Raw genomic sequence first — 255,316 nt, 5'->3', positions numbered from 1 at the left:
CCCAAGCTTCCATATACGAGAATTTGGAGGAGGGTTCTGATAATGAAGTGTAGATTATGGATATACCCCCCTTTTGCTCTGTACCCTGGCCACACCAGGGTTCATAGTTTGAGAAATCTGGGGGGGCAGGTTTGTTTTTCCAGATTGAGGTTAAGAAGTGGGAAATCTGATAAAATCTGAATTTCTCCGAATTGGGGAGATCCAACTTTTCGATGCAGAATTTCAATGAGATCAGACCCGATGGGGAGAAATAGTGGCCAATACTATACATCCCCTTATCCAACCACCATTGGAAGGATTTGAGATCCAGACCTGGTTTGAAGAGGGGATTATGAAAAATGTGAGCTAATGGGTGAATTTCTGATGTCAGAGTAGATAAATGTTTCAAGTCATCCCATAATTGCATGGAATGGGATAGGGTAGGAGACATTATCGGTGATTTTCGGGGGCACCATAACAGGTAATCTAATGTGTATGTGGGGACCGCCTGTCTCTCTATAGTGATCCAGTCCGGTTTCTCGTGTCTGAAGTATACCATTGAAAGTTGTGCTAATCTAGCAGATTGATAGTATCTAAAGAGTTCTGGGAGGCCCAATCCTCCCTGTGTTTTGGGGCTGTATAGAATACATCTTGCCAATCTGTAACCCTTTTTGCCCCAGATAAATTTGATTATCTTTCCCTGGAATGACTTTAGATGATCTTTCCTAATCGCTATTGGGAGGGATCAAAATAAATAGAGAAGCCTAGGTAGAAGGGTCATCTTAATGGAGTGTATTTTGCCTAGCCAAGAAATGTTGTGTAGACACCATGATTGAAGGTCGTTTTCCAGTTTACGATACATGGGGGGAAAGTTTGCCTGATAGAGTTGATCAATCTTCGGGGTAAAGTTTATTCCTAGATAACGTATTGATGTACTACTCCACTTAAATTTATATGAATGTTTCAATTGTTCGGCCAAGGATGGGGGTAGTGATATATTCAGTGCTTGTGATTTGTCCATATTCACCTTTAGGCCTGATATGTTCCCAAAGGATTCCAAAAGTCTATTTATGTTAGGGAGGGAGGTTATTGGAGAGGTGACACAGAGCAGGATATCTTCTGCAAAAAGGGTGCACTTGTAGACTGATTGTCTGCACCGAACCCCCTTGATATTTTGGTCTTATCTAATTGCGATGGCCAGAGTTTCGATCGCTAGAGCGAAGATTATTGGAGAAAGAGGACAGCCTTGCCTAGTGCCTCTGGAAATTTTGATGGTATTGGAGTAAAAGCCCTAAAGTTTGACTCTAGCTTTCGGATTGGGATACAGGGATTGTAATAACCCCAGGAAACAATCCCCAAACCCCCATCGCCTTAGGATTGTAAATAGGTATGACCATGAGAGGGAATCGAAGGCCTTTTGTAAATCTAACGATAGTAGGAGGCCTTCCTGATGGGGGCTTCCATCCCAGCTGGATTGTAGGATAGAGCTGATGTCTATTGCCCTCCTAATTTGATCGGGACCCTGTCTCCCTGGGATGAAACCCACTTGATCCTTGTTAATGTATTGGTTTATAAAAGAGCTCAATCTGTTGGCCAGTATTTTGGTAAGTATTGTCAAATCATTGTTAATAAGGGATATGGGTCTATAATTTACTACTTATGTTGGGTCTTTATCTGGTTTGGGTATAACGAAATGAAAGCCGTGTTCATATAGGTGTCTATGGCTTCTCCCTGCCGTTTGGAATTGAAAAATTTAGTGAGGCGTGGGGCTAGGGTGGCAGCAAATGTTTTGTAGTAGAGGGTAGAGAACCCGGTCCCGGGGCTGAGCCAATTTTTAGATTTTTAATCACTTCCAGGGTTTCTTCTGTAGAGAAGGGGGCTTCCATAAGGTCCTTGTGGTTTTTGCTAAGTGAGGGGATATTTAGGTCTTCTAGGAAGGCCTCCATAGCAGATTTGTCAGCCGAACTGCCTTTCTGATATAATTTAGCATAGAAATCTTGAAATGATTGCAGAATACGTTGGGGATTTAAGGTAGTTGAGCCATCCTGTTGTCTGATCTTAGGTAGTGAATAGTTACGGGGTTTGGGGGATAGTTTAGAGGCTAGCATAGTACTCATTTTATCTTTCTGTTGATAAAATTTCACTCCAATCCAACGCAGGGAAACCTCGGCTTTGACCGTGAGCGCTAAGTTTAATGCCACTCTTGCAGCATCTAATTGTGCAGTTTGGACCTTCGATGGGTCCTTTTTGTGTTGTTTACATAAAGCTGTAAAATTATTCTCAAGTTTCTCTATGTCTGAGGCTTTCTCTTTTTTAATTTGCATTGTCAATTGGATTAGCTGTCCCCTGATCGTAGCTTTATGGGCCGCCCATAAAGTTTCAGCCAAGGTTCCCTCCACATCATTTAGGAGGAATAATTTTTTCAGAGCTTTATCAATTATTGTCACCTGGACTGGGTCCTTAAGTAAAGATTCCTTAAGTCTCCACTGTGGGAAGGGGGGTTTGGAAAGGTGGCCCTGTAAAACTAAGATGACCATTGAATGGTCCAGAGAGGGCTGAGTCCCTGATGTAGGCTTTTTTAACTATGGGAATATGAATTGCAGAGATAAAAATGTAGTCAATCCTGGAGTAAGATTGATGGGGGTTCGAGAAATGTGTGTAGTCCCTGCTAGATAGGTTAAGTTCCCTCCAGATGTCAGCGAGACCCTGGCGTGTGAGTTGGGTTGTGGGGGTCTAGATTTATCAAGCGAAAGGTCAAATGCGATGTTGGAGTCTCCTCTATATATCACTGTACCCTCCAACAGGGGGTCTAAAGTTTGAAACATTGATAGGAAAAATTGAGCTTGTCCCTTGTTCGGAGTTTAGTAAGAAACAAGAGAATACAAATGACCTTCTAACAATCCTTTAACCATGATAAATCTGCCCTCGGTGTCCTTGTGAACGTGTATGGTCTTACATTGGCAGGATTTTGCAAATAATATTGCTACCCCTTTGTTTTATCATTAGCATTTGCTAGATGAAATTGGGGTTAATGGGTGTGAAAGAAGGGAGGGTTGTATTGTATCGGAAAGTGTGTCTCCTGCAGTAACACCACTGCCATTTTTTGGGAATGGTATGACTGGAGAAGTTTCCTTCTCTTGATTGCCGAGTTAAATCCCTGCACATTATGGGATACTATTCTGAGAGACGGGGAAATTGTGGTGTTAATAGGCATGACCTTGTGTGAGTGGGGGTGCATCGATATGGATATCACTTACCCTTTTTCGCATGGGTTGGATCGATCTTGGATGCATCTTGGAGAGGAACCTGGGACCTGGAGCTTCCCGAAGGGATGTTGTCATCTGAGGGCTGGCAACCAGAGAGAAGAGGTTAGAAAGAAGGGAAAGGAAGAGAGAAGGAAGAATTGCAGATAGGCCTAACAGAGGAGAGAGAGAGGGGAAAAGAATCCCTCCTTCGTCAGTAGGAAACCAATTTGGGCAGCCCTCCGAGAGGACTACCTTTCCACCACCCGAATAAAGAAAACCCATATTTGAGAGTTGGGAGGAGGCACATGACTACTGCCCCAGCCACAGCCAACCTTGAAGCTAAAACAGATAACAAATAAAAATCTTAACAGATACATAAACCATAAAGAAGATACATAGACAAAACCAGGCCTTTAGGACAATTCGAATTTGGTCCTTTGAAACCAGACTGGAAGGGATCGGGTAGGGAAAGGGATCGGAGCGGATTGGACAGGGAGTCAGGAATAAAGGGGGGTCCAAGGCACTTAGGTTAAAGAGGTAGGTGCCAAATATCTCAAGATGCCTGGCTACCTCGAGATGTGCCCTTGGGGGCCCCTTATCCCCGAGAGGAATGTTCCTGGATAGCCCTTCATGAGCTAGAGGCATTGGTGATTGCCGTCAAAGCTGAACGATAAGGGTTCAGTTTAAGTCCTCTTGCTTGGAGCGAACGAGTCATCTTCAGGTGAGTCACTTGGTAGGATAGGGTCCGTTGGTCTGCAGACCCATATATGAAGAAAATGCAGAATTGGCAATGGGGTGGAGCTTCGCTCTTGTCAAGGGAATTAAATGGGGTATTGTAGTGGTGACAGATGGGTCTCCCGGGTCAAGAAGGAGAATCCAGTAGAAGTTGCCTAGCAGGGCTGGGCCCTGGGAGGAAAGGAGAATAAGTTAGAAAGTAAACAATCCTCAGATAGGCATGGTTTCCTTCACTCTCCTGCTCTTGTTCGTCTTCCACGATGGAGAAATTGAACTTGCGGGTGTAGGACACTTGGAGGCTCCTGCTTGAGTATTAGAGGTGTCCATTGTTGATTCTTGTGTATTAGGTTTTAGGGAAAGTAGAACCTGCTCTCCCTCTGGAGGGTGGTGAAAGAGTATGTTCTGTGTAAGGATGTTAGAGTGCTGCTTTAAGATATGTTATACAAGAAGAAATGTATTTTGCTTTCTTATGCAGAAAATTAGAAGTGCAGAGATTATTTGCGAGCTATGTACTTGAACAGGATGTACGTGTGGTTAGCCTGACATTTTAATATAGACAATGAATAACAAAGTTATAACATGTTAGAAGTTGGGTGTCTGGAACATTGGCAGATTGCCTAGCATACGTGGTCACATATATATATATAAAACTTATATTTAGATATAGCCTGAGGGATTTCTATAGGCAGAATATGCAATTTATGACGTTTTATGCTTATTTTCTCATAAAGTCTATGCTTCAATCTCATTGGCTGATAATAAGAGGGAGGTTTTTCTCTCTCTCTGTAAGTGTATAAGATATATGCAAACCCAGTAAACCTATGTAATTTTGATTCACCATCCCATGTGTGTGTCTTGATTACCCGATCGATCAGAGTTCTATCCATACACCCATAGGTCCAACCCGGGTTCAAAGGAGAAATAGGGGCGGCTTAACAGAAATGGTACCAGAAGTGGTGGCGATCGACTGCAAGGTGAGTGGAAACTTTGTAAATTTATTTTACGAAGCCTTTTCACTTATCCTAGCACGATTGACCCCTATTGTTTTTTTTTAATTTTATAATCTCGAGGATTGCTAGGTTGGCTCTCCTGGGATAAAGAAGTCGCATAGTTTTAATGGTTAAATGATGTCCCGCTAGGCTGGCCGGACTTATAGGATTATAGAGAGCATTTGATGCTTTCTTAAAATACAGGACGGGTGTATGGAGCTCTAATAAAAAAAAAAAAAAAGGGGAAATTGTGTGCACACAATTTAACGTTGTTTCTTCATGAATATATTGCTCTGTGTTTTGTTGTGATCATATGCATGTGTGAATATATACTTCGACATAAGGGAGTTGATTTACTATTTGGTTTGATCTTGATAAGTGATATACATAAAGTTATAGAGTTATACAGTATCAGTGTCATTGTGTTTGTTGTGTGTTAAACAAATGTCACAAAGGTGTTCTGGATGTATTACCATCTTAAACTGAGAAAGGGACCTTTATTAAGAGAAGGTACTCCAAGGGTTTAAATGTTGAGAGTCAATATACAAAATAATTTTGTATTTGAAGAAGGTTTAACAGTAAGAGGAATAATAAGTATTATAAGTATCATTGTGACATTAAGTATATTGTGAAATAATTATGGGAAATAAATTAGGGAAGGAAGCTCCCGAAGGTGAGCGGGACCAACCTTCCCCCTATGATTTTGTAAAAGGCACTTGTGGGGCAAATTGTGTCGATCCTTTTTGGGAAAATGTACAAACTCGTGCACATCAGTTGTATCTTTCAGGCTTGGGGTCATTGGGACCGTGTTCCCTGGAAGATTGGGAGGAGGTAATGAAAATCGACACAATTACCCCCCCGGGTGACTGGGATTGTAAACATATGATGAAATGTTGTAAAATGTACTAAGGGAAAGACAGGGAGAAAGAATTGAGGGAAGCAAAGAGGCTAGAGAAAAAAAAAATCAGAAGAACTAGCTATAGCATTACAAGAAGTAGAGTCTGCGGGTCAGATAATCCTTCGTTCTACAAACAAAGAGAAGGAACCCTTTAAGGCCCTTCCTTTGATCACGATAGGTAATACTCAGGTTCAGATCCCCCTCCCCGTCGGCTAATTAAAGATATAAGGGACACCTGCCCTAAACCTAGAAAGGATCCCAGAGCTGCTGCAGCTTTTCTAAAAAGGTATTGTACAGGAGCTAGGATGAGTGCAGAAGATCTCCAAATCATTATTCAAGCAGTATACCCTGAAACCACGGTTGAATTTGATGTAGTGGCAGCTTTTATCACGGCAGATCCCTATGACAAACCTGAAGGGTGGGATATTTTTTGGGGCCAACTTGGCAGAAAGCATACAAGTGTACACACTATGTTGTCTTGCAAACAAAATCCAGGGGAAGATTTTTGCTCATTTTTGGTTTGTCTACATAAAATATATCACTCACTGATTGTAGGTTTATCACTTCAGAATGTACAGAGGGTTGATCAATGGGTATTAATGGAACTGATGTCCAACATAAAGTGACTCCTCCATTACAAGTTAGTACATTACAGGACGAACGGGACGAACCTCTTACAACTATGTGTTTTGCTGTTTTGACTGACTGACCTTTCCCTAATGGGAAGAGACTTAATGTCTGCTTTAAGAATCAATATAAGATTTGACCAAGAAGGTGGATTGACAGCAAAGTCTCCACTATGTGACTTGACTAATCCTAAATATCAAGACTTCAGGGGACATTACATGCTTCTACCTGGACCGCTAGAAAATCACCCAATTTGGGCTAAGGACAAAACCTCTGTAGGATATCTTAATTGTACACCTTACTCTCCTAATTTCAAACCCAACACAATATCACACTTCCAAAAACAATATCCCCTTACAGAAGAAAAACTGCAGGGCATTTCACCATTGATTGAAGAATACAAAAAGGAAGGCATAATAAAGGAAATAGTCCATGGAACACTTTTTTTTTTAGTGTACTGGTTGGGGAGGACGCACAAAGGATCTTTGGTTTTGCTTGGGGCAGGGTCAATTGGACACGGCTCCCACAAGAATCTGTTGACAGCCCAGCAGCCTTCTCTATGGTATTGAAATGATCCCATGACGACTGGACACCTCCTCAGGGTTCCATACTGCTTCAATATATAAATGACCTACTGCTGTGTAGTGAGAGCCAGGGACGCTGTGAGTCCAACTCTGAGCATCGCCTCGCCTCAGAAGGTCATTTGGTGTCTTGCAAAGAGATCCAGTGATGCAGGTCGCAGGTTGAGTATTTGGGGTGTATAATCAAACAAGGGGAACGTTTGGTGTCACCGGCTTGGGTCAAAGTACTTACATGCCTCAGTCCCCCGAAGGAGAAGGCCGCGCTTCTCTCCTTCCTCGGCTCGATTGTCTACTGCAGACATTGGATACCTGATTGCTCACACTGGGATTCGATCCTTAGAGCAGCTACGTTGTTGGGCTCTCCAAAAATGATTAATTGGACTGAGGAAATGCTACAAGCATTTACCACCCTCACTGCGTCCCTCTCAAGGGCACCTGCATTGGGTCTTACCCGTGCAGGTTCAGGGGATGCCCTCTTGCCTTCAAGCTCTCGCAGCTTGTGCAATGGTTATAAAGGAGGCATCCAAATTAACATTGGGAGGGCAGACAACTTTATACACAACACATTCGGTAGTTCACCTTATGCAGAACATGAGTACTCAGCATATGACAGCACAACATACAAGTGGCTATAAAGTTATACTCTTTAACACACAGAACCTTGAAATTAAATCATGCTCAGAGACAACACCACAAGTCAGGTTTCTACACTCTCTCTTGTATCTTTCAGAAACTGATCCTATTCTTCAACATGACTGTAATCAACAGCTTTTAGAATCTACTTCACCACATTCTGATTTAAAAGACACCTCCAACCCTGATTACCTACATGTGTTTGTAGACGGTAGCTGTACACGTCCTGACGATCACACATACAAGACTGGTTACTCAGTTGTCAGGCTCCCAGACAATATCTTAGAAAGTAAACCACTGCGAGTAACTTCAGCGCAACTCCTCTTTGAAGGACAGGATGTGAATGTTTACACAGATAGCATGTGGACGCTTTATTGAAACGCTCCTTCTTTTTTGCCACATTAATGTAATTAAGGTTCGCGGGCACTCATATGATAAAACAGAAATAGCAAAGGGGAATGCACTCGCTGATAGGTTGATTTGTTAGGTATTCAATGGAAACTACACATCCCTTATCATCCCCAAAGTGCAGGAGTAGTAGAAAGGATGAACAGAAATATTAAAGATAAACTAAAGAAAGAGACATGAGGAACTTTGAGAAACTGGTTAGCTTTTCTTCCCGCAATACTTTTCCAAATGCATACCACACCCCATTCTAGAAACGGCTTATCCCCTTATGAGATATTAATGGGAAAACCAAAACAGAGGAAATAGATAGAAATAGGAGAGGAACCTAATCTATATTCTTTACAGGAAGAGTACGTGAAAAACCTGGTAAGTAGCTTTACAGAAAATTATGACAAGGTAGCTGTCACCTTTCCTCCTCTCTCCACAGAACCAACACATCCTTTTATACCCAGAGACAGGGTGTTGGTCAAGCAACTAGCAGCAAGAAGACACACGGGCCCGATCTTCCCAGGATCTTTTGAAGTATTGAAAGTTGCAGGAACAGCAGTCCTGACTGACCAGAGCCCACAATGGATCCACAAATCAAGGATAAAGAATGCCCCTGATCACTGAAAAATATACATGTCCACAGATGAAAAATTGGAACTCTAATTCTCTCAATAACAGGAACCCCCTATAGACTCTGGTTCTCCCCCTGTTCCCCAAATGGGTGAAGTGACTTGCCAGATTCTTTTTCCCCCTTTCCCCCCCTAAAAGAAACTTATCAATCTGCCTATCAACTTTTTCAATGACATGTAAAATATGTTATTTTGTTTCTATGCTTCACACAAAACAGAGATGGTATAATGAATAATATTGGTGATCAATACAGACTTTTCGTCTGTTATGATCAAAGGAGGGATTGTAAGGATGTTAGAGTGCTGCTTTAAGATATGTTATACAAGAAGAAATGTATTTTGCTTTCTTATGCAGAAAATTAGAAGTGCAAAGGTTATTTGCGAGCTATGTACTTGAACAGGATATACGTGTGGTTAGCCTAACATTTTAATATAGACAATAAATAACAAAGTTATAACATGTTAGAAGTTGGTTGTCTGGAACTTTTGCAGATTGCCTAGCATACGTGGTCATATATATATATAAAACTTATATTTAGATATAGCCTGAGGGATATCTATAGGCAGAATATGCAATTTATGACGTTTTATGCTTATTTTTTCATAAAGTCTATGCTTCAATCTCATTGGCTGATAATAAGAGGGAGGTTTTTCTCTCTCTCTGTAAGTGTATAAGATATATGCAAACCCAGTAAACAATTGTAATTTTGATTCACCATCCCATGTGTGTGTCTTGATTACCCGATCGATCAGAGAGTTCTATCCATACACCCATAGGTCCAACCCGGGTTCAAAGGAGAAATAGGGGTGGCTTAACATTCTGCCTTTGAAGTTAAATTTAAGTGCATAGGGGAAGGCCCACCAGTATTTGATCTCCTTCTGTGACAGGACCCGCAGCAGTGGTTTGAGTACTCTACGCCTTTGAATAGTCATTGGGGAAATGTTCGCAAAGATCTGGATTTCCTGTCCCTGGAAGGATATGCAAGATTTTTGTCGAGAGATTTCCATAATCTCTTCTTTCACACTGTACTAATGCGGTTTCACCACTATGTCCCTGGGATACCCGTCCTTCCTGGGAGGGCCCAGTGACCTATGTGCTCTGTCCAATTCCAATTTGTGTGGAGATATGGCAGGGATGAGAGACTGAATGAGGTCCTGTATAGCTTTGGGGGCGTCAGTGGTAGATTCCGGGATACCTCTGACCCTGAAATTGTCCCTCCTGGAACGGTTTTCAAGGTCATCGATTCTGTTAAGTGCCACATCTAGTTGTTCTTGTATTACGTGTATGTGGTCAGTATTTTGGTTAGCCCTGGACACCGTGATATCAAGCTGTATGTATGTTCTATTGCTTCCATTCTAGAGCCCAAATTTTGAAAGTCAGCTCGAATGTCATTTGTGATCCTGCTGGCTGTAATAGATAGACCCCTTTCCAATAACTCGGAGAATTTGATGGATAAGTCTCCTGCGTTTTGGGGTATATCTTGGACTTGGATACCTGAGGGGGTAATGACTTCCAGATGCCCTGGAGTAGCATTCAAAGGAGTCAGCATGTAATTGTCTATCGACCGCTCTATCAGCGATTCCATGGATGCAGGCGAAGGGGTCACATTAAGGGAGCTGCTGGGATTAGCTTGGGGGGTGAAAGCTAAAGTAGCTGGGGCAATGACTTGCCTGTAATCTGTTTGTCCCCCTGCATGTGTGTCTCGTGTCTGAGACGCGGCCGCCATCTTGGATTCGGCCTGTGTTCCCTCGGCCGAGAACTGCGGTCCCAGATCGCAGCAGACCGAGCTGCCTGGCATAAGAATGTTCACGGGGTTGTCCCCAAACGAATACCGCTTTCTACAGGTGTCCCTCTGGCCTGGATCTGGAGCTAGGTCGGCTGGATGGCTCGGGCAGAGCGGAGCTCCCCGGCTTACGCGGCCATGTTGGAAATCCTGCGCATGCGCACTTCCTCTTTTCAAGATTTTTGTTCTTGGTTTTCATTTATATTGCAAAAAATAGGGGATCAAATACCACCAAAAGAAAGCTCTATTTGTGGGGAAAACAAGGAAATTTCATTTGGGTACAGCGTTGCATGGCAATTACCAGTTAAAGCAGCGCAGTGCCGAATTGCAAAAAGTGCTTTGGTCATTAAGGGGGTAAAAGTGGTTAAAAAAGTGGGGCTGAAGGGGTTAAAATGCATACCAGACCTGAATCTGGTATGAACTGGGGGGGACCCTACGTCATTTTTTTCTTTCTTTTTTCAATGTCGTTGGCAATTGTAGCTGCGAGTCATTTTAAATAAGATTTGACTTAATTTTTATCTTTAGAAATTTAATTTTTGCTGCAGCTTGTGTTATGCATGCTACAGATGCGCCACTTTACAGGCACATTAAGGGGACCCCCAGGCACGATATTTAAAAGGATTTTTTTCATTTTTATTGTTACACTTTAAGCACAATTAACTATTTCCAGACCGCCCTCCATCGATATACATCAGACCTTTGACATTAAATACCCAGGTCATGGCAGCAGATAGCTGCCATAACCCTGGTATATTCTTCCATGGCGGGCGGTCTGCTTTAAGATAAAAATGGTCTCCGTGGCGGATTTGCTGCAAGATCACTCTTATCTGCAGCGGGAGAGGTGCCTCCCCCCTCCCGCCATGCTCCGGTCGTCTCCATCGGTAGCGGTGGAGACGATCCGATCCTCTTCCCTCTTGGGCAGGAAGTTGAGTGAGGGCAAGATGGCCCCCACTCGACTCTATGCCCTTGCAGGACTGGAGCGACGTCAAACGTCACTTCCGCCCTCTGGTCTTAAAGGGACATTTTAAATAAAAAGTACTTTTTTTTTAAATTATTTATTTTTTGCTTTTAAGTGTAAATGTGAGATCTGAGGGCTTTTTGACCCCAGATCTCACATTACCCACTTCAGCCCCGGAAAGGATTTACCCCCTTTTTTACTGACTGACGATTAGAGACACGCTGAGCCCTAACAGGAGCCAAGATCGATTCAGATCCTTTAGGGGAGGATACATTTATGCCTCTTCTTTATCTTGTTTTATCAATAACCAAGATTAGTATCGATTATGCCATACAAGGCTGATCTTTCCATTGATCTTTCTCAATAAACTTTTTTCATTCGATCACTATCAGACTTCTGAAAGTACATCTCCAACGATTTAAGATTTCTATTTACCATTTTTGGGGGGACCTCCTCATTGCATAGCATCTCTGACCTGCGCATGCGCCTGGCGGATGTACTTCATTCTCTCATTTTCTAATGTTTAATTGAATTATCGCACACTGCTTGGTGAAACGCTTATAGCGAGGATCCAACTTTCAGCTTTGAAAAATACTAAGCCCAGTTCAGTCCCTGAAGAAGATATAAACCATGAGTGTTTTTCGAAACGCGTCGGATGGTCTGTCGTTTTGACAGCTTCTGGGCTTTGGTTCTTAGTTGGTCTTTTAACAATTGTTTTTTCATGTACATGTTGAGTTTTATCAATTTTTGTCTGTTTTATATGTTTCACCATGTACTAGTTGTTCATTTATGTTAATAAAAATTTTCATTTTTTCTATACGTATCTCTATCTGTGATCCATTTAACCCCTTGCCACCGAGCGTACGCATATATGCGGCCTCGGCTTTAGGGGGTTATACCGGAATGATGCCCGCAGCTGCAGGCATCATCCCGGTACTGTTTTTTAGAGCGGGAGATCCGTTATCCAGGGATAACAACCGGAGCGGGAGGGGACATCCCACCGGGAGACCCGATCCTCGATCCGCCACTTCGTTCCAGTCTTCTCTCTGTAAACACGGAAGTGACGTCACGACATCACTTCCTGTTTACTCGGCTGCCAATGGCGCCGTTTTAAAAAAATATACAGTATTCAAAATCGCCGTTTCTGGTGATCTGAATACTTGTGAAGTGCAAAGGAGGGATTTGGGGTCTTGTAGACCCCTGATCCCTGCATAAAGAGTACCTGTCACCACCTATTACTATCAGAAAGGATGTTTGCATTCCTTGTGACAGCAATAAAAGTGATCACATTTTTTTAAAACAAAAACACAATGTAAAAAAATAAAAATAAATGAAATAGAAAAATTTTTTTTAAAGTGCCTCCGTCCCCCTGCGAGCTCGGAAGTCGCGCCCGCATATGTAAACGGTGTTCTAATCACACATGAGATATCGCCGCGATCATCAGAGCGAGAGCAATAATTTCAGCACTAGATCTCCTCTGTAACTCTAACCTGATAACCATTATTTTTTTTTAAATGTTGCCAATGGGTATTTTTTAGGTACCGTAGTTCATCGCCATTCCACGAGTGTGCGCAATTTTAAAGTGTGACATGTTTGGTATCTATTTACTCGGCATAACATCATCTTTCACATTATACAAAAAAATTGCGCTCACTTTACTGTTTCGTTTTTTTAAAATGCATGAAATTGTCTTTTTCCCCAAAAAGTTGTGTTTAAAAGACCTCTGCACAAATACCGTGTGATATAAAATATTGCACCAATCGCCATTTTATTCCCTAGATTCTCTTCTAAAAAATATACATAATGTTTGGGGGTTCTAAGTAATTTTCTATCAAAAAATACAGATTATAACTTGTAAACACCAAATGTCAGAAATAGGCTTAGTCATGAAAGGGTTAAAATCCCACTTTCTGAGGAAAATAGTTTTTACCAAATGTATATCGGGATGGGATCAACAGACAGACATGTTGCGTAACTCTGGCAAAATCCCCTCTTTTTCACTGTATTGCTCTGGTCAAAATATGTTAAAAAAAAAAACTAAAAAAAAAAAATGTAAGAAAAAAAAAAAACGTAAAAAAAAAATATATATACATACTATATGTTTTTTTACACACTGTTACCAGTCAGTATCCCTGATCACCACCACACCAGTTATGGTGAGGCTGTACTGCACTGGTGACAGTATGTAAAGAAAAACAATTGTGAATTTCCTTTTTTTTTCATTTATTTATTTTCCAGAAAAATTGCGACAAAAAATATGACAGCTTCTAAAAACTCTCAAAAATGTCACTTACTAAATACCTTGGACTGTCTTCTCTCAAAAGACAGGTCATTTGGGGGGTATTTGTATTGTCCTGGCGTTTTTGCTGCCTCTGGGAATGAGAACCCCAGGATTGATCGATTTTTCAGAAATTTCTATCATAGTTTTAAGACTCTAAAGACAAAATAATACACACTGATTTATTTTAGAAATATATTTTTTTATTTCATAAAAGAAATGTAGCAGAATATAGATAAAGATGATTTATACGTTTTATAACAGAAACTAAAAGAATTTTTTTTTCTGTACAGAATAATTGTGAAAAAAAAAAACTAAAAGAAATCTCTATCTGTCTTCAATAATGAAATTCTCCATAGTGATTACCAGTGGCGTCGCTAGGGGGTGGCTTTTGCAGCTATAGCCCCGAATCTGGGGCCCATAGCCCCGAGTCTCTGCAGGGGTCCCCAAGGGGAGGGGAGGCTCTCTGGGGACCCTGATGTAAGTGGGGGGCTCTCTGGGGACCCTGATTTAAGGTGTACACAAATCGTGTGTACACAATTCGTCTTTACACAATTTCGATGCACAAAGTTCCACGCATGCTCGGTATCTCTGGGGACCCTAATGGGGGGGAGGCTCTCTGGGGACCCTAATGTAAGGGGAGGCTCTCTGGGGACCCTGATGTAAGGGGGGGGCTCTATGGGGGTATACATACACACACACACACACACGTATACTATATACATATGTATGCCTGCCCAAGCGTATGACTTTCTTTACTACGCTGCTATGGGCTCTAGCCCCAGATCTTTTGTAGACCTAGCAATGCCCCTGGTGATTACAGAAATCCGAGAACAGAGAATTGGAATGTGCGGAGCGTTCTTGTTTATTTTAGAAAATAAGAATTAGGGATTAATAAATGTAGCGGTTGGTTACCACTAGTTACTAACATCCACCAAATCACCCTGCTGCCAGACCCCCATCTATCACCTCTGAGACACTGAGCAGTCATTTGCGTAGTTTTGTTGCGTTTATCGCAGGATACAACTCGGTTGGGGTAAAGGAAGATATGGGATGCCCATAGCACTTATTGATTTGTCATCACATTTGTAGAACATTGATTAGCAGCTTTAGCCCTGAAAAATGATGCACTTCTAACATTCACAGACTATTGCTCAACTCCCCTGCATATCTCCACTGCAGACTTGCTCCTCTTCCTCCTCTGAACTGACTCCTGCAGTGTATCATTCCTCTCTTCCTCTCTTCTTGTATAAATCCTCTACTGCAAAACTGTTGTGCCGCGTACACACGGTCGGATTTTCCGACGGGAAATGTGCGATGGGAGCCTGTTGTCAGAAATTCTGACCGTGTGTAGGCTCCATCGGACATTTTCCGTCAGAATTTCCGACAAACCAAATTTGAGATCTGGATCTCAAATTTTCCGACAACAAAATCAAAATCCGTTCTCGTAAATTCTGATCGTGTGTACACAATTCCGACGCACAAAGTTCCCCGCTGTAGGAAATTTCGGCTTCTAAGACCACCCAGGTAGGTTCAGGTAATGCAGGAAGACCTCCGTAGACCCCCAGGCCTGGAGATATCAATAAAGTGACACAGGAGACAGGTTTGCTTAGCCACTTAAAGATATCTAATTAGCAATGTTAGAAATACAGTATTTATGCAGTTTGAGGGGATGGGAGGAGTTTTACTAAACTTATACATGTCATTGAAATGAAAATAGGTTCAGTTAATATTTACCTATTAGCTGGTGTTATAAGACAAAATCTTGCATCATTTTCACTATTAGAGTATATATATATTCTTAAACAGGTGTTGAGGGAAGCACTTATCTTATCAAGAACAAACATGAGCTAGGACAAACTCCACATTCTAGCTATATTTAAATGTATATGTAACCTTGAGAAGGCTTTCTATAGATAACAGCTTAAAGTTTATGTGGGTTTCAGTTGAAACTCATATTTGAGTTTTCTCAATTTTCCTGTAAAACATAAGATGGTGTCTTAGAATTAAAATGGAGTCCCTCATGATATGTGCTATGTTCTTTACACCCGCATGCTTGGAATCAAGCAGAAGAACCGCACTGGCTATTGAACTTCATTTTTCTCGGCTCGTCGTACGTCTAGTACGTCACCGCGTTCTTGGTGATCGGAAATTCTGACAACTTTGTGTGACCGTGTGTATGCAAGACAAGTTTGAGCCAACATCCGTCGGAAAAAAAACATGGATTTTGTTGTCGGAAAATCCGATCGTGTGTACGCGGCAAAAGACTTCTGTATCATCACTTCCAGTAAGACAAAAAGGGATCACTCTGAATAACCCCAGTTTGCTGGCTGTACTTTATTACTGTAATAAAGTCTCTTGAATGGTGTTGCTGCAGCAAATCAATACATCAGTACATCTCCCCAGTGGCTTAGTGAATTTGGTAGCTACACAGTCTTTTGGAAGGTATTACCAGAGTGCTTTACCAGGCCAGAGATACTCGATACCTCTCCCTGACGGCCTAGCACACGGTAATAAGCGGACTAGCCAGTCCATAACTGCAAACGCTGCGTTCCCCAGGAACAGCATTCTGCACTACTCTCAACAATTCTCCTTTTGCTTCTTTCACACTGACCTTCTCCAAAGGGCAAGTTCTGTGTTCCCCGGTCACAGAACTTTGTTCTACTCTCCTCAGTCCTACTTCTCCAAAGGGCAAGTCCTGTGTTCCCCGGTCACAGACCTTTGTTCTACTCTCCTCAGTTGTACTGTTACTTCTCCTTCACCTATCTTCTCCAAAGGGCAAGTCCTGTGTTCCCCGGTCACAGCAGCTTGACACCCACTCCATGGTGAAGATCTTTATCCAGGAATACATCCTGGTAGCTCCTCCATCCCTCCACCATGCTGCTAAAACTCCAATCTCCTTCTTCCTGCACCGTCAGAACTTGCTGGTAGCATGTGACCCCAGCTTATATGGGAGGCCTGCCCGCTGCCAATACCGAATAGTAATTGGTCAGAGCTGCTCACATGAGCTGCCTGCCACTCAAACCTCAGGTCCAACCTCTGTTCCAGAATAATCTTCCTGAAAGCAGGGGAGGCGACTCTGAATCAGAGCACAGGTGGTCACACCCCCTACTACTCTAAACACTCCCAATCTCAAATCAAAACAAACAGGCCTAGCCTACAGCACAGGCCTGCCTAAATTTGCCTACACTGATATCTTAATAAAAACTCAGAAAAATCCTATTCTAGCACCTACCTTCTAGTAGATGGTGCTACATAAACAATAAAAACAAAGCTAGAATCTACATCAAATCTTATATAACTAAAGAACATAAACTATAAAATGTAATAATTATTGGATGGACCAATGAAAAGCCGGATTCTTCAGTGAAACATCAAAAGCGCGATAATGTACAGGAACCAAAAAGAAGTGTTGTTCATGTATTGTCATATATTGGCCATGTATTAGCACAGTTTAGTTGTATGGTGCGGTCTGTGTGAGTGCGGGACCGAGTCATCTCTATATGTTTAGTAGGTCATATTACTAGAATTCAATTCCAGGCGCCCCAAACCAAAATGTACCCGAAAAAATAATATTGTTACCCCTCCCCCAACACACCATGAACATGAAAAAGTTCGCTAGCGTGTGTGAATTCTCTGGTGTGCAACAAGTGATTGTTTGCGACTGAAACATTTCCCGCACTCTGAACACGAATAAGGACGCTCACCTGTGTGAGTTCTCTGATGATTTAGAAGGTCTCTATTATAAATGAAACCTTTCCCACACTCTAAACACGAAAAAAGATATTCACCTGTGTGAGTTCTCTGGTGTTTAACAAGGCTTCCTTTATCATTGAAAGTCTTCCCGCATTCTAAACACGAAAAAGGACGCTCACCCGTGTGAGTTCTCTGGTGTATAAGAAGGTATGCTTTCCGACTGAAACGTTTCCCGCACTCTGAACACGAAAAAGGACGCTCACCTGTGTGAATTTTCTGATGCTTTAGAAGGTCTCCATTATAAATGAAACATTTCCCGCACTCTGCACATGAATAAGGACGCTCACCTGTGTGAGTTCTCTGGTGTACAAGAAGGTATGCTTTCCGACTGAAACATTTCCCACACTCTGAACAAGAAAAGCGACGCTCACCAGTGTGAATTCTCTGGTGAATAACAAGGTAATTTTTATTAATGAAACATTTCCCACACTCTGAACATGAGTAGGGACGTTCACCTGTGTGAATTCTCTGATGATTTAGAAGGTCTCCATTATGACAGAAACATTTTCCACACTCTGAACATGAATAAGGACGCTCACCTGTGTGAGTTCTCTGGTGTCTGACAAGGCTTTTTTTATGATTGAAAGTCTTCCCGCACTCTGAACATGAATAGGATTGTTTTTGTTCACCTGTGTGAATTCTCTGATGATTTAGAAGGTGTCCATTCTGAGTGTAACATTTCCCGCACTCTGAACATGAATAAGGACGCTCACCTGTGTGAGTTCTCTGGTGTACAAGAAAGTGTGCTTTCCGACTGAAACATTTCCCGCACTCTGAACAAGAAAAAGGATACTCACCAGTGTGACTCCTCTGGTGTGCAACAAATGATTGATTGTGACTGAAACATTTCCCGCACTCTGAACAGGAATAAGGACGCTCACCTGTGTGACTTCTCTGATGTTTAACAAGGACTCCTTTATCATTGAAAGTCTTCCCGCACTCTGAACATGAATAGGGACGCTCACCTGTGTGATTTCTCTGGTGTTTATCAAGGTCTCTTTTCTGAATGTAAGATTTCCCACACTCTGAACAGGAATAAGGACGCTCACCTGTGTGAACTCTCTGGTGTTTATCAAGATTTCCTTTTGTAATGAAACATTTCACGCACTCTGAACATGAATAGGGACGCTCCCCCGTGTGAATTCTCTGGTGTCTAATAAGTTTTCCTTTATCAATGAAACATTTCCTGCACTCTGAACATGAATAGGGACGTTCACCTGTGTGAATTCTCTGGTGTTTAACAAAATTTCCTTTCTCAATGAAGCATTTCCCGCACTCTGAACATGAATAGGGACGCTCACCTGTGTGAATTTTCTTGTGCCTAAGAAGTAACAATTTTTTGGTAAACAATTTCCCACACACTGAACATGACAATGAACTCTCTTCTGTGGGGACTCCTTCATGGCTTGAAGAAGATTCCTTGGGAATAGAAGGATCTATTGAAGTATCTGTACTGTGAGATCCTATAGTCTTGGTGTGGGATCCATCAGAAGATTCCTCAGGATTAGAGGGATCCATTGATCTCCCCAATTGGGAAGGTCTGGGATGTATATTTGGAGTAACGGGATTTCCTCCTGGAGAATATTGTACAATGTTATTATCTTCTGCTTTATAATCTGGAGATACAATGAGATGTTCCTCCGAGGTATTCCGGACATTGTGTCCACCTGTAGAGAAACAATTTAACATTAAATGTTATAACCTTCCATTCAGGAATCATATATGTTGGTCCATCACCAAATAATCTATAAGAGCTCTGGCATGGATTTGGGGGCAATTAGAAGAGAAAAATATGAATACAAACCAAGCGAAAGTGTCCAGAGCTCCAAACACAAAGTGCACAGTGCTATGTCTCTTCTGTTCTCGTGTCTAAAATTCTCTTCCAGAGTTTAATAAAAATGTTCTCAGTGCTCCACACCACCCGCTATCCTCCACCTTCACATCGGAGAACTCACCGGAATTCTACGACCCTTCTCTTACCAATGGGTTATTAAGCACTTGTGTCCCCCCCAATGGAAGATCATCCGGGACCACCACCTCTATACTACATCTCCAGTTATCTCATACTATACCTGCTGGTATCTTCTCACCTCAGATCCATCCCAGACTCTGACACATCAACAAAGATGGCTGCCATGCCATCACCTTCTACAGCGCTCTCCACCAATCAGCACATAGAATACCGCCAACGTCAGAGATCACCTCTGAGAGCTCTACAAGGTGACCGAAAGGGAAAGAGCCGCAGTGCTGTCAATGATGATGTCAAGGAGGTGATCCTGGAGGATCTTCCCTGTAATGTATAAAACCTCTTAATGACCCATTGGTAAGCGAGGAGTCCTGGAATTACAGTCAGTTCTCTGAGGTGGAGGATAGCGGGTCATGTGCAGCACTGAGAGCATTTTTATTAATCTCTGGAAGAGAATTTTTGTTTGTTCTGAGCCCTGGACAGTTTCATTTTTAGTATATTGAAGCACTTTCATGTTGGAAATTGAGAAAGGAGATGGACCTTAAAGGGTTAGTAAAGGTTTGTTTAAAAAAATAAAATAAATAACAAGATATCATACTTACCTCCACTGTGCAGTTGGTTTTGCACAGAGAGGCCCTGATCCTCCTCTTCTGGGGTCCCTCAGCAGTGCTGGTAGCTCCTCCTCTTCTCGAGTGCCCCGTCAGCAAATCGCAAATCGGTCTCCTTCGGGACACCCATGCGGGCGCACTCCCGGCTCCTACTTTTGCGTTTATCGACACAGAAAGCAGGACTCGGCCCTGCCCCCCGGCACCCGCATCATTGGATTTGATTGACAGCAGTGGAAGCCAATGGCTGTGCTGCTAGAAATCTTTCCAATCAGGACACGAGACACCAGCTAGAGCTGGTGTACTCATCCCTGGGGAGAAAAAGACCGGGTTCAGGGGCACTGGGGGCTGCAGCATGAGAGAAGGTTTTTCACCTCAATGCATAGAATGCATTGAGGTGAAAAACCATGAGAGTTTACAACCCCTTCAATCCACCTCATTTCTTAAAAACATAATGAATAATGGAGATGGACCTTTCATATGGTGTACAGTATCTCCTCCTCATTTGTTGGGAACATGACATGGTGGGGTGGGTATATCGATGATGTTCTTGCTGTCAACAGTTAAGGTTTCTTAATATTTCCTTTACAGAAGGATGTGATGATCTCTGTACATGAGCAGCAAACTGTGTGTGTAATTAAATAAAAAACCTCTCTGTATATGAAAGGGAAGCCTTGTTTTTAGAGCTGTGTGGATGAAGGACAGTCTTGTTTTAGATGACTATACCCAATATATAAATGAGGGATGATGTGATCTTCCTGTGTGGAATCCCGGGAATACAGAGGACGGGGCCATCTCTCTGGTGGGTTCCCATTACTGGATCCATCTGTAGGAAACACACACACTGACTGAATACATTGTTTCTATGTGTTTATCAGATGAGGGGGGATCTAGGTGGAGCCTTTTTAAAGCTGTATGGATGCGTGATAGTCTTGTTCTAGATTACTATACCCAATATATATAAATGAGGGATGGTGTGATGTTCCTGTGTGGAATCGGGGAGATCTCTCTGGTGGGTTCCCATTACTGGATCCATCTGTAGGAAACACACACACTGACTGAATACATTGTTTCTATGTGTTTATCAGATGATGGGGGATCTAGGTGGACCCTCCGTACTGCTCTCTCCTTTACAATAAAGTCTCCTCTTACCCGGTGATGTGAGGGGCGGCTGATTCTCCATCATGACGTCCTTGTAGAGATCCTTGTGTCCTTCTAAATACTCCCACTCCTCCATGGAGAAATAGACAGTGACATCCTGACACCTTATAGGAACCTGACACACACAATGATACAGTCACCATCCAGACACATCCCTTGTCTGTTACTGGATAATGTCCCAGAATTCCCACCACCGCTCACCTCTCCTGTCAGCAGCTCAGTGATCTTCTTGGTGACTTCTAGAATCTTCTTCTCATTATTTTCCTGTAGGGCTAGGAGGGGTATTGAATGCATGGGGATGAGGTCTTGTCTTTCTCTTTGTCTTGTGGACAAGCGGTGACTTCTCCTTTTTATAATATTCTCAGTAGATGACTTCATAACTACAGTACAGTCCTGTAATATACATCAATTGATAGTATATCAGAATCCTCCTCCCCTCGACCCCAAAGCGGGGTCGAGGGGGAGGGGAGAGATACAGTATGGGGAGGATAAAAAATAAATTAAGGATTGTGTTTTTTTTTTTTGGGTGGGTGAATCTTAGAAATAAGATTATGTATCTGGAAAAAAATGTATGTATAAATGTATAACTTGTACTGTTATGAAAAGAATAAAAAAAGTACTGAATTAAAAAAAAAAAGAATCCTCCTCACCTAACAAGACAGGTCTATATTTTATTCATAGAGTTAAGAATGATTAAACACTCCCAGAATCCTCCTCACCTCTCCAGTCAGTAGACAGACGATCTCCAGCGTGAGTATTAATATCCCATTATGGAGATTATTTTTTTTCATATTTACATCATTAAGAAGCTGTTGATTCTCCATCATGACGTCCTTGTAGAGATCCTTGTGTCCTTCTAAATACTCCCACTCCTCCATGGAGAAATAGACAGTGACATCCTGACACCTTATAGGAACCTGACACACACAATGATACAATCACCATCCAGACACATAGTTACATAATGGGTGAGGTCGAAAAAAGACACAAGTCCATCAATCCCAACCTATGTGTGTGATTATATATCAGTATTACATTGTATATTCCTGTATGTTGTGGTCGTTCAGGTGCTTATCCAATAGTTTCTTGAAACTATCGATGCCCCCCGCTGAGACCACGGCCTGTGGAAGGGAATTCCACATCCTTGCCGCTCTTACCGTAAAGAACCCTCTACACAGTTTAAAGTTAAACCTCTTTTCTTCTAATTTTAATGAGTGGCCACGAGTCTTGTTAAACTTCCTTCCACGAAAAAGTTTTATCCCTATTGTGGGGTCGCCAGTACGGTATTTGTATATTGAAATCATATCCCCTCTCAAGCGTCTCTTCTCCAGAGAGAATAAGTTCAGTGCTCGCAACCTTTCCTCATAACTAATATCCTCCAGACCCTTTATTAGCTTTGTTGCCCTTCTTTGTACTCGCTCCATTTCCAGTACATCCTTCCTGTGGACTGGTGCCCAGAACTGGACAGCATACTCTAGGTGCGGCCGGACCAGAGTCTTGTAGATCGGGAGAATTATCGTTTTATCTCTGGAGTTGATCCCTTTTTAATGCCAATATTATGTTTGCTTTGTTAGCAGCAGCTTGGCATTGCATGCCATTGCTCAGCCTATCATCTACTAGGACCCCCAGGTCCTTTTCTATCCTAGATTCCCCCAGAGGTTCTCCCCCCAGTGTATAAATTGCATTCATATTTTTGGCACCCAAATGCATTATTTTACATTTTTCTACATTGAACCTCATTTGCCATGTAGTTGCCCACCCCATTAATTTGTTCAGATCTTTTTGCAAGGTTTCCACATCCTGCGGAGAAGTTATTGCTCTGCTTAGCTTAGTATTGTCTGCAAATACAGAGATTGAACTGTTTACCCCATCCTCCAGGTCGTTTATGAACAAATTAAACAGGATTGGTCCCAGCACAGAACCCTGGGGGACCCCACTACCCACCTCTGACCATTCTGAGTACTCCCCATTTATCACCACCCTCTGAACTCGCCCTTGTAGCCAGTATTCAGTCCATGTACTCACCCTATGGTCCATGCCAACTGACCTTATTTTGTACAGTAAACTTTTTTGGGGAACTGTGTCAAATGCTTTTGCAAAATCCAAATACACCACGTCTACGGGCCTTCCTTTATCTAGATAGCAACTCACCTCCTCATAGAAGGTTAATAGATTGGTTTGGCAAGAACGATTCTTCATGAATCCATGCTGATTACTGCTAATAGTACCGTTCTCATTACTAAAATCTTGTATATAGTCCCTTATCATCCCCTCCAAGAGTTTACATACTATTGATGTTAGGCTAACTGGTCTGTAATTCCCAGGGATGTATTTTGGGCCCTTTTTAAATATTGGTGCTACATTGGCTTTTCTCCAATCAGCTGTTACCATTCCAGTCAGTAGACTCTCAGTAAAAAATAGGAACAATGGTCTGGCAATTACCTGACTGAGTTCCCTAAGTATCCTTGGGTGCAAGCCATCTGGTCCCAGTGATTTATTAATGTTAAGTTTCCCAAGTCTAATTTTAATTCTGTCCTCTGTTAACCATGGAGGTGCCAGGTGTCATGAGGATAAACACTGCAGTTTTGGTTATTGAAGCCCCTCGATTCCCTCGTGAAGACTGAGGAGAAGAATAAATTCAATACCTTCGCCATCTCCCCATCCTTTGTAACCAGATGTCCTTCCTCATTCTTTATGGGTCCAATATGGTCTGTCCTTCCTTTTTTACTGTTTACATACTTAAAGAATTTCTTGGGATTTTTTTTGCTCTCCTCTGCTGTCTTTCATGTTCTGTCTTAGCCGTCCTCATTGCACCCTTACATGTCTTGTTGCATTCTTTATAAAGTCTGAATGCTGATGATGATCCCTCCACCTTGTATTTTTTGAAGGCCTTCTCCTTTACTTTTATATGCATTTTTACATTGGAGTTAAGCCATCCAGGACTTTTGTTTGCTCTTTTAAATTTATAACCCAATGGGATGCATTGGCTAATGCCCTTATTTAATATGCTCTTAAAGCAAACCCATCTCTCCTCTGTGTTCTTTGTTACTAAGATTTTATCCCAATTTATGCCTTCTAGCAAAGTTTTTAGTTTAGGGAAGTTGGCTGTTTTGAAATTCAGTGTCTTTGTATTCCCCTTATGTTTCCTATTTGTGTGATTTATACTGAAGCCAATTGACTTGTGATCGTTGTTACCTAAATTCCCCCCTATTTCCACATCCGTGATCAGGTCTGTATTGTTGGTAATCAGTAGATCCAGTAACCCTTTATTTCTAGTTGGCACTTCTACCATCTGACCTATAAATTTGTCCTGCAAGACATTAGGGACTGGCGAGCCTTCGATGAATGCGTGGGTCCCTCCATCCAGTCTATGTCTGGAAAATTAAAATCCACCATTATGATAACACTTCCCATCCTTGCTGCCAATCCAAATTGTAATAGGAGATCTATCTCCCCTTCTTCCCTTAGGTTAGGGGGCCTATAGCATACTCCCAGTATTATTTTCCCCTTAGCTTCATCCCTTTGGAGCTCTACCCATAAGGATTCCACCTCCTCCCTAGCTCCCTTAGTGATGTCATCTCTCACATTCACTTGTACATTATTCTTGATATATAGGCATTAGGGATGAGCTTCGTGTTCGAGTCGAACCCATGTTCGACTCGAACATCGGCTGTTCGCCCGTTCGCCGAATTGCGAACGATATGGGCCGTTCGCGCCAAATTCGTGTGGCGCGTCACGGCCCATAATTCACTGCGGCATCGCAGTGCATTGCTTGCTGATGATTGGCCAAGCATGCACTATGACCCGCATGCTTGGCCAATCACAGCGCCGCCTGAACAGAGAGCCATAATTGGCCAAAGCCAAGGAGGCTTTGGCCAATTATGGCTCAGGGGATTTAGTACACGCCCCACACTATATAAGGCCGCCTGCACGGCGGCCCTGTGTAGTGTGTGTTCCGGCATTCATTGAGAGAGAGAGAGAGAGACAGACAGTGTCATTTGATTTGAGTTAGATAGATTAGGCAGAACAGTCAGTCAGTTAGCTGCACTTACAGTGTATTGTGTATATATATGCATCCCAGGTGTTGCATATATATATATACACTGTATTCAGTTTAGCTAGATCCGTTCCTGTTATCTTCTAGACTATTTACATTTAGTGCAGTGCGTCCTGCTCACAGTGTTCAGCTAGATCCGTTCCTGTTATCTTCTAGACTATTTACATTTAGTGCAGTGCGTCCTGCTCACAGTGTTCAGCTAGATCCGTTCCTGTTATCTTCTAGACTATTTACATTTAGTGCAGTGCGTCCTGCTCACAGTGTTCAGCTAGATCCGTTCCTGTTATCTTCCTACTGACAGGCAGGCTTGTCTGGTTACAGTATATAAAGCTACCTGAAGAAAATTACTGGTGTTCTATTTGATCCTATTAGTACCACGGTCAGGCAGCTAGACTATTTACATTTAGTACAGTGCGTCCTGCTCACAGTGTTCAGCTAGATCCGTTCCTGTTATCTTCCTACTGACAGGCAGGCTTGTCTGGTTACAGTATATAAAGCTACCTGAAGAAAATTACTGGTGTTCTGTTTGATCCTATTAGTACCACGGTCAGGCAGCTAGACTATTTACATTTAGTACAGTGCGTCCTGCTCACAGTGTTCAGCTAGATCCGTTCCTCTTATCTTCCTACTGACAGGCAGGCTTGTCTGGTTACAGTATATAAAGCTACCTGAAGAAAATTACTGGTGTTCTATTTGATCCTGTTAGTACCACGGTCAGGCAGCTAGACTATTTACATTTAGTACAGTGCGTCCTGCTCACAGTGTTCAGCTAGATCCGTTCCTGTTATCTTCCTACTGACAGGCAGGCTTGTCTGGTTACAGTATATAAAGCTACCTGAAGAAAATTACTGGTGTTCTATTTGATCCTATTAGTACCACGGTCAGGCAGCTAGACTATTTACATTTAGTACAGTGCGTCCTGCTCACAGTGTTCAGCTAGATCCGTTCCTGTTATCTTCCTACTGACAGGCAGGCTTGTCTGGTTACAGTATATAAAGCTACCTGAAGAAAATTACTGGTGTTCTATTTGATCCTATTAGTACCACGGTCAGGCAGCTAGACTATTTACATTTAGTACAGTGCGTCTTGCTCACAGTGTTCAGCTAGATCCGTTCCTGTTATCTTCTAGACTATTTACATTTAGTGCAGTGCGTCCTGCTCACAGTGTTCAGCTAGATCCGTTCCTGTTATCTTCTAGACTATTTACATTTAGTACAGTGCATCCTGCTCACAGTGTTCAGCTAGATCAGTTCCTGTTATCTTCCTACTGACAGGCAGGCTTGTCTGGTTACAGTATATAAAGCTACCTGAAGAAAATTACTGGTGTTCTATTTGATCCTATTAGTACCACGGTCAGGCAGCTAGACTATTTACATTTAGTACAGTGCGTCCTGCTCACAGTGTTCAGCTAGATCCGTTCCTGTTATCTTCCTACTGACAGGCAGGCTTGTCTGGTTACAGTATATAAAGCTACCTGAAGAAAATTACTGGTGTTCTATCCCAGCTTAGTGCAGCTACAGGCCATTAGTATGTCTGGAAGGCCAAGAAGGAGAGGCAGACAGTCACAAGCCAATAAGAGAGGGCAAGCAGGCTCTGTGTCTAGTGCTGGTCGTGGAGACGGTGCATCCTCATCAGCACGTGGCCATGGGACACGCTTGGCCTTTTTTTCGGCAGCTGGCCGTGTTGAGCCGCAACATGCGGAAGACTTGGTCGAGTGGATGACCAAGCCGTCCTCATCCTCCTCATCCTCTCTCACCCATGCCCAGGGTGCTTTGTCTGGCAAAGCAGCGGCCTCTTCCCTCAGCTCAATGTCATCAGTGACTCCTTCCCTAGCTCCACCATGTCCTCATGAGGATTCCCTCGAACTGTTTGACCACAGTGTTGGGTACATGCTCCAGGAGGATGCCCAGCGTTTGGAAGGCTTTGATGATGATACTGAGATCGATGAAGGCAGTAACATGAGCACGGACAGAGGGGGTGCCCAAGAAGGACAGCAATCTGGCAGTCATGCTCCCCCTGCTGCAGCATACTGCCAGGTTTGCTCCAGTGATGAGGAGGGAGGGGATGATGAGGTCACTGACTCAACGTGGGTGCCTGATAGGAGAGAGGAGGAGGAGGAGGAGGAGGCGGCACATCACCAACGAGGCAGGATGCCCTCCAGGGGCCAGCCTAAGGGCAGCACATTGACTGCATCACACCCCAAAGCTCCACATGTGCAGGGCGCTGCAGTCTCTGCGCGTTATTCAAAAAGTTCTTTGGTGTGGGCCTTTTTTGAGACGAGTGCATCAGATTGCACCGCTGCTATTTGCAACATATGTCTCAAGCGTATCTCACGTGGCCAAAACATCTCCCGCTTGGGTACCACATGCTTGACCAGACATATGTTGACCTGCCATGCAGTTCGTTGGCAAGCGTATCTAAAAGACCCACACCAAAGAACAAAGAGGATCTCCCCTTGCTCCTCATCAGCTGAGATTTCCAACCCCACTAGACCTCCAGTCCTCTCTGAGACCTGCAGTGAGAGGAATGAAGGTGTAGAATTAGGTGTGTCACAGCCAAGTACTTGTGGGCAATCTGCTTTTGGTACACCGACGTCAGATTGTACCAGGCAAATTTCCCTGCCCCAGCTGCTGCACCGCCGAAAGAAGTTTGCTCCCAGCCATCCACATGCCCAGCGGTTGAATGCTAGCTTGGCAAAATTGCTAGCACTTCAACTGCTGCCTTTTCAGTTGGTAGACTCTGCCCCCTTCCGTGAGTTTGTGGAATGTGCGGTTCCTCAGTGGCAGGTACCCAAACGCCACTTTTTCTCACGGAAGGCGATTCCGGCTCTCTACCGGCATGTGGAAGGCAATGTCCATGCCTCGCTGGACAGGGCGGTCAGCGGTAAGGTGCATATTACCGCTGACTCATGGTCCAGCAGGCATGGACAGGGACGTTACCTAAGTTTCACGGCACATTGGGTGACTCTGCTGGCAGCTGGGAAGGATGCAGGACAAGGTGCAGTAGTGTTGGAGGTTGTTCCGCCACCACGCCTCCAAAATGCTGATTGTGACACACCTCTCTCCTCCACCCCCTCCTCTTCTTCTTCCTCCATGGCCTCTTCCTCGGAACCAGCGGTGCTCCGTAGTCGTTCAAGGGGCTACGCAAGTACGCAGGCCAAAAGATGCCATGCGGTGCTTGAGCTGGTGTGCTTGGGGGACAGGAGCCACACTGGGGCAGAGGTTCTGTCAGCTCTGCAGGGGCAGGTTCAGAGGTGGTTGACGCCACGCCAACTTAAGGCAGGAATGGTGGTTTGCGACAATGGCACCAACCTCCTCTCTGCCCTCCGACAGGGACAAATGACCCATGTGCCCTGTTTGGCTCACGTCCTTAACTTGGTGGTGCAGCGGTTCTTGGGCAGGTACCCGGGCTTACAGGATGTCCTGAGGCAGGCCAGGAAAGTCTGTGTGCATTTCCGCCGGTCATATAATGCCAGTGCTCGGCTGACGGACCTCCAAAAGGAGTTTAACCTGCCTAAGAACCGCCTAATCTGTGACATGCCCACCAGGTGGAACTCAACGTTGGCCATGCTGCAGCGGCTGCACACGCAGCAGAGGGCCATCAATGAGTACCTGTGCGACTATGGCACCAGGACAGGGTCAGGGGAGCTTGGTTTTTTTTCCCCACGCCAGTGGGCCATGATCAGGGATGCATGCACTGTCCTGTCACCATTTGAGGAGGCCACGAGGATGGTGAGCAGTGACAGTACATGCATCAGTGACACTGTCCCCCTTGTCCACCTGTTGGAGCACACGCTGCGTGGAATAATGGACAGGGCACTTGAGGCAGAACAGAGGCAGGAAGAGGAGGACTTCCTTAGCTCTCAAGGCCCCCTTTATCCAGACAGTGTTCCTGCGTGCCCGCCGATCACACAGGAAGAGGACGAGGAGGAGGAGGAGGAGGAGGAAGATTGTGTCAGTATGGAGGTGGAGCCTGGCACTCAGCATCAGCAGCAGTCTTTAAGGGATCAGTCCCAAGAAACACATGGACTTGTACGTGGCTGGGAGGAGGTGGCTGCGGACGTTGTCGTCCTTAGTGACCCAGAGGACTCCGGACCGAATGCCTCAGCAAACCTACGCTGCATGGCCTCCCTGATCCTGCAAAGCCTGCGTAAGGATCCTCGTATTCGTGGTATCAAGGAGAAGGACCAATACTGGCTGGCAACCCTCCTTGATCCACGTTACAAGGGTAAGGTTGCGGACCTTATCTTGCCATCGCAGAGGGAGCAGAGGATGAAACATCTTCGGGAGGCCTTGCAGAAAGGTCTGTGCAATGCGTTCCCAGAGACTGGGAGGTTACAAACTCCTGTTTCTGGACAACGTGTTGCTGAGGCTTCGGTCAGTCAAAGAAGGAGCGGTGGAGAAGGTGGCCGTCTGACCGATGCGTTCAGACAATTTTTTGGTCCGCAGCCCCAAGGTATGATCGGTTCCAGCAACCATCGCCAGCGTCTGTTTTACATGGTGCAGGAATACCTAGGGGCAAGATCAGACTTGGACACCTTTCCCACCGAAAATCCTCTGGGTTACTGGGTCTTGAGGATGGATCACTGGCCAGAGCTTGCACAGTATGCAATTGAGCTACTGGCCTGTCCTGCATCCAGCGTTCTTTCGGAACGCACATTCAGTGCTGCTGGAGGCGTGGTAACCGATCACAGGGTGCGTCTGTCCACCGACTCGGTCGATCGGCTGACCTTCATAAAAATGAATCAGTCTTGGATCACCAACAGCTACCAAGCACCTGATGCTGATGTAACCGAATAATTTTTTTTGAAATCTCAGATCCCTTCAAAAACTGCCTATGCTGATGCTGAGTGACTATCCCTGAGTAATTATCCTCTTCCTCCTCAATCATCACGCTGATAGCTTGTAAGAACATTTTTGGTTCTGGGCGCCACCACCAGTGCCTAAGGCACAATTTTTCAGCCCCTGTTTAACAGGGGCGTGTAATTACAATTTTTGATGTAATACTTTGCAGCAGGGCTCGTTCCTGCATTCCAACTAGAGTGTCTGTGAGGGGTTGCAGTGTTGTGGCACCAGCACCAGTGCCTAAGGCCCAATTTTTCTGCCCCTGTCTAACAGGGGCGTGTAATTACAATTTTTGATGCAATACTTTGCAGCAGGGCTCGTTCCTGCGTTCCAACTAGAGTGTCTGTGAGGGGTTGCAGTGTTGTGGCACCAGCACCAGTGCCTAAGGCCCAATTTTTCTGCCCCTGTCTAACAGGGGCGTGTAATTACAATTTTTGATGCAATACTTTGCAGCAGGGCTCGTTCCTGCGTTCCAACTAGAGTGTCTGTGAGGGGTTGCAGTGTTGTGGCACCACAGCACCAGTGCCTAAGGCCTAATTTTTCAGCTCCTGTTCAACAGGGGCGTGTAATTACAATTCTTGATCTAATATTTCACAGCAGGGCCCTGTGAGGGCTTACAGTGTTGTGGCCACAGCAACACCTAAGGCCCAAATTTCTGCTGAGTATATAGGGCAGGACCCTACTTTCAAACATCTAACTTACAAACGACTCCTACTTGCAAACGGAAGGAGACAACAGGAAGTGAGATGAAATCTACCCCTAGGAAGGGAAATTCTCTCCTGTAAGAGTTAATATGGGAAAACAATTTCTCCTTTCCACTGATGCTTTCCAATCCTTGTTCCACAAAAAACCCACATTTTCAAAAAACATTTTTCATTGGGACAAAAAGTGAGGTGAAATCTTCTGAAGAGGAGGAAAGACAGCAAAACAAATGTCACAGGGGTGATAACCCTTCCCTATGTTTTCCAAAAAGCTTAAAAAAGATTTTTTGGCTGGAGCTAAACGCGTTAAAAATGTACCCGTTCAAAATTACAAAGAGATTCTACTTAACAACAAACCTACAGTCCCTGTCTTGTTTGCACCGCCTGTATACTGCTGTTCAGAGTATATAGGGCCTTTCCTTATTTTAATTTGGGTGCGGGGTTCCCCTTAATATCCATACAAGACCCAAAGGGCCTGGTAATGGACTGGGGGGTACCCATGCCGTTTGTCTCACTGTTTTTCATCCATATTGCCATGACCCGACATGACATTAAACCCGCAAGCAGTTTTAAATGAGATTTTTTCCTTTAAAAATGACATTTGGTGCAGGGACTGTTCTAAACACGGGAAACACGCGTCACTTTACAGGCATACTATAGACACCCCCCAGGTACGATATTTAAAGGAATATTTCACTTTTTTTTTTTACTTTAAGCATCATTAAAATCACTGCTCCCGAAAAAACGTCCGTTTTTAAAAGTTTTTTTTGCATTGATACATGTAACCTGGGGTAGGACCCGGGTCCCCAAACCCTTTTTAGGACAATACCATGCAAATTAGCCTTTAAAATGAGCACTTTTGATTTTGAACGTTCGAGTCCCATAGACGTCAATGGGGTTCTAACGTTCGTGCGAACTTTCGGTCCGTTCGCAGGTTCTGGTGCGAACCGAACCGGGGGGTGTTCGGCTCATCCCTAATAGGCATACCCCTCTCCCTTTTTTACCCTCTCTATCCTTGCGATAAAGGGTATACACTTCAATCGTTGGCAGCCAATCATGAGAGCTGTTGAACCAGGTCTCTGAAATTCCCACAAAATCCAAATCCTCCTCGTACAACAATATCTCTAGTTCACCCATCTTGTCCTCCAGGCTCCTGGCAATGGTGAACATGCCACGTAGTTTAGGCCGGTTGCATATTATCTTCTTATTGGGTGTTCCAAGATTGCAACAAGGACTTGCTACTATACTTACCTTGGGTTTATGTACTTTGCTCAACCTATCACTAATGCCCCCAATACTACCCTCTGGAATATGTTCCGCGCTGGCTATCTCTACCTCTGGACCCTCCTCCCCATTGCCTAGTTTAAAAACCCCTCTAACTTTTTGGCCATCTTCATTCCCAGCTGATCTGTACCCTCCTCATTTAGGTGCAGTCCATCCCTTCTATAGTACCGGTTATCGACTGAGAAGTCGGCCCAGTCCTCCAGGAACCCAAACACCTCCTTACTACACCAGCTCTGCAGCCACTTGTTTACTTCCCTAATCTCCCTCTGCCTTTCTGGTGTGGCCCGATGTACCGGTAGTATTCCTGAGAATACCACCTTGGAGGTCCTTTTCCTCAATTTAGCTCCCAAGTCCCTAAAATCGTTCTTTAGGACACTCCATCTGCCTCTGACTTTGTCATTGGTGCCAACGTGCACCATGACAGCCGGGTCTTCCCCAGCCCCTCCCAGCAATCTGTCCACCAGATCCGTGATGTGCCGAACCCGAGTGCCCGGTAGACAACATACAGTTTAGCGCTTCAGGTCTTTGTTACAGATTGGCCTCTCTGTCTTTCTAAGAATTGAGTCCCCTACCACCAGAATCTGTCTTTCCTTTCCCTTAGCTCCCCCCTCCCCAACTCACTGGAGGAGTTCTTCCCTCGGCAGCTAGGAGAGTCCCTCAGCTCCAGCAGTGCTGGTCCCTGACTGGTTTCACCAATGTCACTCAATGCAGCGTACTTATTGGGATGCTCCAGCCCTGGATCGGCCTCCCTGGCACTTCCCCTTCTACCCTTCCTGACTGTCACCCATCTATTCTTTCTGCCTATGTTCCTGGCTCTCCTTTAGTATGGAGGGACGTCTCATTGCTTACAGTTGCTTCCCCAGATTCAGAACCTGGGCTTCCAGGGAAACAATGTGCTTACATTTTACACAGCAAGCAGTATTCACCCTCGATCGAATGATCAACGAACGCATACATGCCGCAAGATGTACAATGAGTCGCCTCTCCACACCCGCCGGGCATCATACCTATTAAATTTAATGAGGATTGTGGATTACACCCTGTCCAAATTACCTAACAACTAGCTTCCTGACACAAATACTCAACAAGACACTACACTAATACTCAACAAGACAATACACTAATACTCAACAAGACAATACACTAATACTCAACAAGACAATACACATGCACTCGCGGAACCTACGTGCACTTGTATCCCTTGTCTGTTACTGGATAATGTCCCAGAATTCCCGGCACCACTCACCTCTCCTGTCAGTAGCTCCATCATCTTCTTGGTGACTTCTAGAATCTTCTTGGCACTGGTTACCTCTGTTGTCAGGCAGTGAGGTGAAGGAACTGTGATAGGTGATGTCCTGTGAAGACTGCTGCTGGGTGTTAATGGTTCACCAGATATTTTTCTCACTATTGTATAATCCTGTGTAAAGATAGAAAGTAACAAATTTCACTACAGACCCCCCAGGATCCAGAATCCTCCTCACCTCTCTGGTCAGGTCTGTGTTTTATAAATATAGATTAGGGTGATGTCATATGACCTCCCAGAATCCTCCTCACCTCTCCGATCAGCAGGCTGATGATCTCCAGGGTGAGGTCCAATATCCTTTCAGTAATGTGATTTTGGCCCGTCTCCATCCTCATTGATGTGGTCATGTGATCTATACAGGACTCTCCTCTCTGTAGACAAATTATAAACTGAGAATTATCTGAACTGTAATAGGATGAAAAATTCCCTTTAAATAACAACTCCTACCAAAATCTGGGGAAGAGTTAGGACTTTTTTCAAGGTATTATTCTGTGTCCTGGTTGTGGACAAATCCTTTGACTTCCTGTCCAGCATGTATCTGGACTATAAACCAAAGGCTCTGGATGGACAGTTGGATAAATGGTTCTATATTTAGGCTGTATCTGGTCTATAAACCAGAGGCTCTGGATGGACAGTTGGATAAATTGCTCTATAATTAGGATGTATCCGGTCTATAAACCAGGGGCTATGGATGTTCAGTTGGATAAATGGTTCTATATTTAGGATATATCTGGTCTATAAACCAGAGGCTCTGGATGGACAGTTGGATAAATGGTTCTATATTTAGAATGTATCTGGTCTATAAACCAGAAGCCCTGGATGTATCTGGGCACATATTAAAAAATAACCCCTGATAACAGTATTTTAGGTTTGTGTAGTAGTGGATGTTGGAGATAAAGACATCACAGTGACTATGGAGGAAAAGAACGCACATGACAGGGGGGGTGGGGGTGGAGGGTGATTTCTTGGTTTAAATAAAAATAGAATCTTATTACCCTCTTTGTGTTCCAGTGATGTGTGCTCTCTTTTTCCTCCTCCTTTCACCTTGGAAACTACAACGTTCTATGCTTATCTTTCATAAGTTCCCGTCAGAGTGATCCGCGCACAATATGTGATATTGCTGTCTTGTTAGAAACTGCATCATGTGGGGTTTCTCAGGGTACGGAGTAAATGTATCCTATATCTAGTCTATACTCCGCCCATACTTCCTGTGTTTCTTCGAGAGGGGTTTGGCTGCAGAGTGGAGCTCCACTGATGACAGGAAGCACGTGACCTCCACTCCACTTCCTTTTTTTGATTTTTTACTGAACTTTATTGTGAATCTCTGCAGCTGGAGCTCCACTACAGGAAGTGGAGGTCACATGATTTCTGTGTAGCGTGGAGCTCAACTACAGGAAGGTGAGGTCACATGATTTCTGTGTAGAGTGGAGCTCCACTAAAGGAAGTAGAGGTCACATGATTTCTGTGTAGAATCCTATTCTGCTAACTCATCTACGGTTTTCTGCAAACATGCAGAAAGAGGAAGTAAGGTCCACCTTCCCCCATCTCCAGTTGCTATAACTACTTGTATTTTGGCCACTAATTCTCTTTCAAGTAAATTCACAGAGCACCCGGGAATGTCTCTACAAGGGTGATACACTGTGCATCTATCATCTAAACTGCTCACAAGTAGGGATGAGCCGAACACCCCCCCCGGTTCGGTTCACATCAGAACATTTGAACGGACCAAAAGATTGTGCGAACTTTGGAACCCTGTTAAAGTCTATGGGACTCGAACGTAGGAAATCAAAAGTGCAAATTTTAAAGGCCAATATGCAAGTTATTGTCCTAAAAAGTGTTTAGGGACCTGGGTCCTGCCCCAGGGGACATGTATCAATGCAAAAAAAAAGTTTTAAAAACGGACGTTTTTTCACGAGCAGTGATTTTAATGATGCTTAAAGTGAAAAAATAAAAGTAAAATATTCCTTTAAATATCGTGCCTGGGGGTTGTCTATAGTATGCCTGTAAAGCAGCGCGTGTTTCCCGTGTTTAGAACAGTCTGACAGCAAAATTTCATATCTAAAGAAAAAAAAGTCATTTAAAACTGCTTGCGGCTTTAATGTCATGTCTGGTCCCAGCAATATGGATGAAAATCATTGAGAACCCCCCCAGCCCATTACCAGCCACTTTGGGTCTTGTATGGATATTAAGGGGAACCCCGCACACAAATAAAAAAAAGGAAAGGTGTTGGGCTCCAGGCCCTATATACTCGGAACAGCAGTATACAGGCGGTGCAAACAAGACAGGGACTGTAGGTTTGTTCTTAAGTAGAATCTGTTTGTAATTTTGAACTGGTACATTCTTTACGTGTAGCTCCAGCCAAAAAATCTATTTTTAAGATTTTTGGAAAACATGGAGAAGGATTATCACCCCTGTAACATTTGTTTTGCTGTCTGTGCACCTGTTCAGAAGATTTCACCTCACTTTCTGTCCCAATGACAATTGGATTTTGAAAATTTGGGGTTTTTAGTGAAACAAGGAACTCTTACAGGAGAGAATTTCCCTTCCTATGGGGTAGATTTCCTCTCACTTCCTGTTGTCTCCTTCCGTTTGCAAGTAGGAGTCGTTTGTAAATTGGATGTTTGAAAGTAGGCCTGCAAAAATTTGGGCCTTAGGTGTTGGTGTTGCCACAACACTGTAAGCCCTCACAGTTACTCTTGGTGGGAACAGGAACAGGCCCTGCTGTTAAATATTAGATCAAGAATAGTAATTACATGCCCCTGTTGAACAGGGTCAGAAAAATTGGGCCTTTGGTGGTGGATGGTGTGGTGGTGTTGCCACAACACTGTAAGGCCACACAGTTACTCTTGTTGGGCGCAGGAACGGGCCCTGCTGTGAAATATTAGATCAAGAATTGTAATTACACGCCCCTGTTAAACAGGGGCAGAAAAATTGGGCCTAAGGCACTAGTGCTGGTGCCACAACACTGCAACCCCTCACAGATACTCTAGTTGGAGCACAGGAATGAGCCCTGCTGCAAAGTATTGCATCAAAAATTGTAATTACACGCTCCTGTTAAACAGGGGCAGAAAAATTGGGCCTTAGCCACTGGTGGCAGTGCCTAGAACCAAAAATGTTCTTACAAGCTGTCAGCATGAACATTGAGGAGGAAGAGGATTGTCACTCAGCATAACAGGATAGTCACTCAGCATCAGCATAGGCAGTCTCGAAGGGATCTCACATTAAAAAAAAAATTATTCGGTTACATCAGCATCAGGTGCTTGGTAGCTGGTGGTGATCCAAGACTGATTCATTTTTATGAAGGTCAGCCGATCGACTGATACGGTGGACAGGCTCACCCTGTGATCGGTTACAAAGTCTCCAGCAGCATTGAATGTGCGTTCCGAAAGAACGCTGGATGCAGGACAGGCCAGTAGCTCAATTGCATACTTTGCAAGCTCTGGCCAGTGATCCATCCTCAAGACCCAGTAACCCAGAGGATTTTCGGTGGGAAAGGTGTCCAAGACTGATCTTGCCCCTAGGTATTCCTGCACCATGTGACTCAGACGCTGGCGATGGTTGCTGGAACTGATCATACCTTGGGGCTGCGGACTAAAAAATTGTCTGAACGCATCGGTCAGACGGTCACCTTGTCCAGGAGGCCAAGGAAATTGTAACCTCCCAGGCTCTGGAAACGCGTTGCACAAGCCTTTCTGCAATGCCTCTCGAAGATGTTTCATCCTCTGCTCCCTCTGCAACAGCAAGATAAGGTCCGCAACCTTACACTTGTAACGTGGATCAAGGAGGGTTGCCAGCCAGTAATGATCCCTCTCCTTGATACCACGAATACGAGGATCCTTCCGCAGGCTTTGCAGGATCAGGGAGGCCATGCAGCGTAGGTTTGCTGAGGCATTCGGTCCAGAGTCCTCTGGGTCACTAAGGACAACATGATCCGCAGCCACCTCCTCCCAGCCATGTACAAGTCCATGGGTTTCTTCGGACTGTAAATGATCCCTTGAAGACTGCTGCTGATGCTGAGCGCTAGGCCCCACCTCCATGCTGACACAATCCTCCTCCTCCTCGTCCTCTTCCTGTGTGATTGGCGAGCACGCAGGAACACTGTCTGGATAAAGGGGGCCTTGAGAGGTAAGGAAGTCCTCCTCTTCCTGCCTCTGTTCTGCCTCAATTGCCCTGTCCATTATTCCACGCAGCGTGTGCTCCAATAGGTGGACAAGGGGGACAGTGTCACTGATGCATGCACTGTCACTGCTCACCATCCTTGTGGCCTCCTCAAATGGTGACAGGACAGTGCATGCATCCCTGATCATGGCCCACTGGCGTGGGGAAAAAAAAACAATCTCCCCTGACCCTGTCCTGGTGCCATAGTCGCACATGTACTCATTGATAGCCCTCTGCTGCGTGTGCAGCCGCTGCAGCATGGCCAACGTTGAGTTACACCTGGTGGGCATGTCAAAGATGAGGTTCTTGGGCAGGTTATTTTCCTTTTGGAGGTAAGCCAGCCGCGCACTGGCACACTGGCATTATATGACCGGCGGAAATGTACACAGACTTTCCTGGCCTGCCTCAGGACATCCTGTAAGCCCGGTACCTGCCCAAGAGCCCCTGCACCACCAAGTTAAGGACGTGAGACGAACAGGGCACATGGGTCAGTTGACCCTGTCGGAGGGTGGAGAGGAGGTTGGTGCCATTCTCGCAAACCACCATTCCTGGCTTAAGCTGGCATGGCGTCAACCACCTCTGAACCTGCCCCTGCAGAGCTGACAGAATCTCTGCCCCAGTGTGGCTCCTGTTCCCCAAGCACACAAGCTCAAGCACCTCATGGCATATTTTTTCCTGCGTGCTTGCGTAGCCCCTTGAACGCCTATGGAGCACCGCTGGTGCAGAGGACAAATCAGCACAGGAAGAGGCCATGGAGGAAGAAGAAGAGGAGGGGGTGGAGGAGAGAGGTGTGGCAGAATAACCACTAGTAGAATTTTGGAGGCGTGGTGGTGGAACAACCTCCAACACTACTGCACCCTGTCCTGCATCCTTCCCAGCTGCCAGCAGAGTCACCCAGTTAGCGGTGAAAGATAGGTAACTTCCCTGTCCATGCCTGCTGGACCATGAGTCAGCGGTAATATGCACCTTACCGCTGACCGCCCTGTCCAGCGAGGTATGGAGAATCGCCTTCCGTGAAAAAAAGTGGCGTTTGGGAACCTGCCACTGAGGTACCACACATTCCACAAACTCACGGAAGGGTGCAGAGTCTACCAACTGAAAAGGCAGCAGTTGAAGTGCTAGCAATTTAGCCAAGCTAGCATTCAACCACTGGGCATGTGGATTGCTGGGAGCGAACTTATTTCGCCGGTGGAGCAACTGGGGTAGGGAAATCTGCCTGCTAGAATCAGACATTGGTGTACCGATAGCAGATTCCCCACAAGGACTTGGCAGTGGCACACCTAATTCTACACTTTCATTCCTCTCAGTGCAGGTTTCTGAGAGGACTGAAGGTATAGTGGAGTTGGAGATCCCAGTTGATGAGGAGGAGCAAGGAGAGGTCCGCCTTGTTCTTTGGTGTGGGTCTTTTAGGTAGTGTTGCCAACGGGCTGCATGGTAGCTTGACATATGTCTGATTAAGCATGTGGTGCCCAAGCACTTGCTGTCTAGTCCACGCTTGATACGCTTCAGACATATGTTGCAAATAGCAACGGTGTGATCTGCTGCACACGTCTCAAAAAAGGCCCACACGAACGATCCAAGAACTTTTGGAATACCGCGCGGAGTCACCAGCGCCCTGCACTTGCAGAGCTCTGCGGTGTGATGCAGTCGGTTGGCTGCCCTTAAGATGGCCCCTGGAGGGCATCCTGCCTCTTTGGAGATGTGCCTCCTCCTCCTCCGCCTCCTCCTCCTCTCTCCTATCAGGCACCCATGAAGAGTCAGTGAGCTCATCATCCCCTCCCTCCTCATCCCTGGAGCAAACCTGGCAGTATGCTGCAGCTGGGGGAACATGGCTGCCAGTTTGTTGTCCTTCTTGGGCAACCCCTCTCTCTGGGCTCACGTTACTGCCTTCCTCAAGCTGGGTACCATCATCGGAGCCTTCAAAACGCTGCGCATCCTCCTACAGCATGTACCCGACACTGTGGTCGAACAGTTCGGGGGACTCCTCCGGTGGGGCTAGGGAAGGAGTAACTGATGATGACCTTGAGTCCAAGGAATAGACCGCTTTGGCGCTTGCATTGGCAGCCAAGGTAGCCTGGGTGACAGAGGATGAGGAGGATGAGGACGACTTGGTCATCCACTCTACCAACTCTTCGGCATGTTGTGGCTCAACACGGCCAGCTCCCAAGAAAAAGGATTGGAATAGGTACACAAGGATTGGCCTGCAGTGAGATGTAGCTGCACAAAGCTGGGATGTATATATATACTGATTATACTGCAGCTAGCTGAATCATATGCCAGCCTGTAGTATTATTAGAAAGAGAACACCAGCAATTGTCTGCAGTTAGCTTTAGTTGCACACTGCACAGGATGCAGTACACTGACTGAAAATACTGCAGCTGCCTGCCTGAGGTATTATTAGAAAGAGAACACCAGCAATTGTCTGCAGTTAGCTTTAGTTGCACACTGCACCGGATACAGTACACTGACTGAAAATACTGCAGCTGCCTGCCTGAGGTATTATTACAAAGAGAACACCAGCAATTGTCTGCAGTTAGCTTTAGTTGCACACTGCGCACAGGATACAGTACACTGACTGAAAATACTGCAGCTGCCTGCCTGAGGTATTAATAGAAAGAGAACGTCAGCAATTGTCTGCAGTTAGCTTTAGTTGCACACTGCACAGGATACAGTACACTGACTGAAAATACTGCAGCTGCCTGCCTGAGGTATTATTAGAAAGAGAACACCAGCAATTGTCTGCAGTTAGCTTTAGTTGCACGCTGTGCACAGGATGCAGTATGTAAGGGTTGAATTATTATAGACCGGGGTCTGACATCACTCCGTCCTATCCCAACAGGCCTGGAGATTACTCTTAAGAACTTGAAACAGATAAACAGTGCTGCGGTTGCTCAGAGTGATCTGATAGCTGTAATTCGTATCTTGCTTATATAGACAAAAAATTATCATACAACATTATACAACATTATAGCTACATCCCATGTACATCATGGGACTTTCTACAGTTATGCAAACAATTATGTTCCAGACATGCAATACATAACAAATTTAGCTTATTTATAGTACAACAGTATCTATTCCTCAGAAATCACAGAACAAACGGAAACAAGCTAATCTCTGAGAGATAGCTTCATGGGAACCCACATAGGCGAATGCCTAAGGTAAAGAACAAGTTATGTGACATTTAGACAAGTAGAACAAAATAGATACGAATCCCTAAGATGGAGTCATAGTGGTTTAAGACAAACTCTACATATTCATCCAATCCCCTCTTAAAACATTAATCTATATGTTTTCTCTAATGTTACATAATGTCAACTAAAAGGGGGAGGCAAAACACCTTACATGTCTAATCTGGGGTTAAAGCGGGGTTCCACTCAAATTTTTAACTTAATCTTACCCCCTTCAGTTAATTGCATAGATGTTCAAATGCCGCACGAAAAAATTTTTTATCGCTGTAATTACCTTTATATTATACTTTATTGTAGCACTTCCTGTCTCCCCTCCCATGGGAGTAGGCGTGTTTATTACCTTTCCCCGGCGCCGCCCTGTCTCCTGGGAGCTTAGTGTCAGGCTTCCCAAGATTCAGTGCGAAACAATGATCATGCGCGTGAACAAGCTGTGAATGAACAGCATTCACCGCATCCCGGAAATCAATGCTTGTGGGCTTCACATGCCCACAAGCAAGATGGAAACAGCCAGCATCACATTTTTTAAGTTATTCTTCAGTACGAAAACAGACAGAGGTGGAAATATTACACCCAAACTGTGAGTATTATTTTGGGATTAGCAAAGTGTCTCAATGACCTAAAAAAAAAAAAAAAAAAGATTGGTCGCCGGACTCCTGCTTTAAGCCCCTTACTTGTCTTATAGGTTTTCATATACATGATGTATGGCAATATGTCATTACGTGGTTGATGTACCCTCTCCATTAGACACATACAGCATTTATAACAGATATAATATCAGGATGAGAATCATAATCATCACTATAATTAGTACAAAATCCTTGAGCCATGAGAAGATTCCATCAAAACCAAAACTTTCTCCTCCAAAGGGGCTCCAGGATTTTGCAATGTTCCTAGCTTGTTGTAATTTGTCTACCTCCTTTCTGTGTTGTGCAATGATATCATAATAATCAGGTATTTCAACAGATGTGTTATGTACCCAGGTACAACATTCATAATTCTCGGTCATCTCCCATAATCCTGTAAGGGCTGAACTCATGCTCTCAATGGCTAGATCATGCAGTTCTAATTGTTTTCTAATCGCTCTGGTTTCTATGTTTAATTTAGAAATATCATCAGAATTCTTCTCCATGACTTCATCAATGATGCCAGTATAATTATTTAATCTCTTCATTAGGTCTATCCCCCACCCTGTACTGGATGGGAACCAGGCCTAGGCCATATCTTTTTCAAAAAAGAACTCCCTTTTATTGTGGTGTTTAAGGGGGTACCTAGTATGCATGCTAGCTTTGAGGAGGTGTCCTCCCTTGCTATCTCCTACTATGCCCATGATGGGAACTAGGGCTTCAAGATAACACCATCCTTGTGGTTCAGTGGGGATCCAAGGGTGACAGAGTTTCCCACAGCAGATATAAATACTGTTTCCTAGAGCTAATGGTAGTTTATTGAATATTGTCATCATTTTATCAGAAAAACTGGAAAAGGTTAAACTTGACAACAATTTTCCCACTGGGGAAGTGGAACTGGAGTCAAGAAAATTTAATAGAGTGGTGTTTAGGGTAGGGTCTGAAGTGTGAAAGACAGGGCTTTCAATTGAGGTCATTGAAAAGTTAATTCTAGCTTGTTGACAAACTTCAGCTCCCCTTGTTGAGTTTACCAGTCTAAAACACTAGTCTGGGAAATGACTTCTACTAATAATTTGGAAAGTAAGAGTATTATTTGAAAGCATTCTGGTGACTCTTGTAAGGTCGACAGGAGGTGTGCCGTTAAGAAAGAGGGTGAAGTTTAGAGGTACTGCCATCAGGGGAATCCTGGCAGTGTTAGGATGGAGTTTACTACATATCCAACATTTTTCATACCCTGACTTTTGAGCATAGGCATATTTAAATTTTAGCAAAAGCATTTTATCAGTAAAACTATTGCCGCGTACACACGAGCGGACTTTACGGCAGACTTTGCCCGGCGGACTTTTCGAAAGACTTTACGACGAACTTTCTGAATGAACGGACTTGCTTACACACAATCAACCAAAGTCCGTCGAATTCGTACGTACGACCAGACTAAAATAAGGAAGTTCATAGCCAATAGCCAATAGCTGCCCTAGTTTGGCTTTTTGTCCGTCTAACTAGCATACAGACGAGCGGACTTTTCGACCGGACTCGAGTTCGTCGGATAGATTTGAAACATGTTTCAAATCTAAGTCCGTCCAACTTTTGAGAAAACAAAGTCCGCTGGAGCCCACACACAATCGAATTGTCTGACAAAATCCCGTCCACCGGGCAAAGTCTGCCATAAAGTCCGCTTGTGTGTACGCGGCATATCTCTTTTTTCTGTGGGTGGGCTAGACCCACGAGCGCTGTGGCTCTTTTGTGACTGATTTTCCTTTCCCCTTTGAGAGTACAAAACCAAGGTAATCAACACTTTCCTGACACCATTGTAACCTTGTGTCCACATTCATACAGATATTGCAGAAGACTTACTGAGTCACAGACACTGGCCTCCTTTGAAGGATTGCATATGAGGATGTCTTCGACATATTGCAGCAGGGTTGAACCAAATTCAGGTGCCCACCCCTTGAGGGTGGTTTGCAAAATGATGGAAAACACTACTGGTGAATCCACAAAGCCCTGAGGCATTCTACACCAGGTTAAGGTCTGGTTTAAAAATTGAAATGCAAAAGATGGGTTGTGTCTCCTCATCTACTGGGACGCTAAAAATGCGTTTGATAAATCTATCACTGTAAAGTGTGTAGCATCGGATGGTATGGCTGTCAGTAAAGATGGCACATCAGGTACTGTTGATGCAGTAGGGATGACTAGACTGTTGATGGCTCTAAGGTCTTGCACAAACCTGTAAGCTCCATCTGATTTCTTTACTGGATTAATAAGTGTGCAATAGTGTGAAATAATGGGCTTTATAATTCTCTTGGACAAGAATTCTGCAATAATTGGTCGCATCCCTTCTATCTTTTCTTTTGATAAAGAATACTGTTTGTGTTTAATTGGGCCGACATTTGGTTTCATCCTAGCCTTGTAGGGGGTACAGTTTATAAGACCTACATCTAGGGGACCATCGGACCACATCTTAGGATTCACTGGTATTTCCTGGACATCTGCTAGGATTTCTTTTGTTAAGTATATAGGGTTTTCAGGGCAAAAGATGTTCATTTTTGATGACTCTACCCTTAGTCCCCCTTCGGAAGTGGCTCTCACTGAAATTTGCAATATCTCCATAAGGTCTCTACCCAATAAACTGACTGGACACTTGGCTATAATTCTGAAACTGTGGACTATTGAAGGACCCATTTCTCCCAGGTCTACCTCTAAAGGAGGGGTTTGGAAGGTTTTAGTGGGGGGGGCCGTTAATTCCCACGGAAGGTTCAGCTTGGATCATCTCTCCATTCCAAAATTCTTGGGACATTGTGCTGCACGTAGCACCACTATCTACAAGAAATGGTATATCCCTATCATTTATACAGAGGGATATCATGGGTTGTTCCCTGTAGTGGAGAGAGATCAAAGGAAAAGCTGGTTCCCCACCTTCCGGGCAACTTCATTGTGGGACCTGAGTCCCCCAGTCAACCTGAAACCTCGGAGGTCTTTCTGTGGAACCTGGCATCTGTTTGGGTTCAAATATGGAACCCCCCACTTATCTGTGGCTGCCTCACCTCGTGAGGGCAGTTCCTTTTCCAATGATTAGGGTCCCCACAATTGAAACACCCCATCTTTTGTGGCTGTGTATTCTTATTAGGATATGGTGACCTTGAATAAGGTCCTCAACCCCTAAATCTGCCTCTTCCTCTGCCCCTACCTCTCTGGTACATGTCTGTTTGGAAGTGGGTACTTATTGGTTTCTCTCTGAGCACCTCGAAACACCCTGCTGCATCCTTTTCTGTTAAAGCCTTTTTAAACGCATCATGTGTTTGTCCTGGGCAATCTGAAATTTGTTGTTTAACCATTAATTGCTGCTGTGGTTTTAAGTTGTTAATGAAAGTCTGTATCATTAGTGTATGCCAATCATGTGTTAATTTTAAACCTGCATCATGAGTCCAGACTGAACTGAAACGTGTCCAGAACTCGAGTACCGATTCCCGTGATTTATGCCTGCAAGCTACTGCAGTGGGCAATGAGGACTTATTTTTAAATGCTCTACTAAGTTCCTTTTCTATTTCCTCCCACATTATCTTCCTTCAAGATTCTTTGTTTAAGGGATAATCAGTAGATGGTGTATTAAGAGCAATAGGGATATTATTACTAGGGACCTGTGCCCAATTCCTTTGGGATGTAGTCCCCACTATACCATCTATGATTGATCTCATGTATTCTTGGGTAAAGTTCCTGCCACTACAAGCCTTTTTTAGGTAACTCAGTGTACCCCCAGGGGCTGTAGTGGGCTTGGGACAATTTTTTACTATATCATTCATCTCATGTAATTCTAATACCTTGATTAGTAAAGTGTCTCCTACGGTTAAGAAGGGAAACTGTTGTACTGCTGAGATGGCGAGTTTTCCACTTCTTAATGTTTTTACTATTGAGCTGATGGGATGGAAGGATTCTGGCAAGCTCTTGAAGAGGGGATTGCTACCACTAGCTTCCCCTTGTCCCTTCTTTGCACCCCCTAGTTCTGAGTCTGAATCTTCTTTACCCTGGTTTGTTGGGGAAACAGTCCTATCACTCCCCTCTTGGGTCTCGGGGGACCCTTGTTCCTCCTCTATCCATACTGGTGTTGTGGCTCTGGCTGATCTGGCTGGCCCGGATTGGTAAACCACTGCAACCAAGAAATCTATTTCATCTTTAGTAAATGACAGATGGTGTAAGGGTTGCGAGTCATAAACCTTGAGTGAGGGATACAGTTTTGTTTCTGAATAATAAGAGGGAAGTGGGATAGGGAGCAGGGAAATAGGAGGGATAGGTGCAAGGCATGGAGCTGTAGGAGGACACATCCTTCTCCTTTCCTCCATGGCATGCAGTTCTGGTGCCTCTTTGTTTCTGGGGTTCCTTCTCACCTTTTTATCTGACCTATCATACCAATAGGGCGCATAAGTCAACCCCCCCCCTTTTTTCATATAATCCATGTCCCAGGTGGGATCACCTGAGAAATATGGAAAGGCTTTCCTGTCTCCCAGACATAAGCCATTTATTATTATTATTATTATTATTATACAGGATTTATATAGCGTCGACAGTTTACGCAGCGCTTTACAACATTTATCATATCGATATAGAAGGTATGGTTCTGTCCTTCCCTGGGAAAGGGGTCACAGCTACCCATGGCTCCAGTCCAACTGGCCAAATTATCTACCCATGGATTAATGTACACATAATCAAAAACTTCAAAAAACTCTCAAAAATGCCTGTTACTAAATACCTTGGACTGTCTTCTCTCCAAAGAGAGGTCATTTGGGGGGGGTATTTGTATTGTCCTGGCATTTTTATTGCCTCAGGGAATGAGACAGAACCTCAGGATTGATCGATTTTCTGAAATTTCTACCATAGTTTTAGCAATTAACCCATAAATAAAAAGATTACAGAAAGTCCAATGGGATTAACTCCATAAAAAGTTCTTTGGTGAAAAGATCCACAAATTTTGATTGTAGAAAAAGGTGAAGGAAAAAACCACCACCAAGAGTCTATGGAGGTTTCTACTGGAAGCAGAAGATCAAAAGCTCTGGATGTATTGGTACCCAGATGGCTGGGTCTGATTGGCATAAATATTTATTATTGAATGTCATTTAAAATGGTTCCTTTGGGAGCATTATGTCTATATAAGTTTGCGATCATAGATAGGTTTTGTTTATTAGTTCTCTGACGGCGCCGTCACGTTGTCATGACGCTGTGTGCGGATGACACATGGACCCGCCTGCTGTGCTCTCAGCAAGTGGGATCTGTCGGCGCCTGACACGTATCTTACGAGACACGTGACCGGCCTCAGATCGAGGCTTGGATCAGCATATGGAACGCAGCGACGCCGCACTATTCGCGCGGGAAGTGACGTCGTAGCGCCGTGCGGGAATGAGGCTTGGTTTTGAGCTTCAGATTACTTCCGCACAAACGAGGCTTATTTTATTAGGATTATTCCCTTTTGATATTTATTTAATGTCTTCATTTATTTCACCTTATGTGCCAAGGACCCCCTGAGTCCCTTTGGTCCTATCTTATAGGAGACAGATTACTAACTAGATGTCTCCCCAAACCGGAAGTAGTATTGTCTTATTGCACTTCCGGTATCATGACACTTACAGAGAGGGGTCATTATTTATTTATATAGCGGTGAAGCGGGGGGGTTCTGCACCCCAGATGACGGCTCCTTAGCTGAAACATGTCGGGTGGATCCCTCACGATTACCGCTACTTGATATTCGAGTTTTTTATGATCTTCTAATATGTGAGTTTATTTACATTATTTTAATAAACCAGTGTTAAACGTTATCACGCTATGTGAGTTTTTTTACTTCTTGCATGGCATATGAACATTCGTATGGCTTTGATGTGTGTGGATATTGTTGAAATCGTATTGCCACGTATCGAAGACATCTGCGGAGACGTATTATCCAGACCGGTTGGTCACTAAGCCTTTCTGACTTGTATGACGTATGTCTTTTCAAGTCATTACGTTCTGGTAAGCCTCTTGATACCTTCGGTGACGGCTCCTGCACCATTAATAGATTCTCTGTTCACATGCGGGTTTTCTACAGTCTACCTACCTGCGTGATCCAGTTGATCCTTTCTATTGTAAAATTTGGGAAGTTTTTTGATCTTCTGCTTCCAGTAAAAACCTCCATAGACTCTTGGTGGTGGTTTTTTCCTTCAACTTTTTCTACAATCAAAATTTGTGGATCTTTTCACCAAAGAACTTTTTATGGAGTTAATCCCATTGGACTTTCTGTAATCCTTTTATTTATGGGTTAATTGCAACAATTTTATCATTATTTTCACTAATATTTAATATTTTTCACTAGTTTTTGGTATAGTGACTATTTGTCTTAATTTATAGCACTTTATTTCATTTTACTTGTATTCTTTTGGATACATCTTAAAGTGGTGACACTAATTTCACATACTGTTTTCACGTATATAATATACTATTTTGATCCATTTTTGTTTTGGGTTATAGCGCTACACTTTTTCCGTTTATTGTCCTTTACCTTGAGTCTATAGGTGTGTTGGCCGCTATTCTTTCCCATTTTTTTAGCGCAGCGCTGTATTTAACACCTTTTTTTACCATAGTTTTAGGACTCTAAAACTGTCACACAGACAAAATAATACACACTGATTTATTTTTTTTATATTTTTTAAAAGAAATGTACCAGAATAGAGATAAAGATGAATTATAAGTTTTATAACAGAAACCAAAATTTTTTTTTTTTTTCCTGTACAGAATAAACATGAAAAAAGAAATCTCTATCTGTCTTCAATAATGAAATTCTCCATAGTGGTTCCAGAAATCTGAGAACAGAGTATTGGAAAGTGCGGAGCGTTCTTGTTTATTATAGAAAATCAGAATTAGTGATTAACAAACCATAAAAACAAAGCTAGAATCTACATCAAATCTTCTATAACTGAAGAACATAAACTATAAAATGTAATAACTATTGGATGGACCAATGAAAAGCCGGCTTCTTCCGTGAGACATCAAAAGAGAGATAATGTACAGGAACCAATAAGAAGTGTTGTCCATGTATTGTCATATCTGGCCATGTATTAGCACAGTTTAGTTGTATGGTGCGGTCTGTGTGAGTGCGGGACCGAGTCATCTCTGTATGTTTAGTGGGTCACATTACTAGAATTCAATTCCAGGCGCCCCAAACCAAAGTGTACCCGAAAAATAATATTGTTGCCCCTCCCCCAACACATCATGAACAAGGTTGTTAGCGTGTGTGAATTTTCTGGTGTGCAACAAGTGATTGTTTGTGACTGTAACATTTCCCGCACTCTGAGCATGAATATGGACGCTCACCTGTGTGAATTCTCTGATGATTTAGAAGGTCTCCATTATAAATGAAACATTTCCCGCACTCTGAACACGAAAAAGGACGCTCACCTGTGTGAGTTCTCTGGTGTTTAACAAGGCCTCCTTTACTAATGAAAGATTTCCCGCACTCTGAACATGGATAAGGACGCTCACCCGTGTGACTTCTCTGGTGTTTAACAAGGTTTCCTTTATCATTGAAAGTCTTCCCGCACTCTGACCATAAATAAGGACGCTCACCTGTGTGAATTCTCTGATGATTTAGAAGGTCTCCATTATACATGAAACATTTCCCGCACTCAGAACACGAATAAGGACGCTCACCTGTGTGAGTTCTCTGGTGTTTAAGCAGCTGTTCTTTCTGTTTAAAACATTTGCCACACTCAAGGCATGAAAAGGGACGCTCACCTGTGTGAATTCTCTGGTGTACAAGAAGGTGTGCTTTCTGACTGAAACATTTCCCGCACTCTGAACAAGAAAAAGGGTACTCACCAGTGTGAATTCTCTGGTGATTAACCAGGTTTCCTTTATAAATGAAAGATTTCCCGCACTCTGAACATGAATAAGGACGCTCACCAGTGTGACTTCTCTGGTGTTTAACAAGATCTCCTTTATAAACGAAAGATTTCCCGCACTCTGGACATGAAAAGGTATTCTCACCTGTGTGACTTCTCCAGTGAACAAGAAGGTGTCCTTTCTGACTGAAACATTTCCCGCACTCTGAACAAGAAAAAGGACGCTCACCTGTGTGAATTCTCTGGTGATTAACAAGGTAATTTTTATTAATGAAACATTTCCCGCACTCTGAACAAGAATAGGGACGTTCACCTGTGTGAATTCTCTGATGATTTAGAAGGTCTCCATTATGAATGAAACATTTTCCGCACTCTAAACATGAATAAGGACGCTCACCTGTGTGAGTTCTCTGGTGTTTAACAAGGCCTCCTTTATAAATGAAAGATTTCCCGCACTCTGAACATGAATAAGGACGCTCCCCCGTGTGAATTCTCTGATGATTTAGGAGGTCTCTATTATAATTAAAAAAATTCCCGCACTCTGAACATGAATAAGGACGTTCGCCTGTGTGAGTTCTCTGGTGTACAAGAAGTTCTCCTTTCTGGCTGAAACATTTCCCGCACTCTGAACATGAATAAGGATGCTCACCCGTGTGAATTCTCTGATGATTTAGAAGGTCCCCATTATACATGAAACATTTCCCGCACTCTGAACATGAATAAGGACGCTCACCTGTGTGAGTTCTCTGGTGTTTGCCAAGGTTTCCTTTACTAAAGAAAGATTTCCCGCACTCTGAACATGGATAAGGACGCTCACCTGTGTGACTTCTCCGGTGTACAAGAAGGTTTCCTTTCTGAATGAAACATTTCCCGCACTCTGAACATGGATAGGGACGATCTCCTGCGTGACTTCTCTGGTGTAGAAGAAGGTTTCCTTTCTGACTGAAACATTTCCCGCACTCTGAACATGAATAAGGACGCTCACCAGTGTGAATTCTCTGGTGTTTAACAAGATCTCCTTTATTATTGAAAAATTTCCCGCACTCTGAACATGAATAGGGACGCTCACCTGTGTGAATTTTCTTGTGCCTAAGAAGTAACAATTTTTTGGTAAACAATTTCCCGCACACTGAACATGACAATGAACTCTCTTCTGTGTGAACTACTTTATGGCTTAAAGAAGATTCCTTGGGAATAGAAGGATCTATTGAAGTATCTGTACTGTGAGATCCTATAGTCTTGGTGTGGGATCCATCAGAAGATTCCTCAGGATTAGAGGGATCCATTGATCTCCCCAATTGGGAAGGTCTGGGATGTATATTTGGAGTAACGGGATTTCCTCCTGGAGAATATTGTACAATGTTATTATCTTCTGCTTTATAATCTGGAGATACAATGAGATGTTCCTCAGAGGTATTCTGGACATTGTGTCCACCTGTTGAGAAACAATTTAACATTAAATGTTATAACCTTCCATTCAGGAGTCATATATGTTGGTCCATCACCAAATAATCTATAAGAGCTCTGGCATGGATTTGGGGGCAATTAGAAGAGAAAAATATGAATACAAACCAAGTGAAACTGTCCAGCGCTCCAAACACAAAGTGCACAGTGCTATGTCTCTTCTGTTCTCGTGTGCAAAATTCTCTTCCAGAGTTTAATAAAAATGTTCTCAGTGCTCCACACCACCCGCTATCCTCCACCTTCACATCGGAGAACTCACCGGAATTCTACAACCCCCCTCTTACCAATGGGTCGTTAAGCACTTGTATCCCCCCCCCAATGGAAGATCATCCAGGACCACCACCTCTATACTACATCTCCAGTTATCTCATACTATACCTGCTGGTATCTTCTCACCTCAGATCCATCCCAGACTCTGACACATCAACAAAGATGGCTGCCATGCCATCACCTTCTACAGCACTCTGCCCAATTAGCACATAGAACACTGCCAACGTCAGGGAGCAACTCTGAGAGCTCTACAAGGTGACCGAAAGGAGAAGAGCCGCAGTGCTGTTAATGATAATGTCAAGGAGGTGATCCTGGAGGATTGTCCCTGTTCTGACTCAACTACAAAGTCATAAACTTTATCTCCAGCTTCATATAGGGCTTACATGACCTGGTGTTCTATTTATCCCTTGCATCAATTCAGACAGCTTAACTCAATGAATAAACTCACTGTATGGAGAGACAGATGATGAATCGTTTCGAATGTTCAGTTTAATGATGGATATTCCTAGGTAGAAAAACGTTGGTGTTGTAAGCCACATGGAAAGATGTTACAGCATTGATGGTATACTGAGCAATGAACCAGAGAGAGGAAGGGGAGGGGGATGTACAGAACTACAGCGGGAGAGAGAGTTCAGATAAACAGAGGGAACAGAGCTTAACCACAAATGCCGACCGGGCCATAGCCGAAAGGCGGCTGCAGCGCGGTCGTCTTGTTCTGGGTGGACGTCCGTCGAACATCCTCCGGAACTCGCTCCCCGTGCACGATAGTGTCCATGCTCGCCGGTTTCACGGGACCCGGCGCAACACGGATCGTGGTAAAGGGCCAATGACAGTGGCCCTTTACCAGGTGATTGGAGGGAGCGATCATAATGTCAACAAACTGGGGTCATGCAAAGGTCCCAGCTCTCTTCTCTCCTCACACCGATACAGAGCGAGAGGAAAGAAGAGAGATCGAGTGAAAAAACGACTGAGAAATAGTGGGTGAAAGTACTACAGTGCCCAGCAGTGCCATACAGTGCCACACAAGCGAGTGCTAAATTGTGCCCTACAGTGCCACCAGTGCCACTACAATTCCCATCAGTGCCACTACAGTACCAATCTGTGCAACCAGTGCCACTACACTACCCATCAGTGCCACTACAGTACCCATCTGTGCCACTAGTGCCACTAAAGTACCCATCAGTGCCACTACAGTACCCATCAGTGCCACTAAAATGTCCATCAGTGCCACTACAGTGCTCATCTGTGCCATCAGTGCCACTATAGTGATCATTAGTACCACATCAGTGCCACCAGTGCCCATCAGTGCCACCTCTGCCACTACAATGCCCATCTGTGCTGCCAATGCCATGTCAGTGCTCCGTCAGTGCCACACCAGTGCCCAGTGCCACTACAGTGCTCATCTGTGCCACCAGTACCACATCGGGGCCATCAGTGCCACCTGTGCCAATACAGTGCCCATTGGTGCCACCAGTGCCACGTCAGTGCTCCATCAGTGCCACATCAGTGCTCCATCAGTGCCACACCAGTGCCACTACAGTGCTCATCAGTGCCACATTAGTGCCAATACAGTGCTCATTTGTGCCATCAGTACCACATCAGCATCACTAGAGTGCTCATCTGCACCACTACAGCGCTCATCTGCGCCACTGCATCGCTTATCAGTGCCACTACAGCGCTCATTGGTGCCACTACAGTACCCAATAGTGCACATCAGTGCCCATAAGTGAGTGCTCATCAGTGCCACCATATCAGTGGATCCTCATCAGCGCACATCAGTGCTACCTTAGTGCACATCAGTGCCAGATAATCAGTGCATCCTCAGTGTGGTGCATTAGTGTACATCAGTGCAACCTTATCAGTACCCAGCAGTGCACCCTCATTTTTACCCAGCAGTGCACCCTCATCAGAACCCAGCAGTGCAGCCTTTTCATCACCCAGCAGTGCAGCGTCATTAGACCAGCCTCATCAGCACCCATCAGTGCAGTCATATCTGTCCAAGTGTCCCTACCACAGCAGTTTGTCACCACAGCCCACAGTCACCAGTATGGCGGAAAAAAAAAATTCAGCTGAGGAGGCATACCAACAGCTTAGCTTGACTGACGAGAGCAGCGGGGAGCTCTTGGAGTCTGCATCTGATTCTGGTTCAGAATATGAACCCGTTGTAAGCAGTGGGTCTGATACAGAATCAGAGGAAGAGCAAAGTGTGCCTGTGAAACGAAGGCGCTCTGACATGGAGCAGCAGGCTACCACAAGTAGTGCTGTGGCATCAACCAGCAGCTCAGTGCCATTCACCAGAAATGCAGTGGCATCAACTAGCAGCTCAGTGCCATCCACCAGTAGCACAGTGCCATCCAGAAGAAATGAAGTACCACTGCAGCAAAGGCCAAGAACTAGCGTGGCGTCATCTCGGCCCCAAAGCGTTAGGACCCATGCTGGCCTTCCCTATGCCTTTGAAAACCCTCTGTGGCTTCCCCCTAATTCAGGAGTAGCAAACATCCCCCCTTCCATCGCCCAGCCAGGTGTTCAGGTGAACACAGAGAATTTTGCCCCTATTGATTTTTTTAATTTAATTTTTACCCAAGACCTATTGTCCTCCATTGTGGCCCAGTGCAACCTCTATACACAACAATTTATAACAAGCAACCCTGGTTCAAGTTATGCCCGTCCCTATGAGTGGAGAGCATTGACAGTGGAGGAATTTAAATTATTTTTAGGGCTAACATTCAATATGGGACTTACAAAAAAAAATGAATTATACTCCTATTGGTCCACCAACCCCATCCACCATATGCCAATCTATTCATCCATTATGCGAAGATCAAGACACCTCATGATAATGCGTTTCCTCCATTACAATGACAACACCCAGTGCCCTCCCCGAAATGACCCATCACATGACAAATTATTTAAAATTTGGCCACTTTCAAATTTTTTTCTCTGAGAAATTCCCCCAGTTATTTATCCCCGACCAAAATATCTCCGTGGATGAGTCATTGGTTCACTTCACAGGCAGGCTTGGCTTCAAGCAGTTTATCCCCAGCAAAAGGGCTCGATATGGGGTTAAGCTCTACAAGCAAAGTGACCGAGAAATGGGGTACATCTACGCCTTCCGGGTGTACGAAGGGAAGAACACCCAACTGCATCCCCCTGAATGTCCAGAGTACATCAGAGCCACCGGAAAGGTTGTTTGGGAGCTTGTATATCCACTCCTTGGAAAAGGGTTGCCACCTTTATGTGGATAATTACTATACAAGCTTGCCCCTCTTCCGCAATCTTTACCACAAGGACACTCCAGCGTGTGGTACAGTGTGAGCCAATAGGAAGGGCTTCCCACAAAGACTTGTTACTGAAAGACTACGACAAGGGGAGATGGCGTCTTTGCAGAATGAAGAGGCTGGAAACGTCAGAAGAAATGCTGGGTGTGCTCCAGAGGAGGAGCAAGAAAAGACACCGTGTATTATTGTCCTGATTGTCCTTCCCAACCAGGCCTTTGTATTGATGAATGTTTCCGCCGTTACCATACTTCTCTCCATTATTAGGGAAGTATGGTAAACGTAATTGTCATTTACCGCCACATCCCTTTATGCCACTGTACATACCGCTGCCTTCTCCGAAACTGACCCTGGCCTGATAAACGACCACGCTTCTGCCTAATGCTAAACTTTACCTACCTCTGCCTTCTCCGCAACTGACCCTGGCTTGCTAAACGACCACGCTTCTGCCTAACGCTAAACTGTACCTACCTCTGCCTGTTCTGGACTGACCCTGGCCTGATATACGACCACGCTTCTGCCTAACGCTAAACTGTACCAACTCTGCCTACTCTGGAACTGACCCTGGACTGTTTGACCATGTTTTTTGGATGCCTCTTGGACTGGTCTTTTACTCTGCTACTGGAGTAGTGGGCTTCATAACACAGGGGTCTCACATATGTGAGGGGCTCCAGAATTGTTTTTCTGGATGAAGAAAACTAATTTTTTAGTTTTCTCATTCCCAGATTAGTGTCTGGAAACTCAGAGGCTTCAAAGAGATTTGGGTGGGAGAAGCCTCTACCCCTGTCCCCATTCTTTCCTGGACTGCTACTTGGACCATGTTCCTGCTTACTACCAGGACCAATATTTTGGCACTGCTGGCAATGTCTCTACTTGCACTGACCCTGGACTGTATATGGACAGTATCCCTGCCTGTACTGACTATGGGCAATATTCCTGCCTGCTGCCTGGATAATTCCATTCACTGTCGCTGACCACGTCCCTGCCTGGATCAGGGCTCTCCTCCTGTGGACAACTGCACTACTAAAACCACAGGTAATCTTTTGTTTACCCTTTGCTCAGCAGAATGTATTTTAGGGTGTAATTCTTGGTTAATGCTATGTGTTAGAAATATGAAGGGCCTTCAAAAATGTGATAGATTGTAAGGAAATTAGATATGTAATTTATGCTCCTAGAACGCCTGAATGTGCTACTTTAATTTTGGGCCTCTGTATGTGGCCAGGCTGTGTAAAAGTCTCACACATGTGGTATCGCCATACTCAGGAGGAGTAGCAGAATATATTTTGGGGTGTCATTTTTGCTATGTACATGCTATGTGTTGGAAATATCTTATAAATGGACAACTTTGTGTAAAAAAAATGCGTTTTCATTTTTTTCCCACATTTTCCAAAAACTTCTGGAAAAAAATGAACCCTTCAAAAGACTCATTATGCCTCATAGATTATACATTGGGGTGTTTGCTTTCCAAAATGGGGTCACTTTGTGGGCGTTTCCATTGTCCTGGTGCTCCAGGGCCTTCAAAAATGTAATAGGTGGTTAAGAGATTAGATATGCAATTTATTATACTAGAACGCCTGAATGTGCTACTTCGATGTTGGGCCTCTGTATGTGGCCAGGCTGTGTAAAAGTCTCACACATGTGGTATCACCATACTCAGGAGGAGTAGCAGAATATATTTTGGGGTGTCATTTTTGCTATGTACATGCCGTGTGTTGGAAATATCTTATGCCGCGTACACATGGTCGGACTTTTCGTCTACAAAAGTCCGACAGCCTGTCCGACAGACTTTCGATGGACTTTTGTCGGACTTTTGGCGGACTTGCGGCAGACTTTCTTACGAACGGACTTGCCCACATACGATCACACAAAAGTCCGACGGATTCGTACGTGATGACGTACACTGGACTAAAATAAGAAAGTTGATAGCCAGTAGCCAATAGCTGCCCTAGCGTGGGTTTTTGTCCCAGACGAGCGGATTTCTGGGTCCGGCGTAGTTACGACGTAAAGATTTGAAGCATGTTTCAAATCTAAAGTCCGTCAGATTTGAGGCTGGAAAAGTCCGCTGAAAGTCCGGGGAAGCCCACACATGATCGGATTGTCAGACAGCTTTAGTCCGTCGGCGTCCGTCGGACTTTTGTAGACGAAAAGTCCGACTGTGTGTACGCGGCATTAGAAATGGACAACTCTGTGTAAAAAAATGCGTTTTCAGTTTTTTCCCACATTTTCCAAAAACTTCTGGAAAAAAATGAACCGTTCAAAAGACTCATTATGCCTCATAGATTATACGTTGGGGTGTTTGCTTTCCAAAATGTGGTCACTTTGTGGACGTTTCCATTTTCCTGGTACTCCAGGTCCTTCAAAATTGTAATAGGTGGTTGAGAGATTAGATATGCAATTTATGTTACTAGAACACCTGAATGTGCTACTTCAATGTTAGGCCTCTGTATGTGGCCAGGCTATGTAAAAGTTTCACACATGTGGTATCGCCATGCTCAGGAGGAGTAGCAGAATATATTTTGGTGTGTCATTTGTGAAATGTACATGCCATGTGTGAGAAATAACCTGTTATAATGACAATTTGGTGTGAAAAAAAATAAAAATAAAAAAAATCTTAATTTTGAAAAGAATTGTGGGAAAAAATGACAACTTCAAAAAACTCACAATGCCTCTTACTAAATACCTTGGAATGTCTACTTTCCAAAAAGGGGTAATTTTGTGGGTATTTGTACTTTCCTGGCTTGTAAGGGTCTCAGGAAATAAGATAGGCCTCAGTACATCAGGTGTGATCAGATGTGATCAATTTTCAGTGATTGGCACCATAGCTTGTAGACGCTATAACTTTCACACAGACTAATTAATATCCACTAATTTGTTCGGTCTTTTTTCATTTATAACACAGAAAATAAAAAACCCAGAGGTGATCAAATACCACCAAAAGAAAGCTCTATTTGTGTGAAAAAAAGGACGAAAATTTCATATGGGTACAGTGTTGCATGACTGAGTAATTGTCATTCAAAGTGTGAGAGCACCGAAAGCTGAAAATTGGTCTGGTTAGGAAGGGGTTTTAAGTGCCCAGTGGTCAAGTGGTTAAAGACGCAGAGCAATAATATATCACATAGTGTAACACAACAGTCCCCATAATGTATAAAACCTCTTAATGACCCATTGGTAAGCGAGGAGTCATGGAATTAGGGTCAGTTCTCTGATGTGAAGGTGGGGGATAGCGGGTGGTGTGGAGCACTGAGAGCATTTTATTAATCTCTGGAAGAGAATTTTTGTGTGTTTGGAGCACTGGACAGTTTCTTTTTTGAATATTGAACACTTTCATGTTGGAAATTGAGAGAGGAGATGGACCTTAAAGGGTTACTAAAGGTTTGTTTAAAAAAATAAAATAAATAACAAACATATCATACTTACCTCCACTGTGCAGTTGGTTAAGCACAGAGTGGCCCCGATCCTCTTCTTCCAGGGTCACTCAGCAGTGCTGGTAGCTCCCCCTCTTCTCGAGTGCCCCGTTGGTGAAGCGCTCTTCTTCGGGACACTCATGCGGATGGACTCCCGTGTCCTGCTTCTGCGTCTATTGACACCGAAAGCAGGACTCGGCCCTGCCCCCTGGCGCCCATGTCATTGAATTTGATTGACAGCAGCAGGAGCCAATGGCTGTGCTGCTATCAATCTATCCAATCAGGACACGAGACACCAGATAAAGCTGGTGTACTTGTCCCTGGGGAGAAAAAGACCGGGTTCAGGTAAGTAAAACGGGGGGCACTGGGGGCTGCAACATAAGAGAAGGTTTTTCACCTTAATGAGTGCCGTGACAGATGCTGGCGCCAGTGGCCCTATTTAAGCCAGCCTGTGACCACAGGACATTGCTGGATTATCTCCCTTGTGTACCTTGACCTTGCTTCCTGATCAGTGATTACCCGTTGTGACCCCACTTGCCTTGACCTCGCTTCCTGATCTCCTGGTTAGACCCTTGGCCTGCTCCTGGACTCTGCTTTTGCCTCCTGATCTCCCAGCTTGACCTTCGGCTTGTACCCGAACCCTGCCTGTGTATGATCTTGGCTCGCCCCTGTGTATGCTCTGGACTGACTTATCTGTGTATGGCCCCTGGCCTGTCTCCTGGTTCCTCTGTTTACCTAACACAGCAAGTTCTGCTCTGCCAGCTCAGTCATCCCTCAAGTGGCCGAGCTCATCGGACTGCAAACAAGCACCTGGCCAACCGTGCTTCTTTGGGCACTGCGCTTCCTGTTCCCAACTCCAGGAACGCGCTGCACTTAGCCACAAGGGGAGCTCTCTTAGCATCTCGATCTCCATACACGCAGCTGACACTCCACCTCATTTGTTGGGCACAATACACATGATACATTGGGTGGTGGGGTGGGTACATTGATGATGTTCTTGCTGTCGACAGTTAAGGTTTCTCAATATTTCCTTTACAGAAGGATGTGATGATCTCTATTTTGTACATGAGCAGCAAACTGTGTGTGTAATTAAATAAAAAAAACCCTTTGTACATGTTTTTAGAGCTGTGTGGATGAAGGACAGTCTTGTTTTAGATGACTATACCCAATATATAACTGAGGGATTGTGTGATCTTCCTGTGTGGAATCCCGGGAATACAGAGGATGGGGCCATCTCTCTGGTGGGTTCCCATTACTGGATCCATCTGTAGGAAACACACACTGACTGAATACATTGTGTCTATGTGTTCCTGCTTTCTTTACAATAAAGTCTCCTCTTACCCATTGATGTGAGGGGTGACTGATTCTCCATCATGATGTCCTTGTAGAGATCCTTGTGTCCTTCTAAATACTCCCACTCCTCCATGGAGAAATAGACAGTGACATCCTGACACCTTATAGGAACCTGACACACACAATGATACAGTCACCATCCAAACACATGCCTTGTCTGTTACTGGATAATGTCCCAAAATTCCCGGCACCGCTCACCTCTCCTGTCAGCAGCTCCATCATCTTCTTGGTGACTTCTAGAATCTTCTTCTCATTATTTTCCTGTAGGGCTAGGAGGGGTGGTGAATGCATGGGGATGGGGTCTTGTCTTTCTCTTTGTCTTATGGACAAGCAGCGACTTCTCCTTTTTATAATATTCTCAATAGATGACTTCATAACTACAGTACAGTCCTGTAATAAACATCAATTAATAGTATATCAGAATCCTCCTCACCTAACAAGGCTAGTCTGTGTTTTATTAATACAGTTAAGAATGATTAAACACTCCCAGAATCCTTCTCACCTCTCCAGTCAGTAGACAGATGATCTCCAGTGTGAGTATTAATATCCCATTAAGGAGATGATTTTTTTTCATATTTACATAATTGAGAAGCTGTTGATTCTCCATCATGACGTCCTTGTAGAGATCCTTGTGTCCTTCTAAATACTCCCACTCCTCCATGGAGAAATAGACAGTGACATCCTGACACCTTACAGGAACCTGACACACACAATGATACAGTCACCATCCAGACACATCCCTTGTCTGTTACTGGATAATGTCCCATAATTCCCGGCACCGCTCACCTCTCCTGTCAGCAGCTCCATCATCTTCTTGGTGACTTCTAGAATCTTCTTGGCACTGGTTACCTCTGCTGTCAGGCAGTGAGGTGGAGGCACTGTGATGGGTGATGTCCTGTGAAGACGACTGCTGGGTGTTAATGGTTCACCAGATATTTTTCTCACTACGTTATAATCCTGTGTAAAGAGAGAAAGTAACAAATATCACTACAGACCTCCCAGAATCCTCCTCACCTCTCCGGTCAGGTCTTTGTTTTATTAATAGAGATAAGAGTGATGTCATATGACTTTCCAGAATCCTCCTCACCTCTCCGGTCAGCAGGTTGATTATCTCCAGGGTGAGGTTCAAAATCCTTTTAGTCACATGATTTTGGCCCATCTCCATCTTCAGTGGTGTGGTCATGTGATCTACACAGGACTCTCCTCTCTGTAGACGGATAATAAACTGAGAATTATCTGGACTGTACTGGGATGAAAAATGTCTGCACAGAGTTCCTCCATAGTTCTAACATTGAAAATTCCTTTTAAATAACTCAGACAAAAATCTTTCATTTTAGGCTTATAATGGCTGGGGAAGGATTAGGCCTTCTTTCAAGATATTCTTGTCCAGGTTGGGGAGATTTCCTGTGACTTCCTGTCCAGCATGTATCTGGACTATGAATCAGAGGCTCTGGATGGACAGTTGGATAAGTGGCTCTATATTTAGGATGTATCCAGTCTATAAACCAGAGGTTCTGGATGGACAGTTGGATTAATGGTTCTATATTTAGGATGTATATGGTCTATAAACCAGTGGCTCTGGGTGGACAGTTGGATAAATGGCTCTATATTTAGGATGTATCTGTTTTATAAAGCAGAGGCTCTGGATGGACAGTTGGATAAATGGGTCTATATTTAGGTTGTATCTGGTTTATAAACAAGAAGCTCTGGATGAATATTTGGATAAACAGCTTTATTTAGGATGTATCCGGTCTATAAACCAAAGGCTCTGGATGGACAGTTGGATAAATGGTTCTACATTTAGGATGTATCTGGTCTGGCTGTTTGAGATAAAGACATCACAGTGACTATGGAGAAAGGGAACGGAAATTATCGTGGGGGGGATTTATTGGTTTAAACAGAAAAATAATCTTATTACCCTCTTTGTGTGTTCCAGTGATGTGTGCTCTCTTTTTCCTCCTCCTTTCACCTTGGATATTGTACATTATACAACATTCTATGCTTATCTTTCATCAGTTCCTGTCAGAGTGATCCACGCACAATATGTAACATTGCTATCCTATATCTAGCCTATCCTCCGCCCATACTTCCTGTGCTACTTCTGCTAACTCATCTACGGTTTTCTGCAAACATGCAGAAAGGGGAAGTAGGGTCCGCCCTGCCCCATCTCCAATTGTTATAACTACTTGTATTTTGGCCATTAATTCTCTTCCAAGTAAATTCACAGAGCACCCGGGAATGACTCTACAAGGGTGATACACCGTGCATCTATCATCTAAACTGCTCACAAGAAAGAAAGGGGCTTCCCAGGTCTTTGTCAGGACCCCATTTATCCCCACAGAAGGCTCACATTCTGTCAGAGTTCCAGTATATTCTCCCTCCTTGACACTAGGTTCACACCTATGCGCTTTTTAGTGCGTTTTACAATTTGTAGAAATGCACAGCAGTCCATTTACCATTGTTTCCTATGGTACATGTTCACATCTATATATTTTTCAGCCAGTCAGTCTTTGTAAAGGGTCAGGGATTTTTTTGCGTTTTGTGTGTAAAAGACTTCAATCGACCGGCACCAAAAACGCAAGTGTTTTGCAATTTTTCTTTTCATTAAGAAACTGTGAATAGCTGGTTCTTAAGGAGCGAGTAGGGAAGCCGGCCGCCTTAGCAACTAATGAGTCATTATCTGTCAGTAGAGTTCCTGGCTGACAGCTGAATGTAAAAACAATAATTGCTGGCAATAAAAACAAAATCAGGATAAAAATGATGTGGAGTTCCCCTCCAAATCCCGACCAGGACCTTAGAGGGGAACCCCACGCCAATTTTTTTATTTAAAAATGGTGTGGGGTCACCTACAAATCCATACCAGGTCCTTATCCAAGCATGCAGCCTGACAGGTCAGGAAAAGGAGGGGGCAAGCGAGTGCCCCCCACCCCTTCCTGAACCGTACCAGGCTTCATGCCCTCAACATGGGGGAGGCATGCTTTTGGGGCAAGGGGGATCTACCCCCCAAAGCACCTTATCCCTATGTTGATGGGGATACAAGGGCCTCTTCCCTACAACCCTGGGCTGTGGTTGTGGGGGGGTCTGCGGGCAGGGGGCTTATCAGAATTTGAAAGCCTTCTTAAACAAGGGGGCCCCCAGAACCCGTTCTCTACCTATGTAAATGAGTATGGGTTACATCGTACCCCTACTCATTCACTAAAAAAAGTGTCAAAAAGAAATAAACAAACACACACAGTTTTTGATAATTCCTTTATTAAAAATTTTGAAAAAATGTCCCCAATGTAGATCCATCATTAATCACGCCACCCGCTGCCTGCACTGGACCCCCCAAAAAATGTAAAAAAATAAAAGCTCCGCCTGCTCCTCTGTGTGCCAGTGCTTAACCGGGTTGCCGACCGCTCAACGTACATGTCCTGCAGAGCAGCGGCCTCTCTGCACAAAATCATGCATCTGTACATGATCCGCGCCCGCGGGCAGGGGGTGCACATGGGCCCAGTGCTGCTCTGATTCAGTTCAGAACTGATCAATTTTCAGGTCCAGGCCAATGATTTATGGCCTGGGCCTGCTAATCGGTTCTGACAAATCACAGAACCTCTTGTGTCTGTGTTTACATTACACAGGCACAGGAAATGATGTAATCTCCTCTCCTGGAGTCCTTTTCGGATCCAGCGTGAGAGAAGATAACGTCTACTGTGAGTACAAGCACTACACTGACACCAGATTACATACTTAGGCACATTTAACCCTTTGATCGCCCCCCCCCAGTTAACCCTTTCACTCCCTGTCACAGTGTTATTAGGTACAATGTACCGATTTTCTACTGATCACTGTATTAGTGTCACTGGCGACGTTAGATAGCGTTAGCAGCAGTCCCAGATCAGGGTACCCGCCGTATATTCCCTAATAATGTTTTAACCCCTGATCGCCCCCGGTTAACACTTTCACTGCCCTGTCACAGCATCATTAGTACCGTGTACAGATCTTTTTTTCCTCCTCACACACTGTCAGTGTGAGGCGAGGAGAGCCGATTACCGGCATCTCTGTGTTTACATGTGACCGGCTGTGATTGGACACAGCTGATCACATGGTTAAAGAGCCGCGGACAGAGATCGGGATCGCGCCATGTCCTAGAAATACGGCGTGGCCACGATCGCCACGCTGCATGCTTCCCAGGGGCGCGCAAGAGTGACCGTTCTGGGACGCCCTCATATGACATTGTCCCAGAACGAGAGCCGCACTGCCGCCATTTGACGGTGGGTGGGCGGCAAGCAGTTAAAGGGTGCTCTGACTTCTGATCAATGCTGACTGGTCTTCAGCTGTTTCCTGATGCCCTTCTTGAAACCTGCTTGTTACCCATTGCTCACGGGATTCAGAGTCAGTGAATCAGAGAGTCCAGTGAGAGACTAGGAGCTCAAGGGGCTGAAGAGCTACAAGTGGACATTGTAGTGAAACTGAGAGAACTGTTGAACTTTGCGTTAGGAACTGTTAAATACTGTTGCCAAAGGAGACAGCAAACCTTGAAGTCTCGGATTCTGCCTATTGAAATTGCAATTACTTAAGGGTGTCCTGGCCCTAACCCTCTTTCCCTTGCAAAAAAAAAAAGGACTGTTAAAAGAAATAAAAACTCTTTTGTATTCAAGAAGTGTCTGGCGCCCAATAACGTTTACCACCTTTGCACCTACTATGCTTCACAACCCACTACATATTGAAGGATGTCAGCGGTCTGTGGCCTCGAAGAGTGGAAGCGGTTAGAGATTCTGCTACACAGTAAAAAATGTCAGGGAGGCAGAGGATGTGAGGTCAGTAGGGCAGTATAGAGGGGGTCATCAGGGCAAAGGATAGGGTCAGCAGTTTGTAGTGCAATGTACAATGGGTTATCAAGGCAGAGGGCAGGGAGCAGCAGGACAGTGTGCTGGGGGTCCCCCCCGAAGAGGAAAGGGTCCCCCCCACCCAAAGAAAATCACCCCTCCTAACAATTATCCTCTTTCCCCTACAATTTCCATCCTAGCACAAATCCTCCCCAGCAAATCTCCCCTTCCAGCACAAATCCCATCCCAAAAATGCCTCCTCCTAGCACAAATCCTGCCCCAGGCCTCTCCTCTTAAAGTGGTTGTTACCCTAAAAAAAACAAAAAACAGCGATCCTGTTTCCTTATAGCAGGTTAAAAATCACAATACTTGTGCCGTCTAACCTGCCCCTCTGGAAACTGTAAAAAACCTGGCTGATCCTGCCAGTTTTTGCCCTACCCTCTGTAAACTGACCACGACCTATTATGGCTGCTGAGTCCTGACACCGTGGTCAGTTTACATGCCTCCGTCATTTGCTGTTTCTCCTCTCTGCTCTCCCCTGTCCTCTCCCCCTTCCCCTCCCTGCCTGTCAGTTCGGGGGTCTGTGTATCTGTCTCCTCCCCCACATTGCTGTTAGTATGAAACTACAATTTAGACAAAAATGCTTCCAGCCTGTCTTTTTTAAGCTGCCATCCTGCACTGTATAAGTGTTTGTTGGAAACAAAGCCTCTAAATACCTTTTTGTGATGTATCTTCAGGCGGGTCATGTGATTCCCGGCCGCTCTGCTTTTCCGATCCAGGGCTACAGCGGGAGGGGCGGAGCGGCCAGCTCGGCAGTCACATGACTCTCAGCTGACATCAGAAGGAGAGATCGGCTGCTCCTGCTGTAGCCCTTGATCGGAATAGCAGAGTGGCCGGGAGTCACGTGACCATTCTGAAGATACACCAAAAAAAGTATTTAGAGGATTCGATTCTAACACTTATACAATGCAGGATCGCAGCTTAAAATAAGGGGGTTGGCAGCAAAGCATAATTTGTGGTTACAAACCCACTAACCCAATTTCCTCCACCCCCTCATAGCACAAGTTTCCCCTACCTCCCCCAAATCCCCCTCTTAGCTTAAATGCTTCCAGCCCGTCTTTTTTAAGCTGCCATCCTGCACTGTATAAGTGTTTGTTGGAAACAAAGCCTCTAAATACCTTTTTGTGATGTATCTTCAGGCGGGTCACGTGACTCCCGGCCGCTCTGCTATTCCGATCCAGGGCTACAGCGGGAGGGGCGGAGCGGCCAGTTCGGCAGTCACGTGACTCTCAGCTGACATCAGAAGGAGAGATCGGCTGCTCCTGCTGTAGCCCTTGATCGGAATAGCAGAGTGGCCGGGAGTCACGTGACCATTCTGAAGATACACCAAAAAAAGTATTTAGAGGATTCGATTCTAACACTTATACAATGCAGGATCGCAGCTTAAAATAAGGGGATTGGCAGCAAAGCATAATTTGTGGTTACAAACCCACTAACCCAATTTCCTCCACCCCCCCTCATAGCACAAGTTTCCCCTACCTCCCCCAAATCCCCCTCTTAGCCCAAATCCCCCCACCCCTTCCTAGCAAAAATTCCCACCCCCAATACCTCCTCCTAGAGCATATAATCTCTCCAACCCCCCCAGCACATATTCCCCCATTCATCTTCCTCTAAAATATCCCCCTATGCATCCTCTTAGTACATATCCCCTCATAGTACATACCGTATTTCCCCCATTCCTCTTCCTAGGGCATATTCCCCCAATCCCGCCTCCTAGTACATGTCCTCCCCCAATCCCCTCTCCTAATACATATTTCCTCATTCCTCCTTCCAATATATACCCCCCCAAATCCCACCTCCTAATACATACCCCCCAATCCCCCCTCCTAATACATATCACCCCAATCCCCCCTCCTATTACATAGCCCCTCAATCCCCCCTCCTAATACATATCCCGCCATTCCCATCCTAGTACACATCCCCCTCAATCCCCCCTCCTAGTACATATCCCCCAATCCCACCTAATAGTACATATCCCCCAACCCCCCCCTTCTAGTACATAATCCCCCCCATTCCTCCTCCAAGCAAATATCCCCTCCAATCCCCCCTCCTAGTACACGTCCTCCCCAATCCCACCTCCTACTACATATCCCCCATTTCTCCTCCAAGCAAAATCCCCCCACCCCCCAATCGCCCTCCTAGTACATATCCTCCACATTTCCCCCTCCTAGTACACATCCTCCCCAATCCCACCCCCTACTGCATATGTCCCATTCCTCCTCCAAGCAAAATACCCCCCCCCCCCAATCCCCCCTCTTAGTACATATCCCCCAAATACCCCCTCCAAGTACATATACCCCCCCCCCAATCCCCTCTTCTCACAGCAGATCTCATGACAATTGTAAACAGTGGATGGATTACTTTCATGCCATTCATTGTATACAAGTGTGTTGCTAGCTGTAAATTGGTGAATGTGATCACATGGTACAGACAGGGCCAATCACAGGACATCTGTGCCTTGTGATTAGCTTTGTCCAATCACCACTAATGACAACAAAAGGCACTGAATGAATCAGTTTCATTCAGTAAAAATGGTTGCTTATACCAATGACAATGACAGTGTTACTATGGTAACACTGTATTGCTCTGGTCACAGTATATTAAAAAAAGAAAAAAAAATGTAATAAAAAAGGAAAAAATAAATAAATGTAAAAAAAAATCACCAGTTAGTGTCCCTGATCACCGCCAAACAGTTTCAATCAGTAAAAATGGTTGCTTATACCAATGAAAAACAAATTATGATCACTTCCCCAGAGTAGTTACTATGGTAACACTGTATTGGTCTGGTCACAGTATATTAAAAAAAAGGAAAAAAAAATGTAATAAAAAAGGCCAAAAAAATAAAAAACTGAAAAAATAAATCACCAGATAGTGTCCCTAAACACCACCACACCAGTTATATGATGACGCTGTACTGCACTGGTGACAGGATGTAAACAAAAAAAATTGAGAATTTTTTTTTTTTTTTTTTCCAAAAAAATTGTAACAAAAAATTACAACTTAAAAAAACTCACCATGCCTCTTACTAAATACCTTGGACTGTCTAAAAAAGTCATTCGGGGGGTATTTGTAGTGTCCTGGCATTTTTGCTGCCTCAGAAAATGAGACCGAACCTCAGGATTGATCGATATTCAGAAATTTATATCGTAGTTCTTAGACTCTAAAACTGTCATACAGATTAAAATATACACGCTGATTTTTTTATTTTATTTTATAAAAGAAATGTAGCAGAATACATTTTGAAGGAAGATTATTTATTTGCAAAGTTTTATAACAAACTATTTTTTTTTTGCTGTACAGAATAAACATGGTAAAAAAAAAACACAACCAAAAGAAATCTCTTTCTGTCTTCAATAATATATATATTTTTTTTATAAAAGAAATGTAGCAGAATATAGATAAAGATGATTTATAAGTTTTAGAACAGAAACTAAAAAGAAAAAAAAATCCTGTAAAGAATAAACATGAAAAAAAAACTAAAAGAAGTCTCTATCTGTCTTCAATAATGAAATTCTCCATAGTGATTCCAGAAATCTGAGAACAGAGTATTGGAAAGTGCGGAGCGTTTTTGTTTATTATAGAAAATCAGGATTATGATTTACGACTGAAGGAGTTGTAAAGGCAGACGTTTTTTAATCTATGCATTAAGATAAAAAAAAACTTCTGTGTGTAGCAGCCCCCCCCCCCCAGCACCCCCTAATACTCACCTGAGCCCCATCTCTCTCCATGAGTGCTTCGGCCGTTTGGGACTCTCCTCCTGATTGGCTGAAACACAGCAGTGAAGCCATTGGCTCCCGCTGCTTTCAATCAAGGTCAGTTAGCCAATCAGTAGAGAGAGGGGGCGGGGGCTAAACTGGGGCTCCGTGTGGGAATGGACACAGGGAGCTTGCGGCTTAACTCGGGTGCCCCCATAGCAAGCTGCTTGCCGAGGGGGCACTCTACAGGAGGGAGGGGCCAGGAGCGCTGAAGAGGGACCCGAGAAGAGGTGGATCCGGGCTGCTCTGTGTAAAACCACTACACAGAGGAGGTTTAAAATATAAAATATTAAAAAAAACTATAAAATGTTTGTTATTTTTAGAGAAAAAAAAAAAACGAGACTTTACAATCACTTTAACAAACAATAAAAACAAAGCTAGAAGCTACATCAAATCTTCTATAACTGAAGAACATAAACTATAAAATGTAATAATTATTGGATGGACCAATGAAAAGCCGACTTCTTCTGTGAGACATTAAAATAGCGATAATGTACAGGAACCAATAAGAAGTGTTGTCCATGTATTGTCATATCTGGCCATGTATTAGCACAGTTTAGTTGTATGGTGCAGTCTGTGTGAGTGCGGGACCGAGTCATCTCTGTATGTTTAGTTGATCGTATTACTAGAATTCAAATCCAGGCGCCCCAAACCAAAGTGTACCCGAAAAATAATATTGTTACCCCTCCCCCAACACATCATGAAAATGAAAAGCGTGTGTGAAATTTCTGGTGTCTAACAAGTGATTGTTTGCGGCCGAAACATTTCCCGCACTCTGAGCATGAATAAGGACGCTCACCTGTGTGAATTCTTTCGTGTGCAACAAGAATTGCTTTCCTAAGGAACATTTCCCGCACTCTGGACACGAATAGGGACGCTCACCCGTGTGAATTCTTTGGTGTCTAATAAGTTTTCCTTTCTCAATGAAGCATTTTCTGCACTCTGAACATGAATAAGGATGCTTGTCTGTGTGGCTTCTCTGGTGTATGAGAAAGCTGTTTTTCTCAGTGAAACAATTCCCGCACTCTGAACATGGATAGGGACTCACATCTATGTGACATTTCTGGTGTTGAAGAAAGTGTACTTTCTGACTAAAACATTTCCCGCACTCTGAACATGAATAGGGACGCTCACCTGTGTGAATTTTCTTGTGCCTAAGAAGTGCCCATTTTTTTGGAAACAATTTCCCACACACTGAACATGACAATGAACTCTCTTCTGTGGGAACTCCTTTATGGCTTGAAGAAGATTCCTTGGGAATAGAAGGATCTATTGAAGTATCTGTACTGTGAGATCCTATAGTCTTGGTGTGTGATCCATCAGAAGATTCCTCAGGATTAGAGGGATCCATTGATCTCCCCAATTGGGAAGGTCTGGGATGTAGATTTGGAGTAACGGGATTTCCTCCTGGAGAATATTGTACAATGTTATTATCTTCTGCTTTATAATCTGGAGATACAATGAGATGTTCCTCAGAGGTATTCCGGACATTGTGTCCACCTGTTGAGAAACAATTTAACATTAAATGTTATAACTTTCCATTCAGGAGTCATATATGTTGGTCCATCACCAAATAATTTATAAGAGCTCTGGCATGGATTTGGGGGCAATTAGAAAGAGAAAAATATGAATACAAACCAAGCGAAAGTGTCCAGCGCTCCTAACACAAAGTGCACAGTGCTATGTCTCTTCTGTTCTCGTGTGCAAAATTCTCTTCTAGAGTTTAATAAAAATGTTCTCAGTGCTCCACACCACCCGCTATCCTCCACCTTCACATCAGAGAACTCACCGGAATTCTACGACCCTTCTCTTACCAATGGGTCATTAAGCCCTTATATCCCCCAAGGGGAAGATCATCCAGGACCACCACCTCTATACCACCTCTCCAGTTATCTCATACTATACCTGCCAGTATCTTCTCACCGCAGGTCCATCACAGACTCTGACACATCAACAAAGATGGCTGCCATGTGTTCACCTTCTACAGCGCTCTCCACCAATCAGCACATAGATTACCGCCAATGTCAGAAAGCACTTCCGAGAGCTCTGCAAGGTGACAAAACGGGAGGAGCCACAGTGCTGTCAATGATGACGTCAAGAAGGTGGTCCTGGATGACCTTCCCCTTAACCACTTTACGCAAATCAACGTACTTCTACGCCGCTTTGAGGAAATGGATGTACCGGGGTGAAGCCGCAGCAGGCTTCACCCCGAAACTGTTTTTTTAGAGCGGGCGAATGGCTATCTGGTGATAACAGCCGATGCAGCCATGGGTGTCCGCAAGAGAGGGCAAGTGCCCACCCCAGAATCGACAAGGTGTCAACACACGGACACTGGTGTCCGTGAGCATTTCTTGCAGGGTCCGCCGTGACCGCTGCAGACTTTTTTCTGAGTCTGCTCTGCTGACTGCTGCTGCCCTCGGACATCTGACTTACTGTCCAAGAGACCATCTCTCCCTCACCCCCGATCATCCGATGCCACAGCGCTGCAGAGGCGGCAGTTCTGCAGAGGCATCTGTCGGCCGGATAAGCTGATGCCTCTTCTTTAGTTCCAACTGGAATTTCAGGTATGCTGTTGATATTACACCTCCTCCTAGTCACTCCGAGTCCTGGTAGCCATGGGCCGGATTCACAGCAATGCTGCAAGGCCAGTGTCACTGGGCACAATAGGAGACAGTAGCATTTGCATGGCCACAATAGGAGTTATATGGACACAATAGCATCTTTATGCTATTGTGCCTATACAGTGCATCCGAAAAGTATTCACAGTGCTTCACTTTTTCTACATTGTGTTATGTTACAGCCTTATTCTAAAATGGATTAAATTCATTATTCTCCTCAAAATTCTACAAACAATACCCCATAATAACAACATCCTTGAGATGTTTCTACAACTTGATTGGAGTCCAACTGTGGTAAATTCAGTTGATTGGACATGATTTGGAAAGGCACACACCTGTCTATTTAAGGTCCCACAGTTAACAGTGCATGTCAGAGCACAAACCAAGTCATAAAGAGCCAAGAAATTATCTGTAGACCTCCAAGACAGGTTCGGATCGATGCGCAGATCTGGGGAAGGGTACAGAAAAATTTCTGTAGCATTTGAGGTCCCAATGAGCATAGTGGCCTCCATCATCCGTAAATGGAAGAAGGTTGGAACCACGAGGACTCTCCATAGAGCGGGCCGCCAAACTGAGCGTTTGAGAGAGAAGGGCCTTAGTCAGGCCACTCCTCAGTAAAAGGCACATGACAGCCCACCTGAAGTGTGCCAAAAGGCACCTGAAGGACTCTCAGACCACGAGAAACAAAATTCTCTGGTCTGATGAAACAAAGACTGAACTCTTTGGTCTGAATGGCAAGTGTCATGCCTGCAGGAAACCGGGTACCACTCATCGCCTGGCCAATACCATCCCTACAGTGAATCATGGTTCACGGTGGCAGGAACTGGGAGACTAGTCAGGATCAAGGGAAAGATGAATGCATCAATTTACAGAGACATCCTTGATGAAAACCTGCTCCAGAGCGTTCTGGACCTCAGACTGGGGTAACAGTTCATCTTCCAACAGGACAACGACCCTAAGCACACAGCCAAGATAACAGAGGAGTGGCTATGGGACAACTCTGTGAATGTCCTTGAGTGGCCCAGCCAGAGTACAGACTTGAACCCAATTGAACATCTCTGGAGAGATCTGAAAATGACTGTGCACCGACGCTCCCCATCCAACCTGATGGAGCTTGAGAGATTCTTCAAAGAAGAATGGGAGAAACTGCCCAAAAATATGTGCCAAGCTTGTAGAATCATACTCAAAAAGACTTGAGGCTGTAATTGGTGCCAAAGGAGCTTCACCAAAGTATTGAGCAAAGGCTGTGAATACTTATGTACATGGGATTTATTTCATTTTTTATTTTTAATAAATTTGCAGAGATTTAAAAAAAAATGTCTTTTACATTGTCATTATGGGGTATTGTTTGTAGAATTTTGAGGAAAATAATGAATTTAATCCATTTTGAAAAACAAGGCTGTAACATAACAAAATGTGGAAAAAGTGAAGCGCTGTGAATACTCGGAAGCACTGTATAGCTGCGATTATGCCCATATAGATGTACAACAGCAGATGTATGGGCATAATAGCATAAAGGTGTTATTGTGCCCATATAGCTGCTATTGTGCCCTTATAGATGCTGTTGTGCCCATATAGATGCTGTTGTGCCCATATAGATACACAATAGTAGCAATTGTATATGAGCACAAGGATATCTATAAACGCACAACAACAGCTTTATGGGTACAACAGCATAAAGATGCAATTGTGCCCATATAGAATTTAAAATCTCCACTGGCTTAAGCCAATGCTGCACCATGCAGGTTTTTTTTTTTCTGTAATCGATTGCCTAATTGTATGTTTATTTATACCTTCACTTGTTGTGGTCGCAGCATATTTTGCATGGTTTTGCATGTGGCTCAGATCGCCACGGCAAAACTAGGTACACTCACCCCCCCAAAAAAGTGCCAAATGTGTCAGTGGAAGGGGGAGGGGTATCACGATTTATGTGATGACTAAGCCCCTCCCCTTCATGACATTGTTGAAAAAGGGCGGAGCATGGGTAACCTTAACCATTTACCGACCAAGCCATAGCTGAATGATGGCCACAGCGCAATCGGATAATTCTGCGAGGGTGTACAATGACGTCCTCCCAGAAAAACGCTCCAGGAATGCACCCAGGAATGTCCATGACCGTTGGGTCCTCTGGACCTGGCACGTCACGGATCGGGGGTAAAGGGCCAATGACAGCAGCCCTTTACCACGTGATCGCTCCGTCCAATGAAGGAGCGATCAGTTGTCAACAAACCGGAACATGTCTGGTTCAGCTCCTCCCCTCTCCGCACACAGATCAGTACAGGGTGTGAGGAGAGGAGGGAGCCAGGTGCAGCATCGCTGTGGGCTGGATCTATTGCGCCCAGTGCGCTGATCTGTGCCCATTCATTCCCATCCTCATTCATTCTCATCCATCTCCATCCATGGCTCATTCATCCTCATTCATGGCTCATCCATCCTTATTCATGGCTCATTCATGCTCATCCATGGCTCTGCCATGCCACATCAGTGATCAATCATCTGTGCAACATCCATGCCACATCAGTGATCATCCATGCCACATCAGTGATCATCCGTGCCACATCAGTGATCATCCGTGCAACATCCATGCCTCATCAGTGATCATCCATGCCATATCACTTATCATCCATGCCACATCAGTGATTATCTGTGCCATATCAGTGCTCATTCATGCCACATCAGTGCTCATCCCTACCACATCAGTGCTCATCCCTGCCACATCCATGCCACATCAGTGCTCATCTGTGCCACATCCATGGCACATCAGTGCTCATCTGTGCCACATCCATGGCACATCAGTCCTCATTCGTGCCACATCAGTACTCATCCATGCCACATCCCTGCTACATCAGTGCTCATCAATGCCACATCCATGCCCCATCAGGGCTCATCCCTGCCACATCAGTACTCATCCGTGCCACATCCATGCCACATCAGTACTCATCTGTGCCACATCCATGCAACATCAGTACTCATCCGTGCCACATCCATGCCACATTAATGCTCATCAGTGCCACATCCATGCAACATCAGTTCTCATCCAATGCAACATCAGTGCTCATACGTGCCACATCCATGGCACATCAGTGCTCATTCCTGCCACATCAGTACTCATCCATGCCACATCCATGCCACATTAGTGCTCATTCATGCCACATCATGCTCATCCCTGCCACATCTATGCCTCATCAGTGCTCATCTGTGCCACATCCATTGCACATCAGTGCTCATTCATGCCACATCAGTACTCATCCATGCCACATCAGTGCTCATCCCTACCACATCAGTGCTCATCCCTGCCACATCCATGCCACATCAGTGCTCATCTGTGCCACATCCATGGCACATCAGTGCTCATTCGTGCCACATCAGTACTCATCCATGCCACATCCTTGCTACATCAGTGCTCATCAATGCCACATCCATGCCACATCAGACTCATCCCTGCTACATCAGTACTCATTCGTGTCACATCCATGCCACATCAGTACTCATCCGTGCTACATCCATGCAACATCAGTACTCATCCGTGCCACATCCATGCCACATTAATGCTCATCAGTGCCACATCCATGCAACATCAGTTCTCATCCGTGCACCATCAGTGCTCATACGTGCCACACCCATGCCACATCAGTGCTAATCTGTGCCACATCCATGGCACATCAGTGCTCATTCATGCCACATCAGTACTCATCCATGCCACATCCATGCCACATTAGTGCTCATTCATGCCACATCATGCTCATCCCTGTCACATCAGTATTCATCCGTGCCACATCAGTGCTCATTCGTGCCACACCAATGCCACATCAGTACTCATCCGTTCCACATCCATGTTACATCAGTGCTCATCTGTGCCACATCCATGCCACATCAGTGCTCATCCATGCCACATCCATGCCACATCAGTTCTCATCTGTGCCACATCAATGCTCATTTGTGCCACATCCATGCCACATCAGTGCTCATCCATGCCACATCACTTCTCATCCATGCCACATCTATACCACTACAGTGCCCATTAGTGCCATTACAGTGCCTCACAAAAGTGTAATAGTTAGTCTAATTAGATTTGAAATGTATGTCCCTAGAACACCCGATGGTGTTCCCTGCATGTTGGGACTCTTTATGTGGCCAGGCTGTTTAAAGTCTCACACATGTGGTACTGCCATACTCAGGAGGAGTAGCAGAATGAATTTTGGGGGTAATTTTTGCTATATACATGCTATGTGTTAGAAATATCTTATAAATGGACAACTTTGTATAAAAATAAATGCATTTTCATTTTCTTTCCACGTTATCCAAAACTTATGGAAAAAAGTGATATGTTCAAAAGACTCAATATGCCTCATAGAATATACCTTGAGGTGTTTACTTTCCAAAATGGGGTCATTTTGTGGACGTTCAAAAGGGCATTCAAAAGTGTAAGAGGTTGTGTAAGAAATTATATGTGCAATTTATGTCCCTAGAACGTCTGAAGGTGCTCCCTGCAAGTTGGGCATCTGTATGTGGCCAGGCTGTGAAAAAGTCTCACATGTGGTATTGCCATACTCAGAAGGAGTAGTAGAATGAGTTTTGGGTGTAGTTGCAAGTATGCCTATACTGTGTGAGATAAATAACCTGTTACTATGAAAATTTTGTGAAAAAAATCTTAATTTTGCAAAGAATTGTGGGAAAAAATTACAACTTCAAAAAACTCACCATGCCTCTTATACTTTGAAATGTGTACTTTCCATAAAGGGGTCATTTGAGGGGTATTTGCACTTTCCTGGCTTGTTAGTGTCTCAAGAAAAGAGATGGGCCATCAGTACATCAGGTGTGATCAATTTTCAGTGATTTGCACCATAGCTTGTAGACAGGGGCGCAACTACCACCATAGCGACCCATGTGGGCGCTATGGGGCCCACAGCCGAGTGGGGCCCAGTGAGGATAAGAGCACTGCCAGCACAGTCTCCCAGCCAGGGGAAGAGAGAGGAAAGGAAGAGGCAAGCTGTCCATGTCAGCAGAGAGCTGAATTGCCCGATGTAAGAGCTTTCATTAGAACTTCCAGTGTTCCCGGAGCTCACGTCACATAGCTCCACCTTTTGGCCCGGTGCCTTTGATAGACAGAACGCCAATCCAATGCGGGACATGTGATGTCATCAAAGGCGTTGGGCCATGAGGTGGGGCTATGTGACGATGACCCCAGGACAGGAAATTCAAATGAAAGCTATTACAGCGGGCAATCCCGCTCTCTGCTTATCCGGGTGGCTTGCTTCTTCCTCTGCATAGGTGGGGCTGTATGGGGCACAGGCAGACCAGGCTGTATTGGGCACAGGTCACGCTGTATGGGGCACAGGTCATGCTGTATGGGGCACAGGTCACGCTGTATTGGGCACAGGTCACGCTGTATTGGGCACAGGTCACGCTGCATTGGGCACAGGTCACGCTGTATGTGGCACAGTTCACGCTGCATTGACACTAGGGCAGCTGTGGGGGGGGGGCTGTTTGCAGGGGGGCCCCATACAACATTTTGCTATGGGGCCCTGCTATTTCTAGTTACGCCCCTGCTTGTAGACTCTATAACTTTCACACAGACCAAATAATATACACTAATTTGGGTTATTTTTACCAAAGATATGTAGCAGTTTAAATTTTGGCCAAAATGTATTAAGAAAAATTACTAATTTGCCAAATTTTATAACAGAAACAAAGAAAAATGCATTTTTTTAACAAAATTTTCTATCATTTAAGATTTTATCATTTAAAGTGCAAAACATAAAAAAAAACTCGTAGTGATTAAATACCACCAAAAGAAAGCTCAATTTGTGTGAAAAAAAGACAACAATTTTATATGGGTACAGTGTAGCATAACTGAATAATTGTCATTCAGAATGTGAGAGCACTGAAAGCTGAAAATTATCCTGGTTAGGAAGGGGGTTTAAGGCTTGATTCACACTAACGCGTTTTTTGATGCTTTTTGCATTTTGCAGAAATGCAGGGAATTTTTTTTAACATGGGTTCCTATGGAACACGTTCACATCAATGCATTTTTGTGCCTCTGCATTTTTGGAAAGGGCTGGGGACTTTTTTCCTGCAAAATGCAGCCTTTTGCATGTAATAGACTTTAGTGGACCCGCATCCAAAAGGCAAGTACTGCGTTTTTACTGCGATTTGCGTGGTTTTTTTACACTGTATATAGCTGGTTGCTAAGGAGGGGGCGGGAAGCCAGCCAATCGATGAGTCATCAGCTTTCAGCGGGGTTCCCCACTGACAGCTGAATGTAATAAAAAAAATTGGCGGGTCTAGTATGGATTCCGAGGGGACCCCCCCCACGCCAACATTTAAAAAAAAATGGTGTAAGGTGCCCCCCAAAATCCATACCAGACCCTTATCCAAGCATACAGCCCAGCAGGTCAAGAAAGGGAGGGAATGAGCAAGCGCCCCCCCCTCCTGAACCATACCAGGCCACATGCCCTCAGTGGGTACAACGGCCTCTTCCCGACAACCCTGGACAGTAGTTGTCGGGGTCTGCGTGCGGGGGGCTTATCAGAATCTGGGGGCCCCTTTTTACAAGGGGGTCCCCAGATCCTGCCCCCCCCATGTGAATGGGTATTGGTTACATACTACCCCTACCCATTCACCAGGCCACATGCCCTCAGTGGGGACAACGGCCTCTTCCCGACAACCCTGGACAGTAGTTGTCGGGGTCTTATCAGAATCTGGGGGCCCCTTTTTACAAGGGGGTCCCCAGATCCTGGCCCCCCATGTGAATGGGTATTGGTTACATACTACCCCTACCCATTCACCAAAGTGAAATGTAAAAAAAAAAAGAGACGTTTTTTGACAATTCCTTTATTAATAGCTCTGTCTTCTCTCAGTGCCGTTCTCTCCACCCCCGTCTCTTCCAAGCCACCTCTTCCCCCCACTGTCTTCTCCTGCTGCCATCTCTCCCAGTGCCTTCTCTCCCACCACCGTCTTCTCTTGCCGGCATCTCTCCTGATGCCTTCTCTCCCACCACTGTCTTCTTCCTCGCTGCTGGTTACCCACTAAAAAAATTTAAAAGTTGCTGTTCTTCTGTTGCTGTCTTCCTCCGTTGTGTTGTTGTCCACTGTCTGGCATCTGTTAAATAGCCACGGGGCGTGGCGATCTGATGAGAGAGCCGCCCTTGTAACATCACAGGGGGCGGGCTCTCCAGGTGACATCATCTGATGGCCATGCCCCATGGCTATATAATAGATTCCAGACAGCAGACAACAACACAATGGAGGGAGACGGCAACAAAATAACAGCGGCTTTTTTTTTTTAGCAGGTAAACAGCGGCGAGCAAGAACACGGCGGCAGGAGAGAAGGCATCGGGAGAGAAGGCGGCAGGAGAAGATGGCGTGGGAGAGAAGGCACCAGGAGAGATGGCGGCAGGAGAAGAAGACGGCGGTGGGAAGAGACAGCTCGGGGAGAGATGTCGGCGGAGAAGACAGAGCTATTAATAAAGGAATTGTCAAAAGCCAGCTCTTGCTTTTCTTTTTACATTTCACTGCCCTTTTGGTCAATGGGTAGGGGTAGTATGTAGCCCCATTCACATAGGGGGGCCGGGATCTGGGGGCCCCCAGATTCCAATAAGCCTCCCGCCCACAGATCCCGACATCCACTGGCCAAGGTTGTCGGGAAGAGGCCCTTGTCCCCATCAACATGGGGACAAGGTGCTTTGGGGTGGCTGCCCCCAATATTGATGGCATGTGGCCTGGTATGGTTCAGGAGAGGGGCCGCTCACCCTTTTCTGACCTGCCATTTTTTCCTATTTTGGCGTGGGGGGTCCCCTCTGAATCTATACTAGACCCAAAGGGCCTGGTATGGACCTGGGGGGAACCCCACACCGTTATTTTCATGAATTTTTTTTTTTTTGCCGGGAAATATTTTTTAACATTCAGCTGTCAGTGGGGAACCCTGCTGACAGCTGATGACTCATCGTTTGTTAAGGACGTGGTGGCCGGCCTCCCTGGCCCCCTCCTTAGCAACCAGCTATATATATAGTGTAAAAAAAAACAATGCAAAATCGCGGTAAAACCGTGGTTAAAAAAACGCGGAAAGCACAGCAAAAAGCACTGCAGAAATGCTCAAAAGCAACATGCATAGATGTGAATCGAGCCTAAGTGCCCAGTGGGCAGATAGTTAAAATGATGCACTCCCCTGAAAAAAGGTCTGCGGACACCCACGGATGCAGCTCAGCAGCCACTTGGCAGTTATCCCAAGCAGTGGGAGGTAATTTTCCCCCTCCCGCCACTGCTCTGCCTGGGTCTCCCGTCCTACCGGGAGACCCGAGCGACCAGCCGGCAAATCTGCCGCCTGGCCATAGACCCAAAAAAAGCCGGATTTGGCTTTGATCGGGTTTCTGATGTAGTAACCCAGAAGTGATGTCACAATGTCACTTCCAGGTTTACTCGGCTGCCAATGGCGCCAATTTTTTAAAATCTACAGTATTCAAAAACGCAACTTTTGTCATTTTGAATACTTTTAAATGCAAAGGAAGGATTTGGGGTCTGTCACTGCCTATTACTGTCACAGGAGATGTTTACATTCCTTGTGACAGCAATAAAAGTGATCAGATTTTTTTTTTTAAAGGGACAGTGTATAAAAATAAAATAAAAAAAATTCTAAAAAAAGAAATTTAATTTAAAGCGCCTCCGCCCCCGCGTGCTCGAGCACCAAAGAAAACGCATGTGTAAGTCACGGCCGAAAATGTAAACGGTGTTCAAATCACACATGCGAGGTATCACCACGATTGTCAGAGCAAGAGCGATAATTCTAGCAAAAGACCTCCTCTGTAGACCAGGCTCACATTCTGTCAGAGTTCCAGTATATTCTCCCTCCTTGACACTAGGTTCACACCTAAGCGTTTTTTAGTGTGTTTTTCAATTTGTCCATTTAACATTGTTTCCTATGGTACATGTTCACATCAATATGTTTTTCCGCCAGTGCATTTTTGGAAAGGGTTATGCCGCGTACACACGGGCGGACTTTTCGTGCGGACTGGTCCGACAGACTTTCCAGCGGACTTTCAATGGACTTTTGACGGACTTCCGACTGACTTTTTAACAAACGGACTTGCCTACACACGATCACACCAAAGTCCGACATGATGACGTACACCGGACTAAAATAAGGAAGTTGATAGCCAGTAGCCAATAGCTGCCCTAGTGTAATTTTTTGTCTGTTGGACTAGCATACAGACGAGCGGATTTCTGGGTCCGGCGGAGTTAGGACGTAAAGATTTGAAGCATGTTCCAAATCTAAAGTCCATCAGATTTGCGACTGGAAAAGTCCGCTGAAGGTCCGGTGAAGCCCACACACGATCGGATTGTCCGCCGGATTTGGTCCGTCGGCGTCCGTCAGACCAGTCCGGTCGAAAAGTTCGACCATGTGTACGCCCCATTATGCCGCGTACACACGGGCGTACTTTTCGACCGGACTGGTCTGACAGACTTTCCAGCTGACTTTTGACGGGCTTCCGACGGACTTTTTAACGAACGGACTTGCCTACACACGATCACACCAAAGTCCGACGGATTCGTACGTGATGACGTACACCGGACTAAAATAAGGAAGTTGATAGCCAGTAGCCAATAGCTGCCCTAGCGTCGTTTTTTTGTCCGTCGGACTAGCATACAGACGAGCGGATTTCTGGGTCCGGCGGAGTTACGACATAAAGATTTGAAGCATGTTCCAAATCTAAAGTCCGTCAGATTTGCAACTGGAAAAGTCCGCTGAAGGTCCGGTGAAGCCCACACATGATCGGATTGTCCGCCGGATTTGGTCCGTCGGCGTCCATCAGACCAGTCCGGTTTTAAAAGTCCGACCGTGTGTACGCCCCATTAGAGATTTTTTTCCTGCAGCAGATTCCGTTTTGTGTGTAAAAGATTTCAATGGACCCGCACCAAAACGCAAGTGTTGTGCATACCTCGCAAACAGCCCTGATTCGCCGGGACCATTACAGAAAATTGAACCCTGTCCCAGAGTCCCAGCAAATCAGAGCTTGTCATGGTTCCCGCACTACACGAGCAACACATTTTATGGCAGTCGTATCTCTCCCAGCACTCAGCACAGAGAGGAGTGCACTGAACCTGTCCCTCCTCCTCCTGTGTTTTCCTGTACACAGAGGATGAGGCGAGGAGCAGCACACCACACCACAGCTGATCTGATTATCTGAGGTAGGGTTGCCACAGCAGCAAAGGCTCCTGACAGTCCTGCCAGCACACACCCTCTCTCCCATCCTGCTCTCCCCCGAGTCCCGCCAGCAGCCCCCCAGCTCCTGTACTGTATGTGCTCTCTCCTCCCGAGTCCGCCAGCAGCCCCCAGCTCCTGTACTGTATGTGCTTTCTCCTCCCGAGTTCCGCCACCAGCACCCCCCTACTCCTGTACTGTATGTGCTCTCTCCTCCTGAGTTCCGCCACCAGCACCCCCCCCGCTCTGGTACTGTATGTGCTTTCTCCTCCCAAGTCCCGCCAGCAGCCCCCCAGCTCCTGTACTGTATTGTTTATTTTTTCGGGAGCAGTGATTTTAATAATGCTTAAAGTGAAACAATAAAAGTGAAATATTCCTTTAAATATCATGCCTGGGGGTCTCCTTGGTTTGCCTATAAAGTAGCGCATTTTTCCCATTATTATAACAGTACCGCAGCAAAATGAAATTTCTAAAGGAAAAAATGTCATTTAAAATTGCTTGTGGCTGTAATGTATTGTCGGATCCCGGCAATATACAAAAAAAAAGAATTGAAAAAAAACGACATGGGGTCACCCCAAAATCCATACCATGTACCCCATACCCATTCACATAGTTGGGGCGTGATCTGGGGGGACCCAAAGCACCCTCCCCATGTTGAGAGCATGTGGCCTGGTACGGTTCAGGAGGGGGGATGCTCTATTGTCCCCCCCTTTTCCTGCGACATTCCAGGCTGCATGCTCGGATAAGGGTCTGGTATGGATTTTGGGGGGACCGCATGCCATTTTTTTTATTTTGGCGCTGAGTTCCCCTTAAAATCCATACCAGACTTGAAGGGCCTGGTATGGATTTTGGGGGGGACCCCCACGCCATTTTGTTTAAATTTTGTCGTGCAATTCCCCTTAAATTCTATACTAGACCCAAAGGGCCTGGTATGGACGAGGGGGGGGGGGCGTGCTGTTTTTTTTCTTAATTATGTCATAGGGCTCCCCTTAACCACTTCAATACTCTATATTATATATTGTACACTCCACTATATACCCTGAACTGTATTACATACTACACTGACTGCACTATATACTCTAAACTGCAGTATATATACTATAAGGACTGAACTATATACTCGGAACTGCAGTATATATACTATATGGACTGCACTATATAATTTGCAGAAAAATTGAGCCTTGGATGTTGGTGGTGCCAGAACACGGTAATCCCTCACAGTTTCTCTTGTTGGGCGCAGGAACAGGCTCTGCTGGTAAATATCATTTCAAAAATTTTAATTACATGCCCCTGTTAAACAGGGGCAGAAACATTGGGCCTTAGGTATTGGTGGTGCCAGAACACTGTAGCCCCTCACGGTTACTCTTGTTGGGCGCAGGAATGGGCCCTGCTGTTAAATATTATTTAAACATTTTTATTTACATGCTCCTGTTCAGAAAGCACGCTGGATGCAGGACAGGCTAGTAGCTCAATTGCATATTGAGCAGGTTCTGGCCAGTGGTCCATCCTCAAGACCCAGTAACCCAGTGGATGCTCTGCTGGAAAGGTCTCCAAGTCTGTTCTTGCCCCTAGATATTCCTGCACCATATAATGCAGACGCTGGCAATGGTCATTTGAACCTATCAGACCTTGGCGCTGAGGACTACCTCAGAAGCCTCAGAAACACGTTGTCCAGCACCAGGAAATTGTAACCTCCCAGGGTCTGGAAATGCGTTACACAAACTTTTCTTCAAGGCCTCCTGAAGATGTTTCATCCTCTGATCGCTCTGCGAAGGCAGGATGAGCTCTGCAACCTTACCCTTGTAACGTGGATCAAGGAGGGTTGCCAGCCAGTAATAATCACTCTCCTTGATACCACGAATCCTAGGGTCCTTTCGCAAGCTTTGCAGAATCAGGGAGACCATGCAGCGTAAGTTTAAAGAGGCATTTGATTCTGAGTCATTTGGGTCACTAAGGATCACATTATCCGTAACTACCTCTTCTCAGCCACGTACTCCTTGGGTTTCTGGGGACTTAAAACCATCCTTTGAAGACTGCTGCGTGTTATCCTCGACATCCATCCTGACACAATCCTCTTCTTCCTGTGTGTTTGGCAGCCCCACAGGAATGCTATCTGAATAAAGGGGGCCTTGAGAGGTAAAGAAGTCCTCCACTTCTTCCCACTGTTCTGCCTCAAGTGCCCTGTCCATTATTCCACGAAGCCTGTGCTCCAACAGGAAGACAAGAGGGACAGTATCACTGATTCATGCATTGTCACTGCTCACCATCCTCGTGGCCTCCCCAAATGGTGACAGGACACTGTATGCATCCTTGATCAGTAGCCACTGGCGTGGCAAAAAAAGACAAGCTCCCCTGACCCTGTCCTGGTGCTATACTCACACAGGTACTCATTGATTGCCCTCTGCTGTGTGTGCAGCCACTGCAGCATTGCCGTTGAGTTCCACCTGGTGGGCATGTCACAAATGAGGCAGCTGGTGGGCAGGTTGCATTCCCTTTGACCACAGACTTTTCTGGCCTGCCTCAGGAGATCCTGTAAGCCTAGGTACCTGCTCAAGAACCGCTGCACTACCAAATTCAGGACGTGAGCCAAACAGGGAACATGGGTCAAGTGTCCCTGTTGGAGGGCGTTGAGAAGGTTGGTGCCATTGTCGCATACAACCATTCCTGGCTGAAGCTAGCGTGGCGTTAACCACCTCTGAGCCTGCCCCTGCAGAGCTGACAGAATCTCTGCCCCAGTGTGGCTCCTGTCCCCTAGGCAGACCAACTCAAGCACCGCCTGACTGCTTGTGTAGCCTCTTGAGCGTTTAGGGAGCAGTGCTGGTTCAGAGGACAGTTCTGCAGAAGAGGCCATAGAGGAAGAAGAAGAGGGGGGAGGGGAACATAAAGATGTTGTGGTAGAATCACCACACTGAACCCTGTCCTGCATCCTTCCCAGCTTACAGCAGAGTTACCCAGTGTTCCATGAAGGAGAGGTAACGTCCCTGCCCATGCCTGCTGGACCATGAGTCAGCAGTAATATGAACATTAATGCTGACCGCCCTGTCCAACGAGGCCAAAACATTGCCTTCCACATGGCGGTAGAGAGCCAGAACGTGAAAAGAAATGGCATTTTGGAACCTGCAACTGTGGTACAGCACATTCCACAAATTCACGAAAGGGGACTGGATCTACCAGCTGAAAAGGCAGCAGTTGCAGTGCTAGCAATTTGGCCAAGCTAGCATTTAGATGCCGAGCATGTGGATGGCTGGGACCAAATTTCTTTTTACGGTTCAGCATCTGGGGTAGGGAAATTTTCCTGCTGAAATGAACTGGTGTTGTACTGCTAACAGATTGGCTGCAAGTACTTGTGACACCTATTGCTATGCCTTCATTCCTCTCATTGCAGGTTTTTGAGAGGACTGGAAGTATAGTAGGGTTTGACATCCCAGATGAGGAGTAAGGAGCAAGTGCCTTTTTCTATGATGTGTGTCTTTCAGGTGCCGCTGCCAACAGACTGCATGCCAGGTCATCATGTGTCTGGTCAAGCATGTGGTGCCCAAGCAGCTGCTGTTCTGGCCACGCTTGATCTGCTTCAGACATTTTGTAAACAGCAACGGTGCGATCTGCTGCACACGTGTCGAAAGGCCCACACCAAGGAACTTTTAAAAGTCAGTGGGGAGTCAGCTGTGCCCTGCACCTGCAGAGCTCTGCGGTGTGATGCAATAGGGTGGCTGCCCTTAAGCTGACCCCTGGAGGACACCCTGCCTTGTTGGAGTTGTGCCTCTTCCTCCTACTCCTCACTTTCCTCCTATCTTCTCTCAGGCACCCAAGTACAGTCAGGGACCTTATCCCCTCTCCCCTCATCACTGGAGCAAACTTGGCAGTATGCTGCAGCTTGGGGAACATGACTGCCAGTTTCTTGTCCTTCTGTGGCACCCCCTCTCTCTAGGCCAACATCGGAGCCTTCAGATTGCTGCGCATCCTCTGGCAGCATGTAGCCGACACTGTAATCGAATAATTCTGGGGACTCTTCCGTGCATGATGGTGGGGCTACGGAAGGAGTAACTGTGAACAAGGAGCCGTTGGAATAGGCCGCTTTGACAGCTGTGTTGGAAGGCAAACTACTATGAGCCTGGGTGACAGAGGATGAGGAGGATGAGAACGGCTTTGTTATCCACTCCACCAACTCTTCTGCATGTTGTGGCTCAATAACAGAAAAAAAGGACAATCCTGCCCCACGGCCACCTACAGAGGATGCACCATGTCCACGATCACCACTGTTGACTGTGAGCGTTTGCCTCTCCTTGGTGGCCTTACGGACATGATGGGGATTTTTTCTTTTCACAGCACACTACACTGTATTATATACTGTGTACACCGCCTGCATTGTATTAGAAACGGTACACCGGCTGCACTGTATTATATACTGTGTACACCACCTGAAGTGTATTAGAAACTGTACACACTGTATTATATACTGTGTACACCGCCTGAAGTGTATTAGAAACTGAACACATTGTATTGTATACTGTGTACACCGCCTGAAGTGTATTAGAAACTGTACACCACTGAATGCACTATATACGGTATATAGGCTACACTGAATGCTATGTGTATGTATGTATGTATATATATATATATATATATATATATATATATATATATACTAGACTGACTGTATGTATGTGTGTATATATATATTATATATATATATATATGTAGGAAGGCCAGTATGGTGGCCTGAATTTATGGGAGGAGCCCGGGGGGTACTTAAGCAGCCCGCTCACCTGTGGTGCTTGTCGGTTTCCTGTGCGCGATATACGTCACTAGGCCGACTATTCGATATACCAGCGTCCGCAAGTTCTTGCCTCGCAAGTTCCCGTATTTCGATATTCCGTACTCAAAACCTTCGAAGTCCGCGTTTTTCGTTCGTATTTTGTACCACGCGTCTGGCTTGGCTGTCGCAGGTAAGGTCCCGTCGGACTTTTCGTTTTCATATCATGTCACTAAACCGTGATTTCAAATTTTCGTTTCACTCGCATTTCACAAACTGCAATGTATATCGCTTGTACGTTCGATATGTTACCATTTCGACAGCACCGCGACACAGACGTCGCTTCATTTCTAGCATGTCGGTATTCAAAACGAAAAAAAAAAAAAAAAAAATATATATATGCGTCGGTAGACAGCCATAGCGAGTCGCAATTTGCAATTTATCAAGTCAGTTCGATACCAACCATTTCTCATTTCTGAAACATTTCTAAACTCATTTCTGACATTTCAAATTTAATCGGATCAAGTCAGTTCAATACCAATCATTTCTCATTTCTGAAACATTTCTAAACTCATTTCTGACATTTCAAATCATTTCAACATTTCTCATTTCGGTCACCTACCGAGCTCCGATTCGAATCCAGTCGCACCAAAAGATGCACTGATTCGTTCCGGTGTGCCCCAGTTATTACGGCCTCATTTCTATACATGCTCCAGAGTTACGTTATTGTCTGACATTAGTACCTCTGTCATGCTTATCATTTCATTTCCACGTATCACGTCCCGACACGAATCCAGTCGCATGCAAAATGCACCGATTCGTCTCGGCGTGCCCCAGGATTGGCCTCATTTCTATACATGCTCCAGAGTTACGTTTTCAGTCATTCATACCTCTGTCATGGTTCATTTCATTTCCACCTATCACGTTCCGACATGAATCCAGTCGCATGGCAATGCACCGATTCGTCTCGGCGTGCCCCAGGATTGGCCTCATTTCTATACATGCTCCAGAGTTACGTTTTCAGTCATTCATACCTCTGTCATGGTTATCATTTCATTTCCACCTATCACGTTCCGACATGAATCCAGTCGCATGGCAATGCACCGATTCGTCTCGGCGTGCCCCAGGATTGGCCTCATTTCTATACATGCTCCAGAGTTACGTTTTCAGTCATTCATACCTCTGTCATGGTTATCATTTCATTTCCACCTATCACGTTCCGACATGAATCCAGTCGCATGCCAATGCACCGATTCGTCTCGGCGTGCCCCAGGACTGGCCTCATTTCTATACATGCTCCAGAGTTACGTTTATCAGTAATTCGTACCTTCTGTCATGGTTATCATTTCATTTCCACCTATCACGTTCCGACATGAATCCAGTCGCATGGCAATGCACCGATTCGTCTCGGCGTGCCCCAGGACTGGCCTCATTTCTATACATGCTCCAGGGTTACGTTTATCAGTAATTCGTACCTTCTGTCATGGTTATCATTTCATTTCCACGTATCACGTTCACACATGAATCCAGTCGCATGGAAATGCACCGATTCATTATGGCGTACCCCAGGGCTCGGCCTCATTTCTGATACATGCTTCAAAGTCCGGATCATAGCTAATCGCAGACATCGGGGGATGGATCCATGTCTCTGCCATGCAGCTTACTACCATTTCACTCCCACAACGCATCACCGTTTCGGAACCAGTCGCATCTGACATGCACCGATTCTTTACGGAATGCCTCGCTGGTTCCAAACAGCATTTCATACCTATACCAGAGCTCGGTTGGTTGCCAGTCGCAAACACGGCACAACCAATTCAAGCCTCGGTCTAATAATCATTTCTCTCATTTCATTTCATACGGTGCTCCGATTCGAATCCAGATGCATCAAACAGGCACCAGATCGTCCCGCGTGCACCAATGTTTTCACTTGCCTCATTTCAATACATGCTCCAGAGCCCGGTTCTCGGTCGAATCAATGACGACGACCAGGCCGGACCTCTGTCATGGAGTCCATTCATAATCAAGGCAAACATTTCGAATCATTTCATTGTCATACAAATCGTTGCTTCAAAAAATCAGTTAGCAATCCCTTCACGAATTGTCACCTTTTCGTTTTTCTCAGGTCAGTCAAAGTTCAGTAGGTCCACCCTGCACCAGGTTGGACGATATCCCCCCAGGTAAAAAAAAAAAAAAAAAAAAAAAAAGGGGGAATGGGAGAATAAGTCGGGTAAGTATGACTCAGCGGATCAAAGAAAAAAAAAACTTGAAATTCATCTCACCCCTAATAGGTTACAGTCAACCAGGAAATAAAAGCTCAAGAGAATCCTCACCAGAGCAACTATGTCTCAGACCGGCAGCGAAGACCTCACGGCCCCTCTGTCACCTTCTCCAGTCTCAGAAAGCGGCAGCGTGCAATCCCTTAGGGGATGGACTATCCCCAAACTGACGGCAGAGCTCAGACGCAGAGGTGTCCCCTTCCCCGCCACAGCAAGGAAAGGCGAGCTTTTCAAACTCCTCTTTCCCCCACCAGCAGCAGGACCCAGTACCCAACAGGCATCCCTTCAGTCGATATCATCGGCCATTTCACAGTTACACACGATGGTGTCATCTCTATCCACCTCAGTGGCAGACGTCCAAACCAGGGTTGCACTTCTGGAGGCCCGACCGGCCACGGCTGTCCCCGACCCAACGGCAACTCAAAGCTTGACACCTCTTCCTGCAGGTACCTCAGGCTCGAGCCATATTGTCTACCCCTCCCACCTGGTCCCAACCAGTATCAGGAAGGACATCTTGGACGGCAAGGACGTCAACCTGGCCTCTCTCCTCATTTCCGTGCATGATTTGGCAGAAAATAAAGCCTACTCCTGGGGTGACATATCAGTGGTCCTTAAAGCCAAAGACCCCAGATTGAACCGCAAGCTAACAGTCTCAGAGTTTACCCTGGCCTTTGGCATGCTCAGAGATGTCCTGTGCTCAGCCACCCCTAGCAGGCGGGAAGAGCTGGACTTGTATCTCCATACTGTGGTAGACTTGGGCCACAAGTACGGAGGTTTTGCCTTTTACGACTACCATCGTTCCTTTTCAGCCAAGGCCGCGGCCAGACTCATACAGTTCCAGATCACGACAGATTGGAGTCTCATGGATACAGAGCTCTTCTGCCGCCACTTTGCCGGCTTACGCTCACCTCTGTGTGCGATTTGCCAGTCTTCCACCCACACTGCCACCTGGTGTGCCAATACGGCAACCAGACGGCCTTTCGAGTTTCCCTCTACCTCAGGTTCAGTACAGGGTCAGCCGATCCCTGAACCAACGCCTCAGGTGGACAAACTCGGACGCCCAGTCCGAACCGTGGGAGGGGCAGCCATCTGTAATAACTTTAATCAGGGGTCCTGCAACTTCAGTCAGTGCCGTCTACTTCACCTCTGCACCTTATGTCATAGAGCACACCCTAGGATTCTGTGCGAAGTCAAGCAACACAAGAAGGCGTGACTAAGCCGGATCAACCTCTTATGGTTAGGATGGTATCTCACTTCACATCCCACCCCTTCCCTGGCCACCTTCCTTATCCAAGGCTTCACAGCAGGCTTTCACACCGGCCTCATTTCACTACCCCACACTACCCACGAATGTGCCAATCTTCGTTCGGCAGCCATTGACGAACAAGCCATAGATCAGCTCTTACAGGCAGAGGTGGATCGAGGTTACGTGATAGGCCCTTTCAGTTGCCCCCCTTTCAACACATGGAGAGTCAGCCCTATTGGGCTTGTCAAGGGCAAGTTTTCAAATAAATTGCGTTTGGTGTACGACTTGTCTGCGCCTCATTCTTCCCACATACCCAGCCTCAATTCCCTGATCCCCTCCGAGGAGTTTTCCCTAAAATATTCTTCCGTGGACATGGCAATACAAGCGATCATCAAAGCAGGCACAGGCGCCTGGCTCTCCAAAGCCGACATCTCGGATGCCTTCAAGCTCCTGCCCATCCACCCATCCCTTTGGTGCTGGCATGGCATCAAGTGGAAGGAAGCATATTATTTTGCTACAAAGCTCACCTTCGGTTCGAAGAGTAGCCCGTGGCTCTTCGACACGTTCGCCCAGTCCCTCGGTTGGATACTATTACACAAGGGTCAATGCCATGAAGTCATCCATTATCTAGATGACTTCCTACTGATAGAACCACCCAGCAAGCCCCCAGGAGATCTCGACAAACTTAGGGTAATTTTTGGAAACCTCAATGTTCCTATTGCCGAGCACAAAGTCGATGGCCCAGCAAATAGCATCACTTTTCTCGGGGTCAGCTTGGATACCTGCGCAATGCAAGCCAGTCTCCCCCTCGACAAACTAACACGCATTAGGGCAGTCCTTCACGAGTTTACACACACCAAGGACTGTACCAAAAAACAGTTGCAGTCCCTCCTGGGTATGCTCAACTTCGCTATGCGAATTATTCCACAAGGCCGCACATTTGTATCACGCCTACTCAGATTTCTGTCGGAAACTCAAGACCCTGATCAGATTCTGAATTTAGACTCCGCAGCCATAGCGGACCTATCCATGTGGGAGGAATTCTTGTCCGCCTGGAATGGCATATCTCTATTCATACCTATAGTTTCGGTCCATTCACCCCAGGTGGTAACGGACGCCGCAGCCTCCACAGGTTTCGCGGCAATTTTTGGCCATCATTGGTTTTCAGGACCCTGGCCTCAACAGATACTATTGATACCCGGCTTTTCCCAAACATCTGCCCTCTTTGAGCTTTACCCCATAGTGGCAGCCGCACAACTCTGGGGCCACCACTGGACAGGACAAACTGTAGTCTTTAGCACCGACAACCAGGCCACGGCAGACATCATCAACAAAGGCAGGTCCAAGTCCCTAGCAGTCATGTCCTTCCTGCGCAGGTTGGTACAACTGTCTTTACAACATCAGTTCAATATACACTGTGCATTTATTCCCGGCAGATACAACTCAGCAGCTGACGCATTGTCACGTTTCAATTATTCCTCCTTTTTCAAACAGGTTCCCGATGCCGATCCAATGTCGGCCCCTATCCCTGTCTGGTCACAACTGACCCTGGACTAGATCAACATTTACACGGAGCTACACAACTCATAAATCATTCCCTCTCCTACAACACACTTAAAGCCTACCAGACAGCTTGGAAGGCCTTTAACAAATTCCTCACGTCCTGCCGTAAAGGACCAACAGATATCAAGCAGGTACTGGCCTTCACTGCACACTGCCACACGCAGTTGGCCTTATCCTACAATACCATCCGGCTATACCTAGCCGGCATTCAACATTTTATGGCGCTTGAAGACCCCACGAAATCTTCACTATTCTCATCTCACGCTATACGAGCCGTTTTAAGGGGAATCCAGAAACAACAACCAGTCATCAGCACTAAGCGCTTGCCCATTACGGGACCCATCTTTAGGGACATGTCAACTATTCTGGCTACCTCGCCATTCGGTCTGCTCCGCAGCACGGTCTTACAAGCAGCGATATATCTAGCGTACTATGGGTTCATGCGCCCTGGCGAATTCACCTCTAACAAACCCACAGACCGAGTACTATGCAGACGACACTTACTTAGATACCAGGACCACTTCATCCTGCACCTCGAGGTCTCTAAAACCCAGCAAACGGGCTCAGGAGCGAACATTCACCTCTTCAAAACCGACAACAGCTGGTGTCCAGTCGCCGTACTCAACCGGCTCCTGTCACTCCTGCCTGAACAACCAGACAGCAGTCCCCTTCTACCGTTCCCAGTTAAACCCTTAAACGCCTCTCAGTTTGTGGAACACATAAGAATACTTCTCCGCAATCTTCATCTTAACCCTAGTCAGTATTCCGGACACTCGTTTCGCATCGGAGCAGCCTCCGCGGCATCCCGCCACGGGGTTCCGGACCACATCATCAAAAGACTGGGCAGGTGGAAGTCAGCCTGCTTCGCCCGGTATATCCCCAACCCACAAACAGAGATGGCACAGGCATTCTCCAAATTGGCTCAATAAATAATTGAAAATCAATAAAATCATAACCCTACCTGAATGTTTTTGCCCCCTTATTTTGGCATACCGGCCATTAGACCAAGGCACACTTTCAGGTCCATTTCATAAGCTAAGTCCACACTTTCAGGTCCATTTCCGATGCTAAGTCCTATCTTTACTATAAGTGGTATCCATGTACATACCGGACATAGGGCTCCAACCATAAGTAGGAAGGCCAGTATGGTGGCCTGAATTTATGGGAGGAGCCCGGGGGGTACTTAAGCAGCCCGCTCACCTGTGGTGCTTGTCGGTTTCCTGTGCGCGATACCCACCCTCCCATCCCCATTTCACAGCATTTCTCAAACTATTCATTTCATTCATTTCTCTTACAGAATAATCATTTCTTAAACCAGGGTATGCCCCCTTATTTTGGCATACCGGCCATTAGACCAAGGCACACTTTCAGGTCCATTTCATAAGCTAAGTCCACACTTTCAGGTCCATTTCCGATGCTAAGTCCTATCTTTACTATAAGTGGTATCCATGTACATACCGGACATAGGGCTCCAACCATAAATATATATATATATATATATATATATATATATATATATATATATATATATATATATATTTATATATATATATTTATATATATAAAATCTCAAACACACTGCAACTAACTAACTAACTAACCTGCCTGCCTAATCTAGCTCTAGCTCCAGCTCTGTAAGCTGCCTTATATAGTGTGGGCCGCGGACAGCTCTGTAAGCACTACACGCGGCAGCTCTGTAAGCTGACTTATATAGTGAGGGGCACGGACTTAGTCCTCCTGAGCCATGATTGGCCAATTAAGGCTCTCTCTGCAGATTGTGATTGGTCAAAGTATGCCGGTCAGGTGCATGCTTTGGCCTATCATCAGACGCTAATGCACTGCGAACTCGCAGTGCATTATGGGGCATTCCGCAGTGCTCAAATTTCCCATGAAAGCCCCATATTGTACGCTGTTCTGCGAATGGGGGAACATCAAGCTCATCCCTAATGTGATGTACTCCTAAACTCAGCACTGACTACAGCCCTTACTGCATTACATTCTCATGATTTTCAAACACATTGCATTACACACCCTGGTCTCCTGCAGTTTGCTTTATGTATCCTAAACCCGACACTGACTTCAGCACTCCCCAACCCTCTGTGCTCTGCATTACACACCACTGGACTATATACACAATACTGTACATTATATACGTCTCACCAAAGTCTTCATTGTCTTAACAGTTGCTGGTTGCTATGCAGTCCTTGACTATTTTAATGAAGTTCTTTTTGATGGTAGGCTCACACAAAGCAATTAAAGCATTTTTTATTGGTACAAGGAAACCTGAGTTTTGTTTAACCACATCCCTTAAGTCCCTCCCACTGCTAAGTATTTAGTTATACTCACATTGTACTGCGGCACGCTGCGTGCACCACAGGACTTTTCCTTCCTCCAGTGTCCCTCATTCTAAAGATCAAGGGCCTCTTCCCCACAACTCTGGGCAGTGGTTGTGGGGGTCTGCGGGCAGTTGGCTTATCGGAATTTGGAAGCCCCCTTTTACAAGGGGGCCCCCAAATCCCATCCTCACCCTGTGTAAATTAGTATGGGGTACATTGTACCCCTACTCATCCACCAAAAAAAATGTGTAAAAAATAAATAAAAACACACACAGTTTTGAACAATTCCTTTATTAAAAATAAAATAACAATGTCCCCCCCGATGTAGATCCATCTTCAATCACGTCCGCTGGACACGAAAAAAAAAAGGCTGCTGACCACCCCACGTACATGTATTGCTTGGCAGCCGCCTCTCTGCGCTAAATAACGTACCTGTACATGATCCATGCTCGCGGGCAGGGGGTGCGCATGCACGCACCCACCTGCCCGGCGCTGCTCTGATTCCGTTCAGAACCAATCAATCTTCAGATCCAGGCCAATGATTTATGGCCTGGACCTGCTAATCGGTTCTGACAAATCACAAAACCTCCTGTGTCTGTGTTTACATTACACATGTACAAGAAATTATGTAATCTTCTCTGTTGGAGTCCTTTTTGGATCCAGCATGAGAGAAGATAACATATACTGTTAGTACAAGCACTACACTGACACCAGATCACATAGTTAGGGACATTTATCCCTTGATCACCCCCAGTAATCTCTTTCACTCCCTGTCTCAGTGACATTATATACATAGTACAGATTTTTTTTTTAGTGATAACTGTATTCGTGTCACTGGTGACGCTAGATAGCATTAGGGTCAGTTAGCATCAGTCCCAGATAGAGAAAGTGTACCCGCCATATATTCCCTAATAAAGTTTTAACCCCCTGATCACCCCCAGTTAACTATTTCACTGCCCTGTCACAGTATCATTGGTACAGTGTACAGATATTTTTTTTGATCACAGTTTTAGTGTCACAAGTAACGCGAGATAGCATTAACTTCAAAACCAGACAGCGACAAATTGCCCGCCACATATTCATTATCACATTTAACCCTTTGATTGCCAGTAACTCTAATGCCCCGTACACACGGTCTGATTTTCCGACGGAAAATGTGTGAGAGGACCTTGTTGTCGGAAATTCCGACCGCGTGTAGGCTCCATCACACATTTTCCATCAGATTTTCCGACACACAAAGTTTGAGAGCAGGCTATAAAATTTTCCGACAACAAAATCAGTTGTCGGGATTTCCGATCGTGTGTACACAAATCCGACGGACAAAGTGCCACGCATGCTCAGAATAAATAAAGAGATGAAAGCTATTGGCTACTGCCCCGTTTATAGTCCCAGCGTACGTGTTTTACGTCACCGCGTTCAGAATGATCGGATTTTCCAACAACTTTGTGTGACCGTGTGTATGCAAGACAAGTTTGAGCCAACATCCGTCGGGAAAAATCCTAGGATTTTGTTGTCGGAATGTCCGATCAATGCCCGAGCGTGTGTACGGGGCATAACACAGATACACTATACACCTCCATTACTAGTATAGTCTGAACGGATCAATGGTTTGCACAGGCAGGGATTGCATTGGCAACTATCATCTTGGATAAAGTATTCATATTGGATTAAGTATTAGCACAATCTAGAAAACTCTTCTCTATCCCTCCACAGGTAGTCTGGCTTCAGGTTCCACCTTTAACTGATACTGCCGCATTGGTTTAAATGTGCTTATTGGTAATCTGCCTTTAAATTCTTTACCTCTGTCCATATCACTGTGATGTTTGTTTAGCTTTCTTATTGCTTATTTAGGATGTATCTGTTTTATAAAGCAGAGGCTCTGGGTGGACAGTTGGATAAATGGCTCTATATTTAGGATATATCTAGTCTATAAACTAGAGGCTCTTTATTAAAACTTGGAAAAATGGCTCTATGCTTATGATGTATCCTGTCTATAAACCAGAGGCTCTTTTTGGACAGTTGGTTAAATGGTTCTATATTTCGGATGTATCTGGCCTATAAACCAGAGGCTCTGGATGTACAGTTGGATACGTGGTTCTATATTTTGTATGTATCTAGTCTATAAACCCGAAGTTCTGCACGGACGGTTGGATAAATAGCTCTACATTTAGGATGTATCTGGTTTATAAACCAGAGGCTCTGGATGGGCAGTTGGATAAATGGCTCTATATTTAGCAGGAATCTGGCCTAAAACCAGCAAATCTGGAGTTAAATATAAATTAATGGCTCTATATTTAGGATGTATCTGGTCTATAAACCAGAGGCTCTGGATGTACAGTTGGAAAAATGGCTATATATTTAGGATGTAGCTGGACTATAAACCATGAGCTCTGGATGTACAGTTGGATACATGGTTCTATATTTAGGTTGTATCCAGTCTATAAACCAGAGTCTTTGGATGGTCAGTTGGATAAATGGGTCTATATTTTTTTATTTATTATGTGTCTGGTCTATAAACCAGAGGTTCTGGATGTACAGTTGGATAATTGGTTCTATATTTATTATGTGTCTGGTCTATAAACCAGAAGCTCTGGAGCAAAACTTGGATAACAGTTGGATAAATTCCTATATATTTAGGATGTATCCTGTCTATAAACCAGAGGTTCTGGATGTAGAGTTTGGAGAAATGGTTCTATTTTTAGGATGTGTCCTGTCTATAAACCAGAATCTCTGTGTGTACAGTTGCATACATGGTTCTATATTTAGGATGTAGCTGGTCTAAAAACCAGAGGCTCTGGATAAATAGTTTGATAAATGGCTCTATATTTAGGATGCATAGGGTCTATAAACTAGGGATGTGCTGAACACCCTCCTGTTTGGTTCACAGCAGAACATGCGAACAAGCAAAAAATGTGGCAAGAACACACGAACACCGTTAAAGTCTATTGGACACGAACATAAATAATCAAAAGTGTTCATTTTAAAGGCTTATATGCAAGTTATTGTCATAAAATGTGTTTGGGGACCTGGGTCCTGCCCCATGGGACATGTATCAATGCAAAAAAAGTTTTAAAAACGGCAGTTTTTCTCGGGAGCAGTGATTTTAATAATGCTTAAAGTCAAACAATAAAAGTGAAATATTCCTTTAAACTTCCTACCTGGGGGGTGTCTATAGTATGCCTTAACAAGGGGACCCCCAGATCCCGGCCTCCCCCTGTGTGAAATGATAACGGGTACAAGTACCCCTACTATTTCACACAAAAAGTGTCAAAATGTTGAAAAAGACAAGACACAGCTTGGGGACAAGTCCTTTATTAAAAAATGTCCCACAAAGTCTATTCATCTTCTTCTCTCACGCGCCCGGACCGAAAAAATGAATTTAAAAAAGCCGAGACCGATCCGCCTTAATGGGAGGCTCCCGCTGTGTGGCGCTTCTTTGCTTGTGACAGTTGTTATATAAGTTGATGTACCGGGTGACCCCACCCCCTCTGAGACCACGGGAATTTCCCTATGGCTTCCCCCGTGGCGTCAGAGGGGACGGGGCCACCCAGTTACGTAAACAGGTGTTTTCAACACTTTGACACTTTTTTTGTGAAATGGTAGGGGTATTTGTACCCGTTACCATTTCGCACAGGGGGAGACCAGGATCTGGGAGTCCCCTTGTTGAAGGGGGCTTCCAGATTCGAATAAGCCCCCTGCCCGCATACCCCCACAACCACCAGGCAAGGGTTGTGGGGATGAGGCCCTTGTCTGCATCAACATGGGGACAAGGTGCTTTGGGGGGGCTATCCCAAAGCACCCTCCCCATGTTGAGGGCATGTGGCCTGGTACGGTTCAGGAGGGGGGCGCTCTTTCGTCCCCCCCTCTTTTCCTGCGGCCTGCCAGGTTGCATGCTCGGATAAGGATCTGGTATGGATTTTTGGGGGGACCCCCACGCCATTTTTTCTTTAATTTTGGAGCGGGGTACCCCTTAAAATCCATACCAGACCTGAAGGGTCTGGTATGGATTTTGAGGGGGACCCCTATGCCATTTTTTTTTTTAAAATTGGTGCAGGATTGCCCTTAATATCCATACCAGACCCAAAGGACCTTGTATGGAATTTGGGGGGATCCCCACACAATTTTTTTTTAAATTTTGGTTCGGGTTCCCCTTAATATTCATACCAGACCCAAAGGGCCTGGTAATGGACGGGGGGGAACCCATGCCATTTTTTTCAATGACTTTTATCTGTATTGCCGGGAGCCGACAATTCATTATAGCCGCTAGTAGTTTTAAATGACTTTTTTTCCTTTAGAATTGTCATTTTGTACAGGGACTGTTCTAAACATGGAAAAAATGCGCCACTTTACAGGCATACTATAGACACCCCCCAGGTACAAAATTTAAAGGAATATTTTACTTTTATTGTTTCACTATTAAAATAACTGCTCTCGAAAAAAACGGCCGTTTTTTAAAAACTTTTTTTGCATCGATACATATCCCCTGGGGCAGGACCCGGGTCCCCAAACCCTTTTTATGACAATAACTTGCATATAAGCCTTTAAAATTAGCACTTTTGATTTCTCCCATAGACTTTTAAAGGGCTTTCGAAATTGCCGCAAACACCCCAAATTGTTCGCTATTCAGCGTACAGACGAACACCTGATGTTCGAGTCGAACGTACGTTCGACTCGAACATCGGGCTCATCCCTACTATAAACCGGAGGCTCTGGATGTACAGTTGGATAAATGCCTGTATACTTAGGATTTATCTGGTCTCTAAACCAGAGGCTCTGGAGTAAAACTTGGATAAATGGCAGGAATCTGGTCTATAAAACAGAGACTCTATAGTAAAACTTGGATAAATGGCTCTATATTTAGCAGGAATCGGGGCTATAAAACAGAGACTCTGAAGTAAAACTTGGATAAATGGCTCTATGTTTAGCAGGAATCGGGTCTCTGAAGTAAAACTTGGATAAATGGCTCTATGTTTAGCAGGAATCGGGTCTCTGAAGTAAAACTTGGATAAATGGCTCTATGTTTAGCAGGAATCGGGTCTCTGAAGTAAAACTTGGATAAATGGCTCTATATTTAGCAGGAATCTGGCCTAAAACCAGCGGCTCTGGAGTTAAATCTAGATAAATGGCCCTATATTTAGGATGTATGTGGTCTATAAACTAGAGGCTCTTTAGTAAATCTTGGAAAAATGGCTCTATATTTAGGATGTATCCGGTCTTTAAACCAGAGGCTTTGGATGTACAGTTGGATAATTGGCTCTATATTTAGTTTGTATCCTCTCTATTAGGAATAGGTGAATGGTTTGGACTGAGCATGAGTTTGGTCTCAACATTGCAAGTTTAACGCCATTTAGCTCTGTGCATTACTGTAAGTTCAACGCCATGTATTTAATTGCATTACTGCAAGTTTAACGCCATATATTTCATTGCATTACTGCAAGTTTAACGCCATATAGTTCTGTGCGTTACTGCACATTTGATGCAGTATATTATAGTGTATCCGTGAAATTTGTCTGTGTCGTTAATACTCAACACCAATCTCCATTACTCGATTCAGATGTTGGTTGGCTGACTCTGAGGTTGAGAAAGGCAGGAAAATGAGCCTACAGAGAGGGGAGTACACAAATTGGCAGTTATGTTCCCACAGCTGCAGCGTATTGCCAAGTTGTCCCCAGTGGTAAAGCACAGCCCGGAGCAAAAAATAAAATAAAAAAATGAGCACAGTGCTGCCTGAACAGGGGCACAGGGGAGCCAGGTGAGTGAGGGTTAACTTTTCTGCTAGGCAACTAGAGGCTGCAGTGGATTGGGCAGATAGTGTGGGGGGAGGAGGTACTACAGAAGCTTGAGTGAGGAGGTCAGGGGTGACCGGACATCCAGCCAGCACACATGAGGAGGCAATCGTTCCCGCCCGCCCTACATGGCTTGAGTGTGTTTATGTTTGTTTGGAGTTTTCTTTTTTCTGTTTTTTCTTTTTTGTTTTACTCTTACAAGGTGTGTGCGGTTGGGTCTTTGGAGGCATTTTTAAAATAACCTGCTGTAATTAGATGATTGGGACACATCTAAGGTATGGGTCCCCGGTGGAATGCCAGTTATGGTGGATTAACTGGTAGTTACAATGCTGTAGCTGCTGAATGTGGTTCGTCCCGAGTCGGTGCAGTGTGGCAGGGACCGTTGGAAATAGTTTAAAGAGGGAGTCCACCTAAACCGCCTAAAAAAAAAAATATTAAAAGCCAGCAGCTACAAATACTGCAGCTGCTGACTTTGAATAAATGGCCACTTACTTGTCCCAGGGTCCAGCGATGTCGGCAGCTGACGCCGAGAAACTGCTCGGTTCTCGGCAGCTGCAGCCGCCATCCTAGGTGAGGGAATCAGGAAGTGAAGTGCTGCGGCTTCACTTTCCGGTTCCCTACTGTGCATGCGTGAGTCGTGCTGCGCATCGTAACTGGTCCCCGCTATCTCCTGGGACCTGTGTGTTTCCCAGGAGACAGCGCGGAGGGACAGGAAGAGGCATAGACTCCCATGGGAGTCTATGCCGGAAGTGGGTGCAAATACCTGTCTTAGACAGGTATCTGCACCCCCCTCCCCCCTGAAAGGTGCCAAATGTGACACCGGAGGGGGGGAGGGTTCCAAAAAGTGGAAGTTCCATTTTTGTGTGGAACTCCGCTTTAAGCAGATACAAGGAAATATTTTGTGATAATTAGCGCCTCCAAGGATCGGCAACCAAAAAGGTTATGTTTTGGTTTGTAATATTATTTACATAATTGTTCATTTTAATAAAGGGGCCAAAAGGGGACAGTTTACTCCCAACCTTTCATGTCAGTATATTCTTGGTAAATATAGTGGGACAATTAAGATGGGGCACTGTAAGTTGGAGACAAAAGTGTCAGATACATTTGAGTAATCTTTTCATGAGGATGGAGGAGAAAATGATGATGAGGTCACTGACTCTAATTGGGTGCCGGATAGAGCAGAGGAGGACAGTGAGAGTGAGGTACAACCCCAACAAGGCAGCCATCATGGAAGAGTAGAGAGCAACCACCCCATCACATTGTGGAGCTGTTATCTCCTGGCCCACTTCCCGCAGGTCAGCTGTCTGGGCTTTTTTAGTACATGTGCAGCAGATCGCACTGTTGCTATTTGCCAACTTTATCTCAAGCGTGGAAAAAACACCAATCATTTGGATACCACATGTTTAACAAGGCATTTAACCTCCCACCACTCAGCCCATTGGCAAGAGCACCTAAAAGCCACACAAAAGGGGTGAAAATCTATCCGTCCTCCTTTGGTGGCAGATGTTGCAGAACTTGGCAGAACTTGCATCTGACATCCTCCAAGTACAAAGTAGCTACAGATCTTCTGCACTGTGTGAGTCCCAGATCTCTACTTGGCGACAATGTCTGGCTCTCTGCTGGGGGGGGGGGGGGTTGTACTGTCATGGTCTAGCCTTCAGACTTCTGTTGTTGAATTCTTACCTCCTTGCTGCAGATCCGTGACTCTATTTCACATGTGGTGTTTCTCTGTTCACCTTTGAGTGTCACCTGCTCCACTGTGGGTTTATATCCGTTTCCCTTCTATTAGTTCCTGGGTCACCTCCTTGTTTGCATCCCTATACAGTATATACATATACTCAGTGCAATGCTCCTTGCCTGAGCAACTTTACAGTTCTCTGAGCTACGGTTTGCATGCCACTTGTCCATACTGTGTCTGACTACCCATGTACTGACCCTGGCTTCATTTACCACCTGTGCTTGTTCGCTACCCTTTTGTCCGCTACTTGTACACTGCACATGCGAGTGGTCTCTTCTTCCTCTGCTGGGCATTCCTGGGGCTGGGACCTGGTTCCAGCTTGCTGCAAGTCCATCCCCACCATCAGGGGCTCTGGTGAAGAAGCAGGCTGAGGCTTAGACTTCACGCCCTGGGGAACCCTAAGTGGGCGATCTACAAGGGCTCACTACCACAGACTCCTGACACTACCTAACCGACTAAGCCCCCTCCCAACCATATACCCTACCTAATGCACATATATCCCCCAAGTGGGAGCTGGTGGATACCCTCCCAAAAGGGGTTCCCCCCTCTCTGTTATACACCTGCATCATAAGTATAAACACAACCTAAGAACACCCCGAGGCGCCAGCACCCCACCTTAAAACCTCAGTGGGTAAATGGAGTGCTGAGTTCCTCAGGGACAAATCCAAAGTATTCCAGGCCAGAAACATAAAGTCCTTCAGTGCCCAAAGACACAGAAATAGTGGACAGTCCAGGGCTAGTGGCTCTGCTTATGTCACAAAATCCTCAGCATAAAGATGAAAATAATATGTAGATGTTGCTGGACATATATTGATAAAGCAGTGTCAGGTACCAATAGATCACTACATACAGACAGCTCATATGTTGAGTGTACTGCTGCTGGATTACAAAAACAATCACAAAGATAAGGCTGGAGTGAAGATTGCAAAGACAGTCCATACATCCCATCTAGGTACTATAGATAGGAGACTCAACAAGCATATGAAGTCCAGCCTGTTGTGTAGGGATGATTCCATAGAGTTGGGTAACCTATCCCAAATTACAACCGCAGCCAATATGACCTATGCATATACATCTGGGGTCTATGTGATGTAGGTTACTCATGATCCTGCAGCAGAACAGTCTTATTATCCAGCAGCCGTCAAGCGTGATATCCGTCTCCGTTTGATCCTTGAGCAGTGCACGCTCTAGAAGCTGAAAACCCCACTTTGATGCTGATATTTCACCCAATGGTGGCAATGAGTCCAAGCAGTCCAAGTAGCCCTCATGCTGGTAACTGGTCCACAGTGCTGGATTGAAAGCAGGTAAGCAGGATCAAAAAGATCAAAGCATGCAGTGACACAGGGAGATGGGGACCCATACTTTCATCACTCTTGACGGCTACTGGATAATAAGACTGTCTGTATGTAGTGATCTATTGGTACCTGACACTGCTTTACCAATATATATCCAGCAACATCTACATATTAGCAGCTGAAATGAAAGGTAAGCGCAGGACATACATGACAGGGTAGAAGTAGCTACCAGAAAGGAATAGGTTAAGTAAGGGGGGTGTTTAGTGAAAAGAACTTGCTCTTACCGGATTGGAGGTCACGGAGAGACGGGGAGGAGCTGTATAGATGGTTCAGTGGGGGGGGGGGGGGGTGCAGCAGTCGGAGGCAGTAATCGTAGTGGAATCTTGCTCCCTCCCGCCCTAATAGAAGTGGTGTGGCGGTGATGAAGAAGATGGTCATTACGGTTGGGTCCTTGACGATGGATATATAACATGGGTATATTTGAGAAAACGGTGGGACCAATCTCAGGTGTGGAGTCCTCCTATTTTGTCTGGTTTCAGTCTAGACTACCGGGTAGTAAGGTGGTAGGGGTCTGTGGTCAGTTAGTGAGTCCTCAAGGTGGTTTTGGGGGCTGGGGACAAATGCTAACTTAGAGGTACCACAGATTCCAAAGTTGGGAAGATGGGGTCGTCAGGGACCGGCAACCAGTTATTTGGATTGGAACTGGAGTATTTAAATAATGTTTATAGTTTATTTGTTTTTTGTTAATAAAGGCAGAACAGGCCATTTAAATCCAATACAGTGCCAGTGTCATTATTCAAAAGTCATGGGTAAGGTTTTGGTTCATGTTTGGTTTGGGGTAATAAGATATCTGACTGCCCTAGTCAAGGACTTTATGTTTCTGGTCTAGATTACTTTGGATTTGTCTCTAAGGAACTCGACACTCCATTCACCCACTGAGGTTTTAAGGTGGGGTGCTGGCTCCTCGGGGTGTTCTTAGGTTGTGCTTATACCTGTGGTACAAGTGTATAACAGGAAGGGGGGATGCCTTTTGGGAGGGTATCCAACAGGTCCCACTTGGGGAATATATGTGCATTAGGTAAGGTTTAAGATTGGGAGGGGACTTAGTCGGTTAGGTAGGTTGTGGGGTGTGGTATCTGAGCTAAGGGGGAGTGGGTTATGGGAGGTGGGGGGTTAGGGAGGATCCCCGGCATGATGCTGGTAATTTTATGCATTTTTTTTCTAATAAATATCTTGGAGAAGTTTACTCAACAGGGTGTTTGTATTGTACTGTTTTTTGATAGCTGTTCTGCAGATAATCACCCTCCTCCTATTATGGAGGTGAGTACCTCTCCCCCGTTTAGGGGTTATTAAAAGTCCCAGGATTATTCTCCCTGTTTTTCTAATAACAACAAAAGACACTGAATTAATCGGTTTTATTCAGTAATAATGGTTGCTTATACCAATGAAATTCATTGGTATAAGCAATCATAATGTGTTAAAAAAATTTGTGATCACTTCCCCACAGTGGAACAAAAAAGAAAAGGAATACTAACTAGGTATCCCTGGATCGGACTTTAAAGGCATAAGAAACAATAGTGAAGTATGAAAAAATAACAATATTTATTGAAAAAATTACATGACATGAATAAAGCATTAAAGCGGAGTTCCACAAAAAAATGGAACTTCCGCTTTTCGGAACCCTCCCCCCCTCCGGTGTCACATTTGGCACCTTTCAGGGTGGAGGGGGGTGCAGATACCTGTCTAAGACAGGTATTTGCACCCACTTCAGACATAGACTCCCATGGGAGTCTATGCCTCTTCCTGTCCCTCCGCGCTGTCTCCTGGGAAACACACAGCACCCAGGAGATAGCGGGGACCAGTTACGATGCGCAGCGCGACTCGCGCATGCGCAGTAGGGAACCGGGAAGTGAAGCCACAACGCTTCACTTCCTGATTCCCTCACCTAGGATGGCGGCGGCAGCTGCCGAGAACCGAGCGGGTTCTCGGCGTCGCCTGCCGTCATCGCTGGACCCTGGGACAGGTAAGTGGCCATTTATTAAAAGTCAGCAGCTGCAGTATTTGTAGCTGCTGGCTTTTAATATTTTTTTTTTTTTGCCGGTTTAGGTGGACTCCCTCTTTAAAAACCACATATCATGATCCAAAATATACAGTGAGCCCTTGTGCATAAACGCGTTTCACCGTTAGGCTTCTTCAGGAAACATTCAAGGTTTCAAAGATAGCAAAAAAAAAAGAGCGGATCTCACTGTCTTGCAAGAGAATGAGCCCTATGTGTAGATATCCAGATAGTAGGAGTATACAAAAGGGCGGTAATCCCACTGGTCTAAATATATAGGTATTTGGAAAATGACCAAATCTGTTATCATAAGTAGATGAGCCTGGTAATTTCCAGACAGGGGCAAAGCAGTGATAGCCAGTAGCCAATAGCTGCCCTATCATCGTTTTTTGTCCATCGGACTAACATACAGACAAGCAGACTTTTCAATAGGAACTGGGTCCGACAGAGTTACGACGTAAAGATTTGAAGCATGTTCCAAATCTAATGTCCGTCAGACTTTAGACGGAAAAAGTCAGCTGAAGGTCCGATGAAGCCCACACACGGTCGGATTGTCCGCCGGATTCGGTCTGTCAGACCAGTCCGGTCGAAAAGTCTATCCGTGTGTAAGCGGCATAAAACTGTCACAACGACTAAAATAATACACACTGATTTGTTTTTTTACTTTAAAAAAGAAATGTAGCAGAATACATTTTGAAGAAAGATGATTTATTTGCAAAGCTTTATAACAGAAGCTAAAAGAAACATTTTTTCTCCTGCACAGAATAAACATGGTAAAAAAAAAATACAACCCAAAGAAATCTCTATCTGTCTTCAATAATGAAATTCTCCACAGTGATTCCAGAAATCTGAGAACAGAGTATTGGAAAGTGCGGAGCGTTCTTGTTTATTATAGAAAATCAGAATTAGTGATTAACAAACAATAAAAACAAAGCTAGAATCTACATCAAATCTTCTATAACTGAAGAACATAAACTATAAAATGTAATAATTATTGGATGGACCAATGAAAAGCCGGCTTCTTCTGTGAAACATAAAAAGAGCGATAATGTACAGGAACCAATAAGAAGTGTTGTCCATGTATTGTCATATCTGGCCATGTATTAGCACAGTTTAGTTGTATGGTGCGGTCTGTATGAGTGCGGGACCGAGTCATCTCTATATGTTTAGTGGGTCATATTACTAGAATTCCATCGAGGGGGATGACGTGAGACGGCGTCTACGGGGAGGGAGGAGCCTGAGTGTGCAGGCCGGCCGGCCAGAGAGCGTGGACGCTATGAGAAGAGGGAGCGAGAAGCCGGGGCTGAGACCTCATTGCAGCGGATACATGTGTGCCCCTTGAGACGCTGGAAGCATCCACTTGCATAGCGTTGCACGGGGCTGGCAGCATACAGTCCGTGCGATGAGACAACCGGCATGGGTGCGGTGCCCGCCCCTCCCCTCCCCCCATTACCTGGATTCTCACGCACAGCAGCTCCGCCTGTGATAGCGGAGGTTGAGCGTGGAGGACGAGATGAACAGACTCTCGGCACTGATGAGGAAGAAAACTCCCCAGCCCCCACCGAATGGTTTCTTGTAAGTACAGTCCTGATGCCCAGCACACCGGGAGAGAGAGAGGTAAGAGTGGAATACCCCATAGTGTGAAGACCAAGATATTACTATGTTCCTAGGAAATGTACCAGCTGTAAGTCACTCTTGCATTGGGAAGATGTGGTGTCATTGAAAGTACTCTGGAGCTTGCTATGCAACTGAAAGGGGCAGAGGGGAGGACTGTTTGAGCTTTCTTTAGCTGGACTGGTGGACTTTCTGCACTCCTGAATTACTCTGAATTATTCTGTATCTTTGCCTGAACTACTGATTTCTGGAAACACCTTGACTGTAGTACCAACCTAGTCCCTTAGAGGGGTGAAGTTGAAGGGACCCGCAGACTATAAAGGAGGCAAGGGTGGGCCTTCAACAAGACCCTGGTGCAAAGGAATGAGGGCTTAAGCATAAGGATATTAAATAGCGTTTACTAATCTGGTACTTATACAACGAAAGTAGGAGAAAGGGGTACCTTTGCTATAAGGTGGGGCTGCTGACCCACCATGAGTAAATCCTCGTCTAAAGCCACTAGGGGGGCACCCAAAACCCCAAGAGATAACACCTCGGGAAGTACAATTAAACAGTACTTGGCCCAGGGGCTCAGCCCAAACAACAGCAACTTAATACCCCCTCAGCAAGGTAAAGCGGGTAAGAAGAAGGGATCTGAGGAGAGGAAGGATGAGACCCCAAACCAGTCTAAGGAGGATTTAACAAATGAAAGTGAATTAGAATTAACCAGACTAGAAGAGCACAGGTCTGAGGCCCAACTACCCACAAAAGGAGAAATTATGGCAATGTTCACAAGATTGGAAAATCCCATTAAAACTGAGATTAACATATTGAGGTCTGCCCTGGGCCACTTGCTGACCAGATTAGAGACGGTAGAAGACACATTGGACTAACAAGCCCGGAAGATATGTACGTTCAAAGATCAAGTTAAAAATCTACAACATAACCAAGCCAAATTCCTCTATAGGTTAGAGAACCAAGAGAACAGGAATAGAAGACAGAACTTGAGAATACGCTCGGTACCGGAAAGAAGAGGGGAAGATCTGAGAAAGGTTATAGGAGAATTTTTTTCCCCAATCCTAGGGATAGTGGCAGAAGATTTTCCTAACATTGAACGGGTTCACCAGGTGGGGAGATCCGAAGCTAATAGGCCCAATAGAACACGGGACATTATAGCTAGATTTAGATTCTTCGAAGATAAAGCCAAGATATGGGTAAACATAAGAGGGAAAACCCCTCTGCAGTTTTATGAAATCCAGGTCTTTGCAGACTTGGCGCCGGAGACATTGGCTAGAAGACGTATGCTGGAACCTCTCTTAGATCAAATGAGGATACAGAATATAAAGTATAACTGGGGTTTCCCGGCCTGCCTCATCGGATCAAAAGATGGAAGATCAGCTAGGCTAAGATTTCCTGATGAACTTGGAGACTTCTGTAAAAAATTAGAAATACAGGAACCATCGCTGCCAGAATGGTGTAATGAGTAGAAGGAGGGGGGCGCTGTGGGATTTGGTTAGAATCACAGTTGGTGAACAAAATGATGTGTGGGGGTGAGGGGGGGGTGGGTGAGCACTAAGAAGAAAGGTTAAAATAAGCTTTATAGAGAGCCACGGTGGGGCGGTCGGCCAACCCCCCCCAAAAATCTACATTGTAGTGGTTGGGGAGGAAGATGGGACACATCTAGAGCTCCACCTCTGGAGGTGGAGATCTCTTGAGGAACATGAGACAAAGTGTTCTTCGAAGATCTAAGGGCCCGATCTAAGGGGGAGGGGAGGGGGGGATGGGAGGAGTGGGGGGGGGAGGGAGGCTCCTCTGCTAAACTGTCCGTTAAAACAGCTATAACTTGCTGTCGATCAACAAAAACAAGCAGTGGATAGGAATTTTTGGAGTAAATAGATGACAACAATTAATTTTTTGACCTACAACGTTAGGGGACTGAATACCCCAAGCAAGAAACATATGATCATGAAGGAGCTTAAAAGGTATGAGGCGGATGTGGTCTTTCTCCAGGAGACACATATCTCCCATGAGTCAAATGTTAAATTGTCATCCAGGGACTTCCCGGTATGGTTCTATGGGAATACTGTTACTAACAGAGCGAGGGGGGTAGCAATTGGGTTCGCGAACGGAACCCGCTTTGCACTAGAAGATAGGGTAACCGACCCTGAGGGTAGATTTTTGTTCTTAAAGGGGAAACTAGGTGACGAGGAATATACACTGGCAAATATCTATGCCCCCAATAAAAGACCGATGAAGTATCCTAAAAGTATATTAGCTAAGCTGAGGGACTTCAGGAGAGGACATACGATTATGATGGGAGATCTGGATTTTTGTATGACACCCGGCCTGGACAGTAGGACCCGGGCACGGGAGACCACTAACGTTCAATTGAAAGAGGTTAAACAAAAACTACATGCCAGCCAATTGGTTGGCATTTGGAGGATTCAACACCCTAAAACACAAGACTTTACGTTTTACTCTACCGTGCACGGGTCCTACTCAAAGATAGATTACATTTTTTTTTAGAGCACAGAGACATAGATAGGGAGTCTAAGATTGAAATTGCTACACTTTCGGACCACGCCCCGGTGAAGATGAAAATATAATCATCAGGGAAATTAGGCCATCGGGGCAGATGGCACTTGAATGAAGAGCTGATTCGAGACGAGGAAGGCGCAGCACTGATAGCTAGGGAACTCGAAAATTATTTCGAGTTAAACGATACAGGAGAAGTAACGGGGTCAACCCTGTGGGAGGCCCATAAGGCTTACATCAGAGGTATCCTGATCCAGTCACGTAAAAAAAGGAGAGATCTGAGAAAATACGTATTTTTATGGATGAGCTAGGTAAAGCTGTACAAGAACATAAAAAATAACCAAGACTTATATCAAAAGGTAATAAATACAAGAACGGAGCTAAAGGCTTTATTAGACCACGAAACTAAGAAGGCCCTGAATAGGACTGCAAGGGAAAGATACCAGTGGGGAAACAAAACCAGTAAATAACTGGCAAAAATATTACAAAAGAAAAAAGCTATTAATTTTATAGAGAAAATTCAAACTAAGAAGGTAACATGGTCTATTCGCCAAAAGGTATCGCAGACATATTTAGAACCTATTACCAAGAATTATATGCAGTACAGCAGCAGGAAGCCCGACCCGGTGAAAAGAACAGAAAAATAACTAACTTTCTCAGGAATGTAGGACTCCCGAGAATTACCAAGGAGACCGGGGAAGCAATGGAGGCCCCGATCTCCGAGGAAGAATTAGGGAAGGCTCTGTCAGAAACGGCTCCGGGGAAAAGTCCAGGGCCAGATGGATTCACAATAGCTTATTATAAAAAAATTAAAAATATCCTGATTCCAAAGCTATGCCGATATTTGAACGGCCTGGGGATAGAGCATAATTTTAGTAAGGAGGCCCTCTCAGCAGCTATTACCGTCATCTTAAAAGAAGGAAAGGAGGGGTCGTGTGCTCTAGCTAAAGACCAATCTCATTACTCAACGCTGACATAAAACTCTTCACTAACGTTATGGCCGGGAGGTTGAAAGGAGTAATGACCAAACTAGTAAACCCGGACCAGGTTGGTTTTATCCCAAAAAGGGAAGGGAGGGATAATAGGATAAAACTGTACTCTTACTCCAAATGATAAAAGAGAGGGGCCCCCCAGGACTGCTTCTGTCGATTGACGCCAAAAAGGCTTTCGACAGGGTAGACTGGGGATTTATGATCCAGACTCTGGAGACTATGGGCATCGGCCCAAGAATGATCGGCTGGGATAAATCATTGTACCATCACCCAACCGCAGCCATAAAAGTAAACAGTTTAATGTCTCGCCCTTTTGAGATGAAAAATTGGACGAGGCAGGGCTGTCCCCTGTCTCCATTGCTATTCTTCCTTTCCTTGGAACCACTTTTGGCTACGATACGTAAGGACTCGAGCATATCTGGTTTCAAGCTCGGAAAGGAAGAGCATAAAATATCGGCTTTTGCAGACGAAATACTGTTTTATGTCGCGAACCCCCGGAAGTCAATGCGCAATTTAACAAATATCCTGAAACAATATGGGGAAATCTCCAACTTTAAAATAAATCTCGCAAAATCCGAGATACTAAATATCAACTTAAGCCTTACAGAAGAAAAAATATTAAAAAACGAGTTTAAATTTAGTTGGACTAAAGAACTAAAATATCTGGGAATTAATTTAGCAAATACAGGGGATAAGATGTATAAAATTAATTACATTCCCCTACTAGACGAAGTCAGGTCTGATTGTAAAAAATTTAATGGAACATCACTATCCTGGCTGGGACGTATCAATAGTATAAAAATGGTGATCCTCCCCAAGGTTATGTACAGATTCCAGATGGTGCCAATAGCCCTCCCTCAACAATACCTGAGAAAATTAAAAATGTTGCTAATGAATCTAATTTGGAAATATAAAAAAACGAGAGTCTCCTTTCAAACGCTGAGACAGGGGAAAAGGAAGGGAGGCTTAGCCGAGTCCTGATACATGAAGCTACTATAAAGCTGTCGTATTGTCCAGAATGGTAGAATGGGGCAAGGAAGAAAACGAGAAAAAAATGGGTTCGTATAGAGAAAACACTTAGTAAAGCACAATTGGGTAGTATTATTTGGAATCCCCCACAACATAGAAGATTAGACGAAAACACTGACACATTGACACATAATGTTTTTAAAGTTTTGGATGGAATATATAAACGGCTTAATGGTAAATACAATTCACCTCTAATTTCACTGTTAGATAATGAATATTTTGCCCCAGGGAATGAATAATATAGGAGGAGTGTGGTTAAAAAGGGGGTCACACAATTAAGAGATATATTAACAAAAAGGAAAAATGATTCCTACACAGGACTTGATGCACAATAATCTTGCACGGGGAATGGTGGAATGGCGGTCTCTCCAGTTAAATCATTTTATTAAAAATTTACCTCAACCTATTAGATCCGGAGAAGAACTCTCTATGCTTGAACGATTGTTCGTGGATAAGGACCCAAGAAATACGGTATCTAAAATGTGTAAAATATTATTGAGGGCAGAGGAAGTGGAGATACCGCCATTCGTCAGAAAATGGGAGAAGGAATTGGGGACAACGCGAGACAAGAAGTTTATAGGGAAAATTTTGAACCTTGCCCATGCCTCGGCAGTTGACAGCAGAACAGCAGAGATGAATTATAAGTGCCTAGTAAGATGGTACTCAACCCCAGAGAAAATAAGTAAATTCAAGGATCGATACATCAGCAGAATGTTGGAGAGGCTGTAAAGAGGTAGACTCCATGACACACTTGTGGTGGGACTGCCCTAAAATAAGGGAATACTGGAGAAAGATTCTGCAATTCAACAAGGAGATTACAAAAAAAGAAGTAGTGGAAGACCCCTGGGTGATATTGTTTCACGGTGGGGTGGGCGACATAAAGCAGTATAAAAGGTCCCTGACCCCTCATCTTTTAAACACCGCTAAGAGACTCATTTCCAAGAACTGGCAAAAGTAAGAACCCCTAGACATGTGCACAGCTAAAAAATTCATTCATTTTCGTTTTCGTTTCATTAGTTTATTATTTTTTTCGTTTTTCGGGTCATCCGTTATGATCGCGATTCGTAAATTCGTTCATTCGTAAATTCGTAAATGTGTTCATTCATACATTCGTAAATGCGTTCATTCGTACATTCGTACATTCTTAAATTCGAACATTCGTTCATTCGTATATTTGTACATTTTTACATTTGTACATTCGTAAATTCGTACATTCGTAAATTCGTACATTCGTAAATTCGTAAAATCGTACATTTGTAAATTAGAAAATTCGGAAATTTGTAAATTCAAAGTTTGAAAATCCAAAAATCTGAAATAGTAACTAACTATTAAATTATAGGTATTGTAATTTCCTTTCAAATTTGACTGTCAGTGAACGTAACAAATACGAATTTATCCAACGTTACGAATTATCCAAAATGAATGCTGCATCTAAACAAATGGAACGGAACAAATTAATAATAAATAATAATAATAAAACGTTGTTATTATTATTATTGTTATTTATTATTATTAATTTATTACGTTCTATTCCGTTTTTTCGGATCATTCATACCCTGTTTCCCCGAAAATAAGACCTAGCGTAATTGACGGTGATGGCTGCAATATCAACCCTACCCCCCAAATAAGCCCTATCCTGTTTCCCTGAAAATAAGCCCTACCCTGAAAATAAGACCTACAAGGACTTTGATTAGGGCTTATTTGGGGGGTAGGGCTTATATTGCAGCCATCACCGACAATTAACGCTAGGTCTTATTTTCGGGGGAAACAGGGTAACTTCGGATAAATTTGTATGTGTTACGTTCACTAACAGCTAAATTTGAAAGGAAATTACAATACCTATAATTTAAAAGTTACTAGTAATTACTAATAGTTAGATTATTATTAGTTAACTTCTATTTCAGATTTCCGAATTTTCGAATTTACAAATTTACGAATTTACTAATTTACTAATGCCCGAATTTACGAATGTCCAATTTTAGCGAATTTACGAATATTCGGGAAAAATTAGTTGAACGGGTTTTCGTTAATTCCCGAATTAACGAATTTGTCGAAATTCCTTAAAAAGCGAATTCGGAACGAAACGAATTGCACATGCCTAAGAACCCCCATTAATCTGGGAGTGGATAGATATGGTTGAGGAAACATATAAAACGGAATGTTGGGGATGCGATATGAATGAAGAGACTAATAGAACCTTGGCAAAATGGGAGGAATGGGCAGCTTTTAAAAAGACTTGGAGTTACGCCCAGGAACTGAGACCGCTAGATCTACAGTAAGGAGATGACCGGTAGAGGTTTCAGCCTAGGGAACGGCAGGTCGGCAGAGGGGGGGGAAGGGTCTAGGGGAGTGGGATGAGGGGGGCGGATGGGGTAGAGTGTTTAGTTTGTTTAAGGAGAATAAACTGTTGGTAAATTTTGCTACTTCTTTTTCTAATCTGCTACGATGAGGAGACTACGACAGGGACGAAAAAGACGAATTGCAAGGCTGAGTCAAGTCCCTTGTTGCCGTCTGCTGAAGTGGCAAAAAGAAAAAAATATTACTAGAATTCAACTCCAGGCGCCCCAAACCAAAGTGTACCCGAAAAATAATATTGTTACCCCTCCCCCAACACATCATGAACATGAAAAAGGTTGTTAGCGTGTGTGAATTCTCTGGTGTCTAACAAGGACTTCTTTATAAACAAAAGATTTCCCGCACTCTGAACATGAATAAGGACGCTCACCAGTGTGAGTTCTCTGGTGTCTAACAAGGTGTCCTTTATAAACAAAAGATTTCCCGCACTCTGGACATGAAAAGGTATTCTCACCTGTGTGACTTCTCCAGTGAACATGAAGCTGTCCTTTCTGACGGAAAGATTTCCCGCACTCTGAACAAGAAAAAGGACGCTCACCAGTGTGAATTCTTTGGTGATCAACAAGGTAGTTTTTACTACTGAAACATTTCCCGCACTCTGAACATGAATGCAGACGTTCACCCGTGTGAATTCTCTGATGATATAGAAGGTCTCCATTCCGAATGAAACATTTCCCGCACTCTGAACATGAATAAGGACGCTCACCTGTGTGAGTTCTCTGGTGTTTCACAAGATCTCCTTTATAAACAAAAGATTTCCCGCACTCTGGACATGAATAAGGACGCTCACCTGTGTGACTTCTCTGGTGTTTCACAAGATCTCCTTTATAAACAAAAGATTTCCCGCACTCTGGACATGAAAAGGTATTCTCACCTGTGTGACTTCTCCAGTGAACACGAAAGTGTCTTTTTTGACTGAAAGATTTCCCGCACTCTGAACAAGAAAAGGGACGCTCACCTGTGTGACTTCTTTGGTGATTAACAAGGTCGTTTTTACTAATGAAACATTTCCCGCACTCTGAACATGAATAGGGACGTTCACCTGTGTGAATTCTCTGATGATTTAGAAGGCCTCCTTTATGAATGAAACATTTCCCGCACTCTGAACATAAATATGGACGCTCACCTGTGTGAGTTCTCTGGTGTTTAACAAGGCCTCCTTTATAAATGAAAGATTTCCCGCACTCTGAACATGAATAAGGACGCTCACCTGTGTGAATTCTCTTATGATTGAGGAGCTCTCTATTATAATTAAAACGTTTCCCGCACTCTGAACATGGATAAGGACGTTCACCTGTGTGAATTCTCTGATGATTGAGGAGCTCTCTATTATAATTAAAACGTTTCCCACACTCTGAACATGGATAAGGACGTTCACCTGTGTGAATTCTCTGATGAATGACCAGGTGTCTAATATAATTAAAACATTTCCCGCAGGCTGAACATGAATAGGGAAGTTCACCTGTGTGAGTTCTCTGGTGTACAAGAAGTTCTCCTTTCTTGCTGAAACATTTCCCGCACTCTGAACAGGAATAAGGACGCTCACCCGTGTGAATTCTCTGATGACTTACAAGGTCTCTATTATAAATGAAACATTTTCCGCACTCTGAACATGGATAAGGGCGCTCACCTGTGTGAGTTCTCTGGTGTCTAACAAGGTTTCCTTTACTAAAGAAAGATTTCCCGCACTCTGAACAGGAATAAGGACGCTCACCCGTGTGAATTCTCTGATGATTTACAAGTTCTCCATTATAAATGAAACATTTTCCGCACTCAGAACATGAATAAGGATGATAACCTGTGTGAGTTCTCTGGTGTGTAACAAGGTGTCCTTTACTAATGAAAGATTTCCCGCACTCTGAACATGGATAAGGACGCTCACCTGTGTGAGTTCTCTGGTGTGTAACAAGGTGTCCTTTACTAATGAAAGATTTCCCGCACTCTGAACATGGATAGGGACGTTCACCTGTGTGAATTCTCTGATGGTTTATAAGGTCTCCATTCTGACTGAAACATTTCCCGCACACTGAACATGAATAAGGACGCTCACCTGTGTGAATTCTCTGGTGTTTAACAAGGCCTCCTTTAGTATTGAAAGATTTCCCGCACTCTGAACAAGAAAAAAGATGCTCACCTGTGTGAATTCTCTGGTGTTTAACAAGGTCTCCTTTATCATTGAAAGATTTCCCGCACTCTGAACATGAATAAGGATTCTCCCCTGTGTGAATTCTCTGGTGTTTAACAAGGTCTCCTTTATATTTGAAAGATTTCCCGCACTCTGAACATGAATAAGGACGCTCACCTGTGTGACTTCTCTGGTGACTATGCAGCTTGGAATTAGTATTAAAACATTTGCCACACTCTAGGCATGAAAAGGGGCGCTCACCTGTGTGACTTCTCCAGTGTTCTAGAAGGTTTCCTTTATGCATGAAACATTTCCCACACTCTGAACAAGAAAAAGGACGCTCACCCGTGTGAATTCTTTGGTGTAAAACGAGGCGATCTTTTGTTATGAAAGATTTTCCGCACTCTGAACATGAATAGGGACGCTCACCTGTGTGAATTCTTTGGTGTAAAACGAGGCGTCCTTTTATTATGAAAGATTTTCCGCACTCTGAACATGAATAGGGACGCTCACCTGTGTGAATGCTTTGGTGTAAAACGAGGCGTTCTTTTAATATGAAAGATTTTCCGCACTCTGAACATGAATAGGGACGCTCACCTGTGTGAATTTTCTTGTGCCTAAGAAGTAACCGTTTTTTTGCAAACAATTTCCCACACACTGAACATGACAATGAACTCTCTCCTGTGGGAACTCCTTCATGGCTTAAAGAAGATTCCTTGGGAATAGAAGGATCTATTGAAGTATCTGTACTGTGAGATCCTATAGTCTTGGTGTGGGATCCATCAGAAGATTCCTCAGGATTAGAGGGATCCATTGATCTCCCCAATTGGGAAGGTCTGGGATGTATATTTGGAGTAACGGGATTTCCTCCTGGAGAATATTGTACAATGTTATTATCTTCTGCTTTATAATCTGGAGACACAATGAGTTGTTCCTCAGAGGTATTCCGGACATTGTGTCCACCTGTTGAGAAAAAATGTAACATTAAATGTTATAACCTTCCATTCAGGAGTCATATATGTTGGTCCGTCACCAAATAATTTATAAGAGCTCTGGCATGGATTTGAAGGCAATTAGAAGAGAAAAATATGAATACAAGCAATAGAGGTTTCGGTTTCATAAAAAAAAAAAGGATTTGTTGTTACCCACCGTAAAATCTGTTTCTCTGGGTTCATTGATGGACACAGCTCCTTCTTCTTTATCCATTACCAAACAGGGTTTTATAGCCCCACCTACAGGAGTAGGACACTAGGCAAAAAAATAAAGACTCTGCACTTCCTATGGGCAGTCTTCTCTGGGCATAAAAACTTCTTCTCTGCTATAGGCCTCCAGACAGTCACAAGCAATGTTGAAGGAGAATTTCCATAGAGGGGGTGGGTGCTGTGTCCGTCAATGAGCTCAGAGAAATGGATTTTACGGTGAGTAACAAAAAAAATTCTGTTTTCTCTCACGTTCGTTGAAGGACAGAGCTCCTTCTTCTTTATCCATTACCAAACAGGAATGTCCCCAAACAGTGACCGAATGAAGGTGGGAAAACCAACCAATGGAGAAGAAACCCAGGACAACCTACCAATCACTCAGAGAAGTGCCCAAGAGTCCTAAAAAGCAGCCTGCAAAACCTTGAGGCCAAAACTAGCATCAGAAGATGCCGACACCTCAACTCAACAGAGCTAATAAACGTGCAGCAATATGGACTATGATTGCAACAAACAGCTTTTCCCTGCGATATTGAGGTGGCAACGAGGGTCAGTTTATATGGCCATAGTTATGTGTGTAGTAAGACTGATTTAGAATTTCAGCTAAGAATCATATTTCTTGTAGTTCATGTTGAAACTACTTATGACAGGTTGTGGTTCCTCTTTTTGTGCAAGAGCATACTGCAGAGAAACGAAAGTTTTACATAAGGTTTAAAAATATATATGTTTTGCAGAACCTGTCTGGATTAGCATGCGTAGGTTGATTTAGGTTGATTGTTAAAAGGTTAGAATGTTTTGTATAACGGAAGTGTACCGCCTGTTCGCTTGTGACGCAATATGCTGAAAATTATATGTACACTGTATGAACTGTATCTGACACTCTTGACATGTAGACACTAGGGATGAGCTTCGAGTTCGAGTCGAACTCATGTTCGACTCGAACATTGGCTGTTCGCAAGTTCGCCGAACAGCGAACAATTTGGGGTGTTCGCGGCAAATTCGAATGCTGCGGAACACCCTTTAAAAGTCTATGGGAGAAATCAAAAGTGCTAATTTTAAAGGCTTATATGCAAGTTATTGTCATAAAAAGTGTTTGGGGACCTGGGTCCTGCCCCAGGGGACATGGATCAATGCAAAAAAAAGTTTTAAAAACGGCCGTTTTTTCAGGAGCAGTGATTTTAATAATGCTTAAAGTCAAACAATAAAAGTGTAATATCCCTTTAAATTTCGTAGCTGGGGGGTGTCTATAGTATGCCTGTAAAGAACAGTCTAACAGCAAAATGACATTTCGAAGGAAAAAAAGCCATTTAAAACTACCCGCGGCTATTGCATTGCCGACAATACACATAGAAGTTCATTGATAAAAACGGCATGGGAATTCCCCACAGGACAACCCCAAACCAAAATTAAAAAAAAAAAAATGACGTGGGAGTCCCCCTAAATTCCATACAAGGCCCTTCAGGTCTGGTATGGATATTAAGGGGAACCCCGGCCAAAATTTAAAAAAAAAAATGACGTGGGGTTCCCCCTAAATTCCATACCAGACCCTTCAGGTCTGGTATGGATTTTAAGGGGAACCCCGCGCCCCAAAAAAAAAAAAAAACGGCGTGGGGTCCCCCCAAAAATCCATACCAGACCCTTATCCGAGCACGCAACCTGGCAGGCCGCAGGAAAAGAGGGGGGGACGAGAGTGCGGCCCCCCCTCCTGAACTGTACCAGGCCACATGCCCTCAACATTGGGAGGGTGCTTTGGGGTAGCCCCCCAAAACACCTTGTCCCCATGTTGATGAGGACAAGGGCCTCATCCCCACAACCCTGGCCGGTGGTTGTGGGGGTCTGCGGGCGGGGGGCTTATCGGAATCTGGAAGCCCCCTTTAACAAGGGGACCCCCAGATCCCGGCCCCCCCCCCTGTGTGAAATGGTAAGGGGGTGCTTACCCCTACCATTTCACTAAAAAACTGTCAAAAATGTTAAAAATGACAAGAGACAGTTTTTGACAATTCCTTTATTTAAATGCTTCTTCTTTCTTCCTTCATCTGGTTCTTCTGGCTCTTCTGGTTCTTCCTCCGGCGTTCTCGTCCAGCATCTCCTCCGCAGCGTCTTCTATCTTCTTCTCCTCGGGCCGCTCCGCACCCATGCATGGGGGGAGGCTCCCGCTCTTCTCTTCATCTTCTCCTTCATCTTCTTCTCTTCTTCCTTTTTCTCTTCTTCATTTTCTTCTCGGGGCCGCTCCGCACCCATGCTGGCATGGAGGGAGGCTCCCGCTGTGTGACGGCGTCTCTTCGTCTGACGGTTCTTAAATAACGGGGGGCGGGGCCACCCGGTGACCCCGCCCCCTCTGACGCACGGGACATGATGGGACTTCCCTGTGGCATTCCCCGTGACGTCACAGGGAAGTCCCGTCATGTCACCGCGCGTCAGAGGGGGGCGGATAAGGGTCTGGTATGGATCTTTGGGGGGACCCCACGCCGTTTATTTATTTTTTTGGCGCGGGGTTCCCCTTAAAATCCATACCAGACCCCAGGTCTGGTATGGAATTTAGGGGGAACCCTACGTCATTTTTTTTTAAAATTTTGTCCGGGGTTCCCCTTAATATCCATACCAGACCTGAAGGGCCTTGTATGGAATTTAGGGGGACTCCCACGTCATTTTTTTTTTTTTAATTTTGGTTCGGGGTTGCCCTGTGGGGAATTCCCATGCCGTTTTTATCAATGAACTTCTATATGTATTGTCGGCAATGCAATAGCCGCGGGTAGTTTTAAATGGCTTTTTTTCCTTCGAAATGTCATTTTGCTGTCAGACTGTTCTAAACACAGGAAACATGCGCCCCTTTACAGGCATACTATAGACACCCCCCCAGCTACGAAATTTAAAGGGATATTACACTTTTATTGTTTGACTTTAAGCATTATTATAATGACTGCTCCTGAAAAAACGGCCGTTTTTAAAACTTTTTTTTGCATTAATCCATGTCCCCTGGGGCAGGACCCAGGTCCCCAAACACTTTTTATGACAATAACTTGCATATTAGCCTTTAAAATTAGCACTTTTGATTATTCATGTTCGTGTCCCATAGACTTTAACGGTGTTCGCGTGTTTGAACGAACTTTTTTCCTGTTCGCATGTTCTGGTGCGAACCGAACAGGGGGGTGTTCGGCTCATCCCTAGTAGACACTAGTCGGGTCAGGAGTGTCCATTCTTTTTGCCCAAAAAGATGGAATAACTCTCCCATACCAGAGTTCTTTGTCCAACAATGTCATTCAACGATATCCTGCCTTAAACCTGCTACTTTAATATCTCTGTGCCATATTATCCCTCTAGTGTCCAGCGTTATCAGACTGACATCATATTTGTGCGCTCAACCAAAGAGATTGTAGGATTTGTAGTTCCATCAGACGGCTGTTTCCCTGCATGACTATGCATCCGGACTACATATCCCAGGGATCTTTGCTACCACCATTGATGTTGCTGGGAAGAACTATAAAATGAACCAGAGACCAGCCTCATGCGCTCTTCCTCCTGGGCCTCGTGTGTGAAGGATCTCCCCGCGCAGGGAGAGTGAGGTCGCGGCCTACCACGCGGTCTACAGCATACCCGACAATAACAAGCCAGTGAGTGAACTTGGGCCAACCAAATTAATGGCTCAGGTAGCTCAAGCTCAAACCCAGATGTATCATGCCTTGATGTGGGTGATGGAGACCCAGGCGAAGGTTCAAGAACAAGGGACCTGTCAAGGGGAACCAAAGTCTCCCCAAGGGCGAGAGAAAAGATGTTATGGATGTGGGGAGGTTGGACACTTTCGGGCCGAGTGTCCTAAGGCCAGCATCAGCCCTCAATTACTCATGGATGTTATGAAAGCTTTACAGAAATTACTCTTCCCAAAACTGGCAGGAAACTTCAGGGGACATCAGTGAAGGAGCTAGTTGAGAGTCCCGGGGGAAGACTGAGCTCCAAGGCCAAAGAGATCCAAGAAGAAAAAGGGACGCAAGCCACCTGCTGCTCCTCCCCTCACTGCACCAAAGGAAAGACCTAAGAAGAAAAGGGTACACAAGCCACCTGTTGCCCTACCCTTTCCTTCTTTCCTTGCTATGAAAAACAAAAGAAACTAAACCCTAAAGGAAGGAGAGACGGAGACAGGAAATCAATGCACACCTTACTGAGAGAATAGTAAGACCAACTCCGCTACTTCCAAAGAGACTGATTAGGGCCCAAACTATAGAGTCATCCGCTGAAAATCTAGCAAAGAACCTGGGGGCCTTCCCCTATAGTCTCGATACAAGTAAAGGGCAGCTATACTCAAGCCCTACTAGATACGGGAGGCTAGGTGACGTTGCTGTACCGAGATTTTAATCACAAGTACCTGAAGCATATCCCTTTGTGCAAACTTGAGGAGTTAAAGATTTGGGGCATAGGGACCCAGAAATGCCCATACGATGGGTACATACCCATCAAGATAACCTTTAAAACTTCCCTGGCTGGAAAACCAGAGACTTTTGACACATTGGCTGTTGTCTGCCCCCGACCTCCTGGGGCAGGCCAAAATTCTTTGTTGATAGGCACCAACACCAATCTTGTGAGGAGCCTACTCACTCCACTGGCCCTGGAGGGTGCTCTAGTAGGGAAGATCCACCCTCAGCTGCAACAGGCCTTTCAGCAAGTGTTGTAGGAAAAGAAGGCCCCTCTGGAAGGATTAGGAAGGCTGTGGCGATTGGATGCCCACGAAAAGGTATTGCTGCCGGGCGAGAGGGTCTGCTTGAAGGCCACTGTTAAGCTATCATGGGACCTGTCGGGTCCTTATGTGGCGGTGGAAGCTGATTCAGCAGAAGAGGATGTTGGTATAGAATTGTTTCCGGAGATCATACCCACCAAGGCCTTATTAAGGAGCGGGCGGCGAATCCCTGTTAGTGTGAGGAACGTCACCGGTCACCCAATTAGTCTGAGGCCTCAGGTGGTGATTGGGAAAGTGAGTGTGCTGCCACCCCAGTGACGGGGATGATCTAGTTCAGAAGGCAAATGGAAGAGAGACCACTGTCCATTACCCAAATCTACCCTCAGGATGGGCGGAGGAGAAGATTAAAGCCCAATTAGCCCGATGGGAGAAGATGTTCTCCAAAGATGACTTTGATGTGGGCTGCGCCAGGAGTGCCCAACATCAAATTCAGCTAACTGAAGACAAACCTTTTCGCAAAAGGGCCAGGCGAATCCCTTTGTGTGATCTGGAGGACCTTAGAGAACAGCTGGCTGAGCTGAAGAAGTCTTGGGTCATTAAGGAATCCAGGAGCCCTTATGCATCCCCGATTTGTGGTAGTGAGAAAGAAGAATGGGTCCCTCTGGATGTGTATTGACTACCGAACCTTGAACTAAATGACTATCCCAGACCAGTACACAACCCCCCCCCCCCCCCCGCATAGAAGAGGCCCTGCAATGTCTATCTGGGGCCAAGTGGTTCAGTGTGCTGGATCTAAAGAGTGGATACTATCAGATACCCATGCATCCAGATGACTGAGAAAAAACGGCCTTCATCAGCCCTCTAGGAGGGACTGAAGCTGTCGTTAGAGAAATGCCAGTTCTACTAGACCTTGGTTACATACATTGGGCATGTAGTTTCAGCCGAGGGGATAGCTACTGACCCTCAGAAGTTGGTGACCGTTACTTCTTGGCCTCGCCCGAGCACCGTCACTGAATTGAGGTAGTTTCTGAGATTCTGTTCCTATAATAGGAGTTTCGTAAAGAACTTCTCACAGATTGCTCAATCATTGAACAAACTCTTACAGAAACAGATGGAAGGGGATCCGCAGAATGTCCAGAAGGGAGGCCCCAGGAGGCCACGGGAATCTATCTAGGAACAATGGACGGTGAAGTGTGAAAAGGCTTTTGAACGTCTGAAGGGGGGCCTTGTGGAAGCACCAGTGCTGGCCTACGCGGACCCATCCAAGCCTTTGCACATGGATGCCAGCAGAGATGACCTTAGGGGAATGCTGTACCAAGAGTCGGAGGGAAGACTTTGCCCCCCCCCCCCCGAGAAGAACTATCCTGTACACACATTGGAGTTCTTGGCCCTCAAGTGGGCAGTGGTAGATAACCTATGTGACTATCTGTACGGGGCCACTTTTGTGGTGAAGACGGATATTAACCCTTTGACTTACCTTTTGCCCACTGCCAAGCTGGATGCCACTGGACATCGGTGGTTGGCTGCTCTGTCTGAGTTTCGGTTCAGTCTGAAATACCCACCAGGAGTGGGAAATTATGACGCTTATGCCCTTCCCGAAGACCCCATACCACAAATGCTGGCCAGAAGAGTTGGGTCCACTTACCTCTGGAAGGAGTATTAGCTGTATGTCAAGGAGTTGAGCATTAAGCATAGAGGGGCGATAGGAGTTGAAGCTGTGGGAGTCACTTTTGCTGGAGTACCCAAATATTACTGTTATTTGACACAAGTGCGCAGTCAAGGCTTGCCTCAACTGACAAGAGAAGATATGAGGGGGGACCAACTGGAAGACCTGTTGGGAAAGCTTCTGAAGAAGTCTCTATCTGTTTGAGACCCTCAGATGCTGTTGAATAGTTCCATTGAGGGAGCAAAAGTAGTCCATAGAGAGTGGGAACAAATGCGATTAGAGGATGGAGTCATATACCAGAGAGCCCCTTCTGAAGAGCCAGAGGGTGTTCATCAACTGTTCCTCCCTGAGAAACACTGACTAAAGGTATTAACTGCCATTCATGATGATCATGGTCATTTTGGCCCGGACAGAACCTTCAAGTTAGTCAGGGATCGATTCTATTGGCCATCCATGAGAGCTGAGGTGGAAAGCTATTGTCGCTCTTGCATCAGGTGCATTCAGAGAAAGACTTTACCCGGCAGAGCAGCCCCAATGGGTCATCTCCAGAGTCAAGGGCCAATGGAGTTGGTGTGCATTGATTTCTTGTGTTTGGAGCCTGACTTGAGTGGACAAAGTAATGTCCTGGTTGACAGATCATTTCACCCGCTATGCTCAAGCTTTCCCCACTAGGGATCAGCAAGCCAGTACTATAGCAAAAACCCCGGTGGAAAAGTTCTTCATTCATTACGGGCTGCCCCAACACCTACACTCAGACCAAGATCAGGACTTTGAGAGCAAGTTAATCAGAAGATTATGCGAACTCTTGAGTATAAAGAAATCCAGAACCACTCCTTACCACCCTCAAAGGGGATCTGTAACCTGAGCGTTTTAACCTTACCCTGCTGAATATGTTGGGAATCCTTCCCTCAGAGAAGAAAAAGCATTGGGGAGACTATATAGCTGCAGTACTCCAATGACTCTACTGGGTAGCCCCCCTACAGACTAATGTTAGGAAGAGAAGCTTGTTTACCAGTGGCTTTTGGAACATCGTTAGATCATACCTCCCAGGCCTCCTACGGGGGGGTATGTCGACAGGCTTCAGAAGAATCTGAAGATGGCCTATGAGAAAGCCAAGGAAGCGTCCACCACCAGAGAACAGAGGAACAAGAAAAACTTTGATCTTAAAGTAAGGGTTCAGGACCTACAACCCGGAGATCGAGTGTTGTTACTCAATCTAGGAGTGCCTGGGAAGCATAAACTGGCTGATAGATGGTGCTCTCAACCTTACATTGTCTGTAAACGATTATTCGGGCTCCCTGTGTAGGGATGAGCTTTGAGTTCGAGCCGAACTCATGTTCGACTCGAACATCGGCTGTTCGTCAGTTCGCCGAACAGCGAACAATTTGGGGTGTTCGCGGCAAATTCGAATGCCGCGGAACACCCTTTAAAAGTCTATGGGAGAAATCAAAAGTGCTAATTTTAAAGGCTTATATGCATGGTATTGTCATAAAAAGTCTTTGGGGACCCGGGTCCTGCCCCAGGGGACATGTATTAATGCAAAAAAAAGTTTTAAAAACGTCAGTTTTTTCGGGAGCAGTGATTTTAATAATGCTTAAAGTCAAACAATAAAAGTGTAATATCCCTTTAAATTTCGTACCTGGGGGGTGTCTATAGTATGCCTGTAAAGGGGCGCATGTTTTCCGTGTTTAGAACAGTCTGACAGCAAAATGACATTTCAAAGGAAAAAAGTCATTTAAAACTACTCGCGGCTATACTGAATTGCCGGCCCAACAATACACATAAAAATGTATTGATAAAAACAGCATGGGAATTCCCCACAGGGGAACCCCGAACCAAAATTTAAAAAAAAATGACGTTAGGGTCCCCCTAAATTCCATACCAGGCCCTGTGTGGATATTAAGGGGAACCCCGGGCAAAATAAAAAAAAAATTGGCATGGGGTCCCCCTCAAAATCCATACCAGACCCTTCAGGTCTGGTATGGATTTTAAGGGGAACCCCGCGCCAAAATTTTTTTAAAAAATGGCGTGGGGTACCCCCAAAAATCCATGCCAGACCCTTATCCGAGCACACAACCTGGCAGGCCGCAGAAAAAGAGGGGGGGACGAGAGAGCGCCCCCCCCTCCTGAACCATACCAGGCCACATGCCCTCAACATTGGGAGCGTGCTTTGGGGGTAGCCCCCCAAAGCACCTTGTCCCCATGTTGATGAGGACAAGGGCCTCATCCCCACAACCCTGGCCCGGTAGTTGTGGGGGTCTGCGGGCAGGGGGCTTATCGGAATCTGGAAGCCCCCTTTAACAAGGGGACCCCCAGATCCCGGCCCTCCCCCCTGTGTTAAATGGTAAGGGGGTACCCCTACCATTTCACAAAAAAAATGTCAAAAATGTTAAAAATGACAAGAGACAGTTTTTGACAATTCCTTTATTTAAATGCTTCTTCTTTCTTCTATTTTCTATCTTCTTTCTTCCTCCATCTTCTTCTTCTTCTGGTTCTTGTTCTTCTGGATCTTCTTGTTCTTCTGGTTCTTCATCCGGTCTTCTCGTCCGGCATCTTCCTCAGCGGCGCCGTCTTCACTTCATCTTCTTTCCTCGGGCCGCACCGCATTCACGATTGGATGGGAGGCTCACGCTGTGTGACTTTTCTCTTCTTCTGACAGTTCCTAAATAATGGAGGGCGACAGACCCCGCTCCCTTCTGACGCAGGGCGGGTGACCCCGCCCCCCTCTGACGCACGGGGACTTCCCTGTGGCATTCCCTGTGATGTCAGAGGGGGCGGGGTCAACCGCCCTGCGTCAGAGGGGGCGGGGTCACCCACCCTCCGTTATTTAAGAACTGTCAGCAGAGGAGAAGAGTCCCATAGCGGGAGCCTCCCATCCAATCGTGGATGCGGAGCAGCCCAAGGAAAGAAGATGAAGTGAAGACGGCGCCGCTGAGGAAGATGCCGGACGAGAAGACCAGATGAAGAACCAGAAGAACAAGAAGAACCAGAAGAACAAGAACCAGAAGAAGAAGAGATGGAGGAAGAAACCGAAGGAAGATAGAAGAAAGAAGGTAGAAAATAGAAGAAAGAAGAAGCATTTAAATAAAGGAATTGTCAAAAACTGTCTCTTGTCATTTTTAACATTTTTGAATTTTTTTTTGTGAAATGGTAGGGTACCCCCTTACCATTTCACACAGGGGGGAGGGCCTGGATCTGGGGGCCCCCTTGTTAAAGGGGGCTTCCAGATTCCGATAAGCCCCCTGCCCGCAGACCCCCACAACCACCGGGCCAGGGTTGTGGGGATGAGGCCCTTGTCCTCATCAACATGGGGACAAGGTGCTTTGGGGGCTATGGCAATGTTGAGGGCATGTGGCCTGGTATTGTTCAGGAGGGGGGGGCGCTCTCTCGCCCCCCTCTTTTCCTGCGGCCTGCTAGGTTGCGTGCTCGGATAAGGGTCTGATATGGATTTTTGGGGGTACCCCACGCCATTTTTTTTTTTAAATTAGCGCGGGGTTCCCCTTAAAATCCATACCAGACCTCAAGGGTCTGGTATGGATTTTGAGGGGGACCCCACGCCAATTTTTAAAAAAAAATTTGGCCGGGGTTCCCCTTAATATCCACACCAGACCTGAAGGGCTTGGTATGGAATTTAGGGGGACCCCCATGTCATTTTTTTTTTAAATTTTGGTTCGGGGTTCCCCTGTGGGGAATTCCCATGCCGTTTTTATCAATGAACTTTTATGTGTATTGTCGAGCCGGCAATTCATTAATAGCCGCGAGTAGTTTTAAATGACTTTTTTCCTTTGAAATATCATTTTGCTGTCAGACTGTTCTAAACACGGGAAACATGCGCCCCTTTACAGGCATACTATAGACACCCCCCCCAGGTACGAAATTTAAAGGAATATTACACTTTTATTGTTTGTCTTTAAGCATTATTAAAATCACTGCTCTCGAAAAAAACAGCAGTTTTTAAAACTTTTTTTGCATTTATACATGTCCCCTGGGGCAAGACCCGGGTCCCCAAACACTTTTTAGGACAATACCATGCAAATTAGCCTTTAAAATCAGAACTTTTGATTTCGAACGTTCGAGTCCCATAGACTTCAATGGGTTTCTAAAGTTCGTGCGAAGTTTTGGTCTGTTCGCAAGTTCTGGTGTGAACTGAACCGGGGGGTGTTCGGCTCATCTTTATCCCTGTGTACCAAATTTGGCCTGAGGGTAAGATTGGCCCCCTGAAGACTTGGCACCAAAAACATCTGTTACCTATATCCAAGGCTGTTCGAGTACCTCCATCTCCTTTCATATGGTGTATAGTATCTCCTCCCCATTTGTTAGGAATATGACATTATATTGAGGATGAGAATGGAGATGGACCTTTCATATGGTATACAGTGTCTCCTCCTCATTTGTTGGGAACATGATGTTATATTGAGGAATGGAGATGGACCTTTCATATGGTGTACAATATCTACACCTCATTTGTTGGGCACAATAAACATGATACATTGGGTGGTGTGGTGAATACGTCAATTAATTTCTTGCTGTTGATGGTTAAAGTGTAAGCAAACTTCCTTTGCTGACTATTACCCATAACTAAGCCTATAATAAGGCTTACTAATAGGTAGTGTAAATATCTCCTAAACTTTCACGTTTATGAGATATTTACAGTACATGCAGTCAGTGACATCACTGGTGCATGCGCTCTGAAGGAACGGCCACCCGTGCCATTCCTTCAGAGCCCTGTGCCATGAACAGCAGCTCCCACACGCCCAGAAGCAAGACGGGTGAAGATGGCAGCACTTGCAGCCAGCGGGTAAACAAAAAAATGTCCAGCGGTATACAACCGCTTTAAAGTTTCTCAGTATTTCCTTTACTGGAAGGATGTGATGATCTCTATTTTGTACATGAGCAGCAAACTTTGTGTGTGACTAATTAAAAAAAATCTTTTTTATATGGAAGGGGAGCCTTGTTTTTAGAGCTGTGTGGATAAGTGAAAGTCTTGTTCTAGATGACTTTACCCAATATATACAAATGAGGGATGGTGTGATCTTCCTGTGTGGAATACAGAGGATGGGGACATCTCTCTGGTGGGTTCCAATTACTGGATCCATCTGTAGGAAACACACACACTGACTGAATACATTGTTTCTATGTGTTTATCAGATGATGGGGGATCTAGGTGGACCCTCCGTACTGCTCTCTCCTTTACAATAAAGTGTCCTCTTACCCGGTAATGTGAGGGGCAGCTGATTGTCCATCATGATGTCCTTGTAGAGATCCTTGTGTCCTTCTAGATACTCCCACTCCTCCATGGAGAAATAGACAGTGACATCCTGACACCGTATAGGAACCTGACACACACAATGATACAGTCACCATCCAGACACATCCCTTGTCTGTTACTGGATAATGTCCCAGAATTCCCAGCACAACTCACCTCTCCTGTCAGCAGATCAATGATCTTGTTGGTGACCTCTAGAATGTGCGGCTCGTTATTTTTCTGTAGGGCTAGGAGAGGTGGTGGATGCATGGAGATGGGGCCTTGTCTTTCTCTTTGTCTTATGGACTTCATAACTACAGTACAGTCCTGTAATATACATCAATTAATAGCATATCAGAATCATCTTCACATGACAAGACAGGTCTATGTTTTAATAAAAGTGTTAAGAATTATTAAACACTCCCAGAATCCTCCTCACCTCTCCAGTCAGTAGACAGATGATCTCCAGTGTGAGTAATAATATCCCATTATGGAGATTATTTTTATTCATATTTACATAATTGAGAAGCTGTTGATTCTCCATCATGACGTCCTTGTAGAGATCCTTGTGTCCTTCTAAATACTCCCACTCCTCCATGGAGAAATAGACAGTGACATCCTGACACCTTATAGGAACCTGACACACACAATGATACAGTCACCATCCAGACACATCCTATGTCTATTACTGGATAATGTCCCAGAATTCCCGGCACCGCTCACCTCTCCTGTCAGCAACTCAGTGATCTTCTTGGTGACTTCTAGAATCTTCTTGGCACTGGTTACCTCTGTTGTCAGGCAGTGAGGTGGAGGCACTGTGATGGGTGATGTCCTGTGAACGCGGCTGCTTGGTGTTAATGGATCGCCAGATATTTTTCTCACTACTTTATAATCCTGTGTAAAGAGAGAAAGTAACAATAATCACTACAGACATCCCAGAATCCTCCTCACCTCTCCGGTCAGGTCTATGTTTTATTAATAGAGATAAGAGTGATGTCATCCCTCAAACTCAACGGATCCAAAACAGAGCTTCTTCTCCTCCACGCAAACCGTAATACAAAAACGAAGAACCCTTGGACACCACCCACCATCCTTGGACAGACTGTCTCCCCAAGCACCAAAGCCAAAAGTCTCTGAGTCAGCTTTGACTCAGAAATGTCGATGGATGCACAAATAGGATCGGTAGTCAGTAAATCTCACCATCTCCTTCGCCTACTACATAGACTCGTCCCCTACATTCCAGAAGAAGACAAAGCAGCAGTAGTTGGAACAATCATCAATTCGCGGCTCGACTACGCAAACTCCCTTTACATAGGACTACCTAAATACCAGATTGCACGCCTACAAGTCACCCAAAACACTGCAGCAAGACTGGTAACAGGAAAAAAACCCTGGGAATCCATCTCCCCATCCCTGAGGAGCCTACATTGGCTAACCGTAAAGGACCGGATCACGTTCAAGACCCTGTGCCTCACCCATAAATGCACTCAAGGAAACGCTCCACAATACCTATGCGAGAAAATAAAACACTACACATCTAAGCGCAGTCTTCAATCAACTAACCAAAACCTCCTCCTCATTCCTAAGTCCCGCTACAAATCAAAGAGAGAACGAAGATTCGCAGTCCAAGGACCACGTTTATGGAACGCTCTATGTGCCAACATCCGCATGGAAGAAAATCATCGGGCCTTCAGAAAAAACCCCAAGACCCATCTCTTCTAAGAAACAGGAATAACAGCACGGATCAAGCGCCTTGAGGTGATTCAGTTCGCATTTGCAGCGCTATACAAATCTTTCATTCATTCATTCACATGACCTCCCACAATCCTCCTCACCTCTCCAGTCAGCAGGTAGATGATCTCCAGGGTGAGGTTCAATATCCTTTCAGTCATGTGATTTTGGCCCGTCTCCATCTTCACTGATGTGGTCATGTGATCTATAAAGGACTCTCCTCTCTGTAGACAGATAATAAACTGAGAAATATCTGGACTGTACTGGGACAAAAAATATCTGCACAGTGTTCCTCCATAGTTCTACAACAAAAAAAAAAAAAAGAAATTGCACTAGGTGCTAAATATAAATGATAATAAAAACTGAAATGGGGGACCGTGAAGGAAGTCCTGCAGCTAAAACACAATAACCCCAATACAAGGGCACATGAAATATACAAAAAGAGGAACAGTGTAGTGCTGGACTAATGAAGAGGGACACATATATTGATATCTGTAATTATACAAGGACCCATAAAGTTATCATGAGTTAATAAGTGATACTAAACAATAATCAGTGTGATGCTGGTTTAAAGTGATCAGATGTGCATATATATAATGAAAACACATGTGAATTATTCATCTGAAATCTACATCATCATGAAATAATAAAAACACATACACAGAAGTGATGGTCCTTATAAATGTGAGTTCATACCCTAAAAGGTGTACATAAAAAAAAAAATACAAAAAAGTACAAAAAAATGGACAATAAAGTTCATAAGTGTCTCAAATAAAAAACTGAATCCAAAAAAAATCCAAAGAAGGCTATTGCAGGGTTCAGGGTTACATGATCCACCGTTAGTGCAGCCCACCACCAGATGGTAAAATTAAAGGCTTACCAGAAAGCCTGCGACCGCCCTTACTCAGGGGGGTCAATACAGGCTTAGTAGTGGAAAATATCCAGAGATGGTGTATTCCCTGGACCGTTCTCCCGCTCTTCTCACCAGACAAATGGTCCTCAGCAACGGGGACTCCAATGTGGAAAAGGTGCTCCCATAGATACCTTCAGTACTCCTTCTCGGGGGGGCCAGATATAAATGAGCCACAGATCCCAAGAGAAAAACAAAAGGGACTCCAATAGTGCAGATTGACTAAAAAAGGGGGCGATTTATTAAGCTAAAATACAGCAAAACCACTTCCAGCAAAAGTGACAGTGCAAAAACTCCTTAGCTGTTTAAAAACGGTTCGTGCATGCACGATGCGTGTCGGCGTTGTGACCCTACGGCCGTTTCGTCACAACTGACGTCATCAGGGGTATGTGACCACGCTCGCGCATGCGCTATAAATACACAAGCGCTACAGCGCCATAGCGCATTCATTGGCTGAAGGGGAACAGGGGCGGACATTAATCCAATATACATAATTGCTCCAATCTAATTAAAACTCCCATAGATTAAATACGTGAATGCTCATTGGGTATGGAAGAAATAATCAGAGACATTCATACAGGGCAGAGGTGTGTAATACACACTGTCATCTAGTGGCAAAAAAGGAGATATTCTCCAAAGTGAATTAGGTGCATAAATGCTCATTTAATGTGAAAAATAACTGTGTCATTCATACAGGGCAGAAGTGTATGATACACACTGCCATTTATTGACAAAAAGAGTGTTCTCCAATATAGGCAAACGCCAGAGAAACACAATTAAAAGTAAAATACTTCACATAATAAGTGCATAAAAAATGTTAAGTACAATGGGATAAATACGGGTGAGGTTAAATAACCCATCAGCCATGATGCATCACTGGCCAAAACACAAAAAAAACAAGATTACAATATATAAAAAATATATTGATGTAGACACACGCTTATCAAAATATATAAAAATTTGTTTAAAATTACATAAAATAAGGATTCTATTTATATAAAAAAAAATGATTTTCAGCTGTTGTTAATAAAACAATTAATGTCCCACTCTATGTTCAACCCATTTGGGGCATGAGAGCCAAGTCTATAGATCCAATTCGTTTCGGATCTAGAGATGGTTCTTTTCTCGTTACTGCCCCGCCAATGGGGAACATATTTCTCGATGCCAATAAAAACAGTTTCCTTAGGATACCTGTTGTGTACTGCATCATAGTGTCTAGAGACACTGTGTTTGTCGAAGCCCTGCTTAATATTGGTAATATGTTCTGCCAACCTCACGTTCGATTTCCTAATGGTACGGCCAACATACTCCAACCCACATGGACACCTAAGTAGGTATACCACACATTTAGTTGTACATGTGATGAGTGATTTAATGGAGTATGTGGTACCTGTACCACTAGATGTGAACTTGGTTAACCTTCTGTCACGTAATGAATTGATACGACAAACATTACATGTCCTGCAAGGGGAGAATCCCTTTAAATCCCCAAAAAATGTAGGGCGTGTGGGTGGAACTGGGATATTAGGTGCCAACAAATGTCTGAAGCTAGTGGCTCCCCTGAATAAAATTTGTGGTTTATCAGACAGTAGGGGTCCTAAGACTCGATCATTTTTAATGACAGACCAGTGTTTTTTAATTATCCTTTTAATGGCCCAATGTTGGCTTGAATAGGTCGTGAGGAAAGCTAACCCAAAGTCCTCCCTGTCCACTACCTGGGGAGGTTTATCACGTAGTAGTTCCTTACGCTCCCTATTCCCTATCTCCACAATCAGGGAATCTAGCATGGCAGCGTCATACCCTTTATTTAAAAACTTCGATTTCAAAGTTAGGGCTTCCCTGAGGAACTCGTTAGAATCGGAGCAATTTCATCTTAAACGCAGAAACTGGCCCTTAGATACAGCGGATAGCCAGGACTGATGATGGCAGGAGTCGAGTGGTATAAAACTACTCCTGTCAGTCGATTTGAAGTACGTCGAAGTAGTAATAACATTATTGATAACCGTAATGACCAAATCTAAAAAATGGATTTGAGTGGGACTAGCTTCATGGGTGAGTGTTATACCCCTATCATTATAGTTAAGGACAGACAGAAAAGCAGTCACAGAGTTGATGTCACCATCCCAAATGAATAGGACTACCTCTAGTAACATTTTAAACCTCAGCCTGCGCTCCAAGGGACGCAGGGGAGTACTAGGTCTGATGCACTTCAGAGGCCTTTCTCCTCCCCCCCATTCACGGGGAGGTGGGAGACCTCGGGGACGTCCTCACCAAATAAGGGGTAGAGGGGGAAGGAGGAACTCCTCTTCCCGATCACGTCATTGGTCTCCTTCATCCTGGAGACGACGGAATGACCGGGGAGTCCATCAAGATATTGGTAGTAACCAACCATATCATGATCCTTGTGGACAGAGGTTCCGGGAGGACCATCGTAATAACGATGGGGTATGTGATCACTATGGGGTCAATGTTGGGAACAGATTTTCCCCTTTACGTGATGGCATGAATGATAATGTATTAGGTCTGAGTAGGAACGGTAATCCTCTTGACTCCTCCCATAGCCGGCACACTGGAGATAACCATTTTAATTGGGATTTTCAGTTGGCTGGCAGAGGAAGGATCAAACGAAAGGGAGACGCAAAAGAGGGTGCAGAGGGGGTAGGAAACTTCACCCCAAAAAGGAGGAGGATATAAGTGGTATCATAAATTTAAGCACCAAGGAAATCTCTAAGGAAGAACTCTCCACTCTTAGTAAGGGTTTGAAGTTTGTCCCACCACGGAATCTTAACAAATTCCAAACGTTCATTGATGTGCAGAAATACACGCGCAAATTAAATATAAAAACGTATGTTTTAAGCAATCCTGCTAGACAGCTAAGTAGAGAAGCCTCTGTGGTGACACATTCAGGATTGAAAAATGCGTCACTCTTCAATCCTCCTAGCACTGCAGCACCGAACGTAACCATCTTTCGTGATTTGGTACTGAATGATCTAGCTAATTTAAACATTAGACCAGTACAAACCCAACATAACATCAGAGTTGGTTTGGAGGCTCTGAGTAATAGAAAGGATATCGTTATACGCCCCGCCGACAAAGGCGGAGCGATAGTTATCTTGGATCATGATTCCTATACCAACAAAATGTTGAGGATCCTTTCGGATACAAGTACGTATTCTCCTTTACCATCGGATCCAACCTCTGGTTTCAAGCGGGAACTTAAGGTCTTGATTGACAAAGGTCATGATTTGGGGATCCTTAATAAAAAAGAAAAGGAGTATTTGGTCCCCTAGCCCCTCGATTACTGGTGATGTACATATTACCGAAAATCCATAAGACCTTGATCAATCCACCAAGGAGGCCCATCATCAGTGGTATTGACTCTGTAACTTCACGTGTGGGGAAGTATATTGATTTTTTCTTACAACCACTGGTGATGGGCACCCCCTCTTACCTTAAGGATACTAAACATATCCTCAATATATTGAGTGAAATAGAGTGGAAGGCTACATACATGCTGGTGACAGCTGATGTCGCATCACTCTATACATCAATATCCCACAATTTAGGACATGAGGCTGTGCGCCACTTTCTCTATCGGGACTCCAGTATCTCCATCACGCAATGCAATTTCCTGATGGAGCTACTGGACTTCTCAATGGAACATAACCACTTTTGGTATGGTGGCACACATTATTTACAAACAAAGGGAGTGGCCATGGGAGCTAAATTTGCTCCCAGCATGGCCAACCTCTTCATGGCCAATTGGAAGGAGGATGTGGTCCTAAGTGACAGTCCACCCCAGTTGGTCATGTGGAGGAGATTTATTTATGATGTCCTATTCATTTGGGACGATGACATCGACTCTGTGACTGCTTTTCTGTCTGTCCTTAACAATAATGATAGGGGTATAACACTCACCCATGAAGCTAGTCCCACTCAAATCCATTTTTTAGATTTGGTCATTACGGTTGTCAATAATGTTATTACTACTTCGACGTACTTCAAATCAACTGACAGGAATAGTTTTATACCACTCGACTCCTGCCATCATCAGTCCTGGCTATCCGCTGTACCTAAGGGCCAGTTTCTGCATTTAAGACGAAATTGCTCCGATTCTAACGAGTTCCGCAGGGAGGCCCTAACTTTGAAATCAAAGTTTTTAAATAAAGGGTATGACGCTGCCATGCTAGATTCCCTGATTGTGGAGATAGGGAATAGGGAGCGTAAGGAACTACTACGTGATAAACCTCCCCAGGTAGTGGACAGGGAGGACTTTGGGTTAGCTTTCCTCACGACCTATTCAAGCCAACATTGGGCCATTAAAAGGATAATTAAAAAACACTGGTCTGTCATTAAAAATGATCGAGTCTTAGGACCCCTACTGTCTGATAAACCACAAATTTTATTCAGGGGAGCCACTAGCTTCAGACATTTGTTGGCACCTAATATCCTAGTTCCACCCACACGCCCTACATTTTTTGGGGATTTAAAGGGATTCTCCCCTTGCAGGAGATGTAATGTTTGTAGTATCAATTCATTACGTGACAGAAGGTTAACCGAGTTCACATCTAGTGGTACAGGTGCCACATACTCCATTAAATCACTCATCACATGTACGACTAAATGTGTGGTATACCTACTTAGGTGTCCATGTGGGTTGGAGTATGTTGGCCGTACCATTAGGAAATTGAACGTGAGGTTGGCAGAACATATTACCAATATTAAGCAGGCCTTCGACAAACACAGTGTCTCTAGACACTATGATGCAGTACACAACAGGAATCCTAAGGGAACTGTTTTTATTGGCATTGAGAAATATGTTCCCCATTGGTGGGGCAGTAACGGGAAAAGAACCATCTCTAGATCCGAAACAAATTGGATCTATAGACTTGGCTCTCATGCCCCAAATGGGTTGAACATAGAGTGGGACATTAATTGTTTTATTAACAACAGCTGAAAATAATTTTTTTTTATATAAATAGAATCCTTATTTTATGTAATTTTAAACAAATTTTTATATATTTTGATAAGCCAAGTGTCTACATCAATATATTTTGTATATATTGTAATCTTGTTTTTTTGTGTTTTGGCCAGTGATGCATCATGGCTGATGGGTTATTTAACCTCACCCGTATTTATCCCATTGTACTTAACATTTTTCATTCACTTATTAAGTGAAGTATTTTACTTTTAATTGTGTTTCTCTGGCTTTGCCTATCTTGGAGAACACACTTTTTGTCAATAAATGGCAGTGTGTAGCATACACTTCTGCCCTGTATGAATGACACAGTTATTTTTCACATTAAATGAGCATTTGTGCACCTAATTCACTTTGGAGAATATCTCCTTTTTTCCACTAGATGGCAGTGTGAATTACACACCTCTGCCCTGTATGAATGTCTCTGAGTATTTCTTTTATACCCAATGAGCATTCACGTATTTAATCTATGGGCGTTTTAATTAGGTTGGAGCAATTATGTATATTGGATTAATGTCCGCCCCTGTTCCCCTTCAGCCAATGAATGCGCTATGGCGCTGTAGCGCTTGTGTATTTATAGCGCATGTCCGAGCGTGGTCATGTACCCCTGATGACGTCAGTTCTGACGAAACGGCCGTAGGGTCACAACGCTGACACACATTGCGCATGCACAAACCGTTTTTAAACAGCTAAGGAGTTTTTGCACTGTCACTTTTGCTGGAAGTGGTTTTGTTGTATTTTAGCTTAATAAATCGCCCCCTTTTTTAGTCAATCTGCACTATTGGAGTCCCTTTTGTTTTTCTCTTGGGATCTGTGGCTCATTTATATCTGCCCCCCCCCGAGAAGGAGTACTGAAGGTATCTATGGGAGCACCTTTTCCACATTGGAGTCCCCGTTGCTGAGGACCATTTGTCTGGTGAGAAGAGCAGGAGAACGGTCCAGGGAATACACCATCTCTGGATATTTTCCACTACTAAGCCTGTATTGACCCCCCTGAGTAAGGGCGGTCGCAGGCTTTCTGGTAAGCCTTTAATTTTACCATCTGGTGGTGGGCTGCACTAAAGGTGGATCATGTAACCCTGAACCCTGCAATAGCCATCTTTGGATTTTTTTTGGATTCAGTTTTTTTATTTGAGACACTTATGAACTTTATTGTCCATTTTTTTGCATTTTTTGTATTTTTTTCTTTATGTACACCTTTTAGGGTTACGGACTCACATTTATAAGGACCATCACTTCTGTGTATGTGTTTTTATTATTTCATGATGATGTAGATTTCAGATGAATAATTCACATGTGTTTTCATTATATATGCACATCTGTTTTTCATTATATATGCACAGCATCACACTGATTATTGTTTAGTATCACTTATTAACTCATGATAACTTTATGGGTCCTTGTATAATTACAGATATCAATATATGTGTCCCTCTTCATTAGTCCAGCACTACACTGTTCCTCTTTTTGTATATTCCTCCATAGTTCTGACATCATAAATTACCTTTAAATAACAACTCCTACTAAAATCTTTAATCTTAGGCTTACAATGACTGGGGAAGAGTTAGGACTTCCTTCAAGGTATTCTTTTCGGTCCTGGTTGGGGAGATTTCCTTTGACTTCCTGTCTAGCATGTATCTGGACTATAAACCAGAGGCTCTGGATGGACAGTTGGATAAATGGTTCTATATTTAGGATGTATCTGGTCTATAAACCAGAAGCTTTGGATTTATCTGGACACATATTAAAAAATAACCACTGATAACAGTATTTTAGGTTTGTGTAGTAGTGGATGTTGGAGATAAAGACATCACAGTGACTATGGAGGAAGAGAACGGTCATGACATGGGGAATTTATTGGTATAAATAGAAAAAGAATCTTATTACCCTCTTTGTGTGTTCCAGCGATGTGTGCTCTCTTTTTCCTCCTCCTTTCACTTTGGATATTGTACGTTATACAACGTTCTATGCTTATCTTTCATCAGTTCCTGTCAGAGTGATCCGCGCACAATATGTGATGTTGCATCATGTGAGGCTTCTCAGGGTACGGAGTGAATATATCCTATATCTAACCCATCCTCCGCCCATACTACCTGTGCTTCTTTAACGGTTTCCTGCAAATATGTAGAAAGAGGAAGTGTGGTCCACCCTGCCCCCATCTCTAATTGCTAAAACTACTTCTCTAAATCTCTTCAAAGTAAATTCACAGAGCACCCGGGAATGACTCTACAAGGGTGATACACCGTGCATCTATCATCTAAACTGCTTACAAGTAAGCAAGGGGTTTCCCGGGTCTTTGTCAAGACCCCATTTATACCCACACAAGGCTCACATTCTGTCAGCGTTTTAGTATATTCTCCCTCCTTGACACTAGGCTCACACCTATGCGCTTTTTAGTGCATTTTGCAATTGGCAGAAATTCACTACAGTCCATTTAACATTGTTTCCTATGGTACACGTTCACAACTATATATTTTTTAGTCAGTGCGTGTTTGGAAAGGGTCAGGGATTTTTTTCCTGCAGCAGATTGCGTTTTGTGTGTAAAAGACTTTAATGGACCCACTCCAAAAACACAAGTGTTTTGCGTTTTTTCTTTTCAATACCAAACTGTGAATTTGCTGGCAATTAAAAAATGGGGAAAAAAATGGTGTGGGGCCCCCCTCCAAATCCATACCAGCCCCTTTGGATCTGGTATGGATTTGGAGGGGAACCCCACTACAAAATGTTTTTTAAAAAATGGCATGGGTCCCCCCCTCAATCCATACCAGACTTTTATGCGAGCCCAGCAGGCCAGCTGGCCAGGACATGGAGGGGATGAGCCCCATTCCTGAACCATTCCAGGCCACATGCCCTCAACATATGGGCGTGCATCAAAAATCACGTTCAAAAACACAAAATGCACTGTAAAACACACTTGAAAGCCGCATCAACTGCAACCGCATAGATGTGAACATAGGATTAAAGAAGAGGCCGCTGCTCCCAAATGTACGAGAAATTGTACAATTTTACCGACTACCAATAAGTTGATTGTAGGGGCTTCATTGGAATTACTGGAAACCTGAGGACACATTAAGGGAGTCGCCTCCCGGGCATCCCTATTGTTTTTTTACTTGCCAGGGCATAGGGTATTTCACAGAACTCCCAACTGGGGGGGAAGCAGGACCAGATCTAACTGGTCTGATGTGGGGGTGCAGTAAAAAATGTCAAGGGGCAGAGGATGTGAGGTCAGTAGGGCAGTATACAGACATCTCAAGTCTCCCGCTACTCCCGCATTTGACGGTGGGCTCACAGACACCTGCGAGTGCGGCATGATCTCCCGGCTGAGCCTGCACTGCCACTCAGCCTGGAGTAATCACAAACAGCGGGTGTCTCCCGCTGTGTCATGCAGCTGCAGTCTTAACTGTTCGGCGGCCGTCCACTGTAACAATGTCCTCATCTATGGTATACGGAACACTGATTCATATTACCAGCATTGTATCAGTGTTCAGTTGACCGTCTATCATGGATAGGGATGAGCTTCGAGTTCGAGTCGAACTCATGGTCAACTCGAACAATGGCTGTTTGCCAGTTCGCCGAACAGCGAACAATTTGGGGTGTTCGCGGCAAATACGAAAGCCACGGAACACCCTTTAAAAGTCTATGGGAGAAATCAAAAGTGCTAATTTTAAAGGCTTATATTCATGGTATTGTCATAAAAAGTGTTTGGGGACCCGGGTCCTGCCCCAGGGGACATGGATCAATGCAAAAAAAAGTTTTAAAAACGGACGTTTTTTCGGGAGCAGTGATTTTAATGATGCTTAAAGTGAAACAATAAAAGTGTAATATTCCTTTAAATTTCGTACCTGGGGGGTGTCTATAGTATGCCTGTAAAGGGGCGCATGTTTCCCGTGTTTAGAACAGTCTGACAGCAAAATGACATTTCAAAGGAAAAAAAGTCATTTAAAACTACTGGCGGCTATTAACCACTTCAGCCCCGGACCATTATGCTGCCTAAGGACCAGAGGTCTTTTTCCAATTTGGCACTGCGTCGCTTTAACTGCTAATTGCGCGGTCATGCAATGCTGTACCCAAACGAAATTTGCGTCCTTTTCTTCCCACAAATAGAGCTTTCTTTTGATGGTATTTGATCACCTCTGCGGTTTTTATTTTTTGCGCTATAAATGGAAAAAGTCCGAAAATTTTGAAAAAAAATGATATTTTCTACTTTTTGTTATAAAAAAAATCCAATAAACTCAATTTTAGTCATACATTTAGGCCAAAATGTATTCGGCCACATGTCTTTGGTAAAAAAAATGTCAATAAGCGTATATTTATTGGTTTGCGCAAAAGTTATAGCGTCTACAAACTTGGGTACATTTTCCGGAATTTACACATCTTTTAGTTTATGACTGCCTATGTCATTTCTTGAGGTGTTTAAATGGCAGGGCAGTACAAAACCCCCCCAAATGACCCCATTTTGGAAAGTAGACACCCCAAGGAAATTGCTGAGAGGCATGTTGAACCCATTGAATATTTATTTTTTTTGTCCCAAGTGATTGAATAATGACAACAAAAAAAAAATATTTACAAAAAGTTGTCACTAAATGATATATTGCTCACACAGGCCATGGGCCTATGTGGAATTGCACCCCAAAATACATTCAGCTTCTTCTCCTGAGTACGGGGATACCACGTGTGTGGGACTTTTTGGGAGCCTAGCCGCGTACGGGGCCCCGAAAACCAATCACCGCCTTCAGGATTTCTAAGGGCGTAAATTTTTGATTTCACTCCTCACTACCTATCACAGTTTTGAAGGTCATAAAATGCCCAGATGGCACAAACCCCCCCCAAATGACCCCATTTTGGAAAGTAGACACCCCAAGCTATTTGCTGAGAGGCATGTTGAGTCCATGGAATATTTTATATTTTGACACAAGTTGCGGGAAAGTGACACTTTTTTTTTTGCACAAAGTTGTCACTAAATGATATATTGCTCACACAGGCCATGGGCATATGTGGAATTGCACCCCAAAATACATTTAGCTACTTCTCCTGAGTACGGGGATACCACATGTGTGGGACTTTTTGGGAGCCTAGCCACGTACGGGGCCCCGAAAACCAATCACCGCCTTCAGGATTTCTAAGGGCGTGAATTTTTGATTTTACTCTTCACTGCCTATCACAGTTTCGGAGGCCATGGAATGCCCAGGTGGCACAAAACCCCCCCAAATGACCCTATTTTGGAAAGAAGACACCCCAAGCTATTTGCTGAGAGGCATGGTGAGTATTTTGCAGCTCTCATTTGTTTTTGAAAATGAAGAAAGACAAGAAAAAACTTTTTTTTTTCTTTTTTCAATTTTCAAAACTTTGTGACAAAAAGTGAGGTCTGCAAAATACTCACTATACCTCTCAGCAAATAGCTTGGGGTGTCTACTTTCCAAAATGGGGTCATTTGGGGGGGTTTTGTGCCACCTGGGTATTCCATGGCCTCCGAAACTGTGATAGGCAGTGAAGAGTGAAATCAAAAATTTACGCCCTTAGAAAGCCTGAAGGCGGTGCTTGGTTTTCGGGGTCCCGTACGCGGCTAGGCTCCCAAAAAGTCTCACACATGTGGTATCCTCGTACTCAGGAGAAGCAGCAGAATGTATTTTGGGGTGTAATTTCACATATTCCCATGGCATGTTTGAGCAATATATCATTTAGTGACAACTTTGTGCAAAAAAAAAAAAAATAAAAAATTGTCTCTCTACCGCAACTTGTGTCACAATATAAAATATTCCATGGACTCGACATGACTCTCAGCAAATAGCTTGGGGTGTCTACTTTCCAAAATGGGGTCATTTGGGGGGGTTTTGAACTGTCCTGGCATTTTATGCACAACATTTAGAAGCTTATGTCACACATCACCCACTCTTCTAACCACTTGAAGACAAAGCCCTTTCTGACACTTTTTGTTTACATGAAAAAATTATTTTTTTTTGCAAGAAAATTACTTTGAACCCCCAAACATTATATATATTTTTTAAAGCAAATGCCCTACAGATTAAAATGGTGGGTGTTTCATTTTTTTTTCACACACTATTTGCGCAGCGATTTTTCAAACGCATTTTTTGGGGAAAAAACACACTTTTTTCAATTTTAATGCACTGAAACACACTATATTGCCCAAATGTTTGATGAAATTAAAAAGATGATCTTAGGCCGAGTACATGGATACCAAACATGACATGCTTTACAATTGCGCACAAACGTGCAGTGGCAACAAAATAAATACATTTTTAAAAGCCTTTAAAAGCCTTTAGAGGTTACCACTTTAGATTTACAGAGGAGGTCTACTGCTAAAATTACTGCCCTCGATCTGACCTTTACGGTGATACCTCACATGCATGGTGCAATTGCTGTTTACGTTTGACGACAGACCGCCGCTTGCGTTCGCCTTAGCGCGAGAGAAGGGGGCGATAGGGGTGCTTTTTTTTTTTCTTTATTTTTTTTTTGCTTTTTTATCTTATTTTTAAACTGTTCCTTTCATTTTTTTTAATCATTTTTATTGTTATCTCAGGGAATGTAAATATCCCCTATGATAGCAATAGGTAATGACAGGTACTCTTTTTTGAAAAAATTGGGGTCTATTAGACCCTAGATCTCTCCTATGCCCTCAGAGCATCTGACCACACCAAGATCGGTGTGATAAAATGCTTTCCCAATTTCCCAATGGCGCTGTTTACATCTGGCGAAATCTAAGTCATGAAATGCTCATAGCTTCCGTTTTTTTAGGCCATAGAGATGTTTGGAGCCACTCTGGTCTCTGATCAGCTCTATGGTCAGCTGGCTGAATCACCGGCTGCATTCTCAGGTTCCCTGTTGAGACAGGAGAGCCAGAGAAAAACACGGAAGACGGTGGGGGGGGCATTCCCTCCCACGGCTTGTAAAAGCAGTCTAGAGGCTAATTAGCCGCTAGGATTGCTTTTACATGAAAGCCGACCGCTGGCTGAAAAGAATGATACCAAGATGATACCTAAACCTGCAGGCATCATTCTGGTATAACCACTCAAAGTCGTGAATGGCGTACCTGAAGACAAAAAAATGGTTAACAGTAAAACACAGTAAACGGTAAAGTATAAAATTGCATACCTGAAAAACAAACATGATAAAACATAATAACAATAAAACATTGCAGAATAGAATACAGTAAAAAAGAGCAGAACAATAGAGAGAGAATAGAGAGAGAGAGAACAATAAAACGACAACTATTTTTTTAAATTTTATATATATATATTTTTTTTTTTACACTTTTTTTGTAACTAACTTTTATAACTGTAACCGGTTCCAGGTTCGGGTCTCTCAAAATACGATGGCATCTTGGGAGACCCTGTGAAAGTGTGCCTAGTCTGTGCAATGCTGTACCCTACGCTAATACTCAACTAGTGAATGGTAGCTTTCAAAACATTCACCAATGCAAAGACCAGGATTGTCAGGACAGGAGGGACAATAATAGCGGATGTCACGCCTATATCCGCGCTTGCTGCAGACACGACATCTTTTTTTGGGGGGGTTAGTTGGGTAGGGGTACTCGGGAGGACATAAAGAAAATGCCTCTCATGCAGCCAACTGCATTTGGTTGGGGATGTGAATGGGGGAAGTACGGGCGCTGTAGAAGTGGTGGGTTCCCAATTATTAGGATTGGCGAATGCAGCAGGAAGGGCATTATGGGCACAACGGGCCTGTTTGTCTTCTTCTTGGTGGCAGCGGGACACTACTTGTGCTTGCCACCTCACCAGCTTGAACTGCACTTATGGGACTCGCCACGTCACCAAGTGTTATTGCAGTGCTGGTTTGACTACGACCGGGGTGTACTAGGCCGCTGGCGCTTGCTAGTTCACCAAAACGCTACCAAAAAAACTGTTAGCGATCGCAGGGATCAGGCCTGACTCTGCGAACGCTGCAGTTATGTGTTTAGTGTTTTGTAAGTGACAGTGATCGATCGATACTGCACTTGGGTGGGCTGGGCGGAGGGGCAAAACGCAGGTGCTAGCAGGTATCTGGGCTGATCCCGCTAACACTGCATTTTTGGGAACCCTAAACTGCTGGGGACGCTAGTATAGATCTGATCGGATCAGACATTGACATGTTCAGATACTATACCACTAAGGGAGGTGTATGCTGCGTGCGTGGGTGTTAGCAGTACTGGCGCTAATCTGACGCTGCCTGGGGCGACGCATATCACCGCCGGGCGATAAGGGGGCTAAACTTTTATTAGGTAATAAACGGCGGGTGCCCTGACACTATAAAAAATAAACGAACTAACCAGCGTCACCCGCAACGGTTATACAGTGATCAGTGGTGAAAGGGTTAACTAGGGGGCAATCAAGGGGTTAAAACATTTATTAGGTAGTATATGGGGGTCCCTGTCGCTATAAAACACTGACGGCGAACCTAAATATTTACGTCCCTAACCAGTGACACTAATACAGCGATCAGAAAAATTATTGCTTTGTGACACTGGCGACAGGGGGTGATCAAGGGGTTAAATCTTTATTAGGGGGGGTTAGGGGGGTATCCTAGACCTAAAGGGGGCTAACAGTACCTGTCCTACCATAGTAACTGTCACAAACTGACACCATGCAGTAATCAGAAAAAAAAAAAAACCTGCTTGGTGTCAGTATGACAGGGAGGGGGGAGGGGTGATTGGGGGGTGATCGGGGGGTGATCAGGGGGGGATCGGGGGTGTTTTGTGTGCCTGTCATGTTCTACTGTGTGTGTAGTGTTTGTGCACTCACATAGATGTCTTCTCTCCTCGGCGCCGGAACGGAAAATACCAAGCCGAGGAGAGATGACATCATTTCCTTTGCTGCTGTTTAGCATACAGCAGCAAAGGAATGTTCTGATTGGCCGGCGGCGATCGCGAGGGGGGGGCCACGAATGGATGGCCTCCCCCTCACCTCCGATCACCGGGGGACAAAAGAGGACCTCCTCGGGCACCGGGGGGGTCCGATCGGACCCCCCACCCGCGGGAGGCAGATCACGTAGATCTACGTGATTTTGCCTGCCCGTGCCGCCTTGCCGACGTATATCGGCGTGAGGCGGTCCTTAAGTGGTTAATGAATTGCCGGTCTGACAATACACATAAAAGTTCATTGATAAAAACGGCATGGGATTTCCCCAAAGAGGAACCCCCGAACCAAAATTTAAAAAAAAATGGCGTGGGGGTCCCCCTAAATTCCATACCAGGCCCTTCAGGGCCCTTTTAGGACAATACCATGCAAATTAGCCTTTAAAATTAGCACTTCTAACTTTGAACGTTCGAGTCCCATAGACTTCAATGGGGTTCTAACGTTCGTGCGAAGTTTTGGTCCGTTCGCAAGTTCTGGTGCGAACCGAACCGGGGGGTGTTCGGCTCATCCCTAATCATGGATGAGAAGGCGAGACTTTGTTACAGTGGACGGCTGCCGAACAGTTAAGACTTCAGCTGCATGACACAGCAGGAGACACCCGCTGTGTGTAATCAAGGTACTGGCGAGGCTGCAGATGGGCACTGATGAGGATACAGAAGGGCACAGTGAGGCTGCAGATGGGCACAGTGAGGCTGCAGATAGGCACTGATGAAGCTGCATTGTTGGCACAGTGAGGCTGAAGATGGGCACTGATGAGGATACAGATGGGCACAGCGAGGCTGCATTGTTGGAACAGTGAGGCTGCAGATGGGCACAGTGATGATGCAGATGGGCACAGTGAGGCTGCAGATAGGCACTGATGAGGATACAGATGGGCACAGTGAGACTGCATTGTTGGCACAGTGAGTCTGAAGATGGGCATTGATGAGGATACAGATGGGCACAGTGAGGCTGCAGATAGGCACAGTGAGGCTGCAGATGGACACTGATGAGGATACAGATGGGCACAGTGAGGCTGCATTGTTGGCACAGTGAGGCTGCATTGTTGACACTAATGAGGCTGCAGATGGGCACAGTGAGGCTGCATTGATGGCTCAGTGAGGCTGCATTGATGGGCACATTGAGGCTGCATTGATGGGCACTGACGAGGCTGCAGATGGGCACAGTGAGGCTGCAGATTGGCACAGTGAGGCTGCAGATTGGCACAGTAAGGCTGCAGATGGGCACAGTGAGGCTGCATTGATGGCTCCGTGAGGCTGCATTGATGGGCACATTGTTGGTGAGTGTGACACAACATTATCTTTTAAAGTATTATTTTATTATGGCATTATATTATTAATTATCTTTAAAGTATTATTTTATTATAGTATTTTATTATGAATGGGGGGGGGGTTGTCACCGTGACCTCCCTGAAATGAGCTTGCCACCTCCCTGAAATTAGTTTTTGCAGGTTGGGATGTCTGAGTATAGAGGGGGTCATCAAGGGCAGAGGATAGGGTCAGCAGTTTGTAGGGCAGTGTACAATGGGTTATCAAGGCAGGGGACAGGGAGCAGCAGGACTGTGTGCAGGAGTTCAGCAGGGTACAGGAGGGGGGGTCGGTAGAGCATTTAAAGGGGTCAGCAGGGCAGAAGACAATGACCAGCAGAGACGAAGACAGGGTCCCTGCTGGCAGAGCACTCAGCCGAGATCCTCCTTCCATCCCCGCACTGCACACAGCCTGGGTACTCAGATATCCTCCTCCCCACACAGCACATAGCTGACATTGGATTCCCTTACAGACACAGCCTCCATATGCACAGTGTTCTGACAAATATGTATTTCACTTGTAAAGATAAAAGCAGACTTCTGACATGCAAAAAGTCCCCAAAACACCTGCTTCTAAACCACCCTCCCTTCCTTTGAAGGCAGTATGTTCTGCAGCTTGCTAGCTGATGTTCTAGACAGATAAGATAAACCGCAAAGTGTATCTTAAATGATCGAGAAAGAATGTCAACCAACAACCCAGCAAAAACACATGATACAAATGTTATAAATTAAGTTGCAGTTCAGTGAGTAAATAAATATTTGATCCCCAAGGAAAACACGACTTAGTACTTGGTGGAGAACCCCTTGTTGACAAGCACAGAGGTAAGACGTTTCTTGTAGTTGGTGACCAGGTTTGCACACATTTCAAGAGGGATTTTGGTCCAGTCTTCTTTACAGATCTTCTCTAAGTCCTTAAGGTCTTTGGCGGTATGTTTTGGGTCATTGTCATTAGGGATGAGCTTCGAGTTTGAGTCGAAACCCATGTTCGACTCGAACATCATGTGTTCGACCATTCGTCGAATTACGAACGATATGGGCCGTTCGCACAAAATTTGAGTGGCGCGTCACGGCCCATAATTCACTGCGGCATCGCAGTGCATTGCTGGCTGATGATTGGCCAAGCATGCACTATGACCCGCATGCTTGGCCAATCACAGCGCCGTGTTTACAGAGAGCCGTAATTGGCCAAAACCAGGGAGGCTTTGGCCAATTATGGCTCAGGGGGTTTAGTACATGCCCCACACTATATAAGGCTGCCTGCGTGGCGGCCTTGTGTAGTGTGTTGCGGCGGCGGAGAGAATTAGACAGAGAGACAGTGTCATTTGATTTAAGTTAGATAGAGTAGGCAGGTCGAGTCAGTTAGCTGCACTAATGCCCCGTACACACGGTCGGACTTTGTTCGGACATTCTGACAACAAAATCCTAGGATTTTTTCCGACGGATGTTAGCTCAAACTTGTCTTGCATACACACGGTCACACAAAGTTGTCGGAAAATCCGATCGTTCTAAACGCGGTGACGTAAAACACGTACGTCGGGACTATAAACGGGGCAGTGGCCAATAGCTTTCATCTCTTTATTTATTCTGAGCATGCGTGGCACTTTGTCCGTCGGATTTGTGTACACACGATTGGAATTTCCGACAACAGATTTTGTTGTCGGAAAATTTGATATCCTGCTCTCAAACTTTGTGTGTCGGAAAATCTGATGGAAAATGTGTGATGGAGCCTACACACGGTCGGAATTTCCGACAACAAGGTCCTATCACACATTTTCCGTCGGAAAATCCAACCGTGTGTACGGGGCATTACAGTGTATTGTGTATATATATGCATCCCAGGTGTTGTGTGTATATATATATATATATATATATATATATATATATACACACTGTATTCCGTTTAGCTAGATCTGTTCCTGTTATTCTCTTCCTAATATACTGAAAGGCAGGCAGGTGTTTTTACAGTATTTCCAGTTAGTGTACTGTGTACCCTGCACAGTTGCACCTACAGTATAGCTACCTGAAGCCAAGTGCTTGTGTTCTTCTTCTAATCCTATTAATAGCACGGGCAGGCTCTTGAAGTATTTACAGTTAGTGTACTGTGTGCCCTGCACAGTTGCACCTACAGTATAGCTACCTGAAGACAAGTGCTTGTGTGCTTCTTCTGATCCTATTAATAGCACAGGCAGGCTCTTGAAGTATTTACAGTTAGTGTACTGTGTAACCCTGCACAGTTGCACCTACAGTATAGCTACCTGAAGCCAAGTGCTTGTGTGCTTCTTCTGATCCTATTAATAGCACAGGCAGACTCTTGAAGTATTTACAGTTAGTGTACTGTGTAACCCTACACAGTTGCACCTACAGTATAGCTACCTGAAGCCAAGTGCTTGTGTGCTTCTTGCACCTATAGTATAGCTACCTGAAGCCAAGTGCTTGTGTGCTTCTTCTGATCCTATTAATAGCACAGGCAGGCTCTTGAAGTATTTCCAGTTAGTGTACTGTGTACCCTGCACAGTTCCACCTACAGTATAACTACCTGAAGACAAGTGCTTGTGTGCTTCTTCTGATCCTATTAATACCACAGGCAGGCTCTTGAAGTATTTCCAGTTAGTGTACTGTGTACCCTGCACAGTTCCACCTACAGTATAGCTACCTGAAGACAAGTGCAGGTGTTCTCATACTAATAATACTACAGGCAGGCAGTTGATTCTGCTAGCTGCAGTATAATTGGTATATATATACATCCCAGTTTTGTGCAGCTACATCTCACTGCAGGTCATTAGTATGTCTGGAAGGCCGACAACGAGAGGCGGACAGTCACAAGCCAACAAAAGAGGGGAAGCAGGCTCTGTGTCTAGAGTAGGGATGAGCTTCGTGTTCGAGTCGAACCCATGTTCGACTCGAACATCGTCTGTTCACCCGTTCGCCGAATTGCGAACGATATGGGCCATTCGCGCCAAATTCGTGTGGCGCGTCACGGCCCATAATTCACCGCGGCATCGCAGTGCATTGCTGGCTGATGATTGGCCAAGCATGCACTATGACCCGCATGCTTGGCCAATCACAGCGCCGTCTAAACAGAGAGCCGTAATTGGCCAAAGCCAAGGAGGCTTTGGCCAATTATGGCTCAGGGGATTTAGTACACGCTCCACACTATATAAGGCCGCCTGCACGGTGGCCCTGTGTAGTGTGTGTTCCGGCGTTCATAGATAGAGAGAGAGAGAGAGAGAGAGACAGACAGCGTCATTTGATTTAAGTTAGATAGACAGAACAGTCAGTCAGTTAGCTGCACTTACAGTGTATTGTGTATATATATGCATCCCAGGTGTTGCATATATATATATATATATATATATATATATATATATACACTGTATTCAGTTTAGCTAGATCCGTTCCTGTTATCTTCTTACTGACAGGCAGGCTTGTCTGGTTACAGTATTTACAGCTACCTGAAGAAAATTGCTGGTGTTCTTTTGATCCTATTAGTACCACAGTCAGGCAGCTAGACTATTTACAGTTAGTGCAGATCATCTTGCTCACAGTGTTCAGCTAAAACTACAAGTTAGTGCGGTGCGTCCTGCTGACAGTGTTCAGCTAAAACTACAAGTTAGTGCAGTGCGTCCTGCTCACAGTGTTCAGCTAAAACTACAAGTTAGTGCAGTGCGTCCTGCTCACAGTGTTCAGCTAAAACTACAAGTTAGTGTAGTGCGTCCTGCTCACAGTGTTCAGCTTAAACTACAAGTTAGTGCGGTGCGTCCTGCTGACAGTGTTCAGCTAAAACTACAAGTTAGTGCAGTGCGTCCTGCTCACAGTGTTCAGCTAAAACTACAAGTTAGTGCAGTGCGTCCTGCTCACAGTGTTCAGCTAAAACTACAAGTTAGTGCGGTGCGTCCTGCTCACAGTGTTCAGCTAAAACTACAAGTTAGTGCGGTGCGTCCTGCTCACAGTGTTCAGCTAAAACTACAAGTTAGTGTAGTGAGACCTCTGCACAGTGTTCATCTAAAGCAACAAGTTAGTGCAGTGCGTCCTGCTCACAGTGTTCAGCTAAAACTACAAGTTAGTGCGGTGCGTCCTGCTGACAGTGTTCAGCTAAAACTACAAGTTAGTGCAGTGCGTCCTGCTCACAGTGTTCAGCTAAAACTACAAGTTAGTGCGGTGCGTCCTGCTCACAGTGTTCAGCTAAAACTACAAGTTAGTGCGGTGCGTCCTGCTCACAGTGTTCAGCTAAAACTACAAGTTAGTGTAGTGAGACCTCTGCACAGTGTTCATCTAAAGCTACAAGTTAGTGCAGTGCATCCTGCTCACAGTGTTCAGCTAAAACTACACATTAGTGTGGTGCGTCCTCCTCACAGTGTTCAGCTAAACCTACAAGTTATTTTTTTGCGAGCTCTGCACAGTGTTCAGCTAAAGCTACCTGTAGAAGGTTGGTGGTGTTCTCATACTAAAGCCTTCCTCATCCTCCTCATCCTCTCTCACCCATGCCCAGGGTACTTTGTCTGGCAAAGCAGCGGCCTCTTCCCTCGGCTCAATGTCATCAGTGACTCCTTCCCTAGCCCCACCATGTCCTCCTGAGGAGTCCCTCGAACTGTTTGACCACAGTAGTAAGTCAAGTCGGGAGACAAGGGATTATCGCGGTGCCAAGGAAAGCAAAAATAGGGGGATAGAGTAGTAGATGTAAAAAATGCAAAAATACTTTATTTCACAAAATTCAAGATTCAATACATACAAAGAGCAATAAAATAATTGGCTGAGATTCACATATATACAATACATGACCAAAGGTGCAGTAGGGTGGGCTTCTATACCAGTGTATATCCGAATGCTCATTTCTCTGTTTGTTTACATGATGTTTTTTGTATTTCCATGTATAGATTCTTATATACTCAAACTAGCTCTCATTATTACCTGAGGAAACCAATGCTTTGGCGAAAGAAGTAGGATATTGAGCTCTCGCTTTGAAGGCCGTCCACTCTTAGCCCACCCTACTGCACCTTTGGTCATGTATTGTATATATGTGAATCTCAGCCAATTATTTTATTGCTCTTTGTATGTATTGAATCTTGAATTTTGTGAAGTAAAGTATTTTTGCATTTTTTACATCTACTACTCTATCCCCCTATTTTTGCTTTCCTTGGCACCGCGATAATCCCTTGTCCTCCCTACTTGACTTACTACTTATGTATTTTGGGATGAGGTGCTGTATCTAAATTAACCTGCCTAGCCACACTCTCATGTTTGACCACAGTGTTGGGTACATGCTTCAGGAGGATGCCCAGCGTTTGGAAGGCTCTGATGATGATACTGAGCTCGATGAAGGCAGTAACATGAGCACGGACAGAGGGGGTGCCCAAGAAGGACAGCAATCTGGCAGTCATGCTCCCCCTGCTGCAGCATATTGCCAGGTTTGCTCCAGTGATGAGGAGGGAGGGGATGATGAGGTCACTGACCCAATGTGGGTGCCTGATAGGAGAGAGGAGGAGGAGGAGGTGGCACATCACCAACGAGGCAGCATGCCCTCCAGGGGCCAGCCTAAGGGCAGCACATTGACTGCATCACACCCCAAAGCTCCACATGTGCAGGGCACTGCAGCCTCTGCGCGTTATTCAAAAAGTTCTTTGGTGTGGGCCTTTTTTGAGACGAGTGCATCAGATCGCACCACTGCTATTTGCAACATATGTCTCAAGCGTATCTCGCGTGGCCAAAACATCTCCCACTTGGGTACCACATGCTTGACCAGACATATGTTGACCTGCCATGCAGTTCGTTAGCAAGTGTATCTAAAAGACCCACACCAAAGAACAAAGAGGACCTCTCCTTGCTCCTCATCAGCTGAGATCTCCAACCCCACTATACCTTCAGTCGTCCCTGAGACCTGCACTGAGAGGAATGAAGGTGTAGAATTAGTTGTGTCACAGCCAAGTACTTGCGGGCAATCTGCTATCGGTACACCGACATCGGATTGTACCAGGCAAATTTCCCTGCCCCAGCCGCTGCACCGCCGAAAGAAGTTTGCTCCCAGCCATCCACATGCCCAGCGGTTGAATGCTAGCTTGGCAAAATTGCTAGCACTTCAACTGCTGCCTTTTCAGTTGGTAGACTCTGCCCCCTTCCGTGAGTTTGTGGAATGTGCAGTTCCTCAGTGGCAGGTACCCAAACGCCACTTTTTCTCACGGAAGGCGATTCCGGCTCTCTACCGGCATGTGGAAGGCAATGTCCATGCCTCGCTGGACAGGGCGGTCAGCGGTAAGGTGCATATTACCGCTGACTCATGGTCCAGCAGGCATGGACAGGGACGTTACCTAAGTTTCACGGCGCATTGGGTGACTCTGCTGGCAGCTGGGAAGGATGCAGGACAAGGTGCAGTAGTGTTGGAGGTTGTTCCGCCACCACGCCTCCAAAATGCTAATGATTGTGACACACCTCTCTCCTCCACCCCCTCCTCTTCTTCTTCCTCCATGGCCTCTTCCTGTGCTTTGTCCTTGGAACCAGCGGTGCTCCGTAGCCGTTCAAGGGGCTACGCAAGTACGCAGGCCAAAAGATGCCATGCGGTGCTTGAGCTGGTGTGCTTGGGGGACAGGAGTCACACTGGGGCAAAGGTTCTGTCAGCTGTGCAGGGGCAGGTTCAGAGGTGGTTGACGCCACGCCAACTTAAGGCAGGAATGGTGGTTTGCGACAATGGCACCAACCTCCTCTCTGCCCTCCGACAGGGACAAATGACCCATGTGCCCTGTTTGGCTCACGTCCTTAACTTAGTGGTGCAGCGGTTCTTGGGCAGGTACCCGGGCTTACAGGATGTCCTGAGGCAGGCCAGGAAAGTCTGTGTGCATTTCCGCCGGTCATATAATGCCAGTGCTCGGCTGGCGGACCTCCAAAAGGAGTTTAACCTGCCCAAGAACCGCCTAATCTGTGACATGCCCACCAGGTGGAACTCAACAGTGGCCATGCTGCAGTGGCTGCACACGCAGCAGAGGACCATCAATGAGTACCTGTGCGACTATGGCACCAGGACAGGGTCAGGGGAGTTTGTTTTTTTTTCCCCACGCCAGTGGGCCATGATCAGGGATGCATACATTGTCCTGTCACCATTTGAGGAGGCCACGAGGATGGTGAGCAGTGTCCCCCTTGTCCACCTGTTGGAGCACACGCTGCGTGGAATAATGGACAGGGCACTTGAGGCAGAACAGAGGCAGGAACAGGAGGACTTCCTTAGCTCTCAAGGCCCCCTTTATCCAGACAGTGTTCCTGCGTGCCCGCCGATCACACAGGAAGAGGACGAGGAGGAGGAGGAGGAGGAGGAAGATTGTGTCAGTATGGAGGTGGAGCCTGGCACTCAGCATCAGCAGCAGTCTTTAAGGGATCAGTGCCAAGAAACACATGGACTTGTACGTGGCTGGGAGGAGGTGGCTGCGGACCATGTCGTCCTTAGTTACCCAGAGGACTCCAGACCGAATGCCTCAGCAAACCTACGCTGCATGGCCTCCCTGATCCTGCAAAGCCTGCATAAGGATCCTCGTATTCGTGGTATCAAGGAGAAGGACCAATACTGGCTGGCAACCCTCCTTGATCCACGTTACAAGGGTAAGGTTGCGGACCTTATCTTGCCATCGCAGAGGGAGCAGAGGATGAAACATCTTCGGGAGGCCTTGCAGAAAGGTCTGTGCAACGCGTTCCCAGAGACTGGGAGGTTACAAACTCCTGTTTCTGGACAACATGTTGCTGAGGCTTCGGTCAGTCAAAGAAGGAGTGGTGGAGAAGGTGGCCATCTGACCGATGCATTCAGACAATTTTTTGGTCCGTGGCCCCAAGGTATGATCGGTCCCAGCAACCATCGCCAGCGTCTGTTTTACATGGTGCAGGAATACCTAGGGGCAAGATCTGACTTGAACACCTTTCCCACCGAAAATCCTCTGGGTTACTGGGTCTTGAGGATGGATCACTGGCCAGAGCTTGCACAGTATGCAATTGAGCTACTGGCCTGTCCTGCATCCAGCGTTCTTTCGGAACGCACATTCAGCGCTGCTGGAGGCTTTGTAACCGATCACAGGGTGCGTCTGTCCACCGACTCGGTTGATCGACTGACCTTCATAAAAATGAATCAGTCTTGGATCACCACCAGCTACCAAGCACCTGATGCTGATGTAACTGAATAATTTTTTTTGAAATCACAGATCCCTTCAAAGACTGCCTATGCTGATGCTGAGTGACTATCCCTGAGTAATTATCCTCTTCCTCCTCAATGATCACGCTGATAGCTTGTAAGAACATTTTTGGTTCTGGGCGCCACCACCAGTGCCTAAGGCCCAATTTTTCAGCCCCTGTTTAACAGGGGCGTGTAATTACAATTTTTGATGCAATACTTTGCAGCAGGGCTCGTTTCTGCGTTACAACTAGAGTATCTGTGAGGGGTTGCAGTGTTGTGGCACCAGCACCAGTGCCTAAGGCCCAATTTTTCAGCCCTTGTTTAACAGGGGCGTGTAATTACAATTTTTTAATGCAATACTTTGCAGCAGGGCTCATTTCTGCGTTCCAACTAGAGTATCTGTGAGGGGTCGCAGTGTTGTGGCTCCAGCACCAGTGCCTAAGGCCCAATTTTTTAGCCTCTGTTTAACAGGGGCGTGTATTTACAATTTTTGATGCAATACTTTGCAGCAGGGCTCGTTCCTGCGTTCCAACTAGAGTGTCTGTGAGGGGTTGCAGTGTTGTGGCACGAGCACCAGTGCCTAAGGCCTAATTTTTCAGCCCCTGTTCAACAGGGGCATGTAATTACAATTCTTGATCTAATATTTCACAGCAGGGCCCATTTCTGCGCCCACCAAGAGCGAGTGAGGACTTACAGTGTTGTGGCACCAGCACCACCACCACCAAAGGCCCAATTTTTCTGCCCTTGTTCAACAGGGGCATGTAATTACAATTCTTGATCTAATATTTCACAGCAGGGCCCATTTCTGCGCCCACCAAGAGCGAGTGAGGACTTACAGTGTTGTGGCACCAGCACCACCACCACCACCAAAGGCCCAATTTTTCTGCCCCTGTTCAACAGGGGCATGTAATTACAATTCTTGATCTAATATTTCACAGCAGGGCCCTGTGAGGGCTTACAGTGTTGTGGCCACAACAACACCTAAGGCCCAAATTTCTGCTGAGTACCGTATATACTCGAGTATAAGTCGAATTTTTCAGCCCTTTTTTTTGGGCTGAAAGTGTCCCTTTGACTTATACTCGAGTCCCTGCCATCTGTCTGCATGATCAGCGTGTCATGCAGGCAGACGGCGGCCGGCGTGTAATGATAGTGTTCGCCGGCTATTGCAGCTTTCAAAAGCCGCGCCTCCTGCTCAACTGTGATAGGCTGAACAGCTGTCAGTGTACAGCCTATCACGGACATTCTCTCATCCTCGTCCGTGGTATGAGAATGAGAGAATGTCCGTGATAGGCAGTCAGCGGTCAGCCTATCACAGACGAGGAGGAGGCGCGGCTTTTGAACTGTGGAATGGCCGCCGAACACTATCATCACACGCCGGCCGCCGTTTGAAGATGGAGATCGCCACAGGGAGGATGGAGATCGCCACAGGGAGGCTGCACAGGACACAGGTAGGCTGCACATGCACACAGGACACATGCACACAGGGACACAGGACACAGGTAGGCTGCACATGCACACAGGACACATGCACACAGGACATGTACAGGACACAGGACATGTACAGGACACACATGTACAGGACACACACACATGTACAGGACACACACACGTACAGGACACATGCACAGGGTACAGGTAGGCTGCACAGGACACAGGGAGGCATGCAGCTGCAGATGGGCATTGTTGACCCTCTGCCATTTCTCACCCTTGACTTATACTCGGGTCAATAAATTTTTCCCAGTTTTTTGTGGTAAATTAGGGGCCTCGACTTATACTCGGAACGACTTATACTCGAGTATATACGGTATATAGGGCAGGCCCCTACTTTCAAACATCTAACTTACAAACGACTCCTACTTGCAAACGGAAGGAGACAACAGGAAGTGAGATGAAATCTACCCCTAGGAAGGGAAATTCTCTCCTGTAAGAGTTAATATGGGAAAAACATTTCTCCTTCCCACTGATGCTTTCCAATCCTTGTTCCACAAAAAAACCCAAATTTTCAAAAAAACATTTGTCATTGGGACAATAAGTGAGGTGAAATCTTCTGAAGAGGAGGACAGACAGCAAAACAAATGTCACAGGGGTGATAACCCTTCTCTATGTTTTCCAAAAAGCTTAAAAAAGATTTTTTGGCTGGAGCTAAACACGTTAAAAATGTACCCGTTCACAATTACAGATTCTACTTAACAACAAACCTACAGTCCCTGTCTTGTTTGCACCGCCTGTATACTGCTGTTCAGAGTATATAGGGCCTGGTGGCCCCACACCTTTCCTTATTTTAATTTGGGTGCGGGGTTCCCCTTATTATCCATACAAGACCCAAAGGGCCTGGTAATGGACTGGGGGGTACCCATGCCGTTTGTCTCACTGATTTTCATCCATATTGCCAGGACCCGACATTACATTAAACCCTCAAGCAGTTTTAAATGAGATTTTTTCCTTTAAAAATGACATTTTGTGCAGGGACTGTTCTAAACACTGTTCTAAACACGGCCGTTTTAAAAAGTTTTTTTTGCATTGATACATGTCCCCTGGGGCAGGACCCAGGTCCCCAAACCCTTTTTAGGACAATACCATGCAAATTAGCCTTTGATTTCAAATGTTCGAGTCCCATAGACGTTAATGGGGTTCTAGCGTTCGTGCGAATTTTCGGTCCGTTCGCAGGTTCTGAACCGGGGGGTGTTCGGCTCATCCCTAGTGTAGAAGCAACAATGCTGGATGTGGACACGGTGCATCCTCATCAGCACGTGGCCGTGGGACACGCTTGGCCTTTTTTTCGGCAGCTGGCCGCGTTGAGCCGCAACATGCAGAAGACTTGGTCAAGCTCATCCTCCTCATCCTCTCTAACCCGGGCTCAGGGTACTTTGTCTGGCAAAGCAGCTGCCAACGCAGCCTCTTCCCTCAGCTCAATGGCATCAGTCACTCCTTCCCTAGCCCCACCATGTTCTCCTGAGGAGTCCCCCGAACTGTTTGACCACAGTGTTGGGTACATGCTCCAGGAGGATGCCCAGCGTTTTGTCCCAGCTGCTGCACCGCAGAAAGAAGTTCGCTCCCAGCCATCCACATGCCCAGCTGTTGAATGCTAGCTTGGCAAAATTGCTAGCACTTCAACTGCTACCTTTTCAGTTGGTAAAGAAAAAATAAGGGGTTGCGCTAATAACTGGGTTCATCAATATAGTGTCTACAGTGAAAATAATTGAGTCTTAACTGTGAATAAATCAAAAATATTGTGCAAACATGACATGTGAAATACATTCATCAAATAAAGCCATCAAAAATGATATCTTAGTGAGTCCCAAAAACATCAACAAAACCCAACAAAAGTCCAAGTGATGTTTATAATTAATCCGTGACAGCAGGAAAGGGTCCACCACCAGAAAATAGAAGGGGTAGCTCCTTACCAGATGGCCGTGACCCCCCACTACAGAGGATCACAGCAAGCAGAAATCTTTACAGGCCAAAGTTAGGAATTGCCCACGATATCCACTAGAGGTCCTCTCACCATCAGTCACCGCAATAAGCCCATGGCAGCGATCCCATAAAACACAGAGGAAGCTCACATAGTGTAAAACAAAAGCACGCAGCTCTTCACGAGTCTTGTTCTCCAGAAGTTGGATGAGATTAATGCTTCCTTGCTGGACAGAGATGTCGCTGGGATCAACACACGAAGAGCCAAGAGCCAGAACATAAAGGGCCACTTTCCCTGAGGTAAAGGACAAATCTTCACTCCACTCCTGCAATGGTAGTCCTGTATGCAGGGGGAAGTACAGCTGATCTCCTCTAATAGCCCAAGCCGCTGATGAGAAGTGAACACATGCCCTCTGAGCAGCGATCCCCAAGTAGTAGTGTCCGGAATAGCAAAACTGATCTGTAAGTTGCACCACACAAATAGGCAGCCGTGTCCGGACCCAAGAGTCGCCGACCAGCCAAAATGGACTATGTAGCTTTGTTGGGCTGACACACACTGCTCTGTAAATGCTTCCCTACAGACGCCAGGCACAACAGCCGTACAGCGCTGGGAGTGGAGCTGGTGTGAAAAGGCTCACAGCATAGGTATGGCACTCCGTGAACGTACACAGCTGACTCTCTATGGAAGTATTTCAGATAATGTCTCTATGGACAGCAGCTGTGTAGGATGTGTGAAAGTCCCAAGGATCCACAGTTTTCCAGTGGAGGCATCCGTGCATCAGGCAGTTGGTAGACTCTGCCCCCTTCCATGAGTTTGTGGAATGTGTGGTTCCTCAGTGGCAGGTTCCCAAACGCCACTTTTTCTCACGGAAGGCGATTCCGGCTCTCTACCGGCATGTGGAAGGTAATGTCCTGGCTTCACTGGACAGGGCAGTCAGTGGTAAGGTGCATATTACCGCTGACTCATGGTCCAGCAGACATGGACAGGGACGTTACCTAGGTTTTACGGCGCTTTGGGTGACTCTGCTGGCAGCTGGGAAGGATGCAGGACAAGGTGCAGTAGTGTTGGAGGTTGTTCCACCACCACGCCTCCAAAATTCTACTACTGGTGATTCTGACACACCTCTCTCCTCCACCCCCTCCTCTTCTTCTTCCTTCATGGCCTCTTCCTGTGCTTTGTCCTCGGAACCAGCGGTGCTCTGTAGGCGTTCAAGGGGCTACGCAAGAGGCTATCCAGACAGTGTTCCTACGTGCCCGCCGATCACACAGGAAGAGGTTGAGGAGGAGGATTGTGTCAGCATGGTGGTGGAGCCTGGCACTCCGCATTAGCCGCAGTCTTCAAGGGATCATTTACAGTCTGAAGAAACCCATGGACTTGTACGTGGCTGGGAGGAGGTGGCTGCAGATCATGTCGTCCTTAGTGACCCAGAGGACTCTGGACCGAATGCCTCAGCAAACCTACGCTGCATGGCCTCCCTGATCCTGCAAAGCCTGCGGAAGGATCCTCGTATTCGTGGTATCAAGGAGAGGGATCAATACTGGCTGGCAACCCTCCTTGATCCACGTTACAAGGGTAAGGTTGCGGACTTTATCTTGCCGTCGCAGAGGGAGCAAAGGATGAAACATCTTCGGGAGGCCTTGCAGAAAGGTCTGTGCAACGCGTTCCCAGAGACTGAGAGGTTACAAACTCCTGTTCCTGGACAACGTGTTGCTGAGGCTTCGGTCAGTCAAAGAAGGAGCAGTGGAGAAGGTGGCCGTCTGACCGATGCGTTGTGACAATTTTTTAGTCCGCAGCCCCAAGGTATGATCGGTTCCAGCAACCATCGCCAGCGTCTGTTTTACATGGTGCAGGAATACCTAGGGCAAGATCTGACTTGGACACCTTTCCCACCAAAAATCCTCTGGGTTACTGGGTCTTGAGGATGGATCACTGGCCAGAGTTTGCACAGTATGCAATTGAGATACTGGCCTGTCCTGCATCCAGCATTCTTTCGGAACGCACATTCAGTGCTGCTGGAGGTTTGTAACCAATCACACGGCCGGCTTATACTGTTTTTACAGGCGTTTTTTAACCAGTCACACTGTAAGTGCATTTCTTATTATTTTTTTTTTACACAATAAATGTAAACTGTATCGCTGTATCACGCTATGGAGCATCTCTTTTCATATTAATTTCTGGGATCTGAGCGTTAATACCCCAATCCAGTGGAATTCCTGAGCGGGGACCTGTGAGACACTTCACAACAGAGACCCAGTGGCTGGGGGACTCAGCCACCTGCTCACACGATCTCTGTGACAGGAGATCTGTTGATCCGGTAAGGAGCATTTTTGTCTGAGGTGGAGGAACTTCCTATATCATCACGCTCCCCAGGGAGACAGTTTTTCTGCATGCCTCACTCTGTTTGAAGATTGGTGTTTTTCTTCCTTTATCAAACAAGATATTTTTTCCAATAAGGACTGTTGTCTGACTGTATGGACTTATTAACAGTACCTGGTCCCTGATTCCGAGTTTTCCATCTAGGTTATTTCCACTACTGGAATCGTGTAGTTTTTTGGGACTTTAGCCTATATTGTTTGTCAGCATATATTCATTCGCTTTGTGTATATTTTATTTCTATCTTTTTATATTTAATGTTGTTTATCACTAGGATGTTTTTGATATGGTCTTAATAACTTATCACGATCACGCTCACTTACTAAGCAGCGCAGCCTATCCTGTATACCTGCCTTTACACGCACATGAACTTTAATGGCATCCCAATCTTAGTCCGTAGGTTTCAAAATTGAGTTGGCCCCCACCCAGCTATAACAGCTTCAGCTCTTCTGGGAATGCTGTCCGCAAGGTTTAGGAGTGTGTCTATGGGAATGTTTGACCATTGTTCCAGAAGCGCATATGTGAGGTCAGGCACTTATGTAGACAAGAAGGCCTGACTCACAGTCTTCGCTCTTATTCACCCCAAAGGTGTTCTATTGGGTTGAGGTCAGGACTCTGTGCAGGCCAGTCAAACTCCTCCACCCCAAGCTCGCCCATGTCTTTATGGACCTTGCTTTGTACACTGGTGGGCAGTCATGTTTGAACAGGAAGGGGCCATTCCCAAACTGTTCCTACAAAGTTGGGAGCATGCAATTGTCCAAAATGATTTGGTATGCTGATGCCTTAAGAGTTCCCTTCACTGGAACTAAGGGGCAAAGTCCAACTCCTAAAAAACAACCCCACAACATAATCCCCCCTCCACCAAATGATTTGGACCAGCGCAAAAAGCAAGGTCTATAAAGACATGGATGAGGGAGTTTAGGGTGGAGGAACTTGACTGACCTTTAGGGGTGAGTTAGAGCAGAGACTGCGAGCCAGGCCTTCTCGTCTAACATCAGTGCCTGACCTTACAAATGCGCTTCTAGAAGAATGGCACACTCCTAAACCTTGTGGACAACCTTCCCAGAAGAGTTGAAGCTGTTATAGCTGCAAAGGTTGGGCCAACTCCATATTGAACCCTAAGACTGGGATGCCATTAAAGTTCATGTTTCTGTAAAGGCAGGCGTCCCAATATTTTTTGGTATCATAGTGTATATATTATATATATATTTTATTGGCAGCATGTAACAGCCTGCTCCCATCAATTCAGTGCCCATTGGCCAATGGAAGTGATAAGCTATAATATCTAATGCCCATGTGACAATTTTCAGCTTTCAGGTAATTTTTTCGCAATTTGAATAGGTATTCAAACTCAATTGCTCATTGGGGCACGACTAATCTATTTTCTAGAGTATTTTAAGCCACACTCTCTACTTTTATATAGATATAAAAAAAACTATATATGGGTATTTTAACTTCCTTTTACATACTCCCTGTAGAATCCACTCTTGGGTTGGCCACTCTCCCACAGGCCAGGGAGACCAAATTTAAATGAGCTCTCCTTACTGCAATATTATACTATCTGAATAGGCAGATAACATCTGGTGCAGATTTACGCTATATGGAAAGGTACAGTCATGATATTTTCCTTTTTCCTTCTTTTTTTCCCTCTTCACTCTCTTCCTCCTTGTCCCTTCTCTTTAATTTTCCTCCCCCCCCCCCCCCCCTTACTTCTTTCTCTTCTTCCTTCTCCCCCCTCCTCTTTTTCTCTCTCCTCTTCCTCTCTCCCCACTTTGTGGATAGCTATTACACAATGTTAATATGCATGTCATGTATGTTCTACTATTTTGTATTCAAATCTAATTGAATGCACTGTGAACTAAGTATATATTCTGCTTTCAGAATTCATTGATCCCTTTGTGTCTAAGTGAGAGATAGGAGATCCTGAAGAAGTGGTAATCCCACGAAACACGTCAACCTAATTTTTTCCTGTCCCGACCAAACCACAATGGTCCTTATCCATTTGGTAGATGATAATTGAGGGTATTGATGTACAAATGCACACCTCCATCACTTCCTGTCTGTACCTTTCATCACTTCCTGCCTGTACCTTCCATCACTTCCTGTCTGTACCTTCCATCACTTCCTGTGTTTTATCAGATTAGGCGACCCATCAGAATTTGTAACGGAAGTGTAGTTTTGTAGCCGCCATGTTGCTGCACCCCACACTCGTCCACAGTAAGGATACAGTGAGAAGATGGCAAGCAGACATCTTGTTACACCCACCAGCGTCCTGCATTTTACACTTATTTTTAACAGTTTCACTGAGCTGAGTGAAATTCAGTATTTTGAAATCACTCAGGCTGTTTTGATGTCCATTTTTTTAAAAGCAGCGGTGTTCTCTCAGATTAGCAAACCTGTGAGATCAGCAGGCTTGCCGCTGCTTTTAAAATTCAACATCTAAACAGTCAGACACATTTTTAAATACTGCATTTTACTATATAAGGTTTGTTTATTGTTAAAAATAAGTGTGAAATGCAAAACTCCCGTGGGTGTAAAAAGATGTCCGCTTGCCGCCTTCTCACTGTACCCTTACTGTGGACGAGTGCGGGGTGTAGCAAGAAGGCGGCGACGGAACGTCACTTCCGTTACAAATTCTGACGGGTCGCCTAATCTGACGAAACACTTGCCTGTACCTTCCATCACTTCCTGTCTGTATCTTCTAGTACTTTCTGCCTGTACCCTTCATCACTTCCTGCCTGTACCTTTCATCACTTCCTGCCTGTACCTTTCATCACTTCCTGTCTGTACCCTTCATCACTTCCTGCCTGTACCTTTCATCACTTCCTGCCTGTACCCTTCATCACTTCCTGCCTGTACCTTTCATCACTTCCTGCCTGTACCCTTCATCACTTCCTGCTTGTACCTTTCATTACTTCCTGCCTGTACCTTTCATCACTTCCTGCCTGTAACTTTCATCACTTCCTGCCTTTTCCCTTTATCACTTCCTGCCTATACCTTTCATCACTTCCTGTCTGTACCTTTCATCACTTCCTGCCTGTACCTTTCATCACTTCCTGCCTGTACCCTTCATCACTTCCTGCCTGTACCCTCCATCACTTCCTGCCTGTACCTTTCATCACTTCCCGTGTATTGCCGAGAAAGTTCCCTCGGCAGATAAGGACCCCCCTGTACTGTGCAGGCGCTGCGCTTGCGCAGTACAAATGACTAGGAGCCGCTTAAAACAGCCGAAGCTTAAGAACTTCAATCAGCTGTACACGGCCTGCGCCCTGGGTCCAGGTTCAAGCCCCACTATCCAAGTGGACCTAGAGGGAGAATAAAAAAGTGCCGAGCGCAGCAAGGCCGTGCCCGAAGCATGGCGAGTGTAGCGAGCCCGCGAGGGGCCCTCTTACAGGCGCCGTGTACAGCTGATTTCTATTCTATTTGGCTTTGGCTACTTCTGCCGGCTCCTACTGCGCAAGCGCTGCGCCTGCGCAGTAGAGGGGGGTCCTTATCCGCCGAGGGGAACTTTCTCGGCAGAACACCTGCCTGTACCTTCTATCACTTCCTGTCTGTACCCTTCATCACTTCCTGCCTGTACCCTTCATCACTTCCTGCCTGTACCCTTCATCACTTCCTGCCTGTACCTTTCATCACTTCCTGTCTGTACCTTCCATCACTTCCTGTCTGTACCTTCTTTTTTCCACCATAAAAATTTTTTATTTTATCAAATAAGAACATGACAATTAAAGTTGTTGCAAATGGTACATAACATTATAATAATAAACATTGAAAAGGCATATAAAATAGGCTTCGATCAGATCTTGATGGCCTATTCCAGCCTACCCCTAATGGGTTCACGTTGTAGGTCTGGGGAGGTCATCACATTGAGCCGCTAGTCAGCCTGTACAACTTTAAGTAGGGGAATCAATTGGGAAGGGGGAGGGTAACAAAAAGGGAAAAGCAGAAAAAAGAGGGCAACATAAGTAATGTTCTATGTCCGCATATTACTTAATTAAGTGAACAAATTATTTCAGACTGTGGGGTAAGTTAGAGTTTGCATTCTTTTAAATAATTGGAGGCTCTAGGGTGGGATATCCAAGTCTTCCAATTTCTACTAAATATGGTAATGGAGTGGTTTTTGTCCGATTGTCCGCTTGCCACCTTCTCACTGCACCCTTACTGTGGATGAGTGCGGGGTGTAGCAAGAAGGCGGCGACGGAACGTCACTTCCGTTACAAATTCTGACGAGTCGCCTAATCTGACGAAACACCTGCCTGTACCCTCCATCACTTCCTGTCTGTACCTTCTAGTACTACCTGCCTGTACCTTCCATGACTTCCTGCTTGTACCTTTCATCACTTCCTGCCTGTACCCTTCATCACTTCCTGCCTGTACCCTTCATCACTTCCTGCCTGTACCTTTCATCACTTCCTGCCTGTACCTTTCATCACTTCCTGCCTGTAGCCTTCATTACTTCCTGCCTGTACCTTTCATCACTTCCTGTCTGTACCCTTCATCACTTCCTGCCTGTACCTTTCATCACTTCCTGCCTGTGCCTCTCATATCTTCCTGCCTGTACCCTTCATCACTTCCTGCCTGTACCCTCCATCACTTCCTGCCTGTACCTTTCATCACTTCCTGCTTGTACCTTCCATCACTTCCTGTCTGTACCTTCTTTTTTTCCACCATAAAATTTTTTGATTTTATCAAATAAGAACATGACAATTAAAGTTGTTGCAAATGGTACATAACATTATAATAATAAACATTGAAAAGGCATATAAAATAGGCTTCGATCAGATCTTGATGGCCTATTCCAGCCTACCCCTAATGGGTTCACGCTGTAGGTCTGGGGAGGTCATCACATTGAGCTGCTAGTCAGCCTGTACAACTTTAAGTAGGGGAATCAATTGGGAAGGGGGAGGGTAACAAAAAGGGAAAAGCAGAAAATAGAGGGCAACATAAGTAATGCTCTATGTCCACATATTACTTAATTAAGTGAACAAATTATTTCAGGCTGTGGGGTAAGTTAGAGATTGCATTCTTTTAAATAATTGGAGGCTCTAGGGTGGGATATCCAAGTCTTCCAATTTCTACTAAATGTGGTAATGGAGTGGTTTTTGTAAGCAAGCATTAATTCAAATTGTGCTTGGGTATTCAATCTGTTTATAACAGTAGATAGGTTGGGTGCTTCTTTAGATTTCCAGAGGTTAGCTATTGTAAGACTTGATGCTATTAAGACGTGGACCACTATAGTTCTATGTATAATGGGATATTTCTCAAGGTCAATACCTAATAGGGCTGAAGCTGGAGTAAGCGTGGAGAGGTTTCCTGTGATATCTGCTATAAAGGATGAGACTGAGTTCCAAAAGATTTTCAGGGTTTTGCAACTCCAGAGGGTATGTATAAGATTTCCAGTTTGCTCATTACACCTCCAACACATATCGGTTGTGGATGGGTACACTTTAGATAATTTATAAGGGGTTAAATACCACCTATTAATTATTTCCTGAGCATTGTCCCAATGTTCTATACATGATGATGATTTGTTCATTATTTGGAGAGATTTTTTCCACTGTTCACAGGGGAAGTTTTGATCTAAATCTCTCTCCCATTTTACCATGTGAACATTTCTATTGACTGGTTGAGAGGATTGTATCTCATAGAAGAGGGAAATTCCCTTCCTATTATTTTCCTTATGGTTAGATATATATTCCCATATAATCGATTTTGTTATTGGGATTGAAATCCTTTAGTCGTTTACACTTTCCAAGCTTACTCATAATAACATCCCTGTAAACCATAGGTAAGTTTTCATATAACCTGTATCCCTGTTTGGTCCATTCATCTACTGAGAGGCGAATTCTACAGTAATTAATAACTTCTGTAGGAATACTTATTTTGGATTTATTTTCCATATGTCTAGTTTTAGAAAGTATCTGTTTCCAAGCAAATATTGTAGCTTTGATACTTGGGAGATTGGGAGTGATTACTTTAGGTAGTATGGCATTGGCTATTGCTAGGGCAGATAGGTCATAATTTTTAGTCGCTTCTTTTTCTATATTTAGCCAGAGTTTATTTTTCTCCGGAGAGAACCAGTATTTCATCTGGCCTAAAATGGAAGCGAAATAGTATTTCTTAACGTCTGGTAGATTCATTCCTCCAAAGGTTTTTATGGTGGTTAGAATTGAAAATGTTACTCTGGGTTTTTTTTTTGTTCCATATAAATTGTTTGAGCTTAGTATTTAATTGTATAAAGAATTTAGTGGGATAGGGAGACATCTGAAATACTATAGAATTTTGGGTAAGGTTTGCTTCTTGAATGCCGCTATTTTACCGACCCATGTCGTACCTTTGAGTACTTCCTGCCTGTACCTTCCATGACTTCCTGCCTGTACCTTTCATCACTTCCTGCCTGTACCTTTCATCACTTCCTGCCTGTACCCTTCATCACTTCCTGCCTGTATCCTTCATCACTTCCTGCCTGTACCCTTCATCACTTCCTGCCTGTACCTTTCATCACTTCATCACTTCATCACTTCCTGCCTGTACCTTCCATCACTTCCTGTCTCTGTGTTCACACAGTAATTAATAACTTCTGTAGGAATACTTATTTTGGATTTATTTTCCATATGTCTAGTTTTAAAAAGTATCTGTTTCCAAGCAAATATTGTAGCTTTGATACTTGGGAGATTGGGAGTGATTACTTTAGGTAGTATGGCATTGGCTATTGCTAGGGCAGATAGGTCATAATTTTTAGTCGCTTCTTGTTCTATATTTAGCCAGAGTTTATTTTTCTCCGGAGAGATCCAGTATTTCATCTGGCTTAAAATGGAAGCGAAATAGTATTTCTTAACGTCTGGTAGATTCATTCCTCCAAAGGTTTTTATGGTGGTTAGAATTGAAAATGTTACTCTGGGTTTTTTTTTTGTTCCATATAAATTGTTTGAGCTTAGTATTTAATTGTATAAAGAATTTAGTGGGATAGGGAGACATCTGAAATACTATAGAATTTTGGGTAAGGTTTGCTTCTTGAATGCCGCTATTTTACCGACCCATGTCGTACCTTTGAGTACTTCCTGCCTGTACCTTCCATGACTTCCTGCCTGTACCTTTCATCACTTCCTGCCTGTACCTTTCATCACTTCCTGTCTGTACCCTTCATCACTTCCTGCCTGTATCCTTCATCACTTCCTGCCTGTACCCTTCATCACTTCCTGCCTGTACCTTTCATCACTTCCTGCCTGTACCTTCCATCACTTCCTGTCTCTGTGTTCCACTGTTAAGAATTGAGATCACTACCTTGTGGTGAAAATACCAACTGCATTCTGTATATCTAAATACTTTAACACACAATATATTTCAGAAAAACGTTTGTTTTAGCAGGTTATTGTAGATTTTTTGCTTTGAATTGTTAATCCCCATCATTGCTGTCTGTGGAATAAAATAGGTTCAATCGTTAGTGTCAGTGGTATAAAATATACCCCATTATTAGTAACAGTGGGATAAAAAAAAAGCCCCTTCGTTGGTGTCAGTAGGTTAAAACAAGCTCCATCATTGGTGTCAGTGGGAGAAAATGAGCCCCATTGTTCCTGTCAGTGTGGTAAACTAAGACCCATCATTGGTGTCAGTGAGATAAAATAAGCTTCATCATTGGTTTCAGTTGGATAAAATAAGAGTGCGCAAATATTGCCAAGTCAAAATGTGTCATGCTGTTAGACTCATACCCAAAAAGACTAAGTGCTCTAATAAAATGAAAAGGTGCTTCAACAAAGTATTAGTTTATGGGTGTGCACACTTATGCAACCACATTATTTAATTTTTTTATTTTTTTCCATCTCTTTTTCAATTGAGTTGTACAGTTTATAGATCATATTAAAAGGTGGAAAAAGTTCTGAAATTATTTATCTTACGCTCATTTTTTACATCACAGAAATCTGACATTTTAACAGGGGTGTGTAGACTTTTTCTACCATATATATATATATATATAGTGGATATAAAAAGTCTACACACCCCTGTTATATATATATATATATATATATATATATATATATATATATATATATATATATATATATATATATATATATATATATATATATATATAGTTTAGTTGTATGGTGCGGTCTGTGTGTGTATTACTAGAATTCAATCCCTGCAGACTCCGATCTATCAAACCGAACCTGAAAAACATTCAATACATTCTGCCCCACCCCCAACACACCACTGTTATCATGAAAAAGATCGTTATCTCGTGTGAATTCTCTGGTGATACACAAGGTATCGTTTATGAGTAAAAGATTTCCCGCACTCTGAACATGAATAAGGACGCTCACCCGTGTGAATTCTCTGGTGTTCATCAAGGTTTCCTTTCTGAATGAAAGATTTCCCACACTCTGAACATGAATAGGGACGATCACCTATGTGAATCTTCTGGTGTTCGTCGAATGAATATTTCCACTTGAAACATTTCCCACACTCTGAACAGGAATAAGGACGCTCTCCCGTGTGATCTCTCTGGTGTACAAGAAGTTTTTCTTTCGTAATGAAACCTTTCCCGCACTCTGAGCATAAATAGGGGCGCTCCCCCGTGTGAAGCTTTTGGTGTCTAATCAGACTTTTTTTCTCAGTGAAACCTTTCCCGCACTGTGAACATGAATAGGGAATCTCACCCGTGTGACATCTCTGGTGTGCAATAAGATATTTTTTGGCGGAGAAACATTTGCCGCACTCTGAACATGAATAAGGACATTCACCTGTGTGACTTCTTTGGTGTATAAGAAGAATACATTTCTCAGTGAAACCTTTCCCACACTCTGAACAGGAATAGGGACCATTACCCATGTGAGTTCTCTGGTGCTTAAGAAGAATACTTTTCACAGTGAAACTTTTCCCGCACTCTGAACAGGAATAGGGACGCTCACCTGTGTGAAGCTTCCAGTGCTTAAGGAGAAAACTTTTCTGAGTAAAACATTTCCCGCACTCTGAACATGAATAGGGACGATCAGCATCAGCAGTGTGATATTTCTCGTGTCTAAGAAGTGATCTCTTTTTTGTGAAAAGTTTCCCGCACACTGAACATGACAATGAAGTCTCTTCTGTGTGATCTCCTTCCTGCCCTGAAGAAGATTCCTCGGGAATAGACGGATCTATTAAAGTATTTCTACTGTGAGATCTTAGAGTCCTGGAATGTGATTTATCAGAAGATTCCTCAGACGTATTCCGCACATTATGGTCATCTGCTGAGAAATAATTTTACAATAAATGTTAGAAGAATTGTTGAAACCTTTTATTCAGGCAGAGATGCTGATAAAAACCACGGGGCCCCGTACAGCCTACCTTACAGCCCCCACCCAAGAAAATATATATATCAAGACGATATTTTCACTAAATATACACTAAAATTATTATTAGAGGACACAAACATTACAGAACTTACACAATTCCTGCTAAATCTAACAGATAAACCTGTATTGTATTAATAATTGATAATAAATTATAATTAAAAATGAATATTAAATATTTGAATTCATATATACATTTATAATAAATAAAGTTCTTTGTGTAAATGAGGTGTTGGGGCTCATTCACATCGGCGCTGTGGCCAAAAGTTTTGAGAATGACACAAATATCAATTTTCACAAAGTTTGTTGCCTCCGTTTTTATGATGCCAATTTGCATACACTCCAGAACGTTATGATAAGTGATCAGATGAAGTCCCTCTTTGCCATGAAAATGAACGCAATCCCATAAAAAAAAAAAAAAAAAAAACATTTCAACTGCAGTTGTGAAGAAGGCTTCGGGGCGCACCAAAGAAAGTCCAACAAGCCCCAGGACCGTCTCCTACAGTTGATTCAATTGCGGGTATCAGAGACACCACCGGTGCAGAGCTTGCTCAGGAATGGCAGCTGAGGACGTCTGCATGTACAGTGAGGAGAAGACTTTTTGGAGGACGGCCTGGTGTGAAAAAGGACAGCAAAGAAGCCACTTCTCTCCAGGAAAAACATCAGGGACAGACCGATATTCTGCAAAAGGTATATTGGGATTGGACTTCTGAGGACTGGGGTAAAGTCATTTCCTCGGATTAAGTCCCTTTCCGCAGTGGCAGCCCGCCCATTAGGGGCGCACCGGTGCCACCCCCCCATCCATGCGTCCGGCCCCCTGATCTACAGGCGCCAGACCCATGGATTCCAATGGAGGATTTTTTTTTTTGAAGCACATGATTAGATTATTTTGCTTGCGTCTATCTAGCAAGGTTACTTTGTGGTATAAGCAAGGAAGCTGAGACTTCTGAAGTGTGTAAATGTGCTTTTACTATACAAAGATGCTGCACATACAAAACTATTACAATATTAGGAATACAAGACAAGACTGACAGATATCTATAACAAGCAAAATGCCTAGCAAATGAACAGCCTATGGTCTATAACAGTACAAATACACCTAAGCCTGGTTTCACACATGTGCGGTGCGAATTGAAGCTCAGGTTTCACTGGGGAGATAAAAATCTCCTGTTCAAAGGAATCACTGCGTTTTAGCTCAGGATCAGAGAGCAGGGAGAGGGGGAGGGGGGGGGGAGTGTAGTGAGGAGAAGTAGAAAATCCATGTTCAGAACGCAATGCATCTGCAAAGCAGATGCGTTCCCATAGAAGATAAGGGGCTCGTAATTCGCACCGCAATGCCCAGAAAACGCACACGTTTTTTGTGCAATGCGCAGTGCGAATGCATCGCACATATGTGAACCAGCCTCATTCAAATGAACCTAGTATAAAAAGTCATGCGAATTGGATGCGTTGTAAGCCGCATCTAATTCGCATAGGTGTGAACCCGGGCTAAAGGTTACTTAACTTTTGGTTACTGTATGTTCGTGATCTCCATTGGCAACGATTCTCCTTGAGACCAGGCCCCTTTCTTCTATCATGAGTGGCTTCTGATCTTAAAGCATGATGATGTGTGTCCCTAGCTTATGCCTGAATCCCCCTTTTTATGTGTCAGGCTGTTTACCATAGTTACCAAACAACAGAAAACATACCTGTTTACTGTAGCTGTACAAACAGTGGACTGTTGAAACTGTCAGTTGAATACAACAATGGTATCTACGTACCCATTGTATGCAGCAGCATTTGTTTGAGAAATCTACTCAAGCCAAAACCTGACAGTAATCTATGAGCAACCACTATTGTGTAACGTTATGTCTGATTAATATAAAAAATTATATTTTAACAAACGCAACACATAGATCCAGAGGCTCTAGTAGGCATCAAAAAAGGGTGGGTTTGTGCAGCTGTGTCCACCCAGTTGTGTGGGCCCACACAGGTATGTGACAATAGCGAATATTCATTCATATGCATAATATTTAATGAATATGATCTGATACTATTTCGTGAATATTCTCTATTGTCACACTGATTCTCTTCCCAGCCAATCAGGAAATGGGTTGTGAGACCCATTTCCCGATTGGCCGAAAGGAGAAGCGATCTTATTGGCCAAGGAGGAGGAGGAAGGAAATGCATGGCTGGAGGAGGAGCAGGGGAAGCCCAAGCGACCCACCAGCCGCCACTGTGAATCCAGGGATGTTTCATCCGCAGCAGCTCAGCCATCCACCAATCCCCGTCTTCAACAGGGAAGGGAGGAGAAGGGGAGATCAGAGTCATCCTGGGCAGGATATCTGCTTCATAAGGTAAGGAGGCCATCCTTCTCCTGCTGAAGAGGGGGGGAGGTGTTGATTTGCACTCACCCCCGAACTATTGGGCACCAGCCGCCACTGACTTTCCGAAAGTTTGCGGCATCCAGAAAAAAACCTTGTGCGGAGAAGAAAAGGTGAGCGCTACCATCGGTCCTGTGTCATGCCAACAGTAAAGCATCCTGAGACCATTCATGTTTGGGGTTGCTTCTCAGCCAAGAGAGTGGGCTCACCCATAATTTTGTCTAAGAACACAGCCATTAATAAAGAATGGTACAAAAAGATTCTCCGAGAGCAACTTCTCCAAACCATCCAAGAACAGTTTGATGGGGAATAATGCCTTTTGATGGAGCATCTTGCCATAAGGCAAAAGTGATTATTAAGTGGCTTGGGGAACAAAACATTGACATTTTGGGTCCATGGCCAGGAAACTCCCCAACCTTGATTCCATTGAGAACTTGTGGTCCATCCTCCAGAGGGGGTGAACAAAAACCCCCCACAAATTCTGACAAACTCCAAGCATTGATTATGCAAGAATGGGCGGCCATCAGTAAGGATGTGGTCCAGAAGTTGATTGACAGCATGCCAGGGGAAATGGGAGAGGTCTTGAAAAAGAGGGATCAACATTGCAAATATTGACTCTTTACATAAACTTAATGTAATTGTCAATAAAAGCCTTCGACACTTACGAAATGCTTGTAATTATACTTCAGTATACCGTAGTAACATCTGACAAAAAGATCTAAAAACACTGAAGTAGCAGATTTTGTGAAAATTTATATTTGTGTCATTATCAAAACTTTTGGCCACGGCTGTACAGTATGAATCAGTGTTTTTTTTCTTTTTTTAAATGTGGTTGGAGCTGTGTGCAGGCAGCCTATATTACGCTATGGGGATGTGCAGCATCTGTACGAATATAGCTGCAGGTTCTAATTTGCCCCCAAACGCTGGGGCCACTCACTGGCACTTGCACACTTAGGACCTGCGGCTGAGTTCATACAACCACTGCATCCACATAGAGTAATAGTACATCAGAGCCACCGGAAAGGTTGTTTGGGAGCTTGTATATCCACTCCTTGGAAAAGGGTTGCCACCTTTATGTGGATAATTACTATACAAGCTTGCCCCTCTTCCGCAATCTTTACCACAAGGACACTCCAGCGTGTGGTACAGTGCCCAGCCAATAGGAAGGGCTTCCCACAAAGACTTGTTACTGAAAGAATACGACAAGGGGAGATGGCGTCTTTGCAGAATGAAGAGGCTGGAAACGTCAGAAGAAATGCTGGGTGTGCTCCAGAGGAGGAGCAAGAAAAGACACCGTGTATTATTGTCCTGATTGTCCTTCCCAACCAGGCCTTTGTATTGATGAATGTTTCCGCCGTTACCATACTTCTCTCCATTATTAGGGAAGTATGGTAAACGTAATTGTCATTTACCGCCACATCCCTTTATGCCACTGTACATACCGCTGCCTTCTCCGAAACTGACCCAGGCCTGATAAACGACCACGCTTCTGCCTAATGCTAAACTTTACCTACCTCTGCCTTCTCCGCAACTGACCCTGGCTTGCTAAACGACCACGCTTCTGCCTAACGCTAAACTGTACCTACCTCTGCCTGTTCTGGACTGACCCTGGCCTGATATACGACCACGCTTCTGCCTAACGCTAAACTGTACCAACTCTGCCTACTCTGGAACTGACCCTGGACTGTTTGACCATGTTTTTTGGATGCCTCTTGGACTGGTCTTTTACTCTGCTACTGGAGTAGTGGGCTTCATAACACAGGGGTCTCACATATGTGAGGGGCTCCAGAATTGTTTTTCTGGATGAAGAAAACTAATTTTTTAGTTTTCTCATTCCCAGATTAGTGTCTGGAAACTCAGAGGCTTCAAAGAGATTTGGGTGGGAGAAGCCTCTACCCCTGTCCCCATTCTTTCCTGGACTGCTACTTGGACCATGTTCCTGCTTACTACCAGGACCAATATTTTGGCACTGCTGGCAATGTCTCTACTTGCACTGACCCTGGACTGTATATGGACAGTATCCCTGCCTGTACTGACTATGGGCAATATTCCTGCCTGCTGCCTGGATAATTCCATTCACTGTCGCTGACCACGTCCCTGCCTGGATCAGGGCTCTCCTCCTGTGGACAACTGCACTACTAAAACCACAGGTAATCTTTTGTTTACCCTTTGCTCAGCAGAATGTATTTTAGGGTGTAATTCTTGGTTAATGCTATGTGTTAGAAATATGAAGGGCCTTCAAAAATGTGATAGATTGTAAGGAAATTAGATATGTAATTTATGCTCCTAGAACGCCTGAATGTGCTACTTTAATTTTGGGCCTCTGTATGTGGCCAGGCTGTGTAAAAGTCTCACACATGTGGTATCGCCATACTCAGGAGGAGTAGCAGAATATATTTTGGGGTGTCATTTTTGCTATGTACATGCTATGTGTTGGAAATATCTTATAAATGGACAACTTTGTGTAAAAAAAAATGCGTTTTCATTTTTTTCCCACATTTTCCAAAAACTTCTGGAAAAAAATGAACCCTTCAAAAGACTCATTATGCCTCATAGATTATACATTGGGGTGTTTGCTTTCCAAAATGGGGTCACTTTGTGGGCGTTTCCATTGTCCTGGTGCTCCAGGGCCTTCAAAAATGTAATAGGTGGTTAAGAGATTAGATATGCAATTTATTATACTAGAACGCCTGAATGTGCTACTTCGATGTTGGGCCTCTGTATGTGGCCAGGCTGTGTAAAAGTCTCACACATGTGGTATCACCATACTCAGGAGGAGTAGCAGAATATATTTTGGGGTGTCATTTTTGCTATGTACATGCCGTGTGTTGGAAATATCTTATGCCGCGTACACATGGTCGGACTTTTCGTCTACAAAAGTCCGACAGCCTGTCCGACAGACTTTCGATGGACTTTTGTCGGACTTTTGGCGGACTTGCGGCAGACTTTCTTACGAACGGACTTGCCCACATACGATCACACAAAAGTCCGACGGATTCGTACGTGATGACGTACACTGGACTAAAATAAGAAAGTTGATAGCCAGTAGCCAATAGCTGCCCTAGCGTGGGTTTTTGTCCCAGACGAGCGGATTTCTGGGTCCGGCGTAGTTACGACGTAAAGATTTGAAGCATGTTTCAAATCTAAAGTCCGTCAGATTTGAGGCTGGAAAAGTCCGCTGAAAGTCCGGGGAAGCCCACACATGATCGGATTGTCAGACAGCTTTAGTCCGTCGGCGTCCGTCGGACTTTTGTAGACGAAAAGTCCGACTGTGTGTACGCGGCATTAGAAATGGACAACTCTGTGTAAAAAAATGCGTTTTCAGTTTTTTCCCACATTTTCCAAAAACTTCTGGAAAAAAATGAACCGTTCAAAAGACTCATTATGCCTCATAGATTATACGTTGGGGTGTTTGCTTTCCAAAATGTGGTCACTTTGTGGACGTTTCCATTTTCCTGGTACTCCAGGTCCTTCAAAATTGTAATAGGTGGTTGAGAGATTAGATATGCAATTTATGTTACTAGAACACCTGAATGTGCTACTTCAATGTTAGGCCTCTGTATGTGGCCAGGCTATGTAAAAGTTTCACACATGTGGTATCGCCATGCTCAGGAGGAGTAGCAGAATATATTTTGGTGTGTCATTTGTGAAATGTACATGCCATGTGTGAGAAATAACCTGTTATAATGACAATTTGGTGTGAAAAAAAAATAAAAATAAAAAAAATCTTAATTTTGAAAAGAATTGTGGGAAAAAATGACAACTTCAAAAAACTCACAATGCCTCTTACTAAATACCTTGGAATGTCTACTTTCCAAAAAGGGGTAATTTTGTGGGTATTTGTACTTTCCTGGCTTGTAAGGGTCTCAGGAAATAAGATAGGCCTCAGTACATCAGGTGTGATCAGATGTGATCAATTTTCAGTGATTGGCACCATAGCTTGTAGACGCTATAACTTTCACACAGACTAATTAATATCCACTAATTTGTTCGGTCTTTTTTCATTTATAACACAGAAAATAAAAAACCCAGAGGTGATCAAATACCACCAAAAGAAAGCTCTATTTGTGTGAAAAAAGGACGAAAATTTCATATGGGTACAGTGTTGCATGACTGAGTAATTGTCATTCAAAGTGTGAGAGCACCGAAAGCTGAAAATTGGTCTGGTTAGGAAGGGGTTTTAAGTGCCCAGTGGTCAAGTGGTTAAAGACACAGAGCAATAATATATCACATAGTGTAACACAACAGTCCCCATAATGTATAAAACCTCTTAATGACCCATTGGTAAGCGAGGAGTCATGGAATTAGGGTCAGTTCTCTGATGTGAAGGTGGGGGATAGCGGGTGGTGTGGAGCACTGAGAGCATTTTATTAATCTCTGGAAGAGAATTTTTGTGTGTTTGGAGCACTGGACAGTTTCTTTTTTGAATATTGAACACTTTCATGTTGGAAATTGAGAGAGGAGATGGACCTTAAAGGGTTACTAAAGGTTTGTTTAAAAAAATAAAATAAATAACAAACATATCATACTTACCTCCACTGTGCAGTTGGTTAAGCACAGAGTGGCCCCGATCCTCTTCTTCCAGGGTCACTCAGCAGTGCTGGTACCTCCCCCTCTTCTCGAGTGCCCCGTTGGTGAAGCGCTCTTCTTCGGGACACTCATGCGGATGGACTCCCGTGTCCTGCTTCTGCGTCTATTGACACCGAAAGCAGGACTCGGCCCTGCCCCCTGGCGCCCATGTCATTGAATTTGATTGACAGCAGCAGGAGCCAATGGCTGTGCTGCTATCAATCTATCCAATCAGGACACGAGACACCAGATAAAGCTGGTGTACTTGTCCCTGGGGAGAAAAAGACCGGGTTCAGGTAAGTAAAACGGGGGGCACTGGGGGCTGCAACATGAGAGAAGGTTTTTCACCTTAATGAGTGCCGTGACAGATGCTGGCGCCAGTGGCCCTATTTAAGCCAGCCTGTGACCACAGGACATTGCTGGATTATCTCCCTTGTGTACCTTGACCTTGCTTCCTGATCAGTGATTACCTGTTGTGACCCCACTTGCCTTGACCTCGCTTCCTGATCTCCTGGTTAGACCCTTGGCCTGCTCCTGGACTCTGCTTTTGCCTCCTGATCTCCCAGCTTGACCTTCGGCTTGTACCCGAACCCTGCCTGTGTATGATCTTGGCTCGCCCCTGTGTATGCTCTGGACTGACTTATCTGTGTATGGCCCCTGGCCTGTCTCCTGGTTCCTCTGTTTACCTAACACAGCAAGTTCTGCTCTGCCAGCTCAGTCATCCCTCAAGTGGCCGAGCTCATCGGACTGCAAACAAGCACCTGGCCAACCGTGCTTCTTTGGGCACTGCGCTTCCTGTTCCCAACTCCAGGAACGCGCTGCACTTAGCCACAAGGGGAGCTCTCTTAGCATCTCGATCTCCATACACGCAGCTGACACTCCACCTCATTTGTTGGGCACAATACACATGATACATTGGGTGGTGGGGTGGGTACATTGATGATGTTCTTGCTGTCGACAGTTAAGGTTTCTCAATATTTCCTTTACAGAAGGATGTGATGATCTCTATTTTGTACATGAGCAGCAAACTGTGTGTGTAATTAAATAAAAAAACCCTTTGTACATGTTTTTAGAGCTGTGTGGATGAAGGACAGTCTTGTTTTAGATGACTATACCCAATATATAACTGAGGGATTGTGTGATCTTCCTGTGTGGAATCCCGGGAATACAGAGGATGGGGCCATCTCTCTGGTGGGTTCCCATTACTGGATCCATCTGTAGGAAACACACACTGACTGAATACATTGTGTCTATGTGTTCCTGCTTTCTTTACAATAAAGTCTCCTCTTACCCATTGATGTGAGGGGTGACTGATTCTCCATCATGATGTCCTTGTAGAGATCCTTGTGTCCTTCTAAATACTCCCACTCCTCCATGGAGAAATAGACAGTGACATCCTGACACCTTATAGGAACCTGCCACACACAATGATACAGTCACCATCCAAACACATCCCTTGTCTGTTACTGGATAATGTCCCAAAATTCCCGGCACCGCTCACCTCTCCTGTCAGCAGCTCCATCATCTTCTTGGTGACTTCTAGAATCTTCTTCTCATTATTTTCCTGTAGGGCTAGGAGGGGTGGTGAATGCATGGGGATGGGGTCTTGTCTTTCTCTTTGTCTTATGGACAAGCAGCGACTTCTCCTTTTTATAATATTCTCAATAGATGACTTCATAACTACAGTACAGTCCTGTAATAAACATCAATTAATAGTATATCAGAATCCTCCTCACCTAACAAGGCTAGTCTGTGTTTTATTAATACAGTTAAGAATGATTAAACACTCCCAGAATCCTTCTCACCTCTCCAGTCAGTAGACAGATGATCTCCAGTGTGAGTATTAATATCCCATTAAGGAGATGATTTTTTTTCATATTTACATAATTGAGAAGCTGTTGATTCTCCATCATGACGTCCTTGTAGAGATCCTTGTGTCCTTCTAAATACTCCCACTCCTCCATGGAGAAATAGACAGTGACATCCTGACACCTTACAGGAACCTGACACACACAATGATACAGTCACCATCCAGACACATCCCTTGTCTGTTACTGGATAATGTCCCATAATTCCCGGCACCGCTCACCTCTCCTGTCAGCAGCTCCATCATCTTCTTGGTGACTTCTTGAATCTTCTTGGCACTGGTTACCTCTGCTGTCAGGCAGTGAGGTGGAGGCACTGTGATGGGTGATGTCCTGTGAAGACGACTGCTGGGTGTTAATGGTTCACCAGATATTTTTCTCACTACGTTATAATCCTGTGTAAAGAGAGAAAGTAACAAATATCACTACAGACCTCCCAGAATCCTCCTCACCTCTCCGGTCAGGTCTTTGTTTTATTAATAGAGATAAGAGTGATGTCATATGACTTTCCAGAATCCTCCTCACCTCTCCGGTCAGCAGGTTGATTATCTCCAGGGTGAGGTTCAAAATCCTTTTAGTCACATGATTTTGGCCCATCTCCATCTTCAGTGGTGTGGTCATGTGATCTACACAGGACTCTCCTCTCTGTAGACGGATAATAAACTGAGAATTATCTGGACTGTACTGGGATGAAAAATGTCTGCACAGAGTTCCTCCATAGTTCTAACATTGAAAATTCCTTTTAAATAACTCAGACAAAAATCTTTCATTTTAGGCTTATAATGGCTGGGGAAGGATTAGGCCTTCTTTCAAGATATTCTTGTCCAGGTTGGGGAGATTTCCTGTGACTTCCTGTCCAGCATGTATCTGGACTATGAATCAGAGGCTCTGGATGGACAGTTGGATAAGTGGCTCTATATTTAGGATGTATCCAGTCTATAAACCAGAGGTTCTGGATGGACAGTTGGATTAATGGTTCTATATTTAGGATGTATATGGTCTATAAACCAGAGGCTCTGGGTGGACAGTTGGATAAATGGCTCTATATTTAGGATGTATCTGTTTTATAAAGCAGAGGCTCTGCATGGACAGTTGGATAAATGGGTCTATATTTAGGTTGTATCTGGTTTATAAACAAGAAGCTCTGGATGAATATTTGGATAAACAGCTTTATTTAGGATGTATCCGGTCTATAAACCAAAGGCTCTGGATGGACAGTTGGATAAATGGTTCTACATTTAGGATGTATCTGGTCTGGCTGTTTGAGATAAAGACATCACAGTGACTATGGAGAAAGGGAACGGAAATTATCGTGGGGGGGATTTATTGGTTTAAACAGAAAAATAATCTTATTACCCTCTTTGTGTGTTCCAGCGATGTGTGCTCTCTTTTTCCTCCTCCTTTCACCTTGGATATTGTACGTTATACAACATTCTATGCTTATCTTTCATCAGTTCCTGTCAGAGTGATCCACGCACAATATGTAACATTGCTATCCTATATCTAGCCTATCCTCCGCCCATACTTCCTGTGCTACTTCTGCTAACTCATCTACGGTTTTCTGCAAACATGCAGAAAGGGGAAGTAGGGTCCGCCCTGCCCCATCTCCAATTGTTATAACTACTTGTATTTTGGTCATTAATTCTCTTCCAAGTAAATTCACAGAGCACCCGGGAATGACTCTACAAGGGTGATACACCGTGTATCTATCATCTAAACTGCTCACAAGAAAGAAAGGGGCTTCCCAGGTCTTTGTCAGGACCCCATTTATCCCCACAGAAGGCTCACATTCTGTCAGAGTTCCAGTATATTCTCCCTCCTTGACACTAGGTTCACACCTATGCGCTTTTTAGTGCGTTTTACAATTTGTAGAAATGCACAGCAGTCCATTTACCATTGTTTCCTATGGTACATGTTCACATCTATATGTTTTTCAGCCAGTCAGTCTTTGTAAAGGGTCAGGGATTTTTTTGCGTTTTGTGTGTAAAAGACTTCAATCGACCGGCACCAAAAACGTAAGTGTTTTGCAATTTTTCTTTTCATTAAGAAACTGTGAATAGCTGGTTCTTAAGGAGTGAGTAGGGAAGCCGGCCGCCTTAGCAACTAATGAGTCATTATCTGTCAGTAGAGTTCCTGGCTGACAGCTGAATGTAAAAACAATAATTGCTGGCAATAAAAACAAAATCAGGATAAAAATGATGTGGAGTTCCCCTCCAAATCCCGACCAGGACCTTAGAGGGGAACCCCACGCCAATTTTTTTATTTAAAAATGGTGTGGGGTCCCCTACAAATCCATACCAGGTCCTTATCCAAGCATGCAGCCTGACAGGTCAGGAAAAGGAGGGGGCAAGCGAGTGCCCCCCACCCCTTCCTGAACCGTACCAGGCTTCATGCCCTCAACATGGGGGAGGCATGCTTTTGGGGCAAGGGGGATCTACCCCCCAAAGCACCTTATCCCTATGTTGATGGGGATACAAGGGCCTCTTCCCTACAACCCTGGGCTGTGGTTGTGGGGGGGTCTGCGGGCAGGGGGCTTATCAGAATTTGAAAGCCTTCTTAAACAAGGGGGCCCCCAGAACCCGTTCTCTACCTATGTAAATGAGTATGGGTTACATCGTACCCCTACTCATTCACTAAAAAAAGTGTCAAAAAGAAATAAACAAACACACACAGTTTTTGATAATTCCTTTATTAAAAATTTTGAAAAAATGTCCCCAATGTAGATCCATCATTAATCACGCCACCCGCTGCCTGCACTGGACCCCCCAAAAAATGTAAAAAAATAAAAGCTCCGCCTGCTCCTCTGTGTGCCAGTGCTTAACCGGGTTGCCGACCGCTCAACGTACATGTCCTGCAGAGCAGCGGCCTCTCTGCACAAAATCATGCATCTGTACATGATCCGCGCCCGCGGGCAGGGGGTGCACATGGGCCCAGTGCTGCTCTGATTCAGTTCAGAACTGATCAATTTTCAGGTCCAGGCCAATGATTTATGGCCTGGGCCTGCTAATCGGTTCTGACAAATCACAGAACCTCTTGTGTCTGTGTTTACATTACACAGGCACAGGAAATGATGTAATCTTCTCTCCTGGAGTCCTTTTCGGATCCAGCGTGAGAGAAGATAACGTCTACTGTGAGTACAAGCACCACACTGACACCAGATTACATACTTAGGCACATTTAACCCTTTGATCGCCCCCCCCCCCCCAGTTAACCCTTTCACTCCCTGTCACAGTGTTATTAGGTACAATGTACCGATTTTCTACTGATCACTGTATTAGTGTCACTGGCGACGTTAGATAGCGTTAGCAGCAGTCCCAGATCAGGGTACCCGCCGTATATTCCCTAATAATGTTTTAACCCCTGATCGCCCCCGGTTAACACTTTCACTGCCCTGTCACAGCATCATTAGTACCGTGTACAGATCTTTTTTTCCTCCTCACACACTGTCAGTGTGAGGCGAGGAGAGCCGATTACCGGCATCTCTGTGTTTACATGTGACCGGCTGTGATTGGACACAGCTGATCACATGGTTAAAGAGCCGCGGACAGAGATCGGGATCGCGCCATGTCCTAGAAATACGGCGTGGCCACGATCGCCACGCTGCATGCTTCCCGGGGGCGCGCAAGAGTGACCGTTCTGGGACGCCCTCATATGACATTGTCCCAGAACGAGAGCCGCACTGCCGCCATTTGACGGTGGGTGGGCGGCAAGCAGTTAAAGGGTGCTCTGACTTCTGATCAATGCTGACTGGTCTTCAGCTGTTTCCTGATGCCCTTCTTGAAACCTGCTTGTTACCCATTGCTCACGGGATTCAGAGTCAGTGAATCAGAGAGTCCAGTGAGAGACTAGGAGCTCAAGGGGCTGAAGAGCTACAAGTGGACATTGTAGTGAAACTGAGAGAACTGTTGAACTTTGCGTTAGGAACTGTTAAATACTGTTGCCATAGGAGACAGCAAACCTTGAAGTCTCGGATTCTGCCTATTGAAATTGCAATTACTTAAGGGTGTCCTGGCCCTAACCCTCTTTCCCTTGCAAAAAAAAAAAGGACTGTTAAAAGAAATAAAAACTCTTTTGTATTCAAGAAGTGTCTGGCGCCCAATAACGTTTACCACCTTTGCACCTACTATGCTTCACAACCCACTACATATTGAAGGATGTCAGCGGTCTGTGGCCTCGAAGAGTGGAAGCGGTTAGAGATTCTGCTACACAGTAAAAAATGTCAGGGAGGCAGAGGATGTGAGCTCAGTAGGGCAGTATAGAGGGGGTCATCAGGGCAAAGGATAGGGTCAGCAGTTTGTAGTGCAATGTACAATGGGTTATCAAGGCAGAGGGCAGGGAGCAGCAGGACAGTGTGCTGGGGGTCCCCCCCGAAGAGGAAAGGGTCCCCCCCACCCAAAGAAAATCACCCCTCCTAACAATTATCCTCTTTCCCCTACAATTTCCATCCTAGCACAAATCCTCCCCAGCAAATCTCCCCTTCCAGCACAAATCCCATCCCAAAAATGCCTCCTCCTAGCACAAATCCTGCCCCAGGCCTCTCCTCTTAAAGTGGTTGTTACCCTAAAAAAAACAAAAAACAGCGATCCTGTTTCCTTATAGCAGGTTAAAAATCACAATACTTGTGCCGTCTAACCTGCCCCTCTGGAAACTGTAAAAAACCTGGCTGATCCTGCCAGTTTTTGCCCTACCCTCTGTAAACTGACCACGACCTATTATGGCTGCTGAGTCCTGACACCGTGGTCAGTTTACATGCCTCCGTCATTTGCTGTTTCTCCTCTCTGCTCTCCCCTGTCCTCTCCCCCTTCCCCTCCCTGCCTGTCAGTTCGGGGGTCTGTGTATCTGTCTCCTCCCCCACATTGCTGTTAGTATGAAACTACAATTTAGACAAAAATGCTTCCAGCCCGTCTTTTTTAAGCTGCCATCCTGCACTGTATAAGTGTTTGTTGGAAACAAAGCCTCTAAATACCTTTTTGTGATGTATCTTCAGGCGGGTCATGTGACTCCCGGCCGCTCTGCTTTTCCGATCCAGGGCTACAGCGGGAGGGGCGGAGCGGCCAGCTCGGCAGTCACATGACTCTCAGCTGACATCAGAAGGAGAGATCGGCTGCTCCTGCTGTAGCCCTTGATCGGAATAGCAGAGTGGCCGGGAGTCACGTGACCATTCTGAAGATACACCAAAAAAAGTATTTAGAGGATTCGATTCTAACACTTATACAATGCAGGATCGCAGCTTAAAATAAGGGGGTTGGCAGCAAAGCATAATTTGTGGTTACAAACCCACTAACCCAATTTCCTCCACCCAAGTTTCCCCTACCTCCCCCAAATCCCCCTCTTAGCCCAAATCCCCCCACCCCTTCCTAGCAAAAATTCCCACCCCCAATACCTCCTCCTAGAGCATATAATCTCTCCAACCCCCCCAGCACATATTCCCCCATTCATCTTCCTCTAAAATATCCCCCTATGCATCCTCTTAGTACATATCCCCTCATAGTACATACTGTATTTCCCCCATTCCTCTTCCTAGGGCATATTCCCCCAATCCCGCCTCCTAGTACATGTCCTCCCCCAATCCCCTCTCCTAATACATATTTCCTCATTCCTCCTTCCAATATATACCCCCCCAAATCCCACCTCCTAATACATACCCCCCAATCCCCCCTCCTAATACATATCACCCCAATCCCCCCTCCTATTACATAGCCCCTCAATCCCCCCTCCTAATACATATCCCGCCATTCCCATCCTAGTACACATCCCCCTCAATCCCCCCTCCTAGTACATATCCCCCAATCCCACCTAATAGTACATATCCCCCAACCCCCCCCCCCCTTCTAGTACATAATCCCCCCATTCCTCCTCCAAGCAAATATCCCCTCCAATCCCCCCTCCTAGTACACATCCTCCCCAATCCCACCTCCTACTACATATCCCCCATTTCTCCTCCAAGCAAAATCCCCCCACCCCCCAATCGCCCTCCTAGTACATATCCTCCACATTTCCCCCTCCTAGTACACATCCTCCCCAATCCCACCCCCTACTGCATATGTCCCATTCCTCCTCCAAGCAAAATACCCCCCCCCAATCCCCCCTCTTAGTACATATCCCCCAAATACCCCCTCCAAGTACATATACCCCCCCCCCAATCCCCTCTTCTCACAGCAGATCTCATGACAATTGTAAACAGTGGATGGATTACTTTCATGCCATTCATTGTATACAAGTGTGTTGCTAGCTGTAAATTGGTGAATGTGATCACATGGTACAGACAGGGCCAATCACAGGACATCTGTGCCTTGTGATTAGCTTTGTCCAATCACCACTAATGACAACAAAAGGCACTGAATGAATCAGTTTCATTCAGTAAAAATGGTTGCTTATACCAATGACAATGACAGTGTTACTATGGTAACACTGTATTGCTCTGGTCACAGTATATTAAAAAAAGAAAAAAAATGTAATAAAAAAGGAAAAAATAAATAAATGTAAAAAAAAATCACCAGTTAGTGTCCCTGATCACCGCCAAACAGTTTCAATCAGTAAAAATGGTTGCTTATACCAATGAAAAACAAATTATGATCACTTCCCCAGAGTAGTTACTATGGTAACACTGTATTGGTCTGGTCACAGTATATTAAAAAAAAGGAAAAAAATGTAATAAAAAAGGCCAAAAAAATAAAAAACTGAAAAAATAAATCACCAGATAGTGTCCCTAAACACCACCACACCAGTTATATGATGACGCTGTACTGCACTGGTGACAGGATGTAAACAAAAAAAATTGAGAATTTTTTTTTTTTTTTTTTCATTTTCCAAAAAAATTGTAACAAAAAATTACAACTTAAAAAAACTCACCATGCCTCTTACTAAATACCTTGGACTGTCTAAAAAAGTCATTCGGGGGGTATTTGTAGTGTCCTGGCATTTTTGCTGCCTCAGAAAATGAGACCGAACCTCAGGATTGATCGATATTCAGAAATTTATATCGTAGTTCTTAGACTCTAAAACTGTCATACAGACTAAAATATACACGCTGATTTTTTTATTTTATTTTATAAAAGAAATGTAGCAGAATACATTCTGAAGGAAGATTATTTATTTGCAAAGTTTTATAACAAACTATTTTTTTTTTGCTGTACAGAATAAACATGGTAAAAAAAAAACACAACCAAAAGAAATCTCTTTCTGTCTTCAATAATATATATATTTTTTTTATAAAAGAAATGTAGCAGAATATAGATAAAGATGATTTATAAGTTTTAGAACAGAAACTAAAAAGAAAAAAAAATCCTGTAAAGAATAAACATGAAAAAAAAACTAAAAGAAGTCTCTATCTGTCTTCAATAATGAAATTCTCCATAGTGATTCCAGAAATCTGAGAACAGAGTATTGGAAAGTGCGGAGCGTTTTTGTTTATTATAGAAAATCAGGATTATGATTTACGACTGAAGGAGTTGTAAAGGCAGACGTTTTTTAATCTATGCATTAAGATAAAAAAAAACTTCTGTGTGTAGCAGCCCCCCCCCCCCCAGCACCCCCTAATACTCACCTGAGCCCCATCTCTCTCCATGAGTGCTTCGGCCGTTTGGGACTCTCCTCCTGATTGGCTGAAACACAGCAGTGAAGCCATTGGCTCCCGCTGCTTTCAATCAAGGTCAGTTAGCCAATCAGTAGAGAGAGGGGGCGGGGGCTAAACTGGGGCTCCGTGTGGGAATGGACACAGGGAGCTTGCGGCTTAACTCGGGTGCCCCCATAGCAAGCTGCTTGCCGAGGGGGCACTCTACAGGAGGGAGGGGCCAGGAGCGCTGAAGAGGGACCCGAGAAGAGGTGGATCCGGGCTGCTCTGTGTAAAACCACTACACAGAGGAGGTTTAAAATATAAAATATTAAAAAAAACTATAAAATGTTTGTTATTTTTAGAGAAAAAAAAAAAACGAGACTTTACAATCACTTTAACAAACAATAAAAACAAAGTTAGAAGCTACATCAAATCTTCTATAACTGAAGAACATAAACTATAAAATGTAATAATTATTGGATGGACCAATGAAAAGCCGACTTCTTCTGTGAGACATTAAAATAGCGATAATGTACAGGAACCAATAAGAAGCGTTGTCCATGTATTGTCATATCTGGCCATGTATTAGCACAGTTTAGTTGTATGGTGCAGTCTGTGTGAGTGCGGGACCGAGTCATCTCTGTATGTTTAGAGGATCGTATTACTAGAATTCAAATCCAGGCGCCCCAAACCAAAGTGTACCCGAAAAATAATATTGTTACCCCTCCCCCAACACATCATGAAAATGAAAAGCGTGTGTGAAATTTCTGGTGTCTAACAAGTGATTGTTTGCGGCCGAAACATTTCCCGCACTCTGAGCATGAATAAGGACGCTCACCTGTGTGAATTCTTTCGTGTGCAACAAGAATTGCTTTCCTAAGGAACATTTCCCGCACTCTGGACATGAATAGGGACGCTCACCCGTGTGAATTCTTTGGTGTCTAATAAGTTTTCCTTTCTCAATGAAGCATTTTCTGCACTCTGAACATGAATAAGGATGCTTGTCTGTGTGACTTCTCTGGTGTATGAGAAAGCTGTTTTTCTCAGTGAAACAATTCCCGCACTCTGAACATGGATAGGGACTCACATCTATGTGACATTTCTGGTGTTGAAGAAAGTGTACTTTCTGACTAAAACATTTCCCGCACTCTGAACATGAATAGGGACGCTCACCTGTGTGAATTTTCTTGTGCCTAAGAAGTGCCCATTTTTTTGGAAACAATTTCCCACACACTGAACATGACAATGAACTCTCTTCTGTGGGAACTCCTTTATGGCTTGAAGAAGATTCCTTGGGAATAGAAGGATCTATTGAAGTATCTGTACTGTGAGATCCTATAGTCTTGGTGTGGGATCCATCAGAAGATTCCTCAGGATTAGAGGAATCCATTGATCTCCCCAATTGGGAAGGTCTGGGATGTAGATTTGGAGTAACGGGATTTCCTCCTGGAGAATATTGTACAATGTTATTATCTTCTGCTTTATAATCTGGAGATACAATGAGATGTTCCTCAGAGGTATTCCGGACATTGTGTCCACCTGTTGAGAAACAATTTAACATTAAATGTTATAACCTTCCATTCAGGAGTCATATATGTTGGTCCATCACCAAATAATTTATAAGAGCTCTGGCATGGATTTGGGGGCAATTAGAAAGAGAAAAATATGAATACAAACCAAGCGAAAGTGTCCAGCGCTCCTAACACAAAGTGCACAGTGCTATGTCTCTTCTGTTCTCGTGTGCAAAATTCTCTTCTAGAGTTTAATAAAAATGTTCTCAGTGCTCCACACCACCCGCTATCCTCCACCTTCACATCAGAGAACTCACCGGAATTCTACGACCCTTCTCTTACCAATGGGTCATTAAGCCCTTATATCCCCCAAGGGGAAGATCATCCGGGACCACCACCTCTATACCACCTCTCCAGTTATCTCATACTATACCTGCCAGTATCTTCTCACCGCAGGTCCATCACAGACTCTGACACATCAACAAAGATGGCTGCCATGTGTTCACCTTCTACAGCGCTCTCCACCAATCAGCACATAGATTACCGCCAATGTCAGAAAGCACTTCCGAGAGCTCTGCAAGGTGACAAAACGGGAGGAGCCACAGTGCTGTCAATGATGACGTCAAGAAGGTGGTCCTGGATGACCTTCCCCTTAACCACTTTACGCAAATCAACGTACTTCTACGCCGCTTTGAGGAAATGGATGTACCGGGGTGAAGCCGCAGCAGGCTTCACCCCGAAACTGTTTTTTTAGAGCGGGCGAATGGCTATCTGGTGATAACAGCCGATGCAGCCATGGGTGTCCGCAAGAGAGGGCAAGTGCCCACCCCAGAATCGACAAGGTGTCAACACACGGACACTGGTGTCCGTGAGCATTTCTTGCAGGGTCCGCCGTGACCGCTGCAGACTTTTTTCTGAGTCTGCTCTGCTGACTGCTGCTGCCCTCGGACATCTGACTTACTGTCCAACAGACCATCTCTCCCTCACCCCCGATCATCCGATGCCACAGCACTGCAGAGGCGGCAGTTCTGCAGAGGCATCTGTCGGCCGGATAAGCTGATGCCTCTTCTTTAGTTCCAACTGGAATTTCAGGTATGCTGTTGATATTACACCTCCTCCTAGTCACTCCGAGTCCTGGTAGCCATGGGCCGGATTCACAGCAATGCTGCAAGGCCAGTGTCATTGGGCACAATAGGAGACAGTAGCATTTGCATGGCCACAATAGGAGTTATATGGACACAATAGCATCTTTATGCTGTTGTGCCTATACAGTGCATCCGAAAAGTATTCACAGTGCTTCACTTTTTCTACATTGTGTTATGTTACAGCCTTATTCTAAAATGGATTAAATTCATTATTTTCCTCAAAATTCTACAAACAATACCCCATAATAACAACATCCTTGAGATGTTTCTACAACTTGATTGGAGTCCAACTGTGGTAAATTCAGTTGATTGGACATGATTTGGAAAGGCACACACCTGTCTATTTAAGGTCCCACAGTTAACAGTGCATGTCAGAGCACAAACCAAGTCATAAAGAGCCAAGAAATTATCTGTAGACCTCCAAGACAGGTTCGGATCGATGCGCAGATCTGGGGAAGGGTACAGAAAAATTTCTGTAGCATTTGAGGTCCCAATGAGCATAGTGGCCTCCATCATCCGTAAATGGAAGAAGGTTGGAACCACGAGGACTCTCCATAGAGCGGGCCGCCAAACTGAGCGTTTGAGAGAGAAGGGCCTTAGTCAGGCCACTCCCCAGTAAAAGGCACATGACAGCCCACCTGAAGTGTGCCAAAAGGCACCTGAAGGACTCTCAGACCACGAGAAACAAAATTCTCTGGTCTGATGAAACAAAGACTGAACTCTTTGGTCTGAATGGCAAGTGTCATGCCTGCAGGAAACCGGGTACCACTCATCGCCTGGCCAATACCATCCCTACAGTGAATCATGGTTCACGGTGGCAGGAACTGGGAGACTAGTCAGGATCAAGGGAAAGATGAATGCAGCAATTTACAGAGACATCCTTGATGAAAACCTGCTCCAGAGCGTTCTGGACCTCAGACTGGGGTAACAGTTCATCTTCCAACAGGACAACGACCCTAAGCACACAGCCAAGATAACAGAGGAGTGGCTATGGGACAACTCTGTAAATGTCCTTGAGTGGCCCAGCCAGAGTACAGACTTGAACCCAATTGAACATCTCTGGAGAGATCTGAAAATGACTGTACACCGACGCTCCCCATCCAACCTGATGGAGCTTGAGAGATTCTTCAAAGAAGAATGGGAGAAACTGCCCAAAAATATGTGCCAAGCTTGTAGAATCATACTCAAAAAGACTTGAGGCTGTAATTGGTGCCAAAGGAGCTTCACCAAAGTATTGAGCAAAGGCTGTGAATACTTATGTACATGGGATTTATTTCATTTTTTATTTTTAATAAATTTGCAGAGATTTAAAAAAAAATGTCTTACATTGTCATTATGGGGTATTGTTTGTAGAATTTTGAGGAAAATAATGAATTTAATCCATTTTGAAAAACAAGGCTGTAACATAACAAAATGTGGAAAAAGTGAAGCGCTGTGAATACTCGGAAGCACTGTATAGCTGCGATTATGCCCATATAGATGTACAACAGCAGATGTATGGGCATAATAGCATAAAGGTGTTATTGTGCCCATATAGCTGCTATTGTGCCCTTATAGATGCTGTTGTGCCCATATAGATGCTGTTGTGCCCATATAGATACACAATAGTAGCAATTGTATATGAGCACAAGGATATCTATAAACGCACAACAACAGCTTTATGGGTACAACAGCATAAAGATGCAATTGTGCCCATATAGAATTTAAAATCTCCACTGGCTTAAGCCAATGCTGCACCATGCAGGTTTTTTTTTTCTGTAATCGATTGCCTAATTGTATGTTTATTTATACCTTCACTTGTTGTGGTCGCAGCATATTTTGCATGGTTTTGCATGTGGCTCAGATCGCCACGGCAAAACTAGGTACACTCACCCCCCCAAAAAAGTGCCAAATGTGTCAGTGGAAGGGGGAGGGGTATCACGATTTATGTGATGACTAAGCCCCTCCCCTTCATGACATTGTTGAAAAAGGGCGGAGCATGGGTAACCTTAACCATTTACCGACCAAGCCATAGCTGAATGATGGCCACAGCGCAATCGCATAATTCTGCGAGGGTGTACAATGACGTCCTCCCAGAAAAACGCTCCAGGAATGCACCCAGGAATGTTCATGACCGTTGGGTCCTCTGGACCTGGCACGTCACGGATCGGGGGTAAAGGGCCAATGACAGCAGCCCTTTACCACGTGATCGCTCCGTCCAATGAAGGAGCGATCAGTTGTCAACAAACCGGAACATGTCTGGTTCAGCTCCTCCCCTCTCCGCACACAGATCAGTACAGGGTGTGAGGAGAGGAGGGAGCCAGGTGCAGCATCTCTGTGGGCTGGATCTATTCCGCCCAGTGCGCTGATCTGTGCCCATTCATTCCCATCCTCATTCATTCTCATCCATCTCCATCCATGGCTCATTCATCCTCATTCATGGCTCATCCATCCTCATTCATGGCTCATTCATGCTCATCCATGGCTCTGCCATGCCACATCAGTGATCAATCATCTGTGCAACATCCATGCCACATCAGTGATCATCCATGCCACATCAGTGATCATCCGTGCCACATCAGTGATCATCCGTGCAACATCCATGCCTCATCAGTGATCATCCATGCCATATCACTTATCATCCGTGCCACATCAGTGATTATCTGTGCCACATCAGTGCTCATTCGTGCCACATCAGTGCTCATCCCTACCACATCAGTGCTCATCCCTGCCACATCCATGCCACATCAGTGCTCATCTGTGCCACATCCATGGCACATCAGTGCTCATCTGTGCCACATCCATGGCACATCAGTCCTCATTCGTGCCACATCAGTACTCATCCATGCCACATCCCTGCTACATCAGTGCTCATCAATGCCACATCCATGCCCCATCAGGGCTCATCCCTGCCACATCAGTACTCATCCGTGCCACATCCATGCCACATCAGTACTCATCTGTGCCACATCCATGCAACATCAGTACTCATCCGTGCCACATCCATGCCACATTAATGCTCATCAGTGCCACATCCATGCAACATCAGTTCTCATCCAATGCAACATCAGTGCTCATACGTGCCACATCCATGTCACATCAGTGCTCATTCGTGCCACATCCATGCCACATTAGTGCTCATTCATGCCACATCATGCTCATCCCTGCCACATCTATGCCTCATCAGTGCTCATCTGTGCCACATCCATTGCACATCAGTGCTCATTCATGCCACATCAGTACTCATCCATGCCACATCAGTGCTCATCCCTACCACATCAGTGCTCATCCCTGCCACATCCATGCCACATCAGTGCTCATCTGTGCCACATCCATGGCACATCAGTGCTCATTCGTGCCACATCAGTACTCATCCATGCCACATCCTTGCTACATCAGTGCTCATCAATGCCACATCCATGCCACATCAGACTCATCCCTGCTACATCAGTACTCATTCGTGTCACATCCATGCCACATCAGTACTCATCCGTGCTACATCCATGCAACATCAGTACTCATCCGTGCCACATCCATGCCACATTAATGCTCATCAGTGCCACATCCATGCAACATCAGTTCTCATCCGTGCACCATCAGTGCTCATACGTGCCACACCCATGCCACATCAGTGCTAATCTGTGCCACATCCATGGCACATCAGTGCTCATTCATGCCACATCAGTACTCATCCATGCCACATCCATGCCACATTAGTACTCATTCATGCCACATCATGCTCATCCGTGTCACATCAGTATTCATCCGTGCCACATCAGTGCTCATTTGTGCCACACCAATGCCACATCAGTACTCATCCGTTCCACATCCGGGTTACATCAGTGCTCATCTGTGCCACATCCATGCCACATCAGTGCTCATCCATGCCACATCCATGCCACATCAGTTCTCATCTGTGCCACATCAATGCTCATTTGTGCCACATCCATGCCACATCAGTGCTCATCCATGCCACATCACTTCTCATCCATGCCACATCTATACCACTACAGTGCCCATTAGTGCCATTACAGTGCCTCACAAAAGTGTAATAGTTAGTCTAATTAGATTTGAAATGTATGTCCCTAGAACACCCGATGGCGTTCCCTGCATGTTGGGACTCTGTATGTGGCCAGGCTGTTTAAAGTCTCACACATGTGGTACTGCCATACTCAGGAGTAGCAGAATGAATTTTGGGGGTAATTTTTGCTATGTACATGCTATGTGTTAGAAATATCTTATAAATGGACAACTTTGTATAAAAATAAATGCATTTTCATTTTCTTTCCACGTTATCCAAAACTTATGGAAAAAAGTGATATGTTCAAAAGACTCAATATGCCTCTTGGAATATACCTTGAGGTGTTTACTTTACAAAATGGGGTCATTTTGTGGACGTTCAAAAGGGCATTCAAAAGTGTAAGAGGTTGTGTAAGAAATTATATGTGCAATTTATGTCCCTAGAACGTCTGAAGGTGCTCCCTGCAAGTTGGGCATCTGTATGTGGCCAGGCTGTGAAAAAGTCTCACATGTGGTATTGCCATACTCAGAAGGAGTAGTAGAATGAGTTTTGGGTGTAGTTGCAAGTATGCCTATACTGTGTGAGATAAATAACCTGTTACTATGAAAATTTTGTGAAAAAAATCTTAATTTTGCAAAGAATTGTGGGAAAAAAATTACAACTTCAAAAAACTCACCATGCCTCTTATACTTTGGAATGTGTACTTTCCATAAAGGGGTCATTTGAGGGGTATTTGCACTTTCCTGGCTTGTTAGTGTCTCAAGAAATGAGATGGGCCATCAGTACATCAGGTGTGATCAATATTCAGTGATTTGCACCATAGCTTGTAGACAGGGGCGCAACTACCACCATAGCGACCCATGTGGGCGCTATGGGGCCCACAGCCGAGTGGGGCCCAGTGAGGATAAGAGCACTGCCAGCACAGTCTCCCAGCCAGGGGAAGAGAGAGGAAAGGAAGAGGCGAGCTGTCCATGTCAGCAGAGAGCTGAATTGCCCGATGTAAGAGCTTTCATTAGAACTTCCAGTGTTCCCGGAGCTCACGTCACATAGCTCCACCTTTTGGCCCGGTGCCTTTGATAGACAGAACGCCAATCCAATGCGGGACATGTGATGTCATCAAAGGCGTTGGGCCATGAGGTGGGGCTATGTGACGATGACCCCAGGACAGGAAATTCAAATGAAAGCTATTACAGCGGGCAATCCCGCTCTCTGCTTATCCGGGTGGCTTGCCTCTTCCTCTGCATAGGTGGGGCTGTATGGGGCACAGGCAGACCAGGCTGTATTGGGCACAGGTCACGCTGTATGGGGCACAGGTCATGCTGTATGGGGCACAGGTCACGCTGTATTGGGCACAGGTCACGCTGTATTGGGCACAGGTCACGCTGCATTGGGCACAGGTCACGCTGTATGTGGCACAGGTCACGCTGCATTGATACTAGGGCAGCTGTGGGGGGGGGCTGTTTGCAGGGGGGCCCCATACAACATTTTGCTATGGGGCCCTGCTATTTCTAGTTACGCCCCTGCTTGTAGACTCTATAACTTTCACACAGACCAAATAATATACACTAATTTGGGTTATTTTTACCAAAGATATGTAGCAGTTTAAATTTTGGCCAAAATGTATTAAGAAAAATTACTAATTTGCCAAATTTTATAACAGAAACAAAGAAAAATGCATTTTTTTAACAAAATTTTCTATCATTTAAGATTTTATCATTTAAAGTGCAAAACATAAAAAAAAAACTCGTAGTTATTAAATACCACCAAAAGAAAGCTCAATTTGTGTGAAAAAAAGACAACAATTTTATATGGGTACAGTGTAGCATAACTGAATAATTGTCATTCAGAATGTGAGAGCACTGAAAGCTGAAAATTATCCTGGTTAGGAAGGGGGTTTAAGGCTTGATTCACACTAACGCGTTTTTTGATGCTTTTTGCATTTTGCAGAAATGCAGGGAATTTTTTTTAACATGGGTTCCTATGGAACACGTTCACATCAATGCATTTTTGTGCCTCTGCATTTTTGGAAAGGGCTGGGGACTTTTTTCCTGCAAAATGCAGCCTTTTGCATGTAATAGACTTTAGTGGACCCGCATCCAAAAGGCAAGTACTGTGTTTTTACTGCGATTTGCGTGGTTTTTTTACACTGTATATAGCTGGTTGCTAAGGAGGGGGCGGGAAGCCAGCCAATCGATGAGTCATCAGCTTTCAGCGGGGTTCCCCACTGACAGCTGAATGTAATAAAAAAAATTGGCGGGTCTAGTATGGATTCCGAGGGGACCCCCCCCACGCCAACATTTAAAAAAAAAATGGTGTAAGGTGCCCCCCAAAATCCATACCAGACCCTTATCCAAGCATACAGCCCAGCAGGTCAAGAAAGGGAGGGAATGAGCAAGCGCCCCCCCCTCCTGAACCATACCAGGCCACATGCCCTCAGTGGGTACAACGGCCTCTTCCCGACAACCCTGGACAGTAGTTGTCGGGGTCTGCGTGCGGGGGGCTTATCAGAATCTGGGGGCCCCTTTTTACAAGGGGGTCCCCAGATCCTGCCCCCCCCCATGTGAATGGGTATTGGTTACATACTACCCCTACCCATTCACCAGGCCACATGCCCTCAGTGGGGACAACGGCCTCTTCCCGACAACCCTGGACAGTAGTTGTCGGGGTCTTATCAGAATCTGGGGGCCCCTTTTTACAAGGGGGTCCCCAGATCCTGGCCCCCCATGTGAATGGGTATTGGTTACATACTACCCCTACCCATTCAAAAAAGTGAAATGTAAAAAAAAAAAGAGACGTTTTTTGACAATTCCTTTATTAATAGCTCTGTCTTCTCTCAGTGCCGTTCTCTCCACCCCCGTCTCTTCCAAGCCACCTCTTCCCCCCACTGTCTTCTCCTGCTGCCATCTCTCCCAGTGCCTTCTCTCCCACCACCGTCTTCTCTTGCCGGCATCTCTCCTGATGCCTTCTCTCCCACCACTGTCTTCTTCCTCGCTGCCGGTTACCCACTAAAAAAATTTAAAAGTTGCTGTTCTTCTGTTGCTGTCTTCCTCCGTTGTGTTGTTGTCCACTGTCTGGCATCTGTTAAATAGCCACGGGGCGTGGCGATCTGATGAGAGAGCCCGCCCTTGTAACATCACAGGGGGCGGGCTCTCCAGGTGACATCATCTGATGGCCATGCCCCGTGGCTATATAATAGATTCCAGACAGCAGACAACAACACAATGGAGGGAGACGGCAACAAAATAACAGCGGCTTTTTTTTTTTAGCAGGTAAACAGCGGCGAGCAAGAACACGGCGGCAGGAGAGAAGGCATCGGGAGAGAAGGCGGCAGGAGAAGATGGCGTGGGAGAGAAGGCACCAGGAGAGATGGCGGCAGGAGAAGAAGACGGCGGTGGGAAGAGACAGCTCGGGGAGAGATGTCGGCGGAGAAGACAGAGCTATTAATAAAGGAATTGTCAAAAGCCAGCTCTTGCTTTTCTTTTTACATTTCACTGCCCTTTTGGTCAATGGGTAGGGGTAGTATGTAGCCCCATTCACATAGGGGGGCCGGGATCTGGGGGCCCCCAGATTCCAATAAGCCTCCCGCCCACAGATCCCGACATCCACTGGCCAAGGTTGTCGGGAAGAGGCCCTTGTCCCCATCAACATGGGGACAAGGTGCTTTGGGGTGGCTGCCCCCAATATTGATGGCATGTGGCCTGGTATGGTTCAGGAGAGGGGCCGCTCACCCTTTTCTGACCTGCCATTTTTTCCTATTTTGGCGTGGGGGGTCCCCTCTGAATCTATACTAGACCCAAAGGGCCTGGTATGGACCTGGGGGGAACCCCACACCGTTATTTTCATGAATTTTTTTTTTTTTGCCGGGAAATATTTTTTAACATTCAGCTGTCAGTGGGGAACCCTGCTGACAGCTGATGACTCATCGTTTGTTAAGGACGTGGTGGCCGGCCTCCCTGGCCCCCTCCTTAGCAACCAGCTATATATATAGTGTAAAAAAAACCAATGCAAAATCGCGGTAAAACCGTGGTTAAAAAAACGCGGAAAGCACAGCAAAAAGCACTGCAGAAATGCTCAAAAGCAACATGCATAGATGTGAATCGAGCCTAAGTGCCCAGTGGGCAGATAGTTAAAATGATGCACTCCCCTGAAAAAAGGTCTGCGGACACCCACGGATGCAGCTCAGCAGCCACTTGGCAGTTATCCTAAGCAGTGGGAGGTAATTTTCCCCCTCCCGCCACTGCTCTGCCTGGGTCTCCCGTCCTACCGGGAGACCCGAGCGACCAGCCGGCAAATCTGCCGCCTGGCCATAGACCCAAAAAAAGCCGGATTTGGCTTTGATCGGGTTTCTGATGTAGTAACCCAGAAGTGATGTCACAATGTCACTTCCAGGTTTACTCGGCTGCCAATGGCGCCAATTTTTTAAAATCTACAGTATTCAAAAACGCAACTTTTGTCATTTTGAATACTTTTAAATGCAAAGGAAGGATTTGGGGTCTGTCACTGCCTATTACTGTCACAGGAGATGTTTACATTCCTTGTGACAGCAATAAAAGTGATCAGATTTTTTTTTTTAAAGGGACAGTGTATAAAAATAAAATAAAAAAAATTCTAAAAAAAGAAACTTAATTTAAAGCGCCTCCGCCCCCGCGTGCTCGAGCACCAAAGAAAACGCATGTGTAAGTCACGGCCGAAAATGTAAACGGTGTTCAAATCACACATGCGAGGTATCACCACGATTGTCAGAGCAAGAGTGATAATTCTAGCAAAAGACCTCCTCTGTAGACCAGGCTCACATTCTGTCAGAGTTCCAGTATATTCTCCCTCCTTGACACTAGGTTCACACCTAAGCGTTTTTTAGTGTGTTTTTCAATTTGTCCATTTAACATTGTTTCCTATGGTACATGTTCACATCAATATGTTTTTCCGCCAGTGCATTTTTGGAAAGGGTTATGCCGCGTACACACGGGCGGACTTTTCGTGCGGACTGGTCCGACAGACTTTCCAGCGGACTTTCAATGGACTTTTGACGGACTTCCGACTGACTTTTTAACAAACGGACTTGCCTACACACGATCACACCAAAGTCCGACATGATGACGTACACCGGACTAAAATAAGGAAGTTGATAGCCAGTAGCCAATAGCTGCCCTAGTGTAATTTTTTGTCTATTGGACTAGCATACAGACGAGCGGATTTCTGGGTCCGGCGGAGTTAGGACGTAAAGATTTGAAGCATGTTCCAAATCTAAAGTCCATCAGATTTGCGACTGGAAAAGTCCGCTGAAGGTCCGGTGAAGCCCACACACGATCGGATTGTCCGCCGGATTTGGTCCGTCGGCGTCCGTCAGACCAGTCCGGTCGAAAAGTTCGACCATGTGTACGCCCCATTATGCCGCGTACACACGGGCGTACTTTTCGACCGGACTGGTCTGACAGACTTTCCAGCTGACTTTTGACGGGCTTCCGACGGACTTTTTAACGAACGGACTTGCCTACACACGATCACACCAAAGTCCGACGGATTCGTACGTGATGACGTACACCGGACTAAAATAAGGAAGTTGATAGCCAGTAGCCAATAGCTGCCCTAGCGTCGTTTTTTTGTCCGTCGGACTAGCATACAGACGAGCGGATTTCTGGGTCCGGCGGAGTTACGACATAAAGATTTGAAGCATGTTCCAAATCTAAAGTCCGTCAGATTTGCAACTGGAAAAGTCCGCTGAAGGTCCGGTGAAGCCCACACACGATCGGATTGTCCGCCGGATTTGGTCCGTCGGCGTCCATCAGACCAGTCCGGTCGAAAAGTCCGACCGTGTGTACGCCCCATTAGAGATTTTTTTCCTGCAGCAGATTCCGTTTTGTGTGTAAAAGATTTCAATGGACCCGCACCAAAACGCAAGTGTTGTGCATACCTCGCAAACAGCCCTGATTCGCCGGGACCATTACAGAAAATTGAACCCTGTCCCAGAGTCCCAGCAAATCAGAGCTTGTCATGGTTCCCGCACTACACGAGCAACACATTTTATGGCAGTCGTATCTCTCCCAGCACTCAGCACAGAGAGGAGTGCACTGAACCTGTCCCTCCTCCTCCTGTGTTTTCCTGTACACAGAGGATGAGGCGAGGAGCAGCACACCACACCACAGCTGATCTGATTATCTGAGGTAGGGTTGCCACAGCAGCAAAGGCTCCTGACAGTCCTGCCAGCACACACCCTCTCTCCCATCCTGCTCTCCCCCGAGTCCCGCCAGCAGCCCCCCAGCTCCTGTACTGTGTGTGCTCTCTCCTCCCGAGTCCGCCAGCAGCCCCCAGCTCCTGTACTGTATGTGCTTTCTCCTCCCGAGTTCCGCCACCAGCACCCCCCTACTCCTGTACTGTATGTGCTCTCTCCTCCTGAGTTCCGCCACCAGCACCCCCCCCCCGCTCTGGTACTGTATGTGCTTTCTCCTCCCAAGTCCCGCCAGCAGCCCCCCAGCTCCTGTACTGTATTGTTTATTTTTTCGGGAGCAGTGATTTTAATAATGCTTAAAGTGAAACAATAAAAGTGAAATATTCCTTTAAATATCATGCCTGGGGGTCTCCTTGGTTTGCCTATAAATTAGCGCATTTTTCCCATTATTATAACAGTACCGCAGCAAAATGAAATTTCTAAAGGAAAAAATGTCATTTAAAATTGCTTGTGGCTGTAATGTATTGTCGGATCCCGGCAATATACAAAAAAAAAGAATTGAAAAAAAACGACATGGGGTCACCCCAAAATCCATACCATGTACCCCATACCCATTCACATAGTTGGGGCGTGATCTGGGGGGACCCAAAGCACCCTCCCCATGTTGAGAGCATGTGGCCTGGTACGGTTCAGGAGGGGGGATGCTCTATTGTCCCCCCCTTTTCCTGCGGCATTCCAGGCTGCATGCTCGGATAAGGGTCTGGTATGGATTTTGGGGGGACCGCATGCCATTTTTTTTATTTTGGCGCTGAGTTCCCCTTAAAATCCATACCAGACTTGAAGGGCCTGGTATGGATTTTGGGGGGGACCCCCACGCCATTTTGTTTAAATTTTGTCGTGGAATTCCCCTTAAATTCTATACTAGACCCAAAGGGCCTGGTATGGACGAGGGGGGGGGGCGTGCTGTTTTTTTTCTTAATTCTGTCATAGGGCTCCCCTTAACCACTTCAATACTCTATATTATATATTGTACACTCCACTATATACCCTGAACTGTATTACATACTACACTGACTGCACTATATACTCTAAACTGCAGTATATATACTATAAGGACTGAACTATATACTCGGAACTGCAGTATATATACTATATGGACTGCACTATATAATTTGCAGAAAAATTGAGCCTTGGATGTTGGTGGTGCCAGAACACGGTAATCCCTCACAGTTTCTCTTGTTGGGCGCAGGAACAGGCTCTGCTGGTAAATATCATTTCAAAAATTTTAATTACATGCCCCTGTTAAACAGGGGCAGAAACATTGGGCCTTAGGTATTGGTGGTGCCAGAACACTGTAGCCCCTCACGGTTACTCTTGTTGGGCGCAGGAATGGGCCCTGCTGTTAAATATTATTTAAACATTTTTATTTACATGCTCCTGTTCAGAAAGCACGCTGGATGCAGGACAGGCTAGTAGCTCAATTGCATATTGAGCAGGTTCTGGCCAGTGGTCCATCCTCAAGACCCAGTAACCCAGTGGATGCTCTGCTGGAAAGGTCTCCAAGTCTGTTCTTGCCCCTAGATATTCCTGCACCATATAATGCAGACGCTGGCAATGGTCATTTGAACCTATCAGACCTTGGCGCTGAGGACTACCTCAGAAGCCTCAGAAACACGTTGTCCAGCACCAGGAAATTGTAACCTCCCAGGGTCTGGAAATGCGTTACACAAACTTTTCTTCAAGGCCTCCTGAAGATGTTTCATCCTCTGATTGCTCTGCGAAGGCAGGATGAGCTCTGCAACCTTACCCTTGTAACGTGGATCAAGGAGGGTTGCCAGCCAGTAATAATCACTCTCCTTGATACCACGAATCCTAGGGTCCTTTCGCAAGCTTTGCAGAATCAGGGAGACCATGCAGCGTAAGTTTAAAGAGGCATTTGATTCTGAGTCATTTGGGTCACTAAGGATCACATTATCCGTAACTACCTCTTCTCAGCCACGTACTCCTTGGGTTTCTGGGGACTTAAAACCATCCTTTGAAGACTGCTGCGTGTTATCCTCGACATCCATCCTGACACAATCCTCTTCTTCCTGTGTGTTTGGCAGCCCCACAGGAATGCTATCTGAATAAAGGGGGCCTTGAGAGGTAAAGAAGTCCTCCACTTCTTCCCACTGTTCTGCCTCAAGTGCCCTGTCCATTATTCCACGAAGCCTGTGCTCCAACAGGAAGACAAGAGGGACAGTATCACTGATTCATGCATTGTCACTGCTCACCATCCTCGTGGCCTCCCCAAATGGTGACAGGACACTGTATGCATCCTTGATCAGTAGCCACTGGTGTGGCAAAAAAAGACAAGCTCCCCTGACCCTGTCCTGGTGCTATACTCACACAGGTACTCATTGATTGCCCTCTGCTGTGTGTGCAGCCACTGCAGCATTGCCGTTGAGTTCCACCTGGTGGGCATGTCACAAATGAGGCAGCTGGTGGGCAGGTTGCATTCCCTTTGACCACAGACTTTTCTGGCCTGCCTCAGGAGATCCTGTAAGCCTAGGTACCTGCTCAAGAACCGCTGCACTACCAAATTCAGGACGTGAGCCAAACAGGGAACATGGGTCAAGTGTCCCTGTTGGAGGGCGTTGAGAAGGTTGGTGCCATTGTCGCATACAACCATTCCTGGCTGAAGCTAGCGTGGCGTTAACCACCTCTGAGCCTGCCCCTGCAGAGCTGACAGAATCTCTGCCCCAGTGTGGCTCCTGTCCCCTAGGCAGACCAACTCAAGCACCGCCTGACTGCTTGTGTAGCCTCTTGAGCGTTTAGGGAGCAGTGCTGGTTCAGAGGACAGTTCTGCAGAAGAGGCCATAGAGGAAGAAGAAGAGGGGGGAGGGGGACATAAAGATGTTGTGGTAGAATCACCACACTGAACCCTGTCCTGCATCCTTCCCAGCTGACAGCAGAGTTACCCAGTGTTCCATGAAGGAGAGGTAACGTCCCTGCCCATGCCTGCTGGACCATGAGTCAGCAGTAATATGAACATTAATGCTGACCGCCCTGTCCAACGAGGCCAAAACATTGCCTTCCACATGGCGGTAGAGAGCCAGAACGTGAAAAGAAATGGCATTTTGGAACCTGCAACTGTGGTACAGCACATTCCACAAATTCACGAAAGGGGACTGGATCTACCAGCTGAAAAGGCAGCAGTTGCAGTGCTAGCAATTTGGCCAAGCTAGCATTTAGATGCCGAGCATGTGGATGGCTGGGACCAAATTTCTTTTTACGGTTCAGCATCTGGGGTAGGGAAATTTGCCTGCTGAAATTAACTGGTGGTGTACTGCTAACAGATTGGCTGCAAGTACTTGTGACACCTATTGCTATGCCTTCATTCCTCTCATTGCAGGTTTTTGAGAGGACTGGAAGTATAGTAGGGTTTGACATCCCAGATGAGGAGTAAGGAGCAAGTGCCTTTTTCTATGATGTGTGTCTTTCAGGTGCCACTGCCAACAGACTGCATGCCAGGTCATCATGTGTCTGGTCAAGCATGTGGTGCCCAAGCAGCTGCTGTTCTGGCCACGCTTGATCTGCTTCAGACATTTTGTAAACAGCAACAGTGCGATCTGCTGCACACGTGTCGAAAGGCCCACACCAAGGAACTTTTAAAAGTCAGTGGGGAGTCAGCTGTGCCCTGCACCTGCAGAGCTCTGCGGTGTGATGCAATAGGGTGGCTGCCCTTAAGCTGACCCCTGGAGGACACCCTGCCTTGTTGGAGTTGTGCCTCTTCCTCCTACTCCTCACTTTCCTCCTATCTTCTCTCAGGCACCCAAGTACAGTCAGGGACCTTATCCCCTCCCCCCTCATCACTGGAGCAAACTTGGCAGTATGCTGCAGCTTGGGGATCATGACTGCCAGTTTCTTGTCCTTCTGTGGCACCCCCTCTCTCTAGGCCAACATCGGAGCCTTCAGATTGCTGCGCATCCTCTGGCAGCATGTAGCCGACACTGTAATCGAATAATTCTGGGGACTCTTCCGTGCATGATGGTGGGGCTACGGAAGGAGTAACTGTGAACAAGGAGCCGTTGGAATAGGCCGCTTTGACAGCTGTGTTGGAAGGCAAACTACTATGAGCCTGGGTGACAGAGGATGAGGAGGATGAGAACGGCTTTGTTATCCACTCCACCAACTCTTCTGCATGTTGTGGCTCAATAACAGAAAAAAAGGACAATCCTGCCCCACGGCCACCTACAGAGGATGCACCATGTCCACGATCACCACTGTTGACTGTGAGCGTTTGCCTCTCCTTGGTGGCCTTACGGACATGATGGGGATTTTTTCTTTTCACAGCACACTACACTGTATTATATACTGTGTACACCGCCTGCATTGTATTAGAAACGGTACACCGGCTGCACTATATTATATACTGTGTACACCGCCTGAAGTGTATTAGAAACTGAACACATTGTATTGTATACTGTGTACACCGCCTGAAGTGTATTAGAAACTGTACACCACTGAATGCACTATATACGGTATATAGGCTACACTGAATGCTATGTGTATGTATGTATGTATATATATATATATATATATATATATATATACTAGACTGACTGTATGTATGTGTGTATATATATAATATATATATATATACATATATATATATATATATATATATATATATATATATATATATATATATATATATATATTTATATATATATATTTATATATATAAAATCTCAAATACACTGCAACTAACTAACTAACTAACCTGCCTGCCTAATCTAGCTCTAGCTCCAGCTCTGTAAGCTGCCTTATATAGTGTGGGCCGCGGACAGCTCTGTAAGCACTACACGCGGCAGCTCTGTAAGCTGACTTATATAGTGAGGGGCACGGACTTAGTCCTCCTGAGCCATGATTGGCCAATTGGGCGGCACAGTGGTGCAGTGGGTAGCACTCTCGCCTTGCAGTAAGAAGGGTCGCTGGTTCGAATCCCGACCACGACACTACCTGCCTGGAGTTTGCATGTTCTCCCTGTGTCTGCGTGGGTTTCCTCCGGGTACTCCGGTTTCCTCCCACACTCCAAAGACATGCTGGTAGGTTAATTGGATCCAGTCTAAATTGGCCCTAGTATAGGTATGAATGTGAGTTAGGGACCTTAGATTGTAAGCTCCTTGAGGGTATAGGGACTGATGTGAATGTATAATATATATATTTATATGTAAAGCGCTGCGTAAATTGACGGCGCTATATAAGTACCTGAAATAAATAAATAAATAAAATAAATAAATAAATTAAGGCTCTCTCTGCAGATTGTGATTGGTCAAAGTATGCCGGTCAGGTGCATGCTTTGGCCTATCATCAGACGCTAATGCACTGCGAACTCGCAGTGCATTATGGGGCATTCCGCAGTGCTCAAATTTCCCATGAAAGCCCCATATTGTACGCTGTTCTGCGAATGGGGGAACATCAAGCTCATCCCTAATGTGATGTACTCCTAAACTCAGCACTGACTACAGCCCTTACTGCATTACATTCTCATGATTTTCAAACACATTGCATTACACACCCTGGTCTCCTGCAGTTTGCTTTATGTATCCTAAACCCGACACTGACTTCAGCACTCCCCAACCCTCTGTGCTCTGCATTACACACCACTGGACTATATACACAATACTGTACATTATATACGTCTCACCAAAGTCTTCATTGTCTTAACAGTTGCTGGTTGCTATGCAGTCCTTGACTATTTTAATGAAGTTCTTTTTGATGGTAGGCTCACACAAAGCAATTAAAGCATTTTTTATTGGTACAAGGAAACCTGAGTTTTGTTTAACCACATCCCTTAAGTCCCTCCCACTGCTAAGTATTTAGTTATACTCACATTGTACTGCGGCACGCTGCGTGCACCACAGGACTTTTCCTTCCTCCAGTGTCCCTCATTCTAAAGATCAAGGGCCTCTTCCCCACAACTCTGGGCAGTGGTTGTGGGGGTCTGCGGGCAGTTGGCTTATCGGAATTTGGAAGCCCCCTTTTACAAGGGGGCCCCCAAATCCCATCCTCACCCTGTGTAAATTAGTATGGGGTACATTGTACCCCTACTCATCCACCAAAAAAAATGTGTAAAAAATAAATAAAAACACACACAGTTTTGAACAATTCCTTTATTAAAAATAAAATAACAATGTCCCCCCCGATGTAGATCCATCTTCAATCACGTCCGCTGGACACGAAAAAAAAAAGGCTGCTGACCACCCCACGTACATGTATTGCTTGGCAGCCGCCTCTCTGCGCTAAATAACGTACCTGTACATGATCCATGCTCGCGGGCAGGGGGTGCGCATGCACGCACCCACCTGCCCGGCGCTGCTCTGATTCCGTTCAGAACCAATCAATCTTCAGATCCAGGCCAATGATTTATGGCCTGCACCTGCTAATCGGTTCTGACAAATCACAAAACCTCCTGTGTCTGTGTTTACATTACACATGTACAAGAAATTATGTAATCTTCTCTGTTGGAGTCCTTTTTGGATCCAGCATGAGAGAAGATAACATATACTGTTAGTACAAGCACTACACTGACACCAGATCACATAGTTAGGGACATTTACCCCTTGATCACCCCCAGTAATCTCTTTCACTCCCTGTCTCAGTGACATTATATACATAGTACAGATTTTTTTTTTTGTGATAACTGTATTCGTGTCACTGGTGACGCTAGATAGCATTAGGGTCAGTTAGCATCAGTCCCAGATAGAGAAAGTGTACCCGCCATATATTCCCTAATAAAGTTTTAACCCCCTGATCACCCCCAGTTAACTATTTCACTGCCCTGTCACAGTATCATTGGTACAGTGTACAGATATTTTTTTTGATCACAGTTTTAGTGTCACAAGTAACGCGAGATAGCATTAACTTCAAAACCAGACAGCGACAAATTGCCCGCCACATATTCATTATCACATTTAACCCTTTGATTGCCAGTAACTCTAATGCCCCGTACACACGGTCTGATTTTCCGACGGAAAATGTGTGATAGGACCTTGTTGTCGGAAATTCCGACCGCGTGTAGGCTCCATCACACATTTTCAATCAGATTTTCCGACACACAAAGTTTGAGAGCAGGCTATAAAATTTTCCGACAACAAAATCAGTTGTCGGGATTTCCGATCGTGTGTACACAAATCCGACGGACAAAGTGCCACGCATGCTCAGAATAAATAAAGAGATGAAAGCTATTGGCTACTGCCCCGTTTATAGTCCCAGCGTACGTGTTTTACGTCACCGCGTTCAGAATGATCGGATTTTCCAACAACTTTGTGTGACCGTGTGTATGCAAGACAAGTTTGAGCCAACATCCGTCGGGAAAAATCCTAGGATTTTGTTGTCGGAATGTCCGATCAATGCCCGAGCGTGTGTACGGGGCATAACACAGATACACTATACACCTCCATTACTAGTATAGTCTGAACGGATCAATGGTTTGCACAGGCAGGGATTGCATTGGCAACTATCATCTTGGATAAAGTATTCATATTGGATTAAGTATTAGCACAATCTAGAAAACTCTTCTCTATCCCTCCACAGGTAGTCTGGCTTCAGGTTCCACCTTTAACTGATACTGCCGCATTGGTTTAAATGTGCTTATTGGTAATCTGCCTTTAAATTCTTTACCTCTGTCCATATCACTGTGATGTTTGTTTAGCTTTCTTATTGCTTATTTAGGATGTATCAGGTTTATAAGCCAGAGGCTTTGGATGGACAGTTGGTTAAATGGTTCTATATTTCGGATGTATCTGTTTTATAAAGCAGAGGCTCTGGGTGGACAGTTGGATAAATGGCTCTATATTTAGGATATATCTAGTCTATAAACTAGAGGCTCTTTATTAAAACTTGGAAAAATGGCTCTATGCTTATGATGTATCCTGTCTATAAACCAGAGGCTCTTTTTGGACAGTTGGTTAAATGGTTCTATATTTCGGATGTATCTGGCCTATAAACCAGAGGCTCTGGATGTACAGTTGGATACATGGTTCTATATTTTGTATGTATCTAGTCTATAAACCCGAAGTTCTGCACGGACGGTTGGATAAATAGCTCTACATTTAGGATGTATCTGGTTTATAAACCAGAGGCTCTGGATGGGCAGTTGGATAAATGGTTCTATATTTAGCAGGAATCTGGCCTAAAACCAGCAAATCTGGAGTTAAATATAAATTAATGGCTCTATATTTAGGATGTATCTGGTCTATAAACCAGAGGCTCTGGATGTACAGTTGGAAAAATGGCTCTATATTTAGGATGTAGCTGGACTATAAACCATGAGCTCTGGATGTACAGTTGGATACATGGTTCTATATTTAGGTTGTATCCAGTCTATAAACCAGAGTCTTTGGATGGTCAGTTGGATAAATGGGTCTATATTTTTTTATTTATTATGTGTCTGGTCTATAAACCAGAGGTTCTGGATGTACAGTTGGATAATTAGTTCTATATTTATTATGTGTCTGGTCTATAAACCAGAAGCTCTGGAGCAAAACTTGGATAACAGTTGGATAAATTCCTATATATTTAGGATGTATCCTGTCTATAAACCAGAGGTTCTGGATGTAGAGTTTGGAGAAATGGTTCTATTTTTAGGATGTGTCCTGTCTATAAACCAGAATCTCTGTGTGTACAGTTGCATACATGGTTCTATATTTAGGATGTAGCTGGTCTAAAAACCAGAGGCTCTGGATAAATAGTTTGATAAATGGCTCTATATTTAGGATGCATAGGGTCTATAAACTAGGGATGTGCTGAACACCCTCCTGTTTGGTTCACAGCAGAACATGCGAACAAGCAAAAAATGTGGCAAGAACACACGAACACCGTTAAAGTCTATTGGACACGAACATAAATAATCAAAAGTGTTCATTTTAAAGGCTTATATGCAAGTTATTGTCATAAAATGTGTTTGGGGACCTGGGTCCTGCCCCATGGGACATGTATCAATGCAAAAAAAGTTTTAAAAACGGCAGTTTTTCTCGGGAGCAGTGATTTTAATAATGCTTAAAGTCAAACAATAAAAGTGAAATATTCCTTTAAACTTCCTACCTGGGGGGTGTCTATAGTATGCCTGTAAAGTGCCGCATTTTTCCCATGTTTAGAACAGTCCCTGCACAAAATGACATTTCTAAAGGAAAAAAAGCCATTTAAAACTACTAGCGGCTATAATGAGTTTTCGGATCCCGGCAATACAGATAAAAGTAATTGAAAAAAACGCCATGGGTTCCCCCCCCCCAGTCCATTACCAGGCCCTTTGGGTCTGGTATGAATATTAAGGGGAACCCCGAAACCAAAATTGAAAAAAAAATTGCATGGGGGTCCCCCTAAATTCCATACCAGGCCCTTTGGGTCTGGTATGAATATTAAGGGGAACCCTGCTCCAATTTTTTTTTAAAATGGCGTAGGGGTCCCCCTCGAAATCCATACCAGATCCTGAAGGATTTTAAGGGGAACCCGCACCAATATTTTAAAAAATGGCATGGGGTCCCCCAAAAATCCATACCAGACCCTTATCTGAGCACGCAACCTGGCAGGCCGCAGGAGTGCCCCCCTCCCTCCTGAACCGTACCAGGCCACATGCCCTCAACATGGGGAGGATGCTTTGGGGTAGCCCCCAAAGCACCTTGTCCCCATGTTTATGGGGACAAGGGCCTCATCCCCACAACCCTTTCCCTATGGTTGTGGGGGTAAGCGGGCAGGAGGCTTATCAGAATCTGGAAGCCCCCTTTAACAAGGGGACCCCCAGATCCCGGCCTCCCCCTGTGTGAAATGGTAACGGGTACAAGTACCCCTACTATTTCACACAAAAAGTGTCAAAATGTTGAAAAAGACAAGACACAGCTTGGGGACAAGTCCTTTATTAAAAAATGTCCCACAAAGTCTATTCATCTTCTTCTCTCACGCGCCCGGACCGAAAAAATAAATTTAAAAAAGCCGAGACCGATCCGCCTTAATGGGAGGCTCCCGCTGTGTGGCGCTTCTTTGCTTGTGACAGTTGTTATATAAGTTGATGTACCAGGTGACCCCACCCCCTCTGAGACCACGGGAACTTTCCTATGGCTTCCCCCGTGGCGTCAGAGGGGACGGGGCCACCCAGTTACGTAAACAGGTGTTTTCAACACTTTGACACTTTTTTTGTGAAATGGTAGGGGTATTTGTACCCGTTACCATTTCGCACAGGGGGAGACCAGGATCTGGGAGTCCCCTTGTTGAAGGGGGCTTCCAGATTCGAATAAGCCCCCTGCCCGCATACCCCCACAACCACCAGGCAAGGGTTGTGGGGATGAGGCCCTTGTCTGCATCAACATGGGGACAAGGTGCTTTGGGGGGGCTATCCCAAAGCACCCTCCCCATGTTGAGGGCATGTGGCCTGGTACGGTTCAGGAGGGGGGCGCTCTTTCGTCCCCCCCTCTTTTCCTGCGGCCTGCCAGGTTGCATGCTCGGATAAGGATCTGGTATGGATTTTTGGGGGGACCCCCACGCCATTTTTTCTTTAATTTTGGAGCGGGGTACCCCTTAAAATCCATACCAGACCTGAAGGGTCTGGTATGGATTTTGAGGGGGACCCCTATGCCATTTTTTTTTAAAAAATTGGTGCAGGATTGCCCTTAATATCCATACCAGACCCAAAGGACCTGGTATGGAATTTGGGGGGATCCCCACACAATTTTTTTTTAAATTTTGGTTCGGGTTCCCCTTAATATTCATACCAGACCCAAAGGGCCTGGTAATGGACGGGGGGGGAACCCATGCCATTTTTTTCAATTACTTTTATCTGTATTGCCGGGAGCCGACAATTCATTATAGCCGCTAGTAGTTTTAAATGACTTTTTTTCCTTTAGAATTGTCATTTTGTACAGGGACTGTTCTAAACATGGAAAAAATGCGCCACTTTACAGGCATACTATAGACACCCCCCAGGTACAAAATTTAAAGGAATATTTTACTTTTTTTGTTTCACTATTAAAATAACTGCTCTCGAAAAAAACGGCCGTTTTTTTAAAACTTTTTTTGCATCGATACATATCCCCTGGGGCAGGACCCGGGTCCCCAAACCCTTTTTATGACAATACCATGCATATAAGCCTTTAAAATTTGCACTTTTGATTTCTCCCATAGACTTTTAAAGGGCTTTCGAAATTGCCGCAAACACCCCAAATTGTTCGCTATTCAGCGTACAGACGAACACCTGATGTTCGAGTCGAACTTACGTTCGACTCGAACATCGGGCTCATCCCTACTATAAACCGGAGGCTCTGGATGTACAGTTGGATAAATGCCTGTATACTTAGGATTTATCTGGTCTCTAAACCAGAGGCTCTGGAGTAAAACTTGGATAAATGGCAGGAATCTGGTCTATAAAACAGAGACTCTATAGTAAAACTGGGATAAATGGCTCTATATTTAGCAGGAATCGGGTCTATAAAACAGAGACTCTGAAGTAAAACTTGGATAAATGGCTCTATGTTTAGCAGGAATCGGGTCTCTGTAGTAAAACTTGGATAAATGGCTCTATGTTTAGCAGGAATCGGGTCTCTGAAGTAAAACTTGGATAAATGGCTCTATATTTAGCAGGAATCTGGCCTAAAACCAGCAGCTCTGGAGTTAAATCTAGATAAATGGCCCTATATTTAGGATGTATGTGGTCTATAAACTAGAGCAGTGGTTCTCAACTCCAGTCCTCAGGACCCACCAACAGCCCAGGTTTGCAAGATAGCTGAAATACATCACAGGTGATATCACTTGCTGCTCAGTGATTGCAGTATTCTAGTCTGCAACTCCCCAAGGTAATACTTAAAATCTGGCCTGTTGGTGGGTCCCGAGGACTGGAGTTGAGAACCACTGAACTAGAGGCTCTTTAGTAAATCTTGGAAAAATGGCTCTATATTTAGGATGTATCCGGTCTTTAAACCAGAGGCTTTGGATGTACAGTTGGATAATTGGCTCTATATTTAGTTTGTATCCTCTCTATTAGGAATAGGTGAATGGTTTGGACTGAGCATGAGTTTGGTCTCAACATTGCAAGTTTAACGCCATTTAGCTCTGTGCATTACTGTAAGTTCAACGCCATGTATTTAATTGCATTACTGCAAGTTTAACGCCATATATTTCATTGCATTACTGCAAGTTTAACGCCATATAGTTCTGTGCGTTACTGCACATTTGATGCAGTATATTATAGTGTATCCGTGAAATTTGTCTGTGTCGTTAATACTCAACACCAATCTCCATTACTCGATTCAGATGTTGGTTGGCTGACTCTGAGGTTGAGAAAGGCAGGAAAATGAGCCTACAGAGAGGGGAGTACACAAATTGGCAGTTATGTTCCCACAGCTGCAGCGTATTGCCAAGTTGTCCCCAGTGGTAAAGCACAGCCCGGAGCAAAAAATAAAATAAAAAAATGAGCACAGTGCTGCCTGAACAGGGGCACAGGGGAGCCAGGTGAGTGAGGGTTAACTTTTCTGCTAGGCAACTAGAGGCTGCAGTGTATTGGGCAGATAGTGTGGGGGGGAGGAGGTACTACAGAAGCTTGAGTGAGGAGGTCAGGGGTGACCGGACATCCAGCCAGCACACATGAGGAGGCAATCGTTCCCGCCCGCCCTACATGGCTTGAGTGTGTTTATGTTTGTTTGGAGTTTTCTTTTTTCTGTTTTTTCTTTTTTGTTTTACTCTTACAAGGTGTGTGCGGTTGGGTCTTTGGAGGCATTTTTAAAATAACCTGCTGTAATTAGATGATTGGGACACATCTAAGGTATGGGTCCCCTGTGGAATGCCAGTTATGGTGGATTAACTGGTAGTTACAATGCTGTATCTGCTGAATGTGGTTCGTCCCGAGTCGGTGCAGTGTGGCAGGGACCGTTGGAAATAGTTTAAAGAGGGAGTCCACCTAAACCGCCTAAAAAAAAAAATATTAAAAGCCAGCAGCTACAAATACTGCAGCTGCTGACTTTGAATAAATGGCCACTTACTTGTCCCAGGGTTCAGCGATGTCGGCAGCTGACGCCGAGAAACTGCTCGGTTCTCGGCAGCTGCCACCGCCATCCTAGGTGAGGGAATCAGGAAGTGAAGTGCTGCGGCTTCACTTTCCGGTTTCCTACTGCGCATGCGTGAGTCGCGCTGCGCATCGTAACTGGTCCCCGCTATCTCCTGGGACCTGTGTGTTTCCCAGGAGACAGCGCGGAGGGACAGGAAGAGGCATAGACTCCCATGGGAGTCTATGCCGGAAGTGGGTGCAAATACCTGTCTTAGACAGGTATCTGCACCCCCCTCCCCCCTGAAAGGTGCCAAATGTGACACCGGAGGGGGGGAGGGTTCCAAAAAGTGGAAGTTCCATTTTTGTGTGGAACTCCACTTTAAGCAGATACAAGGAAATATTTTGTGATAATTAGCGCCTCCAAGGATCGGCAACCAAAAAGGTTATGTTTTGGTTTGTAATATTATTTACATAATTGTTCATTTTAATAAAGGGGCCAAAAAGGGACAGTTTACTCCCAACCTTTCATGTCAGTATATTCTTGGTAAATATAGTGGGACAATTAAGATGGGGGCACTGTAAGTTGGAGACAAAAGTGTCAGATACATTTGAGTAATCTTTTCATGAGGATGGAGGAGAAAATGATGATGAGGTCACTGACTCTAATTGGGTGCCAGATAGAGCAGAGGAGGACAGTGAGAGTGAGGTACAACCCCAACAAGGCAGCCATCATGGAAGAGTAGAGAGCAACCACCCCATCACATTGTGGAGCTGTTATCTCCTGGCCCACTTCCCGCAGGTCAGCTGTCTGGGCTTTTTTAGTACATGTGCAGCAGATCGCACTGTTGCTATTTGCCAACTTTATCTCAAGCGTGGAAAAAACACCAATCATTTGGATACCACATGTTTGACAAGGCATTTAACCTCCCACCACTCAGCCCCTTGGCAAGAGCACCTAAAAGCCACACAAAAGGGGCGAAAATCTATCCCTCCTCCTTTGGTGGCAGATGTTTCCAAGAACTTGCATCTGACATCCTCCAAGTACAAAGTAGCTACAGATCTTCTGCACTGTGTGAGTCCCAGATCTCTACTTGGTGACAATGTCTGGCTCTCTGCTGGGGGGGGGGGGGGGTTGTACTGTCATGGTCTAGCCTTCAGACTTCTGTTGTTGAATTCTTACCTCCTTGCTGCAGATCCGTGACTCTATTTCACATGTGGTGTTTCTCTGTTCACCTTTGAGTGTCACCTGCTCCACTGTGGGTTTATATCCGTTTCCCTTCTATTAGTTCCTGGGTCACCTCCTTGTTTGCATCCCTATACAGTATATACATATACTCAGTGCAATGCTCCTTGCTTGAGCAACTTTACAGTTCTCTGAGCTACGGTTTGCATGCCACTTGTCCATACTGTGTCTGACTACCCATGTACTGACCCTGGCTTCATTTACCGCCTGTGCTTGTTCGCTACCCTTTTGTCCGCTGCTTGTACACTGCACATGCGAGTGGTCTCTTCTTCCTCTGCTGGGCATTCCTGGGGCTGGGACCTGGTTCCAGCTTGCTGCAAGTCCATCCCCACCATCAGGGGCTCTGGTGAAGAAGCAGGCTGAGGCTTAGACTTCACGCCCTGGGGAACCCTAAGTGGGCGATCTACAAGGGCTCACTACCACAGACTCCTGACACTACCTAACCGACTAAGTCCCCTCCCAACCATATACCCTACCTAATGCACATATATCCCCCAAGTGGGAGCTGGTGGATACCCTCCCAAAAGGGGTTCCCCCCTCCCTGTTATACACCTGCATCATAAGTATAAACACAACCTAAGAACACCCCGAGGCGCCAGCACCCCACCTTAAAACCTCAGTGGGTAAATGGAGTGCTGAGTTCCTCAGGGACAAATCCAAAGTATTCCAGGCCAGAAACATAAAGTCCTTCAGTGCCCAAAGACACAGAAATAGTGGACAGTCCAGGGCTAGTGGCTCTGCTTATGTCACAAAATCCTCAGCATAAAGATGAAAATAATATGTAGATGTTGCTGGACATATATTGATAAAGCAGTGTCAGGTACCAATAGATCGCTACATACAGACAGCTCGGGTAGATATCACATCATATGTTGAGTGTACTGCTGCTGGACTACAAAAACAATCACAAAGATAAGGCTGGAGTGAAGATTGCAAAGACAGTCCATACATCCCATCTAGGTACTATAGATAGGAGACTCAACAAGCATATGAAGTCCAGCCTGTTGTGTAGGGATGATTCCATAGAGTTGGGTAACCTATCCCAAATTACAACCGCAGCCAATATGACCTATGCATATACATCTGGGGTCTATGTGATGTAGGTTACTCATGATCCTGCAGCAGAACAGTCTTATTATCCAGCAGCCGTCAAGCGTGATATCCGTCTCCATTTGATCCTTGAGCAGTGCACGCTCTAGAAGCTGAAAACCCCACTTTGATGCTGATATTTCACCCAATGGTGGCAATGAGTCCAAGCAGTCCAAGTAGCCCTCATGCTGGTAACTGGTCCACAGTGCTGGATTGAAAGCAGGTAAGCAGTATCAAAAAGATCAAAGCATGCAGTGACACAGGGAGATGGGGACCCATACTTTCATCACTCTTGACGGCTACTGGATAATAAGACTGTCTGTATGTAGTGATCTATTGGTACCTGACACTGCTTTACCAATATATATCCAGCAACATCTACATATTAGCAGCTGAAATGAAAGGTAAGCGCAGGACATACATGACAGGGTAGAAGTAGCTACTAGAAAGGAATAGGTTAAGTAAGGGGGGTGTTTAGTGAAAAGAACTTGCTCTTACCGGATTGGAGGTCACGGAGAGACGGGGAGGAGCTGTATAGATGGTTCAGTGGGGGGGGGGGGGGTGGAGCAGAGGCTCAGCAGTCGGAGGCAGTAATCATAGTGGAATCTTGCTCCCTCCCGCCCTAATAGAAGTGGTGTGGCGGTGATGAAGAAGATGGTCATTACGGTTGGGTCCTTGACGATGGATATATAACATGGGTATATTTGAGAAAACGGTGGGACCAATCTCAGGTGTGGAGTCCTCCCATTTTGTCTGGTTTCAGTCTAGACTACCGGGTAGTAAGGTGGTAGGGGTCTGTGGTCAGTTAGTGAGTCCTCAAGGTGGTTTTGGGGGCTGGGGACAAATGCTAACTTAAAGGTACCACAGATTCCAAAGTTGGGAAGATGGGGTCGTCAGGGACCGGCAACCAGTTATTTGGATTGGAACTGGAGTATTTAAATAATGTTTATAGTTTATTTGTTTTTTGTTAATAAAGGCCGAACAGGCCATTTAAATCCAATACAGTGCCAGTGTCATTATTCAAAAGTCATGGGTAAGGTTTTGGTTCATGTTTGGTTTGGGGTAATAAGATATCTGACTGCCCTAGTCAAGGACTTTATGTTTCTGGTCTAGATTACTTTGGATTTGTCTCTAAGGAACTCGACACTCCATTCACCCACTGAGGTTTTAAGGTGGGGTGCTGGCTCCTCGGGGTGTTCTTAGGTTGTGCTTATACCTGTGGTACAAGTGTATAACAGGAAGGGGGGATGCCTTTTGGGAGGGTATCCAACAGGTCCCACTTGGGGAATATATGTGCATTAGGTAAGGTTTAAGATTGGGAGGGGACTTAGTCGGTTAGGTAGGTTGTGGGGTGTGGTATCTGAGCTAAGGGGGAGTGGGTTATGGGAGGTGGGGGGTTAGGGAGGATCCCCGGCATGATGCTGGTAATTTTATGCATTTTTTTTCTAATAAATATCTTGGAGAAGTTTACTCAACAGGGTGTTTGTATTGTACTGTTTTTTGATAGCTGTTCTGCAGATAATCACCCTCCTCCTATTATGGAGGTGAGTACCTCTCCCCCGTTTAGGGGTTATTAAAAGTCCCAGGATTATTCTCCCTGTTTTTCTAATAACAACAAAAGACACTGAATTAATCGGTTTTATTCAGTAATAATGGTTGCTTATACCAATGAAATTCATTGGTATAAGCAATCATAATGTGTTAAAAAAATTTGTGATCACTTCCCCACAGTGGAACAAAAAAGAAAAGGGATACTAACTAGGTATCCCTGGATCGGACTTTAAAGGCATAAGAAACAATAGTGAAGTATGAAAAAATAACAATATTTATTGAAAAAATTACATGACATGAATAAAGCATTAAAGCGGAGTTCCACAAAAAAATGGAACTTCCGCTTTTCGGAACCCTCCCCCCCTCCGGTGTCACATTTGGCACCTTTCAGGGTGGAGGGGGGTGCAGATACCTGTCTAAGACAGGTATTTGCACCCACTTCCGACATAGACTCCCATGGGAGTCTATGCCTCTTCCTGTCCCTCCGCGCTGTCTCCTGGGAAACACACAGCACCCAGGAGATAGCGGGGACCAGTTACGATGCGCAGCGCGACTCGCGCATGCGCAGTAGGGAACCGGGAAGTGAAGCCACAACGCTTCACTTCCTGATTCCCTCACCTAGGATGGCGGCGGCAGCTGCCGAGAACCGAGCGGGTTCTCGGCGTCGCCTGCCGACATCGCTGGACCCTGGGACAGGTAAGTGGCCATTTATTAAAAGTCAGCAGCTGCAGTATTTGTAGCTGCTGGCTTTTAATATTTTTTTTTTTTTGGCGGTTTAGGTGGACTCCCTCTTTAAAAATCACATATCATGATCCAAAATATACAGTGAGCCCTTGTGCATAAACGCGTTTCACCGTTAGGCTTCTTCAAGAAACATTCAAGGTTTCAAAGATAGCAAAAAAAAAAGAGCGGATCTCACTGTCTTGCAAGAGAATGAGCCCTATGTGTAGATATCCAGATAGTAGGAGTATACAAAAGGGCGGTAATCCCACTGGTCTAAATATATAGGTATTTGGAAAATGACCAAATTCTTTTATCATAAGTAGATGAGCCTGGTAATTTCCAGACAGGGGCAAAGCAGTGATAGCCAGTAGCCAATAGCTGCCCTATCATCGTTTTTTGTCCATCGGACTAACATACAGACAAGCAGACTTTTCAATAGGAACTGGGTCCGACAGAGTTACGACGTAAAGATTTGAAGCATGTTCCAAATCTAATGTCCGTCAGACTTTAGACGGAAAAAGTCAGCTGAAGGTCCGATGAAGCCCACACACGGTCGGATTGTCCGCCGGATTCGGTCTGTCAGACCAGTCCGGTCGAAAAGTCTATCCGTGTGTAAGCGGCATAAAACTGTCACAACGACTAAAATAATACACACTGATTTGTTTTTTTACTTTAAAAAAGAAATGTAGCAGAATACATTTTGAAGAAAGATGATTTATTTGCAAAGCTTTATAACAGAAGCTAAAAGAAACATTTTTTCTCCTGTACAGAATAAACATGGTAAAAAAAAAATACAACCCAAAGAAATCTCTATCTGTCTTCAATAATGAAATTCTCCACAGTGATTCCAGAAATCTGAGAACAGAGTATTGGAAAGTGCGGAGCGTTCTTGTTTATTATAGAAAATCAGAATTAGTGATTAACAAACAATAAAAACAAAGCTAGAATCTACATCAAATCTTCTATAACTGAAGAACATAAACTATAAAATGTAATAATTATTGGATGGACCAATGAAAAGCCGGCTTCTTCTGTGAAACATAAAAAGAGCGATAATGTACAGGAACCAATAAGAAGTGTTGTCCATGTATTGTCATATCTGGCCATGTATTAGCACAGTTTAGTTGTATGGTGCGGTCTGTGTGAGTGCGGGACCGAGTCATCTCTATATGTTTAGTGGGTCATATTACTAGAATTCCATCGAGGGGGATGACGTGAGACGGCGTCTACGGGGAGGGAGGAGCCTGAGTGTGCAGGCCGGCCGGCCAGAGAGCGTGGACGCTATGAGAAGAGGGAGCGAGAAGCCGGGGCTGAGACCTCATTGCATCGCATACATGTGTGCCCCTTGAGACGCTGGAAGCATCCACTTGCATAGCGTTGCACGGGGCTGGCAGCATACAGTCCGTGCGATGAGACAACCGGCATGGGTGCGGTGCCCGCCCCTCCCCTCCCCCCATTACCTGGATTCTCACGCACAGCAGCTCCGCCTGTGATAGCGGAGGTTGAGCGTGGAGGACGAGATGAACAGACTCTCGGCACTGATGAGGAAGAAAACTCCCCAGCCCCCACCGAATGGTTTCTTGTAAGTACAGTCCTGATGCCCAGCACACCGGGAGAGAGAGAGGTAAGAGTGGAATACCCCATAGTGTGAAGACCAAGATATTACTATGTTCCTAGGAAATGTACCAGCTGTAAGTCACTCTTGCATTGGGAAGATGTGGTGTCATTGAAAGTACTCTGGAGCTTGCTATGCAACTGAAAGGGGCAGAGGGGAGGACTGTTTGAGCTTTCTTTAGCTGGACTGGTGGACTTTCTGCACTCCTGAATTACTCTGAATTATTCTGTATCTTTGCCTGAACTACTGATTTCTGGAAACACCTTGACTGTAGTACCAACCTAGTCCCTTAGAGGGGTGAAGTTGAAGGGACCCGCAGACTATAAAGGAGGCAAGGGTGGGCCTTCAACAAGACCCTGGTGCAAAGGAATGAGGGCTTAAGCATAAGGATATTAAATAGCGTTTACTAATCTGGTACTTATACAACGAAAGTAGGAGAAAGGGGTACCTTTGCTATAAGGTGGGGCTGCTGACCCACCATGAGTAAATCCTCGTCTAAAGCCACTAGGGGGGCACCCAAAACCCCAAGAGATAACACCTCGGGAAGTACAATTAAACAGTACTTGGCCCAGGGGCTCAGCCCAAACAACAGCAACTTAATACCCCCTCAGCAAGGTAAAGCGGGTAAGAAGAAGGGATCTGAGGAGAGGAAGGATGAGACCCCAAACCAGTCTAAGGAGGATTTAACAAATGAAAGTGAATTAGAATTAACCAGACTAGAAGAGCACAGGTCTGAGGCCCAACTACCCACAAAAGGAGAAATTATGGCAATGTTCACAAGATTGGAAAATCCCATTAAAACTGAGATTAACATATTGAGGTCTGCCCTGGGCCACTTGCTGACCAGATTAGAGACGGTAGAAGACACATTGGACCAACAAGCCCGGAAGATATGTACGTTCAAAGATCAAGTTAAAAATCTACAACATAACCAAGCCAAATTCCTCTATAGGTTAGAGAACCAAGAGAACAGGAATAGAAGACAGAACTTGAGAATACGCTCGGTACCGGAAAGAAGAGGGGAAGATCTGAGAAAGGTTATAGGAGAATTTTTTTCCCCAATCCTAGGGATAGTGGCGGAAGATTTTCCTAACATTGAACGGGTTCACCAGGTGGGGAGATCCGAAGCTAATAGGCCCAATAGAACATGGGACATTATAGCTAGATTTAGATTCTTCGAAGATAAAGCCAAGATATGGGTAAACATAAGAGGGAAAACCCCTCTGCAGTTTTATGAAATCCAGGTCTTTGCAGACTTGGCGCCGGAGACATTGGCTAGAAGACGTATGCTGGAACCTCTCTTAGATCAAATGAGGATACAGAATATAAAGTATAACTGGGGTTTCCCGGCCTGCCTCATCGGATCAAAAGATGGAAGATCAGCTAGGCTAAGATTTCCTGATGAACTTGGAGACTTCTGTAAAAAATTAGAAATACAGGAACCATCGCTGCCAGAATGGTGTAATGAGTGGAAGGAGGGGGGCGCTGTGGGATTTGGTTAGAATCACAGTTGGTGAACAAAATGATGGGTGGGGGTGAGGGGGGGGTGGGTGAGCACTAAGAAGAAAGGTTAAAATAAGCTTTATAGAGAGCCACGGTGGGGCGGTCGGCCAACCCCCCCCAAAAATCTACTTTGTAGTGGTTGGGGAGGAAGATGGGACACATCTAGAGCTCCACCTCTGGAGGTGGAGATCTCTTGAGGAACATGAGACAAAGTGTTCTTCGAAGATCTAAGGGCCCGATAAGGGCTGAGGGGGGGGAGGGGAGGGGGGATGGGAGGAGTGGGGGGGGGAGGGAGGCTCCTCTGCTAAACTGTCCGTTAAAACAGCTATAACTTGCTGTCGATCAACAAAAACAAGCAGTGGATAGGAATTTTTGGAGTAAATAGATGACAACAATTAATTTTTTGACCTACAACGTTAGGGGACTGAATACCCCAAGCAAGAAACATATGATCATGAAGGAGCTTAAAAGGTATGAGGCGGATGTGGTCTTTCTCCAGGAGACACATATCTCCCATGAGTCAAATGTTAAATTGTCATCCAGGGACTTCCCGGTATGGTTCTATGGGGATACTGTTACTAACAGAGCGAGGGGGGTAGCAATTGGGTTCGCGAACGGAACCCGCTTTGCACTAGAAGATAGGGTAACCGACCCTGAGGGTAGATTTTTGTTCTTAAAGGGGAAACTAGGTGACGAGGAATATACACTGGCAAATATCTATGCCCCCAATAAAAGACCGATGAAGTATCCTAAAAGTATATTAGCTAAGCTGAGGGACTTCAGGAGAGGACATACGATTATGATGGGAGATCTGGATTTTTGTATGACACCCGGCCTGGACAGTAGGACCCGGGCACGGGAGACCACTAACGTTCAATTGAAAGAGGTTAAACAAAAACTACATGCCAGCCAATTGGTTGGCATTTGGAGGATTCAACACCCTAAAACACAAGACTTTACGTTTTACTCTACCGTGCACGGGTCCTACTCAAAGATAGATTACATTTTTTTTAGAGCACAGAGACATAGATAGGGTAATGGAGTCTAAGATTGAAATTGCTACACTTTCGGACCACGCCCCGGTGAAGATGAAAATATAATCATCAGGGAAATTAGGCCATCGGGGCAGATGGCACTTGAATGAAGAGCTGATTCGAGACGAGGAAGGCGCAGCACTGATAGCTAGGGAACTCGAAAATTATTTCGAGTTAAACGATACAGGAGAAGTAACGGGGTCAACCCTGTGGAAGGCCCATAAGGCTTACATCAGAGGTATCCTGATCCAGTCACGTAAAAAAAGGAGAGATCTGAGAAAATACGTATTTTTATGGATGAGCTAGGTAAAGCTGTACAAGAACATAAAAAATAACCAAGACTTATATCAAAAGGTAATAAATACAAGAACGGAGCTAAAGGCTTTATTAGACCACAAAACTAAGAAAGCCCTGAATAGGACTGCAAGGGAAAGATACAAGTGGGGAAACAAACCCAGTAAATAACTGGCAAAAATATTACAAAAGAAAAAAGCTATTAATTTTATAGAGAAAATTCAAACTAAAGAAGGTAACATGGTCTATTCGCCAAAAGGTATCGCAGACATATTTAGAACCTATTACCAAGAATTATATGCAGTACAGCAGCAGGAAGCCCGACCCGGTGAAAAGAACAGAAAAATAACTAACTTTCTTAGGAATGTAGGACTCCCGAGAATTCCCAAGGAGACCGGGGAAGCAATGGAGGCCCCGATCTCCGAGGAAGAATTAGGGAAGGTTCTGTCAGAAACGGCTCCGGGAAAAGTCCAGGGCCAGATGGATTCACAATAGCTTATTATAAAAAAATTAAAAATATCCTGATTCCAAAGCTATGCCGATATTTGAACGGCCTGGGGATAGAGCATAATTTTAGTAAGGAGGCCCTCTCAGCAGCTATTACCGTCATCTTAAAAGAAGGAAAGGAGGGGTCGTGTGCTCTAGCTAAAGACCAATCTCATTACTCAACGCTGACATAAAACTCTTCACTAACGTTATGGCCGGGAGGTTGAAAAGAGTAATGACCAAACTAGTAAACCCGGACCAGGTTGGTTTTATCCCAAAAAGGGAAGGGAGGGATAATAGGATAAAACTGTACTCTTACTCCAAATGATAAAAGAGAGGGGCCCCCCAGGACTGCTTCTGTCGATTGACGCCAAAAAGGCTTTCGACAGGGTAGACTGGGGATTTATGATCCAGACTCTGGAGACTATGGGCATCGGCCCAAGAATGATCGGCTGGGATAAATCATTGTACCATCACCCAACCGCAGCCATAAAAGTAAACAGTTTAATGTCTCGCCCTTTTGAGATGAAAAATTGGACGAGGCAGGGCTGTCCCCTGTCTCCATTGCTATTCGTCCTTTCCTTGGAACCACTTTTGGCTACAAAACGTAAGGACTCGAGCATAACTGGTTTCAAGCTCAGAAAGGAAGAGCATAAAATATCGGCTTTTGCAGACGAAATACTATTTTATGTCGCGAACCCCCGGAAGTCAATGCGCAATTTAACAAATATCCTGAAACAATATGGGGAAATCTCCAACTTTAAAATAAATCTTGCAAAATCCGAGATACTAAATATCAACTTAAGCCTTACAGAAGAAAAAATATTAAAAAACGAGTTTAAATTTAGTTGGACTAAAGAACTAAAATATCTGGGAATTAATTTAGCAAATACAGGGGATAAGATGTATAAAATTAATTACATTCCCCTACTAGACGAAGTCAGGTCTGATTGTAAAAAATTTAATGGAACATCACTATCCTGGCTGGGACGTATCAATAGTATAAAAATGGTGATCCTCCCCAAGGTTATGTACAGATTCCAGATGGTGCCAATAGCCCTCCCTCAACAATACCTGAGAAAATTAAAAATGTTGCTAATGAATCTAATTTGGAAATATAAAAAAACGAGAGTCTCCTTTCAAACGCTGAGACAGGGGAAAAGGAAGGGAGGCTTAGCCGAGTCCTGATACATGAAGCTACTATAAAGCTGTCGTATTGTCCAGAATGGTAGAATGGGGCAAGGAAGAAAACGAGAAAAAAATGGGTTCGTATAGAGAAAACACTTAGTAAAGCACAATTGGGTAGTATTATTTGGAATCCCCCACAACATAGAAGATTAGACGAAAACACTGACACATTGACACATAATGTTTTTAAAGTTTTGGATGGAATATATAAACGGCTTAATGGTAAATACAATTCACCTCTAATTTCACTGTTAGATAATGAATATTTTCCACCAGGGAATGAATAATATAGGAGGAGTGTGGTTAAAAAAGGGGGTCACACAATTAAGAGATATATTAACAAAAAGGAAAAATGATTCCTACACAGGACTTGATGCACAATAATCTTGCACGGGGAATGGTGGAATGGCGGTCTCTCCAGTTAAATCATTTTATTAAAAATTTACCTCAACCTATTAGATCCGGAGAAGAACTCTCTATGCTTGAACGATTGTTCGTGGATAAGGACCCGAGAAATACGGTATCTAAAATGTGTAAAATATTATTGAGGGCAGAGGAAGTGGAGATACCGCCATTCGTCAGAAAATGGGAGAAGGAATTGGGGACAACGCGAGACAAGAAGTTTATAGGGAAAATTTTGAACCTTGCCCATGCCTCGGCAGTTGACAGCAGAACAGCAGAGATGAATTATAAGTGCCTAGTAAGATGGTACTCAACCCCAGAGAAAATAAGTAACTTCAAGGGGCGATACATCAGCAGAATGTTGGAGAGGCTGTAAAGAGGTAGGCTCCATGACACACTTGTGGTGGGACTGCCCTAAAATAAGGGAATACTGGAGAAAGATTCTGCAATTCATCAAGGAGATTACAAAAAAAAATAAGTAGTGGAAGACCCCTGGGTGGTATTGTTTCACGGTGGGGTGGGCGACATAAAGCAGTATAAAAGGTCCCTGACCCCTCATCTTTTAAACACCGCTAAGAGACTCATTTCCAAGAACTGGCAAAAGTAAGAACCCCTAGACATGTGCACAGCTAAAAAATTCATTCATTTTCGTTTTCGTTTCATTAGTTTATTATTTTTTTCGTTTTTCGGGTCATCCGTTATGATCGTGATTCGTAAATTCGTTCATTCGTAAATTCGTAAATGTGTTCATTCATACATTCGTAAATGCGTTCATTCGTACATTCGTACATTCGTAAATTCGAACATTCGTTCATTCGTATATTCGTACATTTTTACATTTGTACATTCGTAAATTCGTACAATCGTAAATTCGTACATTCGTAAATTCGAACATTCGTTCGTTCGTATATTCGTACATTTTTACATTTGTACATTCGTAAATTCGTACATTCGTAAATTCGTAAAATCGTACATTTGTAAATTAGAAAATTCGGAAATTTGTAAATTCAAAGTTTGAAAATCCAAAAATCTGAAATAGTAACTAACTATTAAATTATAGGTATTGTAATTTCCTTTCAAATTTGACTGTCAGTGAACGTAACAAATACGAATTTATCCAACGTTACGAATTATCCAAAATGAATGCTGCATCTAAACAAATGGAACGGAACAAATTAATAATAAATAATAATAATAAAACGTTGTTATTATTATTATTGTTATTTATTATTATTAATTTATTACGTTCTATTCCGTTTTTTCGGATCATTCATACCCTGTTTCCCCGAAAATAAGACCTAGCGTAATTGACGGTGATGGCTGCAATATAAACCCTACCCCCCAAATAAGCCCTACCCTGTTTCCCTGAAAATAAGCCCTACCCTGAAAAGAAGACCTACAAGGACTTTGATTAGGGCTTATTTGGGGGGGGGTAGGGCTTATATTGCAGCCATCACCGACAATTAACGCTAGGTCTTATTTTCGGGGAAACAGGGTAACTTCGGATAAATTTGTATGTGTTACGTTCACTAACAGCTAAATTTGAAAGGAAATTACAATACCTATAATTTAAAAGTTACTAGTAATTACTAATAGTTAGATTATTATTAGTTAATTTCTATTTCAGATTTCCGAATTTTCGAATTTACAAATTCACTAATTTACTAATGTACGAATGCCCGAATTTACGAATGTCCAATTTTATCGAATTTACGAATATTCGAGAAAAATTAGTTCGACAGGTTTTCGATAATTCGGATATTCCCGAATTAACGAATTTGTCGAAATTCGTTAATAAGCGAATTCGGAACGAAACGAATTGCACATGCCTAAGAACCCCCATTAATCTGGGAGTGGATAGATATGGTTGAGGAAACATATATAACGGAATGTTGGGGATGCGATATGAATGAAGAGACTAATAGAACCTTGGCAAAATGGGAGGAATGGGCAGCTTTTAAAAAGACTTGGAGTTACGCCCAGGAACTGAGACCGCTAGATCTATAGTAAGGAGATGACCGGTAGAGGTTTCAGCCTAGGGAACGGCAGGTCGGCAGAGGGGGGGAAGGGGCTAGGGGAGTGGGATGAGGGGGGCGGATGGGGTAGAGTGTTTAGTTTGTTTAAGGAGAATAAACTGTTGGTAAATTTTGCTACTTCTTTTTCTAATCTGCTACGATGAGGAGACTACGACAGGGACGAAAAAGACGAATTGCAAGGCTGAGTCAAGTCCCTTGTTGCCGTCTGCTGAAGTGGCAAAAAAAAAAAAATATTACTAGAATTCAACTCCAGGCGCCCCAAACCAAAGTGTACCCGAAAAATAATATTGTTACCCCTCCCCCAACACATCATGAACATGAAAAAGGTTGTTAGCGTGTGTGAATTCTCTGGTGTCTAACAAGGACTTCTTTATAAACAAAAGATTTCCCACACTCTGAACATGAATAAGGACGTTCACCTGTGTGAGTTCTCTGGTGTCTAACAAGGTGTCCTTTATAAACAAAAGATTTCCCGCACTCTGGACATGAAAAGGTATTCTCATCTGTGTGACTTCTCCAGTGAACATGAAGCTGTGCTTTCTGACGGAAAGATTTCCCGCACTCTGAACAAGAAAAAGGACGCTCACCAGTGTGAATTCTTTGGTGATCAACAAGGTAGTTTTTACTACTGAAACATTTCCCGCACTCTGAACATGAATGCAGACGTTCACCCGTGTGAATTCTCTGATGATATAGAAGGTCTCCATTCCGAATGAAACATTTCCCGCACTCTGAACATGAATAAGGACGCTCACCTGTGTGAGTTCTCTGGTGTTTCACAAGATCTCCTTTATAAACAAACGATTTCCCGCACTCTGGACATGAAAAGGTATTCTCACCTGTGTGACTTCTCCAGTGAACACGAAAGTGTCTTTTTTGACTGAAAGATTTCCCGCACTCTGAACAAGAAAAGGGACGCTCACCTGTGTGACTTCTTTGGTGATTAACAAGGTCATTTTTACTAATGAAACATTTCCCGCACTCTGAACATGAATAGGGACGTTCACCTGTGTGAATTCTCTGATGATTTAGAAGGCCTCCTTTATGAATGAAACATTTCCCGCACTCTGAACATAAATATGGACGCTCACCTGTGTGAGTTCTCTGGTGTTTAACAAGGCCTCCTTTATAAATGAAAGATTTCCCGCACTCTGAACATGAATAAGGACGTTCACCTGTGTGAGTTCTCTGGTGTTTAACAAGGCCTCCTTTATAAATGAAAGATTTCCCGCACTCTGAACATGAATAAGGACGCTCACCTGTGTGAATTCTCTTATGATTGAGGAGCTCTCTATTATAATTAAAACGTTTCCCGCACTCTGAACATGGATAAGGACGTTCACCTGTGTGAATTCTCTGATGATTGAGGAGCTCTCTATTATAATTAAAACGTTTCCCACACTCTGAACATGGATAAGGACGTTCACCTGTGTGAATTCTCTGATGAATGACCAGGTGTCTAATATAATTAAAACATTTCCCGCAGGCTGAACATGAATAGGGAAGTTCACCTGTGTGAGTTCTCTGGTGTACAAGAAGTTCTCCTTTCTTGCTGAAACATTTCCCGCACTCTGAACAGGAATAAGGACGCTCACCCGTGTGAATTCTCTGATGACTTACAAGGTCTCTATTATAAATGAAACATTTTCCGCACTCTGAACATGGATAAGGGCGCTCACCTGTGTGAGTTCTCTGGTGTCTAACAAGGTTTCCTTTACTAAAGAAAGATTTCCCGCACTCTGAACAGGAATAAGGACGCTCACCCGTGTGAATTCTCTGATGATTTACAAGTTCTCCATTATAAATGAAACATTTTCCGCACTCAGAACATGAATAAGGATGATAACCTGTGTGAGTTCTCTGGTGTGTAACAAGGTGTCCTTTACTAATGAAAGATTTCCCGCACTCTGAACATGGATAAGGACGCTCACCTGTGTGAGTTCTCTGGTGTGTAACAAGGTGTCCTTTACTAATGAAAGATTTCCCGCACTCTGAACATGGATAGGGACGTTCACCTGTGTGAATTCTCTGATGGTTTATAAGGTCTCCATTCTGACTGAAACATTTCCCGCACACTGAACATGAATAAGGACGCTCACCTGTGTGAATTCTCTGGTGTTTAACAAGGCCTCCTTTAGTATTGAAAGATTTCCCGCACTCTGAACAAGAAAAAAGATGCTCACCTGTGTGAATTCTCTGGTGTTTAACAAGGTCTCCTTTATCATTGAAAGATTTCCCGCACTCTGAACATGAATAAGGATTCTCCCCTGTGTGAATTCTCTGGTGTTTAACAAGGTCTCCTTTATATTTGAAAGATTTCCCGCACTCTGAACATGAATAAGGACGCTCACCTGTGTGACTTCTCTGGTGACTATGCAGCTTGGAATTAGTATTAAAACATTTGCCACACTCTAGGCATGAAAAGGGGCGCTCACCTGTGTGACTTCTCCAGTGTTCTAGAAGGTTTCCTTTATGCATGAAACATTTCCCACACTCTGAACAAGAAAAAGGACGCTCACCCGTGTGAATTCTTTGGTGTAAAACGAGGCGATCTTTTGTTATGAAAGATTTTCCGCACTCTGAACATGAATAGGGACGCTCACCTGTGTGAATTCTTTGGTGTAAAACGAGGCGTCCTTTTATTATGAAAGATTTTCCGCACTCTGAACATAAATAGGGACGCTCACCTGTGTGAATGCTTTGGTGTAAAACGAGGCGTTCTTTTAATATGAAAGATTTTCCGCACTCTGAACATGAATAGGGACGCTCACCTGTGTGAATTTTCTTGTGCCTAAGAAGTAACCGTTTTTTTGCAAACAATTTCCCACACACTGAACATGACAATGAACTCTCTTCTGTGGGAACTCCTTCATGGCTTAAAGAAGATTCCTTGGGAATAGAAGGATCTATTGAAGTATCTGTACTGTGAGATCCTATAGTCTTGGTGTGTGATCCATCAGAAGATTCCTCAGGATTAGAGGGATCCATTGATCTCCCCAATTGGGAAGGTCTGGGATATATATTTGGAGTAACGGGATTTCCTCCTGGAGAATATTGTACAATGTTATTATCTTCTGCTTTATAATCTGGAGATACAATGAGATGTTCCTCAGAGGTATTCCGGACATTGTGTCCACCTGTTGAGAAAAAATGTAACATTAAATGTTATAACCTTCCATTCAGGAGTCATATATGTTGGTCCGTCACCAAATAATTTATAAGAGCTCTGGCATGGATTTGAAGGCAATTAGAAGAGAAAAATATGAATACAAGCAATAGAGGTTTCGGTTTCATAAAAAAAAAAAAGGATTTGTTGTTACCCACCGTAAAATCTGTTTCTCTGGGTTCATTGATGGACACAGCTCCTTCTTCTTTATCCATTACCAAACAGGGTTTTATAGCCCCACCTACAGGAGTAGGACACTAGGCAAAAAAATAAAGACTCTGCACTTCCTATGGGCAGTCTTCTCTGGGCATAAAAACTCCTTCTCTGCTATAGGCCTCCAGACAGTCACAAGCAATGTTGAAGGAGAATTTCCATAGAGGGGGTGGGTGCTGTGTCCGTCAATGAGCTCAGAGAAATGGATTTTACGGTGAGTAACAAAAAAAATTCTGTTTTCTCTCACGTTCGTTGAAGGACAGAGCTCCTTCTTCTTTATCCATTACCAAACAGGAATGTCCCCAAACAGTGACCGAATGAAGGTGGGAAAACCAACCAATGGAGAAGAAACCCAGGACAACCTACCAATCACTCAGAGAAGTGCCCAAGAGTCCTAAAAAGCAGCCTGCAAAACCTTGAGGCCAAAACTAGCATCAGAAGATGCCGACACCTCAACTCAACAGAGCTAATAAACGTGCAGCAATATGGACTATGATTGCAACAAACAGCTTTTCCCTGCGATATTGAGGTGGCAACGAGGGTCAGTTTATATGGCCATAGTTATGTGTGTAGTAAGACTGATTTAGAATTTCAGCTAAGAATCATATTTCTTGTAGTTCATGTTGAAACTACTTATGACAGGTTGTGGTTCCTCTTTTTGTGCAAGAGCATACTGCAGAGAAACGAAAGTTTTACATAAGGTTTAAAAATATATATGTTTTGCAGAACCTGTCTGGATTAGCATGCGTAGGTTGATTTAGGTTGATTGTTAAAAGGTTAGAATGTTTTGTATAACGGAAGTGTACCGCCTGTTCGCTTGTGACGCAATATGCTGAAAATTATATGTACACTGTATGAACTGTATCTGACACTCTTGACATGTAGACACTAGGGATGAGCTTCGAGTTCGAGTCGAACTCATGTTCGACTCGAACATTGGCTGTTCGCAAGTTCGCCGAACAGCGAACAATTTGGGGTGTTCGCGGCAAATTCGAATGCTGCGGAACACCCTTTAAAAGTCTATGGGAGAAATCAAAAGTGCTAATTTTAAAGGCTTATATGCAAGTTATTGTCATAAAAAGTGTTTGGGGACCTGGGTCCTGCCCCAGGGGACATGGATCAATGCAAAAAAAAGTTTTAAAAACGGCCGTTTTTTCAGGAGCAGTGATTTTAATAATGCTTAAAGTCAAACAATAAAAGTGTAATATCCCTTTAAATTTCGTAGCTGGGGGGTGTCTATAGTATGCCTGTAAAGAACAGTCTAACAGCAAAATGACATTTCGAAGGAAAAAAAGCCATTTAAAACTACCCGCGGCTATTGCATTGCCGACAATACACATAGAAGTTCATTGATAAAAACGGCATGGGAATTCCCCACAGGACAACCCCAAACCAAAATTAAAAAAAAAAAAATGACGTGGGAGTCCCCCTAAATTCCATACAAGGCCCTTCAGGTCTGGTATGGATATTAAGGGGAACCCCGGCCAAAATTTAAAAAAAAAAATGACGTGGGGTTCCCCCTAAATTCCATACCAGACCCTTCAGGTCTGGTATGGATTTTAAGGGGAACCCCGCGCCCCAAAAAAAAAAAAAAACGGCGTGGGGTCCCCCCAAAAATCCATACCAGACCCTTATCCGAGCACGCAACCTGGCAGGCCGCAGGAAAAGAGGGGGGGACGAGAGTGCGGCCCCCCCTCCTGAACTGTACCAGGCCACATGCCCTCAACATTGGGAGGGTGCTTTGGGGTAGCCCCCCAAAACACCTTGTCCCCATGTTGATGAGGACAAGGGCCTCATCCCCACAACCCTGGCCGGTGGTTGTGGGGGTCTGCGGGCGGGGGGCTTATCGGAATCTGGAAGCCCCCTTTAACAAGGGGACCCCCAGATCCCGGCCCCCCCCCCTGTGTGAAATGGTAAGGGGGTGCTTACCCCTACCATTTCACTAAAAAACTGTCAAAAATGTTAAAAATGACAAGAGACAGTTTTTGACAATTCCTTTATTTAAATGCTTCTTCTTTCTTCCTTCATCTGGTTCTTCTGGCTCTTCTGGTTCTTCCTCCGGCGTTCTCGTCCAGCATCTCCTCCGCAGCGTCTTCTATCTTCTTCTCCTCGGGCCGCTCCGCACCCATGCATGGGGGGAGGCTCCCGCTCTTCTCTTCATCTTCTCCTTCATCTTCTTCTCTTCTTCCTTTTTCTCTTCTTCATTTTCTTCTCGGGGCCGCTCCGCACCCATGCTGGCATGGAGGGAGGCTCCCGCTGTGTGACGGCGTCTCTTCGTCTGACGGTTCTTAAATAACGGGGGGCGGGGCCACCCGGTGACCCCGCCCCCTCTGACGCACGGGACATGATGGGACTTCCCTGTGGCATTCCCCGTGACGTCACAGGGAAGTCCCGTCATGTCACCGCGCGTCAGAGGGGGGCGGATAAGGGTCTGGTATGGATCTTTGGGGGGACCCCACGCCGTTTATTTATTTTTTTGGCGCGGGGTTCCCCTTAAAATCCATACCAGACCCCAGGTCTGGTATGGAATTTAGGGGGAACCCTACGTCATTTTTTTTTAAAATTTTGTCCGGGGTTCCCCTTAATATCCATACCAGACCTGAAGGGCCTTGTATGGAATTTAGGGGGACTCCCACGTCATTTTTTTTTTTTTAATTTTGGTTCGGGGTTGCCCTGTGGGGAATTCCCATGCCGTTTTTATCAATGAACTTCTATATGTATTGTCGGCAATGCAATAGCCGCGGGTAGTTTTAAATGGCTTTTTTTCCTTCGAAATGTCATTTTGCTGTCAGACTGTTCTAAACACAGGAAACATGCGCCCCTTTACAGGCATACTATAGACACCCCCCCAGCTACGAAATTTAAAGGGATATTACACTTTTATTGTTTGACTTTAAGCATTATTATAATGACTGCTCCTGAAAAAACGGCCGTTTTTAAAACTTTTTTTTGCATTAATCCATGTCCCCTGGGGCAGGACCCAGGTCCCCAAACACTTTTTATGACAATAACTTGCATATTAGCCTTTAAAATTAGCACTTTTGATTATTCATGTTCGTGTCCCATAGACTTTAACGGTGTTCGCGTGTTTGAACGAACTTTTTTCCTGTTCGCATGTTCTGGTGCGAACCGAACAGGGGGGTGTTCGGCTCATCCCTAGTAGACACTAGTCGGGTCAGGAGTGTCCATTCTTTTTGCCCAAAAAGATGGAATAACTCTCCCATACCAGAGTTCTTTGTCCAACAATGTCATTCAACGATATCCTGCCTTAAACCTGCTACTTTAATATCTCTGTGCCATATTATCCCTCTAGTGTCCAGCGTTATCAGACTGACATCATATTTGTGCGCTCAACCAAAGAGATTGTAGGATTTGTAGTTCCATCAGACGGCTGTTTCCCTGCATGACTATGCATCCGGACTACATATCCCAGGGATCTTTGCTACCACCATTGATGTTGCTGGGAAGAACTATAAAATGAACCAGAGACCAGCCTCATGCGCTCTTCCTCCTGGGCCTCGTGTGTGAAGGATCTCCCCGCGCAGGGAGAGTGAGGTCGCGGCCTACCACGCGGTCTACAGCATACCCGACAATAACAAGCCAGTGAGTGAACTTGGGCCAACCAAATTAATGGCTCAGGTAGCTCAAGCTCAAACCCAGATGTATCATGCCTTGATGTGGGTGATGGAGACCCAGGCGAAGGTTCAAGAACAAGGGACCTGTCAAGGGGAACCAAAGTCTCCCCAAGGGCGAGAGAAAAGATGTTATGGATGTGGGGAGGTTGGACACTTTCGGGCCGAGTGTCCTAAGGCCAGCATCAGCCCTCAATTACTCATGGATGTTATGAAAGCTTTACAGAAATTACTCTTCCCAAAACTGGCAGGAAACTTCAGGGGACATCAGTGAAGGAGCTAGTTGAGAGTCCCGGGGGAAGACTGAGCTCCAAGGCCAAAGAGATCCAAGAAGAAAAAGGGACGCAAGCCACCTGCTGCTCCTCCCCTCACTGCACCAAAGGAAAGACCTAAGAAGAAAAGGGTACACAAGCCACCTGTTGCCCTACCCTTTCCTTCTTTCCTTGCTATGAAAAACAAAAGAAACTAAACCCTAAAGGAAGGAGAGACGGAGACAGGAAATCAATGCACACCTTACTGAGAGAATAGTAAGACCAACTCCGCTACTTCCAAAGAGACTGATTAGGGCCCAAACTATAGAGTCATCCGCTGAAAATCTAGCAAAGAACCTGGGGGCCTTCCCCTATAGTCTCGATACAAGTAAAGGGCAGCTATACTCAAGCCCTACTAGATACGGGAGGCTAGGTGACGTTGCTGTACCGAGATTTTAATCACAAGTACCTGAAGCATATCCCTTTGTGCAAACTTGAGGAGTTAAAGATTTGGGGCATAGGGACCCAGAAATGCCCATACGATGGGTACATACCCATCAAGATAACCTTTAAAACTTCCCTGGCTGGAAAACCAGAGACTTTTGACACATTGGCTGTTGTCTGCCCCCGACCTCCTGGGGCAGGCCAAAATTCTTTGTTGATAGGCACCAACACCAATCTTGTGAGGAGCCTACTCACTCCACTGGCCCTGGAGGGTGCTCTAGTAGGGAAGATCCACCCTCAGCTGCAACAGGCCTTTCAGCAAGTGTTGTAGGAAAAGAAGGCCCCTCTGGAAGGATTAGGAAGGCTGTGGCGATTGGATGCCCACGAAAAGGTATTGCTGCCGGGCGAGAGGGTCTGCTTGAAGGCCACTGTTAAGCTATCATGGGACCTGTCGGGTCCTTATGTGGCGGTGGAAGCTGATTCAGCAGAAGAGGATGTTGGTATAGAATTGTTTCCGGAGATCATACCCACCAAGGCCTTATTAAGGAGCGGGCGGCGAATCCCTGTTAGTGTGAGGAACGTCACCGGTCACCCAATTAGTCTGAGGCCTCAGGTGGTGATTGGGAAAGTGAGTGTGCTGCCACCCCAGTGACGGGGATGATCTAGTTCAGAAGGCAAATGGAAGAGAGACCACTGTCCATTACCCAAATCTACCCTCAGGATGGGCGGAGGAGAAGATTAAAGCCCAATTAGCCCGATGGGAGAAGATGTTCTCCAAAGATGACTTTGATGTGGGCTGCGCCAGGAGTGCCCAACATCAAATTCAGCTAACTGAAGACAAACCTTTTCGCAAAAGGGCCAGGCGAATCCCTTTGTGTGATCTGGAGGACCTTAGAGAACAGCTGGCTGAGCTGAAGAAGTCTTGGGTCATTAAGGAATCCAGGAGCCCTTATGCATCCCCGATTTGTGGTAGTGAGAAAGAAGAATGGGTCCCTCTGGATGTGTATTGACTACCGAACCTTGAACTAAATGACTATCCCAGACCAGTACACAACCCCCCCCCCCCCCCCCGCATAGAAGAGGCCCTGCAATGTCTATCTGGGGCCAAGTGGTTCAGTGTGCTGGATCTAAAGAGTGGATACTATCAGATACCCATGCATCCAGATGACTGAGAAAAAACGGCCTTCATCAGCCCTCTAGGAGGGACTGAAGCTGTCGTTAGAGAAATGCCAGTTCTACTAGACCTTGGTTACATACATTGGGCATGTAGTTTCAGCCGAGGGGATAGCTACTGACCCTCAGAAGTTGGTGACCGTTACTTCTTGGCCTCGCCCGAGCACCGTCACTGAATTGAGGTAGTTTCTGAGATTCTGTTCCTATAATAGGAGTTTCGTAAAGAACTTCTCACAGATTGCTCAATCATTGAACAAACTCTTACAGAAACAGATGGAAGGGGATCCGCAGAATGTCCAGAAGGGAGGCCCCAGGAGGCCACGGGAATCTATCTAGGAACAATGGACGGTGAAGTGTGAAAAGGCTTTTGAACGTCTGAAGGGGGGCCTTGTGGAAGCACCAGTGCTGGCCTACGCGGACCCATCCAAGCCTTTGCACATGGATGCCAGCAGAGATGACCTTAGGAGAATGCTGTACCAAGAGTCGGAGGGAAGACTTTGCCCCCCCCCCCCCCGAGAAGAACTATCCTGTACACACATTGGAGTTCTTGGCCCTCAAGTGGGCAGTGGTAGATAACCTATGTGACTATCTGTACGGGGCCACTTTTGTGGTGAAGACGGATATTAACCCTTTGACTTACCTTTTGCCCACTGCCAAGCTGGATGCCACTGGACATCGGTGGTTGGCTGCTCTGTCTGAGTTTCGGTTCAGTCTGAAATACCCACCAGGAGTGGGAAATTATGACGCTTATGCCCTTCCCGAAGACCCCATACCACAAATGCTGGCCAGAAGAGTTGGGTCCACTTACCTCTGGAAGGAGTATTAGCTGTATGTCAAGGAGTTGAGCATTAAGCATAGAGGGGCGATAGGAGTTGAAGCTGTGGGAGTCACTTTTGCTGGAGTACCCAAATATTACTGTTATTTGACACAAGTGCGCAGTCAAGGCTTGCCTCAACTGACAAGAGAAGATATGAGGGGGGACCAACTGGAAGACCTGTTGGGAAAGCTTCTGAAGAAGTCTCTATCTGTTTGAGACCCTCAGATGCTGTTGAATAGTTCCATTGAGGGAGCAAAAGTAGTCCATAGAGAGTGGGAACAAATGCGATTAGAGGATGGAGTCATATACCAGAGAGCCCCTTCTGAAGAGCCAGAGGGTGTTCATCAACTGTTCCTCCCTGAGAAACACTGACTAAAGGTATTAACTGCCATTCATGATGATCATGGTCATTTTGGCCCGGACAGAACCTTCAAGTTAGTCAGGGATCGATTCTATTGGCCATCCATGAGAGCTGAGGTGGAAAGCTATTGTCGCTCTTGCATCAGGTGCATTCAGAGAAAGACTTTACCCGGCAGAGCAGCCCCAATGGGTCATCTCCAGAGTCAAGGGCCAATGGAGTTGGTGTGCATTGATTTCTTGTGTTTGGAGCCTGACTTGAGTGGACAAAGTAATGTCCTGGTTGACAGATCATTTCACCCGCTATGCTCAAGCTTTCCCCACTAGGGATCAGCAAGCCAGTACTATAGCAAAAACCCCGGTGGAAAAGTTCTTCATTCATTACGGGCTGCCCCAACACCTACACTCAGACCAAGATCAGGACTTTGAGAGCAAGTTAATCAGAAGATTATGCGAACTCTTGAGTATAAAGAAATCCAGAACCACTCCTTACCACCCTCAAAGGGGATCTGTAACCTGAGCGTTTTAACCTTACCCTGCTGAATATGTTGGGAATCCTTCCCTCAGAGAAGAAAAAGCATTGGGGAGACTATATAGCTGCAGTACTCCAATGACTCTACTGGGTAGCCCCCCTACAGACTAATGTTAGGAAGAGAAGCTTGTTTACCAGTGGCTTTTGGAACATCGTTAGATCATACCTCCCAGGCCTCCTACGGGGGGGTATGTCGACAGGCTTCAGAAGAATCTGAAGATGGCCTATGAGAAAGCCAAGGAAGCGTCCACCACCAGAGAACAGAGGAACAAGAAAAACTTTGATCTTAAAGTAAGGGTTCAGGACCTACAACCCGGAGATCGAGTGTTGTTACTCAATCTAGGAGTGCCTGGGAAGCATAAACTGGCTGATAGATGGTGCTCTCAACCTTACATTGTCTGTAAACGATTATTCGGGCTCCCTGTGTAGGGATGAGCTTTGAGTTCGAGCCGAACTCATGTTCGACTCGAACATCGGCTGTTCGTCAGTTCGCCGAACAGCGAACAATTTGGGGTGTTCGCGGCAAATTCGAATGCCGCGGAACACCCTTTAAAAGTCTATGGGAGAAATCAAAAGTGCTAATTTTAAAGGCTTATATGCATGGTATTGTCATAAAAAGTCTTTGGGGACCCGGGTCCTGCCCCAGGGGACATGTATTAATGCAAAAAAAAGTTTTAAAAACGTCAGTTTTTTCGGGAGCAGTGATTTTAATAATGCTTAAAGTCAAACAATAAAAGTGTAATATCCCTTTAAATTTCGTACCTGGGGGGTGTCTATAGTATGCCTGTAAAGGGGCGCATGTTTTCCGTGTTTAGAACAGTCTGACAGCAAAATGACATTTCAAAGGAAAAAAGTCATTTAAAACTACTCGCGGCTATACTGAATTGCCGGCCCAACAATACACATAAAAATGTATTGATAAAAACAGCATGGGAATTCCCCACAGGGGAACCCCGAACCAAAATTTAAAAAAAAATGACGTTAGGGTCCCCCTAAATTCCATACCAGGCCCTGTGTGGATATTAAGGGGAACCCCGGGCAAAATAAAAAAAAAATTGGCATGGGGTCCCCCTCAAAATCCATACCAGACCCTTCAGGTCTGGTATGGATTTTAAGGGGAACCCCGCGCCAAAATTTTTTTAAAAAATGGCGTGGGGTACCCCCAAAAATCCATGCCAGACCCTTATCCGAGCACACAACCTGGCAGGCCGCAGAAAAAGAGGGGGGGACGAGAGAGCGCCCCCCCCTCCTGAACCATACCAGGCCACATGCCCTCAACATTGGGAGCGTGCTTTGGGGGTAGCCCCCCAAAGCACCTTGTCCCCATGTTGATGAGGACAAGGGCCTCATCCCCACAACCCTGGCCCGGTAGTTGTGGGGGTCTGCGGGCAGGGGGCTTATCGGAATCTGGAAGCCCCCTTTAACAAGGGGACCCCCAGATCCCGGCCCTCCCCCCTGTGTTAAATGGTAAGGGGGTACCCCTACCATTTCACAAAAAAAATGTCAAAAATGTTAAAAATGACAAGAGACAGTTTTTGACAATTCCTTTATTTAAATGCTTCTTCTTTCTTCTATTTTCTATCTTCTTTCTTCCTCCATCTTCTTCTTCTTCTGGTTCTTGTTCTTCTGGATCTTCTTGTTCTTCTGGTTCTTCATCCGGTCTTCTCGTCCGGCATCTTCCTCAGCGGCGCCGTCTTCACTTCATCTTCTTTCCTCGGGCCGCACCGCATTCACGATTGGATGGGAGGCTCACGCTGTGTGACTTTTCTCTTCTTCTGACAGTTCCTAAATAATGGAGGGCGACAGACCCCGCTCCCTTCTGACGCAGGGCGGGTGACCCCGCCCCCCTCTGACGCACGGGGACTTCCCTGTGGCATTCCCTGTGATGTCAGAGGGGGCGGGGTCAACCGCCCTGCGTCAGAGGGGGCGGGGTCACCCACCCTCCGTTATTTAAGAACTGTCAGCAGAGGAGAAGAGTCCCATAGCGGGAGCCTCCCATCCAATCGTGGATGCGGAGCAGCCCAAGGAAAGAAGATGAAGTGAAGACGGCGCCGCTGAGGAAGATGCCGGACGAGAAGACCAGATGAAGAACCAGAAGAACAAGAAGAACCAGAAGAACAAGAACCAGAAGAAGAAGAGATGGAGGAAGAAACCGAAGGAAGATAGAAGAAAGAAGGTAGAAAATAGAAGAAAGAAGAAACATTTAAATAAAGGAATTGTCAAAAACTGTCTCTTGTCATTTTTAACATTTTTGAATTTTTTTTTGTGAAATGGTAGGGTACCCCCTTACCATTTCACACAGGGGGGAGGGCCTGGATCTGGGGGCCCCCTTGTTAAAGGGGGCTTCCAGATTCCGATAAGCCCCCTGCCCGCAGACCCCCACAACCACCGGGCCAGGGTTGTGGGGATGAGGCCCTTGTCCTCATCAACATGGGGACAAGGTGCTTTGGGGGCTATGGCAATGTTGAGGGCATGTGGCCTGGTATTGTTCAGGAGGGGGGGGCGCTCTCTCGCCCCCCTCTTTTCCTGCGGCCTGCTAGGTTGCGTGCTCGGATAAGGGTCTGATATGGATTTTTGGGGGTACCCCACGCCATTTTTTTTTTTAAATTAGCGCGGGGTTCCCCTTAAAATCCATACCAGACCTCAAGGGTCTGGTATGGATTTTGAGGGGGACCCCACGCCAATTTTTAAAAAAAAATTTGGCCGGGGTTCCCCTTAATATCCACACCAGACCTGAAGGGCTTGGTATGGAATTTAGGGGGACCCCCATGTCATTTTTTTTTTAAATTTTGGTTCGGGGTTCCCCTGTGGGGAATTCCCATGCCGTTTTTATCAATGAACTTTTATGTGTATTGTCGAGCCGGCAATTCATTAATAGCCGCGAGTAGTTTTAAATGACTTTTTTCCTTTGAAATATCATTTTGCTGTCAGACTGTTCTAAACACGGGAAACATGCGCCCCTTTACAGGCATACTATAGACACCCCCCCCAGGTACGAAATTTAAAGGAATATTACACTTTTATTGTTTGTCTTTAAGCATTATTAAAATCACTGCTCTCGAAAAAAACAGCAGTTTTTAAAACTTTTTTTGCATTTATACATGTCCCCTGGGGCAAGACCCGGGTCCCCAAACACTTTTTAGGACAATACCATGCAAATTAGCCTTTAAAATCAGAACTTTTGATTTCGAACGTTCGAGTCCCATAGACTTCAATGGGTTTCTAAAGTTCGTGCGAAGTTTTGGTCTGTTCGCAAGTTCTGGTGTGAACTGAACCGGGGGGTGTTCGGCTCATCTTTATCCCTGTGTACCAAATTTGGCCTGAGGGTAAGATTGGCCCCCTGAAGACTTGGCACCAAAAACATCTGTTACCTATATCCAAGGCTGTTCGAGTACCTCCATCTCCTTTCATATGGTGTATAGTATCTCCTCCCCATTTGTTAGGAATATGACATTATATTGAGGATGAGAATGGAGATGGACCTTTCATATGGTATACAGTGTCTCCTCCTCATTTGTTGGGAACATGATGTTATATTGAGGAATGGAGATGGACCTTTCATATGGTGTACAATATCTACACCTCATTTGTTGGGCACAATAAACATGATACATTGGGTGGTGTGGTGAATACGTCAATTAATTTCTTGCTGTTGATGGTTAAAGTGTAAGCAAACTTCCTTTGCTGACTATTACCCATAACTAAGCCTATAATAAGGCTTACTAATAGGTAGTGTAAATATCTCCTAAACTTTCACGTTTATGAGATATTTACAGTACATGCAGTCAGTGACATCACTGGTGCATGCGCTCTGAAGGAACGGCCACCCGTGCCATTCCTTCAGAGCCCTGTGCCATGAATAGCAGCTCCCACACGCCCAGAAGCAAGACGGGTGAAGATGGCAGCACTTGCAGCCAGCGGGTAAACAAAAAAATGTCCAGCGGTATACAACCGCTTTAAAGTTTCTCAGTATTTCCTTTACTGGAAGGATGTGATGATCTCTATTTTGTACATGAGCAGCAAACTTTGTGTGTGACTAATTAAAAAAAATCTTTTTTATATGGAAGGGGAGCCTTGTTTTTAGAGCTGTGTGGATAAGTGAAAGTCTTGTTCTAGATGACTTTACCCAATATATACAAATGAGGGATGGTGTGATCTTCCTGTGTGGAATACAGAGGATGGGGACATCTCTCTGGTGGGTTCCAATTACTGGATCCATCTGTAGGAAACACACACACTGACTGAATACATTGTTTCTATGTGTTTATCAGATGATGGGGGATCTAGGTGGACCCTCCGTACTGCTCTCTCCTTTACAATAAAGTGTCCTCTTACCCGGTAATGTGAGGGGCAGCTGATTGTCCATCATGATGTCCTTGTAGAGATCCTTGTGTCCTTCTAGATACTCCCACTCCTCCATGGAGAAATAGACAGTGACATCCTGACACCGTATAGGAACCTGACACACACAATGATACAGTCACCATCCAGACACATCCCTTGTCTGTTACTGGATAATGTCCCAGAATTCCCAGCACAACTCACCTCTCCTGTCAGCAGATCAATGATCTTGTTGGTGACCTCTAGAATGTGCGGCTCGTTATTTTTCTGTAGGGCTAGGAGAGGTGGTGGATGCATGGAGATGGGGCCTTGTCTTTCTCTTTGTCTTATGGACTTCATAACTACAGTACAGTCCTGTAATATACATCAATTAATAGCATATCAGAATCATCTTCACATGACAAGACAGGTCTATGTTTTAATAAAAGTGTTAAGAATTATTAAACACTCCCAGAATCCTCCTCACCTCTCCAGTCAGTAGACAGATGATCTCCAGTGTGAGTAATAATATCCCATTATGGAGATTATTTTTATTCATATTTACATAATTGAGAAGCTGTTGATTCTCCATCATGACGTCCTTGTAGAGATCCTTGTGTCCTTCTAAATACTCCCACTCCTCCATGGAGAAATAGACAGTGACATCCTGACACCTTATAGGAACCTGACACACACAATGATACAGTCACCATCCAGACACATCCTATGTCTATTACTGGATAATGTCCCAGAATTCCCGGCACCGCTCACCTCTCCTGTCAGCAACTCAGTGATCTTCTTGGTGACTTCTAGAATCTTCTTGGCACTGGTTACCTCTGTTGTCAGGCAGTGAGGTGGAGGCACTGTGATGGGTGATGTCCTGTGAACGCGGCTGCTTGGTGTTAATGGATCGCCAGATATTTTTCTCACTACTTTATAATCCTGTGTAAAGAGAGAAAGTAACAATAATCACTACAGACATCCCAGAATCCTCCTCACCTCTCCGGTCAGGTCTATGTTTTATTAATAGAGATAAGAGTGATGTCATCCCTCAAACTCAACGGATCCAAAACAGAGCTTCTTCTCCTCCACGCAAACCGTAATACAAAAACGAAGAACCCTTGGACACCACCCACCATCCTTGGACAGACCGTCTCCCCAAGCACCAAAGCCAAAAGTCTCTGAGTCAGCTTTGACTCAGAAATGTCGATGGATGCACAAATAGGATCGGTAGTCAGTAAATCTCACCATCTCCTTCGCCTACTACATAGACTCGTCCCCTACATTCCAGAAGAAGACAAAGCAGCAGTAGTTGGAACAATCATCAATTCGCGGCTCGACTACGCAAACTCCCTTTACATAGGACTACCTAAATACCAGATTGCACGCCTACAAGTCACCCAAAACACTGCAGCAAGACTGGTAACAGGAAAAAAACCCTGGGAATCCATCTCCCCATCCCTGAGGAGCCTACATTGGCTAACCGTAAAGGACCGGATCACGTTCAAGACCCTGTGCCTCACCCATAAATGCACTCAAGGAAACGCTCCACAATACCTATGCGAGAAAATAAAACACTACACATCTAAGCGCAGTCTTCAATCAACTAACCAAAACCTCCTCCTCATTCCTAAGTCCCGCTACAAATCAAAGAGAGAACGAAGATTCGCAGTCCAAGGACCACGTTTATGGAACGCTCTATGTGCCAACATCCGCATGGAAGAAAATCATCGGGCCTTCAGAAAAAACCCCAAGACCCATCTCTTCTAAGAAACAGGAATAACAGCACGGATCAAGCGCCTTGAGGTGATTCAGTTCGCATTTGCAGCGCTATACAAATCTTTCATTCATTCATTCACATGACCTCCCACAATCCTCCTCACCTCTCCAGTCAGCAGGTAGATGATCTCCAGGGTGAGGTTCAATATCCTTTCAGTCATGTGATTTTGGCCCGTCTCCATCTTCACTGATGTGGTCATGTGATCTATAAAGGACTCTCCTCTCTGTAGACAGATAATAAACTGAGAAATATCTGGACTGTACTGGGACAAAAAATATCTGCACAGTGTTCCTCCATAGTTCTACAACAAAAAAAAAAAAAGAAATTGCACTAGGTGCTAAATATAAATGATAATAAAAACTGAAATGGGGGACCGTGAAGGAAGTCCTGCAGCTAAAACACAATAACCCCAATACAAGGGCACATGAAATATACAAAAAGAGGAACAGTGTAGTGCTGGACTAATGAAGAGGGACACATATATTGATATCTGTAATTATACAAGGACCCATAAAGTTATCATGAGTTAATAAGTGATACTAAACAATAATCAGTGTGATGCTGGTTTAAAGTGATCAGATGTGCATATATATAATGAAAACACATGTGAATTATTCATCTGAAATCTACATCATCATGAAATAATAAAAACACATACACAGAAGTGATGGTCCTTATAAATGTGAGTTCATACCCTAAAAGGTGTACATAAAAAAAAAAATACAAAAAAGTACAAAAAAATGGACAATAAAGTTCATAAGTGTCTCAAATAAAAAACTGAATCCAAAAAAAATCCAAAGAAGGCTATTGCAGGGTTCAGGGTTACATGATCCACCGTTAGTGCAGCCCACCACCAGATGGTAAAATTAAAGGCTTACCAGAAAGCCTGCGACCGCCCTTACTCAGGGGGGTCAATACAGGCTTAGTAGTGGAAAATATCCAGAGATGGTGTATTCCCTGGACCGTTCTCCCGCTCTTCTCACCAGACAAATGGTCCTCAGCAACGGGGACTCCAATGTGGAAAAGGTGCTCCCATAGATACCTTCAGTACTCCTTCTCGGGGGGGCCAGATATAAATGAGCCACAGATCCCAAGAGAAAAACAAAAGGGACTCCAATAGTGCAGATTGACTAAAAAAGGGGGCGATTTATTAAGCTAAAATACAGCAAAACCACTTCCAGCAAAAGTGACAGTGCAAAAACTCCTTAGCTGTTTAAAAACGGTTCGCGCATGCACGATGCGTGTCGGCGTTGTGACCCTACGGCCGTTTCGTCACAACTGACGTCATCAGGGGTATGTGACCACGCTCGCGCATGCGCTATAAATACACAAGCGCTACAGCGCCATAGCGCATTCATTGGCTGAAGGGGAACAGGGGCGGACATTAATCCAATATACATAATTGCTCCAATCTAATTAAAACTCCCATAGATTAAATACGTGAATGCTCATTGGGTATGGAAGAAATAATCAGAGACATTCATACAGGGCAGAGGTGTGTAATACACACTGTCATCTAGTGGCAAAAAAGGAGATATTCTCCAAAGTGAATTAGGTGCATAAATGCTCATTTAATGTGAAAAATAACTGTGTCATTCATACAGGGCAGAAGTGTATGATACACACTGCCATTTATTGACAAAAAGAGTGTTCTCCAATATAGGCAAACGCCAGAGAAACACAATTAAAAGTAAAATACTTCACATAATAAGTGCATAAAAAATGTTAAGTACAATGGGATAAATACGGGTGAGGTTAAATAACCCATCAGCCATGATGCATCACTGGCCAAAACACAAAAAAAACAAGATTACAATATATAAAAAATATATTGATGTAGACACACGCTTATCAAAATATATAAAAATTTGTTTAAAATTACATAAAATAAGGATTCTATTTATATAAAAAAAAATGATTTTCAGCTGTTGTTAATAAAACAATTAATGTCCCACTCTATGTTCAACCCATTTGGGGCATGAGAGCCAAGTCTATAGATCCAATTCGTTTCGGATCTAGAGATGGTTCTTTTCTCGTTACTGCCCCGCCAATGGGGAACATATTTCTCGATGCCAATAAAAACAGTTTCCTTAGGATACCTGTTGTGTACTGCATCATAGTGTCTAGAGACACTGTGTTTGTCGAAGCCCTGCTTAATATTGGTAATATGTTCTGCCAACCTCACGTTCGATTTCCTAATGGTACGGCCAACATACTCCAACCCACATGGACACCTAAGTAGGTATACCACACATTTAGTTGTACATGTGATGAGTGATTTAATGGAGTATGTGGTACCTGTACCACTAGATGTGAACTTGGTTAACCTTCTGTCACGTAATGAATTGATACGACAAACATTACATGTCCTGCAAGGGGAGAATCCCTTTAAATCCCCAAAAAATGTAGGGCGTGTGGGTGGAACTGGGATATTAGGTGCCAACAAATGTCTGAAGCTAGTGGCTCCCCTGAATAAAATTTGTGGTTTATCAGACAGTAGGGGTCCTAAGACTCGATCATTTTTAATGACAGACCAGTGTTTTTTAATTATCCTTTTAATGGCCCAATGTTGGCTTGAATAGGTCGTGAGGAAAGCTAACCCAAAGTCCTCCCTGTCCACTACCTGGGGAGGTTTATCACGTAGTAGTTCCTTACGCTCCCTATTCCCTATCTCCACAATCAGGGAATCTAGCATGGCAGCGTCATACCCTTTATTTAAAAACTTCGATTTCAAAGTTAGGGCTTCCCTGAGGAACTCGTTAGAATCGGAGCAATTTCATCTTAAACGCAGAAACTGGCCCTTAGATACAGCGGATAGCCAGGACTGATGATGGCAGGAGTCGAGTGGTATAAAACTACTCCTGTCAGTCGATTTGAAGTACGTCGAAGTAGTAATAACATTATTGATAACCGTAATGACCAAATCTAAAAAATGGATTTGAGTGGGACTAGCTTCATGGGTGAGTGTTATACCCCTATCATTATAGTTAAGGACAGACAGAAAAGCAGTCACAGAGTTGATGTCACCATCCCAAATGAATAGGACTACCTCTAGTAACATTTTAAACCTCAGCCTGCGCTCCAAGGGACGCAGGGGAGTACTAGGTCTGATGCACTTCAGAGGCCTTTCTCCTCCCCCCCATTCACGGGGAGGTGGGAGACCTCGGGGACGTCCTCACCAAATAAGGGGTAGAGGGGGAAGGAGGAACTCCTCTTCCCGATCACGTCATTGGTCTCCTTCATCCTGGAGACGACGGAATGACCGGGGAGTCCATCAAGATATTGGTAGTAACCAACCATATCATGATCCTTGTGGACAGAGGTTCCGGGAGGACCATCGTAATAACGATGGGGTATGTGATCACTATGGGGTCAATGTTGGGAACAGATTTTCCCCTTTACGTGATGGCATGAATGATAATGTATTAGGTCTGAGTAGGAACGGTAATCCTCTTGACTCCTCCCATAGCCGGCACACTGGAGATAACCATTTTAATTGGGATTTTCAGTTGGCTGGCAGAGGAAGGATCAAACGAAAGGGAGACGCAAAAGAGGGTGCAGAGGGGGTAGGAAACTTCACCCCAAAAAGGAGGAGGATATAAGTGGTATCATAAATTTAAGCACCAAGGAAATCTCTAAGGAAGAACTCTCCACTCTTAGTAAGGGTTTGAAGTTTGTCCCACCACGGAATCTTAACAAATTCCAAACGTTCATTGATGTGCAGAAATACACGCGCAAATTAAATATAAAAACGTATGTTTTAAGCAATCCTGCTAGACAGCTAAGTAGAGAAGCCTCTGTGGTGACACATTCAGGATTGAAAAATGCGTCACTCTTCAATCCTCCTAGCACTGCAGCACCGAACGTAACCATCTTTCGTGATTTGGTACTGAATGATCTAGCTAATTTAAACATTAGACCAGTACAAACCCAACATAACATCAGAGTTGGTTTGGAGGCTCTGAGTAATAGAAAGGATATCGTTATACGCCCCGCCGACAAAGGCGGAGCGATAGTTATCTTGGATCATGATTCCTATACCAACAAAATGTTGAGGATCCTTTCGGATACAAGTACGTATTCTCCTTTACCATCGGATCCAACCTCTGGTTTCAAGCGGGAACTTAAGGTCTTGATTGACAAAGGTCATGATTTGGGGATCCTTAATAAAAAAGAAAAGGAGTATTTGGTCCCCTAGCCCCTCGATTACTGGTGATGTACATATTACCGAAAATCCATAAGACCTTGATCAATCCACCAAGGAGGCCCATCATCAGTGGTATTGACTCTGTAACTTCACGTGTGGGGAAGTATATTGATTTTTTCTTACAACCACTGGTGATGGGCACCCCCTCTTACCTTAAGGATACTAAACATATCCTCAATATATTGAGTGAAATAGAGTGGAAGGCTACATACATGCTGGTGACAGCTGATGTCGCATCACTCTATACATCAATATCCCACAATTTAGGACATGAGGCTGTGTGCCACTTTCTCTATCGGGACTCCAGTATCTCCATCACGCAATGCAATTTCCTGATGGAGCTACTGGACTTCTCAATGGAACATAACCACTTTTGGTATGGTGGCACACATTATTTACAAACAAAGGGAGTGGCCATGGGAGCTAAATTTGCTCCCAGCATGGCCAACCTCTTCATGGCCAATTGGAAGGAGGATGTGGTCCTAAGTGACAGTCCACCCCAGTTGGTCATGTGGAGGAGATTTATTTATGATGTCCTATTCATTTGGGACGATGACATCGACTCTGTGACTGCTTTTCTGTCTGTCCTTAACAATAATGATAGGGGTATAACACTCACCCATGAAGCTAGTCCCACTCAAATCCATTTTTTAGATTTGGTCATTACGGTTGTCAATAATGTTATTACTACTTCGACGTACTTCAAATCAACTGACAGGAATAGTTTTATACCACTCGACTCCTGCCATCATCAGTCCTGGCTATCCGCTGTACCTAAGGGCCAGTTTCTGCATTTAAGACGAAATTGCTCCGATTCTAACGAGTTCCGCAGGGAGGCCCTAACTTTGAAATCAAAGTTTTTAAATAAAGGGTATGACGCTGCCATGCTAGATTCCCTGATTGTGGAGATAGGGAATAGGGAGCGTAAGGAACTACTACGTGATAAACCTCCCCAGGTAGTGGACAGGGAGGACTTTGGGTTAGCTTTCCTCACGACCTATTCAAGCCAACATTGGGCCATTAAAAGGATAATTAAAAAACACTGGTCTGTCATTAAAAATGATCGAGTCTTAGGACCCCTACTGTCTGATAAACCACAAATTTTATTCAGGGGAGCCACTAGCTTCAGACATTTGTTGGCACCTAATATCCTAGTTCCACCCACACGCCCTACATTTTTTGGGGATTTAAAGGGATTCTCCCCTTGCAGGAGATGTAATGTTTGTAGTATCAATTCATTACGTGACAGAAGGTTAACCGAGTTCACATCTAGTGGTACAGGTGCCACATACTCCATTAAATCACTCATCACATGTACGACTAAATGTGTGGTATACCTACTTAGGTGTCCATGTGGGTTGGAGTATGTTGGCCGTACCATTAGGAAATTGAACGTGAGGTTGGCAGAACATATTACCAATATTAAGCAGGCCTTCGACAAACACAGTGTCTCTAGACACTATGATGCAGTACACAACAGGAATCCTAAGGGAACTGTTTTTATTGGCATTGAGAAATATGTTCCCCATTGGTGGGGCAGTAACGGGAAAAGAACCATCTCTAGATCCGAAACAAATTGGATCTATAGACTTGGCTCTCATGCCCCAAATGGGTTGAACATAGAGTGGGACATTAATTGTTTTATTAACAACAGCTGAAAATAATTTTTTTTTATATAAATAGAATCCTTATTTTATGTAATTTTAAACAAATTTTTATATATTTTGATAAGCCAAGTGTCTACATCAATATATTTTGTATATATTGTAATCTTGTTTTTTTGTGTTTTGGCCAGTGATGCATCATGGCTGATGGGTTATTTAACCTCACCCGTATTTATCCCATTGTACTTAACATTTTTCATTCACTTATTAAGTGAAGTATTTTACTTTTAATTGTGTTTCTCTGGCTTTGCCTATCTTGGAGAACACACTTTTTGTCAATAAATGGCAGTGTGTAGCATACACTTCTGCCCTGTATGAATGACACAGTTATTTTTCACATTAAATGAGCATTTGTGCACCTAATTCACTTTGGAGAATATCTCCTTTTTTCCACTAGATGGCAGTGTGAATTACACACCTCTGCCCTGTATGAATGTCTCTGAGTATTTCTTTTATACCCAATGAGCATTCACGTATTTAATCTATGGGCGTTTTAATTAGGTTGGAGCAATTATGTATATTGGATTAATGTCCGCCCCTGTTCCCCTTCAGCCAATGAATGCGCTATGGCGCTGTAGCGCTTGTGTATTTATAGCGCATGTCCGAGCGTGGTCATGTACCCCTGATGACGTCAGTTCTGACGAAACGGCCGTAGGGTCACAACGCCGACACACATTGCGCATGCACAAACCGTTTTTAAACAGCTAAGGAGTTTTTGCACTGTCACTTTTGCTGGAAGTGGTTTTGTTGTATTTTAGCTTAATAAATCGCCCCCTTTTTTAGTCAATCTGCACTATTGGAGTCCCTTTTGTTTTTCTCTTGGGATCTGTGGCTCATTTATATCTGCCCCCCCCCGAGAAGGAGTACTGAAGGTATCTATGGGAGCACCTTTTCCACATTGGAGTCCCCGTTGCTGAGGACCATTTGTCTGGTGAGAAGAGCAGGAGAACGGTCCAGGGAATACACCATCTCTGGATATTTTCCACTACTAAGCCTGTATTGACCCCCCTGAGTAAGGGCGGTCGCAGGCTTTCTGGTAAGCCTTTAATTTTACCATCTGGTGGTGGGCTGCACTAAAGGTGGATCATGTAACCCTGAACCCTGCAATAGCCATCTTTGGATTTTTTTTGGATTCAGTTTTTTTATTTGAGACACTTATGAACTTTATTGTCCATTTTTTTGCATTTTTTGTATTTTTTTCTTTATGTACACCTTTTAGGGTTACGGACTCACATTTATAAGGACCATCACTTCTGTGTATGTGTTTTTATTATTTCATGATGATGTAGATTTCAGATGAATAATTCACATGTGTTTTCATTATATATGCACATCTGTTTTTCATTATATATGCACAGCATCACACTGATTATTGTTTAGTATCACTTATTAACTCATGATAACTTTATGGGTCCTTGTATAATTACAGATATCAATATATGTGTCCCTCTTCATTAGTCCAGCACTACACTGTTCCTCTTTTTGTATATTCCTCCATAGTTCTGACATCATAAATTACCTTTAAATAACAACTCCTACTAAAATCTTTAATCTTAGGCTTACAATGACTGGGGAAGAGTTAGGACTTCCTTCAAGGTATTCTTTTCGGTCCTGGTTGGGGAGATTTCCTTTGACTTCCTGTCTAGCATGTATCTGGACTATAAACCAGAGGCTCTGGATGGACAGTTGGATAAATGGTTCTATATTTAGGATGTATCTGGTCTATAAACCAGAAGCTTTGGATTTATCTGGACACATATTAAAAAATAACCACTGATAACAGTATTTTAGGTTTGTGTAGTAGTGGATGTTGGAGATAAAGACATCACAGTGACTATGGAGGAAGAGAACGGTCATGACATGGGGAATTTATTGGTATAAATAGAAAAAGAATCTTATTACCCTCTTTGTGTGTTCCAGCGATGTGTGCTCTCTTTTTCCTCCTCCTTTCACTTTGGATATTGTACGTTATACAACGTTCTATGCTTATCTTTCATCAGTTCCTGTCAGAGTGATCCGCGCACAATATGTGATGTTGCATCATGTGAGGCTTCTCAGGGTACGGAGTGAATATATCCTATATCTAACCCATCCTCCGCCCATACTACCTGTGCTTCTTTAACGGTTTCCTGCAAATATGTAGAAAGAGGAAGTGTGGTCCACCCTGCCCCCATCTCTAATTGCTAAAACTACTTCTCTAAATCTCTTCAAAGTAAATTCACAGAGCACCCGGGAATGACTCTACAAGGGTGATACACCGTGCATCTATCATCTAAACTGCTTACAAGTAAGCAAGGGGTTTCCCGGGTCTTTGTCAAGACCCCATTTATACCCACACAAGGCTCACATTCTGTCAGCGTTTTAGTATATTCTCCCTCCTTGACACTAGGCTCACACCTATGCGCTTTTTAGTGCATTTTGCAATTGGCAGAAATTCACTACAGTCCATTTAACATTGTTTCCTATGGTACACGTTCACAACTATATATTTTTTAGTCAGTGCGTGTTTGGAAAGGGTCAGGGATTTTTTTCCTGCAGCAGATTGCGTTTTGTGTGTAAAAGACTTTAATGGACCCACTCCAAAAACACAAGTGTTTTGCGTTTTTTCTTTTCAATACCAAACTGTGAATTTGCTGGCAATTAAAAAACGGGGAAAAAAATGGTGTGGGGCCCCCCTCCAAATCCATACCAGCCCCTTTGGATCTGGTATGGATTTGGAGGGGAACCCCACTACAAAATGTTTTTTAAAAAATGGCATGGGTCCCCCCCTCAATCCATACCAGACTTTTATGCGAGCCCAGCAGGCCAGCTGGCCAGGACATGGAGGGGATGAGCCCCATTCCTGAACCATTCCAGGCCACATGCCCTCAACATATGGGCGTGCATCAAAAATCACGTTCAAAAACACAAAATGCACTGTAAAACACACTTGAAAGCCGCATCAACTGCAACCGCATAGATGTGAACATAGGATTAAAGAAGAGGCCGCTGCTCCCAAATGTACGAGAAATTGTACAATTTTACCGACTACCAATAAGTTGATTGTAGGGGCTTCATTGGAATTACTGGAAACCTGAGGACACATTAAGGGAGTCGCCTCCCGGGCATCCCTATTGTTTTTTTACTTGCCAGGGCATAGGGTATTTCACAGAACTCCCAACTGGGGGGGAAGCAGGACCAGATCTAACTGGTCTGATGTGGGGGTGCAGTAAAAAATGTCAAGGGGCAGAGGATGTGAGGTCAGTAGGGCAGTATACAGACATCTCAAGTCTCCCGCTACTCCCGCATTTGACGGTGGGCTCACAGACACCTGCGAGTGCGGCATGATCTCCCGGCTGAGCCTGCACTGCCACTCAGCCTGGAGTAATCACAAACAGCGGGTGTCTCCCGCTGTGTCATGCAGCTGCAGTCTTAACTGTTCGGCGGCCGTCCACTGTAACAATGTCCTCATCTATGGTATACGGAACACTGATTCATATTACCAGCATTGTATCAGTGTTCAGTTGACCGTCTATCATGGATAGGGATGAGCTTCGAGTTCGAGTCGAACTCATGGTCAACTCGAACAATGGCTGTTTGCCAGTTCGCCGAACAGCGAACAATTTGGGGTGTTCGCGGCAAATACGAAAGCCACGGAACACCCTTTAAAAGTCTATGGGAGAAATCAAAAGTGCTAATTTTAAAGGCTTATATTCATGGTATTGTCATAAAAAGTGTTTGGGGACCCGGGTCCTGCCCCAGGGGACATGGATCAATGCAAAAAAAAGTTTTAAAAACGGACGTTTTTTCGGGAGCAGTGATTTTAATGATGCTTAAAGTGAAACAATAAAAGTGTAATATTCCTTTAAATTTCGTACCTGGGGGGTGTCTATAGTATGCCTGTAAAGGGGCGCATGTTTCCCGTGTTTAGAACAGTCTGACAGCAAAATGACATTTCAAAGGAAAAAAAGTCATTTAAAACTACTGGCGGCTATTAACCACTTCAGCCCCGGACCATTATGCTGCCTAAGGACCAGAGGTCTTTTTCCAATTTGGCACTGCGTCGCTTTAACTGCTAATTGCGCGGTCATGCAATGCTGTACCCAAACGAAATTTGCGTCCTTTTCTTCCCACAAATAGAGCTTTCTTTTGATGGTATTTGATCACCTCTGCGGTTTTTATTTTTTGCGCTATAAATGGAAAAAGTCCGAAAATTTTGAAAAAAAATGATATTTTCTACTTTTTGTTATAAAAAAAATCCAATAAACTCAATTTTAGTCATACATTTAGGCCAAAATGTATTCGGCCACATGTCTTTGGTAAAAAAAATGTCAATAAGCGTATATTTATTGGTTTGCGCAAAAGTTATAGCGTCTACAAACTTGGGTACATTTTCCGGAATTTACACATCTTTTAGTTTATGACTGCCTATGTCATTTCTTGAGGTGTTTAAATGGCAGGGCAGTACAAAACCCCCCCAAATGACCCCATTTTGGAAAGTAGACACCCCAAGGAAATTGCTGAGAGGCATGTTGAACCCATTGAATATTTATTTTTTTTGTCCCAAGTGATTGAATAATGACAACAAAAAAAAAATATTTACAAAAAGTTGTCACTAAATGATATATTGCTCACACAGGCCATGGGCCTATGTGGAATTGCACCCCAAAATACATTCAGCTTCTTCTCCTGAGTACGGGGATACCACGTGTGTGGGACTTTTTGGGAGCCTAGCCGCGTACGGGGCCCCGAAAACCAATCACCGCCTTCAGGATTTCTAAGGGCGTAAATTTTTGATTTCACTCCTCACTACCTATCACAGTTTTGAAGGTCATAAAATGCCCAGATGGCACAAACCCCCCCCAAATGACCCCATTTTGGAAAGTAGACACCCCAAGCTATTTGCTGAGAGGCATGTTGAGTCCATGGAATATTTTATATTTTGACACAAGTTGCGGGAAAGTGACACTTTTTTTTTTGCACAAAGTTGTCACTAAATGATATATTGCTCACACAGGCCATGGGCATATGTGGAATTGCACCCCAAAATACATTTAGCTACTTCTCCTGAGTACGGGGATACCACATGTGTGGGACTTTTTGGGAGCCTAGCCACGTACGGGGCCCCGAAAACCAATCACCGCCTTCAGGATTTCTAAGGGCGTGAATTTTTGATTTTACTCTTCACTGCCTATCACAGTTTCGGAGGCCATGGAATGCCCAGGTGGCACAAAACCCCCCCAAATGACCCTATTTTGGAAAGAAGACACCCCAAGCTATTTGCTGAGAGGCATGGTGAGTATTTTGCAGCTCTCATTTGTTTTTGAAAATGAAGAAAGACAAGAAAAAACTTTTTTTTTTCTTTTTTCAATTTTCAAAACTTTGTGACAAAAAGTGAGGTCTGCAAAATACTCACTATACCTCTCAGCAAATAGCTTGGGGTGTCTACTTTCCAAAATGGGGTCATTTGGGGGGGTTTTGTGCCACCTGGGTATTCCATGGCCTCCGAAACTGTGATAGGCAGTGAAGAGTGAAATCAAAAATTTACGCCCTTAGAAAGCCTGAAGGCGGTGCTTGGTTTTCGGGGTCCCGTACGCGGCTAGGCTCCCAAAAAGTCTCACACATGTGGTATCCTCGTACTCAGGAGAAGCAGCAGAATGTATTTTGGGGTGTAATTTCACATATTCCCATGGCATGTTTGAGCAATATATCATTTAGTGACAACTTTGTGCAAAAAAAAAAAAAATAAAAAATTGTCTCTCTACCGCAACTTGTGTCACAATATAAAATATTCCATGGACTCGACATGACTCTCAGCAAATAGCTTGGGGTGTCTACTTTCCAAAATGGGGTCATTTGGGGGGGTTTTGAACTGTCCTGGCATTTTATGCACAACATTTAGAAGCTTATGTCACACATCACCCACTCTTCTAACCACTTGAAGACAAAGCCCTTTCTGACACTTTTTGTTTACATGAAAAAATTATTTTTTTTTGCAAGAAAATTACTTTGAACCCCCAAACATTATATATATTTTTTAAAGCAAATGCCCTACAGATTAAAATGGTGGGTGTTTCATTTTTTTTTCACACACTATTTGCGCAGCGATTTTTCAAACGCATTTTTTGGGGAAAAAACACACTTTTTTCAATTTTAATGCACTGAAACACACTATATTGCCCAAATGTTTGATGAAATTAAAAAGATGATCTTAGGCCGAGTACATGGATACCAAACATGACATGCTTTACAATTGCGCACAAACGTGCAGTGGCAACAAAATAAATACATTTTTAAAAGCCTTTAAAAGCCTTTAGAGGTTACCACTTTAGATTTACAGAGGAGGTCTACTGCTAAAATTACTGCCCTCGATCTGACCTTTACGGTGATACCTCACATGCATGGTGCAATTGCTGTTTACGTTTGACGACAGACCGCCGCTTGCGTTCGCCTTAGCGCGAGAGAAGGGGGCGATAGGGGTGCTTTTTTTTTTTCTTTATTTTTTTTTTGCTTTTTTATCTTATTTTTAAACTGTTCCTTTCATTTTTTTTAATCATTTTTATTGTTATCTCAGGGAATGTAAATATCCCCTATGATAGCAATAGGTAATGACAGGTACTCTTTTTTGAAAAAATTGGGGTCTATTAGACCCTAGATCTCTCCTATGCCCTCAGAGCATCTGACCACACCAAGATCGGTGTGATAAAATGCTTTCCCAATTTCCCAATGGCGCTGTTTACATCTGGCGAAATCTAAGTCATGAAATGCTCATAGCTTCCGTTTTTTTAGGCCATAGAGATGTTTGGAGCCACTCTGGTCTCTGATCAGCTCTATGGTCAGCTGGCTGAATCACCGGCTGCATTCTCAGGTTCCCTGTTGAGACAGGAGAGCCAGAGAAAAACACGGAAGACGGTGGGGGGGGCATTCCCTCCCACGGCTTGTAAAAGCAGTCTAGAGGCTAATTAGCCGCTAGGATTGCTTTTACATGAAAGCCGACCGCTGGCTGAAAAGAATGATACCAAGATGATACCTAAACCTGCAGGCATCATTCTGGTATAACCACTCAAAGTCGTGAATGGCGTACCTGAAGACAAAAAAATGGTTAACAGTAAAACACAGTAAACGGTAAAGTATAAAATTGCATACCTGAAAAACAAACATGATAAAACATAATAACAATAAAACATTGCAGAATAGAATACAGTAAAAAAGAGCAGAACAATAGAGAGAGAATAGAGAGAGAGAGAACAATAAAACGACAACTATTTTTTTAAATTTTATATATATATATTTTTTTTTTTACACTTTTTTTGTAACTAACTTTTATAACTGTAACCGGTTCCAGGTTCGGGTCTCTCAAAATACGATGGCATCTTGGGAGACCCTGTGAAAGTGTGCCTAGTCTGTGCAATGCTGTACCCTACGCTAATACTCAACTAGTGAATGGTAGCTTTCAAAACATTCACCAATGCAAAGACCAGGATTGTCAGGACAGGAGGGACAATAATAGCGGATGTCACGCCTATATCCGCGCTTGCTGCAGACACGACATCTTTTTTTGGGGGGGTTAGTTGGGTAGGGGTACTCGGGAGGACATAAAGAAAATGCCTCTCATGCAGCCAACTGCATTTGGTTGGGGATGTGAATGGGGGAAGTACGGGCGCTGTAGAAGTGGTGGGTTCCCAATTATTAGGATTGGCGAATGCAGCAGGAAGGGCATTATGGGCACAACGGGCCTGTTTGTCTTCTTCTTGGTGGCAGCGGGACACTACTTGTGCTTGCCACCTCACCAGCTTGAACTGCACTTATGGGACTCGCCACGTCACCAAGTGTTATTGCAGTGCTGGTTTGACTACGACCGGGGTGTACTAGGCCGCTGGCGCTTGCTAGTTCACCAAAACGCTACCAAAAAAACTGTTAGCGATCGCAGGGATCAGGCCTGACTCTGCGAACGCTGCAGTTATGCGTTTAGTGTTTTGTAAGTGACAGTGATCGATCGATACTGCACTTGGGTGGGCTGGGCGGAGGGGCAAAACGCAGGTGCTAGCAGGTATCTGGGCTGATCCCGCTAACACTGCATTTTTGGGAACCCTAAACTGCTGGGGACGCTAGTATAGATCTGATCGGATCAGACATTGACATGTTCAGATACTATACCACTAAGGGAGGTGTATGCTGCGTGCGTGGGTGTTAGCAGTACTGGCGCTAATCTGACGCTGCCTGGGGCGACGCATATCACCGCCGGGCGATAAGGGGGCTAAACTTTTATTAGGTAATAAACGGCGGGTGCCCTGACACTATAAAAAATAAACGAACTAACCAGCGTCACCCGCAACGGTTATACAGTGATCAGTGGTGAAAGGGTTAACTAGGGGGCAATCAAGGGGTTAAAACATTTATTAGGTAGTATATGGGGGTCCCTGTCGCTATAAAACACTGACGGCGAACCTAAATATTTACGTCCCTAACCAGTGACACTAATACAGCGATCAGAAAAATTATTGCTTTGTGACACTGGCGACAGGGGGTGATCAAGGGGTTAAATCTTTATTAGGGGGGGTTAGGGGGGTATCCTAGACCTAAAGGGGGCTAACAGTACCTGTCCTACCATAGTAACTGTCACAAACTGACACCATGCAGTAATCAGAAAAAAAAAAAAACCTGCTTGGTGTCAGTATGACAGGGAGGGGGGAGGGGTGATTGGGGGGTGATCGGGGGGTGATCAGGGGGGGATCGGGGGTGTTTTGTGTGCCTGTCATGTTCTACTGTGTGTGTAGTGTTTGTGCACTCACATAGATGTCTTCTCTCCTCGGCGCCGGAACGGAAAATACCAAGCCGAGGAGAGATGACATCATTTCCTTTGCTGCTGTTTAGCATACAGCAGCAAAGGAATGTTCTGATTGGCCGGCGGCGATCGCGAGGGGGGGGCCACGAATGGATGGCCTCCCCCTCACCTCCGATCACCGGGGGACAAAAGAGGACCTCCTCGGGCACCGGGGGGGTCCGATCGGACCCCCCACCCGCGGGAGGCAGATCACGTAGATCTACGTGATTTTGCCTGCCCGTGCCGCCTTGCCGACGTATATCGGCGTGAGGCGGTCCTTAAGTGGTTAATGAATTGCCGGTCTGACAATACACATAAAAGTTCATTGATAAAAACGGCATGGGATTTCCCCAAAGAGGAACCCCCGAACCAAAATTTAAAAAAAAATGGCGTGGGGGTCCCCCTAAATTCCATACCAGGCCCTTCAGGGCCCTTTTAGGACAATACCATGCAAATTAGCCTTTAAAATTAGCACTTCTAACTTTGAACGTTCGAGTCCCATAGACTTCAATGGGGTTCTAACGTTCGTGCGAAGTTTTGGTCCGTTCGCAAGTTCTGGTGCGAACCGAACCGGGGGGTGTTCGGCTCATCCCTAATCATGGATGAGAAGGCGAGACTTTGTTACAGTGGACGGCTGCCGAACAGTTAAGACTG

General features: G+C 44.7%; 4 protein-coding genes and 1 pseudogene across 5 annotated transcripts; all 5 read right to left on the bottom strand.

Annotated features, from left to right (window-relative positions):
* Positions 1-13,913: 13,913 nt before the first annotated feature.
* Positions 13,914-34,668, bottom strand: LOC141104767 (uncharacterized). Its single transcript, XM_073594486.1, has 7 exons — positions 34,405-34,668; positions 33,661-33,780; positions 33,353-33,523; positions 21,940-22,137; positions 21,422-21,613; positions 21,212-21,335; positions 13,914-19,155 (listed from the first exon to the last, which is right to left on the bottom strand). Exons 2-7 carry the CDS (start codon positions 33,754-33,756, stop codon positions 17,351-17,353), a joined length of 2,586 nt encoding a protein of 861 aa, XP_073450587.1. The 5' UTR covers positions 33,757-33,780; positions 34,405-34,668; the 3' UTR covers positions 13,914-17,350.
* Positions 34,669-48,213: 13,545 nt separating this feature from the next.
* Positions 48,214-248,384, bottom strand: LOC141104756 (uncharacterized). Of its 2 annotated transcripts, XM_073594469.1 has the most exons (8): positions 136,405-136,994; positions 128,734-128,853; positions 127,622-127,792; positions 127,338-127,535; positions 127,076-127,225; positions 126,866-126,989; positions 112,452-115,085; positions 48,214-50,306 (listed from the first exon to the last, which is right to left on the bottom strand). In XM_073594469.1, the coding sequence occupies exons 2-8, from the start codon at positions 128,827-128,829 to the stop codon at positions 48,622-48,624; spliced, it is 5,058 nt and encodes a 1,685-aa protein (XP_073450570.1). In that variant the 5' UTR covers positions 128,830-128,853; positions 136,405-136,994; the 3' UTR covers positions 48,214-48,621. The 2 variants fall into 2 exon arrangements, with proteins under 2 accessions (XP_073450570.1, XP_073450568.1); XM_073594467.1 differs by lacking the exons at positions 48,214-50,306; positions 112,452-115,085; positions 126,866-126,989; ... (3 more) ...; positions 128,734-128,853; positions 136,405-136,994 and adding exons at positions 222,912-226,440; positions 238,224-238,347; positions 238,434-238,583; ... (2 more) ...; positions 240,092-240,211; positions 247,762-248,384.
* LOC141104917 (uncharacterized) lies at positions 58,998-61,082 on the bottom strand. The gene is made up of 5 exons (XM_073594721.1): positions 60,922-61,082; positions 60,091-60,210; positions 59,790-59,960; positions 59,506-59,703; positions 58,998-59,393 (listed from the first exon to the last, which is right to left on the bottom strand). Exons 2-5 carry the CDS (start codon positions 60,184-60,186, stop codon positions 59,106-59,108), a joined length of 753 nt encoding a protein of 250 aa, XP_073450822.1. The 5' UTR covers positions 60,187-60,210; positions 60,922-61,082; the 3' UTR covers positions 58,998-59,105.
* LOC141104927 (uncharacterized) lies at positions 68,004-69,089 on the bottom strand (annotated as a pseudogene).
* On the bottom strand, positions 184,795-189,337 carry LOC141105485 (uncharacterized). Its single transcript, XM_073595339.1, has 2 exons — positions 189,187-189,337; positions 184,795-185,841 (listed from the first exon to the last, which is right to left on the bottom strand). Exons 1-2 carry the CDS (start codon positions 189,335-189,337, stop codon positions 185,021-185,023), a joined length of 972 nt encoding a protein of 323 aa, XP_073451440.1. The 3' UTR covers positions 184,795-185,020.
* Positions 248,385-255,316: the final 6,932 nt, after the last annotated feature.

Source organism: Aquarana catesbeiana, linkage group LG08 (assembly GCF_042186555.1).
Source record: "Aquarana catesbeiana isolate 2022-GZ linkage group LG08, ASM4218655v1, whole genome shotgun sequence".
Classification (NCBI taxonomy): domain Eukaryota; kingdom Metazoa; phylum Chordata; class Amphibia; order Anura; family Ranidae; genus Aquarana; species Aquarana catesbeiana.
This window is presented reverse-complemented; position numbering and strand designations above follow the sequence as displayed.

Excerpts from the sequence above, each read along its gene's own strand:
- LOC141104767 (XM_073594486.1), bottom strand. The coding sequence starts at position 33,756 with ATGACCACATCAATGAGGATGGAGACGGGCCAAAATCACATTACTGAA. Across the intron at positions 22,138-33,352 it reads TGGAGCTACTGACAGGAGAG|GTTCCTATAAGGTGTCAGGA; the intron begins GTGAGTGGTGCC and ends TGTGTGTGTCAG. Across the intron at positions 21,336-21,421 it reads CTGAGCTGCTGACAGGAGAG|GTTCCTATAAGGTGTCAGGA; the intron begins GTGAGCGGTGGT and ends TGTGTGTGTCAG.
- LOC141104917 (XM_073594721.1), bottom strand. The coding sequence starts at position 60,186 with ATGACCACACCACTGAAGATGGAGATGGGCCAAAATCATGTGACTAAA. Across the intron at positions 59,704-59,789 it reads TGGAGCTGCTGACAGGAGAG|GTTCCTGTAAGGTGTCAGGA; the intron begins GTGAGCGGTGCC and ends TGTGTGTGTCAG. Across the intron at positions 59,394-59,505 it reads TCTGTCTACTGACTGGAGAG|GACTGTACTGTAGTTATGAA; the intron begins GTGAGAAGGATT and ends TGTTTATTACAG.
- LOC141104756 (XM_073594469.1), bottom strand. The coding sequence starts at position 128,829 with ATGACCACATCAGTGAAGATGGAGACGGGCCAAAATCACATGACTGAA. Across the intron at positions 127,226-127,337 it reads TCTGTCTACTGACTGGAGAG|GACTGTACTGTAGTTATGAA; the intron begins GTGAGGAGGATT and ends TGTATATTACAG. Across the intron at positions 115,086-126,865 it reads GCTGCCCCTCACATTACCGG|GTGGACACAATGTCCGGAAT; the intron begins GTAAGAGGACAC and ends TTTTCTCAACAG.
- LOC141105485 (XM_073595339.1), bottom strand. The coding sequence starts at position 189,337 with ATGAATGAGGATGGGAATGAATGGGCACAGATCAGCGCACTGGGCGGA. Across the intron at positions 185,842-189,186 it reads GCTGAACCAGACATGTTCCG|GTGGACACAATGTCCGGAAT; the intron begins GTTTGTTGACAA and ends GTTTCTCAACAG.